Source organism: Chiloscyllium punctatum, chromosome 26 (assembly GCF_047496795.1).
Source record: "Chiloscyllium punctatum isolate Juve2018m chromosome 26, sChiPun1.3, whole genome shotgun sequence".
Classification (NCBI taxonomy): domain Eukaryota; kingdom Metazoa; phylum Chordata; class Chondrichthyes; order Orectolobiformes; family Hemiscylliidae; genus Chiloscyllium; species Chiloscyllium punctatum.
The window spans coordinates 42991070-43279427 of NC_092764.1; the positions used below are offsets into that span (position 1 = coordinate 42991070).

Here is a 288358-nt window from a genome sequence, read left to right on the forward strand (position 1 = left end):
GATGAGGAGAATTCTCTGGGAAGTAGCCCGTTAATCTGAAAGAGGCTTGGAAAGTTTCTGATCAAGAGCTACTGTGAATTCATTTTTATAATTATCTCTCCCAAGTAGGTAATGACTCCTTCTTTGTACTGGTACTTCTCAGTTCTCATCCATCTTACTTCACATAACCCAAGATTATTGACTAATAACCTACACTTCTCTTGAAACACATTTTTGGCTTTCCCTATTTGATTGATGTTCTAACATTCTAAGCCACAATTATTCTGGGTTCAGTTTTTTTGTCCTCTTTTAGTTTGTTTTCAAAGTATTTCATGGGTTGTGCAGTAAGATGACAACGGTCTTGATTCATCTGTTGTTCATGGATGTCTATACCAGCAAGATGTTGACTCTATTGCTGCAAACACCTATTCATATCTTGATAAGAACTATTCGCTTTGATCATATTTGGTCAGGTAAAAGGGTAAACATGAAATGGTTTCATGTTCCTTCCTCCATATATGCTTGGAGGTTTCACAAACTCTCTTCCCAAATGATCCTCCACCATCCAGCCATTTTCTTCCCAGGTCGCAACTCATCTGCCTTCACTGCTGTAGAATCCACAGATTCAACATTGGCTATCATTCGTAACCCTGAGCTAGGGGCACTCTGCTACCAGCCAGGCTAACTGGAATTGTAGGGTTGACGACACCTTCAGTCTTGTTCAGGAATCAACAAATGCATTTCAACTGAGGTAACGAAAAGCTTGGATCTGAAGAAAATTCATTAACTTGTTAATGAAATTTTGGACAAGATAACAGTTTGAAGTTCCATTAGATGTTTGAAAAGCAAAGGATAGTTCAATTAATGAAAAGGAGCAAAGCCAGAGAAGCGCTTATATTAAAAAAAACCTCACTTGACAAAGGAGCAGTGCTCTGAAAGCTTGTGATTTCAAATAAACCTGTTGGACTATAACCTGGTGTCATGTGACTTCTGACCTTGTGCACCCCAGTCCAACACCAGCACCTCCACATCAAAAAAAACGTTGACGACCAATCAAAAATAAAGAGACATGTCCAGAAACTTTGCAAGAAGGAATGGAATTTATGCTGAAGATGAAGAAGAATTGGTGAGTACTTGAATGCTCTGAAGACTGAAACAACAATCAAGCTAGGAACCAATGAAACCTTGACTCTAATCATCAACAAGATTTAAACATTGGCATTATCCCTGCAGATCTAACCAAGTCTGGTGTTCTCAGTTGCGAAATAAATCTGGCATAATAGAATGTGAGATACATTGACCGATCAGCAGTAAAGATCACCAGAGAATCCTAATGACTAGAGTTAGAGAAAATTAAAGCAGCGATTTCAGTCATTCGCTGGCTTTCTGAAAGGTGAAAAAAACAAGAAATGCAATCCAAATTAAAAACTTTGGCAGGAAGAGCCATTGACATTAAAATTTTGGCTTACCTATGTTCTTATTGATTGCACTAAAGCATTTAATAAAGTCCCATCAAAATAATCTCATAGAAATGCCAGATGCTGTGAGCATCAATGGAAAAATCTTCAAATCATCAGGATTATTTACTGAATTCAGATAGCACCAATCAGATTTGAAAACAAATCTGTGATTTGGGAGCAATTAAAATAAAAGCCTGTGCTTTCTCACTGGACTGTTTCTCTTATTCCAGCAAATGAGGAATTAAAGAGACGCTATAAAGGTAGGAGGGAGAGTAATCAACAACATTGGCTGCACCAACCAAACCAAATTTATCACAACAAATGAAGAAGCTTTCCAAAAGTAATTGATGTAGTTATGAAGGCAAGCAGTAGACATGGGCTAGTATTCAAAGAATAAGATCATTCCAGTGGTAACATCACAGTAAATGGAAGTAAGTCAGAACATGTGAATAATTCAACTATCTAGGGAAGCCCAGTACCATTGATGTCAAAAGCGGTACTGAAATCCAAAACAGGACTGGACGGGCCAGAAGTGTTTTTACAAATCTAAGTAACATTTTAAGACCTGTCAACTGTAGTTTGAAACTATAATCCATGTACTAAATTACTATGTCTGGTCAGTAACCAGTATGTATATGAAGCAGGAGCATTGGAAAAGAGGAAAAAAAGAAAATCAGCAACTTTGAAATACGGTGTTTTCGGTAAACTGCGTCAAGAAAAGAACTCACAAAGAAGTACTGGATGAGGCCAGAAGAACAGGATGATTCTTGAATATATTACAACACGGGGTAAACCCTCCTGCTTAATTTGAACCAGCAACACAGAATAGATTTGTCCCATGCAGTAATCTGTGAAAATTCAAGAGGCCAAGAACTAGTTAAAGTGAAAGTAACAACTTTATTTCTTAAAGTATAACAGAGAATAATTAATGAACAACTATTATAACTCCTTCCTGTAACCAATCTTTTACTTTCCTTTCTATAATACTAGTCCTATTAAATCCCCTGATTAAGATTTACTGAAAAAATCTCAAATTTCAAAGTCAGCCAGATGTGGAATTTTCTTTTTGGATCTTCCTGTGTCATCATCTTCTTAGGGATTTTTGCTTTACAGATTACTGATCAATAAAGGTACCTTTAAGAGAGCTATTCTTAGGGCAGTCTGCAGACATTATTGGCTTCGCAGTTCTCCGCCCAACTGCTCAATTTTCCCTGGTCTTATACCCCAAAGCATCGGATTGTGTCATTGGCTTTTAAGATTGTCAATATACTAAATTCAAACTTGATTGGAATTTTGTATTTTTTAGGGTATAATTTAAACTGATTGGCCTAATTCAAATCTGTTTCGTTGTTTCTAGGCAACCAGCTAATCTAGCTTTTGACCAAGTGTTACACTGTTACCTTGTTCAGAACACTTGGTGCTGTCAGATAGTTCTGCTAGGTTTTAACTCTCTCAAAGGTAAAGTACACCCACATCTTCATAACAAATAGTGTCATAAAGTGGCAAATGGTCCTGTGACCAAATCAACATGGACATCTAATTCAAACCCACCAACTCCCACAGCTACCTGGTCTACACCTCCTCCCACCCCCCACTTCCTGTAAAAATGCTATTCTTGACTCTCAATTCCTCCACCTTCATGGTATCTGGTCCTGGGTAAGCAATTCCACTCTGCGACATCCCAGATGGCTTCACATTTCAAGGACCGCAATTTCCCCTCCCACATGGTCAATAATGTCCTCCAGCGTATCTCCTTCACTTCCCGCACCTCCGCCCTTGAACCCCACCCTTCCAACTGCAATAAGGATAGATCCCCCCCCCCCCCCCATCCCAGACCTCACCTTTCACTCCACTAATCTCCAGATACAGTGCAATATCCTCACCATTTCCACCACCTTCAATCAGACACCACCACCAGAAATATATTTCCCTCCCCACCCCATCAACATTCCGCAGAGACCATTCCCTCTGCGACTCCTTAGTTAGGTTCACGTCCCCAACCAACCCATCTTCCACTCCCAGCATCTTTCCTTGTTGCTGCAAGAGGTGTAAAACCTGTACCCACACCTCCCCCCCTCACCTCTGTCCAAGGTCTCAAAGGATCCTTCCACATCCGGCAAAGATTTTCCTGCATATCCAAGCACCTCATCTGTCTGTTGCTCTTAATGTTGTATCCTTTGCATTGGGGAGACAAGACACCGACTGACTTAACGTTTCAGGGAGCATCTCTGGAACACATGCCCCAACCAATCCCACCGCCCTGTGGCCAACCACTTCAACATTCCCTCCCACTCTGCCAAGGACATTCAAGTCCTGGGCCTCCTTCACTGTCAAATCCAAGTCACCAATGCCTGGAGGAAGCACACCTCATCTTCCACCTTGAGAAATTCCAACAACACAGCATCAATGTCAATTTCACCAGTTTCATCATCTCCCCATCCTCCAATTCCTCCCAGAACCAACCTTCCAGCTCAGCACCACCCTCTTCAACAGTTTTATCTGTTTATTTTCCTTCCTTCCTATCCGCTCAACATTTGCCTCTGACCTATCACCATCACCCCCCTATCACCTTCCCATTTCCCTTCCCCCTCCCCCCCCAGCTCACTCCCACCCTCCTACTCATCTCTAAGCCCCATTCCCCCACCCCACCATTCCTGATGAAGAGCATGCCCAAAGCATCAATTTTCCTGCTCCTCGGATGCTGCCTGATCCGCTGTGCTTTTCCAGTGCCACACTTTTCAACTCTGATCTCTAGCATCTACAGTCCTCACTTTCTCTTGAAAAGTGAACTACTTTGAACATGTTATCTGTGCCGTAAGTTTGGACTACCTAATCACCATTGGAAGAATTAGTGGGAGAAGAGCAAGAAGCTTTGAGTGAAATGAGCAGCTAGACAACAAAAAGGCTCAACCACAGCTCCCAAAAATGAGTTCGTCTATAGTTGCTATATTGGAAAATATAGATTATTGCTACAGTTTCCTATTTTTGAATTGCTTTTCTGAGTGCACTTCATGAAACTTTGTCCATCATAGCTCTTACAGCAACTTTTTTCATGCAATCTTCTACTCTTTATTTATGTATCTGGTCTGTATGGAGCGCTTGATATGGAGTTGCATGATAGGAGAGGTGTAAGTGCTCATCGCTGTCAAAACCTTATGACCTTCACGACGGTGACACTATATTTAGAACATTGATCCTCATGTATGCATCCTCAAATTTCTGTGACCATACGCATGTCCAACAGTCTCTTAAATGTCCCCAATGACCTTCCTTCCACAACTGCTGCTGGCAACGCATTCCATGCTCTCGCAACTCTCTGTGTAAAGAACCCACCTCTGACATCCCCTCTATACTTTCCTCCAACCAGCTTAAAACTATGATCCCTCATGTTAGCTATTTCTGCCCTGGGAAATAGTCTCTGGCTATCAACTCTATCTATGCCTCTCATTATCTTGTATATCTCAATTAGGTCCCCTCTCCTCCTCCTTTTCTCCAATGAAAAAAGTCCGAGCTCAGTCAACCTCTCTTCATAAGATAAGTCCAGGCAGCATCCTGGTAAACCTCCTCTGAACCCTCTCCAAAGCATCCACATCTTTCCTATAATAGGGCGACCAGAACTGGACGCAGTATTCCAAGTGCAGTCTAACCAAAGTTTTATAGAGCTGCAACAAGATCTCACGACTCTTAAACTCAATCCCCCTGTTAATGAAAGCCAAAATACCATATGCTTTCTTAACAACCCTGTCCACTTGGGTGGCCATTTTAAGAGATCTATGTAGCTGCACACCAAGATCCCTCTGTTCCTCCACACTGCCAAGAATCCTATCCTTAATCCTGTACTCAGCTTTCAAATTCGACCTTCCAAAATGCATCATCTCGCATTTATCCAGGTTGAACTCCATCTGCCACCTCTCAGCCCATCTCTGCATCCTGTCAATGTCCCACTGCAGCCTACAACAGCCCTCTATACTGTCAAAGACACCTCCAACCTTTGTGTCGTCTGCAAACTTGCTGACCCATCCTTCAATCCCCTCATCCAAGTCATTAATAAAAATTACAAACAATAGAGGCCCAAGGACAGAGCCCTGTGGAGCACCACTCACCACTGACTTCCAGGCAGAATATTTTCCTTCTACTACCACTCACTGTCTTCTGTTGCCCAGCCAATTCTGTATCCAGACAGCTAAGATCCCCTGTATCCCATTCCTCCTGACCTTCTGAATGAGCCTACCATGGGGAACCTTATCAAATGCCTTGCTGAAGTCCATATACACCACATCCACAGCTCGACCCTCATCAACTTTTCTAGTCACATCCTCAAAAAACTCGATAAGGTTTGTGAGGCATGACCTGCCCCTCACAAATCCGTGTTGACTGCATTTAATCAAGCCATGCTCTTGCAGATGGTCATAAATCCTATCCCTCAGAATCCTTTCTAACATCTTTCAGACGACAGACGTAAGACTTACTGGTCTGTAATTGCTGGGGATTTCTCTATTTCCTTTCTTGAAGAGAGGAATTACATTTGCCTCTCTCCAGTCCTCAGGTACGATTCCAGTGGAGAGTGAGGATGCAAAGATCTTCGCAAGTGGCGAAGCAATTGCATTTCTCGTTTCCCAAAGCAGCCGAGGACAAATCTGGTCCAGGCCTGGTGACTTGTCAATCTTAATGTTTGACAAAATTTTCAGCACATCAGCCTCCTCTATCTCTATCCATTCCAGCATGTACACCTGCTCTTCAAAGGTTTCATTCACTACAAAGTTAGTTAAAGCCCAGCTGCACACCTGCAAGCCAGGAGCTGATCCTCAGGACAAGACCATGAAGGGACTGTAGTAAGTCCAAGCACCTGATTGACTATGGCCACCCCCAAACCTGAATCAGATAAGCCATTTGACTGACTATGGTGGTATCCACTCTCACTAAGGACATGTCCCTTCTTGACTTTCAGACATGGCCATTTGCTTCAAGCACATGCATTGTGTTTGCCACCTAATCTGCTGGTGCATACTGTAGGTGTGACATTGATGTACCCCAGTGCCATACAACATCATGTCCGTTTCTTTAACAATTTGTTTCTGCCCATCCTCACACACTGCCTGTGTCTCTCCTTCTGGACTAAAATGCAATTCAAGCAACAGAGGTTGGCAGCTGAAGTAAGTGCAAATTGAGTAAGTGCTAAGAAACAAAGTTAAAGACTGTAAGATGCATCCTGCATAGATGCATAAGATGCCTGTGCGCCCCTGTGTAAAAACGTCTGGTAGAAGCATACATGCTGTGTCCGAGCTTCAAAGTGACCTCATGAAGAATGGAAATAATGGTGCAAGTGGGAGCAGGCATGATGGTGTGATGGGCTGGTAGATTGCTGCTGCCAACCTCCATGGAGGGCAGATGAGGAAGAAAGTATCCACAAAGGTAAAGTTGGATGAAGACCCATGTAAACAAGTGGTGAGCTACAACTGTGTGATTGCTGTGGCACTCGTGTCAAGAATTGCCATCATTTTTTTCAGGGAAGGAGGAGAATTGGAAGCTGTATATAAATGAGATGGGACAGGCTCATAATGAAATACGAACGCCTGGAAAGAAGACATTTGCCGCTCAATAGCATGAGTCTGAAGTCACCGTTTAAACCTTGAGGGGACAATTGGAAACTGTTTTGTAGATGCCATGATTCTGGTTCTCACTCTTTTCATTTCTTTTCAACTTTTTTGCTGATCCCCACACTGTTCAAGAGAGTGAGGTCTTCGAATGAGAAATTAAACCGTGCTCCATTTGCACTGCACAATTTGAAGAAGAGCACACAAGTGACACTCGGTCCTGACTTCCTCCCTGTATCTACCTTCAACATCCAAGGAAAGATGAACTTGTCTTATTACTGTGTGTGGGACCTTGTACATATCGTACCTGACTTATTTGCCTGTTTAATAGAAATTACTGGACTTCAAATTTGTTGTGCGGTGTACTAAGGAAATTGGATAAAACTAGGTGTTTTGTATATATTTTCTCACTCCTCCTTCACCTGGTTTTATGCCATGGAATTTGATCAAGAATATGATGCTTCTATAGATTAAGAGTACTTTTAAAATGACTGGATATTATGGAATTGCAGTTTCTTTAATTCATTTGTTGACATAGCATTGCTGGCTGAGCCAGTATTTATTGCCCATCCTTAGTTGCCCCAGCAAAGTTAGTGGTGAGCTGCCTTCACTTCAAGAAACACTGCAGTCTCTGTGCTGTAGGTTGACTCACATGCTGTTAGGTAGAGCATTCCAGGATTTTAACCCAGCAACAGTGATATATACAGTGATACATAGGATACATACAGTGTAAGATATATTTTGTAGTCAAGATGGTGAGTGGCTTGAAGGGACGCTTGCAGGTGGTGGTGTTCCCAAATATCACCTACTCTTTTTGGATGGAAATGGACATGGGTTTTGAAAGTGTTGTCTAAGGATCTTTAGTGAATTTGTGCAGTGCAGCTTGTAGATAGTACACACTGCTGCAACTGAGCACTGGTGATAGTGAAGGGTGGTTGTTGTTTGAGAATGTGGTGCCAATTAAACGGACTGTTTTGTCTGGATGGTGTCAAGCTTCTTAAGTGTTATTGGAGCTGCAATCATGCAGGCACTTGGGGAGTATTCCATCAGACTCTGATGTGTTATAAAAGGCTCTGGGAAGTGAGGAGGTAAATTACTCATTGCAGTATTCCTAGCCTCTGTTCTCTCCCCATTTCCTTTTTGAATGGCGCCCACTATTCTGCTGTCGATTTACTTTGAAATAGCTGTTCCCAATCTTGTTAGATCAGATTCTGCTTTATTTTAATAAAACCTGTCTTCCCCCAATCCAAAACCCTCTTTAACAGACCTACTTTTTCCTTTTCCATAACAAACTTTAAACATACAGTGTTGTGGTTACTATCACTAAACTGCTGTCCCAATTAATGTTGGTGAAGTATAATATATTTATGCTATTATTGTTCTGACACACCTCACTGAATTATTGACTTCTCTGCTTCTCTAGTGCCTGTTAACTGTTGAGGAGCCTATAATACACTCCCAGGTGTGTGTGTGTGTTACTTATTCCTAAACTCTATCCACAAATTCTAATTTGAAGACCTTTCCAGGATATTGTCCCTCCTTACTGCAGTTACAGACTCCTTAATTAATAATGCACCACCACCTCTTCTTTTACACCCTCTCCTGACCTGTCTGAAAAGCCTATACACTGGAATGTTGATCTGCCAGTCCTGCCCCTCCTTCAACTACACCTCAACCACGCTACAGCATCGCAATTCTATGTGTCAATCCACATTCTTTATTTGTCCATCTTGCCTATAATAATCCTAACGTTAAAGTAGAGGCCACATGGCCTTAGTACATTTCCTAAAATATGCTGTATCCCTACTGAATGCTGTGTTCCCTCCCACTGCCAAACGAGTTTAAATTCCTCCCAACAGCGTTAGCAAACCCACCTGCAAGGCTATTGGTCTCATTCTGGTTCACGTACAGACCGTCCCACTGGTATAGGTTGACTTTCCCCAGAAATGAGCCCTATGATTGGAGAACCTAAAATCTGAGCCATGCATTTACCTATCCTGTGCATCTATTATTGTACTCTCTAGCACATTGTATTGGGAGTAATTCGGAGGTTACAACCTTTGTGGTCCTGCTCTTTAGTCTGCTGCCTAGCTCCCTAAATTCTTGATGCGAGACCTCACCTCTCATTCCGCCAAAATATTAATACCAATATGTACCAAGACCTCTGTCTTATAACACTCCCCTTTCAGGATGCCCTGCAGCCTCTCAGTGACATCCCTGAACCTGGCACCAGGGTGGCAACACACCATTCTGAAATCCTGTCTACTGCCACAGAAATGCCTGTCTGTTCCCTATATAATGAAGCCCCTTATCACTATCACTCTGGTTTCTTGTTCCTTGCCTCCAGTACATTCAGGCCACCCCACAGCTTACAATCTCCCAAGCTTTGTGAAATCTGCAAACTTTGAAATGGTCCCCTACACAACAAGTGAATATCATGTGCATCAAAGCAAAGGTCCCAAAACTGACCCGTGGGGAATTCCACTACCAACCACTTTCTAACCAGCAAAATGCCCATCAGCCGTGAATCTATCCCTCAGCCATTCTGTCCCTCAGCCAATTTTGTATCCACGTTCCTTCTATGGATCAAGGTCTGGGTAGTGGGATTAGTCTCAATGGCTTTTTGTTTGGAGCTGAGCCCACAAAACTGATGAGCCAAATGACCTCATTTTGTGTTGTAAATTTGTGATGTTTTCTCTGTTCTCTCTACAGATGGATCATCCATGCAATGAAACATGAACTAAAGATTCGAGGTGAGAATCTATCTGATGATTATGTGTACCAGATGTCACCAAGTGATGTCAAAAAGCTTCTTCTGGATACTCTGCAGCCTGACCAACATGACAGGTACTCTGAATCAATTAAGTAACATGGCAACTGTATACTGTTGAAATGTGCTGTCTTTTGTGTGAGCTATTTAACAGAAATACCCTTTCCCTGCACGCATGGATATAAAAATTGCCACGGCACCTTTCACAGAAGATCAAAGGTATTCTCTCTGTGCCCTGGCCATTATTTACGCCTCAATCTACAACTCAAAAACAAATTATCTGGCCACTTCCTGTATCTAGGATCCTGCTATCAAATACCAAGTCTGCCTATATTAGAACAGAATAGAATATTTTTATTGTCATGTGTGCACCAGCACAGGAGTACAGTGAAACATTTTACAATAGCTGCCTTTAATGGCCAAGTCTAGGCCATCATTACCTAAGGACAAATCTTGGATACAAAGGAGGATTAAAAGGAAAAGTAGTAGTATTTCCTACAGTGTCTTAAAAATAAATAAGACCGTCATAACAAAGTTAAAGGATTTATATTACAATCCACTAAAGAGCTTCAAATAGCAGCAGGTCAGAACATGGTCTGCCTGCCCACACCTGGCACAAGTCCAACAACTGTCTCGCTTCTCTCCAGCCTCCAGTCCACTCCTCACTAGCACTCAGCAGCAACAAAGGAAATCGTGCTGTACTAGGATTTGCTTCCCTCGTGCCGCACTGGGACCCAGGAGTCTCTTCATGCCTAGGACTCGAGATTCCCCACGCACTACACTGGGACTCGAGATGCCCCACACGCTGCACCGAATCTCGGGATTCCCCACGCACTGCAGCAAGACTCGAGATTCCCCACGGACTGCAGCAAGACTCGGGATTCCACACGCACTGCAGCAGGACTCAAGATTCCCCACGCACTGCAGCAGTACTCTGGTTTTCCCTCACGCCCCGCTCCAGTACTCGGGTTTCCCCTTACCCAGCTCCTATACTCTGGTTTCCCCTCACTTCGCTCCTGTACTCTGGTTTCCCCTCACCCAGCTCCTGTACTCTGGTATCCCCTCACCCAGCTCCTATACTCTGGTATCCCCTCACCCCGCTCCTGTACTCTGGTTTCCCTTCACCCCGCTCCTGTACTCTGGTTTCCCTTCACCCCACTCCTGTACTCTGGTTTCCCTTCACCCCGCTCCTGTACTCTGGTTTCCCTTCACCCCGCTCCTATACTCTGGTATCCCCTCACCCCACTCCTGTACTCTGGTTTCCCTTCACCCCACTCCTGTACTCTGGTTTCCCTTCACCCCACTCCTGTACTCTGGTATCCCCTCACCCCACTCCTGTACTCTGGTATCCCCTCACCCCACTCCTGTACTCTGGTATCCCCTCACCCCACTCCTGTACTCTGGTATCCCCTCACCCCACTCCTGTACTCTGGTATCCCCTCACCCCACTCCTGTACTCTGGTATCCCCTCACCCCACTCCTGTACTCTGGTATCCCCTCACCCCACTCCTGTACTCTGGTATCCCCTCACCCCACTCCTGTACTCTGGTATCCCCTCCCCGCTCCTGTACTCTGGTTTCCCTTCACCCCGCTCCTGTACTCTGGTTTCCCTTCACCCCGCTCCTGTACTCAGGTATCCCCTCCCTGCTCCTGTACTCTGGTTTCCCTTCACCCCACTCCTGTACTCGCATTTCCCTTCACCCTGCTCCTGTACTCAGGTATCCCCTCCCTGCTCCTGTACTCTGGTTTCCCTTCACCCCGCTCCTGTACTCAGGTATCCCCTCACTCCGCTCCTGTACTCGCATTTCCCTTCACCCTGCTCCTGTACTCTGGTATCCCCTCACCCCGCTCCTGTACTCGGGTTTCCCTTCACCCCGCTCCTGTTCTCGGGTTACCCCTCACGCCTCTGCAGGACTCTCGTTACCCCTCACGCCACTCAGGTATCTGGGTTTCTCCTTGTGCCGCTTGGGACTTCGAGTCATAGAGATGTACACTGCGGAAACAGACCCTTCGGTCCAACCCGTCCATGTATCCCAACCCAACCTGGTCTCACCTGCTAGCACCTGGCCCATATCCCTCCAAAAACTTCCTATTCATATATCCATCCCGATGCCTCTTAAATGTTGCAATTGTACCAGCCTCCACCACTTCCTCTGGCAGCTCATTCCATATTCGTATACCATCCTCTGCATGAAAAGGTTGCCCCTTAGGTTGCTTTTACATCTTTCCCCTCTCACCATCAATCTATGCCCTCTAGTTCTGGACTCCCCACCCCAGGGAAAAGACTTTGTCTATTTATCCTATCCATGCCCCTCATTATTTTATAAACCTCTGTAAGGCCTCCAATGCTCCAAGAAAAACAGCCCCAGCCTATTCAACCTCTCTCTATAGCCCAAATCCTCATACCCTGGCAACATCTTTGTAAATCTTTTCTGAACCCTTTCAAGTTTCACAGTATCCTTCTGATAGGAAGGAGACCAGATCAGAAACATCAGGTTTCTCCTCATGCTGCTCCAGGATTCCTAATAAGAGAGGAAAATATAGAAACTCAGTAAAAAGAACAGGCAGAGCAGAGGCACTCCACTTTATGTAGTTGACCTTAAAGTGTATAGGGATGTCCAGAGGTCATGAAAATTACAATATAAATAGAAATTCTCTTCTACGATTTTGTAAAGTTTAGATTTAATTTGAGGATATAAAATCGTGATCATTGGGGTTTGATTATTGGAGACAATTTAGATTTTAAAAAGTGCTCAAAATAAATTTTGAAGCTACCTCAATCTAAATATATTTTTTCAACATTTAGTCTAATGATTCAATGGCATGGCATATAACTGATCTCTTTGTAAGTGTACAAAACTTGTGTTGAGAATTTAAATGAATATTTCAACTATTTTCATAAATAATGAAACAGTCTACAGAGGCGATGTTAGTATCACCATTGAGTTACAAATCCTTAATTCAGGTAAAGGCAAAATGCATTAAATTTGTGTCTGAATATTATGGAAATGAGTGCAGAAGCTATTAAACTAAAACCAGCATTTGTAGAAAATTAGAATATAAATCTTCAGCTTCTACATTTTACAGCTTAAAACATTTTAATAGCCTGTACATCTCTGTAAAGTGAAATCAAAATAACTGTTAAATGGTGCAGATGGCCAAATTGAATGTAGAAAATGAGACAAATTAATTTGCCTTCTGCAACCTATATTCTCATTGTGGCTTGAAGAGGAAGATGGCAAGATTTTTTTTAACAAAAAATTTAAGCTACTAAATGCTCTTCTGAGGTTATAAATCCCCATGGTGTAGACCTGGTGAGTTTTCTAGCAGCTGATCCATTACATAAAATAACGATGTACACAAGACCCTGAGGCACATCATTTGCTTTCTATGTAAATGGTATTGCTAATAAACTACTTCACAATAATCAGCCAGATTCATATTCTTTCTACTATCTGGTTTAATCTTTCACTCATTCGAGGATTCTTCAAGCATTTAAGGAAGTTGTTGGAGGTGATTCTGAAAGATAGGATTTACACGCATTTGAAGGGGCAAGGAATGATTAGGGATCGCCTGGTTTTGTGCAAGTGCAATATTTGTCTGGTATTAGTATCCCACTGAAGGTGGGGGAAATGGTGGCTAACAATCCTTTGGATCTGGATGCTGGTGGGGAGATAAGTAAGGACCAGGAGGATCCTATTGGTGTTGTAGGAGAAAAGAGAAAATGTGAGGGCTAAATTGCCGGAAATAGGTCAGACATGGCTGAGGGCCCTGTCAATGACGGTGCTAGGGAATTCTTGTTTGAAATTGGAAATTTCAGAGGCCCTCTTATAAAAGCAGTCATCATTGGAACAGATGAGACTAAGAATCTGGGAGAATGGCATCTATCCAGGAACCAGGGAGTAAGAATGTATAGTCAAGATAACTGTGGGAGTTGGTTGGCTTCTAATGGATATTGGTGGCCAGCCTTTCCCCAGAAATTGAAACAGGGATATGATGGAAGGGAAGAGCGGAGTCAGAGATGGACTAGATAAAGGTGAGAGCAGGGTGGGAATTGGAAAAGAAATCAATAAACGTTTCCAATTCTGGTCAAGGGAGGGAAGCAGTACTGATGATGTCATCAATGGACCAAAGAAAGAGTTGTGAGGAGTGATCTGACTAAGAGTGGAACAAGAATTGTTGCACGAACCCCATGTATAACTGGGGCCAATGTAGGTATCATGGGCGCACCATTAACCTGAAAGAAGTGAGATGAGTTAAAGGAGAATTTGTTCAGAATGAGGATGAGCTTGGCCTGGTAGAGGAGGGTGGTGGAGAATGAATACAGTCCAGGCCTTTTGTCAGGATGAAATGGAGAGCCCTGAGACTATCCTAATGAGGAATGGACATGTAAAAGGATTGCACGTCAATAGTGAAGAGCAGATGACTGGAGCCTGCAAACTGGAAATTCCAAAACTGACAGTGTTGGAGAACCCAGGGATGGAAGTGGGAAGGGACTGCACAAGGGGAGAAAAACATTGTGTCGAAATATGAAGAGATGAGTTATTTGGGGCAGGAGGAGGCAGTAACAAAGAGTCTGCCCAGCACTCGTGTTTGTGGGAAGGAGTTAGGAGGATGGGGGTTAGGGGACTATGAACTTGGAGATAGTGGGGTTTTGAGGGTCAGGGGGGATCACCAAATGAAATGAGATTAGTTGTGAACAGAATAGTACACCTGGAGTTCAATGTTGGGGTCTTGATCCAGAGGGAGACAGCATGTTGCAGAATTTCAATTGGACATTCTTCTTCTTTTTGGAAAGTCATTGATCAAATTCCAACCAGTTCCTTTAGCCAAGTCAAAAGGATCACATTTGCATGTAATAACTCTGTGTATTCCATTCATAGCAAATTTTATTTTCATATCCCTAATTCTTTGAAAATGCAGAATGTGGAGACATCTTTCTTTTTCTTCAGAGCATGGAAAAACAGGCGTCATCTTGATGGTTCCTTGAATCGTACTCCAAAGGGTTTCTATGACAGAGTATGGCAGATTCTGGAGAGGACTCCTGAAGGCATCATAGTGACTGGAAGACATCTGCCCCAAGTATTTAAATCATATGATAGTGGCCTGTAGCATTTTCATTTTATAGTCAAACCTTCAGCAAAGCTCTGCATCCATGTTCGTGCAAACCATTGCCTTATACTTGATCACAAAGTGATTCTGCAATGGTCTATACATACCCATTGTAACCTGCACACTGCAAGTATGTTTTCTCCCAGTGTCAAATGTTGCAATGTACAATGACATGAAACATGTTCTGTAACTTAGTGCTATAATTCCCATCTCATTGGAATAGATGTCTCACATTAAGGTGAATGTATTTCAGTCTTTGCACTTCTGTGGAAAAATCTCAAAGTGGTGCAGGTGTTTAATGAAGCTGGCAGAATAGTTGCCTGTCTGATTGTCTTCCCAGCTGCAACTAGAAATCGACGTTTCGGGCAAAAGCCCTTCATCAGGAATAAAGGCAGATAGCTGTGGGAGTCTCCTTCGAATCCTCCCACTTCCTCCAGACCATGGGCATACGTATGGGCCCCAGCTATGCCTGTCTCTTTGTTGGCAACACAGAGCAGTTAATCTTCCGTAATTACACCGGCACCACTCCCCACCTCTTCCTCCGCTACATTGATGACTGCATTGGCGCCACCTCGTGCTCCCGCGAGGAGGTTGAGCAATTCATCAACTTCACCAACACATTCCACCCTGACCTTAAATTTACCTGGACCATCTCTGACACCTCCCTCCCCTTCCTGGACCTCTCCATCTCCATTAGTGACGACCGACTTGACACTGACATTTTTTACAAACCCACTGACTCCCACAGCTACCTGGATTACACCTCTCCCCACCCTACCTCTTGCAAAAATGCCATCGCATATTCCCAATTCCTCCGCCTCTGCCGTATCTGCTCCCAGGAAGACCAGTTCCACCACAGAACACACCAGATGGCCTCCTCCTTTAGAGACCGCAATTTCCCTTTCCACGTGGTTAAAGATGCCCTCCAACGCATCTCGTCCACATCCCGCACCTCCACCCTCAGACCCCACCCCTCCAACCGTAACAAGGACAGAATGCCCCTGGTGCTCACCTTCCACCTTACCAACCTTCGCATACATCAAATCATCTGCCTGACATTTCTGCCACCTCCAAATGGACCCCACCACCAGGGATATATTTCCCTCCCCACCCCTTTCCGCCTTCCGCAAAGACCATTCCCTCCGTGACTACCTGGTCAGGTCCACGCCCCTCTACAACCCACCCTCCCATCCTGGCACCTTCCCCTGCCACCGCAGGAACTGTAAAACCTGCACCCACACCTCTCCCTCACCTCTATCCAAGGCCCTAAAGGAACCTTCCACATCCATCAAAGTTTTACCTGCACATCCACCAATATCATTTATTGTATCCGTTGCTCCCAATGTGGTCTTCTCTACATTGGGGAGACTGGGCGCCTCCTAGCAGAGCGCTTTAGGGAACATCTCTGGGACACCCGCACCAATCAACCAAACCGCCCCGTGGCCCAACATTTCAACTCCCCCTCCCACTCTGCCGAGGACATGGAGGTCCTGGGCCTCCTTCACCGCCGCTCCCTCACCACCAGACGCCTGGAGGAAGAACGCCTCATCTGCCGCCTCGGAACACTTCAACCTCAGGCCATCAATGTGGACTTCAACAGCTTCCTCATTTCCCCTTCCCACACCTCACCCTAGTTCCAAACTTCCAGCTCAGTAACTGTCCCCATAACTTGTCCAGACTTGTCCTACCTGCCTATCTCCTTTTCCACCTATCCACTCCACCCTCTCCTCCCTGACCTATCACCTTCATCCCCTCCCCCAATCACCCATTGTACTTTCTCCCCACCCCCACCCTCCTCTAGCTTATCTCTCCACGCTTCAGGCTCACTGCCTTTATTCCTGATGAAGGGCTTTTGCCCGAAACGTCGATTTCGCTGCTCCTCGGATGCTGCCTGAACTGCTGTGCTCTTCCAGCACCACTAATCCAGAATCTGGTTTCAAGCATCTGCAGTCATTGTTTTTACCTCCCCAGCTGCAACAAGTACTCTGATGCACTAATGTAATTCAAGAAGATCTAGACTATTTTTTTAAAGTTAACTTGATTCTGGTGACCACTGCAGGTAGTTCTTCTGTAATGCAATGGTTGTTTTCTTGTGTAATCCCATAGTATAGAAAAATTGTACTTTAGAAACAGCGTTTAAAGTGTTGGCGATGTATTCACGTTACAGCGAACGTACATTTTAAAAGCTTGGGCTTCAGAAACAGTGTCCCCAGTTCGTCAATCACGTTACAGCAAATTTACATTAACAAAACATGCATTATAGCCGAATGAACTGAATGTAAAATAAATATTTTTCAGGAATCATTATAACTGTCACTGGTAATTTGACAGCTAATACAAGTAATTAACTGATAAATTGCTTTCTTTCATTACGACATTTTTTTTTGTAAGTTGACCTTTAACTGTTTTCTCTAAATTTATTTAGTCTTCATGAGTTACTCTGATTTTGTGGTTGTTAGTGCACACATTCTGAGAGTACTGCTTTCTTAAAAATTGAAGTAAAATGTTCATGATAGTCATCAGCTTTCCAGAAAGCAACCAAAGTAATTGTATTGGGCTTCTAATGGTGTGATAACATCAGAGTTTTAGTAACAACGAAGGTATCCTTGATAACCTTTTAAGCAGGAAACAAAGATTTATAAGTATATGGAAGATTTAGATTGCTTTCCATCAGCAAGGATTCTGCCTAACATGAGCATATTTGTTTCTGCAGCAACCAACTTTATCAGATATGACCATGTACGAGATGAACTTTTCACTCCTTGTAGAAGACACTTTACAAGATATTGTCCAGCCTGAATATCGACAGATCATTGTTGAGGTGCTGATCAATATCCTATTTCAAACTCATCCCAAATTTTCATAATTTTCAACTTCATGCGTAGTGTTTGCTGAAGCAAGTCCGAATGTGTTATGTAAATGTACAAAGCAAATTTGTGCCAGTCAAACTGAAGAAATAGGTCTGCAATTTAAGAAGACTAATGGGTGAGAAATGCATGGACCCATAAGGTGCGAGTGCAATGTAAACAGAAACTACTGAAGAAACTCAGCACATCTGGGAGCAGGTGTGGAGAGACGAGAAAAGTTCACAGTAGTCAGATTTGACAGTCGTATTTGACTCAAGGCAGTAGCTATGTTTCTCTTTCCACAGATGCTGCTAGACCTGCTGAGTTTCTCCAGCATGTTCTGTTTTAATTTTGGATCCCTAACACCCGTAATAACTTTGTTTTTATTTTACTGCAAGTTCGCCTGCAATCAGCGCATTCACTTCCACCTGAGTAATTCCACTTTCACGAGTAATTGTCACATGTGGGTAGGCCACCAATACATGGCCCAGTTGAGGCCCTTTGAATGGGCTATTTATGCATGAGGCCCTCCTGGAGATGGGCAGGGGTCCAGGTTTGTACTGTTTAAAGAGTCATCACCTGAATAATTAAAATAGGGCAAGCCAGCTAAGTGGGGACCATTTATATTGGGATATGTGGAGTTCTCCTCCATCATAGGATCCATCCCATAATATTGGGGTATTGAGGATGCTGTATGTTGTGGCAAAGCTGCATATAATTATAGAATCATAGGGACAGACATTCCACTGGTCAGTCATTATTCCAACATCGATTGAAGTTGTGTATAGTTACTCAGTAAGCGTTAGACTAATTAATATGTGGTTTAATTCCTGAGTAACTATTCAGTAGATCTCACTTCCGTATCCCTCAGACTCTTTATCCAGACCCTGACCCACCACCTCCAGAAATCCTCCATTTGGGACTGGATATCCCTTCCTGGGATCTGAAAGCACTTGACCCAATTCCCAAGCACCTCCCTGCCACCACCACTGGAACCAATCCACCAACATCGGACCCAACTCAACTCCCCAACAATGTCCAACCCAACCCAGTACTATTGCTGCTGCTGGACCTGACCATCTGGACTCCTCTGCTGGCTGGATTGTACTCAAAATGACACCCCTCTCCCCCCCCGCCACCAGACCTGATGCGACACTCCTACTGTTAGGCCTGAACACGCCCAGAGCTGACACTTATCTTCCATACCCCCACCGGATTTAATTTCTCCAGGAAAAAAAACATCTTTTCCTAAGTACTTAACTGCCACAATGCACCTTGCCCCCACCCCAGATGACACCCTACTCCCGTCCCCAGCTAGTATTCTACTTACTTGGCACCATATCCAGTTATCTTATCTCACACCCAACATCCCTACACATATGACACCCAAATTTCTCAGCACTTTTACAGTTATCTTATGTCCTCACGTTTTAACAGCAGCTGTCTAGATCTCCACATTTCAAATTATGGCAGCTAACTGCAGAGAAAAGGGGCGTGGCTTACCTTCCTCTGACACTTCTAAACTACAAATTAACTGTCAGAAAGGAATTACATCTCCTTATTTCTGAGGAATACCTGAGTAGTATCTCTTCTAAGAACAGCAGAGCTCCCTTCTTGCTTTAAAAATAAAAGGGCGAGAAAATGTAGCCCATTGAATGAAAAAGGACAGAAGGGGTCCACTGTGCCTCTCCCAGCTTTTTGATAGTCGTCCAATTATTGCATTCCCTGAGCTCTTCCCATCATGTTTTAATTCTATGCCATTCAAATCCAATGCTTTTTTGAATGTTAATCTTGAATCTACCCTCATTACATTTCAGACATTCCAGATCACAACAGGGCTTGCTATGTTAAACAGATTGTGTTGGCTCTGGTTCTTTTGCCCTTCACCTGTAATCGTGTCCACTGGTTACTAGCTCTCTACCACTGCAATAATTACAAGCAAACAAATCAGGAGCAGGCATAGACCATTTAGCCCTTTGAACCTGCACTGCCATTCACGAAGATCATGGCTGATCTGAATGTAACCCTGAATTCACAGAGACCATACCTTTTTAGCCCCTTCTTTCACAAAAATCTATCTTATTCTGCATTAAAAATATTCAAGGACTCTGTTTCCAATCAACATTTCAGGAAGAGAGTTCCAAAGACTCAGGAAGCTGTAAGACAATAAATTTTGCCTATTCGCTCTTTTAAACAGGCATTTTTAATCAGTGACTTTTAATTTTAAATTTTCTCATAGATTGAAACATCCTTTCCACATCCACCCTGTCCATACACCTCAGGATTTTATATATTTCAATCATAGTTATCTCCAGTTGATATGGCTTAGCTTGTCCAACCATTCCTCATAAGACTACCCACCCATACATACTATTAGTCTAGTAAACCTTCTCTGAACTGCTTCCAGTGAGTTTTCATCCTTCTTTACATAGGTAGCCAATATTGTGTGCAGTACTCCAGCCACAGTCTCACCAGTGCCCTGAATAACTGATGCATCATATTCCTATTTAAATCCCATCATGATTGATGATAACATTATATTAATTATCCTAATTACTAGGTGTACTTGCATCCTAACCTTTGCAATTCATGCATAAGGGCACCCAAATATGTCTGCATCTGAGGGCTATACAACCTCTTGCCATTTAGATAATATACTTTTATTCTTTCTGCCAAAGTGGACAATTTCGCGTTTTCCCATGTTGTACACCGTTTTTGGGTGTAACACCCTTGTATCCCCTTCACAACTTACTGACAACACAAAGGTATGTAGGAAAGTAAATTTGGTAACATACCTGCTGTCCCTTCATTTAGATAAATTGTAAATCGTTGAGGTCCCATCACCAATCACTGCAGCAGATAATTCTTACATCTTGGTGACCTAAAGAAGATCAGTTTATACCTCCTGTCTGCTTCTTGTTAGCCATCCAATGTTCTATCCATTCCATATTCCTACCCTCCCACTCCGTGAATTTTTATTTTCCACAACAATCTTTGATGTAGCACCTTATCAAATGCCTTCTGGAAATCTAAGTCCAGTATATCTACCAGTTTTCATTTATCTGCAGCACATGCGTCCTTCTCAAATAACTCCCAACAGCTTTGTCAAACATGATTTTCCTTTCACAAACCCACTGTTGACTCTGCCTGATTACTGTGAACTTATCCAAGTGCCCTGCTATTACCTTTTTACAATTGCTTCAGCACTTCCCCATGGCAGATGTAAAACAAACTGGCCAATAATTTCCCTCTTTCTTTCTATTTGTCTTGTTAATCAAAGTTCTTCATAATTTTGAGTCACTTTTATTGAATCCCCTCTGCTCTAATGAAACCAACCTCAGTTTTTTCAATCTGTGCACATAACTAAATTATTTTATTGAGCCACTCTAATGCCTTGACATCCTTCCTGAAGAATGCCCAGAATTGAACAAAATCCTACAGTTCACCAGTGTTTTATAAAAGTATAGCATCATCTCCTTGCTTTTGTATTCCATGCCTGCATAAATAAAGCTAGGGAACCTTGTTAACAGTCTCCTTAATTTGTCATTTTCAAAGATTTGTTTGCAAACACTTCCCAGGAGTTTTTTTTTCCTACATGCCTCTCCCCCATTAAAATTGCACCATTTAATTTCTATTGTGTAACGATTTCCACATCACTGTATTGCTTTATGAAGGTGCTGATGTATGCTTGATGGACAGACTGATCTCTGTGTATGTTGCACCTTTCTGGTATTACATAATCATAGTGATACAAGAATAGATGGAATAATTTAAATCAGAAGAAACACTAGAATCTTTTAAAAAGTACCTTGTATTAAATAAATGGAACTTGGGAATATGGGAAGCAAAAACTGGTGTCAAAATGTTGAACCCATTAGTGCATCAAACAATTAATTTCAAGATTGTTACTTTTGGGCATATTTTCTGCTGTTTATTAATTTTACTAATTTACACACTTATTGTTCAGATGACTTTCAAACCATCTCCATAGCAATATGATAGCTTTTCCTTAAAAAGAAATCAATATTTTTTAATTTCCAAGTTTTATTTTTGGGCTTTGTATTTTTTACAAGAGTAACTTATCCTTTAGTGAAATAAGTGCAAACATCTTGTTTATAGTACCTTGTTTATAATACTTGAATTAAGTTATCCCACTTGCTCTTTATGATCTTATCTTTGCAGATGTTAACATCTTAAGACGTCATGGCCCTGATTTTTTAAAAACAAACTGAGATTGTTTAAATCACATTTATTTCATGTTTGCTTTTACTTGTTCTCAACTAAACAACCCTATTTTCTACAGTTAAAATTACATTCTTAAAGCAAATGTTATATTCTAAAACATTATAGTTGCAACAACATAATAATGTTGCATTGCTGGTATTCCCACATCTGTTTGAATTCAGGCTTTGACCAGAATGTCAGCTCTTACTATTTGATTGGCATTCTGTTTGGTGCTTAAAAGGTGCTTGGTGGGGCCCCTTCCTTTCCCACAATAGCCCAGGTTGCAGTCCACCTAGAACTCTGAAGATGAAGTGGTAAGGAAAGCATTGGGAAATCACCTCAGCTACTCTTCTGTCACAAATCATTTGAGATTCTCACATGAAAGACACGGTGCTTGCCTGTCTTCGAGAAGAACACAGTAGTCAGGTTGTGAAACTTGCTGATGATGTTTATTGCAAACTTATACATTAAAACATGCCTCTTATTTTACTCATCTCCCTGTCATAAAAATCTGTTCATAAATCTCATGGTGGAGTAGATTCTTAGAAAAATAGCTTAGATGCATTGCAAACTACATTTTTCTTTTTCTTTTTGCTGCAGCTGGTTATGATTGTTTCTGTTGTGTTGGAACGCAATCCTGAACTGGAATTTCAAGGTGAAGTAAATTTGGACAAACTGGTGAAAGAGGCTTTTGATGAATTTAAGAGAGACAAAAATAGACTAGAGCAAATTGAGGTTAAGGTAAGTAAAATTAACCTCATATGTATAGAAATTATGGTCTGGAAAGTTTCTATTCATTTGGTCTGTTTCTTTCAGTGCAATTATCCCATAATCAGCTTGACTGATGCAAAACATTGTGAAATTTTAAGTGCAAATTGTATTTGGTACAACATGATTATTTGCTCAAGTTTTAAAAATATTGTATTAAATGCAGGCCCTCATTTCAAAACTGATGATGTGGACAGGACAGTTGTGTTTTAAAAATAGGAAGTTTATCCCCTTGAATTTTATGACTGTTAAGAACAGGCACAAAACAGACCACCTGATGAGTTTAAGTTAAAACAGTGAAAAATTCATTATCTCAGCACCCAAACATCACCCAAGACACACAGACTTTGAAAAAGGTGGTTAAAATACCAAATATTTAGATTCCTTAAAGAGTCCTAAAGTCACACTTCCATACAAACTAACAAACTGGGCACAGAAGTAGGTCTTTTGGCTCTACAGTTTATTAGGAATAAATGGCTGATCTGTTTGTGATCCAAGTTCCACATTTCCATCAACTTAATAACCTTAAATGCTTGTTAGGCAAAGGAATCAAGCTACATTTGCCTTAAAAATATTCAGTGTTCCTACATCCACCACCATTCTGAAGCAATGAGTTCCAAAGTTGCACAACCTTTGTAAAAGGAAAACTGTCCCCTCATCTTTATCCTAAAAGGGTGATCTCTCATTTTAAAACAATGCTCCTAGGTGTAGACTCAATCTTTCCATGTCCACCTTCTCAAGACCATTCAGGATATTATAGGTGGGAGAAAGTGAGGATTGCAAATGCTGGAGACCAAGTTGAAAAATGTGGTGCTGGAAAACACAGCAGGCCAGGCAGCATCCGAGGAGCAGGAGAATCAGCGTTTCGGGCATAAGCCCTTTTTAGGAATTATAGGATATTATAGGTGTCAACATCGTCCCTCACTTTTCTGAACTGTAGTGAAAACAAGCCCAGCGTGTTCAATCTGTCTTCAAAAGATAACCTGCTCATTCCAGATATCAATCTGGTAAACCACCTCTAACACATTTATATCCTTTCTTAACTAAGGAAACAAAATCTGTACATGATGTTCAGATATTGTCTCACCAATGCCTGTATAACTGAAGCATAAGATCTTTATTGTCAATTTCTCTCATTATAAATGCTCGCATCCCATCAATCTTTTTCCTTATTACATGTTGTGCATATTAGTTGTTTGTGACCAATGCATTAGGACACTTGGATCAGAGTCATAAAGGTCTGCAGCATTAAAAAAAGGTCCTTTGGCTCATCAAGTTTGCATTCTTCCGCACTTCAGAAATATGCTGCTCCCGACACTTCTGTTTTTGTTTGCATATGAAGAAGATCATATCCACTATAGATCTGCCAGCATGGAAACTACACTGTGTTTCAGAATACATTCAGTGTACAAGTAGGTAGAATTTTCTAAGCATAACATTAGCAAAAAACTTTCCCTATGACACTAAGAACTGGAAAGAGTGCAGGCGAAATTTACAAGGATGTTGCCTGGACTCAATGGTCTAGTTCTAGGGAGAGGTTGGACAAGCTGGGATGTTTTTCCTTAGTGTAGGAAACTGAGGGGGTCCTTATAGAGGTGTATAAGATCATGATAGGCATGGATAGGGTGAATGCACTCAGTCATTTTTCCAGGGTTGGGAAATCGAGGACTAGAAGGTGTCAGTTTACGGTTAAAGGGGAACGAGTGAAAGGAAATCTGAGGAGCAACTATTTTTACACAGAGGGTGATACACATAAGGAATAAACTACCAGCGAAAGTGGTTGAGGCGGGTACATTAACAACATATACACGACATTTGGACAAATGCATGGACCAGTTTGGGCCAAAGACTCTATGACTCTAAGTGAGATGCCCTTTGTTTTTCTATAATATGATGATTTTTTTTGTCATGCCACACCATGTGTTTTGCTATATTTTTGTAGTACATACTGAGCTACGACCTGTATTGTGAAAATGGGCTTACCTTCCAGCCAAGGAGATCAACAGTCAAGATTTGACCTCTAGCTGTGACCTCTAGTCCTCAAGCAGTTCAGCTGTACTTCAATCCTTTTTGGATGCCATTCTGGTTTCTGAGCTGAGGTGCCTTTGATAAATCTTGATAGGAAGCTGCAAAGAAGCACCAAACGCAAACTGGGGAAATGACTGTTTCATGGGAATACAGCTCACAATACTGTTCAGCCCCAGATGGCTCTTGCAGTTTTCAAATAAAATTAACCCAGGGCCAAAGAGGAGATCTGGGGAGCAGGCCAGTAGCAAATCTTCCTTACACTGGAATGCTTTGGTTTATCGGTCAGTTGTTGGTAGATGCCCATGACACATTAGAATTCCTGGAAACAAGGTCCCAATTCCCCGTAGCTGTGATAAGGCTTGCACCATGAATCAAAACAAACCTTTTGTCCCCCGAATATGAACCTGGAAATTATAGGCTGAAAGAAAATGGATACAAAGGTATATCTCTATTTGCCCACCCTGTGCCTAAGGAGCAAATCATAACCCCAATTTACCATTTGCACTGTAACATTCTGACATTTCCTTGAGGGACATAGGCTATTCACTTATTTCTCCATGTCTCCCCTCCAACCCAAGTGAAATTATACGTACATGGAACCCTGCAGTTAGAAAGACAGTATCATTTTAAAGATGCTGCCTGCTTCTGTAGTAGTTAAATTTGTTGTTAATATGCCACCTTGAGTTGATTTGAATCTCAAGAACTTCATAAACTTCAAGAACTCTTGATTTCAGCTGTGATGCATAAAATATAGCATGACACCAAAGGTGTCAGTATTCCTTGCATCTAACTATATTAAACAATGCTGTTTTGTATTCTAAGCAACAAAGTCCATTCCAACATTGGGAAGCAGATTTAGCGATATGCATTTTGTTGAATATCAGCAAAGCTGAAACCTGCTGATAACCGTGAGGAAATCATTGATGTCATAGATGCACACCCTCAGCAGACTGCCAGTCTCTAGTCATGTGAAGAAGAATTCCTGAAACTAAGGCTGTCATCAGATTTTGTAAATCATAATTTTGACGCAAAGCTCTTCTTCTTCTTGAATCCTCATCCCAAAGGCAGGTTTGACTCTCCGCTTCGTGATCTCCACAATGGCTAGGCAAGCAAGCAGATCTGCACCCCAGCTGGAACAGGGAGCAAATCCATGTTGCTGGCACCAATCTGATCTACACCAGCCATCTAGATAACTAAGATTCCAAGGAGTAAGAGTTGCTGTGGCAACAAACTGCAATTCTTGTAATTTGGATAGTGATAGTCAAGGTTCCAATTTCTTTCTAACACCTTACTAACTAGGAATCTTAATCACTGTTACCACCTGATTTGCACAACATAGGCATACGTTGGAAAGATTTACAAGTTGATACTCACCCTGTTTGGCCAAGTTATATGTACACCTACCCTGGCCACAAAATCTTGGAATAGGATTTGAGCTTGAGGTAGGGTTGCTATCATTGTAACACATAAGGGACTATGAGAGTAAATTCTGAAAGAGAAAATGACTGGGTAGGAGTGAATGACTTAGTGAAGGAAAGGGAAGGAGATATTTAAGTACATTTTTTTAAAAGTTTTCCTTCGCAGTATGAGGGTATCTCTAGCCAAGCCAACATTTACTGCCCATTCCTAACTGCCGTAGAGAGGTGATGGTAAACTGCCTTCTCAAACTACTGCAACTTCAGGGACTGGGGGTATCCACAGTACTGTTAGGAAGAGGTTTCCAGGATTTTGACCAAGTAACAATGAAAGTCCAGCGATGTAGATGATGTTTGGCTTGGAGTTTGTGATGTTGCCGTGTTTCTGCAGCCCTTGTCCTTCTAGGTAGTTTGGGAGGTACTATTAAAGAAGTCTTGCAATACATCTTGCAGATTGTGCGCCTGCTGCTACTGAGCATTGGTGATGAAAGGAATGAATATTGAAGGTGGTGAATGGGAGGCCAAATGGCCCTGAATGAAGTCAAGGCTCTTGAATGTAGTTGGACTTGCACTCATCCAGGTGGAGAGTATGTACTCTCAGTACAGTGCAGGTTATGGTTAAAAGAAAAGCACATCACTGGTCATGTTGGTGGGTTGTGTTTTTGATTTCTAACTTGGGTCAGAGTACAATCCATCACTTTTATTTGAAACTTCTTTTTGTTGATAGTGGTTTGTTTCCTGGTACCTGACAGCTATCATGCATCACTGTTATTATTAAACTTTGACATTTTATCAGTTAAGAATGAATTTTATTTACCACCAGCTTCAAAAAAGCAATGTTTCGGCAATTGCTGCTCAAGCTTCCATGCATACTCATGATGAGCACTCATCAATATTTTCAGACAGCAAGAAAGCACATCAAAACTTCAATGTTAAATATTCATTTTATGTTCATAATCTTGGCTTTAAGCTGAACAGACTTGATTTTTATAAGCCTACTATTATGGCAAGTAATTGGTATCCTTGTTAGCACTAATTCACCCTCAGAAAGATTTCCAAGTATGTGTAAGTAGAAAGAAACAAGATTGGAAATTCTTGTTATTTCATTCATTTTGTATCTATTTACAGGACATGACTGACTTCTACAATACACCTCCAACTGGTAAGAGAGGGACAGCCAGCTATCTGATGAAGGCTGTGATGAATACATTACTTGAGGGTGAAGTTAAATCAGGACCTGATGACCTCTGTGTGATTTGCTAAAGACAATGAGCTTTAAGTGTTTATCTTTGTGAGATTTATGGTGTGTACTAATGCATGTGTTTGTTGCAATCTTATTCACTAAAATTAAAGTTACATATAATAGGTCAGTTTACTGGGTTTTGGCTGCTTTTCTTCAATTGTAATTCTTAATTGATAAGTTCAGTCTTAGATTCATTTAAAAATACATAAAGGAGGTAATTTAATTTGGGTGATGCTGCTTGTGTGATAGAAAGCCTGTTTAACAAATGAAACATTCAGTACCATTGCTCAATGACAGTGTTGCTTTATATATAATTTAACTCGTAATAAATATTTGGAATTTGTGCGTCAGTGTTATGAGTTACGATTTAAATTAAATGGCATGTTTGAAAGTGAATTTAGTAAAGTTATATTTGAAAAAAACCTGCCAAATCTGCATTATTCAATTGTTTAATAGTAGTTCAGCAGGGGCATTTCAAACACATTTAACCTCCAGCAATAGAGATCCTTCATAAATGGTATTTTCACAAAAATGTAAAGCATGCAGAGAGGCAAGTGGAGAATAATGGTTCTTACTTGTGTTCACTTTTAGTTTGATTTTCAGTATGTCTTCTGTGCTCCCCCAGGTCATACTCCAACACAATCTGCAAATGCATAGCCCGGCATGTCCCCCACTCAACCATTACCATCAAGCCAGGGGATAAACCCTGGTTCAGTAGAGAGTGCAAGAGGACATGCCAGGACCAGTACTAAGCATACCTAAAAATGAGGTGTCAGCCTGTTGAAATGTCCAGACAGGACTACTTGTGTGCCAAACAGCATAAGCAGCAAGTGATAGACAGAGCAAAGTGATCCCACAACCAATGGATCAGACCTAAGCTCTGCGTTCCTGTCACACCCAGTCATGAAGGTGGTCAACAATTAAACAATTCACTGGAGGAGGAGGAGGCTCCACAAATATCCACAATCTTGATATAGAAGAGTCCAGCACATCAGTGCAGCACGGTGGCTCAGTGGTTAGCACTGCTGCCTCACAGCACCAGGTACCTGGGTTCAATTCCAGCCTCAGTTGACTGTCTGTGCGGAATTTGCACATCCTCCCTGTGACTGTGTGGGTTTCCTCCAGGTGCTCTGGTTTCCTCTCACAGATATGCAGGTTAGGTGGATTGGCCATACTAAATTCCCATAGTCTTCAGGGATGTGTAAATTAGGCGTATTAGTTAGGGGAGATGTAGAGTAATACGGTAGGGGAATGGGTCTGGGTGGAATATGCTTTGGACGGCGGTATGGACTTGTTGGGCCAAATGGCCTGTTTCTACACTGTAGGGATTCTATGATCAGTGCAAAAGATAAGGCTGAAGTAATCACAACAATCTTCAGCCAGAAGTGCTAAGTGGGTAATCCATTTGTCCTCCTCCAGTGGTCCCCTGCCTCACAGATGCCAGTCTTCAACCGATTCCTTTCTCTTTGTGTTATATCAAGAAACGATTGGAGGCACTGTATACTGCAAATGCTGTGGGACCTGACAATGTTCTGGCAATAGTACTGAAGAGCTAATCTGTTACAATACTGGCATCTACCCGACAATGTGGAAAACTGTGCGGGTATGTCCTGTACACAAAAAGCAGGACAAATCCAATCCAGCCAATCACTATTTCATCATTCTATTCTCGATCATCAGTAAAGTGACAGAAGGTGTCATCAACAGTGCTGTCAAGCAGCACCTGCTCAGCAATAACCTGCTCAGTGATGCCCAGTTTGGGTTCTACCAACACCACTCAGCTCCTGACCACATTACAGCCTTAAGTTCAAACATGGACAAAAGAACTGAATTCCAGAAGTGGTGAAACTGACAGACCTTGCCATCAAGGCTACATTTGTCCAAGTGTTGCATCTTGCTCGAACAAAACTGTAATCAATAGGAATCGGGGAAATCTCTCCATTGGTTGTAGACATATCTGGCACAAAGGAACATGGTTGTGGTTGTTGGAGGTTAGTCATCTCAGCTCCAGGGCAGCTCTACAGGAGTTCCTCAGGGTATTGTCCTTGGCCGAACCATCTTCAATGACCTCCCCTTAATCATAAGGTCGGAAATGTGGATGTTCATAGTGCAATCATCATGTTCAGCACCATTTGTTATTCCTGAGATACTAAAGCAGTCCATGTCTAAATGCAGCCAGTCATGAACAATGTCAAAGCCTGGGCTGACAATGACATGTAACATTTGCGCCACACAAATGCCAAGCAATGACCACTTCCAATAAGAGAGAATTTAACCGCCACCTCTCGCATTTAATGGTGAGACCATCACTGAACTCCCTTCCACTATCACCATCCTGGGGGTTGCAATTGACCAGAAATTCAACTGGATTCACCATACAAATACGGTGGCTACAAGAGCAGCTAAGAGGCTCAGAATACTGCAGCAAGTAGCTCACCTCCTAACTCCCCAAAGCCTGTCCACTAACTAAGTCAGAAGATTGTAATGGAACACTACCCTCCTTGCCTGAATGAGTCCCGTTCAACAACACAGCCCACTTGATTGATAACCCATCTACAAACCTTTACTAGCAACACTCAGTCGGAGCAGTGTGTACAATCTACAAGATGCACTGCAGAAATTCACCAAAGATCCTTAGACAGCACTTTCCAAATCCACGACCACCTCCATTTAGTATGTCAAGAGCAGCAGATGCATGGAAACATTACTACCTGCAAGTTCCCCTCCAAGCAACTCACCATCCTGACTTAGGAAATATACCACCGTTCCTTCACTGTCACTGGAATTCCATTGTGTTTCAAGAAAGCAACTCACCACCTCTTCCTCAAGAATAACCGGGGATGGGCAATAAATGCCTACATCCCATGAATATTGCATATTCTGTCACTAAAGAAGCAGACTTCCATGTTAAAAGGAGTGAATTGATTCCTTTATTTGCCCTAGTCCTTCTGAACTTAAAACAAAAAGTCAGGTTGCCAATTATACTGATATAACACTATATGTATCTGGATTAGTGGTGCTGAAAGAGCACAGCAGTTCAGGCAGCATCCAAGGAGCTGCGAAATCGACGTTTCAGGCAAAAGCCCTTCATCAGGAATAAAGGCAGTGAGCCTGAAGCGTGGAGAGATAAGCTAGAGGAGGGTGGGGGTGGGGAGAAAGTAGCATAGAGTACAATGGGTGAGTGGGGGAGGGGATGAAGGTGATAGGTCAGGGAGGAGAGGGTGGAGTGGATAGGTGGAAAAGGAGATAGGCAGGTAGGACAAGTCTGGACAAGTTATGGGGACAGTTACTGAGCTGGAAGTTTAGAACTAGGGTGAGGTGGGGGATGGGGAAATGAGGAAACTGTTGATGCCCTGGGGTTGAAGTGTTCCGAGGCGGAAGATGAGGCGTTCTTCCTCCAGGCGTCTGGTGGTGAGGGAGCGGCGGTGAAGGAGGCCCAGGACCTCCATGTCCTCGGCAGAGTGGGAGGGGGAGTTGAAATGTTGGGCCGGGGGCGGTGTGGTTGATTAGTGCAGGTGTCCCGGAGATGTTCCCTAAAGCGCTCTGCTAGGAGGCGTCCAGTCCCCCCAATGTAGAGGAGATCGCATCGGGAGCAACAGATACAATAAATGATATTAGTGGATGTGCAAGTAAAACTTTGATGGATGTGGAAGGCTCCTTTAGGGCCTTGGATAGAGGTGAGGGAGGAGGTGTGGGCGCAGGTTTTACAGTTCCTGCGGTGGCAGGGGAAAGTGCCAGGATGGGAGGGTGGGTTGTAGAGGGGCGTAGACCTGACCAGGTAGTCACGGAGGGAACGGTCTTTGCAGAAGGCAGAAAGGGGTGGGGAGGGAAATATATCCCTGGTGGTGGGGTCTTTTTGGAGGTGGCGGAAATGTCAGCGGATGATTTGGTTTATGCAAAGGTTGGTAGGTTGGAAGGTGAGCACCAGGGGCGTTCTGTCCTTGTTACGTTTGGAGGGGTTGGGTTTTTCTCCCCACCCCCACCCTCCTCTTGCTTATCTCTCAACGCTTCAGGCTCACTGCCTTTATTCCTGATGAAGGGGTTTTGCCTGAAACATCGATTTCGAAGCTCCTTGGATGCTGCCTGAACTGCTGTGCTCTTCCAGCACCACTAATCCAGAATCTGGTTTCCAGCATCTGCAGTCATTGTTTTTACCTCTTTGTTTATAACACTATATGTAGCTCAGTATTAGAAATAAGTCAGCCAGGTTCATTCAGGGACCACTAAAGAATGAGTTTATACAATCAAAACTAAGGATATAAATATTATTAACAAAAGGATTAGACTGTGCAAATATACACATTTACCCTTCTTGAAAACTAGCACACAACATCCAAGTCTAGGGAAAAAAAAATAGAAAATTGATGTGCTTGGACCAAGTGACAGTTAAATTCAGGAAAAAGAATTACTCGAGTTGCCATATAAGAGGCATCTGGATGGTTACATTAATAGGAAGAGTTTGGAGGGATATTGGCTAAATGCTAGCAAATAGGACTAGATCAGATTAGGATATTTGGTCAGCATAAATAAATTGGACCAAAGGGTGTGTTTCCGTGCTGTTTAGCTTTATGACTTTATGTTGGTCTGGAGCTGAAGTCACTTTGTTTACAAATTGTTTGCACTGGAATCTCTTCCTGGATCAAGTACACCCAGCTAATTTCTGTTGTACAAAACAGGAACAGACCCTACGGTTCAGCTCGTCCATGCCGACCAGATATCTCAACCTGACCTGATCCCATTTGCAAGCATTTGAACCATATCCCTCTATACCCTTTCTATTCATATACGTATCCAGATGCCTTTTAAGTGTTGAAATGCTACCCACCTCCACCACTTCCTCTGGTAGTTTGTTCCATATATCAACCATCCTCTGTGTGAAAAGTTACCCCTGAGGTCCTTTTTAAATCTTTCCACTCTCACCTTAAACCTATACCCTCTAGTTTTGCACCCTCACCCTAGGAAAAAGATCCTAGCTCTTCATGCTATCTATGCCAGTCATGATTTTATAAATCTCTATAAGGTCGCCTCTCAGCTTCCGCACTTCGGGGAAAACAGTCCCAGTCAATTCAACCTGTCCAACCCTCCAGATCCACCAATATCCTTGTAAATCTTTTCTGCACCCTCTCAAGTTTAATAGCATCCTTCCTACTGCAGAGCGACCAGAATTGTACAAAGTATATTAAAAGTAGGAACACTCCATTTGTGGTCATGGGCAGTCCACTGGTTTACCACTCTCAAACTTTGATGAAAGGATTGTCAGAATGGAGCAAAGCGGGAGAGGACAAAGATTGTTGCTCCAGGCATGATAACTTTCTGACTGCATTATATTTTAAAAGATAGCTTTTTATGTACTCAAACTGGATCATGTGGCCTCTCAAAAATTATTGTAGACTTAAGTAACTCCAGTTAAGCAGCTTGTGATTTTTTCAAATGGAGCATTTTTCCTCCTGAAGCAAGTCTCCTTTGCTTATTAAGGTGTTCTTTCAAAAACAAGATAGATATAGGTCCATTTAATGATATTCTCAATTAGTATTAGGTCCATTTAATAATATTCTTAGTTAGTATTTCAGATAACTCAGCTGTTTGGCAGTAGGTCTTCGTTAACTGTCAAAAGTATTACCATTTTCAAATGATGTGGTTTATGTTCATCGTTTGACAACTGAATATATGAAGAGAATGGCAGAAAAAGACCATTCTGTCTGCACAGCCTATCCTTTAGAAGTTAGAAATCACGTAACACCAGGTTATAATCCAACAGGTTTGTTTGAAATCACAAGCTTTTGGAGCACTGCTCCTTTGTCAGGCGAAGTGAGAGGGAAGTACACAGAACACAGAATTTATGGGCAGAACGATCAAGGCTAGAGAAATCGAAAGATCATGCAAATAGTTTGAGTGGAGTGTCAAATAATAAGTCTCTGCAGGTGACCAAGGGGTCAGACGGTGTGAGTAAAGTTTCAACAGCTGAATAACAAATGAAGGGATGACCCGTAATATAATGAAACAAGGTAGGAAGATAATAAGAGCTTCCGATCTTCAGGTAAGCAACCTCCAAGGCAGCCTTGGAGGTACACAACAATGCAGAATCAAGTTACGTGTGACCCCACCACACTGTTCTGTTACTGTCTTCCTTACTGTCCCGTTTTGACACCATCACCTTGATAAATTGTTACAATTTCTCTACCTTAATTAGTTTGTTCAGTTTTAGATTATTTATTACTTTGGTTAGACCCTCGGCATGCAACTCTTATACCGAGCATGTTATTCCAGTTAAATAAAAACCAAAAGAACAGTGGATGCTGTAAATCGGGGCAAGGGCAGGGGTTGCTGGGGGAGGGCTCAGTGGGTCTGGCGGAACCTGTGAAGAAACATTAGTGTTAAGGTTTCAGGTTTGGTGACCCTTCCTCTGTTTTATCTTCACAAATACTGCCGCACCTGCTGGCCTTTTCTAGCAGCTTCTGTTTGTGTTCCATGTTATTCCAGTCTTTTGGTTTGTCTCCAGCACTAGTTTATTTTTAATTTTTTTGTAATTATCTCTCTGCCTCATTTAATCAGATTATGGGTCATCCCTTTGTTTATTATTCAGCTATTGACATTTTACTCATACCTCAACACTCTTGGTCACCTGTGGAGATTTATTATTCAACACTCCACTCATACCATCTGTATGATCTTTTGATCTCTCTGCCCTTAAATTCTGTGTTTTATGTGCTTCCCTCCCATTACACCTGATGAAGGAGCTACACTCCAAAAGCTTGTGATTTCAAATAATAAAAAAGCACCTTCGTTGCCCTTTGGGACCATTAGTTATGATATCTTGTGAGGCTGACAAGACAACGTAAAATAAAGAATATTCTGCAGCCAATTTCAGAATAAATTTTGAGCCCTTCTTGGTTTCCAAGGAAATTGAATAAACTCAGAAGCCGCCTGTTGGTCATTAGATGTTTTTAACCAAGCAACCTACACACGAAATGACCCAGTCTCTTCAGGAATATGCAACACAAAGGAACATTTATTAGGTCAGTCCTAAATGACTATTAAAAACTTCCAACTGTGCTTTATTTCTCATCTTCTTCAGTTGTCTTCCTACAAAAATCTGTTAATTACCAAATACAATTATTATCTCAATTTGTACTCCATCCCCAAGAAATATGTTATATCTGAACTCCTTACCATCCATTTGGCCATGTGATTGAATCACCTATATTAGCCTTAAAGCCTCTAAGATAATCTCTGAATTGCCCTTTTCCTCTGAAATTTAACTTCATTAACTCTCATATGGCAATCCCATCTGTCAACTCAGTTGCTTTGAATACAGGGATAAACTGAAGATTGTAGATACTGGCGATCAGAGTCGAGAGGGTGATGCTGGAAAAACACAGCAGGTCAGGCAGCATCCGAGGAGCAGGAGAATCGACATTTCGGGTAAGAGCCATTCGTCAAGAAGGGCTGATGATTCCTGATCAAGAGTGGTTGCCTGAAAGGTCAATTCTCCTGGTCCTCAGATGCTGCCTGACCTACTGTGCTTTTCCAGCACCACACTCTCTACTTTGAATACAGCACAGCCAATTTGACCAACTAATCTATGTCTGTGTTTGTGCTCAACACCAGCCTCCTCCTATTCTGTCAGTTCATGCCCAAAACCCTGTCAAGTGATTGTTGCAATGCTCTACCCAAGCAGTCCATCAACAGAGATGCATTTGGAGCAGGCTTATTGTCAGCAAATCACTGTAACTGCTCTGGGACCCAGTTTATGGTGCACATAGGGGTAAAGAGCTGTTGCCTCTGAAGAAATCTCTGACCACTAAAATCTACTCCAGAACTTGGGTTATGGATTGGAAGAACATCAGAAGACTTGATTAGCAGAGATTGCATGCATCGTGCATTCGCAATTGCGAATCTTTTATTCTGAGTAAACACCAAGTACAACACCAGGTGCCTTGATGACCACATGGTACATTTAAAGATGCCTGCACTTAGGAAAGTGCAACAATTGCAGTAAAACCAAATAGTCTTTCAATCTGGGAGGCCCCATTGGCAGGTGATTTAATATCCTCGCCAGCCTTAACAAAGAGAGGTTCTGTAACCACGTAGCTGTGTGTAGCAAACTGTGTGAAATGTCACACAGGTCTAGATTCGGGGCTGAAGAAATTCAAGTCCACAGTTTTCTTAACCGCTACTGCAGGATATGGAGTAAGGTGTGAGCTCCACATTGATGAGTGTACAAATGTCTGTGTCTAGCTCCCTGAGTCACAGTCTCCTTTTGCATTGCTGTTCTGGCATGCTTAGGTAGTTTCACCTGTTTCAGTAGATCCTGCTGTGTTGGTAGACAGACCCACTCCTCCATGGCTGCAGTTGGACAGCAGTGTCTTCTTTATGTGCAATTACCCTTCCTCACTATGTATGCGACCACTGTGATACCTCAATCTGCACATGCGATACAGCAAGTGCAATTTCCAGGTGCACTTTTCCTATTCTGGATTAGTGGTGCTGGAAGAGCACAGCAGTTCAGGCAGCATCCAAGGAGCAGTGAAATTGACGTTTCGGGCAAAAGCCCTTTATCAGGAATAAAGGCAGTGAGCCTGAAGCGTGGAGAGATAAGCTAGAGGAGGGTGGGGGTGGGGATAAGGTAGCATAGAGTACAATGGGTGAGTGGGGGAGGGGATGAAGGTGATAGTCAGGGAGGAGAGGGTGGAGTGGATAGGTGGAAAAGGAGATAGGCAGGTAGGACAAGTCCGGACAAGTCATGGGGACAGTGCTGAGCTGGAAGTTTGGAACTAGGATGAGGTGGGGGAAGGGGAAATGAGGAAACTGTTGAAGTCCACATTGATGCCCTGGGGCTGAAGTGTTCTGAGGCGGAAGATGAGGCGTTCTTCCTCCAGACGTCTGGTGGTGAGGGAGCGGCGGTAAAGGAGGCCCAGGACTTCCATGTCCTCGGCAGAGTGGGAGGGGGAGTTGAAATGTTGGGTCATAGGGCGGTGTGGTTGATTGGTGCGGGTGTCCCGGAGATGTTCCCTAAAGCGCTCTGCTAGGAGGCGTCCAGTCTCCCCAATGTAGAGGAGACCACCGCAGGAACTGTAAAACTTGCGCCCACACCTCCTCCCTCCCCTCTATCCAAGGCCCTAAAGGAGCCTTCCACATCCATCAAAGTTTTACCTGCATATCTACTAATATCATTTATTGTATCCGTTGCTCCCGATACGGGCTTGTGCTAAATGTTTTTGCTGAAGTCTCAGCATATTTAAGTTCATATTCCTTGCAAAACCAATGTACTAACATCTCTAAGTTAGACATATTGCTTCCCACTCTTGGTCTAATACTAGCTTCGGTCATATTTTCTGGAGCCTCCTGTTGGACAACCAAATGTCCACTTGCTTCACGACAACTTCTAATTACCAAAGTCTGGATGTAAAAAGGAGCGCAGCATAATTTCAAAGGATAGCTGGTTGGAACATCACCGTGCCCTTTCCAGCCAGCGGAGCAGAAAAGGTTTGAAACAGGTCAGTTATTTGTGCTGTTTCTCAGTGGTTTCTGCCTGACACTCTAGGAGATTAGAAGAGCTCCCCTGAAAATTGCGAACGTTTTTAAAGATTTTCCCTTTTGCCCTCTATTCGATCAGTCTTTCTTTCCAATCCATTTGCTCAAGTTGTCATTTAATTTCTTTCAAATTAACTTCTTTGAACCTATATACCTGGCTCGTGGTCTTTTTGTTCCTGACCTTTGGATCACATTAAATGCAATCTGTTTGCAACCTTGCAATACTGTTACCCAGTAACTGCACAAGGTATATGAATCTACAAATGCATTAAACTCATCAGCTCTGATTCCATTTAATTTGACAAAACCCAAGTTGTGTTATGTTGATTGAAGTTGCCAATCAACATAACTTTTCTGATATATACAGTATTTCTAAATAGAGTGAAGTAGCTGCTTTTTCATGTAACCTAATGGTCTTTAGCATACCCTAGTGTTAGTTTGGCTTATTTCATGTTAGAACTGTGTATTTTTGCACATCACACTGGAACAACTCCCTTTTCCTGTGAGATCACTGCATGACCTGCTTTTCAATTCACTTTGTTTTTTTTAAATGTATCATTCCTCTAAATATTTAATTCATTGCATATTCTCTGGAGTTCACTAAATGGTTCATATTCCTGTTGGATCATAGATCCCTACTACCACAGCAATCTTCAAATCCATATCAATGTTTTAATACACATTTGTCCCCTTTCCTAGTCTCCAAAGTCCATAATTTTTTGCTTCTGTTCATCTGCTCACCCCCCTACATCTGAATCTTATTTCCTCTGTGATCCATTCTTGTCCTCCCCTCTCATTTAAAATGATTCTTTGTCTCTAGGTTTAAAATTCAAAGATTTCTCTTCTCCCTCAGATCAAATCCTTTATATTTTGAATTTGTTCTCCCGTTTTGTAAAGGAATAATAAAAGGAATGATTCATCTTTCAGTAGATACAAGGGATGCATGAAACGTAATGCTTACATGATTTGGTATTAGCCTCTCAGTATCCAATTTCTGATCAAACCTAGATGTAGGAGGGTAAACATCTGTCCTCAAACCAGCAAAGTGCTGTAACTTAGAATAACTTGTTTCTCATTCTTTCATTGGATGTAAGTGATGCTGACTTGGCCAGCATGTATCGCCCACCCCTAATCTCCCTTCGGATGGTGCTGATGAGCAACCGCCTTAAACTGCTACTTGCAGTGCATGTGGTATAGGTATACCTGCAATGCTGATAGGAAGGGAGATCCAGGACGTCAACCCAGTGACAGCAAAAGAACGGCAACATAATTCCAAATCAGGATGTTCAGTGACTTCGAGGACAACTTGAAGTTCATGATATTGCCATGTGCTTCTCTGTCTCTCCAGGTAACGGTGGTCATGAGTTTGGAACGTGTCAAAGGACCCTTGGTGAGTTACTGCCATACACCTTGTGGGTGATTCACATTGTGTCGCTATGGTGATGAAAGTGAATGTTGAAGTTGCTGAAAGGGCTGCCAGTCACACCAGCTGCTTTGTCTTGGATGGTGTCAAGCTCTTATTGATGTTGCACTCATCCAGGCAATTGAAGAGTATTCCATCACAGGCCTGACTTCTGTGTTGCTGGAGGTGTGTGAAATTTGGTGAGTCGGGTGATGAGTTATTCACTACAGAATTTCCAGCCTCTGAAAACTGCTTTTCTAACCAGAGTATTTATTTGGCTGACCTAGTTCAGTTTCTGATCAATGATAACAGCCAGAATGTTGATAGAATTTTTCTACTTTCCCCATTCACCATAATTGTGATTTTTCTGGAGTGAAGTTGTTTGTGCTACATTCATGTTCTCATCCATTTCAAGAAGATGCCCCCCCCCCCCCGCCACATTTTCAAAGCATCAAAGAAAGGAGGTCTGCATATGATCAGGTTTCAGAGATGACACTGTATTACCCAGTTTTGTCTTTAGGAAGTTGTAACAATATTCGTTTTTATAAAAATGTCTGCAGAAAGGATAATTTCACTCTAAAATGGTCCTTCTTCCATTTCTTCAAAGCAGTTTCCAAATGAGCCATGCACAGAATGCAGCTCGTGTGCACTCCAATTGCAACATCTAAATTTGGTCTAGACCTGCAACAGTTTTTTTTTCTCAGCTAAGCAAATCTCTCAATGTCAGAAAATAACCTGAGGCAGCTGCACAGCCATCGATCTTAAATCGATACCAAGGAAAAAAGTCGAATTGAGCATTCAGTAGATTGTCTCAATTCTAACAATCTGGCAAGTAATAGTCAACCTGCTTCAAGGTAGCAATATGCTGCCTCTGTCTCTGACTATTTTTGCAGGAATTATGTCCCTGTTGACTGTGGAAACTTTAATGTGAGAGGCAGGGTAGAGTAGGGTGGAGGGGCAAGTCCTGATGAATAGGTATTGGTTCCTTTATGATTGCTAATTTCTATTAATTACCTTTGGTCAGAACTTTATTGTAAAATGATCAACAATGGAGATAGAACAAAAACAATACAGCACAGGAACAGGCCCTGTGGCCGTCCAAGCCTGCACCACCACATTTTCCCCTTCTATGCTAAAACTGTCTTCACTAACAGAACCTGTATCCCTCTATTCCCTTCCCATTCATGTATTCATCCAGGTGCTTCTTGAATGCTGCTATTGTGTTTGCTTCTACCACCTCCTCTGGCAACATGTTCGAGGCACTCACCAGTATTTGTGTGAAAAACCTGCCTTGCAGATCTTTATTAAACATCCCCCTTCGCACCTTGAACCTGTGTCCCCTAGTAATTGACCCCTCCACTCTGGGAAAAAGCCTCATCCTTCTCCTTCTATCCATACCATTCACAATCTTTTAAACTTCTATCAGGTTGCCCCTCACCTCGTGCATTCCAGTGAAAACAAACCCAGTCTATCCAACCTCTCTTCATAGCTAAAATCCCCCATACCAGGCAATATCCTGGTAAATGTTTTTTGTACCCTCTCCAAAACATCTACATCCTTGGTGACCAGAACTGTATGCAATATTCCAAGTGTGGCCTAACTAAAGTTCTATAAAGCTGCAGTATAATTTGCCTATCCTTCTACTTAATGCCCCTTTCAATGAAGGCAAGCATGCCATAAGTTTTTTTTACTACTATATCTACCTTATCTATTTACATTTGGAAGAAATGGGCTTATCAGCGATAGGCAGAATAGTTTTGCGCAGAGATGGTCATGTTTTATCTACTTAATATAATTATTTGAGGAAGTGCTGTAGATGTCATATACATGGACTTCAGTAAGGCTCCCCATGGTAGGCTAATGGAGAAAGTGAAGTCGCATGGGGTCCAGGGTGTACTAGAAAACTGGCTGGGCAGCAGGACACAGAGAGTAGTAGTGGAAGGGAATTTCTCAAAATGGAGATCTATGACCAGTGGTGTTCCACAGGGATCCGTGTTGGGAACAGTGTTGTTTGTGACATACATAAATGATCTGAAGGAAGGTATAGGTGGTCTGATTAGCAAGTTTGCAGATGACACTCAGATTGGTGGAGTAGCAGATAGTGAAGGGGACTGTCAGAGAATACAGCAGAATATAGACAGATTGGAGAGTTGGGGAGAAATGGCAGATGGAGTTCAACCTGGGCAAATATAAGGTGATACATTTTGGAAGATCCAATTCAAGAGCTAACTATACAGTAAATGGAAAAGCCCTGGGAAAAATTGATGTACAGAGAGATCTGGGTTGTCAGGCCCATTGTACGCTGAAGGTGGCAATGCAGCTCGATAGAGTGGTCAAGAAGGCTTACATGCTTTCCTTCATTGGACGGGGTATTAAGTACAAGAGTTGGCAGGTCATGTTACAGTTGTGTAGGACTTTGGTTCGGCCACATTTGCAATCCTGCGTACAGATCTGGACACCACATTACCAAAAGATGTGGATGCTTTGGAGAGGGTGCAGAGGAGGTTCACCAGGATATTGCCTGGTATAGAGGGTGCGAGCTATGAAGAGAGGTTGAGTAGATTAGGATTGTTTTCATTAGAAAGATAGAGATTGTTGGGGGACATGATTGAAGTCTACAAACTCATGAGAGGCATAGACAGGGTGGATAGCAAGAAGCTTATTCACAGAGTGGGCGACTCAATTGCTAGGGGTCACAAGTTCAAGGTGCGAGGGGTAAAGTTTAAGGGAGATATGCGTGGAAAGTCCTTTATGCAGAGGGTAGTGGGTGCCTGGAACACGTTGCCAGTGGAGGTGGTAGAGGCGGGCACAATAGCATCATTTAAGATGTATCTAGACAGATACATGAATGGGCAGGGAGCAGAGGGATACAGATCCTGAGAAAATAGGTGACAGATTTAGATAGAGGATCTGGATCAGCATAGGCTTGGAGGGCTGAAGGGCCTGTTCCTGTGCTTTAATTTTCTTTGTTCTTTGTTCTTTGTGCTGCCATTTTCAACATCTGCACACCCTTCTGCATATCAATACTCCTCAGGGTTTGCCATTCATTGTATAATTTCCACTGATACATGACCTTCCAAAATACATCACCTTCCATTTGTCCAGATTAAACTCCATCTACCATTTTTCTGCCCATGCCTCCAACTGATCTATATCCTGACAATCCTCCTCATTATCCGCAACTCCACCAACCTTTGTATCATCCACAAACTTACAATTAGGTTAGCCACGTTTTCCTCTAAGTCATTTACACACGTCATCTACAGCAGAGGTCCCAGCACTGATCCCTGTGGAACATCACTAGTCATGGTCCTCCATTCCGAAAAGCATCCTTCCACTGCTACCCTCTGTCTCCAATGAATAAACCAGACCTATATACATCTTGCCAGCTCACCCCTGATACCAAGTGATTTCACCTTTTGTACCAGTCTGCCATGCAAATTCGAATTCTGAACAGTGAATTCGCATTAACGAAACATGCATTATATCAGAACATATTCTCAAAGGGTTCCAATTTTAAGTTATTTATGTTAACATTAATTTCACCTGAATTTTGGTAATTTTTATGTAAAGTCTTTATTTTTAAGTAGAAAGATGAGCTGTGAGCAAACTACTTCTGTAAAACTGTAGTCACTGTAAGTGAACTGGAGAATTGTGCTTACTTCATTATGTGATGAAATCTACCACTAAAGAACTACACACAATAAGTGAGTATATAGATTCACAGCAAATTAAATTCCATTCAGTCTAAATGCTCCCTTTGAAAAATTAGGACAAAGTAATTAATCACATGCCTTGTCTTTTTTTGTGTCTTGATTTATTTTAGGCATGTCTTTTTCTCTCCCCAAATTCCAAACACAGGACTTGATGCTTGACTTTATTAACTTTCAGCTCCAACTAGGAGTTGCCTCTCATCAATTTTTGTTCAACATCTGACTACCTCCCTAAAAATCATTTCCTTTTTCTTTTCATCCTGACCTCGAGAAGAAGCAGGTCAATATCACTGACAGATTCCCTACAGAGAATTGTAGCAGGGCTATAAGCTAAACTGATTAATACCTCTCACAGGAGTTATGTTCTCTGCAGACATTTCATGCCTTGCATAGAATAACCTTTGTTTCGCTGGCTGTGAATGCTAGTTTTCTACATGCAACAAGATGACAGACAACATTTAATGTCCCTGTCGTCCTTGGATGAGACAATGAGTCTACGTTGCACAGTCTTAAATTTAATATGAATTATAACATCCCTGAAAGTGGCTTCAATATGTCTGCAGCCTGTGAGCTTTTCAATCCCTGCAACTTTACGTTATTGCAAAAAAATAGTTAAATCCTAAAATCGCTTACTGGGGAAGTGAAAACCTTGAAATGTGACAGGCATGTTGAGAAGTTGCATGATCCATCACAGAGGAACAGAAGTCCATAACAATGCACCCAAGTTTTCATCAGATCTTTTCAAACTACATGCCTTCCGCTGTTTTCAAGAGCTGATACTTCCCCAATTCAATCCTTTTAAACTGAAGTGTTCCCCTACCACATTTTCAAATTGTCAACTGATTTATAATTTATCCCTCTTCAACTTAATGAACTGAAAACTGCAAGATTGTAGTTTTTTGATCTGTACTCCCAGAGTGCACCAGCTACACTGAAGTGCACAGGCTAGTGAGCTGGTAGTACGTTAATTAGCCTGTAGGGGGACATTTTTGGCCAGCCAAGTTTGATGGCAGAACTTCCTATTGCCATCGCCCTGGGAAGAGGACCTCCCCTCTTTCCCTTACTCGTCACTAGAGTGTGGAGTAAGCTGTTGCTTGGTGGGTTGTGGAGGTAACCACAGGCTGAGAGGCTTCCAGTGGGTGAAGTTCTGTCCAGCTGGCCTTGAAATATGGTGCCAGAGCTTATAACCCCAGAAGGTCCTGCTAGGGCCAAGAACCTTCCCCTCAGTGTCCCCAAATGATTGGCAGAATCATTCGCTCAACCTCTCGCTTTCATAGATAATGAGGTGAGACCACATAATGCATGAGGTACTTCTCCCTGCACCTTGGCGGAAGTGACACTCACTTTGTACTGATTCATCTTTCTTGCTGTCTGTCACAAAACAAGCAAATAAGCACATAGCAGCTTTATCTCAGGACACTGCAGAGGGACCCTGCATGCCATCCTCCCCTCTGCCAGTGAGCCCATTGCCTCCAGCAGCTCTGGCCAAGGAGGGTGCACCTGCACCAGTGCAAGCGATTCTTGGCAGGTCAGGGTCTACCAGGCCCAGAGGACAGCCTCTTGAGTCTTCCCAGTCCCCAGGGTGTACCAGTTAACAGGCATCTCCACCTAGATGCATTAGGAGAGAGAGCAAATAAACCTTTCAGGTCACCTTAGTTACCTTGGTCCTTTTGGGGGCAATAATGGAATCTGTTGTTGTGTCTACAGGCTCCAGAAGGGAAGTGTGTGCCTGGGTTTCTCATAGCCATGCCAGAGCATCTAAAGATGTGAGGTTGACAATGACCATACCATGTGTCAACTTCTCAAAGCTTTGGAATGGAAGGAACAGTTCAAAACGTCCTCACTCCCATTTGTACAAGCATTGTTGGTGAAGATGCTAAGGCATTATACAGGTCCAGTGAAGGACCATAGCATCCAGCAGCATTAGGGGATAGTGAGATGGCAAGGTATATCAGGATGTGGAACAATTTGGTAGTATTCACAAGGATATGGACTATTTAATGTGATTTGTATGTCTTTTGGCATAAATGTCATTTTAATGCAACTATCAGGATCACATGGTTGTGAAAATGCGATGTGTTACTGTAGTGCTGATCCTGAGCAAGGTTTGCATACACATTTATAGCTTTTACAGAGCTGATGAGATCAGAACCAGAGATAAAATGAAAGGTCACCATTTTATTGCATAGATAAAGCAACTGAAAATCCATCTCAGTGATGCATGTTGGATACAGCTAGCAGCGAACTAACTGCCAACCGCATAAAGATAATGTGTAAAGAAATGTCTTTGAGCAGCTCAGCTAACCTGGAAATAGGACATTACGCCATTGTCTCTGGCCTCTTAGGCTCTGCAGAACATTGCCTTCAAACCTTCACAAACCTTGCAAAGAACATTGCCTTTTCTTCTTCATAGATTCATAGAATCATACAGCACAGAAACAGACCTTCCAGTCCAACTCGTATATGCCGACCAAGTTTCCCAAACTGAACTAGTCCCACTTGCTTGTGTTTGACCCATATCGCACTAAACCCTTTCCTATTCCAATACCTTTCTTTTAAATGTTGTAAATGCATCTACCACTTCCTCTGGCAATTCATTCCACATATGAACCCCCCCTCTGTGTGAAAAGATTACCCCTCAGGTCCTTTATCAATCATTCTCCTCTCACGTTAAAAATCTGCCCTCTAGTTTTGAACTCCTCAGCCCTAGGGGAAAGACCTTTGCTGCTAGTCGCTTATCTATGTCCCTCGTGACTTTATAAATGGTCATACTCCAGTGAAAAAGGTCCCAGTCTATCCAGCTTCTCCTTTTAACTCAAAGCCTCCAGTTCCAGCAGCATCCTTATAAATCTTTTCTGAAACCACTCCAATTTAATAATATCCTTCCTTTGGCAGAGTAACCAGAATTGTACACAGTACTCCAAAGGTGATCTCACCAATGTCATGTACCACCTCAACATGACATTCTAACTGGTTTCCAGCATCTGCAGTCATTGTTTTTACCTCCTATACTCAGTAGTCCAAACAACCCATCTAAAGATCTTCACTAATGACTTCCTCTTTGGAGGTCTTTTTGGTTCCTGTATCTCCCCCTCTGCCATCATATCTCCCACTTTGGTCCCTGAGATTGTAGAGGGTTTAGCACACCATTATGATTTGAGATATTTTTGTCTGGGTGTACTACATTGTATTAACTTTTCAATCAAGTGTTGAAACCTCATTTTCTTGGAGGTCTATGGTCTGTTCCACAATGGCCCTGGTTGAATCAGATAGTGTTGTATCTCTCCTCATTATCAGTCTGAGGATTTTGTAGAGAGATGTAAACAATCAGTTGTAAAAGAATATCCATTGTCATCCAGTAATCATGACATTCCTTTACACATTATCAAAGATTTTTCTTTACACATTATCTTTACGCAGTTGGCAATTAGTTCGCTGCTAGCTGTATCCAACATGCATCACTGAGATGGATTTTCAGTTGCTTTATCTATGCAATAAAATGGTGACCTTTCATTTTATCTCTGGTTCTGATCTCATCAGCTCTGTAAAAGCTATAAATGTGTATGCAAACCTTGCTGAGGATCAGCACTACAGTAACATTGAGCATTTTCACAACCATGTGATCCTGATAGTTGCATTAAAATGACACTTGTACCAAAAGATGTACAAATCACATTAAATAGTCCACATCCTTGTGAATATTATCAAATTGTCCCACATCCTGACACACCTTGCAATCTCACTATCCCCTAATGCTGCTAGCACCTGTGAATAGTCCAGAATATGTTAATCATGATATCTCCCTGGATATCTGGTACAGACCTTCATTATACGGCTGTTGTTATTGAAAATATTTTGGACATTAGGGGAGGACTGGCATTCCTTTCCTTTTGATGAAGACGGCTGGCTCACGATAAGGTGCTCTGTTTATTATGCTGATGTAATTGATTACACTCTGAATCTGTGGAAAACCAGTGATGGCAGTAAAGGCTAAATCCCTAGCTGCCTGAATCCTCATGTCAAGAAGCAAAAGAAGAATTGTTGAACTCTTGCAAAGGCAGTATTAGTGTTCGCCAGGCAGTGGCCGTAGATCTTATAGCAAAGATGAAGACAATAAAAATTTACAACATTTTGTTAAAGGCAGAAAAGGCAAAGTTAATTACCTGAACTGGAAGCCAACTTTCAGACTTCGTGTATGCACTTGCTTTATGTGGTCAAATATCCAAACATGAAGTATGTCAATTGGACAGAAGTTTATTGGAAAGGGGAGGTAATTCCAGCATGTTGTGCAATTAACGAGATGCAAATATATGCAAGATGCATGATGGCAAGAAGGTCAGCTTGTCCTCTGAGGACAAATTGCTTGATTGCTGAAGTATATCTCAAAGGCAAGATTCAATTTTTGGACTCTTGATTAATGAAGTCATCACGGTTGTCATTATTCTATGCCTCCTCAGGGAGGGGAAAATTTGCCGTGAATATCTTCCATAGACGTGGAAATAGTAAAAGATGGGAAAAGGAGGAGCGGAGCTGAATGTGGGCTAAAATGGGGACTTGCACATAGAAACAATAACATCACTGACTCACTAAATGAATATTTTACAAACCCGTTTACTAATGACAAACATGTTGCCCAAGTCACAGTGAAAGAGAAGGTGGCAGACATCAGACAAGTTAAAAATTGATTACAAAGAAGCATTGGATAAACTGGCAGACCTTACTGTTGATAGTCACAAGAGCCAGAGAGAAGTTTCCAAGGATAACAAAGGAAGTAAGGTTGGAAATTGCAGAGGTTTGGCTGCTAATCTTCCAAATCTCCTTTGTACAGACAGGTCCTGGTGCTGTTCCTGGACCCCAGTCTTTGACCTGAGAACAGTGGGTCTAAGCACAGTAGGCCCTTTAGAGACCTGGACCCCAGTTACTAGGCATTGAAGGCCTTCTGTACAGGATTAGTGCTAGAGAAGTGAAGAATTGCAAATGTTACACCACTATTCTAAATATAGTGTAAGGATAAGAAAAACAATTATAGGGCTGTTTGGTTTTATTTTTATGGTGGAGATTTTTTTTAGAAAATGTGGGCAATTACCATGGAGATGAACCCATCTAGTGTCTGGTACAAACACCTCTGTACCCTATTACCATGGAGATGAACACACTAGTATCTGGTATAAACCCCACTGTATCCAATTACCATGGAGATGAACCCATCTAGTGGCTGGTACAAACCCCACTGTATCCAATTACCATGGAGATTAACCCATCTAGTGGCTGGTACAAACCCCACTGTATCCAATTACCATGGAGATGAACCCATCTAGTGGCTGGTACAAACCCCACTGTATCCAATTACCATGGAGATGAACCCATCTAATGGCTGGTATAAACCCCACTGTATCCAATTACCATGTAGATGAACCCATCTAGTGGCTGGTACAAACCCCACTGTATCCAATTACCATGGAGATGAACCCATCTAGTGGCTGGTACAAACCCCACTGTATCCAATTACCATGGAGATGAACCCATCTAGTGGCTGGTACAAACCCCACTGTATCCAATTACCATGTAGATGAACCCATCTAGTGGCTGGTACAAACCCCACTGTATCCAATTTTAGAAACCTCTTGGGATTGTCCCAGTCAGACAGTTTGCTGGCTGTCATCGTGGTTGCTAGCTCCATTGGTACAATTTCCTATTGGATTTCTTCGTGTCCCAGCTTTGAAAGCTGTTAGTTAGTCAGGAGTTGGCAGCTTTCCAGGCTAGCCAATACCACCTGTTGCAGTAGTCATTTGATGGATCGTTGTTTGAACCTTCAGGCAAAGGTGACTTTGCAGGGGTCAGGGCGGGACCAGGAGGTGTTAAGTGTAGAGAGGTAGCTTCCTGAAAGCCAATTGATTTCTGCTACTATATCCCTTCATTGGGTTCAGGATACCAGACGAGGAGGGCTTCTAACCTCCCTCCTCCCAAAGCAGACTATAGAATATTGTGGAAGTTGGCTTTACTGTTTGGGTGCCCACATGGGCCTGGTGACTGTATGAGAGCCTTAAATCACTGATGTAAGTACAGCTATCACCAGCATAGTTTTGCTTCGATTCACCTAATAAGTGTTCCATTGGCCAAATTATTTGAACGAACAAAATATTTGAATTCCTATTTCAATTCTAATCTTTCTAGATTGTGCTCTGACTTCCTAAAGAGGTGAGCTTGCCTGATGCATCCGGGTATTTTGGGGGGAAGCAAGGAAAACTTGCAAACTAACCAACAGCTTCTTGTAGCAGTTTAAAATGAGTTAAGACTTATGCAGGTTGAACCATACAAATTTCCAACAAAAGAGCAAAGTGCCTTTGTGTTTGATTGAATTACAAGTTGGAATTAGAGGACCAACTAAAATTACAAATAAAACAGACTTGATATTCTTCTCAGAACCTTGCATTCAGCATATAAATAAAATGTTGCCATTTATGATTTCCTAGCATTTGTGTTAAGGACCATCATAACTCACTATTACCTGCAGTGCTCATAATATATGGGTCCTTCATCCTTGTTAAAAAATTGCCATAATTCATTGTTCCTGGTGAGATCAGTGGGCCTAAAGCAACAGTGCTTATGGTGATTTTTCATTTGAAAAAGACACTGCAACAATCATTGAAAAATTAAGGCTTATTTCTGTTATTTGTTTTTTTAAAAAAGCAGAAATGTAATAAATTGAACATCAGGAGGCTAAGCAATGATCTTAAGAGTTTACTTGAAACCAAAACATAAATTATCATCAGACTGAACGTTATCCCCTTCAGTTTGCTGAAGTTGCATTTCAAGCAATGCACCATAGCCATCCATCTTTTTTATAGACAGTTCAGAAAATGTTGCAATTACAGCAGTATCAGCTCTCATAAAACACCATGGCATTGCTTTCCAACCTTCCAGACTAACAATGAGTTCAGAAATTTCAGCAGCCAATGTTTCCTTGCTTTGGATATCAGATCCTGGTAATTGTTAGAAGGTGCAGCAAAATTGATCTTCATCCTTTGGCACAATGTTCACATGATAGTCCTCACACTGCTCAGTACATTGTTTGATCTAGTGGACTCAATCACTATGAAATAGATTTGCTGCCATTAATGTCCTTTTAGTTTGGCACCCACAGATCCTGCTTTGTCTAGTGTGGTATAGGAAAACGATCAGGTAGTCTAATGAGAAGAGGTGCAAATTGTTGTGCAACTTAGTGCATGACAGCCATCAGATGCAAGTTACATCAGTAAGATAACCATTGTTAGTTAAAAAGCACACAATACCAGGTTATAGTCCAACGGGTTTATTTGGAAGTACTAGCTTTCAGAGCACTGCTCCTTCATCAGGTAGCTGTGGAACAGGATCATAAGACACAGATCACAGTATCATGCACGCAACTGCTATGAAAGATTCAACAAACCTACATTGCTGTCAGGACTTAACAACAATCTAGGTTTGTTCAATCTTTCATAGCAATTGCGTGCATGATACTATGACGTTTTGCTATAGATTCTGTGTCTTATGATCCTGCTCCACAGCTATCTGATGAAGGAGCAGCACTCCAAAAGCTAGTACTTCCAAATAAACCCGTTGGATTATAACCTGGTGTTGTGTGATTTTAGTTTTTAACACCTCCATATCAATATTAGTAATAACATTGTTATGAGGAGAACTAGATTGTAGCTCTGTCTCCTTCAAGATTCAGTGCGGTTCTGCCTTTTCCCACCTTAGTCATCATAACATTATCAGATTGGGTAGAGCTTAATGCAGTCTTCAGTGTTAACTCTTTCAGCACCATTAGTTATACAAAAGTAATGATTCTAATGATTTAATCCTCTAGACACATACGTTGTTTCTTTAATTTTCCCATTGGCCTCCCAACCCTTTTGCTTTGCATCATTACTTTTTTGTAATTTAAATGTCTCCTGTTGACCACGCTATGACAAGCTTTGCCTTTTGATCTCTCCTCCCTTTTATATTCTCTGCATTTGCTTAAAGCATGTTATATCTATTTTACCATCTGTGAAATGTCATTAAACTGAATTGTTAACTCTGTTTTTTCGCTCCAGAAACTGTCGGACCTACTTTGAGCATTTTCTGTTCTGTCCATCACTAATTCTCTTCAATCTGCCGGTGGTAACCATGTTTTCAGCTGTCTTGGTTCTGTGCACTGGAATCCAATTAATGGAATTTCTGCCTTTCTACCCTTTCTTCTCTTTAAGATGCTAACTACAATTTACTTCCAAGTTTTTCATCAGCTGTCAACAAGTATCAGATTCGTTTCATAATTCCTCCTGTAAATATCTGTGAAACATTCTACCACATTTAATACTTTAGATACATATTTATGACATTTGGTTCTTTGAACCTACTCCACAATTTAATAAGACTGTATTATTTGTTTTGTAGGTACTTTTGCCCATCCTATCACTGCTACACAGTGCTACCAGTGGTTGTAGCTAGTGGGAAGCTCCAGTTTGGGAGACTACAGATGTTTTTGCAGGATGCCCTTGAGCTGTTCTCACCTGAGAAAGTCCATAATTCAGACAGCATCATCTTGGCTGGGCCAGCAGCAGCCTGGGATCACTGACGAACAGTTAAAGATAAGGGTACTGGTGCAGTGGCAATGATGCCATCCATCCCAAAGGAGGACAGCAAAATCATGCTCAAGTTCCATCCTCTCATAGTGTTGCCTCAGTAATCCGAATGATGTGTTCAAGGACAAACTCTGGACTATTTGACACTTGAAGAGCTGTTTTGCAAACTAAAATCTACAGCTAATGTTGCATTATGGTCAGGTTCATGAGCATTCTTCATGAAGATTTTTTGATTTTATTAGATTTAATTCAATTTATTGTTGTCACGTGTTCTGAGATACAGTGGATAGTGTTGTTTCGCATACTCTACAGACAGATTGTACCATACAAAGTGCATCAGGTAGTAGAACAGAATGCAGAACGTGATATTTCAGCCGCAGAGAAGGTGCAGAGAGAGAGAGAGAGATCAGCATTAACATTTGAGAGGTCAGTTCAAAAATGTGATAACAGTGAGGAAGAAACTGTTTGTGTATCTGTTCATATATGTATTCAGACTTTTATACCTTCTGCCTGAGGAAAAAGGATAGAAGAAAGTATAACCAGGATGGAGGAACTTTTGATTATGTTGGTTGCTTTCCTGAGGCAGCTGGGAGTATAGATAGAGTCAATGGATGCAAGGCTGATCTGCGTGATGGACTGGGCTGAGTTCACGAGTCTCTGTATTTTCTTGTGTTCTTGGAAAGACCAGATGCCACTCTGTGATGCATTAAGATAGGATGCTTTCTATGGTGCATCTTTAAAAATTGATGTGGACATGCCAAATTTTCTTCACCTCCTGAAGAAGTAGAGGTGTTATTGTGTTTTCTTGATTGTTGCATCAACATAGGTGGACCAGGCCAGATTGTTGGTGGTCATCACTCCAAGGAAATTGACACTCTCGACCATCTCCACCTTCGCACCTTTGATGCAGATGGGGCTTGCTCTCCACTCCACTTCCTCAAGTCAATGACCAGCTCCTTTGCTTTGCTGACATTGATGGAAAGATTGTTGTCTTTGCACTATGCTACTTCATTTCTTTCCTATACTCTTATCATGTCACTGATTAAGATCTGAACTACAATGTGGTGTCATCAATAAACTTATGAACAGAATTGGAGTGGAATTTGGCCACACAGTCTTGAGTGTAGAAGGAGTACAGTAGGGGCTGAGTATGCAGCCTTGTGGAGCACCAGTGTAGAAGATTATCAAGGAGAGCTGTTGTTGCCTATTCATACTCTTTGCAATATATGAGTCCGGAAGTTGAGCATCCTGTTAGAGAGGGAGCAGTAAAGTCCTAGGTCTTGGAGTTTGGAGATGATTTTAATTATGGTGTCGAAGGTAGATCAGGGGTCAATATGTAGGAGCCTGATGTAGTTGGCCACTTCTTTCACACTAGAAAGGATGGGGTCAAGCCTAGCACAAAGTCCTACGCCCTTGGTGCTAAACTCCCCAATATTCCTTGACGGTGACCACACAGGGTTTCTGAAAATACACCAAGCATTTTAAGGTACATATCCATTAGCCCTATACTGCATGCCACTCAATAAAGTCCCTCATCTAAATCCTCTTCAGCAAAACTAGCATGGAAGGACAGCAAATCTGTCCTTCTGGCACTTTGGAACCTGCACCAACCTTTACCACTGCCCTGTCTCCATCCCACTCATGCCTAGGATCTCATCAAGTGCCAATCTCATCTCTATGTTGTCCTTTAAAAGGACAGACAGTGTCAGCTTCTGAGATAGTGGCTGGGAGTGAGAGTAACAGCACTTCAGAGTCTTTACCATCTACTACCACTGCATTAGCAGGTTACAGTTGTTATGTATCTGAAAAGCAAAATGCATATGGGAAGAGTTGTAGCATGAGAAAGGAGGGAAAAGCAAAAGTTCATTCTCAGACCATCAGAAGCAATTATCAGATGGGGGAGGAAATGGGATGTGAAAAAGAGGAGATGTACAAACAAACCATCACTGTCAATGGTCTTGGCCCTCATGCTGACCATATTTTCAGTCATGTCCAGTCCTCCTTATGTCTCCTCCGTGGAGGTAAGCGGTAACCAGTATCATGTTACTGTTAGCAGTTATGCAGTACTTAATCCAACAAGAAGGTGGGAAATGTGTCAGTGTTTGTGTGATGTGGCCTTCATGGTTGTATTGGTGGCACAGTCTCCAAGCTGTGAAATGCAGGTGTAAGGCTTTCAGGAGTGCTTAGTGTCTGAGGGTGAGGTGAAGATGTAAATGCTAAGTATAAGTCATAATTAATAAAAGATTGTTTGGAAGTGAATGATGGGGATATGCAATGTGCAGCATTGAGAATACTGCTGTAGTTCACAGAACATGGCTTTTGAAGACACATTTTAATTATCTTGACCATTCAGGTGAAGCCATTGAACATCTTGAGCTCTGCATCGAGGCTCTTGAGGCCAGATTCCTGACATTGACTGCCACGTGTATCTGATTTCATTGCTTTCTGAGAGTTTATCTGGGCGGCTTTCTGGCCCCTTGTGGTTAGATGACGCTCATTCTCTTCAACTCCTCTGCCACGTTTTCCAGCATAACAGTGGAACATGTTAGACTGGACCCTCTGCAGTGTCATGTCATAATTCAGTATACTTGTACGTAATCTCTACTGTGATTTGGGGAGGCAATTAGCCCTTGCTTCAGCCAGAATGTGCCTCCCTTTAAGCACTGCAGCTGGCTTTGAGTAGTTCAGACTGAACTAGCCATTTGGATACAGAACTGGCTCGAAGTAGAAGACAGAGAGTGGTGACGGAGGGTTGCCTTCTGGAGGTCTGTGACCAGTGGAATGCCACAATAATCGGTGCTGGGCCCACTACTTTTCGGTCATTTATGTGAATGACTTAGATGTGAACATAGGAGGTATTGTAAGTTTACAGATAACACCAAAATTGGAGATGAAAAAAGTTACTTCAGGGTACAATGGGATCTTAATCGGATGGGCCAATGGGCTGAGGAGTGGCAGATGGAGTTTAATTTAGATAAATGCAAGGTGCTGCATTTTGGGAAAGCAAATCAGAGCAGGACTTATACACGTAATGGTAAGTTCCTGGACAGTATTGCTGAACAAAGAGACCTTGGAGTGCAGGTTCATAGTTTCTTGAAAGTAGAGTCACAGGTGGATAGGATAGTGAAGAAGGTGTTTGGTATGCTTTCCTTTATTGAGCAGAGCATTGAGTATAGGAGTGGGATGTTATGTTGCGGCTGTACAGGACATTGGTTAGGTCACCTTTGGAATATTGCGTGCAATTCTGGTCTTCCTATCGGAAGTATGTTGTGAAACTTGAAAGGGTTCAGAGAAGATTTATAAGGATGTTGCCAGGGTTGGAAGATTTGAGCTGTAGGGAGAGGCTGAACAGGCTGGAGCTGTTTTCCCTGGAGCATTGGAGGCTGAGGGGTAACCTTATAGAGATTTATAAAATCACAAGGGACATGGAAAGGATAAATGGACAAGGTCTTTTCCCTGGGGTGGGAGTGTCCAGAGCTGGAGGGCATAGGTTTAGGGTGAGAGGGGAAAGATTTAAAAGGGACCTGAGGGGAAACTTTGTCACACAGAGGGTGGTGCATGTATCGAATGAGCTGCCAGAAGTGGTGGAGGCTGGTACAATTGCAGCATTTAAAAGGCACCTGTGAATAGGAAGGGTTTAAAGGGATATGGGCCAAGTGCTGGCAAATAGGACTAGATTAGTTCAGGATATCTGATTGGCATGGACAAGTTGGACTGAAGGGTCTGTTTCCGTGCTGTACATCTCTATGATTCTATACAATAAATGGTGCTAGCCTCTCAATGATTTTCTAGCCCTGCATGAAGCCTGCATCCAAAGCAACTGGAATGGCTTAGTCATACAATGTGATCCCCAGGCCTATATTTGGTGTGTCATCACATTTTGCAACCAATCTATTTATTTAAAACAGGTTGATGAACAGAATTTAGTGTAAAGTAATATTGCAGAACTTGCTAGGAAATAAGGTTAAGTTTAATGTGCACGCTATTATTCAAGAGATAGGTCTGTCTGCCTTCTGCTATAATATTGACCAAGCAGCAATGTAAATTCCTTCCTATATGCAGCAGGGAGCTAGCAATAACTGATTTCATTGTGTTAACCAATCTCTGAGCACAACTTTAATAAATAATAAAATAGTGCAGTCAGAATATATTTTTGACACTGAGCTCTAATGTTTTATTTCCTGAAATAAATTACCATTAAACCCAATGGTGTATAGCTTCAGTATCATCATGATCATAAAACTTGGAGCCAATTTATTCTCACCTCGCAATAACTGAAACATGAGATTATGTAAGTAATTGCTCATCCCACTGATATATTCAAAATAATGCATTCAGCTCCATAGGCACATTTATATTTAAGAACATTTGAGTCAATCTTTCTCTAATCTAATCAAAGTATGTTTTTGTAGAAATTCTGAACACGCATGTGAATTTTCTTTGCATATTTATGATTCCATTTTGTTGGTAGCAGCCAGCATAGACGCAAAAATTGAATTCTGATTCTGTATCAGCACAGCTGGCTTGTCGAATTCCACAGCCTGAAAAATAGTAACCGAATATTGTAATTATCTTATCAGCATTCTAACAAATGTGCACTGATGAGAAACACTAGGCTATAGATTCATGCTGGGCATAAAGAATAATGGTGTTGCAACTAGAATTGTGAATTTTAGCATTGTAGTGAAGATGAGCATCATGGATATTGCTTACCTAATGGGGGAGGGGAAGCACAGCTGCCATCAAATTACACCAGTTTTCTATTTGTAATCATATGGTTATGGGTCAGTCTTATCCCAACTATAATTTTATCATTTTCAGATAAGTACCGCCATTAGTATGTACTAATGATGATTCCATTGTGTGTCTGTTGGTGGGCGGCACTGTGGCACAGTGATTAGCACTACTGCCTCACAGGGCCAGAGACCCGGGTTTAATTCCCGCCTCAGGCGACTGACTGTGTGGAGTTTGCATGTTCTCCCCGTGTCTGCGTGGGTTTCCTCCGGGTGCTCCGGTTTCCTCCCACAGTCCAAAGATGTGCAGGTCAGGTGAATTGGCCATGCTAAATTGCCCGTAGTGTTAGGTAAGGGGTAAATATAGGGGTATGGGTGGGTTGCGCTTCGGCAGGGCGGTGTGGACTTGTTGGGCCGAAGGGCCTGTTTCCACACTGTAAGTAATCTAATCTAATCTAAATTACAATGCTTGATTTACGCTCACTGTTGCTATATAGATATAGGACAGAACTATATAAAACTTTACAAATGAGCAATTCTTGCACTTTTTCTTTCCAATTCAACAACAAGTCTTGATAAATGATAATTGTAATGGCCACAGTCTAATCGTCAAGCGATTACTTGAGGGGGGACATTTCAATTATCTAGAGGCAGGTTGTCTATTGGGTACTGTTAGTAGAAGCTAATAGCATTTAAAGGTATCCACAGCATCTGTACAGGACATCCTTACCTTTCCATTTTCCATAACTAGAATTCTGTCACATTCCAGAACTGTATTTATTCGATGTGCAATTGTCAGCATTGTGCAATCTTTAAATGCCTCTCTGATGGTCTGTTGAACCAACAAATCTGTTTCTGAATCAATGGATGCTGTAGCCTCATCTAAAACTATAATCTAATGGAGAAACAAATAGAGGTTTGTTATAAGGTATTCTATAATTGGATTTCCTTTCCTTTTAGCTTTTCTATCTTACCTTAGCACCATTAAAGCCATCCACAATGCACATGTGGTGCTTGAACTTACTCGTTGTTCTAGCAAGCAACAGATCAGTGCAATAATATCCACAAGTGCAGAATTCATACATTCCAACAAATAAGGAAAATTCCAAAAGACAGACCTGCCATTCATGGTTAACTAAAAAAAGTCAAAGATAGTATCAAAGACAAAAGAAAAACATAAAATTGTACAAAGAAAGGATCAGAGGATTAGACAGAATATTTTTAAAATGTAAAGAATTACTAAGAGATTAACAAGCAGGGAAAAAACTTGGAGGATGAGAGAAAGTTAGCCAAAATTATAAGAACAGATAAGAAATGTATTTTCAAATGTTTTTAAAAAGGAACGAACAAAATAAATGTTCCTATCGAAAATGAGTCAGGGGAATTAGTTATGGAGGTTAAAGAGCTAGGAGATTAATTGAAAAGATATTTTGTATCGGTCTTCACGAGAAGATACAAATAACATCCTGCAAATAGCTGTAAGTCAGGATTTGAAAGTGACGGAGGAATTCAAGAAAGTTTCAGTTACCAAGGAAATAGTACTCAGTAAATTAACAAGTTCCCAAGTCTTGATGAATTTTATTCTATGGGTCTCTGAAGAAGTAGCTAATGAGATGGTTGATGTGTTGGTTTTAATTTTCCAAAACTTAATAGATTTGGGGAAGGTTCCTTTAGATTGTAAAATAGCTAATGTAATTCCTTTAGTCAAAAAGGACAGATGCAGAAAGCAAGGAACTATTGGCCAGTTAGTTTAACACTTGTCACAGGGAAAATGTTAGAGGCTATTCTTAAAGACATTGTAACAGGGCACTTGGATAAGCTCAAGGTAATAAGGCAGAGCTAACATGGTTTAGTCAAAGGGAAGTCATGTCTAACTAACTTGTTGGAGTTACAGTGTCACAGAGTCATAGACTCATTCAGCATGGAAACAGACCCTTTGGTCCAACTAGTCCACGCCGGCCACGTTCCCAAACTAAACTAATCCTACCTGCCTATGTTTGGCCCTTATGTCTCCAAATCTTTCTTATTCACGTAGTTATCCAAGTGTCTTTTAATTATTGTAAACGTATCTGCATCCACCACTTCCTCAGGCAGTCCATTCATATACAAACCACACTGTGCAAAATAAATGAACCTTTATGTCCTTTTTAAGATGTTCTTCTCTCACCTTAAAAATAAGCCCCCAATTTTGAACTTTCCCACTGTAGGAAGAGACCCTTGCTATTCACCTTCTCTATGCCTCTCAATATTTTTAAGGCAGAGGTAGATAGATTCTTGACTACTAACAGAATGAAAGTTTGTTAGAGGATGCAGGAATGTAGAGTTGAGGATAAAACCAGATCAGGCTTAAAGGGCTAAGAGGCCTAACCTTGTTCCATGTTTCTGTATAACATCACAACTTCTTGATTAATGTCACTTTTGTTTTCAGCAATTGTCTCCTTTAAGACATTCTTGGTAATGTTTGTTTAGTTCTTTCATACTTTTTATCCTTGAAGCCTAACTTTAATTTCTTTCTCTTACCTTTGAATGCCTCAGAAGAGCTCTTGCCATGCAAAGTAACTGACGTTCTCCAACAGAGAAGTTTTCCCCATTTTCAATCACATCAGAATCCAGTTTCTTTGGGAGTTTTGAAATCTTCAAAAATAAAAGAAGTTTCAAAATGACTATGTAACATTATATTCTTCCTCTGATAATATTGTGTTTTCCTATAAAAGTTCAAAAATAATCTTTAACCAGTCTGTATATAAAAGAATGTAACCAATGGCTTTCTTGCTGCTGATTGTAAGAATTGTCATGATCTAAGCCTTGGAATAAGTATTTTCATCAACAGAGGACTGATTCTTTTTCCTCGGCTTTTCAAGTCGGTCTGGGAAATGGGAAGGCTGACAATATATCTTGGAGGAAAGTGTCGGGAAAGGAGTACAGTGGTTGCCATTGGGCAGAAACATGTCAGCGTGCCTGCCAATTTGGCAACCAATCAAGTTACTTAAGTGGCAATCAAGAGCTATCTCCCTTCCCACATCAGGAGGGCTGGGGCTGCTTGGGGAGACCAACAGGAATGGAGTAACCCACAGTCTGCAGATTTGGTCCCCTGATTATAATATTTGCCCTGCAGCTCCTTCCACTGTGCATAGCAACCCACCACACCTCCCCGATTGTCAAACTTGTCTGCCTGGATTAGTGGTGCTGGAAGAGCACAGCAGTTCAGGCAGCATCCAACGAGCAGCAAAATCGACGTTTCGAGCAAAAGCCCTTCATCAGGAATAAAGGCAGTGAGCCTGAAGCGTGGAGAGATGAGCTAGAGGAGGGTAGGGGTGGGGAGAGAGTAGCATAGAGTACAATGGGTGAGTGGGGGAGGGGATGAAGGTGATAGGTCAAGGAGGAGAGGGTGGAGTGGATAGGTGGAAAAGAAGATAGGCAGGTCGGACAAGTCTGGACAAGTCATGGGGACAGTGCTGAGCTGGAAGTTTAGAACTAGGATGAGGTGGGGGAAGGGGAAATGAGGAAGCTGTTGAAGTCCACATTGATGCCCTGGGGTTGAAGTGTTCCGAGGCGGAAGATGAGGCATTCTTCCTCCAGGCGTCTGGTGGTGAGGGAGCGGCGGTGAAGGAGGCCCAGGACCTCCATGTGCCCAGCTTCCCCAAGATCCTCACCTTCTTCCAGGGTCATCTGGTGATTGATGCTCTTTCAATAGGACAGTGGAGGCCTCTCCTTAGCTCCCCCAGCAAAATACTGTCCTCAGCTCCCACCATTCCTGTACCATTAACCAAACCCACAGGACTTTAAATTTCTTCTTGAATTCAATGCTCAGTCTTTTTTATCTCAAAACTTTTATTTTAAAAATGGGACCCACCTAATATATAGTTATCTAGCTCTGCAGCTAGCATTTTATTAATACTTTGTGTACAAGGTGGGCTGGTGATCTTTCACTGTTCTGATCATTGATTAATACAGCTTCTAGAGTTGTGTTGACCAAAGTTAATTGTTTATTTTCTGGTTGCTGGGAGAACAGATTGTCACTCGCAGTGTTGGAACATCTCATGACCAATCCTCCAGCAATCTAATATGAATGCATTCATTAGAAGGTTGTATTGTTCTTTGAGGGCTCATTTGTTATGAAGGACAAGTCTTTGTTTTGGTAGGTAGAAACAGATGATACAGCAAAATGAGCATTCCATCAAAAAGTGAATTTAAAGCACAATTCTATACAAGCTGCTCTGATTGTCACTAGATTACAAAATAATATCTGACATACTGTTTGAACTGAAGTAAACAGTGGAGGAAATATTGGATAAGACCCAAAATGAGTGCTGAGAAGTGTTGGGAATATAAAATTCATGCTGCCTGCTCATTTACATGATTGCAATATGTAGCTAACAGTAAGTGCACTGTTGATTAACTAGCCTTCTAAGTATCTGATGCACAAAATCCTAAGAGACTGGAATGCATTCAATATAGCATGAACAACTTAAAGCAAGCCAACTCCTTTTAAAGGGGAAATATGTTTTGCTTCGAAAAGTGATGGAATTGATCATACAAGTTTTAACCTGGGACAGTCATAATTAGCCAATACAGCCCTGTGTAATATTGATGCAGGTGGCCAGCAGGAAGAAAAGCTCCTCTACCCACAGAAGTCTAGGTTAGATTACATTACAGTGTGGAAATAGACCCTTCGGCCCAACAAGTCCACACCGACCTGCCGAAGCACAACCCACCCATACCCCTACATTTGCCCCTTACCTAACACTATGGGCAATTTAGCATGGCCAATTCACCTGACCTGCACATCTTTGGTCTAGTTGACCCTCCATCTTCAAATCTCATATTGCAACAACTGTCTCATTAATCTCACCCAAATTCAAAGTAGTTTCCTCATCTCTCACTCACCAGTTTCCTTCAATTCTGGCTTGTAGCTGATATTCATAGTTTCCTCTGGCCCGTGTTCAGTTAGAACTGCTGCAAGCCTCACAGCCATAACTAACAACTATTTTGCCATGACAGCCACCCAAACAGGTTGCACCTCGCTTGCTGACATATTTTTCTGTCTTTTTCAGCACAGGCAAAGGCAGCAGCAAACACTGGAGCAATTACAGCCATAAGTTTTCACCATAACAGAAGGGGGAGCATTGCTGGCCATTATTGCGGTGTCCATGACTGAAGCTGTGGCCAGAGGTTAGATAGAATGGATCCAAGATGACAGTGGGCTCCTCCCTAACCTTCCTTCTCACATCTCATTTGCCCACCAGCACATAATCTCTTTCTGTGCTGAAAATTCTCTAAGTTTGCAACTTCCGTTTCTTCTACTCTTTTGTCTTTTCCCCGCTGGTCAGGCAGTAGTGCAGGAGAGTGAAGGAAGAAGAAACTTGATACTGAAATGCTGTCCCCCAGTGCACACACATACAGCTTTTGGGTTTAGATGGTAAACTGTCTGTGCTTGAGAGGGTAGCTCAGAGGTAAAATGTGTAATGGTGAGGCACCAGACATGAGCGCCCTGTAACCAGACATTCGTGGGTCGGTTCACCAGAGAGTGCTTTGAGACTCAGGTGAGGACTTCAGTCAAATAGAACAGGGAAAAATCTGGTGGATATGCGTACACAATGCTGAATGCATTGGGAGGATTGTCAGAAAATTACTAACAAAAAGTGTGGACACGTTTGGCAAAGTCTTGCCACACAGCTGTGAGTGGGTCTTGAAGTCCATCTTTTCTAAGGTGAAAATGATGAGTGATTCCATGTGAACATTTGTGACCCCACCCCTGATTGTAATATCTGATGGCTGCTGTCTTAGCTTCCATTGCAGCACAAACAAAAGTCAGCAAAAATCTGACAGCTGCAGTGGGAGCTTGGACTCAAATGGTATGCTCAGACTGCTGATGTCATTTTTTAAATTCATTGGATCTTACAGTAATTTAACGATCTTTTCTCCAAGGCTGTCAGCATTGCTGAAGTCTCTCCCTAGGTGGAAGAGAGAGGCCATGACTTTGTGGAACACTCACCTGCCTTCCTGTCTCTCTCGATGACAGCATTCATTCTGTCATCACTGTCATTCTGCAAGTGTGTTGCTTGCTATTACCTATTAGCTAATCAGTCCAAACAGAGGCGGTGCAGTCCAAACCTTGGTCTTCTATGGTAAAGCTGCTGAAGGCCATCTGTAGTCTTGTTCTCTGAATGTCAGAAGCCTTCTACAGCAATTCTGCTGCCATTGTGAGAATGTTGCATTGTTCTGTTTCATCAATGCAAATTCGCTGTAACATGATTGAAGAATTGGGGGCACTGTTTCTACAGTGCAAACGTTTAAAATGTGTGTTGGCTGTAATGCAATTACAGCATCAACACTTTAAGCACAGTTTCTAACAAGCAAATTTTCTATAGTGCAGGGTTCCACAAGAATACAACCATCGTGTTATAGAATAACTGACTGTATTATGTAAAGTCATATAGAAGACAGGCACCAAAGGAAAACACAAAGTTAATTACTTCTGTATTGTTAAAAAAATACATTTGGTTGAAGATTTTCATCTTGCACTCATCAGGAAAAATGTCAAAGTGAAGGGAAAACAACACTTATAGTATATGAGACAAAAGTTCATGTTACTAAAAGAATGCACCCAGTTAGTGAAGAATGACAGTTAAGTGCCAATCTTTGTTTAAATTTTAAACCAGGCAGGAAGCCTTTAGTCGGTTAAGGTATTACACCCAGAGAGTGACTATCACTTATTTTGTAATGTTGAAACAAGTACAATGAGTGCACTTGTTCTTTCTGTCTGCAAATTACTGGGCCTGCATATTAATATGAGCAGCTTTCAAGAATAGTGGGCGGCACAGTGGTTAGCACTGCTGCCTCACAGCACCAGAGACCTGGGTTCAATTCCCGCTTCAGGCGACTGAATGTGTGGAGTTTGCACATTCTCCCCGTGTCTGCGTGGGTTTCCTCCGGGTGCGCTGATTTCCTCCCACGGTTCAAAAATGTGCAGGTTAGGTGAATTGGCCATGCTAAATTGCCCGTAGTGTTAGGTGAAGGGGTAAGTGTAGAGGAATGGGTCTGGGTGGGTTGCACTTCGGCGGGGCGGTGTGGACTTGTTGGGCCGAAGGGCCTGTTTCCACACTGTAAATAATCTAATCTAATACATAAGCGTAGCACACTGTGAGCCCAACTGACAATTTTAAATTGGTTGTTGGTCTAATGTTTAGCATACTCAGGCTTATCTAGCAAATGGTTTCCAATCACAGAATCACAGTGTGATTGCGTTGGGAGTTTTGCAAGCAAGAACTGGTTGGGTATGGTCAGTACCTTACTTGTTGTGAATAGCTATCTGGCAGTCTTTGGGATATCTTTCCAGATACATACCTAGCATCACACCGATACTAAAATTTATGGAACCACATTTCTCATTTCTATGATATGTAAAATACGTTTTTGGATAATGCAACGTCCTGTCAATGCCTATATCAAACTCCACTCATGTTGCAACTACATAGTAGCAGCTTGAAACAATTAGATTAACCTATTCCTCAAATGTTCCATAGTCCAGGGTAATCGAAGGTAAATTGAGCACTCATTAGGACCAAAGGTGATGGCTTTAATCTTGTAAATAACTTTGCTCTCAATGCAGTGGGAAATGATCTAATCAGGTGTATAAGATAATGAGAGACAAAGACAGAGTGATCAGAAAATAGCCTTTTTCCTTAATTGAAGGATTGATTACAAAAGGGGCATAATTTGAAAGTAAACAGCAAAAGATTTAGTGACATTTGAGGAAATGTTCTTTTCACCCAGAGAGTAGTAGGAATCTGAAATGTACTGCTTGCAAGGTAGGAAACCTCAACTTTTAAAAAGTACATGGATGAGCACTTGAAATGTCGTAACATTCTCAATTTTGGGTCAAGTGCTGGAATGTGTGTGTAGAATAGAGAGGTAATTTTATTTTGGTCAATGCAGACTTCATGAGCCAAAGGGCCTCTTCTGTACTATATGACTCAATGGCTATGAATCTAGGGTCGTCATTATCCTGAAGGAAGACTGTGGTGTACCCTATTTCAGCATTAAGCTGACACAATGAACAAAGACCAGAACCAATTTACAAGGTCACTGATAGGTAAATCATATAGACTGTGAAATACTAGATGCTTTGTTTGATACAACTGATTTGGAATGTTTGGAGTGATTATAATTTTAGCATTTTGGTCAAGTGGACTCTTTGGTCAATATCAAAGTTAAGATGCGTGACTGTTAATTCACACAGTCAAATAAGCTGACCGTGGACAGCCCAGTCAGAAAAAGGGTGATTGAATGCCTCTACCCTTCTTCCTTCTCATCTTCTACTCCTCACTGTATACCCAGTGGCAATAACTAAGTAACATTTACATCACTCAAATGCCAGGCAATGTGTATCTCCAACAAAGGAGAATTTAATCATCACCTCTGGGCATTCAGTGACATCACCATCACATCCAGAAGGATGTAGATGCTTTGGAGAGGGTACAGAGAAGGTTTAACAGAATGTTGCCTGGTATGGGGGATTTTAGCTATGAAGAAAGATAGATCAGATTTGTTTTCACTACAATGTAGGAGGTCAAGGGATGACCTAATAAGATTGTGAATGGCATGGATAGAGTGGAAAGTTTGAGGTTTTGTTTCTTGTGTGGAGGGGTCAACATTTAGGGGATACAAGTTCAAAGTGAGAGGAGAGAAGTTTAAAAGATATGTGCGAGGTATGTTTTTCACACAAAGAGTGGTTAGTGCCTGGAACGCACTGCTAGAGGAGTTGGTGTAAGTAGACACAATAGCAGCATTCAAGAAACACCTGGACAAATACATGAATAGGAAGGGAATAGTGAATGAAGACAGTTTTGGCATGGAAGGGCAAAATGTGTCAGTGCAGACTCGGAGGGCTGAAGGGCCCTCCTGTGCTCTATTATTCTTTGCTCTTTGTTTGTTCTTTTGTTCTGTATCCCCACTATCAACATCCTAGGAGTTACCATTGATCAGAAATTGAACTGGGTTAATCACGTAAGTACTGAGACATAAAAGCAGGTCAGAGGCAAAGAATTTTGTAGCAACTAAGTCACCTCAAATCTACCCAAAGCCTGGCCACAAGGCACAAGTCAGATGCGTGATGAAATACTCCCCAATTATCTGGATGATTGCAGCTCCAACAACACCCAAGAAGCTTGACACCATCCAGGACAAAGCAGCCTGCTAGATTTGCACCACATCTTCAAACATTCATTCCCCCACAACTGACATTCAGTAGCAGCAGCATACATCATGTGGAAAATCTACTGCAGAAATTCACCAAAGCTCCTGAGATAGATTTTTTTCAAACCTATGACCACTACCATCAAGTTGGGCAAGGTCAGCAGACACATGGAAATGCCACTACCTTCAATGTCACTGGGTCAAAATCCTGGTACTTCTTCCCTGACAGCATTGTGGGCATACCTACACTAAATGGATTGCAGCGATTTGAGAAGGCAGCTCACTTACCACCTTCTTAAGGCCACAAGGGATGGGCCATAAATGTTGGCCAGTCAGCAATGCCCATATCCTATGAATGAAATTTTTTAAAAATGATGGCAAGATTGAACAAGATGCAGTAAACTATGACAGATGTTGGGAGATACTGCAGAGTTCCTGCAGAAAGGTCAGAAAACATTGCTTACACTTTCTTTATATGCAAACTGTCCATCTCTAGTTGGGTTGCACATCAGAGACAAGAGCCAAGGGGCCAGCAGGTATCTCTGGACATTTTAGTGGCTGTTGTGGAACTATTTCTGAATTTAAACATGTCATAACTTTTTGCATAATGGGGAAACCACTATCCTAGTAAAGTTATATAGAGTCTGCTTTTTTTCTGGAAAGATGGAATATAACATATTCTCCTCTCTTAGCACAGAAAGTATTAGTGGGCTTGTGTCTACACCAGTGAGGCATCATACTAGATATTCCACCCACTCCGGCCTGGAAAGACCCCAATACAAAGACATTAATGACAAGTGTCATCTTCACAGTCACTGACAACATCACACTTGCCCTGCTGTGAAGCTGCTGGTCTGTTTGCTGTATGTGGCAGATCTCAGTTAGTATTTCCTTTGGAAACACATTCTGCATTCAGGTTGAGGTAAAAGAATTGTACCCAGAAAGCCCTGAGAATCCTCCTCCACCACTTATGCTCCCCTCTTTGGATATTTTGTCTTCCATTGTGCTGCCACTGATAACCATCCTCCCACTACAGGGCAAGAGGGGATTGTAGCAACCATGATCTAGAGAAAATGATACAAGCAGGACTTTTGAATCCAGAACCAAAGCTTTCCCCACCTGCCACCTCAGTGCCTGCAGACTTCACTAACAATGTTTAGGAATCAGTCAGCAACAATGTGATTTTAACAGTGCAGGTGATTAGGCCATGAGTTTAAAATAGCATCATTAAGGTCAAATTAGGATCTGCCCCATTTGTACACTTTCAGCACATATTCTCCTCAATTAAATGATGTAGAGTGTGACCTACAGCAGAAGTGTGCACATCCAGTGCGGACGTCTTTTTCTGTCTAAAATAGATACTGTCTGTTATGGATAACAGTAACATAGATAAAGGTATTATCTGGAACCTCTGCTGAAATAATCTATAAATCCACACTTGCTAATGTTTTGAAAAATACTTTTGAGCCACTAAACATTATAAAAACAGCTGAGTGTTGTTGAAACTATAAAAGCAATTAGACACTTCACAGAGGACCATAGGAGTATAATCGCCTGATTTGTTAATATTAATTAGCATCATTTTTTAGTCTTTAAGTTGTGTTAAACTTACCATATCCTTCATATAGGTCCTTTCAAGAGCTTCCCATATTGCATCATCATTGTAATTCCTAAAAGGATCTAAGTTGTACCTTTGGGAAAGTACAGAATTTAGTTAATGAAAAATGAATTCAAGTCAATATTTATACAAATGACTATTGAACCAAAGTAAGGTGCTAATAATGTAAGAGAGACAAAATGATGATCCATAAGACTGTAAGAAATAGGAACAGGAGTAGGCTGTTTGGCCCCTCAAGCCTGCTCCACCTTTTAATAGGATTATTGGTGATCCACCATTCCTCATCTCCACTTTACTGCCTTTTCCCAAAATCCTTGATTAAAAGAACTATCTATCTCAGCCTTAAATATACAAGGAATCTATCCCCATAGCTCTCTGTGGAAAGGAGTTCCAAAGACTCTCAACCCTCAGAGGAAAGAAATTCCTTCTCATTTTAGTCTTAAATTGGCACTCCTTCATTCTGTGACTATGCCCTCTTGTCCTAGGCTTTCCCAAAGGGGGAAGCATCCTCTCAGCATTTACTGTGTCAAGCTCCTTAAGAATCCAATATGCTTCAATGAGATCACTTCTCATTCTTGTAAACTCCAATGAGTTGAGTCACAAACTGTGTAGTCATTCTTCATAAGACTACCCCTCCGTACCAAGGATCATCCTAGTGAACTTTCTCTGAACAGCCTCTAATGAAATAATAATCTTTTCTTAAACAAGTGGACCAGTACTACTCACAGTATTTCAGATGTGACCTCACAACACCTTGTACAGGTGCAGGAAAATTACAAACAATGTATCCACCAGCTCTGTGGCTGTCTCTTTTAAGATCATAGGATACAGGCCATCAGGATCAGGGGCTTGTCAGTCTTTAGCCCTATTAATTTGTCTAATACTACTTCTTTAGTGATGGTGATGCACTTAATTCCTCCCCTGTATTTTTTTTTAGTATTAATGGAAATTTCAAAGTATCTTCCATCATAAAGATTCACTAGGGAATAAATACCACAGAAATTTTAACAGATGGTGCAAGATTTAAAGAAGTGTTGTGGAAAAGCAGACCCACAGAACAGTATGATTAGATATGGTCAATGCTAATAATGACCTGTCCCACTGAATCAACCAATAAGATACAATATCCAGCTTTCTGAAGAGTCATTATCAGATATATAAAATCTACAATATTTCACATTTATCCAATATTCTCCAATTAGGCATTACATTCCAATTTGTGAAGTTGAATATTAACAACGATGGATGAAGATTATGACACTTCTAGATCTGTGACAAAAGAAGAAGAAAATAAATGACATAATGACTTTGACTAAGTGGTTTTGTGTTTCTGTTGAGATTATCTCTGGGCCAGGAGACCTGGGTCCAAGTCCCAGCTGTTCCAGAGGTATGTTGTAATGTGTGAAAGTGTTGGTTAAAACATTAATGTGATGCTCAGAGCTTTGATACTGAAACGTTCCTCGAGGAAAGAAAAGCCGATGGCCTATCACGATGTCAGCGAGTCAGTTTTCATTTCATGTGAATTGTCTACTTAAAAAGTAGCAGTATACTGACTTTATTACAAATAAACATTTTTGTTGACTGCATTAGGATTGTATGGTAACTATTTTCTACTTTCTTGTTCTTAAATTGCATTGTATTTTTATTATTCTTTCACAGGATGGAGGCATCACTGGCTAGGACAGAAATACACTTTCTGTGTATTTCTAATTCTCTTGAGAAGGGTGAACCACTGCAGTCCATTAGATGTGCACCACATTTAACAAGTGTTTAGTCATGTACCATATGGGAAAGTGTCCCAAACATTTCTATGGGACAAAACATAAACAAAAATCCTGCAGTGATCACCTTTACACCATCTGGTTACAGGTGGTATGTATAAAATCTCAGTTTTAAATCTGCACATTCGAGACCAGTGCAGTGTGTAGCAAAGATCCCAAAACAGAAATCACACAGTAAATTAAAAATAAAACAATATTGTACCATGTAATCAACATCTGATAATAATTGGGGGATTTAAGAAGAGTTCCTACCTCACTGTACCAACAAATAGAACTGGGTCCTGTGGAATCACTGAAAGTTTACTTCTCAGGTCTTCCAAAGCAACAGTGCAAATATCAACATCATCAATCAGGATGGTCCCTGTGACTGGTTCAACTAGTCTGAATAATGCAACACTCAGTGAAGACTTCCCTACAACAAGAAATTGTCAATATTTGAGAAGTTTGTATGTTAGTTAAGTGTAAGACTGTAGGTTTCTATTTTTTGTCGACATGCTGCTTCTTCGTGAAATCGTCTGAAAATACATCATTGCTTTCTGTTATGTCTGCACTTTTTTTTTTAACCAGTGCACACTTAGCCTCCCTTCTATGTTTATCCTCTGTAAAGCTGAGGGCATGCAGTAATTTTCTGCCTGTGTCCTAACTCATAACTCACACCGTTCACCCTGTGTAGATGTCCAACACTGGCTCCCAGTAAAGTGAAAGGATTTAATTTTCCTTTCTTTCAAAACCTTTGTTCCTCTCTATCTTTAGAATTTATTTTAACTGACAATCCTCTGAGTTATTTGCACTGACTTCATTCTGGTCTCCTGAGCATCCTCCATTTTAATCATTCTGTAATTGGCAGCACGCCTTTAGCTGCCAAAGCCTTAAGCTCTAGAATTCCTTCCCTAAAACTTTTAGTCTGAAATTCACTTTGTTCCTTTAGTACACATATCAAATTTATCTCATTTAGTCATTAGCCCAAAATCCCTTTTTATGGCCACATTTCAAACTTTATGAGAGAACAAATCTGTGTAATATTTTACACCATGAACTATGCTACATTCATACAAGGTTTTGTTGTTGAAACCAAGATTTCAGTGATATTATAAAGGAAGGAAAAAACTCACATTATAGAATCTTTCACAAGCCCACAAAGTTTTTTTTCCCTAATGAAGCACTTATGCAGGAAATGTCGACCCTCCTGCTCCTCAGATGCTGCCTGACCTGCTGTGCTTTTCCAGCAACACACCTTTTGGCAATGATACCAAAGGCTAATTTCTAATCTGTGCTTCCTCTAAAATTACTTCCAACTGGAAGCATAGGACCAGGAAATTGCCCTTTCAAATCTTTATCAGGGATGTAGTGGATGTCTTAAATATTCAAATTGATGCTAAGGAAGAGGTTACTTCCTTTTGTTATCCCAAAAAAGCCTTGATGCTTGTTTTAGATTATAGTTTTAAACTGAAAACCTTACACCTCCGAACCCCTCTCTTCTGTCACAACCAAGCCCCAACACCACCACTACCCGATACCAGACCCATATTTAACTTAAATGAATGATTTGTTGTTATAAGTTCAAGCATGAGACAGTTCAGTGTTGCTGTCTGCTATTCTTGTTTCTGCAGTTTTAATCCAACCCAAGTTATTGCTGGTGTCATAATAATGTATAGAGCTATGTAGTTTGTTGTGAATATTTGTCAAGGACTTCTACTTACATCTTGGTCACACCGTTGTGATAACCTTTATTATCTACTCTGATAGTGATGTTAATTGTATTGTAAAGATTGAATACTATGATCCAGAATACATTTATAATCTTAAGTTTTTTTCTGTCCTATTAGCTTAGGCCACTCCACCAAATCGACAAGTCATTTTAGTTCTTTATAAATTTGTAACCATTTCCAGTTTGGTTTTCTTCTTTTTAAAAAATATGTTTTGGATTTGTAAGAATCTGAGTTTTGATAAACCAGAGACATGGCTAAAGCTAACGCTGGAAGCGATGCTGGGTAGAAGTGTTACATTCTATTACAATGCTAAAATGTCAGGATGATAGAAGGGATATTGGTAAGTATAAATCTGTTTGTATCAAGCTATAGAATAGGAAGGGAGCTATTATAACACTATAAAGCAAATAAAGATTCAGATATAGAGGTAAATGAGAGCAAAACTGCAAGTGTATTGGGAAAAAAAGATAATTGATATCATTCACATGGTGAAATATGAATGGTGATTCTACGATGTGTCTAAAACTGTCTTCTGCATCAGAATATTTTTAGATGAGCAAGAAGTGAAGCAGTGCTAGAACTAGTCCCAGAACTAAAATGAGTCATCGAAGCAATGAAAGATTAACATGAAGAAGTATGAATGCCAGAAACAAAAACAGAGAATGCAGAAGAAACAAGAGGTCTGGCAGCATCTCTAAAGAAAAAACAGTGTTATAGTATTTTGTGCTTAGTGTATTATAATGGTTTGAGTCAGTTCTAATGAAGGATCATTGGACTCGAACCGTAACTTTGTTTCTCTGTACAGATACTATCAGACCTACTGTGTTTCTCCAACACTTTGTTTTTAAAAGCAAGAGAAAGTATTGGTAAACATGTGGGAAACTATAGCTGCAATATTATGTACACTATTGTTTCATAAATAACATCCTTTTGTTTTAAAATCTGATTAATAAGGTATTTATTTTACTGTCATTTTCAATATATTCTACTGTCATTATCCAGAACAGTTTTCTCTTTATCTCTTACCTGATCCTGTTCTTCCAACGATTCCAATTTTCTCCTGAGCTTCTATATTTAAATGCAACCCTTTTAAAACTATTGGAGTGTTTTCTCTATATTTCATTTGATAGTTCTTAAACATGATTGCACCTTGATTAGGCCATTCCTTGGAAACTGTCACATTTTTAACATGCAATGGGGCTTCTGAAACACAAAGCTGACAGAAATATGTAATTTTAAGAGACAGTGAGACAGATGTACTCTAGTGAATTGGGTTTTTAAATGTTTTTGTCTCTATGTGCTCACCTGTATATATTCCATTATTCGTTCTACTGATATGAATCTGGCTTCTGTTTCAATTCCCATTCTTATGCAGATTTGGAGTAATCCTGTCAGCTACAAGCAATGAATATTTCAAGTTCAGTTCTGTGCATTTTTGAATACGTCTTGTGATAATAATTGCTAGCTAATGCAGAATAATTGAAGAAGTGCATCTCATCGTTTGATTAGGCACCTCCTAACTTTTCAGATCCAATACTGTTCAACAATGTTAGGTCATAATCTCCAACCCAATTTTGTTTCTTTTCAATTCACAGGTTTCATTTTTATTCTTGTTTTTCTTTTGTTTTGCAGTTCATTATTCTGCTATTCCATGTTCTCTAGATACATCTTTTGGTGCTGTACTTGTCGTACTTCCATTCCTAAACCCTGTGCCAATACACTTCTCTCACCACGGGTCTTCCCTTTCGTTCTCTTTCCATTTCTCCCCTTTCCTTATTTAAAGCTTGTTACATTTTGAATTTTCTCAACTTTGAGAAAACAAATCACTGATCTCAATTATTGGCCAATTGATGCTGGGGTAAGAAATAGCTCAGAAAATGATTTGAAAATATCCTTGGATATCTTCATCTCAGAAATACAATTTTCAAATTAATCCAAGGAAGGGGAAATGAGAAACCACTTCACATCTAATTGATGCCCAGTAAGCTTCCCGAGGAGCTTGTCTATCAGCTGTAGAGGCTGGGAAGAACCGAACTCACTGAACCTGAACTTGTGTGGGGAATGTTATTGTCCATCATCATGATGATAACCTAGCAAAAGTTAAAGTATTTTTTCACGTTCAAAATGTTTGAGGAGCCGGGGTTCCTTGTGCTGGATTTTACACTTTATTTTCCATTGGTTGTTTGCTCACTTTTGTGCTTGGAAAGCTGATGATCTCCTGGGTGATGTCTACTCTCTTCTGCAAAGCATTGGCAAACCCACCATTGATGTTGGCTGTGTTTGCACCTCTCATTTCCCACCTCCTGATGTAATCAGTGCCAAATCCCAAAACATTCAAGATTGCTATATTTAACACTTCAAGTAATGATGACGCTTCTTCTGAAGACTGGTTTTGCAGTTTTATAGGGATATTTTGTTATCCTTCCTAATTGTTTTAGTAATTAATTTACACAAATAGGAATCTCTCAAACTTAAATCTTTTGATAGATAAAAGTGTCAGACATGTGTCAATCTAATTGAACAATGTATCATCATTATTGTACAAGACATGGGACAACTATTTAAAATGAGGCATTCTCATTGGTGATGATCCAGTTAACATGTTATAAATAATGTGGTGTTTGAATCAAATAGTATGATTAATTACATTTCGCACGTATGTGATAGAATACTCATCCTGCTCATGTCCACATTTGTAAAGACACTTCTTTTTGTTCAAAATGATCGAGGAAACAGTATGAATTAACTTTAATATTAAGCTCACATTGATTTTACAAAGTTACACACACAGGAGCATATTGTATCTAAGTGAGAAAACTGCAGTAAGGCTCCTACTTTGCTATTTTTCTGTTTTGCTCTTTTTCTGGAAACCTGACAAAGGAAGAATTGTTTTCTTAATGCTAACTTTCACAATCTTGTTATGTAAATTACAAGCAGGAAATTACATCACCCACCTTAAGAAACCAAGACCTATAGAGAGGCGGGACATACCACCAGTGCTTCACCAGAAACCCTCACTAATGATGTTACCTAGCTTGGTGATGAAACATCTGAAAACTAACCTTCCAGCTCAGGGAGCTAACTTGCATACTTAGAATTTTAGATATTGTTTACAATATTTTCTAACTGCAAGATGATGTGAGCAACATGGTGCATAATGTACTTTCAGAAATACATTGTTTGTTCTAATAAAATCAAATGAGTAATATATTAGATAAAGGAAGGACGGGACACCTTGGATCTATATTGTATTTCTCATGAACTCAGGATGGTCCCTATATTACAATGGTGACTATCCATCAGGAACACTTTACAGTTGATAACATACTTCAGAAGCATAGACATTTTTATAATGCAGGGAAAGAAGGCTGGAAAATCTACAGTTTAAACCTCTGTTTTGAAGATCAGCAGTGAGTGCCCTTTTTCTGAATACAATATTTGGTCCATTGTCAAGTTCCAATTATATTCTTGCAAGAAGTTAGAATACAAAATGCAAAAAAGATATCTAATTTTATTGATGAAATGAGATAATTTTGCTCCTTTGAAGAATCCTAGCATCACAAGATTATTTTATCTGAAAAGAAGCTCAACTTTTTTGCTCTTTCTATTTTGTCTTTTTTTTTCTCATTTGGCTGCAACGTGTCAATTATAAATTTAAAAAGTTAACAGAGGGGTGTAAGGATCATGTTTGCTGGGCTCCATGCTGCAACACTGACCCAACAGGACACATCCCAAACACTTTACTGTGAGTGAAAACACAGTAAAGGAGCTAGAAATCTGAAAAAAATCTCCTTACCTTTGTCCTTGCAGCTGGAGAATGCTGAAGAAAGGAGGAAGCTCTCCAAGGGCTGAGGCCACAGCCCTGCCCTCTGAAGCAGCGAACTTGTTTCCTCACCAGACCCTGGTTGAGGAGCTGGCCAAATCTCGTGAGGTCCTGGGAAGGCAGATTGAGGAGAAGCTGGCTCCTGTATCTGCTATGCTGCAAGATCTGGGAAAAGGACCAATGAGCTTGAGTGCCAGGCTGCAAGGGGAGAGGCAGGGACTCTCTCATCCAAGAGCTGGATTGAAGCCCTGGAAACACAGCTCTGGGGTCTGTTGCACCTGGTAGCTGATCTCGAAAACAGGGGCAGAAGAAAGACCCTGCGTGTTGCTGGCATACCGGAGGGGATGGAAGGTGAGTGGCCGGTGGGGTCCTTTGAGAAGTGGTTCCTTGAAGATTGAGAAGGGAAAGGTAACAATTGAAAGAGCCCACAAGGTCGCGCATGAAATCCAGGTGTGGATCAGCACCCATGCCCTGTCCTGGTAAGGCTCCATCATTATAAAGACAAGCAGAGGCTCATGGAAGCCCCTTGAGCCCAGGGGAGGAATTCAAGGGCATTGGCATGTGGCAGCTCCAGGATCATGTTTTTTTCAAGACATCTCAGTGGCAGTGGTCTGCAAAAGGAAGTCCTACGATGGTGTCAAGAGGAGATCGAGAGAGCTTGGGATCCCATATTCTTTAAGATATCCAGCGGTGGCTCAGATTAATCATAATGGATCCATACATTTGTTCGACTCACCAGAGACAGCGAAGAACTTTGTGAACACATTGACTTCAGTCGAACGGCTGAATAGGTGTAGAGGACAAAGCTGTTCGGGTTTGCTCTTCTTTGAAAAGGACTTGGTGGAGTCTCCTTTCTGGTAATAATTGCATTAAATGATGTCCAGGATGGATAGAATATTTAGTCTCTAAGTTATGTTAAGGGATGGGTGACATCTTCATTTTTAGTTTACTTGTTAATTGCACTAACCTTGCTTTTGGGTGTTGTTTTTTCTCTACTGGGTGGTCAGTGTGTGTGGTGTGACCCTAGCTGGTAGGAGTTGAGATGGTGGTTGGGATGGTTAGTAGGGTTGTAGGGTGTGTATGTACCCCCTTTGAATGGGGGGTAAATTCCTCTAATCAGTGCCTTTGGTGTTTTTTTAACTTTTCTGTTTTTTGCGCATTTTTGTAAGTTTTGCAGATTTGTTGGCTGCAGTTATTTTAGTCTGTGTAGTTTTTGGATTTTGTGGATTCTTTTGCATTAAAGCTCAGTGATGTGTAGTTCGGGTTCTTTTGTCTCTGGAGCCTAAATGCTGCTATAGAAGGTTATGGCTCAGGATGTGTTTAAAAGGAGAACCTGGAATATTAAGGGAAGTCATTCATCGGTCAAGAGGAAGAAGGTACTTTCCAGCCTTAAAAGGGAAAGGCTGGATGTTGCCTTATTTCAAGATACGCACTTGAATGATGCAGAGCATTTGAAGCTGCAACAGAATGGGCATGACCAGGTTTATTTTTCATCTTTCAATACGAGGAGTAGAGGGGCAGCCATTTTAGTTAGAAAGAATCTCCCATATAAGTTGTTAGAGTGCATTAAAGACACACATGGGAGATTTGTAATCCTTAAAGCTTTGATACATGGGGAAGAATACGGGATTTTAAATGTTCACTGTCGCCTAGCCCACCCCCTTAAATTCTTGACAGGTGCACTTTCTAGACTGGTTAACCTTGCATCTCAACATATCATCGTAGGAGGGGATTTCAGTTGTCTCATAGACCCTACAGTAGACAGATTGCCCAAAGGCCTGCTGATATCTTCTTTGCGATCTAAACAATTTAAGGGATTTGTGTGCTGAATTGGAGTTGGTAGATGTTTGGAGGTATCTTCACCCTACTGGCAGGGACTTCACGTTCTTTTCAAACCCATATAAATGCTATTCCAGGAATGATCTTTTTCTGCCCCCTACAGCACATCTGGGCTTGGTGGTGTCATGTACAATTGGCAATGTCACTATTTCCGATCACGCCCCAGTGTATTTAATGGTTAAGAATAAGGATACAGTGGTAGGCTCGAGGCACTGGTGACTGGACCCCTTCACCCCTAAATTTATTGAATTCCTTTTTACTGAGTTCAGGGCTATTTTAGATACTAATTCAGGCTCGGTCAGTAGCCCATCCATCCTTTGGGAAACAGCGAAAACTTACGCAAGGGGGTTGGTTATTTCCTATTCAGCCAGTAAGATGCAACGGAGAGTGAGCAGCAACACTTCCTCAAGCTCCTCTGAAATTAGCTGAAAAGGCATATTTTTACAGGCCCTCACTGGTTAAACTGCAGAGGATCACGGCACTTTGGTCTACGCTGAACTTCATGCTCACACAGACAGCCAAGGGGGAGCTTACATTTGCAAGTCAAAGGCTGTTTGAGCATGGGGATAAGCTGGGCAAGTACCTACCATATCTTGCTGGGAAAAAGAATGCTCCCCCAGGCCATTACCTCAATCAGAGAGGACACTGGAAATTTGATCTAAGATTCTGAAAGAATGAATGCAGCATTCTGGAAATTTTACTCTGAATTATACCAACCTGAAATTGGTAATGTGAGAGAGGGTGGGTTACGATGGAGTCTTTGTTTAAGAATTTGGACCTTCTAAGAGTGATCCCTGAACAAGAGTCTCCCCTCAATGCCCCATTGTCAGAGCAAGAGGTGCAGGAGGCTGTGAGGCAGCTCCAGAATGGGAAGGCGCTGGCTCCTGACAAGCTCCCCAGTGAGTTCTATCAAGAATTTATAAGTATATTGTCAAGGCCAATGCTTGGTATGTTTAATGACTCACATAGTCGTGGCCTCTCCCAACCATCTCTAGGAGAGGCGAACATCTCTCCCATTCTTACGAATGGGAAGGCACCAGAAGACTGTGCTTCCAATACACCCATTTCATTCCTGAATGTTGACTTCAAAATCCTATCCAAGACTCTGACATTAAGGCTAGAAACTGTACTGCTCTCCAACATTAAGGAGGATCAGACAGGGTTCATAAAAGGTTGCAGCTCGACGGATAATGTCAGAAGATTACTTAACATGATCCAAGTATGTCAATAGCAATCAGTACAGGGATTGGTGCTCTCCTTAGATGCAGAAAAGGCATTTGACAGGGTTGGGTGGCCATATCTTTTTCATACTCTGAAGCAATTTGGCCAGGGAGGGACCTTCATCAGGTGGGTGGAGGTTTTGTATAGTGATCCTCTTGCCACGGTCCTCACCAATGGTGTATGGTCAAGCAATTTTAATATTTGTTGGGCCAGTTGACAGGGCTGTCCCTTGTCAACATTGCTTTTCACAATGGTGATCGAACCACTGGCGGAGTCAATACGCAGGCGTCCCAATATAGCTGCTCCAGAAATGGGGACAAAATCACATAAGATCGCATTGTATGTGGATGACTTGCGTGTCTTCTTATCAAACCCAACAGTGTCAGTGCCACACCTGATACAATGCATCAATGCATTTGCTTGCTTCTCGGTTATAAGATCAATTTTGCAAAAGCCATGCCCATGGGTGGTCCCTGAGAGTGCCTGACCCTGAGGCCGGATCTCAGTTCCCTTTTAAATGGTCGCAGGAGGGCTTTCTCTACTTAGGCATATTTTTTACTCCTATTTTTGATCAGCTGTTTAAAGCCAATTTTGCCAATTTATTTCACAGACTCAAGCAGGAACTTCAGAGGTGGGAGGCGTTTCCGATCTCTTGGTTAGGTCAGATAGCCCTCATTAAAATGAATATTCTGCCCCGCCTGTTGAATCCTATGCAAAAGCGTCCTCTGCTTTTTACTGAGCAAATATTTAGAAGACTGAGCAGCTGGTTTAGTTCTTTTATCGCAAGTGGCCCCGAACTAAATTGACTAAATTGCAGTTACCTTACAGACTGGGAGCAGTGGGCCTCCCAGATAACAAAAACTAACAATTAAGCTTGTTGCTATCTTACGTTAATGATTGGGCCGGAGGGGACCTCACTCACTTTGGTTAGACACCGAAGCATCTCAGGCAAGATGCCTCCTTATTAGCCTGCTGTTCTTAGACAAATTGAGAACAGTTAAGGAATATTGCCACAGCCCAATAGTCATCAATACCATCAAGGTGTGGAGGGCAATGCGACAGGGTGAGGGCAATATTACTATAACATCATTTTTGACACCCAAAGTTGGTATGCCAGGCTTTCAGCCAGGAATGATGGAATCTGGGTTTAAACTATGGGTGTGTCTTGCCTGGTTGATTTATTCGAGTGGGATATATTGATGTCCTTTGACCAGTTGGCTTGGAAATATGAATTGCTCAGTAGGGATCTCTTTCATTTCTTTCAAATTAGAAACTTCATGCAAAAAGAGACCACACTTCTAACTGATCCTTCTCGATCTGACCTGGAGAAGAGGGTGTTGAATGCTGAGGATACATTATCTGTTAGCAATGTTTTCTCATCGGATAAGACTGAATGGCTCTAAAAGGTATGGGAAGATATCTGGGAAAATGCAACAGGACCCAATGCCTTGCAATTGAAGATTCTCCACTGGATCCATCTGGCTCCAGACCGCCTCGCTAAATTTAAAGTGGGAGCATCTCCAATGTGTCCTAAATGTAAAGTGAGCATGAGCACACTTACTCATTGTCTTGGTCCTGCCACAGACTGTGGGCATACTGGAGCGCTGTGGGAGGCGAAATGGAGAAGGTCTTGGGGACGGATGGGGAGATGGACATGATATCTCTTGTTCTTGGCTTTGTTCATTCCCTTTCATTGGATGCACAAGAAAAAAAAGGTTTTCAGTATCATCACTTCTTGTGGCAGGAAGAACATTCTATTTGGGTGGATGTCGGAAAATCCCCCAGGGCTGGCGGGTTGGTATAAGCTAGTTATGGAGCACATCCCCTTGGACTTTCTTACGAGTATGGAGCACCACAAAACTGAGAATTTCTATAAGTCATGGCGGCCCTGTTTGGACTACCTAGGTACAGATTTGTCCACCATATTAATAAGAGCCTTTATATAGCCATAGCAATTCTATGTAATGAATGTGGTATCCAGAGGGGAGGAGCTACAAACATATGAATATGTATAAACTTATTTATACATACATACTTATTTATGTATAAAACAATTGCTTTGTTTTGCTGAGCTGTGCTAAGGTTATTATCATTATTATTATTTTTAAGACTTTTCTTTTTTAGCTTAGTTATTAGTTGATATTTATGTAATTAACAGGTTTGATTTTTAATATTAGTTTGAATTGTTTGGCTTTGTATTTGTTGTAATATTCTTCCTTTTTTTAAATAAAAATATATTTTAAAAGGCTGCCGTCCTTCCATCCCCTCTTTATGAATAAAGTTCAAATGCGATACATATTACTTCTCCCAAAACATTATTCTTCATAATTTAGACTGGAACTTTTAAATTCTTGCTATGCAGTTGAAATAGTGCCTTTCATTCCAGTCTTTCCTTGGTGACTGAAATATCCTTTTCACTGAACAGGAAAATTTCAAATATATTGAAGTTGATTTTTTTCTGAATTCTATTGAGTGTGTTATTTCAGAAGCAATTTTATGGTACTTCTGAAGATCAATTAGAATAGTCAAAAGGTGAAAACGAGAAGAATACATAAAAGTTTCCTCACCTGAATAGCATATGACAAAGCAAGTCCCTTATTTGATGCAGGAATTGAGTCAGGACTCAGGATAACAAAGAGAGCCACAGTCAAAGTCATGAGAGCTGTGAGTATATCAATTCTCACAGCAAGCCATCGCATCGAACAGTTAAATAGTAAAAAATGGCTAGAATTTTTATCACTTAAGTCTTTAAACCTGTAAAATAATAAAGAACACTATTTTTGACAACAATTTAAGATTGAAAACAGTATAACTGTAGAAAATTGATCATTGTGATAAGCATAATATCAAAGATATAAAGAGCTTCACTTACCGTTCAATAAAATCATCTGTTTTATTGTAGGCATGAATTGTGCTTCTTCCTTGAATACTTGCGGTAATATGAGAGAACCAAGGGGATCTGCTAACGTTTTCTATTCTCTTCAGTTCTCTGATGCCTTGTTGAAAAAGTCTGCATAGAAAAAGCATTTAGGGTTTTTTTTTGGATTCTCTACCTGACTTTAAATAATTTTCCCTTCCTTCATTAATTCCCACAATAAGGGCCAAAAGGATGGATTGATCTGTTCTGAGGCTTCTGTCAATGGAAACAGATGCTAAAAATTGGTAGGAACAATTCTAGTGATGAAAACTTCAGAGTATGGCTTCAAAGATTACAATAAATAGATGTTTAAAAAGGTGAAGAGTTTACCCTGATGGACATTGACTCTCCAGTGAATGAATGCATCTAATATCATACCACATACTCATTTACAAGCAATCAGGATTAAGAATATTCTTCTCTCCTCAGAACCAAGTGTAGTGAATCAGCCAATAACATAACTAAAGATTAAAAACCTTTAATCAATATGCATTGTCATGTATGCAGGTACTGAAGTAATTTTACTGCTTCAATCATTATGATATTATTTTGTTCAATATGCTGCACATAGAACTTAAAACTGTGCAAACCCAAATTAACATAAAGTTGTTCAATTTGTTCATAGTTTGACTGGCATACAATGACACAGACTCTAACACCCATCCTAAATTTCTAAAACTAAATATCATTTATTTGATTCAGCATGTTCATTCTCAGGATTTCTCAGAACTGTGGAGTGAGCTCAAGCCTGGCACAACTTGAACAAGTTGTTTACTACATTCTCCCATCTAACGTTTTGCAATTAGATTTTAAAAACTTCAAAAGTACGAGTGATGATGATAGCTCATGGACAAAGGATGATGAAATGGGTGGAAGAAGGGAAACAAAGCTTAGTGCAGGGAAATACGAAGTGATGCACTTTGGTCGCACTTCAATAAAAAGAGACTATACTGTAAGTGTCACAATTCTAAATGATTGGAAAAGTAGAGAGACTTTGGTACCCATGTATACAAAATTTATATGTTACTAAGCAAGTTGATAAAGTTGCTATAAATGCCATGTGGGTTACTGGAGTTACAAATGTATCAGTGGAATGTAAAAGCAAAGAGACCATGCTGCATCTTTACAAATTTGCAGATAAGGCCTCTGTTGGAGTATTGTGGATTCAGCAAAATCATAAATGCTTTCAAAAAAGGAGCAAAGGAGATTTACTAGGATGTTATTACAGTTCCCCATTAAAGTTTAAAAAGTTGGGTTGGTTGTCATTGGATAGATAATGCTAAAAGATAACATAATAAAGGTTTCAAAATGTTGAGAAGTTTAGATAAAGTTGGTAAAGAAAATATTCCCTCCTGAGTAGATCAATAACTAGAAATCACAGATTAAAATATATTGGTTAAAGATAGAAAGGAGAAATGTTATCATCGAGTAGTTGGTATCTGAAATATTATACCTGAAAAGATAGTGTCAGTGATTCCATAAATCATTTTAATAGTGATTTTGATAGTGAAGTTGAGTCATGTGCAGGATAATGAACAAAAAACAGGGATGTGGTCTTTCAAAGACCCAGCATTCTAAAATAGCTTCTGTGTTGTCAGTTTCTATGATTTCATCTTCAGCTCCCTTTGAAATTAAGTTAAAAATCATATTTTCAGTTTTCATACCTTTCGTGTCTTATGTGTGTACTTTCAAAAAAATGAAAAACACTTTTTACAAAGACCTACAATTTGGGAGATAATTAAAGAATTCCACACTCAACTGTTTGTTGTAAACTATCAGCTATGCATCTGATCATATTATCCAGTGACATGGTTAGTTTCTTTTGTGAACACCTTAAAAACACACTCAAAAATGTGAAGTTCCACCTTACCAATTAGAGTTTAAAAGTTAATACCATTACAAAATAGCCTCATATTGCAGCTTCTTGGATACCAGCACTGCTGAGTTTAGCAAATTGATTTACTTTAAATGCATTAAATGACACAAACAGCATTTGAAGAAATTTGATGTAAATACATTAGTCAGTAGACTATAAATATCCCACAAAGGAATTTCAATGTTTTCATGTCTGTAAGTCCTAGTGTTAAAAGTTAAGGTGAAGGTGTGGATTTTTTAGAATTACAGAAATGGTAAGTTGAGGGGCCAAGTACATAGTGATGAAGTAATGTTCTATTAACAGCTAAATCACTAATAATCCTAACATTGTTGATTCGGCTGTACCTTACCTTTTTCCTTTAATTTAGATAGTAATTAGAGCCTTTATGTCAAAAGGCTTCTCAACCTGAAACTCTTCCTCTTAAATTAAATTGTTCCAATTTTAGATTTAATTAAAAGACTTATCTCTAAAATACAGTAGATACTTCCTTGAAACCCTATAGGGGGTGCAGTGGGGTGAGTGGAGTTAAGTGTTGGCACCGATTAGGTGAGTAGATATTTAATGAATGACTAACACACATTTGGCCTGTTTCATATTATTTGCTGAGAGGTACACTTTGGGCCTTGTTATGTGCAGAATATCATTGCATCATTTTTTGCATTGCTGCCATTTAAATTGTCAAACTTTATTTAAATCCATACAGAATACCCAGTAGTGTCACTAAGATGGAAATATGTCAAGGTTATTGAGAGCTTCTTTTAAATGTGGCTTGGAACTAAGTAGTCTATCATTTTAACAAATAAATATCACTCACCATAGGATGTTATGTGTATCGAGGGGTATTTTCCTAATCTTACTTTTCACATGCTTTTTATATTTAGAGTCATAGAGTCATAGAGATGTACAGCATGGAAATAGACCCTTTGGTCCAACCTGTCCATGCTGACCAGATATCCCAACCCAATCTAGTACCACCTGCCAGCACCTGGCCCATATCCCTCCAAACCCTTCCTATTCATATACCCATCCAAATGCCTCTTAAATGTTGCAATTGTACCAGCCTCCACCACATCCTTTGGCAGCTCCTTCCATACACATACCACCCTCTATGTGAAAAAGTTGCCCCTTAGATCTCTTTTATATCTTTCCCTTTTCACCCTAAACCTATGCCTCTAGTTCTGGACTCCCCGACTTCAGGGAAAAGACTTTGTCAATTTATCCTATCCATGCCCTTCATAATTTTGTAAACCTCTATAAGGTCACCCCTCAGCCTCCGATGCTTCAGGGAAAACAGCCCCAGCCTGTTCAGCCTCTCCCTGTAGCACAGATCCTCCAACCCTGGCAACATTCTCGTAAATCTTTTCTGAACCCTTTCAAGTTTCACAACAACTTTCCGATAGGAAGGAGACCAGAATTGCACGCAATATTCCAACAGTGGCCTAACTAATGTCCTGTACAGCCGCAACATGACCTTCCAACTCCTATACTGAATACTCTGACCAATAAAGGAAAGCATACCAAACACCTTCTTCACTATCCTATCTACCTGTGACTCCACTTCCAAGGAGCTGTGAACCTACACTCCAAGATCTCTGTTCAGCAACACTCCCTAGGACCTTACCATTAAGTGTGTAAGTCCTGCTAAGATTTGCTTTCCCAAAATGCAGCACCTCGCACTTATCTGAATTAAACTCCATCTGCCACTTCTCAGCCCATTGGCCCATCTGGTCAAGATCCTGTTGTAATTTGAGGTAGCCCTCTTCGCTGTCCACTACACCTCCAATTTTGGTGTCACCTGCAAACTTACTAACTGTACCTCTTATGCTCACATCCAAATCATTTATGTAAATGACAAAAAGTAGAGGACCCAGCACCGGTCACAGGCTTCCAGTCTGAAAAACCACCCTCCACCACCACCTTCTGTCTTCTACCTTTGAGCCAGTTCTGTATCCAAATGGTTAGTTCTCCCTGTATTCCATGAGATCTAACCTTGCTAATCAGTCTCCCATGGAGAACCTTGTCAAACGCCTTACTGAAGTCCATATAGATCACATCTACTACTCTGCCCTCATCAATCTTTTTTGTTACTTCTTCAAAAAATTCAAGCAAGTTTGTGAGACATGATTTCCCAAGCACAAAGCCATGTTGACTATCCTGAATCAATCCTTGCCTTTCCAAATACACGTACATCCTGTCCCTCAGGATTGCCTCCAGCAATTTGCCCACCACCGAGGTCAGGCTCACCGGTCTATAGTTCCCTGGCTTGTCTTTACCACCCTTCTGAAACAGTGGCACCACGTTTGCCAACCTCCAGTCTCCCGGACCTCACCTGTGACTATCGATGATATAAATATCTCAGCAAGAGGCCCAGCAATCACCTCTCTAGCTTCCCACAGCGTTTTCGGGTACACCTGATCAGGTCCTGGGGATTTATCCACCTTTAACCATTTCAAGACATCCAGCACTTCCTCCTCTGTAATCTGGACATTTTGCAAGATGTCACCATCTATTTCTCTACAGTCTATATCTTCCTTGTCCTTTTCCACAGTAAATACTGATGCAAAATATTCATTTAGTATCTCCCCCATTTTCTGTGCCTCCACACAAAGGCCACCTTGCTGATCTTTGAGGGGCCCTATTCTCTCCCTAGTTACCCTTTTGTCCTTAATATATTTGTAAACATTTTGTAAAATTTTGCTTTTCCAGCATTACATGACTGAATAAGGAGACAGTGCTTCATTTACTGCCTTGTCTATTGTACTGGATAGCACTTCCGAAAGGCTTGTGTTGATGCAATTTAGTGGGATTGATGTGGTATTGCCTTTAGAAATACTTGTACAACTACTTCCATTCCCTTTCAACTGGATAATCATTCAGCTTGTCAAGGAATTGTGTGAGAGAACTGAGCAGCAATGAGTTCACTGAAGAGTTTCCTTATGGCATCTGTCTATCCAAGCTCCAACATTCAGAATCTAGACAAGTCGAACTGCTATATGTTTCTATTAGCTCAGATCAGATTGATGATATAACGACTGGACAATTTAGTTTTAGTACTGCTGACCAAGACACCATGTGGACTCCAATGTGGTTTGTATGAAACATGTCATGGAATTTTCTGTGTCCTCCTCAATGGGCACAAGATACTTCATTTAAATGCTTCATCTGAAAGAACGCACTGTTGACAATGCAGTACCCCCTGAATATTACATTATAATGCCAACCTTGATCACATACTCAAGCCGTTGGAGTTCTTACGACTCAGTTGTGAACATATTACTATCAAGCCAAGGGTAATACCTTGTTGCATAATCTTCATAATGAACTTATATGAGAAAAAAACATCATATGCCGTCTTCTCTGATAAAAATTAAATTCTGTTTCTCCAGAACTTTGGTGAGACCAAAAAATTAAGAATTAAATGGAGCTACTCAAATATATTCAGCAGACAATGATATAAAAGGTGATACAATAGTGATAAAAAAAAACCAGAAATATGCAACAAGCAAGACTGCTTATTTCTGAAAGGAGAAAAGATGAGTCAATATTTTAAATCTCAGGTACTTAGTAGAGTAGATTTTCCAAGCTAGAATTTAAAATATTCCTCTTTCCTCTCATCTGTGCAATCCCACAATTTGCACCTTTTGTTTTCATCTCTGCTGTATTTAATCATATGTTGCGATACTTACATCTCCCCAAAGAGATCATGAATTTCAAATTTACCCTCTACAATTTTTTGAAAAAGTTGTTCTCAATGGGGTATACTTTATGATTTTGTGATCTTAGTATACAGCTTCCCACGTTGATTGTATATTGGGAGTTCGAACGTGGAACTGAATTCAACGTTAGTAAAAACTCCAAATCTTAAGGAATTGAATTTATGCCAAGGTTGCAAATCAATAGCCCAATGCTTTTAATGCTCCATTATTGAGTACATTAAAACTATTTAACAAACATAGGACTTACTTGAAAATGATAACAAAAACTATAGCCATGATAACAACTGCGATGAGAAGGTATGGAAACACTGCTGCCAAGGTTGCTATCGTGAACAGCACGATCAACACCTGTTGTAGAAAATTCTCAGCTTGAAATGGTAGCCTCACATCAATTTCATCCATGTCCTTGGAAAAACGGTTAATGATCCTTCCAAGTGGGGTGGTGTCAAAGAATTTCATTGGACTATGCAAAATCTTGTTTTTAAAAAAGAAAATAAATGAAATACAATTCCCAAATTAAGTGGTTATTACCAAAGTGAATATAAAGTGAAGCTTATACTACTACTTTTCAATAATTCTTACAAGATTATCGTCTGCGTTGTAAGTCCCACTTCTGTTCAAAAATTTAGCTCTATATCCTCGGGGAAACCAATTGGAAGCACATTTTATAAAGAACAGAATTTTATATCAGGGTGCACAAGCCCCTCACACCCTGGGGGCAGGATACTATAGTCCTCTGTCAGTGGGTTGCAAAGTTTCCATAAAATTCCCCTGATATCCTTCTCATTGTCCTTCCTGACCAGTTTGTAATTTTATGATGAGACAGGTAAGACTTGAGTCAATCCATCCACTCTTCCTCCATTTTGCAATCTTAAATTGGCGACTGATCCTGTGTGCTTCCCCCCCCCCCCCCCCCCCCCCCAACTCTTGCCTCAATTTTAGAGTGGGAAATGTCTGTCGGGCATCTTTATACAGGTCTCATGTTGATGAGTACATCTGTATGGCTGGCAACCTTTCCATATTGGGCAACCTCACCAAGGTCTGCACCACATGATAGCTCCCTTCTCCACTCTTAGTCCCCCTGTGCAATTCAGCCTCACCATTAACTCTCTCATCCCTGTCTCCCCAGCAATCCCATGTCTTATCTCTCCTTGAGACCACATGTACCTAAGATCTTTTAGGGGATTTGTAACTTGACAAAATGGAACAACTGCTAAAGTGGGAGGTAGGAAGCACCCATGTCCCAAGTGTTGCTAATACACTAAAATAAAACTATCCTGTGACAGGGTGAATGATCTCCCTAACTAGCACCGCATTATGACAAGTTACATAATCTGTCAAATATTATGATATCATAACCAAATACACAGATTTTACTAATTACTAGTAGAAACACTTGGGCAAAAATATACAAATAACTGATAAATCACAAAATACAATTTGTGTATTTATTCAAGCAATAATCTCCAAGAGATTGGATATGTGTGTATGTTCATTTACTTATTTTGGGTCCAATGGATAATGCTGAAAACAGACGATTGCATTTAACATCTATCAGTTTTCAAGTTGTGCTAGACATTGCACCAGTAAAATGAAGAAATTGAATTTACTGAAGAATGTATTTCTTTTGGAAATTCTTTCAGAAACAATGTCATGTAGTATTTTCTAACCCTGCCACCTTGTTCAGAACAGATGAACAAAGCAACGTCTTAAAAATGCTGTCACACTGATATATCTCAGGCTAAAAGCACCAGAGCATTGATTTTCTCTTCTTTCTGTCTGTCACTGTGGAGACCTAACATATAGTAGATTTGTTTACGAGAACAGTGGCTTTTAACATCTGAGCACCAGCCTCAGCACATCTATCCAAAAACCCAAGTGACAAGGCATACCTACAAATTTGCGGTGGTGTTTCTGTTGTGCTATAAATAGAGTGTAACTTGAACCTTTCCTGCAGAAGGAAGAGAAATGAAGTTGCCTCTATGAATAAATTTATAGCTTCATTTGTTTTGTTCAGTTGAAGATCAGGAGTGACTGAGCTGGCTCTGAAACAATTTTTAGCAAAGAAATTGCTGACAAGTCACTTTTCCCTATTACATCCTGCCACTGTTAACATTTAGCATACCTTGGATGGCATGTACTTAATATTTTTGGAAGAAGTGAGAATCTCGGCATATGACAGGAAGAAATATTATAATGAAGAGAGCTAACTGTGGAAAAGGAAAGGTGAATAGAAATTTCAGGTTTCTTTGATGGTTTTCAAACAAAAAGCCTAAGTGTTTGAGTGGGCTTCTCTGCAGCAATTGACTCTCCACCCACATGGAGACAGTGAGGTCAGCAGATGCTGGAGATCAGAGTTGAGAGTGTGTTGCTGGAAAAACACAGCAAGTCAGGCAGCATCAGATGAACAGGAAAATCAACATTTCAGGCCGGAGCCCTTCATCAGGAATGAGCCTATTATAGATGATGGGAGGTCATCCAGGACAGCATTACAAACAGATGTGAACAGGAAGAATGGCTCCACTCTTTTGCCACTCTTCATTTGACTGCAACAAGTGTTTTTGTTTAAAAAGGTTATGTTTGCCAAATCATTCAGTATCCAACAATTGGCATGCTGTACCTTCACACAGCTAGGATTTCTTTAGATTTAAAAAGGAAAAAGAATGCTACTTGCTATATTTAGCCCATTCTAAACAAAATATTTTAAATGCCCTGACTTCCATACACATAGGCACTCCAAGTTTACCGTGTATGCACAAATAACTTACAAATAGGAGTTAAAAATCACGCAACACCAGGTTATGGTCCAACAGGTTTATTTGGAAGCACTAGCTTTTGGAGCGCTGTTGCTTCATCAGGTAGCTGTGAAGGAGCAGTTCTCTGAAAGCTAGTGCTTCCAAATAAATCTGTTTTACTATAACCTGATGTTGTGTGATTTCTTAACATTGTCCACCCCAATCCAACACTAGCACCTCCACCGTACATTTGGAAAAGAGACTAAGCAGAATTTTTAGAGTTCATTAAGAGTTGAAAGTGTAGCGATCTTGTAAGTTAATAATGAATGGTTTCAAGCTGGGTTTGTGGTCCCTCTGGATTCAGCATTGAGATAATTCAAGGATGTTAATGGATGATTTATGTCAGTATTATGGCATTAGTAGTTTCTGTGTTGATTCTTAAAGCTCTGCCTGTGGCATGTGGATGGTTGAACAGCAGACAGGTCTCAACCTTTCAAGCTGGATAGACAGAGAGTGAATGAGAATGGCTCATTCTGAGGCCCTGCTCCTTCAGAACCATTTTTTAAAACTCATGTTCTTTGGTCTGGAGGCCAGTAATTTCTTAAACACAGAAGAATGTTAGTTGGTTTGTCTCATAATCACCTCTGTGCAATGATCTAAATGTGTCATCTCTAGTGAATTCTGGGTCAATGCTTTGCATCATTAGATTATGGCTGAATTAATTATTTTCTCAGTCAGAGTTTGTTGTCTGAGATGATTACACCTAATGTTTCTTCCTCATCTAGTTGAGTACCCAGGTGATGTCTGGACGCTTTACGTATCAGAAGATGGCTCTTCAGACTCCTTCAATGTGATTGACTCTGATGGGGCTATCCAGACAGGCTGAGTACAGTTTAATGGCTTTGGAATTTCTGAGGTAAAGTCATGTAAATTTACAACATCTTAAAAGCTGCTACATCAAGTTACGGCAAGATTATTTCAGCCTTTAAAACAAAGAGGTTTTCAGCCCAATAATTAAATAAAATATTTTTTATGTGAAGTATGATTTTATAACAATTGTAATAATCAAGTTAGGAGTAACACCAAATTACAAAGACTGCAAAAATGTTGCCCTATATCAAAACAATAATATCATACAAGTCTTATAGCTGTCCATCATATTGTAATTGTACACTGGAACAAAATTTATGATGTAAAATTTTACATCAATGTGACCATTGATTGAATCCTTTTGTTTGTCTCTGTGTTGCCTTGGTTTGACATGAACTGCACTGAACTACAGTACTTGTAAAAGGCATCCTCCTATAACAATGGTAAGTAGTATCTAGTTATAGAGTCACAAATCAAACCTGACTTCCAAGGTTCCAATGAGGACTTTTTGCATTCAGACCATCAGTCATGCATGTGAGTAAAAAGATCTTGTACACTACAAACAGATTATTGGAATTGTACACTTCCACAATAATCTATCCATTTCAATATCTTTGTTAAGAAACTGCCTGTTACATTCAAGAATCCACGATTGTACAAGGTCTTGATAAATGTATATCTTATAATGTTAATGTAAGTGTTGGCAAACAACTAAGCAGTAACTGACAAGTAATTAATCTGCCAGCCTTAGTAGGCATGGGAGTTTATGCAATCAGGTATCAGAAATTATTCTGTTAAGGAAAAAAGAGCAGTTTTGTTAAGACAGAACATGCCCATAATTAAAATACTGGTATATTAAAGACAATAACACAAGGAATTTGCTCAGGGGTAAAATTTCAGATGCAGCAACTTTGGCAGAAAATCAATGGAAATCCCATATTCAGGTGATCAGTGAGGAGCTCTGAAACAATTCCAAGCCTATTTTGCAACGTTTCCACAGTTGGCTTTACTCTTCAGACAGGAAACTGAAGAACAGAAGTGCAACTTTCAAGTGAAGTGTGGTATTCTGATAGAGGTGACATCTTGAAAAATGTCCATATTACAGAGGAGAAAATGCTGGATATCTTGAAATGCATAAAAGTGGACAAATCTCCAGTACCTGATCAAGTATACCCTACAACTCTGTGGTAAGCCAAGGAAATGATTGCTGGGCCTCTTGCTGAGATATTTGTATCATCGATATTCACAGGTGAGATGCTGGAAGACTGGAGGTTGGCTAATGTGGTGCCAGTATTTAAGAAAGTTGGTAAGAACAAGCCACGGAACTACAGACCGGTGAGCCTGACATCAGTGGTGGGCAAGTTGTTGGAGGGAATCCTGAAGGACATGTATTTGGAAAGGCAAGGACTGATTAGGGATGGTCAACATGGCTTTGTAAATGAGAAATCATGTCTCACAAACTTGATTGAGTTTTTTGAAGAAGTAACAAAGAGGATTGATGAGGGCAGAGTGGTAGACGTGATATACATGGACTTCAGTAAGGTATTCGACAAGGTTTCCCATGGGAGACTGATTAGCAAGGTTAGATCTCATTGAATACAGAGAGAACTAGCCATTTGGATACAGAACTGGCTCAAAGGTGGAGGACAGAGGGTGGTGGTGGAGAGTTGTTTTTCAGACTGGAGGCCTGTGACCAGTGGTATGCCACATGGATCAGTGATGGGTCCACTACTTTTCATCATTTATATAAATGATTTGGATGGGAGCATAAGAGGTACAGTTAGTAAGTTTGCAGATGAAACCAAAATTGGAGGTGTAGTGGACAGCGAAGAAGATTACCTTGGATTACAATGAGATCTTGGTCAGTTGGGCCAATGGGCTGAGGAGTACAGATAGAGCTTAATTAGTTAAATGTGAGGTGCTGCATTTTGGGAAAGTAAGTCTTAGCAGGACTTATACGCTTAATGGTAAGGTCCTAGGGAGTATTGCTGAATAAAGAGACCTTGCAGTGCAGGTTCATAGCTCTTTGAGTCGCAGATAGATAGGATAGTGAAGAAGGCATTTGGTATGCTTTCCTTTATTGGTCAGAGTATTGAGCACAGGAATTGGGAGGATATGTTGCAGCTGTATAGAACATTGGTTAGGCCACTTTTGCATGCAATTCTGGTCTCCTTCCTATTGGAAGGATGTTGTGAAACTTGAAAGGGTTCAGAAAAGATTTACAAGGATGTTGCCATGGTTGAAGGATTTGAGCTGGAGGGAGTGGTTGAATAGGCTAGGGGTGTTTATCCTGGATCCTTGGAGGCTGAAGGGTGACCTCATAGGGGCTTATAAAATCATGAGGGGCTGGATAGGGTAAACAGACAAGGTCTTATCCCTGAGGTGGGGGAGTCCAGAACTAGAGGGTATAGGTTAGAGTGAGAGGGGAAAGATATAAAAGAGACCTAAGGGGCAACTTTTTCAAACAGAGGGTGATACAGGTATGGAATGAGCTGCCAGAGGATGTGGTGGAGGCTGGTACAATTGCAACATTTAAAAGACATCTGGATGGGTATATGAATAGGAAGGGTTTGGTGGGATATGGGCCAGGTGCTGGCAGGTGGTACTAGATTGGGTTGGGATATCTGGTCAGCATGGACGGGTTGGACCAAAGGGTCTGTTTCCATGCTGTACATCTCTATGAGTCTATAACTAATTTGGAACTGGGAATTACTGCATAGAAATAGATGCAGGAAAGTAAATCCATAAGTGAAAAGGATATCTGATACATGTCCTAAAACATAATTTAATCATTACAGTTGTACTTTTAGCATCAAGATTATTACTGTTTTATATTTCCTGAGAGAATAAAGTGAAACAGAATCTTGTGGCGGTGCCAGGAGTGTCAGCTGTTATACCCATCAACTTTTATCGGGAAGGCCCACATTGAATCTTGTGTCATTCAAGCACTTGACATGGCAGTGATGGGTCCAGGATGGATTCAGACCAGTTGAGTGATGGCAGGAAGGGAGTTACAGGGAGGGAGTTGGCAGTGAAGGCAAGGGGTTGGCTTTCAGCTTCTCCTGTCCTGAAACCATCTCCGTTGTTCATGGACTGAATGCCTTTAAATGAGAGTCAACCCCAGCTTCACCCTCCCATTGGGACCCCAAAAGCAAATAAACCAGAAATTGTTGATTTCTGTGTCATTTCTAACTTGCTGAGCACCCCTGCCCATCACTAGCTTAATACCAGCAGCAACAGGATGCCCCTTAAGAGCCTCAATTGCTAGTAGGATAGAAAGACTGTCCATGGGCTGCCCACCGCAGTCATAATTATGATGGAAGCTTGAAGGTAGCAGATTCTTGACCCAGGAACCTACCACTCAATTAAATGCACATTGCAATCAATCCCACCTTGCAGGAACAGTGAAAAGTCCACCCTGCGTATGTCAATATATTAATTTAAAGTCAAAGTTAATTTCACCTTTATAACTGAAATCTATAAATTCCTGTATCAAACATGCATCTTACCTTGTAGAATACATTGTCATGTAATGAAGATGAAGCTTTCAAAGTAAACTTTGTGAAAACAAATCCCTTAATGACACTCAGAACAATGATTACAACAATGGACATCCCATAAATTAGTTGGTAGAATCCTAGCTGGGGATTATTGGTGATGCTGCTACAGTCCCCTGTCGTGGTATTGTTCCTTTGTGCAATACAGTCAGGCTACATAATTAAATACAAAACAAGATTGTCAAAAGCTTAGTTCCTTAGACACAAAACACATAACAGTCTAGGAATTACACATTAATAGCTGAATCGTCAGGCAAACAGTAGGGCAGATTAGTTGGTGAATTTCCCTTCAGAGGTGCTCTATTGCTCATCACATCATATCCAATGTTACTTAGATTAGATTGGATTACCTACAGTGTGGAAACAGGTCCTTCGACCCAACAAGTCCACACCGACCCTTCGAAGAGCAACCCACCCAGACCCATTCCTCTACACTTACCCCTTTATGGGCAATTTAACATGGCCAATTCACCTAACCTGCACATCTTTGGATTGTGGGAGGAAACTGGAGCATCCGGAAAAAATAGTTTTTCTTGGTCGAATTACTGTTCCAATACTGAATTGTATAACTCATGTATGACTCAGTACAATAAAGGAGGTAAAAACAATGACTGCAGATGCTGGAAAGCAAATACTGGATTAGTGGTGCTGAAAGAGCACAGCAGTTCAGGCAGCATCCAACGAGCAGCGCAATGGTATTAAAGGAGCTGGAACTTGTGGGTCTTTGGGGCATGTAGGATTCACCAATCCTTCCTCAAGAGCAAGTTGAAATCAAAAAAGGAGTGGTACAAATTATGGATGGAAGAAGCATCTTGCCAATACAATTTTCTTTCTTAACCAGAGAGGGTTGGGGATGATTTCAATCTCAGATTCTTACTCCTCCAGTCCCAACACAGCAGACTTTGACACTGAAAGATAACATAACTTCTACCTACACTGTTAATGAATTTGGAATCATTAATGTTGTGCCAGGGAAGCATTGTTTATTTTGTTAGTATTTTTGTAAAATTTAGATTAGTTTTCATTTTGTTTCAGAAACACACTGGTTGCTGAAGATGCATCTTCTGCAGACAAGCAGGAGGCTAGAAGAACACAGCAAGCCAGGCAGCATCACGAGGTGGAGAAGTTCAACGTTTCAAGAATAATGCTTATTCAGGACTGGGGTGGGGATAGGGGGAATTGCAGATAAAATGGGGTGGGGGTAGGGTTATGGGTGGGAAGAGGGTTGGAGTGGTGAGGTGGTAAGATGCATTTTATCACTCACTGTCAATCCAACAATCAACACAGAACAGATCAAGAAATCTTTGCACAGAAGTTTTCTACTCCTGTTAGAATTTCTCACAGTTTAATTACCTAGAACTCTGGCTTTTGTATATGGAAATGCACAAATAATTGACAACTACTGAATATGAATTTTGGAAAATATAATTATTGATGTGAAACCTTTGGGCTATCCCTTTGGTATAACTAATCCTGAATGTGAATTCAGTGAGGCGGCAATCATTAGTACCATTGCCTCTGGCTGCATGGCTGCTGTTTACTGCCCAATTTGTATTTATTCTCCAAACTGCATTATTAACAACTATATCTGCTTTAGATGCAATTGCACAAATTACTGCTGAATCACTTGGAAATTCTTTAGTGCTCCCAAAACAATTTAAAATTCTTTTTGTGATTGTAGTATAGTTAGTAAAGTATATTTTAAATTTATATTTCTTTCTATTTATTGCAAATAAAAGTTAAAAGACACAGGGCAAGTGAAGACCATTTGGTCCATTGTCCCTGTGTCAGTTCATGGAAAGAACTATTGAATTAGCTCAACACTATTTGATCTTTCCTCAGAGCAATTCTTATCCAATTTCCTTTTTATAATTAACATTGAATTTACTTCCTTCATCCTTTCAGGCAATGCAAGAACTTGTTATGAAAATTTTGTTTGCTTCATGCACTTTTCATAGCTCATAGAATCTCTACCATATAGAAGCATGCTATTCAGCCCATTAAGTCCACACCGACCATCCTAAAAGCATTGAACAGACCCACCCTCCACCCTTACCCTGTAACTCAGCATTTCCCGTGGCTAATCCACCTAGCCTGCATATCCCTGGATACTATGGGCAATTTAGCATGGCCAATCCATCTAACCTGCACATCTTTGGACTGTGGGAGGAAATCAGAACAGCCAGAGGAAACCTATGCATATATATGGGAGGAATGTGCAGTCTCCACACAGACAGTTGCTCAAGGGTGGAATTCAACCAAAGTTTCTGGCACTATGAGGCATCGTGCTAACCACTGAGTCACCTTGCTGCCCTTCATTATCTCATTGAATCTGTTTTCTCTGGTTACTGATTCTTCTGTCATTGGAAACAACTTCTTATTTATCCTATAAAAATTATTCATGATTTTAAACATGTCTGTCAAATCTCCTCTTAATGCCTCTGTTCTAAAAATAGCAAATACATCTTTCCCAGTCTCTCCATTAAACTGATATCATTCTGGTAACTCACTTCTGCATCCTCTCTAAGGCATTGACATGGTCCCTAAAGTATGTTGCCAAGAACTGATTACAACTTCCAGTTGAGACCGAACCAATGTTTTATAAAGGTTTTGCAAAATCCCTTGCTAGGGTGGAATCTATTTCTATTTTTTTTTTAAAACTGCCTTTTTAACAGCCTTCTCCTATGTTTTATGTTCCACATAATCTTCCCGAACAGCAGAAATAGTTTCTTGCTATCTAATCTAACTGTTCCCCTTAATATCTCAAAAACTTGGGGAAAAAATCACCAATATTCTAAATTATGTGGAAAATAATTTTAGATTTTTAAAAAAAAATCTCTCCTTGTCATTTAACATTTGAAGTTCTGGTATTGTGCTGACACAATCATCTTACTTTTAGTACCCAAAGTAAAATCCTATCTCATCCTGTTGAAAAACAAAGTGGAAGCCCTTTACCCATTTATAGTGTGTACACCTTATTTCAGAGAAAACACTTGCATTTGTTGTATAAAGTGAAGCTTACCCCAGCCCCCTCTTCTATCCAATAACTTAACCACCATCCGCTAAAAGTTGTCGAGGCAATTATGAGGATGAATGTAAAGAGAACAAATAGAAATAATATATATCCTAGAAAATAAATCAAAACAATCAATTCAATTAACTATTTACTGAAGTTCACATCAAAAAGAATACAGAGATCAAAATAATATGAAACTATATGTCATAAACTATACGTCAACATTGAAAGATAAATATGTTGCCAATGAATCATATATGAACATGTCATTGCTGCAACCCAGATTGACAAGATAGAATGCTCAGAGTGGAAAAATAAGGGTGTAAAGTAAACATTACCACCCAAGTTTATATTAATTTCAAGAACGTGAAGCACAAAGCTACAGAGAATTTGTGTAATTTATAAGGAACATTAGTCTAAATTCATTGTCTACACAAAAACAAACTGCAAGACATTTATATCATAAAAATGTAATGTTGCAGATGCTGGAATTCTGAAACAAAAATAGAAAATATTACTTTCACAAAGGTCAGAAAGCATTTTGCAAAGTGCAGGCAAAATAACTTTGGATGCAGGATCCTGCATCAGAATATCAATTATTATATGATTGATATGATCTGACATTGTTATGTGTTGCTGGGACAGTATACTGATAGGTGTATCCAAAATTCTCTGAGAAGAGCAGATTGCAGTCAGATATTAGCTCTGGGCAAACTACTGGCAATTTTAAATACAAATTATCAAACACCTAATGGTGAATCCTTCTCTGGTTATATTTTAGGAAACAAACATCATTTAACAATTCGGCTCACCGGTGGGCTGGATGTTTTAAGCTAATGTGTTAATATGAGACATCTGCTTCAGCATCATTCAGCAAGGATTCAAATCACCATGACAAATCATCATGGGACTTTTAAATTGTGTGAGTAATAATAACTAGGGCAGGGTAAACTCTGTTAGGCTCTATATTATTTATGGCATATGCGTGGTCAAATTGAATAGATTGATATATTAGACAATTAGTTTCAAAACTGTGACAACATCTAAGATGGTTGGCAAGCTCATATTTGTCAGGTGTGTGGTCTGAGTAGAGAATAGCAACAGCTGTGTGCTGTAAACTATTACTGTGGTGAAATCCTTGGGGATGATAGTAGCCTTTAAAATAAAATCTGTCATTCTTGTTACAGCTCAGCTAGAGTAGAAAACAGCCTCATGGATAGGTATAATCAAAAGGGATGGGAATCTTCTTACCTCCCCCTGCCATAATATAATGGTGGTATGTTTTTCCTGGTACTGAACCTGATTGGTTCTCCTCTTCTTTTGTAAGTTGCTCTTTTTGTGCTGTACAAGTAAATTCACGATTCAATTATTATTCCACTAATCAATGCTATGCAATGTATATGACTTTGAAGTTCGGTGTAGCTGTTATATGATAATATAGAGCGGTTTACTTTTAATGGTACCCAAAATAACTTCCAAGTTATATTCAAATATTAATTCTGATATAGTAATCTGAAATGAGTAATGTCAAATACTTTCAAAAGTGTCCAGAAAATTGTCATTTTAATAGACTGGATAAAGTACAAAATTTCTCCAATGTATTTTGGGTTTGATTCTAACTCAGATGGGCGGAATTAACCCTCTCACAGCTATAAACATTAAACTTGAAATAAGATAGAGCAATCTCAACCAATTTATTTGTAAAACTTGTTCATGGGATGTTGTTGTAGTAACTAGGCCAATATTAATTGCCCAGAAGGCAGTTAGGAGTGAACTGCATTGCAGTGGATCTGGAGTCAAACGTAGGCAAGTTAGGACATTGCTTTCCCTTCCCTTAGTGAGCCAGATGGATTTAGACAACAATTGGCAATGGTTGAATGGTCACCATTAGGCTAACTTTTAATTCCAAATTTCACTCTGCCGTGATAGGATTTACACCCTTAGCATGTTCCCAGAACATTTGCCCAAGGCTCTGAAATACTAGCCCTGTGACATTACCATTATGCCACTACCTTTCCTAGTAATTGCTAGTGGACATTTTACAATCAGCATAATATCACCTAGAAACTGATACTAAACCATCAAGACAACATCAAGATGCCAGAAAGGACAGGGGTCTGATATAATAAGTGGGGAAATCATACTGTCATTGTCAGAAGGTCTCTTCAGAGGTTGGGTTTACAGAACTATGGTTATCTTACTTAGATTATCTAAGATAGATCAAAATGTTGGAATGTGGGGAGTTGGGGCCACAATCAGATCAGCCATGACTTTATTAAATTAAAAATCACACAACACCAGATTATAGTCCAACCGCTCATTTGGAAATACTAGCTTTCAGTGCACTACTCCTTCATCAGGTAACTAGTGGGGCAGGATCATAAGACACAGAATTTATAGCAAAAGATCACCGTGTCATGCAATTAAAATGATATAATGAATAAATCTAGATTGCTGTTAAATCTTACATCTTTTAGAATGGGTTGCAGGTTTCAGTTCATTAATATGTCATTCCCTGAACTTCTTTTAAGTCACATTCTTGAGAAAACTTAAGGTTAGCTGAAGCAATGTATTAAAGATGTGAAGTTAGAGTCTGTCTCTATTCCAATCTTGAGTCAGACTGGTTCTATTTCCATTACACGCAGGGACACCTCCCACCATGTACACGGCAGGTTCTCATGTGACTCAGCTAATGTTGTCAATCTCATATGCTGCAGGCAATGATGCCCTGAGGCTTTGGACATTCGCAAGACCAAGTAGATGTTATGACAACGGATGAATGGACACTGCACAACAATCACCAGGCAGGGATGTTCCCTCCCAGTTAGGGAATACTTCAGCAGTCAGAGACATTCGGCCTCGGATCATGACTTTGGGATATACAACAATGCAGAGTGGCCAAGAAGAAGCTGATAGCCAAGTTTGATATCCATGAGGATGGTCTCAACTGGGACCTTGGGTTCATGTCACATTACAGGTCACACACACACACACACACACACACACACACACACACACACTCTCTCTCTCTCTGCCATATGCACACACATACACCCCCAAACTCACACCCATGCGCGCACCCTCTCACACCTTCTACCAGGCTTATAGTCTGGCACACTCATGCACACACTTTACCAAACGCGCACACACTCACATTCACTCTTTCCATCACAAACACACAAGCACACAGACTTGCACACATATGTGAATTTGCATTTGCAGAACTGTATTTGAGGATACATTGTATTTTTCCCCAAAAAGCACACTACCTGCTGACTGTCAATGCGTGTAGTCAATCCATATAACATTTTATAAATTCCTACTTTGGAAATAGAACCGGTCTGACTCAAGATTGGGATACAGACAGACTCTAATCTCACACCTTTAATACATTGTCTGAGCTGTGATGTCACTTTGTTTTAATAAAACCTTAAGTTATCTTGAGAATGTGACTTAAAAGAACTTCTGGGATTTAGACATTAATGTACCGAAACCTGCAATCCATTCTAAAAGATGTAAGATTTAACAGCAATCTAGATTTGTTCATTATATCGCTTTAATTGCATGACACTTGATCTTTTGCCATAAATTCTGTGTCTTATGATCCTGCCCCACTAGTTACCTGATGAAAGAGCAGTGCTCTGAAAGCTAGTGCTACCAAATAAACCCATTGGACTATAATCTGATTTGTGTGATTTTAAACTTTGTCCACCCCAGTTCAACACTGGCACATCCACATAATGAATTTATTAAACAGTGTTGCAGGCTTGAGGGGCTGAATGGCCTGCATTTAATCCTAATTTTTATATTTGTATATGCCAACACAAATTTCATGTACTTCCCTCATTGACGATGATGACTCCAGCAATGGCTTTACATTCAGGAGTCTACCCATACCACCCACTACCTCCTTATAGGATGGGAGTAGCCTGGTGCATGGCAATGGGTTATAAATCTACCCTCCAATGCAATGAATTTTATATCAGATCTTACACAAATTCACTCATTTGGACTATACAGCCACATACGAAAAGCTGCTTTATCTTAAGACAGCATGTAAACATTGAGAGTAACAGCTTTAATCAAAACATTCATTTCACTTGACTTGAATGTCCTTGCATTAATGGGCCGATTCAACATTTCTTGGTCAGCCGTGTGTTTCTATCAGGTTCAGAAATTAAAGATTGCAATTCCACTTGGTGGGTTAACTTGACTGACAGAGCTTCAATGTATTTTTTTCTACTCTCTCTTGCTTATAATGGGTTGGAAGTAGCTGTGCTGCCTCTTCAGCTTCATCATGTTCAATAGTGCACCATTAGACCTGTCAGTCAAGTTTTCACCTACCTCCTGGAGATAAACTTCTCACCTGACACTCCATGCAGTATTTGGATAACTAAATAATTTTAACAACAATACTTTTGAATGTTTTAGAAACAAGTATAAAATGTAACAGTAACTAAATCAAACTGAGCAAAACAGTAAAGCAATTTGTTTCAGAATACCATTCAAATAATTTGGGAGCAAAATATAATACCTCACTGCCTCGTGGTATGCCAGTTAAATGGTAGTGTCGGCTTTCCTAAAGGAAATGTTTACTCAGCAAATTTCAGTATTGTCGCACAATCTGTGTAAGAACTTTAAATCAATAGTTTAGTGTTAATACCTTTCATATAATTTCGATCCTGTTTCATTGTCTTCGCATTCTCGACATTTTCATCTGCTGAATCATTCGTCTCATCAGTCATATCAAATGCTAAAAGTTACAAAATGATTTTATATCAAAATTGTACTTGAATTTGCATTTACTGAATATTTCATAAATGATGAGAGGCTAAGAGCTGATGAGCAGTGAAATTATTTAGGTGGCCACGTACAGAAATCATTCAAATGTGGTGAACAACGAGTTCCCATTCCCGGCATACCTAATGGGGTATCAGTGGGCTTTCCTACTTTTGACCTTATGCTGGAGGGAAGCTGAAGATGGCTAGGATAAGACACTGTCCTGAGGAACACCTGCAGCAATGTAATGGGACTGAGATGATTAGCCACCAAACCACTTCCATCTACCTATCTGTTAGGTATAATTCCAATCAGTGATGATTTTTCCCTCAATTCCCATTGACTTCAGTTTTGCTCATGATCCTTGATGCCATGTTTGATCAAATGATGCCTTGATATCAAAGACAGTCACTCTCACCTCACTTCTTTTCAGTTCTTCTATCTATGTTTGGACTAAGGACACAATGAGATCAGAGGGTAAGTGGGTCTGGTGGAATCCAAATTGAGCATCAGCCAACAGCATCTTGCTCTGAAAGTACCTGCTTGACTAAACTGTCAATGACACCTGCCATCACTTTGCTGTTTGTCAAGGATGATGTAGGGATATTGTCTGTAAGGTATAACTCTATGAGAATGGCTGTCAGGCTGTTGTTTAACTAAGTCTGTGAGACATGCTGACAAGTATTTGTACAAATTCCCAATGGATTTCACTGGATTGACAGAGCTGCTATCTTCTTTTTCAGTGCCTAGGTTGACACTGAGGTTCGTCTGGTTTTATTCTTTTTAGATTTTTCTGAAGCAGTTTGGCACAACTTAGTGGCTTGCTGTGACATTTCAGAGGACATATTAAAGACAACCATTTTTCTATAGATCTAACGTCTATCACATGTAGGCCAGACCAGGTAAACACTGCAGATTTCCTTCCCTAAAGGACAGTAATGACATTGGGCCTTAAACCTTTAGATTACAAGACCAGAATGCATAAAGGTGATATATATTTTCCTGAGTTTAGAAGATTGATACATAACTTATTTAAAGTTTTGAGAATAAATAGAAGAATGTCATGTTGTTTGGCTAGTTAGCTAGTGTTGAAGGATATGTTCAGGGGTTAGATTCAATCCCTGTACCACATATGGTACTTCAATGGGGTGGGTAGAGAGAAGTTATATTCTCTGCTGAACAAATGCAAGAAAAGGGTAAAATCTTAAAATGACAGAAAACCCATTTAGGAATGAAATTTAAAAGTAGCTTTTAGACACAATGGTAATGGAAAAATCTCCTCCAAAAGTCTGTGGATGCTGGGTCAATTGAAATTTCCAAGATAGAAATTAATTTTTTTAATCTAAGAGTGTGGTGTTGGAAAAGCACAGCAAATCAGGCAGCATCTGAGGAGTAGGAGAATCGACATTTCGGGCGTAAGCCCTTCATCGTCATGAATTTTTCTTAAGGCAAGGATTCAAATGATATGGATCAGAGCTGGTTAGCACTGCTGCCTCACAGCACCAGAGACCTGGGTTCAATTCCCGACTCAGGCGACTGACTGTGTGGAGTTTGCACATTCTCCCGTGTCTGCATGGGTTTCCTCCGGGTGCTCTGGTTTCCTCCCACAGTCCAAAGATGTGCAGGTTAGGTGAATTGGTCATGCTAAATTGCCCGTAGTGTTAGGTAAAGGGGTAAATGTAGGGGTATGGGTGGGTTGCGCTTCGGCGGGTCAGTGTGGACTTGTTGGGCTGAAGGGCCTGTTTCCACACTGTAAGTAATCTAATCTAGATATACAGATAAACTGTGATCTAATTGAATGGAAGAACAAATTGAAAAGTTTCAACGGTCTACTTCTGATCCCAAGTAATACAGTTTTAGGCAAAATACCTTTCTTAATGGAGGCATACTTACCTGCATTGTCCAAGCCTTTGAACTCAATGTCTGAAGCAGTTCCATTTAGGTTTTCTATTTCAGAACTAGGTGGCACCACGTTGTTCTCTTCTGAATTCTAAATGCAACGTGAAAGAAATGTTGAACTGTAAACCGACATAGCATATATAGTTCACTCTACCAGGGTTCTTTGCAGAGGTTGGTGTGATATGATGTACATGTACCTCTAAGAAGGCATCTTTTAGACTCTTGTCAATCATTACCACCTCAACACAGGATGTGCTATAGGGGTTCCATGACTCTAAATCAAATATACAGCAGCAGAAGTCATTGTCTCCCAATGAACATTGTATGTACATAGTTTTACCTTTAAATTAAGAGCCCCATTATTCTACTAATTCCTTTCCTATGATTGGTATATTTAAAATAAATAGAAGAATGTCATATTGTTTGGCTAGTTAGCTAGTGTTGAAGGATATGTTCAGGTGTTGGGTTCAATCCCTGTACCACATGTGGTAGTTCATGGAAGATCTTGACCCATGCTTAATGCTGATCAGTATCCCTCATGCACTTGTTTCCCTCTAACAGAGTTGCTAATGGTCTATTGTGAATGGCTAACTACCTGTGGCGATCTCTGCAATATTTAATCATGATGAATCCATCTTGACTTAAATGGCAGGAATTGACCAGTTCTGCTTGCAGGTAGATTTATGGATCCATATCAGTCTGGTGACCTAAATTAAGCTATGTTCTGTTAATATATGAATGATATTTGTGTACTATAGCCACTTAAGATTTGTGTCCGTTTTCTCTAATCATTGTCTTTGTTTCACTTAGTTGATCTCTTTGCTAATCTGCTGTACATAAATAGAAAGGATTGCAAGAAAGGCACAGTTTTTTGGACAGACTTATGATATATCACTTTAGAAGCTTTGGTTAGTTTTTATTGCTTTTGTATTGAATAGAAGGGCTTCCTGAAGAAGGGCTCATGCCCGAAATGTCGATTCTCCTGCTCCTTGGATGCTGCCTGACCTGCTGTGCTTTTCCAGCAACACATTTTCAGCTTTTGAATAGAAACCTTGTGTGACTAAGATCTTTATCACATTATACTGAAATGAGGGAGAAAGATTAACTTTCAACCTTTGGTTGAAAGCTTACTTTCACGATCTATATTTAAGATTAAATAAAATGTAATATAATAATAACACATTTTGGAGGGTGGGATTGAGAAAAAGCTATCAAAGTATTCAGTTTCCAAATTATATTGAGGAAAAGATGTAACTAAATAATTCCTTTTCAGTGCATATTAAATGAGTGGATACAAATTGATACTATGTTAAAACAAAAAGGTGAAGAATTCATACATTTACAGTTTATAGTAGTTACAATGGGTAGAATTTTCCTGGTCTACCCAAAGCTTTTAGAAGGGAGGGATTATTTAATTGGGCAGAAAGCAAAAATACAGTTTCCCAATGGCGAGTTAAACTGTTGGTATTAAGTAATTGATGGGTCAGCATTCCTTACCACAGAACCTCTTCTGATACTATAAATATTCATTACCATCCCAGCCATCTGATATTATCAGTCACAGAGAGTTATGGCACAGTGAGGCCATTTGGTCCATTGTGTCTACAAAAGCTCTCCAAAAGAGCATCATTGCTCAGTACCATTTTCCTGCCTTCTTCCCATCCCTTGAATGTTGTTTCTATTTGAATAATCACCAAATGCCCACTTGAATGTCTCACTTGAACCTGCATTCACCATAATTCCAGATAATGCATTCCAGACATGAATCATTTATTGTGGGAAAAAGTTTCTTTCTCAAATCACATTGGTTTCTTTTGCAAGTCACTTTAAGTCTGCGTCCTCTTGTTTTTAAAGCTTCGATGACTGTCATAGTTTTTCCCTATCAAGTCTATCAAGCCCCATCATTATCTTGAAAACTACTATCAATTCTCCTCTTAGCCATCTTCTCTTCAAGAAGTGTCCTATCCTCTTCAATCTATTCTCATTCCTGGAATAGTGGACAACTTTATTCTTCCTGAAGTGTAAAGCAGTGTCTAACTTGCCTGCACTCCACTGTTGGAAAAGTTAAATAATCATTAGCTCATTATTTTCAATGAATTTTCATTTGTAAGCAAAAACATACGCAAGCACATACTTTCATTTCGCAATTAAGGTCAGTATTTAATTGGAAATAATAATCATGGGTTAAGATTGAGTTAAGATTTTTACATCTAGTGAAATTTTAGGCCTATGCTTTATGAACACAGTAATACTATCACATAGAAGAAATCACAAGTGTAATTTAATTTAGTAAGTGATTACGTTCTGTAGTATAATGAAAATATTATTTACATTGCAGAGCATGATGATAGAATGTACAATAGCAAACAGTGAGCTACATCAGTGAAGAAGCAAATAATTAATATTGAAGGCTTCCTATTAGATGAATGCTGTGAAATTTGAAAGAGTTCAGAAAAGATTTACAAAGATATTGCCAGGGTTGGAGCGTTTGTTCTAAAGGGAGAAGCTGAACAGGCTGGGACTGTTTTCCATGTAGCATCACGTGCTGAGGAGTGACCCTATAGAGTTTTATGAAATCATGAGGGGCATGGATTGGGTAAATAGACAGGGTCTTTATCCTGGGGTGGGGGACTCCAGAAAGAGGGCATAGGTTAAGGGTGAGAGGGGAAAGATTTAAAAGGATCCTAAGGGGCAACTTTTTCATGCAGAGGATTGTGCGTGCATGGAATGAGCTGATAGAGGAAGTGTTGTAGATTGGTACAATTGCAACATAAAAAGGCATCTGGATGTTTATATGAATAGGAAGTATTTAGAGGGATCTGGGTCAAGTGCTGGCAAATGGGACGAGATTAGTTTGGGATATCTGGTCAACTTTTGTTGGACCAAAGGGTCTGTTTCTGTTCTATACATCTCTCTGACTCTATGATTTGAACACTCTCAGCGCACATTAATGTTCTTGCTAGTTCTGAGTAGGACACCGAGAGATGGAGCCCCTGTTTATTAATTTAAGTGGACAGAAATTAAGGGCCTTGGGCCTCTGATTTTCTGACTAGAGCACTTTACCAGCACCACTTCACAATTGGTGAATCAGCCCTATAGGATGAAGAGTTGGAGCTTAAAAAATATGTATTGATCAGAAAAATGAAATTGATATCGGTGAAGTGGTTAAACAAAAAGAAAGTAAGTGTGCACATGTGGTTATAAAAGGAGTTAATGCTTCAGGTCATTGACCTTTCAGTTTTATGAAAATGCTGGCTATCAAATGTTGCCCTACCTACTTAGTATTTCTGACATTTGATTTTATTATAAATACCAATATCTTTTGAAATAAAGTATGCTATTGGAAAGGACAACTTAGTCCAGTTAGCATATTTTTTCCACTGATCACTAACTGCCTTTTAATGGATTCTGCCACATCTATTCAATCAATGGAGGAAACATGCACTAAAAGCCCTCCCTCAATCTTGAAAATTCTGCAGCATCTACATTGCTTATATTTTCTCGATTCAAAACCTGTCAGATACATTTTATACATGATGTTATCATGATCACAGCACCGAGGAGCTAACTGTGATACATAGAGTATTTGATCATCTTTGTCTATGGTTATTTATATAATGTTCAATCATTCTTAACCAGATCTTCAGCTAGCTTTTAGATATTCACATTTCCAAACTGCCAGGTTAATGTTGGAATAATAACCTTGTTCGCTGAATTAAGGTTTGCGTGTCTTATCAAGATAATGTTCTACTTAAAATGAGGTTGTCAAATTAATATGAGTTGGATTAATGAGTCGTGACTGCAACATAACTCTTAAAAAGCAAAGGACCAATTATCCCACTTGAAGCTAGCTGAATAATTAAAGCCCTGTGAGTGCAAGAATTTCTTCAGTGACCTAAATATTAATACAACAGAATAACATTCAGAGAGAAGCTGATGTTTCCTCTCCCTGACTTTTAAATTGCTGATTTTGCTTGTTTCTTGTTTTGTTTTCAGTTAATCTCAATAAAGATTCTCTCTTAATTAATATTTCTAATTTACAAACATAACTTTCATTTCAATGGAAATCTGTATTACCTTGTGAGTGATAAGTAACATAAAAGATTTTAAAAACTTGCATTTATATAGCGCTTTTCATAGCCACCTGACATTTCAAATACTTTACAGCTAGCAAAGTACTCAGTTGAAATTTTCATTGTTGTGATGTCATGCAACCAATTTGTGCACAGAAAACCCTCACAGAAAACAATGTCATAATTACCAAATAATCTGTTTCTGTAATCTTGATTGAGGGATGAATATTGTCCAGGACGCTAATGATAACTTCCTTACTGTTCTTTGAAATAATGTTATGGGACATTTACATCCACCCACACAGGCAAATGGGTCCCCAATATAACATCTTTACCAAAGGACACTACATGCAGCATTGTCAGTCTTGATTTATCCATTGAAACTTTGAAATTACACTTTAATCCAGAACTATGTAACTTAGAAGTAAAAAGATTGCTAGCTGAGCTTGTTGTAACAAAGTGGGTATTAACTTTGAAACCAAGTTCAACTTTTACAAGGTATATGACAAGTCATAAAAGCATTAGAAGTAAACATTCTGTGATTTTCTTACATTTGGTTGGTTCATTTGATAATTGTTGATCAGACTGGCATAGTGCCCATTCTCATTCATCAATAATTCATGTTTTCCTTTTTCTTTAATTTTGCCATCCTCTAATAGAAGGATTTCATCACAATGTTCTAAATACTGAAGATAACAAAAAAAGTTAGATTTACGTATTAGTACAGTCCTTATAATACCGATGCTTATGCATTTTGTAAGCCTGTACACCTTCTATAAATGCCAGATAATATTGCAGGGTGATAAGATGAAAAGAAGCTGCTTCATATATTCTGAAATGTAGCATGAACAATTCAAACTGTGCGACAAAACAGAATTCGTTGCTGGTGCTGGAAGTGTTGGAGTCTGCCCATATTTAAAAGGATCCTGTTTGTGTGACCTCATTTTATTGAATTTTACATTTCTAGAAAAGTATCCCTGCCAAGAGAAAGTTGGCAATTTTCAATGCAGGCATATTTAACCAGCATTCAGTGGTTAAATAATTTTAAGTTATGATCATTATTTGATCATTGTACTCTTTCATCATACCAGCTGGAGTCACTGTTATTTACTTTTGAGTTGTCAATTATGCCTACATAGATGGAATCTCTTTGATGATGGTACCACTTAGGTGCTGGATCATTCAGATATTGTGGGAGACCCAACCTGGTTTCCTGCATTAGGCAGTTTGTACATGGCATTACTGACTTTTGTCACCAAGAGGAATCCACCACTGCCAAGGCACAAAACATAAATGCTGCAGCACCCAGATGCTCAACACACGAACTGACCTGACAGATATTATCTGAGTGAAATCGATGTTCATAGCAGTTGTAATTTTCAAAGTAAAATGCAGAGCAGGCTATGTGGTACACGAAGATTATGAATGAAATTGAGGGGATGGCAAACTTCAAGGACTAACTCTCAGGTGAAGAAAAAATAGCAAAGATTGTTTATTTGGACTTATCCAAAGTATGTTTGTTGGTCCTTTTGCCTACCAGTGTGTTTCTGAGGAAATCAAACTCATCCATAAGCTTGCTGAGATAAGGAGAATCCACAAAGGAACATGGGCTATTTGAGTAGTGTCAGATTCCTTTTAGAATCATAGAGAAGTACAGCACAGAAACAGACCCTTCGGTCCAACTTGTTTACGCCAACCAGATATACCAACCCAATCTAGGCCCATATCCCTCCAAACCCTTCCTATTCATATACCCATCCAAATGTCTCTTAAATGTTGCAATTGTACCAGCCTCTACCTCTGGCAGCTCCTTCCATACATGTACCACCCTCTGTGTGAAAAAGTTGCCCCTTAGGTCTCTTTTATATCTTACCCCTCTCACCCTAAACCTATGCCTTCTAGTTCTGGACTCCCCTACCCCAGGGAAGAGACTTTGTCTATTTTTCTTACTCATGCCCCTCATGATTTTATAAACCTCTATAAGGTCACCCCTCAGCCTCTGATGCTCCAGGGAAAACAGCCCTAGCCTATTCAACCTCTCCCTACAGCTCAAATCCTCCAACCCTGGCAACATCCTTGTAAATCTTTTCTGAACCCTTTCATGTTTCACAACATGCACGCAATATTCCAACGGTGGCCAAACCAATGTCCTATACGGCTGTAACATGACTTCCAATTAATAAAGGAAAACATACTAAACACTTTCTTCACTATCCTATCTACCTGTGACTCCACTTTCAAGGAGCTAGGAACCTGCACTCCAAGGTCTCTTTGTTCAGCAACACTTCCCTAGGACCTTATCATTAAGTATATAAGTCCTGATAAAATTTGCTTTCCTAAAATGCAGCACCTCACTTTTGGTGATAGGCAGTGATTGAAAAAAGTACAAAAGCATGCACAGTAGTTCCAAAAACATGAACCACTTTAAATGCAACAGAGGATTGCATGAAGGCTAAAAATGTTCACATTTGCTGTCAAATTAATTGATTTAATTTCCATCGGAACACAGTACCCAGGAGGTATTCTGTATTGTTGGTGTTGACCTTTCTTTAAAACAAGTTGTTAGGCCACTAGAAGCTGAATTTTTCTGGTTCCCTTCTTACCTATCTTCATCCTTCAGCTCAGTTAGACTCGAAACGTCAGCTCTTTTCTCTCCTTACAGATGCTGCCAGACCTGCTGAGATTTTCCAGCATTTTCTCTTTTGGTTGGAGCTACTCACCCTGTCTGTCTCACATACAAATTTTTTTTGGTTTATCATAGAGTCATGGAGTCATAGAGATGTACAGCATGGAAACGAACCCTTCGGTCCAACTCGTCCATGCCAACCTGATATCCCAACCCAATCTAGTCCCACCTGCCAGCACCCGGCCCATATCCCTCCAAACCCTTCTTATTCATATATCCATCCAGATGCCTTTTAAATGTTGCAATTGTACCAGCCTCCACCACTTCCTCTGCCAGCTCATTCCACCCTCTGTGTGAAAAGATTGCTGCTTAGGTCTCTTTTATATCTTTCCCTTCTCACCCTAAACCCATGCCCTCTAGTTCTGGACTCCACCGCCCCAGTGAACAAACTTTTTCTATTTATCCTATCCATGCCGCTCATGATGTTGTAAACCTCTATAATGTCATTCCTCAGCCTCTGATGTTCCAGGGAAAACAGCCCTAGCCTATTCAATTCAAATCCTTCAATCCTGGCACCTTTTCTGAAACCTTTCAAGTTTCACAACATCTTTCACAATATTCCAACAGTGGCCTAACCAATGTCCTGTACAGCTGCAACATGACCTCCCAACTCCTGTATTCAATACTCTGACCAGCAACATTTCCCTAGGACCTCATCTTTAAGTATATAAGTCTTGTTAAAGTTTGCTTTCCTAAAATGCAGCACCTTACTTTTGATGATAGGCAGTGATTGAAACCTTTCAAGTTTCACAATATCTTTCGCAATATTCCAACAGTGGCCTAACCAATGTCCTGTACAGCTGCAACATGACCTCCCAACTCCTGTACTCAATACTCTGACCAATAAAGGAAAGCATACCAAACACCTTCTTCACTATCCTACCTACTTGCGACTCCACTTCCAAAGAGCTATGAACCTGCACTCCAAGGTCTCTTTGTTCAGCAACACTCCCTAGGACCTTACCATTAAGTGTATAAGTCCTGCTAAGATTTGCTTTCCCAAAATGCAACACCTCACATTTATCTGAATTAAACTCCATCTGCCACTTCTTAGTCCATTGGCCCATCTGATCAAGATCCTGTTGTAATCTGAGATAATCTTCTTCGCTGTCCACTACACCTCCAATTTTGGTGTCATCTGCAAACTTCCTAACTATACCTATTATGCTCACATTCAAATTATTTATATAAATGATGAAAATTAGTGGACCCTTTTACCATGGTGGTTTCTATTATCTCATTTTTAAATGGTTCCTTTCTTTTTAAACTTCACTGGTTCACATGTACTTTCAGATTATTCTAATTACCTGTGTGTGTTTTTGTCTTTTTCCTTTGCCTTTAGTCTTTATTTTATTTGCTCTTATATGGTTCATGTCTAATATTTCCCATAAACAACATGTGTCCTTATTTGAAACACAGTTCACTGAACGGACCTGTAGAGTGTTTCCTGTGCTTTCTGTCTTTGTATTTGCTTTCTCATCACCAATAACGTCATATTTCTGGTGTAGTCTGAGAGAATGTGAGCCAAATTTTCACAGCTTGTATAAATTTGATGGTAAACCTGCAATTCAAAATGTCATTCCCTTCTATCATGACAAATGTAAACATTTCATTACAATACCTGCAGCTGATGAGTGACAAGAATCACTGTTTTCTTCTGGAGTGCTTTTTTGATACATTGCTCAAAGATGTGCTTCCCAACATGGGCATCCACAGCTGATAAGGGATCATCCAACAGATAAATATCTTGATCTGAATACACAGCACGAGCAATGCTAATTCGTTGTTTCTGCCCACCAGACAGGTTGATCCCTCTTTCTCCTATCTTTGGTTTAAGTAAAATATCCATTAACATGTTCATATACAATATTTGATCAGATGTCCAATTTGTCTTTTGATTGCTCACTTAAAAATAGTTTCTTACTTCAGTTAAATCACCAAAAGGGAGTATGTCCAAGTCCTGTTCTAGACTGCAGACTTCAATCACATTTTTATACCTGTAGATTAATGAAGAAGTTAAATGCAATGTTCCAAAATTGACTGATTGTTAATTTTTCAATATAAGCATGTACTAAGCTAGCGCAATCACAAAGTGCAATGCATTCCTCAGTCACACATAGCAATCACAAGATGCAACATATCCCCAAGATAAAGGCAACAAAATGCTACCATTTGGTACAGCACATCTAAAAGCTACAGGAATCAAAGGCTAGGTGTTATAACATAGCCAGAATACCTAGATGTCCTCCAAAGCAGAGAAGTCTCAGGATGTATTTGATCAAATCAAAAGCCAATAGTTCCACCAGAAAATAAATGCTTCATTGAAAACAAAGGCAGAGGAGGTCATCACCAACTTAAGTAAATAATTGGTGTAGTGATTGGAACCACTACCAGGTCGATCGGTGAGTCTGACCTGGGTGGTGGACAAGTTGTTGGAAGGAAACCTGAGGGACAGAATGTACATGTATTTGGAAAGGCAAGGACTGATTAGGGATAGTCAACATGGCTTTGTGTATGGCAAATCATGGCTCACAAACTTGATTGAGTTTTTTGAAGAAGTAACAAAGAGGATTGATGAGGGCGGAGCAGCAGATGAGATCTATATGGACTGCAGTAAGGCGTTTGACAAGGTTCCCCATGGGAGACTGATTAGCAAGGTTAGATATCATGGAATACAGGGAGAACTAGTCATTTGGATACAGAACTGGCTCAAAGGTAGAAGACCAAAGGTGGTGGTAGAGGGTTGTTTTGCAGACTGGAAGCCTGTGACCAGTGGAATGCCACAAGGATCGGTGCTGGGCCCTCTACTTTTTGTCATTTACATAAATGATTTGAATACAAGCATAAGAGGTACAGTTTGTAAGTTTGCAGATGACACCAAAATTGGAGGTGTTGTGGACAGCGAAGAGGGTTACTTCAGATTACAGCAGGATCTTGACCAGATGGGCCAATGGGTTGTGAAGTGGCAGATGGAGTTTAATTCAGATAAATGCGAGGTGCTGCATTTTGGGTAGGCACATCTTAGCAGGACTTATACACTTAATGGTAAGGTCCTAGGGAGTGTTGCTGAACAAAGAGACCTTGGAGTGCAGGTTCATAGCTCCTTGGAAGTGGAGTCACAGGTAGATAGGATAGTGAAGAAAGTGTTTGGTATGTTTTCCTTTATTGGTCAGAGTATTGAGTACAGGAGTTGGGAGGTCATGTTGCGGCTGTACAGGACATTGGTTAGGCCACTGTTGGAATATTGTGTGCAATTCTGATCTCCTTCCTATTGGAAAGATGTTGTGAAACTTGAAAGGGTTCAGAAAAGATTTACAAGGATGTTGCCAGGGTTGGAGGATTGGGCTATTGGGAGAGGCTGAACAGGCTGGGGCTGTTTTCTCTGGAGCATCGGAGGCTGAGGGGTGACCTTATAGAGGTTTACAAAATTATGAGGGGCATGGATAGGGTAAACAGACAAAGTCTTTTCCCTGGGGTCAGGGAGTCCAGAACTAGAGGGCATAGACTTAGGGTGAGAGGGGAAAGATATAAAAGAGACCTAAGGGCAACTTTTTCACACAGAGGGTGGTACGTGTATGGAACGAGCTGCTAGAGGAAGTGGGAGAGGCTGGTATAATTGCAACATTTAAGAGGCATTTGGATGGGTATATGAATAGAAAGAGTTTGGAGGGATATGGGCCGGGTGCTGGCAGGTGGGACAAGATTGGGTTGGGATATCTGGTCGGCATGGACAGGTTGGACCAAAGGGTCTCTTTCCATGTGGTACATCTCTATGACTCTATGACGATGAGATCCTTTTTTGGGGTTGTTAAAATGGGTTAACCAAGAAGTCCTGGCTGACAGATATAAACAGGAGATTCAGAAAGTCTCCTCAGTCCAGGGACTAGCTTTGAGCTGACTGGTCAGAGCCCATGGACTGAGCACAGGGAAATAAAGAATGACTTGTTGGCAGGACTCAGGCCTTTGTGCAGTTATTTCAGCTAGAGAGATGGGTTATGATCCTGTCTGCTCTCAACTTGCAGTATAGACAATGATAGGCTTTTTACTTTTAGCAGAGTCTTTTTACCTGATGAAGCATCAGTTAGGTTAGTTCCCACAACATAAGAATGAGACAAGAATAACATCATACTGAAAGGTTCAATAGATAATTATTACAACTCCTAGTATTGACATATAGTATAATAATAGACATTGTTAGTCTGAGCTAAAATTGATTAATTTTATTAAAACTGTAGCATGCTTCTCTCAGCACATCATATCTCAAGTGGCCCCAGTAAGGTGGAGGCCAAGATCTTAATACCATCAGCTCACACGCCATGCTGCAGTAATGATATCATAAGCGTGTCTCTTAGTGGTATATTGCATACCAGCTGTGTGATATAATTCAACAGGTTGAACAGTGTTTTGCCTTATACCCAACGGAGAGCATAGTCACCATAGAAATACAGAAAGGAGAAGCAGCAGACTGTCATTGGCCCATCGAGTTTGCACTGCCATTCAACATTATCATGGCTCATTCTCTATCTCAATGCCCCATACCTCTCATCTTTCCCCATACCACTTGACATCATTTGTCTCTAGAAATCAATCTATTTCTTTCTTAAATATATTCAGCCACTTGGGTTCCAAAACCTTCTGTTTCTGAAAATTCTACAGATTCTTCTACAGATGCAAGAAATCCCTCTCATTTCAGTCCTAAATGGCTTGTACTGAGACCTTGATGCATGGATCTGACACCATCCCTGCATACAGTCTGTCCAGCCCTGTCAAAATTTTATATGTTTCAATGTGATCATTCTCATTCTTCGAAACTGCAGTGAGTACAGAAATTAAAATGAGAAAGTGGTGGAGAAGCTCAGCAGGTCTTGCAGCATCCATAGAGACAGAAACAAAATCAATGTTTTGAGTTCAATATGACCCTTTTTTTGATTTCAGATCTCCAGCATCCACAGTACTTTGCTTTTATTTGCAGTGAATAAAGGCACAATCAACCCTGTCTCTACTCATCTACCTGCCAAACTATTTGTTGCACCGACATGCTTATTCCAATGACCAGTGTACCAGACAAAAACAGAAATTACTGGGAAAGCTCACCAGGTCTGGCAGCATTTGCTGGCAGGGAAAACAAAGTTAACGTTACTCGTCCAGTGACCCTTCTTTAGAACCCCACTTGTCACTGCCTCCAAATCTGAAAACTACCCACAGACAGGTATCCTGTCTGCTATCTAATCCATGCTCATATCTCACCACCAATGCAATGGTTTTGGACGCTACCCTTTCAGTTGGGGCTTTGTCAAAAGCTTTCTGAAAATCCAATTATATTACATCAATATGTTCTTCGTTATCTATTCAACAGGCTTTATCCACAAAAACTACAAAAGATTTATCAACATTTTTTCCCTTTAATAAATTCATGTCAACGTTGTATAATTCTGTTGGCATTTTTTAAATGTCCTGTTGTCACATCCTTTGTAATAGACTCCAGCATTTTCCCTACGACTGATGTTCGGCTAATTGGTTTGTAATTCCTCGTTTTCCCCCTTTGTCCTTTCTTAAACAATGGGTTTCAATTGTGACCCTTCAACCTACTGGGATTCTTCCAGAATCTACTGAATTTTGGAACTTGCCAACCAATGCATGAATTATTTCCACAGTCACCTTTAGTACACTGACATGTAGGTTATAAGACCCCAGGGATTTATCAGTTTTCATTTCCACGAGTTTCTGTTGTACTTTTTTTAACAAATACTAATCTCCTGCAATTCCTCATTCCCAATAGATCCTTGTTTCCCTAGCATTCCTATGGATTTATTTGTGTCTTCATATCTGAAAACAGAATTAAACTAGCTGATTAACCTCTCTGCCATTTCTATGTTCATTTCAGGATATAAGTAAGGGCCAACAATTCTGTTCACGCCAGAAGCTCAACGTACCAAATGTCATAATGAAAGAGATCAATTCTGAACCCACAGTAAAGGAGCTTGGCAAAGGTATTGATTTGCTTGCCTATGCCACCTAAACTCAAATACAAAAAACCAGCATTGGCACTTACTCCTCTGTCTCTGCTGGAGGCAGGGGCAATGCTCCAGGATATTCATAATACAAACTTGTGATGCAGTATAAGAACAAGTGTGACCTCAGTGATTTCAACAATTATTGAGGCATGTCCCTACTGAGCATTGTGAGGAAAGCGTTTTCTCCTGTAGTTCCTATCAGTTTGTAGATCTTGGCTAAATGCATCCACCTCAAATCCTCAGGTAGTTGCAGAACCGACAGATTCCACAATTGACATTGAGAAATGCTGTGAACACGAAAGCAATTAACCATCTGAGCTGAGGTGGCCTAATTAAGCTACAGGAGAAAATTGGCTGATCTGCAAAAAGCTCATTGTAATTTCCTCTTTCAGTGATAACGTTATAGGTAAGATCAGCTAAGGCAACATTGAAATGCTGTTAGACCCAAACAAGGTTACAGTCTGGCATCACATCTATTCCGCATATTCTTCTGCCTGTTAATGTTACATGCTTTCAGTTCATTTTCAGAGGTTGTTTACTTATATACCAGAACTGAATGCTCTTCAGCTTTGCATGCCTGAGGTGCAAGACAAAGGTGTGCCAAGATCACCTCAAAGAGTTGCTTTACACTGACGATGCTGCAGTAACATTCTGCTGACAAACATCTTCAGCAGCAAGTAACTAGATTCTCTCACATCTGTAAAAAGTTTGATTTGATCGTCAAGCTTGGGAAGACAACTATCATGGTCCAGGATGTTGTCAAGCTGCCATTTGTCAGCATTGTCAATGTCAGTTCATTGTCATGGTTGGTGATAGCTTCACACATCTAAGCTCCACAACCACCAGCAATCTGTCATGTGCTGCCACATGCACATTACAATTGCTGTCATGTTCACGCTGAGTGACATAGTGTGGAACACAGGAGCAATTTGATGCAGAACAATAACTTGTGGGTCTATTAAAGGTGCACCTTAAAACTGCACCTCCCTCAGCAGAAGTGAGACAACGCATGCAAGGCAGGAGAAAAGCTTGAACAGTTTCTGTCTTCACTATCTTAGATGTATCATTGATTTCTCTTGGTCAGATAAAGTCACCAACTCAGATGTCCTCAAACATGCTAATTGTTTCTGGTTAAACCACATTATTAGATGGATGGCAGTCTAAAATCAAAGACTCTCTGATGAATTGACTACTGGATTGTGATCCTCTGATTTCCATGCCTCCACTGCCAAGGACACCTGCAAATGACGTACGAAGACAATGCACGTTAACACTGTTAAATGGAAGATAGTTGCTGCTGTATGTAATCTCGAGAGAATGACTGATTACGGGGGTATTGGTAAAGATCAACAGAAACGGACAGCTCAACCGACCAAGGAGTGAGCCCAAAGAAAACAGGGTTCAATAATTCATACAGCTACTCAGTCCACTGTATTCTTCTGCAGCAAATATGACAGAGGCTTCTAAAGGAGATCCTGGAGCCTTCTACAAATACCCAGGAGCTGTTTCAGAGAGTTCGGCTGATGTCAAACAGCGTCTGGAGGAGCAGTGGAGGAGGAACAAGAAGAAGAGAGTAAGATGAACTGGACAACAGTAAAATCCTGCATTATATTCAATACTTCATGACAACACTGGAGTGTGGTGACACTTTATGTACAACAGGATGTACCTACTAGAGAAGGTGCAAAACTTGACCTACTCTTGGGAAATAAGGCAGGGCAGGTGACTTAGTGTCAGTTGGGGAACACTTTGGGGCCAGCGACCAAATTCTATTAGTTTTAATATTTTGATGGAAAAGGATAGACCAGATCTAAAAGTTGAAGTTCTAAATTGGAGGAAGGACAATTTTGACAGTATTAGGAAAGAACTTTCAAAAGCTGAATGGACGCAGATGTTCGCAAGTAAAGGGACGGCTGGAAAATGGGAAGCCTTCAGAAATGAGATAACGAGAGTCCAGAGAAAGTATATTCCTGTAAAGTATATTCCTGTTAGGGTGAAAGGAAAGGCTGGTAGGTATAGGGAATGCTGGATGTCTAAAGAAATTGAGAGTTTGGTTAAGAAAAGGAAGGAAGCGTATGTCAGGTATAGACAGGATAGATCGAGTGAATCCTTAGAAGAGTATAAAGGCAGTAGAAGTATGCTTGAGAGAAATCAAGAGGACAAAAAGGGGGCATGAGATAGCTTTGGCAAATAGAGTTAAGGAGAATCCAAAGGGTTTTTACAAATACATTAAGACCAAAATGGTAACTAGGTAACCAAATAGTAACCAAAATAGGGCCCCTCAAAGGTCAGCAGGGTGGCCTTTGTGTGGAGCTGCAGGAGATGGGGCAGATATTAAACAAATATTTTGCATTAATATTTACTATGGAAAAGGACATGGAAGATATAGAATGTAGGGATATCTTGAAAAATGTCCATATTACAGAGGAGGAAGTGCTGGATGTTCTGAAATGCATAAAAGTGGATAAATCCCCAGGACCTGATCAGGTGTACCCGAGAATTCTGTAGGAAGCTAGGGAAGTGATTGCTGAGACTCTTGCTGAGATATTTGTATCATCGATAGTCACAGTGAGGTGCCGGAAATCTGGAAGTTGGCTAACATGGTGCCACTGTTTAAGAAAGGAGGTAATGACAAGCCAGGGAACTATAGACCAGTGAAACTGACGTCGGTGGTGGGAAAGTTGTTGGAGGTAATCCTGAGGGATAGGATGTACATGTATTTGGAAAGGCAAGGACTGATTAGGGATAGTCAATATGGCTTTATGCATGGGAAATCATGTCTCACAAACTTGATTGAGTTTTTTGAAGAATTAACAAAGAGAATTGCTGAGGGCAGAGTGGTAGATGTGATCTGTATGGATTTCAGTGAGGCGTTTGACAAGGTTCCCCATGGGAGACTGATGAGCAAGGTAGGTTTCATGGAATACTGGGAGAGCTCACCATTTGGATTCAGGACTGGCTCGAAGGTAGAAGACTTAGGGTAGTGGTGGAGGGTTGTTTTTCAGCCTGGAGGTCTGTGACCAGTGGAGTGCCACGAGGTTCAGTATTGGGTCCACTACTTTTCATAATTTATAAAAATGATTTGGATGCGAGCGTAATAGGTATAGTTGGTAAGTTTACTGATGACACTAAAACTGGAGGTGTAGTGGACAGCGAAGAAGGTTATCACAGATTACAATGGGATCTTGATCAGATGGGCTGAGAAGTGGCAGATGGAGTTTAATTTTGATAAATATGAGGTGCTGCATTTTGGGAAAGCAAATCTTAGCAGGACTTACACACTTAATGGTAAGGTCCTAGGGAGTGTTGCTGAACAAAGACACCTTGGAGTGCAGGTTCATAGCTCCTTGAAAATTGACTCGCAGGTAGATAGGATAGTGAAGAAGGCGTTTGGTATGCTTTCTTTTATTGGTCAGAGTATTGAGTACAGGAGTTGGGAGGTCATGTTGCGGTACATACAGGAATTGGTTAGGCCACTGTTGGAATATTGTGTGCAATTCTGGTCTCCTTCCTGTCGGAAAGATGTTGTGAAACTTGAAAGGGTTCAGAAAAGATTTACAAGGACGTTGCCAGGGTTAGAGGATTTGAGCTGTAGGAAGAGGTTGAATAGCTGGGGCTGTTTTCCCTGGAGCGTCGGACGCTGAGGTAGACCTTATAGAGGTTTATAAAATCATGAGGGGCATAGATAGGATAAATAGACAAAGTCTTTTCGCTGAAGTGTGAGAGTCCAGAACTAGAGAGCATAGGTTTAGGGTGAGAGGGGGAAGATATAAAAGTGACCTAAGTGGCAACCTTTTTACTCAGAGGGTTGTACGTGTATAGAATGAGCTGCCAGAGGAAGTGGTGGAGGCTGGTACAATTGCAACATTCAAAAGGCATCTGGATGGGTATATGAATAGGAAGGGTTTGGAGGGATATGGGCCAGGTGCTGGCAGGTGGGACTACATTGGGTTGGGATATCCAGTCAGCATGGACGAGTTGGACCGAAGGGTCTGTTTCCATGCTGTACATCTCTATGACTTTATGTGAAAAAATACTTTGCAGTATATTTTTATATCCATATGACAATAAATCTTTCTGTTAATGTAAATCTAAATGAGTCAATCCAGGCAATGTTTTGCACTGGGTTGACCATTGTAGGAGAATCATCATTTGGCAAGACAGAATGTTGATCGGAAACAGCCTCAGTCCTTAGTCACAAAGCATTGGATTTTCCCAAGTTATATAGTATAACTTCCCTGCTGTCTCATGGTGCAGTAACTTTCCCAGTCACACAGTCAGCACTCCCCACCTCACAACATGTAGCACCTTTCCATGTCTCACAGTGCCATATTTTGCTCAATTTCACAGTATAATTTTCTTTTAAATATAAAGCATTTCTGAGGCTATAAGATAATAAGACAGAGATGTAGGATTATGGCATTCAGCCCATCAAGTCTGCTCTGCCATTAAATGAGATCATCACTGATCTAATAATTCTCACATCCACTTTCCTGCCTTTTTCCCATAATTCTTGATCTCCTTGTTGATTAGAGTCTTTCTATCCTAGCCTTGAGTATATTTAATAATCTAGCCTCAATAGCCCTCCATGATAAAGAACTCCACATATTTACAACCCCATGAGAGAAGAAATTCCTCTTTATCACTGTCTTAAATATGCAACCTTTTAATCTGAGATTAAACCCTCTGGTCCGAGATTCTCCCACAAGGGGAAATAACGTTTCCGCATCTACTCTGTTAAATCCTCTAAGAATCTTTTATGTTTCAATAAGGTTGCCTCTCATTCTTCTACATTCCAATGAGTGCAGACCTAATCCACCAAACCTCCCCTCATAAGACAATCCCTCCATAGCTGGTATCAGCCTAATGGATCTTCCCTGGACTGCCTCCAGTGTCAGTATATCTTTTCTTAGAAAAGGGACCCAACACTATTTACTGTATTCCAGTGATGGTCTGATTAATATTGTTTTAGTGAAACCTTCATACTTTTATACTCTATTCCCTTTGAAATAAAGGCCAACTTTCCATTTTCTTTCCTTATTATATATTGAACCCGTATGCTACCTTTTTGTGATTCATGTATGAAGACTCCTAAATTCCTCTGTTGTGAACTTTATGCAGTCTTTCTCTATTTAAATAACATTCAACTCCTCTATTCTTCCTACCAAAGTACATAACCTTCCACCTTCCAACGGCCACATTTTTTGCCCACTCACTTAACCTGTCTATTATCTCTCTTTGGGCTCTTCATATCATCCTCACCATTTGCCTTACCACCTAGTTTTGTGCCTATCTATAATACATTTATTTTCCTCATCCAAGAAATTAATATATATCATAAATAATTCTGGCCCCACACTAATTCCTATGGCACTCCTCAGTTACAAGTTGCCATCCTGAAAATGTCCAACCCCCCCATCCCAACTCTCTGTCTCCAATAGTTCACCAAACTCCTATACATGCTAATTGTATTACCTTCAACACCATGGCGGCTCATCTTATTAAGTAGCCCTATGGCAGTATCATATCAAAAGCATTCTGAAAGTCCAAATACATCACATCCACTCTTTCCCCATTATCTGTTTTTATTTTGTTATCTCCTCAAAGAATTTTAGTAAATTTGTTAGGCTTGATTTTCACTTCATTAAGCTATGCTGACTACATTTGATCATATTATGTATTTCTAAACGTTCTGTCAATGCATCCTTTATAATATTATCTAACATTTTTTCCAATAACATGTTTAGCTAACTGACCTAAAGTTGCTACACATTGAAATGCATTTGATGCGTATATATGTTTAAATTACAAGCTTCATCAAAGATAAGTTTATAACTGTAATTAATTCATGAAACCACAGATATAAAAGCTCTATTTATACAGGAGATGACTCAATACAGAGCCTCATAGAATTCTTTAGCATCCTTATGGGCCTTTTATAGTTTTGGTTATTTCCTTCAATGAGGAAGGTACAATGCTGCAAGCCATTGACAGCTGACGGGAATTGAATATTTCCCCTATTTAATAGTCCTTTAGCTGCATACAACTTTGCACATTTTTTTTGACTCTGTCACCTTCATGAAGCTTTATATATTGCAAGGTGATGATTTTCAATATTCAGATCATGTACAATTCATGTTTGAAAAAATATAATTGAGACAGTCCCAGTAGGTTCTCCATCAATTTAATCAGTGACATTTCACTTCAATTTAGTATTAATTATATTCTCCTTCATCTGATTATTAAATGTTTTGAATGATTTGTGACCCTGTTTATCTTTCTTCATTCCATATCGCCTATAGTGTCTCAGTTCTGTGTAAAATCTTATGCTCCTACATTGGAAAACAGTCCATGAGTTCCTGGATAATTGACTATTTCTGGAAAAAAAAAGAAAGCCTGCATTCTCTCCCTTTGCAGTGTGGAAAGGCATCTGACTTGTGGCAAGAAGATGAGAGTTACAGATTGTCTAGGCCAATATTTACTTATCTATGCTATTTAACTATGTGATCTGCCTATATTGCTCGCAAGACAAAGCTTTTCACTGTGCTTCGGTACACGTGACAATAAATTTAATTCAAATCATTGAGTAAAATGCAAGTGTTGCATGTCAACACTTTAGAGATCAGATTAATCCTTATTCCTACTGCATTCAACCTTGTATCTGATAATTGAATTTTTTATGATTATAAAATGCAAATACATGACTGTGAAACTGAATGGTAGTAAATTTGGATGTGGTGAAATTATATTCTTTGGTTTCAACTAATTTATAATGTAGCTGAATTGAGGAACATTTCTGCAGTAAAGGAATCAAATTCATGAAATCTGTAATAATGGAAATATGGAGTCTTAGGATCTCTAGTACACTGGGCAAATAAAACATATGTCTCACAGATCAGTAGCAATCATCAAACATTTATTCTCAGAACATTGAATAAGGTACAATTATATATTCTATTCCAACTATGACATAAAATGCAGGTTCAAGTGATTCTATACAGTCACTGGATACCCTAGGGCATTGAATCTAGGATGTTCTCTGGCTTAGAGACTTTTTGAATTACTCAAACAACATTGAGAGGAGATTTCAGTTTTAACAGAACTGACAGTTGCTATAAATGAACTTGATTTTGTTTCTTTCTATGCGTAATTAAACTACTAGTCAGTAAAACATATAACCAGAATCCAAGCACACGGACAACATAACTACCATTTGAATAGATATTCTAATCATTTGGACTAACTGTATTGGGAAAGTTGGTTATATTTAATTCTTTCTGCCTACAACTTTTCATCTAGCTACATTTTGGATGCTAAAGTATCTATGCACAATTGGTGCATTTTCTTCAGCCTTGCACTTAAATGTATCTAAATGTGTCTATGTTATAATTTTCCTTATTGTCTGGTATGACTTTGGGAGAAGACCCATGAAAATAGTGTGTGTGAATAGACAATATATTTTGCTAGTTGTGAAGCTTTGCTTTAGTGTTTCTGTAGATTTTCCATTGTCACACAGCAGTGACTGGGAATATCTTCACTGGGATTCAAGTACCGAAAGCTTTTCCTAGTTATCATGGACTGATTCAATAGCATTGCACATAAGAGCAGACCAAGTTGTACACAATGTTTGTAGCACTAAAAAGGCTACATTTTCCCACACAAGAATCAGGAGCATTGGTGAAGACTGAGTCAACTGTGGCTTTCAAAAGGCAATTGGATAATTATGTGAAGGGAAAAGAATTGTAGAGCTTTGGGGAAGATACAGGAGAGTAGGACCAGATGAGTTGCTCTTGGAGAGATCTTCCATGATATGATGGATTGAGTGGCCTCTTTGTGTATCCATTCTATGAAGCAGTTCTAATATTTTAAAATTTCCCAACTATAGAGGGTAGTTTATTGTATTTTCTGTCACCATCCACCCATCTGTAAGTTCCCTGTGACATTTTCAAGCTTGTGGGAAGCATACATGACTAATGATAATGAGCTAACCTCAGAATATAAAATGAAATTACAACATTTAGGAAGGGTTTAGAGGGATATGGGCTGGGTGCTGGCAAGTGGGACTAGATTGGGTTGGGATATCTGGTTGGCATGGATGGGTTGGACCGAAGGGTCTGTTTCCATGCTGTACATCTCTATGACTCGATGAAATTGTGCTCTGTTCCACTTAGTACACAGTTTATTCACAATGATTGAGCCCCATTACCTTCAGCACCAGGATTGTAAAATCTGTGTCAGAAACCCACCCAGTCTATTTCTATGAAGTTAAAAATCACATGACACCAGGTTATGGTGCAACAGGTTTATTTGGAAGTACACGCTGTTGGAGTGCTGCTCCTTCATCAGGTAGCTAATGGAGTTGGACACAGAATTCATAGTAAAAGATCACTGATGCAATGTATTGAACAAACCTAGATTGCTGTTAAGTCTTTCATCTTTTAGAATGGGTTGCAGGTTTCGATTCATTAATATGTAAATCCCAGAACTTCTTTCAAGTCAGATTCCTAGAGATAACTTAAGGTTTTATTAAAAAAAGGTGATATCTCAGCTCAGACAATGCATTGAAGGTGTGAGGTTAGAGTCTGTAGGGATTCCAATCTTGAGTCAGACTGGTTCTATTTCCAAAGTAGGGATTTATAAAATGTCACATGGATTATAAAAATATTGACTGCCTACTGATTGTGTGCTTTTTGAACAAAGTAGAATGTATCTGCAAATACAATTTTGCAAATTCACCCCCACAGACTTAATGTGTGTGTGCGTGCATGTATGTGAGAGAGAGAGAGAGAGAGAGAGAGTGTGTGTGTGTGTGTGTGTGCTTGATAGAGTGTGGACCTGAGTGTGATGGAGTTATGTGTGATGGATTACATACAGACTCTAACCTCACACCTTTAATGCATTGTCTGAGCTGAGATGTCACCTTTCTTTATAAAACCTTATCTTGGGAATGTGACTTGAAAGAAGTTCTGAGATTTATATATTCATGAATCAAAACCTGCAATCCATTCTAAAAGGTGGAAGACTTAACAGCAATCTAGGTTTGCTCAATATATTGCATCAGTGTATGACACTATGATCTTTTGCTATAAATTCTGTGTCTGAGGATCCTATTCCATTAGTTACCTGATGAAGGAGTAGTGCTCCAAAATGTTGTACTTCCAAATAAATCTCTGGGAGTATAACCTGGTGTTGTGTGATTTTTAACTTTCTCCACCCCAGTCAAACACCAGCACCTCCATATTATTTCTACAATAACTGGTGTAGATTATTTTATTTGTTGAGTAAAGCTTTTGTTTTCATTGGTCATCCTATGTAATGTTTTTATTCTGTATCAGCAAAAGTTAGCATTCCCATAGTTACAAAGACTAAAACATAGTCATTAGTAATGTCTCTGAATCGGTCCATGTTGATCGTCATTGCTATCAGATATCAGTCAGAATGCATTGACTGAAAGGGTGGTTAAAGCAAGATTAATCCTAACGCTCAAAAGGTAATTCAACACATTTTCAAAGAGGACAGAAATGTCAATCCAATCATGTTTAAGCCTTCCCACCATTCCCACCAACCTTTTTATTTAACTCTTCATCTCCCCACTTCACCCCCAGGGCAAATGTCTCCCACCCAGAATGATGACAACCACCTCCTGGAGTGCCCCATGCCCTCTTATGCTCCACCATCTCTCACTATTGTATGTTGGGTTGCCCCTCTCCACAATTATTGTCTCCCTGTGTCCCAGCATGTTGCATCTAATCTCCACACTTAACTTCTCTGAACTCCTAACCACAGCAGCAGCAGCAGCGATAACACTCCTCAACACTCAGGGATCGGACCCCAGGACTAACCATGGCTCACTCCATGACTGAATTGGAACAGCAGGCCTGGCGGATGACTAACCAGACCCCTGACTGATATCTGTGCAACTCATCAACTGACTTACTGCTAATCCCTAGGTGCAGGTTGCATTTGACCTGCAGGACTGACCATGATCCACTCTCTGGACTACAGTGATATCGAAACTCTGACCTACTCCCCTTGAGTGTGTCCCCTGGACTGACTACAATCTTCTTGACTTGACTGATGACTACCTTCCCCTTGGACTGCCAGACATTTGCTTCAGGCACATTCACTGTGTAGACTGCTGGCACATTATGCAGGTGTGACATTGATGCTGCATGGTGCATATTCAAACTTTGACTGATCATTGCTGGCAAGCATAACAATCTGCCTGGCTTTTTTGTCTAAGCTAGAAGGCAAAGCATGACATAACTACTGTGAACCTGCAAGTTCTGAATGATGTCGAAATGTGCAAAGAGGCAAAGCAAGGGAAGGAGAAGTCCTGGGAGTATCCAAATAGTTACAAAATCAATCAGTGCTAAGACGGCAAGCCCTGAGAAGCAACCTAGGAATGCTACACAGTCCTTTGAGCAAAATAGCCTGGCAACAGCATTGCAATGTAAGCTCCAATTTGGAGCTCCACATGCTCCAGTATTAAATTGGTGAATCATATTATCAATGAGTTGAGATATATCATGCTGATGTGGTGAGGCTGATATTTTGTCAACGCCAACCTCCATGGATGAAGATTGCAGGAGCATGCCTGTGGAGATGTTGGAGAATGCTGATCAAGACAGATGCACAGAGGAAAGGCCACTAAGCTGCAGTCGCCAGGTAACTGCTCTGACTTTCATGGTATGATTTGGGGCTACCTAGTTTGTCTTCATTGCTTATGAAAATAGCAACCTGCATTTAAATCAGGTGAGAATAGATGATAATGAAATGATAATGTATGCAAATAGGTCTCTTGCTGCTCACTAGTGTGATTCTCACCTAGTTGTTAACATTTTATGTGGGGAATGCAAATTTTTCTTTTTAACACTGAGAATCTCATTAATCTGATCCTGCCATAACTTTCTAACTGAATCACCAATGCATACATCTTCAGGTGCTTAGGATACTCAAACCAACATAACAAACATGTGATAGATAAGGAGAAGGGATATAAAATAATATACTAATGAAGCTGAAGAGATAACAATGTGATATTATAAAGTGTGATGCAAAGAGAAAAAAAAACTTGCTGCATTTCTGAAAAGAGTAACATAGCTTTGTTGTGAGCTCATGCCTTAGTGGGTAATTTACAAGCATGCTCTAGGAAAGTCACTCATCCAAATATAGTTTAGCCAATCATGAGCAAACAAAGCCTACAATTGGCATGACGATTTGCATGAATTATTTGATTTGTTTTGAATCGATTTATTATTGTCACATGTACCAAGACGCAATGACAGGTATTGTTTTACAAGCTAACCAGAAGAATCTTGAATACCTTACATTAGTGTATCAGGATAATAGAACAGAATATAGTTTCATAGCTACAGAGAAGGTGCAGGGAAAGAAATGAATGAGAGTTCCGTTCATAAGTCTGAAACCAGCGGGAAAGAAACTACGCTTGAATTTGTTGTTACGTGTTTTCAAACTTTTGCATCTTTTGCCTGATGGAGGAAGGTGGAAGAGAGTGTAATCAGGGTTGATGGGGTCTTTGATTATTTTGGCTGCTTTCCCAAGGTAGCAGGAGGTGTAGACAGATTCAGTGCAAACAGGGCTGGTTTTCATGATAGACCGGGCTGAGTCCAGAACACTCTGTAATTTCTTGCGGTCTTGGGGGAGGGCAGTTGCCACACCAAGCTGTGATGCATCTGGATAAAATACTTTCTATTGTGCATCTATAAAAATGGGTAAGAGTCAATGTGGGCATGCCAAATTTCCTTAACCCTCTGAGGAAATAGAGGCTTTGGTGTGCTTCTTGACCGTAGTGTTGACATGAATGGACCAGTACCGATTGTTGGTGATATTTACTCAATCACCTCCACCTCAGCATCATTGATACAGACAGGAGAATGCCCTCCACTCTACTTCCTGAAGTTGGTAGCCACCTCCTTCATTTTGTTGACATTGAGGGATAGATTGTTTTATTTACACCATGCCACTAAGCTCGCCATCTCCTCCCTGTCTCATCATTGTTTCAGACCCAATCAATTACAATGGTATCATCAGCAAGTTTGTAATTGGAGTTAGAACTGAATTTGGCCACACAATTGTGAATATATAAGTACTATAGTAAGGGGCTGAGTATTCCTGATGAAGGGCTTTTGCCCGAAACCTCGATTTTACTGCTCCTCAGATGCTGCCTGAACCGCTGTGCTCTTCCAGCACCATTAATCCAGAAGCTGAGTACACAGCCTTGTGGGGCACTGCTGTTGAGGATTATGTGGAAGACATATTGTCACCTCTCCTTACTGATTGTGATCTGCGGGTCAGGAAGTAGAGGATCTAGTTGCAGAGAGGGGAACAGAGTCCTAAGACCTCGGAGTTTGGAGATGAGTTTGGTTGAAATTATGGTGCTGAAGATGGAGCTAAAGTCAATAAATAAGAATCTGATATAGATATCACTGTTATCCAGATATTCCAGGATTGGGTGTAGGGTCAGGAAGATGGCACCTTTCATAAACCTGTTGTGAGATAGGCCAAATGAAGTGGATCAAGGCAATCTGTGAGATTGGTGTTAATGTGTGCCATGACTAACTTCTCGAAGCACTTTACAAGAATGGATATCAGAGCAACTGAGCGGTAATCATTAAGGCACGTTGCCTGATTTTTCTTTGGCACTGGGATAACAGTTGTCTTCTTGAAGCAGATGGAAACCTTACATCAGAGTAGGGAGAGTTTAAAGGTGTCTACGAATACTCCATCTAGCTGGTTCACTCAGAATCTGAGTCTGTGACTAGGGACTCCATCCAAGCCAGTTGCTTTCCGTTTGTTCACTCTTAAGTAGGTTGATCTGACATCTGCAGTGGTGACTGTGGGTATAGGTGCACCCAAGGCTGAGGGGGCAGATGATTTCTCTGTTCTTCTATTCCAAATGAGCATAGAATGCATTGCACTCATCGGGAAGGAATGTATTGTTACCAGCGATTCTACTCAACTTTGTTTCGTAGCCTGTTATATTGTGTAAACCTTGCCATTGTTGCTGCGTGTTCATGCGGTTAGTCTGGGACTCTAGATTAGTCTGGCATTGTCTCCTGGCATCTCTGATGGCTTTGTAAAGTTTGTGCCTAGATTTCCTGTACAGGTCAGGCTCACCCAATTTGAACACCTCAGACATGGACTTTAGTAGGATGTGGCTGTCCCGGTTCTTCCATGTTTTCTGTTTGGGGAACACTCGGATTAACTTCTTTGTCATGTAGTCCTCTACACACTTAGTGAAGAAGTCTGTAATGGTAGTGGTATGCTCACTTAGACTGGCCACTGACTTCTTGAATGTGAACCAGTCCACCAACTCCAAACAGTCACATAGGAGCTCACCCATTACCTCAGACAAGCATTGTACGACTGTAGACCCTCATATTTCAGTTTCTGCTTTTAAGCTGGAAGAAGGAGCAGAGCCTTCTGGTCTGACTTTCAAAATGAGGGTGGGGGAACAGAGCAGTAGGCATCTTTGATAGTTGTATAGCAATGGTCAGGGGAGCTTGGGCCTTGGGTCAGACAGGGGATTATTAATATCTTGGTAGACATGCCTGAAGTTGGCCTGGCTGACGTCACCGGCTATGATGAACAAGGCTTTGGGGTATTCTGTCTCAAGGCTATTTGTCACAGTGTATATTTCACCAAGTGGTCGTCACTTCTACATGGGATGGAATGTAAGTTGCTGTCAAGATAACAAAAGTGAACTCCCGCAGCAGGTAGAAGGGGCAGTACTTTACTGTTAGATATTCTAGGTCCAGAGAGCAGTAATTTGCCAGGGTCATCAGGTCTGAGCACCAAGAGGTATTGATTAGAAGGTAACCCCTCTGCCCTTTGCCTTGCCTGAGGATGCCATGCAGTCTACCCGGTGAATTGAGAAGCCCTCAGGTTGTAAGACACAGTCAAGTGAAGCATGAATCACAGTCAGGTGAAATGAGCCATGTGTCTGTAAAATAGGGCACACAGCAATCTCACAAATCCCGTTGGTAGGTGAGTCTAGCTTTAAGTTCGACAAGCTTGTTTTCAGTAGCTTGGATATTTGCCAGGAGCATGCTGGGGATTTGAAACAGCGTTGTTTCGGTCTCAGCTGCAGGCCAGTGTATCTCCCACATTTCCTGGGTGATTTTCCAAAGGGGAATCACCCCAAAATAAGGAGCCTCTGTATGTGCAGAATTTTATTCAGTTGATTTTCCACAGCATCTGCTTGGTGCAATATCCTGAAATCAGATTGATCTTTCACAGAAATTGTACAGAAGGAAATATCAGGCCTTACACCCAGATCTTTCACTGTGTGTTTCCAACAGACAAGGTTTTCCTGCTTGTGGTATGTAGAGAGTTCACCACAGATATATGACACTCATCTCACTTGATGGGTAAACATTAGTTATGGGCTGATGTTGAGTACAATCTTCCTTTATATTCAATACTGATAGCAACAATAAAATTCATGTTGGATGTGTATTTTGTTTTTATATATTTATAGCCAGTTGGGAACAAATGCAATTTTATAATAATATAGCTTTGCTGGTGGCTACAATTCTGAGAAGTGAGTCCTGATTGACATGATGACCATAAGAATTAGGAACAGAGCAGGTGATTTAGCGCCTCAAATCCGCTCCAACAAGTACAGTCAGTTCTTCTACAATATGATGGTTACATTCTTGTGCAGCCCCATGTTATAGAAAAATCATGCTTTAGAAACAGCGCTTACAGGTATTGCTGGTATAACGTGTGTTTCATAACACAAATTGGCCGTAACACAATTGACAAATAGTGAATGCTGTTTGGATAGCACAAACTTTCTACTGCACAGGTCTGGTGATTCTCTGTAGCGCAAGGTTGCACAGGAACACATCCATCACATTATACTAGAAATGCTTGTAAAGTGTTGGCGCTGTAATCATGTTACAGCCAACACATGTTTTAAATGTTCGCGCTGTGGAAACTGCATCCCCAATTTGTCAATCGTGTTACAGCGAATTCACATTGATGAAACACGTTATAACAGAGTGACCTGTAATTGGATTATGATTGATCCGACATTTCTCATGTCCCTTTTCCCATAACCCTTGATTCTCCTAATGATCAAGAAACTATCTATCTCAGTCTTAAATATACACTTGCTTAAGTGTCTTCTTCCAAGTTATTTATATATACACTATATGCCAGTTTTAATCCCAGCACTGGTTCCTGTAGAACATCCCTGGTCACGGGTTATGAACCCAAAAAAACCCCTTATCCCTACACACTGTTTCCTGCCCATTAGCCAATTCTCTATTCATGCTATTATTATACTTCCTACGTATCTTATGATTTAGTCTTGTGAGGTACCTTGTTGAATGCCTTCTGGAAGTCAAAATGCAACACATTTACTAATTCTGCAGTTACTTCCATAATAAATTATAGCAATAGTTTTCCAGCAATAGAGTTTAGGCTAATCGGCCTACAGTCATCCACTTTTTGCCTCCCTCCCTTTTTGAATAGAAGTGTCAGATTAGCAGTTTTACAATCTCCCATTACTTTGCCAGAATGTAATGATTTTTAGAAAAGACAATCAATGCATCCATTATCTAATTGCTTGTTTGATTTTGGAACCAATGTCAAATTAAAGAAATTTCTTTAATAACTCTTAAACTGAAGCAGCAAATTAGGGAAACTTGGAGATTTTGAGGCTTATAACCATGAAATATTGAAATATTAATTCAGGTAATAGCTAAAATAGGTCAACAACAAGTCATGGACTCTCCTAACTCCTGAATAATGTGGGCAATGCCAAAAATTTGGGACAATTTTGTGAGATGGCCAGCAAGGAGCAATAATCCCATTTTCCAACCAAGTGTTGAATAGCAGGAGATGATTCTTGCTAGAGAGTAGTGACAGGCCTATTTCGACAGTCATGGCAATGGTCTGAATTTTCCATCAGGACTAATTCCCCACCCTAGCCCCCTTTGTGAAAAATCAATCTGGAGATTGCTAACTCAGAACCTGGTTGCCTCACAGTGATGGTCTGCTGGGAAAAGCCCTATTGAATCAAAGTGGGATTCCTACCAAGAGAGCTATTGGCCACTCTAATGGCCAGCCACACTGCCATTCCAGAATGTGTCTGCATTCAGTAGTGGCCTTATTCAGCTTACAGAGAAGTGTCATGGAGCCTTGACGTCAGGAAAGATTGGGATTTTGGACTAGGATCCTTGAAAGACCCAGGAACAGAGGAAAGGAAGAGGTAAAAGACCAGGTTTTACAGACTGGGACAGATAGTGGATGGTGAAAACAATTTGGGAGGCTGTTGTCATTGCCTCCGATGGCCACAGGGTGCACCCCCCAAGGAGGTGCACCCACTTTGTGCTCAACAGAAGACCATGCAGTGAACACTACAGTCCCCTGCTCCATGTAAATCAACAATGGAAGTTGAATGAGGACTTTAAATAGCCATAACTTATGGGTTTCAAAAGGCAGAAGCCTGACAGTTTTGCCATCCAATGTATTGTGCAAGTCAGGTTTAAGATTGGCAAGAAGATGTTGGGGAAAACACCCGTTTATTTTATAAGACCATGCCCCCATCTTCAAATCTGTCAGTTCCATGTGTACGTTTCTACATTTTATCTGCATCTCTGTTTTGACGGCACTTTCTTTTAATGTTTTATCTGTGTATTCTTAAAAAACGAAATCTTTTGCCCATGATGTGACTGAAATGTTCTGTTGTTCTATTCCACTCACAATTCCTTCTGATTGGTTGTTGAATTTCAACCAATACCTGCTCCTTTTTCTGACCATTAGTAGTTTTAGTGAAATTGAGTTTTCAGATTTGAAAAGAGTCTGGGATCAAAAAAATTAATTGCAGTCCCTCAAGATATGCTGACTGGCTTGCTGAATGAATCTAGTATTTTCTGCTTGAGTTACAAAATCAAAATTGCATTTAATAAAAATTTATACAGAACATTCTATGTGCCAATAAAAAAATCTGCAATAGTATTAAATGCGCGTGTATGTCTATTCCTTGAAATCGTTTTAATACCTTCATACTGATCTTTCCAACTTCCTTGCTAATATATTTATAACTCAGATGTAATTCAGAATTCCAGACTGAATTACAATGCACAGAACTAGAGAGTCTTTCTACTTATATGATTATAATAAAAGTTTAGTTATAGTTTTGCTTTGAATGCAGAAATATATTGTGCATCTCAAAGTACTAAAATTAAAAGTTTAATCAATTACCATGAGAATTTCACTTTCACTTTCAAATCAATTAACCTACTCAGAAATAACTCATTGGCTTATCTTGAATGTACTAAACTGAAATAGCTCAACAGAGAAGCAGCATGCTAACAAGGAAGTTTGTTTGAAATATTGCTGGTGATTTTCTGGACAGGAAACTTTGCGACTACATTTTGCTTTCTCAATATCTCACAATAACAAAACACTCCAACAGATTATATTAATTAAGAAAAAAATACCTTTCTTCATCATATGTCTTTCCAAATAATATATTTTCTCTGACATTCCCATGAAATATCCATGCTTGCTGCGACACGAAAGCAAGTGATCCATTGATAGCTACCACCCCATTGTGTAAAACCATCTGCATTAGGAGAAAAATTTCAAATTATAATTGATCATTCAGATCTCTGGTGAGACTTTTTAACCTTCCAAACTCGTTGATCAAATAAAATTTATCATTTTCCTCAAAATTATTGGGTCAGAGTTTTTGGAGTAAGGCACCTTGTGGTGAAATGTCACTGTTGGATGGTACCCCCTTGCCCTTAAACTCCAACAAGAATGGTCTGCAGATTGCAGGGAATGTGAATTGCTAATTGCAGCACAGTCTCTGAAACATTGGTGAAAGACTAATTAACAATTTGCTGAATCATTCCTGATCAACGGTTTATGCCCGAAATGTTGACTCTGCTGCTCCTCGGACGCTGCCTGACCTGCTGTGTTTTTCCAGCACAACACTTTTCAACTCTGATCTCCAGCATCCACAGTCCTCACTTTCTCCCAATTTGCTGAATCAGTTAAGTGTCACGAAAGTGAACAAAAGAGAAAAGGAAATAAGGTGAAATAAGGTTAATTAGATACAGAAAGAGAAATAAAGTAAGAGAAGAAAGAATTGATTAAACAAGAAAATGTAGGCGCAAATGATTAGTAAGAAAAGCAATTTAAAAAATTGAAAATGCCAGAACAAAGCATTAAGAGAAAATAGTGAACTCAAAGAATATGATTTTAAACAGAAGGTAGCAATTCTAGCTATACTGCTGAACATGATCTGAAACTTCCCCTGCTGCCTTCATCTAGCCAGGAATGATCCTTTAGGAGACAGCAAATCCTTGTGGCTGAGTTCTTGGTCAGTGCATATCTTTCCTAAAGGCTGCTTTCCTTTATCCTGGGGGATTGATTGTCCTCCATTTTTACTTCCTGATGAAGCTCAATTACAGCCAAGATTGACACTTGAGGAGACTTCTTCTGACCCATATGAGATAGGATTACGGCAGGAGGGGAGTACAATTGGGGAGGAGGGAACTGTGTTGGATTGGATCCCCAAACATGTCCTGCCATTGGGGGAATTTTAGCAACAGCAGGACTTTCTTCTGGCAGGTTTCCTACCACAAGTAGTTAAAAAGCAGATTTAAATATTTAAATGCCCTCCAAAGAATCATTTTATCAGGCTGTCAATAGTGTGCCAATGGCAGACTAATCTTCCCACTGGACGGACAGACTGAAATAACTCTGTAGATGCAAGCATTCCAATACCAATCTACCTTTATTTATAACTGCATAGCCTTTGACATTAACACTGTCTTTCACTAGGTCATGCATTCAGGGGGACAAATATCCCGACATTCAGCCTTTTATGTCAGTCGGGTCTCCCTGATTGGACCAGATTGCATTACAAATCCTGTAGTGTCACGTGCATCCAACATAAAACAGAGTGAGAAGTGTGTACTCCTGCTCATTCATAATTCACCGCCATTCACTGAATTAAAAATATATCTTAAAGTGAGGCTAATGTTTCCTTCTCCACTGCTACAGCACACCAGAGACCCGCTCTGGGCTTCCTAGCCACACACCATGCCACAGAGAGTGTCCCACTCCAGGTTTCCCAGCTCACGCCATTACTGCTGTCAGAGGCCTACTCCATACAGAAGAGAAAGTCTCGCTCCAGGCTTCAAAGGCCAATCAAATGTGTCTGCAGCCAGGCGGCCTCTGAAAACACCACCACTGCTCCGTATCCCATCAAAGCTGAAGAGCTACCTTTTTCAGGTAACTTTGAGGGAATGAAAAAGGGTAGAAGAAAAAAGAAAAGTGCAGACAAGGAGGACACTCCTAGGCACAAGAGCCTAAATGCTGCCTACTCTGCTGATGTCATCTTGATCCAATCAGGGGACTCGTATTCTATTATGCCCATCTGGCTGACCTCATTACAGGGTAAAAACAATGACTGCAGATGCTGAAAACCAAATACTGGATTAGTGGTGCTGGAAGAGCACAGCAGTTCAGGCAGCATCCAAATTACAGTCATTTCAGAGGGCACCAGCTGCATGTAGACAGTCTTCCTATGGCATCCTGGAAGAGATTTTTTTCAAGTGGTGGGCTTTGACCAGAGAAATTATTTCAGAGATGTTGCCTCTCCATCAATGTAATTTTTATTTTTACTTAAATTTTCTTTGGCCTACCTGGACAGCAAATCACAGCAGCAGGTTGTTCTTGAATGTCCACCCATGAAATCAAAAGGCAAGTCACATTGGCCAGCCATGCACGCGGTCGACACAGATTTCCAATCATTGTCAGGGCTCCAACCTTTATGGGAAAATTCTTCCCTACATTCTATAGGTTTTTAAAAGTTCTAACATGGGCTAAAGTGTACCTGTTTCACTATAGCTTCACTAATTTTGATAATCGACTAGTTTGTATCTTTAATCACAGACAGACTAAAACATATAGATCTGATCACATTTATTAAACAATCTGATTGTGTGAATGAATTTCAAAAAAGATGTACAGCATAATGTTTCTTTATAATTTAGAACAAAGCCCCTACAGTGTGGAAATAGGCTATTCAGCCCAACATGTCCATACTGACCCTCCAAAGAGTATCCCACCCAGACCATTACCCTACCCTATTACTCAACATTTACCCCTGAGAAGTACACCTAACCTACACATCTCTGAATGTTATGGGCAATTTAGCATGACCAATTCACCTAACCTGCACATTTTTGAGTTGTGGAAGGAAACCGGAGCACCCGGAGGAAACCCATGCAGACACGGTGAGAATGTGCAAACTCCACACAGACAGTCGCCCAAGGCTGGAATCAAACCTGGGTCGCTGGCACTGTGAGGTAACAGTGATAACCATTGAGCCACCATGCTGCCCAATTTCTTCCTATATACTTAAGAAAACTGGTTTGATCTAAATATGGTATTAGCAGTTTTCACTTGGTTACTAAATCCAAAATGTGATTACCTGTCCCAGTAGAGCAGATATTAAAGAACTTTTTCCACTTCCTACATTTCCACAAACTCCTAAGAGTGACCCCTGAGAGAAAAAAAATCCATATTAAGATTTAATTTATTAGACCTCAGACATGTCCTCAAATGCAAGATGCACCAGTTTAACAGGTGTAATATCTGTGACCATGTACCTTTTCCAAACTGAAGCTAATACTGTGGAGAGTCGTTAATACAATGCTGTCTTTTTCTGCTGATGTTTTAGATGTAAGTTCTGGCAGTTGACCAGAACTATTGGGGTCATTTGCTCCATTTGCTTTAGAAACATTTTTTCCTTTTGGCACCTTGTCAGCAGTATTTAATGTTCCATTACCATTTGTATTGTCCCATGAAAGTGAAGCATTTTCCATCAGCACGGCATATTGAGAGTCTTTCATACTTTTCACGTATACAACAGGATCTTTCATGACGAGAATTTTCTAATAATAAAGTAAATTTTTGAAAGGAACATAAATGTATAATTCTGAATTAGGACTTTAATAATTGTTTAATTATGCATCTATAAACAACATGCTTATATTTAAAACAATAAATGTAAAATTATTATCAAAGTTACTAATTTACCTTTAATCTCCGTAAAGAAATTTTAGCCTCAGCAAATGCTTTAACTGAATATGGCAGACTGGCCAATGAAAATTTCATTGAATTGAAAACTGCAATCACAGTAAATGCCTTGAGTGATGAGAAAAAATATATAAAGGAACAAATTTACAGATAGTCAGGATAACACTAAGTGTGTTATTAAATGTTCTTTACTTCTAATCTTACCGTGGATGCTGTCAACTCATATCCCAGGAGTGTGTGTACAACAAATGTGAGGACTGTGGCCAATGTTGGTACAATAGGAGTAACTGAAGTATTCACACTTTGAACATATCCTGCTTTTTCTAATATCTTTCGTTCAGTTTTACGAACATCTGTTTCAGAAAATTAACAGCACAAATTGTCTGCATCAGCCAACATTTAATGTCCCTTAAGATCCATAAAACTTATGTAATTTAAAATATGCATTATTCCTTGTTTCTGGGTACTGATATTTCATGTTTTGAATTATAAAGATAACATAAAGCTACTGTTATGTTTACATTCTATATATATATATATATATATATATGTACAGAGGAATCTCGATTATCCGAACGACATGAGCGGGAGTATTGTGTTTGGATAATCAAATCAAATGTTTGGATAACACAGTTTAGCCAAGCATCAGGAGCTTGCTATCTTTTTCAGATAATTCAAAATTTAGACAATTGATGTTCAGATAATCGAGGTTCCTCTGTACACACACACACACATATGTATATATACACACACAAAGACAATTCAGGTTTAAAAAAAAGCATGGCTTTAATGAATGAACAACTTTTACTCCAGTTCACTGAAAAATGTGTTTTCTTACCATGAATAGTACGTGCAAATGATTTCTCCCATGCATACATTTTTATCAGTTTTATATATGTCAAAACTTCATTCATTAATCGCACCCGAGTATCTGTCTGAACAATGGCTTTGCGTCGAAATCCTGTAGTAAGTTGTGCCATTAACAGCTGGAACCAATAAATATCACAAATAATCTCGTGATGTATTCTAAACTTCCTGTATGCCAATTTCACAAAAAAGCTTCTGAACGTCAAGGCATTTGATTGAGAAAAGAACACAAGAAAATAGCAGCTGAGAAATAAAGAACACCTTTCAGAATATCCTTCCAAAAATAAATGTATACTGTTGATAGGGAAATGTAGAAGAGGCAAAGATGGTGCTAAAGTAAATTAATAATGGAAAAAGATATTAAATAGGTAAGAAAGACATGCTTTGTGCGATCTTTCAAGAAATCAATGAAGGGAAATACAAATATAGGAACATAAAAAAAAGATAGTCAAAGTTTAATAGTAAGCTCAGCAATTTTAGTTGTCAAAAGTGTTCATGACAGTAAGAAATTCTTCCAAATTTATAATGATAATTATTTCAAGATAAATAGAAATTGAAAAATAATTGTTCCATTAGAATAGAAATTATCATTAGAGAAGTTAGCAGTAACATGTCATCCATCATTAATGGCTCTCTACTTATATTTATCATAACTTAAAAACAATGTGCCTTCATGAATGGATCCTACATACCTGACAATGTTAACTGAGACAGCAACAAGCAAACATTGCATTTATTTAACACCTTGTACATATGCAAAATGATAACAAAGCTCATTTTGTGTGGACCTGGCATCAGTACATGATCTGTCCTGAATTCCCTCTCCAGCAAAATTTATGGAAAAGAACATTGGGTGGCACATAAAACAGTTTGATAATTGATCATTACAAATTTTGTTGCCATGTAAAATTTCAGTCCTAGTATCCCTATAGTGTGGAAGCTGGCCCTTTGGCCCAACAAGTCCACACTGACCCTTCAAAGAGTAACCCACCCAGACCATTCCCTGAAACTACTACTTTACATTTACCCCTAGCTAATGCACCTAATCTACACATCGCTGAACACTTTGGGCAATTTAGCATGGCCGATTCACCTGACCCACACATCTTTGGACTGTGGGAGGAAACTAGAGCAACCGGAGGAAACCCACATAAGCACAGGGAGAATGTGCAAACTCCACGCAGGCACTTGCATGAGGACGGAATCAAACACAGGCCCCTGGTGCTGTGAGGCAGCAGTGCTAATCATTGCTTCACTGTGCTGCCCCTGAAAGGCCTGCTATATATAATATTTAATGATGCTGTTAACAATCTCAAAAATCACAGAATTAGGAATGTAAGAAAAATCTCATAAATTGGAAATAAACTAATAAAACAATAAGACCACAAGATGAATGAACAGAAGCAGCCTATTCAGCATAAAGTTCACTGTGCCATTTAATTAAGTCCTTGCTGATGTAATGGATATGTTTATATAATTGATAAATTTTGAAGAAAATTGACAAAGCTAACTGAGGTAAACTTGGATTTAGTCCTGCACTAGCAATCCACAAAATAATTACTCATCAAGGTTGCAGACCACTTGTTTCAAAACTAGCAAGCAGCAATTAATTTGAGTTCAGAACATGATGATCTTGCTCAACCGTTAATGTCAACGTTTTGAGAAAATGAAATTCTAAATGAACATTAGAAAGCTTTACATTACATCCTCGATGCACTCCTCTACTGTGTTGTGACTTGCTGATTGTGCCTATTAGATGCATAAATCCCTTGGAAGCTGACAAAGAAGTGTCAAACATGTCAAGAACTGTCAAGACAGGTCAAGCTTAAAAGGAAATGTTGAAAAATGTCAAAACTATCTATAAATATTAAAAAAGTATCAAACATATCTAATAGCAAACCTGTTAACAGTCAAAATTTATTTTAATTGAATGAAGCTTCTTTTCTCAAATACAATCTAATCTGCATGATGGAACTTTACATATAAACAAATTAAGAACAAGAATAGGGTCATGCAGTTCCTGGAGCTTACTTTGCCATTCAGAGCTGATCTGATTATTCCACATTCCTGCCCACTCTATTATCTGTTCGTCCTCTTGCTTGTCAAGAACATAATCTAAGACTCTGCTTCTATTCCTTTTGAGAAAAAGAGTTCCAAAAACCTACAACTATCTTTCAAAAAATAATTCTCCTTTCTTGAAGCCCTTTATTTGAAACAGTGATTTCTAGTTCTGGATTTTCCTTGACACGTGCATTCTGTCTAGACTCCTCAGCACCTTATGTGTTTGCGAGTTTGAAAAGATTTGTGGTTCAGATTGAGGTTCTGGATTTGGGTTTGCTTGCTAAACTGGAAGGTTCGTTTTCAGATGTTTCATCACCATACTAGATAACATCATCAGGTAGCCTCCAGATGAAGCACTAGTGGCATGGCCCACTTTGTGTATATGTGTTTAAGTTTCCTTGGGTTGGTGATGTAATTTCATGTAGTGATGTCATTTCCTGTTCATTTTCTCCGGGGATGGTAAATGGGCTCCAAGTCAATGTGTTTGTTGATAGAGTTCAGGTTGGAATGCCATTCTTCTAGGAATTCTTGTGCGTGTCTCTGTTTGGCTTGTCCTAGGATGGATGTGTTGTCCCAGGTGAAGTGGTGTCCTTCCTCATCTGTTTGTAAGGAAACTAGTGAGAGTGGGTCATGTCTTTTTGTGGTCAGTTGATGTTCATGTATCCTGGTGGCTAGTTTTCTGTTTGTTTGTCCAATGTACTGTTTGTTACTATTAGATTAGATTACTTACAAGTCCACACTGACCCGCCGAAGCGTAACCCACCCGTTCCCGTACATTTACCCCTTTACCTAACACTACAGGCAATTTAGCATGGCCAATTCACCTGACCTGCACATCTTTGGACTGTGGGATGAAACCGGAGCACCCGGAGGAAACCCACGCAGACACGGGGAGAATGTGCAAACTCCACACAGTCAGTCGCCTGAGTCGGGAATTGAACCCGGGTCTCTGGTGCTGTGAGGCAGCAGTGCTAACCACTGTGCCACCGTGCCGCCCTAAAACGAATAGGGCACCTGTACCAGTTCTGCGATACGCAATGACCTGCAGTCGTACTGCCGCGCCCTTGCAAGTTTTTTTTGTAAATTACGTTAGTTTTGCTTGTTGTCTGTGTAAGGTCTTTCAAGTTCATTAGCTGCTGTTTTAGTGTGTTGGTGAGTTTGTGGAGTAACATGACACCAAGAGGACGGAGTAGTCTGTCAATCATTTCCACGATGTCTTTGATGTAGGGGAGAGTGGTTAGGGTTTCTGGTTGTGTTTTGTCTGCTCATTCGGGTTTGTTGATGAGAAATCAGTAGACTGTGTTCATTAGATACCCTTTCTCTTTGAATACACTGTGTAGATGATTTTTCTCTGCTCTGCATAGTTCCTTTGTGCTGCTGTGTAGTGGCTCATTGAAATAATGTTCTAGTGCAGCTTTGCTTGTTGGTGTTGGGGCGATTGCTTCTGTAGTTCAGTATTTGGCCAGAATGTGTTGTTTTCCTGTAGATACTGGTTTGAAGTTCCCCATTGGCTGTACGCTCTACTGCGACATCTAGGAATGGCAGTTTATTGTTGTTTTCCTCCTTTTTAGTGAAATTTTTTCCAGTAAGAGTATTATTAATAGTCTTGAAAGTTTCCTCTAATTGTTTCATTCAGTGATGACAAAGGTGTCATTCACATAACAGACCCAAAGTTTAGGTTGGATGGTTGGCAGAGCTGTTTGTTTGAGTCTCTGCATTACTGTCGCTGCTAAGGACCTGATATCGGAGATCCCATGGGTGTTCCTTTGGTTTGTCTGTCGGTTTTGTTGTTGAAGGTGAAGTGGGTGGTAAGGCATAGGTCCACTAGCTTGACTATATTGTCCTTGCTGATGACATTGGTGGTGTTTGGTGTACGTGTCTTTGGTTCTTCTAATAATGCAGTCAGTGTTTCCTTGGCGAAGTTGATGTTGATGGATGTGAACAGGGCTGTTACATCATAGGAGACCATATTTCATCCTCTTCTATCTTGGTGTCTTTTGTAATCTTCAGGAATTCTTGAGTGGAGTGGATGGAGTGGTGCGAGTCTTTCACTAAGTGTTTTAGTCTTTGGTGTAGCTCCTTGGCCAGTCTGTAAGTTGGTGTTACACTATGGGTCTGAGGGGGGCTTCTAGTTTGTGAATTTTGGTAATCTGTAGAAGCATGGTATGTTGGATCCATCTGGTTTCATTTTTTTGGAAATTGGTCTTATTTATTTCTTCAGATTTTTGAAGTATTTTGAGTAGAGCTGTGATTCAATGAGCTGAAAGCATGATTCGGTTCTCTAGTTGTGGGTTTGGGTATAGCGCCACCTGTTGGTAAGTATTCATATCTGCAAATAGTGCATTCACTTTCTCAATGTAGTCTCTTTGATTTAAACGACTCTCAAGTGTCCTTCGTCTGCAGGTAGGATAATAATTTTTTTTTTACCTTTTTTAGTCTTTCTAGCGTTTTCCTTTCTTGTGTATTGAGTGTGCCCAATACATGCCAAACAGAGACATGCATGAGAATTCCTAGAAGCATGGCATTCTAACTGGAACTCTATCAACAATCACATTGATGTCAAAATTTGATGTCATCTTTTCAACGAATCTTGAGATTGTGAGTGATATGCAGAAGAAGTACATTTTTTTCCATGCGAAGCTCATCTCCACTTCTTGGAATGTTCGTGATATTAAATTTGAGCCTTTATCTGATTGTATTTATTTGGGTAATTCATATTTTCTAAAAGAATGGGACTAACTTTTACAATTCCATTCTTGCAATGCTTTTCCGAAAGTGACCACTTCTGAAAATCTTGTGTAAGTATCCAGAATCATTAAAAGACGCTGATTCCAATTCATGGTTTCAGGTAACGATTCTACAGAAGATTTTAAGGTTCTATGAAATGATTCATCTGTAGCTGGTATCACAACTAAATACACAAATTGAATGGATTGAATGGATTTTGCTAACTATCTGATAATGACCACATCTTTGTGTAATCCTAGCCAATCAAATTTTTTTAAGCCTGTGATTTCTAAATGCCTAATTAGCCTGCCATTGGAATTTTCTGAAGTTTTCATAAAATTTCATTATGATACTCAGATGAATCTACCATGTGATGGGTGAATGCAGATTTCTCATTGGCTGATATTTTCAGTGCTCTTAACATCCTTGAGGCTTTGCCAGGTGTTCCTACAGATCATGGACGCTGTACAGACCAGTGTGGTCTGGTAACTTCAGACCAGACTGGTAGAGTCTGGTACTAAATTATCCTCCGACAGTTTTGAGGAAAGAGAATGGCCCATATTCACCCAGCCCACCTCCTGTCAGCAAATTGCAGTGCCAACATACAACTATCAACTACCTCTCAGGCAATGCATCCTAAACTGGAAGTTAAAAGTGAATTCTGACTTTCAATATTTGAACTGGTGCACCGCTGGGCTTTAAATATGGCACCAATGATGTGAAACCTGGATTGTCATGCAGTGATGTGCACATCTGCCACTGCAAGTGCAGGAAAACACAAAAGTGGCCTCGGGGAGGCATTGTACTATTTGAAGAGGTGACCAGTGTATAATTTTGCAAGAAAATTCGCTGGAGTTCCAGGAGAGAAAGCCTCCATAACACTCATTGAAATGGACACAGCCAAATTATGAGAAAATTCAACCCATGATATTCCCTTGGCTCTTCCTGACTACCATGAATTTTTCTATGCGCCCTGTGTTCATGCAACAATTGTAGAAATAATGAGGGACAAAGAATTTTGAGCTGTATAATCAAATGGGAAATGTTTAAATCTGAGACATTTACTTTGACAGCACAAATAGTAATTTCCATTTCAAACTCAAGTGTCTATCAAACCACAGAGAGGAAATAGGTCAGACTTTTTTTTTAATCCCTTCAGACGCACACTTTCCTACTGCCAGTGCAACTAAATTACAGCACAGAAACATGACATCAGAAGACATTTTACATTGGAAAAGTACTGTATTACTGTTACATGTGCCAACAATTACATAATGGAGATGTCAACTTACCCATACAGGACAGTTCTGTCTGCTGAACTGCTGCATTAGATGCATACCTACATTACAATGCAGCATCTAGGCGTGACATTTGAAAATGTCAAAATGGTTTGCCACTCAGATTTTCAGAATGACCTCAGCATTATTTTCTTCATAAACTCTCAAACTTGTTATGCCTTTCATGGGTTTCCAAAACTGTACTACTTGATCATAATAAGTGGGAACAAAACCAAATTTAATTTAAAATTGGAAAGCCAACCTCAGCAGGTTGCACACTGGGCATTCCTGAGCTGCAATGAGGTCAGAGGGTCTGGAACACGAAAGAAAATGACATTTCTTCCCCTCAAAATATATAAGTAAAACCATTCATTCTCCAATTCTGTCTCTGAACCCAGATGAAAGTTCAGTCTCTCGTCTCCAAACATAAGGAGCATGTTCAAGCCCTTTAAATGGTGCAGAGAAGGCAAATTATGAGGAAATATTAGAAAGATGTTTCAGAGGTATTCAAGTTCAGGAAATACTTCTGCATTCTAGTAATTTTAATGCGATGGTAGTTGTGAAGACAAAAACATTGGAGCTAGCTGCTTTGATGGAACAAATTTAGGTTTCTATAGAAGAATGATATGGATGTTCTGTATTACTTCCCTTCTCTATTTAACTTTGTGAACTAAGTAATTATAAAAAGTGGACTCTTATGAGTTAATAAGCTTTATATGCAAATTTTGCTCTGGATAATTACAGAGAAAGGAAAGTTAATATAATAAGTATGTAAGTTAGCACGCTGAGTTGTAAGATTTGTTTTCATTCTTACAAGATACTATACAGGAACTGTAAAAAACACTACATCAGACAAACAAGTAGGAAACTTGCCACCAGGATACATGAACACCAACTAGCCACCAAAGGACACGACCTACTATCACTACTCTCCATTCATACAGACAAAGAAGGATAACAATTTGACTGGGTCAACACGCACATCCTAGGAAAGGCGAAACAAAAACACGCACAGGAATTCTTAGAGGCATGGCATTCTAAGCTGAACTCCATCAATAAACACATTGATTTTGATCCAATCTACCTTCCCTTGAAAGAAAGAACTGGAAATGTCATCACCCACCTTCAGAAACCAAGACTTATAAATAGAGAGGCGGGACATACCACCAGCGCATCACCAGAGACTCTCACTGATGATGTTGCCTAGTATGGTGATGAAACATCTGAAAACAAATCTTCTAGCTCAATGAGCTAATTTGCATACTTATAATCAACCTGAGCTACAAATTGTATCAAAAATCGCCAGTTAGTATAATCTGTTTGATCATATCTTTCAGAAACATCTCATAGTACTTGTACTGAATTATTTTTAAAATGTTGTTAGAAGGTAAATATGGCAGCATTCATGCACAGTAAGATACTATAAAAAAGTTAGAAAGAGTCTGTTTTTTATGATCCTAATTGAATGAGAAGTGGTGAACAGGACATAAGCAGAAAGCCTTCAGTTTCCCTAAACAGTTGTAATATTTTGATATCCAGCTAAAACAACAGGCTCTCAGTCTCGCAACTCCTCTAAAGGAAAGTATTACCACAAATGCAGTATATTGTTAGTAAAGCACTACATCATTAATATACTATTAGCACAGCTCAGTCAGTGGCTGAGTAATACTTCTGTGCAGCATCAAGAATATCCTGCATTGTCAGAGATGGCCCATTATGTGAACCCAAGATCTGATGCGCCTGTTCAGGTGGATATAAAATATAAAATGCTGCTACTTAAAGGGCACAGAGTTCTTTAGGATAGCTGAATTCCCACTGCCAGGGCAAATCATCTTCACCCAGTGCACTCGAACAAAAGGATGAAGAAGGACATGTTTCAAAAGTCCTTGAAGGTTTCCCTCAAGAAATGCAACATAGATGTCAATGTGTGGGACACTTGTTCAGAAGAAACCAATTTGGAGGAAGTTCCTGTATAAAGGGACACAATTCTTTGAGAACAATTATTGGCAGGTGAAAGTACAGAAAAGGAATCAGAGGAAGGAATGCCAGAACTCAAGACCAAGAACCAATTCAACCCCCTGCCTGCTAAATGTGTGGTCAGAGATGTGCTCTAGAATTGGGCTTATCAGTCACATACGGACCCACAGAACCTTTGATGATTAACACGGTATTTCTTAAAATGGATAATCATACTCATTAGAGGATGACTACTGATGTCAGCAGAGTTCTTTACTGAGTTGATTGAGAGCTTACTATATGAAAATTGGCTGTCAAACTTGCCTAAAATGTAACAATGATTACATTTCTAAAGTAATCCATTGGTTATATTATTTCAATTAATTTAAGAGCTGTGGTCTTTGCCAACTAAGCTAATAGCTAATGCCCATAATTAACTGTAACATAAGATATCCAAAGTATGAAGAGGTGTTAAATAAATGCAATGTAAGTTTTGGTCATGACTTCAATATTAAACACCTCATTTGAACTGAAACAATCATTCATCTAACTCAAAATTTACAGTGCTCACAAGTTAGCTCAGCTGATGTGTACTAAAATTTGGGACAATAGGTGTGTTAGGCATTTCATTATAATGTCATACCTGAACAGGTATAAATAAAACATAAGCAACAATCCCCAACAATGATGTTGGGCCAAGGATAATGTAGCAATATATTGTGCAACTGATTAGCAATATCGGAGTACCAAATATAAAAGGACAAAACAAAGCAGCTTCAAATAGTCGATGACCATCATTTGACAATAGGTTCAATACCTGTATAAAGAAAGTAAAATGAAACAAGTTAACTCAAAGCCATGTTTTTCAATCTTTGAACTTGATTTGAAATCAATCTATATTTAACACAAAAACCTTGATTCCTCTCTTTTGCTTTCATGTTTTGAACACTACTTTTTCAGTGGCAGATGTTGCCAAATAATTCTACACTTCTGCAAGACAAAAGTTGAATCTGAACTGTCAGATCCATTTGCGAAAAAAGAATTCACATCATTGTTAGGAGAGATTTTCATTATTTCAGTTCCAAAAAAAGCTGATATCACTTTCATCATTAAAGTGTTGTGGAGAGGTGATGATTTTTTAAATACCCTTGTCATGTAAATTAGTAGGTTCCTGATATACCTTATACATTTAGAAACAAACCTTCAAAACAAACTCTTTAAAATATGTATGATATGTTATATATTTGGCACAGATGTTGACAGCTGTTTAATCTCTTAATTGATCTAGTTACTCATTTAAATTTTAAAGTATTCAGAAGGGTGTAATATGTCTCTCCTAGTTCACTTCAATTCAGATGCTGGATCTGTCCTATATTCTCTTTTTTCAGAGAGGTTCACTTTACACCCCTTGTATTTATTTGATTACTATGGGTTAACAAACTCAGTCTATGCTCTTCCACTCATTTTCTGAATGGTGGATTGTAGGAAAACAATAGTGAATAAATGTTAAAATCAGAATATTAAAGTAAGTCTATAATGACTTACAAAACCTTTTCAAGAGTCCCCTCATTTAAACTGATGAAGATTTGTAAATTTTGTGAATAATTCTTATATGTAATAATTTCAGTTTATTTTATTTATATTAGGAGCAAAGTAATTGAATAATTTCTTCCTCAGTCAACTGGAAATACAAAATATCCCATGCTGCCTAAACAAATTTTGTGTTCTAGTTTCATTTCCTATTTTTATAAATATTAAATATCAAATTAAAATTTATATTACCTCATTTACGTATATAGTATATAATGAATATAACAAATAAAAAATAAGGAATTATGATAATATAATGATTATGAAACTGGACAAAACTGAAACTGAAACTTCTACCAAACTGACCTCTACTCAACAAGTAGAAAATTGTCCATATATTGTTTGTTCACAAAGAGCAGGACAAGTCCAATCTGGTAAATTACTAATCCATCAGCCCAATATCAGTAAAGTCACAGAACATGTAATTGACATTTGTGTAGAGAAACAGTTACCACAAACTAAATGGGTGGTCATCTTTGTTATCACGTATTTCTTTGCCCACATATTTCAGTCTAATCAGTATTTTAACCAATAATTAAACTTTGATCATCATAATTCAAAACAGATTATTTGTTCATGAACATATCATTGTTATGGGAGCTTGCTGTGCACAAATTGTCATACATCGTCTACATTTCAACAATAGCTACACTTTAAACAGAGTTCTATTAGTTATAAAGCACTTTAGAATGTCCTGAGGTCATGAAAAGTCATGAAAAGTACTTACAAGTCTCATTTGATTAACAAACTGATATCCATATGTTGAACTAGGCAGCAAAAGACTTTCAGAGATTTACAAGGGATTTGATATGGATCTGTAGTTTAGCACATAAGCCAGTTGACACCATTCCCTTCTCGACCCATTCCCTGTCCAGACATTAATTTCCCATTGCAGAAGAACCCATCTATTTTTTTAATCTCAACCTGTTCAGACATGTTATGACACACCAGTAGGTGGGACTTGAATCCAAGTCTTCTGGCCATAGGTAGGGACACTACTACTGCATCACAACAATCCTGAGAGCACAGCTTTTTAAAAAATATTTAGTAACCCAACACCAAATTCAACTGATCCCAACACTTTATTTTGTAGATTAACCTGCATTCCTACCAGCAATATAATTTTTATACATCACTTTCTTAAAATAGTGGAACACAAAAAGATAATGTGAGGTTGCAGCAAATGGAGACATGTGAAAATTAATAATAGTGAGTAATTCGTTGGGGAAAGTGCAAAGCTTTGAACACATTTAAATTAGTTTTGTGAGTTAGTATTACTCAGCGATGGAAAATGTTGTTTGAGTTACTGTAGAATGCCTTGAGATCTGAAACACTATGTGCTAAATCCAAGGATATGGGTGGCATTGCTCACCAAATCCTGCATTGGGACTAAAATGGAGCGAGTATCAAAGGATGTCATAATAAGTAGAAGAATGAAAGGTTTTTCAAAGTGGCAGCATGCAAGTGAGTTGCTGATATTTGACATACTGTTGACAGGTCCTGGGATATATCTCACCAGAGGGCCAGCACCATGTTTTACTCGCGGAATTACTAAGTAAATGATAGTAAAACATCTGGCAGCAATGAGAGTTGGATATTGGTTTTGAAGTATAATATTGGAGACGTCTAGATGTTGGGGAACATTGAGAAATCGTACTGAAATCTCTTATTACAGGAAGGGGAGGATATTGATTTGTGACAACACTGGGCTGTCAGATGATGGGATAAGAACATAGAGAAAAGTGTACAAAGTTAAAAATCACACTACACCAGGTTATAGTCCAACAGGTTTATTTGGAAGCACTAGCTTTAGGAGCGCTGCTCCTTCATCAGGTAGTTGTGGTTAGTGCTTCCAAGGAAACCTATTGGACTATAACCTGGTGTTGTGTGATTTTTAACTTTGTCCACCCCAGTCCAACACTGGCTCCTCCACATCAAGAAAAGTGTATGTTCTGGCAGTGCTGCAGGTGGAGCAGATCAGGTCTGTCAGTACTTGGGGAGTTCATGAGAGGGTACCTTAAGATGAAGAAAAATCAGGAAGTAGGTTTAGGAAGCACAAGCTGGGTTTTGCAGTCTAAATGTATTGGGAAGAAGTCTGGGCACCTAAGTGTATTTGTCTGACCTCTCACCTTTCTGGAAGTTCTGAGAGGAGTCCAGGAAACCCCAAACGATTAAATTAGGGATGTGGGCCAAGCAGAGTTTCCTCCAATCTTTCTCCTGCCAATTATTAAGACAGCAAAGTTTTGCATTTAAGTAACACACTTAATGACCTCAGGGTGTCTTGAAGTGCTTCAGGAAATGTAATAGCTACTGAAATACTGTTGTAAAATATGAAATGGTCATCTAAATCCTCCCAGATTCAAAGTTGTATTGTATTTTATGACTTTAATCGCAGCCACAAGCCTAACAGAATAAATTTGAGCCAAGGCAGATCAAGGTCAGTTAAGAACGTGTTGTGTCAAATCAGGAGCGGTTGGAATAAACTTGGATTGGTGCAGCAATAGATATGTAAACCATTTAGACATTTGGTCTGACCAATATTTCAACTGACTATTATCTGTGAAACTATTTTAAAAAGCTGGATCTACCATAGGGAGAAAAACAGAAAAAAAAAGTCAGAGAGGCATTGCCACTAGATTACTGTCACACAATCTTCTCAACCATATGGAAATCAATGAAGGACAACTGAGTAATCTTATATTATAGATTAGTGCTTACCTCACCAATGGAAATGTTGTTTAAACTTTTAAGATGGATCAGCTTAATGAATGCCAAAGTAGAAATAGCACCTTTTAGTCGAATGGCAGTCTGATAATTGATAGCCCATGAGGCTGAGAAGAAAGTTGTTTTACAGAGCTCTGTAGTAAATAAGGCAAAGCACAGACCTACTCCATAAACAAGACTGTCTGACTTTTTTTCAATATGCTGGAGTATAGCATGAACCAGCACTGCCTGTAAAGTAAGGAAGGGCAGCAGCAGTTAAACAGTAATAATACTGTGACATTTTTGTGTTCGACAAAATATCAATGGGATACATCCACTTTATATATCGACAACAACAATAATAACCAAAGCCTGCATTCATGTGGTGCCTTTAATGAGAAAACATATCCAAAGTCAAGTGATAGTGAATGTACAGAAAATGGACACTAGACAAAGACAGCAAGGAGTAAGGTGTGAGCAAAGCTTTATTTTTAAATGGTTTCCATGGTTTAAAAATGTGAGCGGAGCAATAAGGTATGGGGTGGGACGTTCAGAACAAAAACATGAATAACTGAAATGTTATCAGTTCTGGTAAGAAGAGGGATCACTAAATGATTATTTGGAAAAGCATAATTTGTTTAGAGATAGTCAGCATGGCCTTGAGAGGGGCAGGTCAAAATGAACAGCCTTATTAAATTCTTTGAGGATATGACAAAACACATTGATGAAGGTAGAGCAGTGGATGTGATGTATATGGATTTTAGCAAGGCCATTTGATAAAGTTCCCTATGGTAGGCTCATTCATAAAGTAAGGAGGCATGGGATACAGGGAAATTTGGCTGTTTGGATACAGAATTGACTGGCCCATAGAAGACAGAGGGTGATAGTGATGGAAAGTATTCGGCCCCGAGTTCGGTGACCAGTGGTGTTCTGCAAAGGTCTGCTCTTGGGCCTCTGTTCTTTGTGATTTTGTAAATGACGTGGATGAGGAAATGTAAGAGTGGGTTAGTAAGTTTGCCAATGACATGAAGGTTGATGGAGTTGTGGATAGTGTGGAAGGCTGTTATAGGTTGCAACAGGGCATTGATAGGATGCAGAGCTGGGCTGAAAAGTGACAGATGGAGTTCAACCTGGAAAACTTTGAAGTGATTCATTTTGGAAGTCAAATTTAAATGAGGTTACAGGGTTAAAGACAGGATTCTTGGCAGTGTGGAAAAACAGAGGGATCTTAGGATTCATTACCATAGATCCCTCCAAGTTGCCACCCAAGTTGATAGAGTTGTTCAGAAGGTGTATGGTGTGCTGGCTCTAATTAGCAAAGGGACTGAGTTTAAGAGCCATGAGGTTATACTGCAGTTTTATAAAACCCTGGTTAGACCACACTTGGAATATTGTGTTCAGTTCTGGTCACCTCATTATAGGAAGGACGTGGAAGCTTTCGAGAGGGTCAGAGGAGATTTACCAAGATGTTGCCTGCACTGAAGGGCATGTATTATGAAGAAAGGTTAAGGGAGCTAGGGCTTTTCTCATTGGAGGGAAGAAGGATGAGAGGTGACTTGGTATAGATGTACAAGATGATGCGAGGTATAGATAAAGTGGATAGCCAGAGACTTTATCCAGGGCGGAAATGGTTATTACAAGGGAGCATAATTTTAAGGTGGTTGGAGAAAGGTTTAAGGGAGATGTCAGAAGTAGATTCTTTACACAGAGAGTGGTGTGTGCATGGAAAGCACTACCAGTGGTAGTAGTAGAATCAGATAAATTATGGACATTTAGGCAACACTTGGATAGGCACATGGATGACAGTGAAATGAAGAATATGTAGGTTAATTTGATCTTAGAGTAGGATAAAAGGTTGGCACAATATCGAGGGCCAAAGGTCCTGTACTGTGTTTTACAGTTCTATGTTCTATATTCTATGTTCTAAATATTGGAATGGAGCAGATAGGCTGGGATGAGGTCATGAATTCATGGAGTCATAGGGATGTACAGCATGGAAACAGACCCTTTGGTCCAACCCGTCCATGCCGACCAGATATCCCAACCCAATCTAGTCCCACCTGCCTGCACCCAGCCCATAGCCATCCAAACCCTTCCTATTCACATACCCATCCAAATGCCTTTTAAATTTTGCATTTGTACCAGCCTCCACCATTTCCTCTGGCAGCTCATTCCATACATATACCATCCACTGCATGTTGCACCTTAAGTCTCTTTTATACCTTTCCCCTCTCACTCTAAACCTATGCCCTCTATTTCTGGACTCCCCCACCCCAGGGATAAGACCTTGTCTATTTTCCCTATCCATGCCCCTCATGATTTTATAAACCTCTATGAGGTCACTCCCTCAGCCTCTGACACGTTAGGGAAAATAGCTTCAGCCTATTCAACCTCTCCCTATAACTCAAATCCTCCAACATGGCAACATTCTTGTAAATCTTTTCTAAATCTTTTCAAGTTTCACAACATCCTTCTGATAGGAAGGAGACCAGAATTGCATGCAATATTCCAAAAGTGGCCTAACCAATATCCTGTATAGCCATAATATGACTTCCTAACTCCTGTACTCAATACTCTGACCAATAAAGGAAAGCATAGCAAACATCATGACTAGGAGATGCCAGTGTTGGACTGAGGTGTACAAAGTTAAAAATCACACAACCAGGTTATAGTACAATAGGTTTATTTGGAAGCACTAGCTTTCGGAGCGCTGCTCCTTCATCAGGTGGTTGTGGATAACAAGATTGTAAGACATAGAATTTAGCAAGAGTTTACAGTGTGATGTAACTGAAATTATGTATTGAAAAAGGACTGGATTGTTTGTTAAGTATCTCATCTTCTAGAATGACCATGTTGGTTTCAGTTCTTTCATTTGTAAATTGCAAAACATTTTCAATTAGTGTCATGTCGGCCCAGATAATGTATTGAAGGTGTTAGCTTTCCTGTGTGAGGCAATGGTCAGACTGATTCTAATCTAAAAAATGGATTTACAGAATCTTACATGGATTCATGCAGTTTTAGAGCAAAGTAAAATGTAATTCTGCAAGTTCAAATTCACCCCCCAAACTTATATTTGTATGTTTGCACGCGGGTGCGTCTGTGTGGGGATGGGGATGGGGGTGGGGGATGTGGCGGGGGGGAGTTTATGAGTGTCTGTGAGAGTGTGTGTGTGTCAGTGAGAGTGAGTGGAAAGGGGTATAAGTCTGCAAGAGGGTGTATATGGTAGTGTATGTGTAAGCATATCAGAGAGAGGGTGTGTGTGTGTATAGTGCAACGGGGTCACCTGTACTGTGACCCTATTGCACTATACACACAAACAGACAGATGGACACACACTCACGCAGACCCTCTCTGATATGCTTACACATACACTACCACACACACCCTCTTGCAGACCTCTTTACACTCACAGTCACACGCATACACACATTCTCTCACAGACACTCATAACACCCCCCCCACACACACACACACACACTCACACACCTGCATGCACACATTTGTACTTGTACTTGTACTTTGTACTTGTAGAATTATATTTTACTTCCCCTAAAATTGCATGAATCTATGTAAGATCCTGTAAATCTGTTTTTTAGATTAGAAACAGTCAGACCATTGCCTCACACAGGGAAGCTAACACCTACAATACATTATCTGGGCCGACATGACACCAATTGTTAAAGTTCACTCGAGAATATAACTTCTCAAGAAGTTTTGCAAATTATATATGAAAGAACTGAAACCAACATGGTCATTCTAAAAGATGAGAGACTTAATAAATAATTCAGGTATTTTTCAATATATAATTTCAGTTACATCACACTGTAAACTTTTGCTATAAATTCTGTGTTTTACAGTCTTGTTCTCCACAACCACCTGATGAAGAAGCAGCACTCTGGAATCTAGTGCTTCCAAATAAACCTGTTGGACTATAACCTGGTTTTGTGTGATTTTTGGGAGCTATTAATCTACACTCCAAGGTCTTTTTGTTCAGCAACATTCCCTAGGATCTTACCATTAAGTGTATAACGCCTGCTAAGAGTTGCTTTCCCAAAATGCAGCACCTCGCATTTAGCTAACTTTAACTCCATCTGCCACTCCTCTGACCATTGGCCCATCTGGTCAAGATCCTGTTGTAATCTGAGATAACCTTTTTCGCTGTCCATGACATCTCCAATTTTGGTGTCATTTGCAAATTTCCTAACTATACCTCTTATGCTCACATCCAAATCGTTTATATAAATGATGAAAAGTAGTGGACCCAGCACTGATCCTTGTGGCACTCCACTGGTCACAGGCATCCAGTCTGAAGTTACTTGAAGATGCTAAGGATTTTGGGAGTAAAGTTTATGGCATAGGGTATATCAGTGAAGGTGGCCTTGATGAATGAACAGGACTTATTGTGGGGCAGGTTACTTTGATAGAATGTGGAGGAAAGGGTTCCATAAAGACAACAAAACATATTAGGATATGTAGCATACTGAGCAAGAAACAAGGTAATGGAGACTTGCCTTCCCGAAAGCGTGCAGTAGGGACTGCTTGCCCTTAGTGTCATAGAGTCATAGAGATGTACAGCATGGAAACAGACCCTTCGGTCCAACCCATCCATGCCGACCAGATATCCCAACCCAATCTAGTCCCACCTGCAGCACCCGGCCCATATCCCTCAAACCCTTCCTATTCATATACCCATCCAAATGCCTTTTAAATGTTGCAATTGTACCATCCTGTGGCAGCTCATTCCATACACATACTACCCTCTGTATGAAAACGTTGCCCCTAAGGTCTCTTTTATATCTTTCCCCTCTCGCCCTAAACCTATGCCCTCTAGTTCTGGAGTCCCCGACCCCAGGGAAAAGACTTTGTCTACTTATCCTATTCATGCCCCTCATGATTTTGTAAATCTCTATAAGGTCACCCCTCAACCTCCAACGCTCCAGGGAAAACAGCCCCAGCCTGTTCAGCTTCTCCCTACAACTCAAGTCCTCCAACCTTGGCAACATCCTTGTAAATCTTTTCTGAACCCTTTCAAGTTTCACAACATCTTTCCGATAGGAAGGAGACCAGAATTGCACAACAGTGGCCTAACCAATGTCCTGTACAGCCGCAATATGTCCACCCAACTCCTGTATTCAATACTCTGACCAGTAAAGGAAAGCATACCAAACGCCTTCTTCACTATCCTATCTACCTGTGACTCCACTTCAAGGAGTTATGAACCTGCACTCCAAGGTCTCTTTATTCAGCAACACTCCCTAGGACCTTAATTCAAGGTTTATTGACATCTTTACCCTGGTGAATCCTAAGGTAGCAGAATTGGGAAAACAGGATGATCCACCAAGCATCATACCTTCAACATAACTTACATACTCCCCCAGCAGTGAATGTCAGGGAGGTAGGGTGGGACCATTATTGTTGGAACACTACAGATGGCCTCACCACCTCATTTTCTAACTGTTTCTGCCATTATTCCACCTAATCTGGAAGAAAATCATGATTTGCAAACCAGACAGTATTAGTTCACTCACTGAGGTGTACAATAGTTGTTTGGAGCAAATCTCTCTGTACTCGACCTAAACAATAGTTTTAACTCAGATTTGAAGATTAATATCAGTTCTACTTGTGCGGGATTTTTTCTTTTTATACTGATTATATTTTTGTGTGAGATTGTGAAATAAATGGCAGTTTTGCCCTTTAGGTATGCAACCTCCTGAAATTGTGCTGACATTCATTTTATGCTTTACCTTACAGTAAAGGTCATATTGCAGAGAAAAGGTTTCAAATGGTTTCATTAAATTGGAGAGACATAAATAACATATATTTACGATCAAGATCATGTTCTTTCATGCTTTAAGATATGATGGTTTATTAGCCATATTTCAGTGCTTATCTAAAATCTACACCATTTCAAATTTATTGTAATAAAAGAAAATAAATTAATTATTATAATAGCATGTAATTAGTTCTTAAACAAGAAAATGTACGTGACTACTTACTGGTCCCAAAAAGCTAGAAATCATACAAATGACTGTGCAAGTTATATTCATAATAAGCCTTGTTCGTTGAAACTGCATTGTCACTTTCTCCAGAGAAGCTTTCTCAATGCCCATTCGTTCCACCTCATTCTTCCAAAGGCGTAAGAATCTGTAAATATTTTTCAGCAAAATGTCAAAAGGGTTTTTTTTATACCTGTTTTTATAAGATGTGATCACTCAAAATGTACTTTCAAATTGACAGACCTTCTGGCGTTCACATCTGAGCAATTAAAATGGGACAGGGGAGGTACAGTGTCCTGATTCAGTTTCTTCTTGAACCCTTTGATCATCAATGGTGTCAGCCATGAGAAAAAGATGTATGAAAATAAGCCAGCATCTTCTATTGGAGATGGAGATGGATTCCTGTGAAAATGTTTTTCATTGTATATAATAAAGATTGCTTAATTCTGAAAATCAGACAGGTTTTGTGTCATAGAACAGATTTTTTTTTCACTTACTTTGGCTTTGGACGTATAGGAATCATTGTTTTCGAACTTTGATAGTACTTGTGATGCTTACTTTGTACTTCATGTACACCTTCATCATTGAAACCTGGAAATTCCATGTCACCAACTTCTGGGACTGCACGCCAATATCAGGAAGGTGGCTCTTAAAATTAGAGTCACAAATTAAATAGTGAAGTAACTAGAAGGAAAAAACAGCTTCTATAGAAAAATTGAGCATCACAGCAGAGTTCTTGCTTTGATTTAAACAAATGTGATAATGGTTTATATTTAATTGTTAGAATATTTGACATTGCATTATCAATGTTAATGTGGAATTGCTTGGACACCAAGCCTCCTAATTACTGGGTGAGGCATGTAGTTCAGAAGTGCTATGACAGCAGGTACACCAGTATTTCTTTCCCTTAGTAAAAGATAATCATTTGGAAATAAATTCAATCCCCAAATGAAAGATCTGCATAAAGAACTAACAGGTTTCACAGTTCAGAGTAAAAATTATGTAATAATTATGATGATGAAATTATTCTCCAAGTTTCTTAATCAAAATTTTGTAACAATTTTCATCCTCACAGCAATTTTACATGTATATCCTTTTTGTACTCAAAATATGCTTCCTGCTCATCTACCTGCTCATAGTTCTGGATGTCGGTTTGATCGCTGAGCTGGAAGGTTTGTTTTCAGACGTTTTGTCACCATACTCGGTAACATCATCAGTGAGTCTCCATGTGAAGCACTGGTGGCATAGCCTGCTTTCTACTTTTGTGTTTATGTTTCCTTGGATTGGAGATGTCATTTCTTGTGGTGATGTTATTTCCTGTTCTTTTTCTGAGGGGGTGGTAAATGGGATCCAAGTCAATGTGTTTGTTGATAGAGTTCCAGTTGGAATGCCATGCTTCTAGGAATTCTCGTGCGTGTCTCTGTTTGGTTTGCCCTAGGATAGATGTGTTGTCCCAGTCAAAGTGGTGTCTTCCTTATCTGTTTGTAAAGATACTAGTGAGAGCGGTCATGTCTTTTTGTGGCTAGTTGATGTTCATGTATCCTGGTAGATAACTTTCGGGCTGCTTGTCCAATGTTCTGTTTGTTACTGTTCTTGCAAGGCATTTTGTAAATGACATTAGTTTTGCTTGCTGTCTATATAGGGCATTCAAGTTCATTAGCTGCTGTTTTACTGTGTTGGTGAGTTTGTGGGCTACCATGATGTCAAGAGGTCTGAGTAGTCTGGCAGTCATTTCTGAGATGTCTTTGATGTAAGGAGAGTGGCTAGAGTTTCTGGACGTGTTTTGTCTGCTTGTTGAGGTTTATTGCTGAGAACTCGGCAGACTGCGTTCATTGAGTGACTGTTCTGTTTGAATACCCTGTATTGGTGATTTTCCTCTGCTCTGCATAGTTCCTCTGTGCTGCAGTGTATAGTGGCTCATTGAAATAATGTTTTAATGCAGCTTTGTTTGTGGGTGTTGGGATGATTGCTTCTGTAGTTCAGTATTTGGTCAGTATGTGTTGGTTTGAAGTTCTCCATTGGCTGTTCGCTGTACTGTGCCATCCAGCAATAGCAGTTTGTTGTTGTTTTCCTCCTCTTTAGTGAGTTTTATGCCAGTAAGGGTATTATTGCTGGTCCTTTTTTTCCAGATGTTTCATCACCATACTAGATAATATTATCAGTGAGCCTCCGGATGAAGCACTGGTGGCATGGCCCACTTTGTATTTATGTGTTTAGGTTTCTTTGGGCCGGTGATGTCATTTCCTGTGGTGATGTTATTTCCTGTTCATTTTCTCAGGGGGTGGTAAATGGGTAAATGGTAAATGAAAACGAACCTTCCAACTTAGCGGGCAAACCTACATCCAGAACCTCAACCTTCTCAAAACACGCTAACTCCTGCTTGTAGTTTCAGTTTCAGTTCAAGATACATCACACAATCATTCTACTCTCAAAAGCTGTTTTATTTTCTCAGGAAGAAATGCCAAATATGTGGTGGTGAAAGTGACCATGGAAACAGGATTCTGCCTGGTTACTAATTTCTGGAAACTGTATCCAGCCTAAGAGACTTTTGTTAGTCCTGTTTACTTGGGAACACTGTGGTAATTTAAAATATAGCTTAAATAAATAGCAATCCTTTAAACTGCATATCATGGAATTAATCAAAATTATTCATTTGTGTTTGTTGTCCTATCCTAATTATTTTGTACTTCATTATTTTACACTGATAAAGACAGGAACAGGAACTTTAAGGAGCAGTTCTTCCATCTCAATCTCATTGATGATGAGTGCTTTAAATACCTGTGCCTCATTAAGAAAGTACCCACTGAAATCTGTTTTTTTATTTGATATTCATTAATGGAGTGAGAGCATTGTTTTCCATTCATAATTGTATTAGAAATGATAGTGTTGCACCACCTTACAGTCCCTGGTGGATATAGTTTCCTGTTTAAAGGACTTCTCTCCCTCTTTCTTCCTCTTCAGCTAGGCAAAAACAATGACTGCAGATGCTGGAAACCAGAATCTAGATTAGAGTGGTGCTGGAAAAGCACAGCAGTTCAGGCAGCATCCGAGGAGCAGGAAAATCAATGTTTCGGGCAAAAGCCCTTCCTCTTCAGCTGTTTGTCTTTCTCTGTGTTCCCTCTGTTCATTCTCTTCTCATGTTCCAAGCCGAGAGGAATGATTATGACAACATTCAAGTCTGAGAAGTGATAGTCAGAGCAGAATTCTTGCAATGATGACATGCCCATCACTCCCTATAGCTGTCACCAACTTTAACTAAGGGTTATAACCAATAAATACTTAAAGAACTTTGCAAAAGCCAATGGAAACCAATCAGGAACTAACATGAGAGCTGTTCATGATGCCCTTAAACATCAAGGGATCTTTCCTGCTGCTTTACATATGTTCAAATATACAAGTGTTTACAAAGGACGTTTTCCTAAAACATTGAAGTTGTAAATGGCATTGTAAGAGTCAAATAAGCATTACATACCAACAATGCCACAATCTGCCTCCTCTGGAAAATACTACTAAGACTCATATGATGTGCAAATGGAGACTAATGCAGTCCAAGCCAGAAGTGTACACATGAACTACAGACACATTTGGGAGCCAAAGTGACAACTGTAAGTGCTGGAAATATGCATTAAAGCTACTTTTACAGCTATGGAGCTATATACATGGCTTAATGCCCATGTGAGCTCTTTGCAACAATGATCCAATCACTTCCATTCCCCTGTTACTTCCCATAGGCCTGAATTTTTTTTTCACTTCAATTTCTTCCACAAATAAAAGTATGGCCTCCACTGCTGCTGTGAGTGTTAACAGAATAACTATTGAGATACATTGGAGTAGGAAATCATATTTATATCCCATTGATATTTCATTTTCTTTCCCATTGAGGTGACATAGCTGACCAAAACATCACACTATCTTTTATAATAAAAGATGTTCAGGATAGCTCCAGAAATTATGCTGAATCACAGAGAAGATTTACCCGAATGGACTGAGGAAAACAAACTCAGTTAAGAGGAAATACTAAAAAAGATGGGTTGTACTTCTTACAGTAGAGACTGTTCAGCTGGGATTTAATAGAACTGTTCAAAAATATAAATTTTCTTGTCAGGTTCATTGCAGCAGAGAGTAGATGCAGAGAAATTATTTTCACTGGCAGGATAATAAGAACTCATATTTATGATAATTGGTGCAAGAGTCAAGGGAACATTTTATGTGTACATAAAGGCCTGGATTGTAAAGTGGTCAGGTAGTAATTTCTGCAGCATAGACAGTTATTATGCATTAGATTCCTGCACAATTCCCAAAATAGCAGACTCCTACCAAATTACCTGGGAAATTGATATTCTGATGGGAAATTCCCCAATGTCTGGACTTCTCCAAAAGTATCCATTCTAGTCAGAGAGTAAAGTGCAGTTAACAGTTACTTAGGAATAGTTAGACGATTAAAATCCTGGGGTGGAATATTACAGAGAACTGAGTGATGTGGGCCACAATGAAATTTGGAGCACTATCACATGAGAAGTCCCACGCAGCTGAACTCAACCACTTCCAGAGGAGGATCTGAAAACCCAAGCCTTCCGACCCAAAAGTAGGGCCATAACTACTGCACCAAAAGGGCCTTTTTTAAAGATGAGTTAATGGACATAATGGATATTTTCCTGGAAGTGGAGATATTATTACTGTGCTACCAGCCTTTGAACATTAGCCTGGATGTCTGGATTACCAATCCAGCAACATTACCACTATGCCATCATCAGCCTCTGTTCCATCTTTTATGTAAAAACAATGAGGTAAAAACAATGACTGCAGATGCTGGAAACCAGATTCTGGAGTAGAGGATTCCTGATGAAGGGCTTTTGTCCGAAACGTTGATTTTACTGCTCGTCGGATGCTGCCTGAACTGCTGTGCTTTTCCAGCACCACTCTACTCCAGAATCCATCTTTTATGGTTTTGACAAACAAGGTGGCAGTTTTCTCATTTGACAGCAGTGTGTTGCTAATTAAGAATAATTATTGCTTGTTAAATGCCTTGTTAGTTGCTCAATTTGTTTAATTGATATTCGGTTTCCTATTTTATCAAATACACCAAGTAAGCTAGATGTTAAGAACATTCAATGGGAAATTCAAAGTAAGTACCTGGCAATATCACCTCATTACTTGTGTCAAGGGACCTCAATAAAGAACACTGGGCAACAACATCTCAGGGCAAGCTCCATTTGTACTGGCCACACGCACCCCACTTTAACATTCAACATGTGCCAGCTCATCATCAATTCACTTACAATATGCTTTTGCACTTCAATGCTACACCAACAACTATCACTGTGACACTGTAGCAAAGACATTGTGAATTCAAGGACACGCACACATACAGCCCATGGACTAGACGAGGCAGGATTCATGGGCTCTTTGCTCACTGTTAAAGCACTCACTCACTCTAAGCCTACTTGGATGCTCACAGTACCTGCCTTGTGTTGCTTTCCTGTGCCTTTGCACACCTTGACCCTCAGCCAGAAATACCAGATTTATATAACGTTTGTCTTGCCTAGCCCTTTAGTGCAGATACAAAGCCAGCAAGTTTTTCATGGTTGTTAGCAGGCCTCAGTTAAGACAAAGGGAAGAGCCTTTGAGCTTGGAGTCCCAACACAGCAAGTCAAGGATAGCCTCTGATACCAATCCAGGAGCTTTGTCAAAGTCAGGATCCTCTCCAGATAAGGGGAATGTTAGGCAGTGCACCACCTGTGTTGAGTCTTTTTGCCCAAATGTGGGTTCTTTACATTCTGGAATGAGAGTGAGGCTGGTATTAAAGGTAGTAAAAGTTGGTGGCCATACGTTACTTTTGTGCAGGTGGGGAAGTGTCCTGAGTCAGTGAGTAGGCAGCACAGAGAGAATGTATCGTCAGTGCAGTTGGAGCTGGAGTGGGTAAGAGTGAGTGTGGAAAGGTTTTTCAGACAATAATGATAATGGTAGAGCATGAACATAGATGGCAGATGGGTACAGTATCAGAGACAGAGTAAGTGTGAGGTACCGAGAGTAGTTGATGGCACTTATGTTGACAGAGTGGAGTGAAAAATTGCTGTGCATTCCTTCTGGTGGCTGCAACTGCATTAATGCAGGCAGCAATCCTGGACTGGTTTGCATGGTTTGACCTTGTGGCGTCTACTGCTGATTGTAGGGAAAGAAGTAGTTGCACCTCTTCACTCCATCTAGCAGGACATCCAAATCCCTGATTGCAAAGCAGAGCACCGAGTTCCCCTTATAGTCATGTCCACAGCAAATGTCAAAAACTGTACATGGCACCTCCAGAATGACAGTATTTGTCCAAGTCAACTTTGGGCTTTTAAAGATGGCACAGGTGCAAGGGATGCCAGTGACTTCTGGGATATCTACCGAGTGTTGTTCTGGGAATGTCACATGATAAGACAGTACCAAAATTGGACATGCCAGGTGTCATTGTCAATGAGGAGGATGAAATGAGAACTGCAAATGCTGGAGATCAGATCTGAAAAGTGTGGTACTGGAAAAGCATAGCAGTCAGGCAAGATCTGAGGAACAGGAGAGTCAACGTTTTGGCCATAAGCCCTTCACCAGGAGGGAAGACATAGTGAGAAATCTTGCTAGGCCTCATGGTGGAAATTGCTCCAAATTCCTCATTGCAACTTGGACTTAATCAAAACAAGTACATTTCAGTTCCTATCTTACCTCCGAGGTAACTTTTACAGTGACCCCTCCAAACTTAACTACGCTTATCATTAATCTAGGATCTGGAATGCACAACCTGCAATGTGGTGGAGGCAGATTTAACAGCAAAAGAGAATTGAGTTTCTATTTTATTTAAAATAGGAATTGAATTATCGAATCATAGAACAGTGCAGAAAAAGTTATACAGCTATCAGGTCTACTCTTTCAAAGAACAATTCAGTGACACCACCCTCCCTCCATACCATTTCCTCAATCCCTCAAGTATTTATCCAATTTCCTTTTTAATGCTACAATTAAATCTGAATCCAAATCCCTATTTCAAATCTTACTCACTTGTTAAATTAAAAATACTTTCTCTTGTGGTTTGTCTGCTTCTTTTGCCAATTAGATGAAATGCGTGCCCTGTGGTTATTGACCCTTCAGTCATGAGGAATGGTTTCTTTTTGTTTACTTTACCTAAGGCCTTCATAAGTTTTAATGACTTCTAACAAATCCCTTCTTAGATCTTTCTGTTCCATGGGGAATAACCTCAGATTCTCTAGTTTATCCATTTAACTCTAATCTTTCATCACTGGAATCTTTCTAATAAATGTCTTTTGTACCCATTCCAAAACTTTCACAGTAGACACAATTCTCCAACCAGAGCACTCCAAACTGGTGATTTATTTAGTTTTGGCATAACTTCCTGCAGTTTGGACTTCACTGCAGTATTTTGCCCAGGAATTTGGAGGCTATTCACATAGCTTTATTAACTTCTCCAGCCAGTTTCAAAGAATTCTGTCTGTAGTCCCTAAGGTTTCTCATTTCCTGTACTCCCATTACAATGATACCAGTGAAATTATATTGCCATTTTTCATTGTTCATTCTGAAATGCATCACTTAACACTTCTATAATAAACACAAGCAATTTAGCCGTTTCTACTTTCAATGCACACAAATACATGGTTATGAACCTATGTTAGAAAACATGTCAACTTATAATGTGATTGGATGGATATATATTAATCTTTAATGTCATTGATAGAATATAAATATCTCAAACTTTTTGAAAGGAACACTTATCAGAGTTATGGACCCTGGCCTACACCAGTAATAATATTGCAGTTATAATGAACTCCACCAGTTGTATGGAGATACTCAGAGTTTATGGAGTGCTCAGTGACAATCACATGACCCAAGTTGTGAAAATGATATTGGATTTGAACTAACAGTCAGGGTCTGTCACAGAATAGAAGGGGCAACAGCCATACCCTTCTCTCCTTTTTTTTGAAACTGCTGTCAACAAAGCAGAGCTGTTTGTAGATTTGAAGACTACCAGAAGACATAAGACAAAAGAAATAAGACAGACAAGCAGAAGTTGATCATTCAGCCTGTTGAGTCTGCCCTGTCACTCAATGAGATCACAACTGATCTGAAAAATCTTCAGTTCCACTTTCCTGCCTATTCCCCTCAACCCTGATTTTCCTACTGATTAAAACTTAGTCTTTCTGAGCCTTGAATATACCTAATGGCCCAACCTCAAGCAGTTCTCTGAGTTAAAGACTTCCACAGATTCACTACCCTCTGAAAGAAGAACTTTATCATCCCTCTTAACTGGATGACTCGTTACCCTAAGATTATGCCCTCTGGTCTTAGACTCTCGCAAAAGAGGAAATATTTTTCCGCATTTACCCTGTCAAGTTCACTAAGAATCATATACGTTTCAATAGGTCACCTTTCATACTTCTAAATTTCAATGAGTACAGGCCCAACCTAACCAGCCTGAAGGAGTTGCATTACTAGTAAAGGAGTATGTCACTGCTGCACTGAGGGAGGATACATCAGAGGACTTGTGCCTCACGGCAGTATAGACAGAACTCAGGAATAGGGAAGGTGAAATCACAATACTAGGGCTATAATAAAGGCCTCGCAAACAGTCAGCAGGAGATAAAGGAGAAAATATGTAGACAGATTTTTGAAAGATGTAAAAACTGCAGGGTTGTTGTGATGGGTGATTTTAACTTTGCCTGTATTGACTGGGACCTATTTTTCGTGGGTTTAAATGAAGCAGAATGTATACTTCAGAGGGTTCAGGACAGAAAGTAATCAGTCCAACTAGGGAAGAGTTAAACTGGACTTAGTTTTGGGAACTGAGCCCAGCTAGGTGAGTGAAGTTTCAGGGAGGGAGCATTTCGGGAATAGTGACATAATACTGTGAGTTTTAAGTTACTCATAGATAAGGACAACAGCAGTCCTTGGGTGAGGGTGTTAAACTGGGGGAAGGTGAACTACAATAATATTAGGCAAGAACTGAAGAGTGTTGATTGGAGGCAGCTGTTTGAGGGTAAATCCACATTGGACAAGTGGGAGTATTTCAAACTGCAGTTAATATGAGTTCAGGAGCAGCATGTTCCTGCAAGAATGAAGGATAGGTATGACAAGTTACATGAACCTTGGATGACCAGGGATTTATGAACTTGGTCACAAAGAAGAAGGAAGCATATGTAAGGTTGAGGAAGATGGGAACTGACACAGCCCTTGAAGTATATAAGAAAAGTAGGAAAGAACTTAAGCAATGAATTAGAAGGGAAAAAAGCGGTCATGAAAAGTCATTAGCAACCAGGAGAATCCCAAGGCTTTTTATACAGATATAAGAAGCAAGAGGGTAGCCTTGGAAAGGGTTGGCCCACTCAAGGACAAACGAGGGAATGTATGTGTGTAGGCAGAAGAGATAGGTTAGGTCTTAAACAAATACTTTATATTGGTATTTACCAAAGAGTAGGAATTAGTGGAAGATGATCTCAGGCAAGGAAGTGTCGAACTTCTAATTCAAGTTGCTATTAAAAACGAAGAGGTGTTGTGCGTCTTAAAAAAATTAAGATAGATAAGTCCCCAGATCCTGATGGGATCTATCCCAGAATACTGAGGGAGGCAAGAAAACAAATTGCTGTAGTATTGAGAGATAAATTTGTATCCTCTTTGACCACAGGTGAGGTCCCAGAGGACTGGAGAACAGTTAATGTTGTCCCATTGTTAAAAAGGGTAACGAATAATTCAGGAAATTACAGGCCTGTGAGTCTCACATCCCTCTTTACAAGAAGATTATTGGAAAAGATTCTCAGGGACAAGATCTATAAGCATTTAGAAGCAAATGGATGGATTAGTGATAAACAGCATGGTTTTGTGCAAGGGAGGTCATGCCTCACTAACTTGATCTAGGTTTTTGAAGAGATGATGAAGATGATTGAAAAGGGAAAGATGGTTGATGTTGTCTACATGGACTTCAGTAAAGCCTTTGACAAGGTCCCCCATGGCAGACTGGTACTAAAGGTGAAGTCGCATAGTCCTAAGGGTGAACTGCAAGGTGAATACAGAACTGGCTTAGTCATAGGAGACAGAGGGTAGCGATGGAAGGATGCTTTTCGGAATGGAGGGCTGTGATTAGTGGTATTGCACAGGAATCAATGCTGGGACCTCTGCTGTTCATGATGTACATAAATGATTTGGAGGAAAATGTAGCTAGTTTGCTTAGTAAGTTTGTGGACGATACAAAAATTGGTAGAATAGCGGATGGTGAGGAGGGTTTTTAGAAGATACAGCAGGAGGCATGGCCAGAAAAATGGCAGATGGAGATTAATCCAAACAAATGTGAGATGATATATTTTGGAAGGTCAAATACAGGCGGAAGTTATACAGTGAATGGCAGGGCCCTAAGGAGTATTGATATGCAGAAGGATCTGGGTGTGCAGGTCCACAGATCACTGAAGTGGCAGTAGATAAGGTAGTAAAAAAGGCCTATGGAATGCTTGACTTAATTGGAAAGGGCACTGAGTATAAGAATAAACAAGTTATGCTGCAGCTTTATAGATCTTAATTAGGCCACACTTGGAATATTACATACAGTTCTGGTCACCATGCTATCTGGAGGATGTGCATGCTTTGGAGACGGTACAGAAAAGGTTTACCAGGATATTGCCAGGTATGGGGGATCTTAGCTATGAAGTAAGGTTGTATAGACTGGGTTTGTTTTCACTGGAATGCAGGAGGTTGAGGGACAACCTGATAGATGTTTATAAGATTTTGAATGGCATGAATAGAAGGGAAAGTATGAAGCTTTTTTCCAGGGTGGAGGGGTCAATTACTAGGAGACACAGTTTCAAGGTGCGAGGGGGGGAGTTTAAAAGAGATGTGCAAGCACATGTTTCACACAAAGGATGGTGAGTGCCTAGAAAGCATTGCCAGAGGAGATTGTGGAAGCAGACATAATAGCAGCATTCAAGAAAAACCTGGACGAAAACATGTATAGGAAGGGATAGAGTGATACAGATTCTGTTAGTGAAGACAGTTTTAATATTGAAGGGCAAAACGTGTCAGTGCAGGCCTGGAGGGGCATAGGTTCTGTTCCTGTGTGGTATTGTTCTTTGTTCTTGTTCTTTGTTCTTTGTTTACTCCTCATAAGACAATCCTTCCATACTAGGGATTAACCTAGTGAACCCTTTCTGGACTTGCTCCAATGCCAATATATCTTTCCTTGGACAAGGAGACCAAAACTCTTCAGAATATTTCAGCTGTGGTCTAACTAGAGCATTGGACAGTTTTAGCAAAATGTCTCTATCCTTTGAAATGCTGAACTTATATGTCAGCTTTGTGTGAGATAAACATGAGGACTCCTATATCTCTCAGAGCTGTGGCTTTCTGCACTGTTTCTTTATGGTAAATAATATTACCATAATATCATTTATTCTTCCTGCTGAAGTGTGTATCCTCACATTTTCCCACATTATTTTCCATCTGCCAAGTTTCTGTCCATTTACTTAACCTGTCTATTATCCCGCTGCAGTCACATTCACTTTCCTCATCCAAGTCACTAATGTATATTGTAAATAATTGTGGTCGCAGCACTGATCCCTGTGGTATTCCACTAGTTACAGCTTGCCATCCTGAAATTGCATTCCTTACCTCAACTTTATATCTTCTATTAGTCAGATGAAATATCCTGGATATAGCCAGGATGCATTCATAATGAAGGCACAGTTTTCTTCCACTTTCCAAGTCCTTTGGGCCATACAGAGATGGCTGCCAGGAAACAAGGGCAATGCCCTCCATACATGGCAAACGACATCTTTACAAAAATATTAGAGTGATGCAGAATGAAAATACAATGCTGCCCACTCTCCTAGCAGAGCCATAGTGGAATAGGTTAAAAATCACACAACACCAGGTTCAACAGATTTATTTGAAAGTACAAGCTTTTGGAACGCTGCTCCTTCATTAGGTAGTGTTCTGAAAGCTTGTACTTTCAAATAAACCTGTTGAACTATAACCTGGTATTGTGTGATTTCATTTGAACTTTGTCCACCCCAGTCCAACACCGACACCTCCACAACATAGTGGAATAGAGCAGAGAGGTCTTTAATAGGACCTTGCAGTGTCACCTTGAAAAGGTGTGTTTCATCTGTACCCTTCACAACTGGAACCAAAAAATAGGACATGAACTGGATGCAGAGGAAATGGGATAATCGAGAGCAATCCAATGGGGTTTAAATCTGATCAGTGGTGTGAATGTCACATGGTCATGCAAGCAGCAAGCATTTCCACCCTTTCTACCGCACAATTGCATAATTAATAAGCTGAAGAGGAGGCAACTACGTGAGAAAAGTTAACATGTGCGAAGGTGGACCATTACTCCATGCACCCATCTTGAATCTCACTGGAAAAAGGCTTTGCTGAAAAATCAAAAAATAAATCAGCTTCAACAATAAAGAACCTAGCTGGCTTATAGTTTTTCCATCAAACTTACACAGTGCAGTTAATGTTTATTGAACTGATAATTTTGCCTCCCTTTTAAATTCAAATTGTGTGGGAACCAACCCAGGAGTGGGACAAGAAAAGGAGTTAGTTCACTCTCCTATCTTGGTCAGAACGATATCAATAAAATCAATAGAAGTGATGAATAGAATAAGGAAAATTTTCCACCAACTATAACAGTATTATGTTATCATTACTATAAAACAATGTTTTCACATTCATTGTACTTGGTTTTATGGTTTCAGAAATAATAGTCTGTTGTGTCATGAATCAATTCCTCTCAGAAGTAGTGTTCAGTCACACCAGAAGAAATAAGGAAACTATGATGGGGATTTTGTGCTTGATTATCTGGAATTTTAAATTCAATCTTCCAACTTTATAAGCTGTAAATTGTTGCTCTGCTCAAAAATAATCATGTGCAATTACTCTTGCAAATGCTTTGATTGGTTACTTAAGACACTAAGTTGATTAACCAACAGGAATTAAGATTTAAAAAGAATGGTGAATTCTGAAAAATATTTTTGCTTTTTTCTGCTCAGAATCTATAATACTTAATTTCAGTTTGTCTAGATTTGAGAACAGCTTAAGAGATGAAAAATATCCCTGTGGCAAACTACTTCACTATAGAGAGCAGTGCCACCACACCCCTGAACCTCACCATCACCACCATCAATTGGAAGATTTTGTTTGTGTCAACAAATTATTTGTTGAATTATTTACTCAACATTGTCTTTATGGCAAAAAGATTATTGTGAAATGGATCATGCTAATACAATTCTTTTGCTCATAAAATCTATTTTTTAATTGAAAAGTGTTGTCCAATTATGGAACAAGCCAAGTCCTTCATGCAAAGACCTGCATCAAGCAAAGTAATGGTTATATCACTGAACTTGAGTGTTGGCTCGCATGCTACAAGCTGTCTTGTCCATATATTTCCAGTACACTAAAAGCAGATGTCTGGCAGATACTGGTGAGTGAGATGTGGGAGTTAGGATGACTATTCTTGGCAGACGTTACCTGAGAGTCAGACACTACCTGAACATATGGTCATGCATCGAGTGGTCACAGAAGTAAGTAACCATTGCTGAAGCTTAGCGTACCAGCTGGCATTCTATGGGGGTGGATAGCCATACTGTGCCAGGGGAACGATGGGCAATGTATTCACAGTTTACTGATTGATCGTGCTGCACATGAGGACCTCCTCCTATCAACTTACATTGGCAGGAGGCTCAATTAATTTTTGTGATCAAACATCATTTAAACATGAATCGCAACATTTCTGTGCTAATCAAGCTACTCAGGCAACCCATTGTAAGGGTACATCCAGTGCACTTGTTGCTTCTTAAAGCCAGTCTTGAAATGAAGTTTGGGTGAGATTATTGGTGTGTGGAATCGCAGGCACAATGCCATTGATCAGGGAATCTTAGTTTTCTGATACCCTAGTGGAAGTGCTGTTGTAGAAATAGGGTCAGGAAGGAGGTTTTGTTTCCTGGTAGGTGACATAACAAATAAGTTGATACAAGGTTTGTGAAGGTTTGTAGCTCAGGTTGAGGTTTAGGGTGTAGGTTTGCTTGCTGAGCTGAAGGTTTGATATCCAGACATTTCATTACCTGGCTAGATAACATCATCAGTGGCGACCTCCAAGTGAAGCGAAGCTATTGTCACCCGCTTTCTATTTATATCTTTCTCCTGGATGGGGTTCCTGGGGTTTTCTGGTGATGTCATTTCCTGTTCATTTTCTGAGGGGTTGATAGATGGCATCTAGATCTATGTGTTTGTTTATGGCGTTGTGGTTGGAGTGCCAGGCCTCTAGGAATTCTCTGGCATGTCTTTGCTTAGCCTGTCCCAGGATAGATGTGTTGTCCCAGTCGAAATGGTGTTTTTTTTCATCCGTGAATAGGGCTACGAGGGAGAGAGGGTCGTGTCTTTTTGTGGCTAGCTGGTGTTTGTGTATCCTGGTGGCTAACTTTCTTCCTGTTTGTCCTACGTAGTGCTTGTGGCAGTCCTTGCATGGAATTTTGTAGATGACGCTGGTTTTTTCCATGGGTTGTACTAGGTCTTTTAAGTTTGTTAGTTTTTGTTTGAGAGTGTTGGTGGGTTTGTGTGCTACTAGGATTCCGAGGGGTCTTAGTAGTCTGGCTGTCATTTCTGAAACTTCTTTGATGTATGGTAAAATGGTTACAGTTTGTGGCTGTGTTTGGTCTGCTTGTCGTGGTTTGTTCTTGAGGAATCTGCAAACTGTATTTTTTGAGTATCCGTTCTTCTTGAATACGTTGTATAGGTGGTTCTCTTCTGTTTTCCGAAGTTCGTCTGTGCTGCAGTGTGTGGTGGCTCGTTGTTCTGATACAGCTTTGTTTGTGTGTGTTAGGATGGTTGCTGGTGTAGTTAAGCATTTGGTCAGTGTTTGTTGGTTTTCTGTATATGCAGGTTTGTAGTTCTCCGTTGTCCTTTCTTTCGGAATCCTAGTAGCACACAAACCCACGAACATTCTCAAGCAAAAACTAACAAACTTAAAAGACCCAGTACAACCCATGGACAAAACCAATGTCATCTACAAAATTCCATGCAAGGACTGCCACAAACACTACGTAGGACAAACAGGAAGAAATTTAGCCAACAGGATACATGAACACCAGCTAGCCACAAAAAGACACGATCCTCTCTCCCTCGTAGCCCTACACACGGATGAAAAATACCACCATTTCGACTGGGACAACACATCTATCCTGGGACAGGCTAAGCAAAGACATGCCAGAGAATTCCTAGAGGCCTGCCACTCCAACCATAACGCCATAAACAAACACATAGATCTAGATGCCATCTATCAACCCCTCAGAAAACGAACAGGAAATGACATCACCACAAAACCCCAGGAACCCCATCCAGGAGAAAGATATAAATAGAAAACAGGAGACAGCAGCTTCGCTGCACTTGGAGGTCGCCACTGATGATGTTACCTCACCAGGTAATGAAACGTCTGGATATCAAACCTACAGCTCAGCGAGCAAACCTACACCCTAAATTAGTTGATATGTATGGAGAGAGATGACAAGTAGATTAGTGCCAGCATCATGTGCACAATCTGGTTGCTGAACCAGAAAACATTTAATGATTTCACCAGGATTGCAAATTTACAACTCCACTTCATAGCTCTCTTACAATGAATACAGTGCGGCAATATTACATTTTACCCTGGAACTGGACACATTAGCAATTCACAAAGGCAGCAGCCTCAGTTCCAGGGGCCACTACAAGCAAAAGGCTGTCATCTCTGCACCATAACCTGACTAATCTGTCTGTAAAATTTTAGTGATTTAAATTAGAGCAGGAGAATATACTTTTAAATGCTACTGAAACTGGTTATTTTCCTGTGTTTACAAACAATGGGTGTTTTCTGGAGTGATGGCAGCACAGGCACAAGTGAAAATGCTGTAATTGCATCATTGGACTCTAATTCAAACATATCTGTTTTACTCCAGCCCTTCTCTGGTGGCTGCACTAACTCGTGAACAGCTTGAGAAATGAAAATCAGGATTCTCCCAGTGATCTGGTATTTTACTTTTCAGTTTTTATCCCACTCCCATCTTATTTGCGCCACAAAGTAAGGTAGCATTCAAATGTATTGCATTGTAAGATTCAGAAAGTTGAATACTAATCCCAAAAGTTTAAACAATGATTCAAGGTATTTGTTTGTTAGATAATTAACTTAAAAGAATATTAACATTGTCACTGAGGAATTATCAGTAGGCACATTCCACAAAAGTGTTTTATCTGTTTGCTATTTCTTAAGAAATCTATTCCTTTCCCTGAAATGTTTTATTAAAGGTTCATGTTTAGATACAAGTGCACTATTGAAAGGCATAGGAACTAGCACATTTGTGCAATTGTTGTAGTATGTTTGCTGAGCTGGGAATTTGTATTGTAGATGTTTCATCCCCTTTCTAGGTGGCATCCTTAGTGCTGTGGAGCCTCCTGTGAGACACTGCTGCAATTGGTCAGTTGGAATTTATGTGGTTTTGTTCCTGTTGCTTTGGTTACCGGTTCCAGTTGTTCATTGCAGTATGTGGGGTCTAGGTCAGTGTATTTATTCATGGAGTCTGTGGATGAGTGCCCACATACTCACAACTGCTGCAACTGGTAACCGAGCTACAAGAACAGGACAAGACAAACAGAGGACAGCCAGAGAATTCCTAGAAGCATGGCACTCATCCATAGGTTCCACGAACAAACACATTGACCAAGACCAATATACCGACCACTGCAATGATCAACCGAAACCGGCAACCAGAAGCAGCAGGAACGAAACCACATAAATTCCAGCAGACACAGTGCAGCAGCACTTCACAGGAGGCTCCACAGCATTGATAATATCACCTAGAATGGGGATGAAACGTCTGCAATCCAAGTTTCCCAGCTCAGCAAATATACCCACAACAACTGCAACCCGAGCTACAAATCTTTACACAAACCTTGAACCTTTGTGCAAGTTTTTATATTCAAGTTTTTCTTTATTTTTCATACTTAATTTCTTTCAGTATTGTTTCTTCAAGGTACTATAAATACTGAATATACGCATTCTGTTCATGAACAGTAAAATCACTATCTCATGCAGAACAGCCAGACTTACCAATTCAAGTCTTTACGTAGGTCTGTATTGTCTTCTAAGCCTGATTTGGTGCTTAAATCTTCAGACTTCTTCTTGCTGGAACAATTTCTGTTTAACTAAGAATGTGTTGAATCACACTTTCATTTCAAGCCTCATTTCCACACTGTTCATTTCAAAGTTCACTTTGGGCAACAGTTACTCTGTACAAAGGTAAAAGATGTACGGAAACAACAGTTGACTTTTCTCAAATCTTAGAAGTCTTCATTAAAACTGTGCTTTATAAAACTGTGTCATGCCGCTCAAAGTAAGTACTGTTTTCACGGAACCATTAGCCTTTACTCTGCTTTTCTGGCATTACCACTTTCCAAATGCTGATTGTGACATTTTTTGGTATTATTTCTTTGTGGTACTCAAAACAACTAATTAAGCCATAAATCATAGTCACATTATTAGGGCACAAAAGGAGGTCATTCAACCCAGTCAGTCTCGGTCAACTCATTTAGGAAAATCTAAATTGTCCCATTTCTCTCTTTCAGCCCCCAAAAGCTGAAAGTTTATCATGTTTGCACCCATCCCATTTTATTTTATTTCATTCATCATCTCCCTTCCACCACACTTACATGAAATGAGTTTCATGTCACGATCAACTGTTTCACAAAAAAGGAATTCCGCAGAACCCACTGTATATCTTTTGCCAAAAGTCTAAATCTGTATCACCTGATCCATGTAGATCCAACTCTTGGGTCTGCTTTCCTTTCTCTACATTATCTAAACTTACCATTATATTGTATATCTCTGTTAAATATCCTTTGAGGCGAAGATTGCAACTCAAGCTTCTGTAACCTAAATTTGTAGCTATTATCTGATGTTATGGCAGGGCATTTAGAGAAGTTCAAGGCAATCAGGCCGCGACAACATGGTTTTTGGTGAAAGGGAAATTCTGTTTGTGAGAAACAAAACTCACATATTAATAAATTTCAGTCCAAGTCAAATTCTGAAGCAGCGAATTTTATTGATACGAACTTGCAAGAACGGGTGCCTAACGAGTAAGCACCCCAATCTGAGGGTTACATTCTGATTTATGCTGTTCAGCTGCATCTCTCGCTCCTCCTTATTTACCCCATTGGTTACTTTTGCGGTAGCGCGTAGCCTATCACAAGCTCTAGCTTCACTCCACTTTTGTCTAATTTCTCTCCTCCTCTGTTTACTTCTCCCATTACTCTAAGCCCATTGCCCCTTACTCTTATTTATCTCATTTCTTATATGTGACTATCCTAGCATAGTTCGCTGTCTTCGTGCGATCATCCTGCCAAACTAAATTCCATCCGTTGGCCACATCCTTCCTGCGACTGGCACACTATTTTCCTGTTACTGGTACATCCTGCTACACGGTCGCTCTGCCCTATTAGTCATAGATAATTCTACCTGTTTTCGCTTCTCACTGTTTAGTATTGGCATGGGCAGCCTAATTTTATCATGTAAACTTTTGCAGATGCAATACCTGTTCCCTTATTCTGCACAATTTTAACCCTATGCCTTACATGTTTAACCAACTTTTTGAGTAAATTGAGGAAATAACATGTGCTGTGGGTAAAAGTGAACCAGTGGATGTGTTGTGTTTAGCTTTCCAGAAGCCATTTGATAAGATGGCAGTGACAGAAAATAAATCATGGTGTAGGGTGTAACATAATGACATGGAAAGAAGATAGATAACAGGAAAGAGGCAAAAGTGGGTCATCTTCTGACTGGCAAGTTATAACATAATGAAATGGTTTGTAATGGAGTTAGGTTCAATCAAGGCATTCTAGAAAGTGTTCGATGATTTGAATAGAAAATACATGGAGAGTTATGGAGAAAAGGCAAAAGAATAGCACGAAGTCATAACGTTCACTTGGAGCACCAACGTAGGCACGATGGGTCAAATGACCTTCATAATAATTCTGTGATTCTGTAATTAGTGGTGTACTACTAGAAAAAGTGCCGAAGCTTCAGACTTTTACAATTGATTTATTAATTTAAATTACTTGGCTGAAGCGACCAATGAAACAAAAATAGGTAGGAAATTAAGTTGTGAAGAGGACATTAGGAGAGCACAAATGGAAACTTTAATTGAGGTCAAAAGTCACGCAATACCAAGTTATAGTCCAATAGGTTTATTTGAAAGTCACCTGAGGGAAGCGTTCCAAAAACTTGTGATTTCAACTAAACTTATTGGACTATAACCTGGTGATGTGAGACATTTGACCTTGTCCACCCTAGTCCCATATTTGCACCTCAGAGTTTAATTGAATGAACAAAAATCACGCAAGCAAGCGGAGTATAATATGGTAAAGTGTGAAATTGTGCATTTTGGCAGGCAGGATTAAAAAATATTATTGAAACAGTGACAGAAGAATCTTGTGTTCATATGTTAGATAGTGGAAAGTGGCAAGTTATATGTCAAGAGCAGTTAGCAAAGCATGTGGGATCTTGAACTTCATGAATCAAGATATTGCATACAGGAACAGGGAAGTTATGCTGAACTTTTTAAAATTTCTGGCTAGGCCATGACCAGAATATTGCCTCCAGTCCTGGATGCTCAGTATTGAACAGCTGACCCTTAGTACTGCACATGAATGTCAGCCTAGATTTTTGTGCTCATGTCTTTGAGTAGGACTTGAACCTATGGCTTTCTAGCTCAATGAGTATTACCAATATAACCACAGCTTAGAGAAGGGTGACATTGATAAAGCAATCTGCGATCTGCTACAAGAATATTTGGAGTTGATCCTCCTAGTTCCTTAAGTATCTTTATCATAATGTGGAGGTGCCAGAGTTGGACTGGGGTGGACAAATTTAAAAATCACTCAATACCACGTTATAGTCCAACAGGTTGATTTGAAAGCATAAGCCTTCAGAGCGCTGCCCCCTCATCAGATCACGATCCTGCTCCTCTAGATACCTGACAAAGGAGCAGCACTCTGAAAGCTTGTATTTTCAAATAAACCTGTTGGACTATAACCTGGTATTGTGTGATTTTTAACTTTATAATTACCATGATCACATAATTCGAGATAAAACTCTAGATTTTCTTTATGAATGCAGTTTACTTCTGAATGTCTAAAGGCAATTGCAACCCTCCATGGAGTGTACTGTTTGCAGGCAGGTTTCAAGACTTAGGCTGAGCTCACTATTAGAACTATTCCTAACACCAACATATGGAAACATGATGTCTTGTCTTAGAATAGTGGTGTTGGGATGCCCTCTTCTTCCATTCTCAGCTGATATCTGCCCAGGCAACAGAAAGGAGCTTCACCTAAAAAAAAAGAACTACAGATGCTACAAATCAAAAATGAAATCAGATATTGCTGGAAAATCTCACCATGTTTGGTAGCATCTCTGGAGAGAAAGTAAACTTCTTGCATCATAGAGTCATAGAGTCACAGAGATATACAGCATGAAAACAGGCTTTTTAGTCCAACTCGTCCATGCTAAATTAAACTAATTCCATTTGCCAGCATTTGGCACATATTCCTCTAAACCCTTCCCATTCATATACCCATCCAGGTACCTTTTAAATGTTGTATCAGACTCCAAGATTTCCTCTGGTGCATCCACCTCTGCGTGAAAAAGTTGCTCCTTAGGTCCCTTTTACTTCTTCCCCCTCTCACCTTAAACCAATGCCCTCTAGTTTTGGAATACTCCACCCTGGGGAAAGGTCCTTGACTATTTATCCTATGCATGCCACTCATGATTTTATAAATCTCTATAAGTTCACCTCTGAGCCTCCAACAGTCCGCCTCAATCTGTTCAGCCTCTTCAAACACTCCGACCCTGGCAGCATCTTTGTAAGTCTTTTCTGAACCTTTTCAAGTTTCACAAAATCCTTCTTATAGCAGGGAGCCTAGAATTGCACACAGTATTCCAACAGTGGCCTAACCAATGTCCTGTATAGCCGCAACATGACCTCCCAACTCCAATGGCTCTTCTTCAAAATTTCGGCCAAGCTGCCCATTATGTAACAGGCAACTTATCCATTTTCCAGCTTGTCTGTTGAACTGAAAATTGGGTGATAAAAAGGCAAACTCCAAATTAAAGTCAATAGAAATGACCCTGTTCATGAAATAATATGAAGCAATTTTTTAACTGAAGAAACAAAATAGATTTTTTTTATTTAATTCTGCAAAAATTGGGAACTCACACTGACGTATTATCAAAGTAGTTCTCTGTCAGCAAAGACATTGTCATATTGAAAAATTATGGAATGCTTGCCCATACACGTAGCTCTTCTATAGCACAATCAGTGCATTCCTGTGCGATCGCGCATTATAGAAAAATTGTGCTTTAGAAACGGCACTTAAAGTGTTAGCGATGTAATCACGTTACAACCAACACATGTTTTAAAAGTTTGCTCTTTAGAAAATGTGTCCCCAATTCGTTAATCACAGTAAAGCGAACTTGCGTTAATAAAACACGTTACAGCAGAACAAGTTGTATCCTGTCCAAAACAATTATGTGCTCAAAGCCAATGATTTTCTGATATATGTTGGTGACAGGTGAAGTTCCCTTTTGCTAGCTCCTGCTGGAAAATCACCTCAATCAAAATCAAGCAAATGATTTACTTTGAAATATGTACAAAGTTGAATGAAGCCCTTGCACAACTTCAAAAACAAACACATCAAGATTGATGTTTATAGGACATCCAAATCATTCTGCTGAAAGGATAAGGTACCCATTACCCAGTAAATAACTCAATGAGTTGATCAGTTACAGAATTTATTTCCAATTAGGCCAAGGGTTCTGACTGTGCTATGGAAGTATTGTTTGTGGAGATGAATCATAAAATTTTCTTTGTAAAGTACAAAGTATAAGATATCAGTCAAAGTTAAAACTGCTTTGCCATTCCCTGTTTTACTCATAAGTGAAGGTGTGACAAATCAATTTACACGTTTTGCATATTGTAACCAAATCTTGCAATTGGATATTTAATTTGAAATCTGGATATTGCAGAGTGGAATACAGAGCCATGAACCCCAGTTTATTGTGACTCTCCTCTCATGAAGCCTTGCTTGCATGAGCCCATAGGCTATCAGGACTAGTTCCATGCCAATATCTAAATTATACAAACAAAGTTTCATGCTGAACTTCAGATTCTTATAGAAAGCTCTGCCATATAAACCGATCAGTATTTAGTTTTTCTTATAGAAGTTGGTCTCTAAAAATCAGAGAACTCTTTTAGGATTCCTCATGGTGTGTTGGCTTCCATGTATTTTGACCCCATTTGCCAATGGTAATGTAATTTCTACCAGGTTTGGCTGAATCAGTATTGAGCATTGCAAATGAAATCTGGGTTTTCGAGGTTCCCTGGCCTAGTGCTCCATGGTGTGGCAGAATGATTCACCTCCTGCTTCAAAAAATGTTCCTTACTTTCTCCATTCTCTCAATCACTCTGGTTGCCCTCTTTGGTCAACTTTCACTCATTGCAACATTCATTTTGCACAGCGGTGATAAAAATGATACTATCTGAAGGAATATCAAAGTCATTGTGAGTAATCAGCATTCACTTATTACAATGATGCAAGGGATCTGAAATGTTCGTGAAAAGATCTATGATTATTAAGATTATTTCCAGGGAATCAGAGATGGCTAGGAAGATATGTGAATTGAGAGTTTTCACAAATTATGAAATATTTTATCAGAGCAATCAGGAAAAATCTATTTTTTTCCAATTCTGGGAATGGTAACCAGGGTTTGTTAATTTAAATGATCACCAGAATGCAAGGAGACAGATTAGAGAAAGTATCTTTAGCCAAAAACACTGTACAGCTTGTAATGTTAGTTGAGGCTGAAACCATTGAACTTTCTAGAGATGGATGTTTTAAGCAAAAGATGTTATTGGATTATGGACAGAGCATGGACAGGTAGAATTAGCTTTGTATTTGTTCAGCAATAGCTGATATATGTATGCTAGGATGAACAGCATACATTTTAGATTGCAAACATCAATTGTGATTATTATTACAAACATCAATCAGTTTTCATTAAATAGATATGCATTATCAGTTAAAGCTGCAAGTCAGTTTAAACAGAAAGCATTGTCAGGATTTGATATCAAATGTTTTATTTTTTTACTTTAAATAGCAGAATAAGGATAGAAAGTCTGTACTGAATGTGAATAAACTTAGGGCAAAGAGACATGGAGATGCTTGGCTCTGCCTTGATTAAATCTTGAAGACTGGCGCTGCAGAATATTCCAGTTCACTAGTTCTTGGAGCAGAACAGTGAAGCATGTCTGAAATAAAACCAGAAAATACTCAACAGGGCAGGCAGCATTTTCTCTTTTTAATTCAGATTTCCAGCATTCACTGTGTTGATATGTATTAGCAAAACAAGTCTGCCCCTTGTGGTTCGAAATGTTCATTCTCAAATGGAGCAAATTACACAATCTGGGATATGGTTATGCATTATCATATGGTGTAAAGGTGACTAGCATAAGTATATTTAAGGAGATACGGGATAAACACAGGACAAAGCTAAATACAAGGATATTGAAATAACTCCTCAGAGGCCAGTATCTCATCATCAAGTCACACTTTATTTACGTGTGGACAGTAAATGGACTCTGACCAGCGAGCTCACAGAGGTAGAGTTGTGTGTATCTCCGCAAAGACCGTTCCCTCCGTGACTACCTGGTCAGGTCCACGCCCCCCTACAACCCACCCTCCCATCCTGGCACCTTCCCCTGCCACAGCAGGAACTGCAAAACCTGCGCCCACACCTCCTCCCTCACCTCCATCCAAGGCCCTAAAGGAGCCTTCCACATCCATCAAAGCTTTACCTGCACATCCACTAATATCATTTATTGTATCCATTGCTCCCAATGCGGTCTCCTCTACATTGGGGAGACTGGGCAGCTCCTAGCAGAGCGCTTTAGGGAACATCTCCGGGACACCCGCACCAATCAACCACACCAGCCCGTGGCCCAACATTTCAACTCCCCCTCCCACTCTGCCGAGGACATGGAGGTCCTGGGCCTCCTTCACCGCCGCTCCCTCACCACCAAACGCCTGGAGGAAGAATGCCTCGTCTTCCGTCTCAGAACACTTCACCCCCAGGGCATCAATGTGGACTTCAACAGTTTCCTCATTTCCCCTTCCCCCACCTCACCCTAGTTCCAAATTTCCAGCTCAGCACTGTCTCCATGACTTGTCCTACCTGCCTATCTTCTTTTCCACCTATCCACTCCACCCTCCTCCCTGACCTATCACCTTCATCCCCTCCCCCACTCACCTATTGTACTCCATGCTACTTTCTCCCCACCCCCACCCTCCTCTAGCTTATCTCTCCACGCTTCAGGCTCTCTGCCTTTATTCCTGATGAAGGGCTTTTGCCCGAAACGTCGATTTTGCTGCTCCTCGGATGTTGCCTGAACTGCTGTGCTCTTCCAGCACCACTAATCCAGAATCTGGTTTCCAGCATCTGCAGTCATTGTTTTTACCTAGTGTATCTCTGAGACTCCAGTTTATATCTGTCAGTCATAGCTCCCCGATTGGCCCAGGATAACAATCCTAATCAGGGATCTCATATTCAATGAGATCCACCTGGCCCTCATCCCAATAACTACAGATATACCTGACATCCAGCAGCACTTCATGGCCACAAGTACCCCTGTGGACTGAGGTCGAGATATGGCCCCAAATCCAAACATAGCCCACGTCAGTCAGACTTAGACAGATTCTGCACTGAAAGAATTAATGCTCAGCATGACCTGAAGTTTCAGAATGTAAAATATATATCAATTCTAAAAATCTTAGCATAATATTTTTATACTTGCTAATTAAAATGTTTACATCACATTTATTAGGTCTAATCAATGAATATTATACAATCAGAAATATTCCTGATTATAATCGAGGCTTGGAGAAAGTGAGGACTGCAGATGCTGGAGATCAGAGTCGAGAATGTGGTGCTGGAAAAGCACAGCAGGTCAGGCAGTATCCGAGGAGCAGGGAATATCATTCCAGATGAAGGGCATATGCCCGAAACGTGGAGTCTCCTGCTCTTCGAATGCTGCCTGACCTGCTGTGCTTTTCCAGCACCACACTCTTGACTATAATAAAGGTTTGCCTAGTTCTTCTAAGAAACATGTGAAAGACTAGATGAAAACAATTCAACAATCCCTCTAAAATTACTCTGTTTTAGTAATAATGTGAAATTCTGCATTTTCGAATACCTAAAAAATTTGTAATCCAACAACCTTTAAATATATATTGTACAATGTATGACAATAGCCACCCTTGATGCTTTTTCGCATTCGATTATGAAGAAGCTGCAGATGTTAAATATCTAATAATTCTACCAATGAGCTCTCAATACAAGGCATTGGTACAGCAAAATATCCAAAATAGAACTAGATTACTTTCACAATCCTTAAGTACAGTAGAGTTAAAGTACAGAGCAAGTAAATGTAATTCTAACACAGATACCTTTGAATAAGATCATTTTTATTCCACTATTTTGAAAGAAACAAAGAAAAGGAAAAACAGACTCCAGTCCGATCAAGGATAGGGCAACTGAAAGCACCTGCAGAATTGAGAAAAAGACAAGGGTGATTGATTCATAATAGCTTCAATAATCAAAGGTTTTGAAGTAAACTACTTGTCATATGCCAGTGTATGCATTTCTGAGGCAACCTGTATTAATAAGTTTCTCTCACTTTGTGGCTCAGTGGTTAGCACTGCTGCCTCACAGCGCCAGGGACCTGGGTTCAATTCCCGCCTCAGGAAACTGTCTGTGTGGAGTTTCACATTCTTCCCGTATCTGCGTGGGTTTTGTCCGGGCGCTCTGGTTTCCTCCCATAGTCCAAAGATGTGCAGGTTAGGTGAATTGGCCATGCTAAATTGCCCGTAGTGTTAGGTGCATTAGTCAGGGGCAAATGTTGGGGAATGGGTCTGGGTGGGTTGCTCTTCGGAGGATTGGTGTGGACTTGTTGGGCTCAAGGGCCTGTTTCCATACAATAGAGAATCTAATCTAAAAAAAAAGAACTAAGACTCATTGAGACTTAGCAAGTAAAAATCTGATTCAAAGCGATGTTGAAAGGAATATGTTAATATTTATCATTTAGAAATCCAGAAGACCAGAGAAATGCATTTTTGTCCTATCGTTTTCATTGTTAACTCACTTGTTAACTCAGAATCTTTGTCTAAGTATATTAAGAGTTCATATTCAGTGCACTTGTTAAGGCAGAATTGCATGGTAGCATGTGATACATTCCAATAGCTATTGTAAAATTAATTTATGCATCATGATCCCTGGAACTTGCTAGGTTGGAGGATCTGAATTATGTACTTATGCTCCTAGTTCTTATATTCTTAAGCTTGCTTAAAAATTGATTGGAATGTCTTGATTGTGGGGCCTCAAGATATACATAATTGATAGTGAGCTTGAGAAGATTGTTTTATGTTTGTCACAAGGCTTGTTGCCCGACCTTCTATTCTTCTTTTCTTTTCCTTGCTGGTTCTTTGTGGCCTGTAATAGCTTATGAGTGGCTGTTGTCTTTTCTAGTAGATTCTGCAAACTGTTTTATTTCCATATTGTCCTGTTACTGTTCTCTATAAATATATCACTCACCAGTACAGGAAATTTGATCCTTTGTTCACAGTCTCTTGCACATCACAGCTGGTGTCACTATTACTTCGTCAAAGAGATAGATTTTGAGGAGGTAAGAAAGATCAAGGATGAAGGGATGGAACATTGACATTCAGAGTTGGGGATTTTGGCAGCCAAATGCATAGTTATCAATGGTGAAACAATGAAACTGGGTCTTTCAAAAGAGCCTAGAATTGAGGGAGTGTCTTATAAGGTCATAGGAGAATGGAGAGGTCTGATAGAGGGATTTGAAAAGCAGGATGGATGGAATTTTCCCGTGCTTTGATCTATTAATGGAATGGCAGGAAATTTGTGTATTTGAACATAGAAAAGTAGAGTACAGGCCTTTCGGCCCTTGATATTGTGCCAATGTTTTGTCCGACTCTAAGATCAAACTAACCTACACACCCCTCATTTTACTATCATCCACATGTCTATCCAAGAATCCCTAATGTCCTTAATGTATCAGAGTCTACTACCACCGGTGGCAGTGCATTCCATACACCCACCATTTTCTGTGTAAAGAACCGACCTCTGACATCTCCCCTAAACCTTTTTCCAATCACCTTAAAATTATGCCCCCTTGTGATAGCCATTTCTGCGCTGGGAAAAAGTCTCTGGTTATCCACTTCATCTATCCCTCTCATCATCTTATACACCTTTGTCATTGTTGTGGTTCTGTTTGCCGAGCTGGGAATTTGTATTGCAGACGTTTCGTCCCCTGTCTAGGTGACTTCCTCAGTGCTTGGGATCCTTCTATGAAGCGCTTCTGTGATGTTTCCTCTGGCATTTATAGTGGTATAAATGCCACTAGAGGAAACATCACAGAAGCGCTTCACAGGAGGCTCCCAAGCACTGAGGATGTCACCTAGACAGGGGACGAAACGTCTGCAACACAAATTCCCAGCTCGGCGAACAGAACCACAACAACGAGCACCCGAGCTACAAATCTTCTCACAAACTTTGAACACCTTTGTCAAGCTGCCTCTCATTCTTCTTCGCTCCAATGAGAAAAGCCTTAATTCCTTCAAACTTTCTTCATAAGACATGCCCTCCAGGCAGTATCCTAGTAAATCTCCACTGCACAATCTCTAAAACTTTCACATCCTTTCTATGATGAGGCAATCAGAACTGAACACAATATTCCAAGTGTGGTCTAATCAAGTCTCTATAGTGCTGCAGCATAACCTCACAGCTCTTAAACTGAATTCCCCTGTTAATGAAAGCCAACACACTGTATGCTTAGATTAGATTACTTACAGTGTGGAAACAGGCCCTTTGGCCCAACAAGTCCACACTGACCCGCCGAAGCGCAACCCACTCAGACCATTCCCCTACATTTATCCCTGCACCTAACACTGTGGGCAATTTAGCATGGCTAATTCACCTAACCTGCACATCTTTGGACTGTGGGAGGAAACCGGAGCACCCGGAGGAAACCCACGCAGACACGGGGAGAATGTGCAAACTCCACACAGTCAGTCACCTGAGGCGAGAATTGAACCCGGGTCTCTGGCGCTGTGAGGCAGCAGTCCTAACGACTGTGCCACCGTGCCGCCCACCACCCTATCAACTTGGGTGGCAATGTTGAGGGATCTATGGACATAGACCCCACGATCCCTCTGTTCCTCCACACTGACAAGAATCCTGCCTTTAGCCATGTAATCTGCATTCAACTTCAACCTTCCAAAATGAATCACTTCAAAGTCTTCCAGGTTGAACTCCATCTGCCACTTATAAGCCCAGTCCTGTCAATGTCTTGTTTCAACCATATATATGTACATTAAGGTAATAGAACAGAATTGGAATATAGTGTTACAGAACCAGAGAAGATACAAAGAAGGATCAACTCTAATATATTAGGAGTCCATTCAAAACTCTGATAAAGGCAGGGAAGAAGCTGTTCTTAAATCTGTTGGTATGTATTTTCAAACTTTTGCATCAGCTGTCCAATAGAAGAGGGTGGAAAAGAGTGTAGCCAGGTGGGAGAGGTCTTTGATTATGTTGGCTGCTTTTCTGAGGCAAAAATAAGTATAGATGGAGTCAGTGGAAGGAAGGCTGGTTTTTGCCCTGGACTGGGCTGCATTCATAACTCTCCATAGTTTCTTACTGTCTTGGGCAGAGCAGTAGCCATATCAAATTGTTTTGCATCTCATTATTATCTAATCTCATCTCATTTCTATGCGGCTCCCTATTTTCCCCTACTTTCTCACGAAACTAGATAGTACCAATTCATGGCATGGAAGTCAGAATGGTTACAGCTTTCCACTCATTTCCCAAACCTTCATACAGCTCCTCCATCACTACCAGTTCCCAGCAGCTCCAGGGACACCATCCTATTCCACCTTTCCTCATTAAAGTGTGGAATATCAAACCACAAGCCCCACCACATCATCCTGGCTGCTTTCATTCCAATTTAAACACTATTTCAGCCCTTCAGGTTTTTACTTTGTAGTTCACAAACACTTAGGCTTTGCATACTTCTGACCCTTACACACATGCACTAACACATTTCATACATCTATATAGGATTCATCTTATGGCTTTTACTTGAATTTCTTTGTGCTGACTTACGTTGCACTAATTTCAAGGCTCCCAGCCTTTTTAGTGAATTATACTCTTCAGCTATAACTTAAAAACTGCTAGTGTCTCTGTCTTGTTATTCCTCTTTGACATAGAGGGAGAACCAGGCAGCTCGAAAAATTCAGAGCATAAATGGTCAAGCAGGTGGATTATTAATTTAAGGCATTCAGCCATATCAATGGCTCTCCCAGGGCATGTGCCACCAACTTGATAGATGTGGATTAGCTCTGCACTGTTTGTTTTTAAAGGTCACAAATTCAGTTTGGAACTGTGGCCAAATACATCAGTGCTAGGAAAGCCGTGACTGCAGTAGACTGTTATGGAAAATCCTTGCAGTGTCAATGGATACGATGTTTGTACTTTTGAGTTTATGACAGGCAAATACATGAAGATGTGCAGTCTAGTTTTGCCTTCAGAAGAGATTAAAGCTTTTAGTTCAGAAATATCCCAAGAGCAATGCAGAAGTTGAAGCTTTTTGTCCTTGCAGGAGAACCAAGCTTTTGTTTTCAGTTTAGTTGAGGGGTACTAGTCACCTCAGCAGAAGTAGTTTTTAGCTTTTTCGTGTGGAGAGTTTGTATAAAAAGCTTCAAGTTGTTAGATCTGAGAAACTTTAGGATATCACAATTATGAAAGGTTCATGTTATCAGACTCAAAAAGGAATCATAAAACATAGTCTCAGCAGTACAAGAGAAAAAAAACTGGAAAATGTCAGTTCAGTAGAGTTTTAAAAGCTGAGATAGGAGTGATATTTTTCTGTGGGATTTGCTGTAACAGATAGATTTGGAAAACAGATTGAAACTTTGTTGTTTATGTAAAGATCATTGTAAATGTTTGGTTTGTTCTTTATTGTGTAATAAATCTATGTTTGCTATAAAGGAACATCTGCAGCCTCATGTGAACATATTTCAGTAACTAAACACAATGTTAACCAAATGAAAATGTTAAATGTACTTTCTATGAAGCCAGGTTTAATTCTGGGATCTGACCTCTCCAATATTACCAGTAACTGGGATCAAATCATGGGAGGGGGCACAGACCGAAACCTATAGAAAATGCCAGCCTTTACACCCGGGTACAGAAAATGGCAGATTGGTTTTCTAGGCGCACTGATTCAGACACACGGAGAAGGAGTCAGAAACTGATGCTGCTGTGAAAAACAGAGGTGTGTTGTTACATTGCTATAAACTGTTATTTGTTCGCTACCAAGCAGAATGCTGATGAGAGCTAGCTTTCTGTACAAAGAGATGGAACTTGTGAAAACCAAGGAGCTGTTGGAGTGTGCCTTGCCTCTGCAAGCTGGTTCAGAAATACGCAGAAAACTGAGTGAAACCATGTTCAAATGACTTTGGAAGACTATCTACTCTGGCAGGGAGAAGAAGGTCTGCTGCAAAGCCAAGAAAAGTGTGGGACTACTTTAGGCTACATGTTTGCCAGGAAGGTGACATTACACATAAATGGATTGTAAAGTATTTCAGTTATGTTAGTTAATGAAGAAGTGCTTTTTCTTTATTTGGTGCATTAGTTGCTTGCTAAGTAATATGTAGTTGATGTTGATTTCGACTTGTTTGAAGCAGTAAAAGTCTTAAAAATTAAATATCATCTTGCAATACTTCACATCGGTTTCTGAGAAATTCACTTCTCTTCTTCAATGTTATTCGAATCTACAAGCACTTTTACAAACCCCTTTACTCTTCTACTCTAATGTAATTGCAGTAGACACAAGCATACAATTTGTTTTCCTAATTGTTTGTCAGGCCTTTTGCTTACTCCACAATATGAATGTCCAGTTTGATGGTTGAAAGTTCCTCACCCAATGTCCAGTCTGAAACCGCCCGCCAGGTCTGAAACCAAATTCTCCACACTGCCCTTCCCCCCCAACCAAGTGCCTGGTCTGAAACTCCCTACTCGATGACCAGTCTCCCTCTCACCAGGTCACAGACTGGCAGTGTTAGAGTGACTCCCTCCTTGAGAGCTGCCTCGGGTGGGAGAAGGAGGAGGGAAAGGGGAGCGGGGCCTACCTATGTAAGTGAGGCAGCTCCTCAGACTTGCTGTTGCAGTCCCTGGTGCTGATAATGACCCTGATAATGGTGCATTTCACCGAAGTGTCCCTCAAGAGGCAGCTCTTCACCAAGTGAATGTTTCAAGAAGTTTTGACACTGATGTGTGTCGAAGTGCCGGGTAGTAAAACCCCATCGTCAGTCAGAAGTAGAGGGAGCCATAACAAGAATCTGTTTAAGTTCGGCCAATGCTTTACTTTTTGAGCTATCTTTAAGGTTCTCTGTCCATAATTAATATCTGTAGAAAATGTGTTGCATTGTACATTTTTTTATTTCTTTGTTCAGAAGTAGATTTACTGAACATCTTGGAACCTTTATTCAACAAAGCAAATTTTTACAATTTCAAAATAACACATTATCTGGTTCAAAAGCTAATTTTACACATGGAATGCTGCAATGGAACCGAATAATCCAATTCCTGCTAAGGATGACAACATAAAGACTAAATTCTTGTGTATTGTCTTTGAAACTAAGATATCATTTAGACTTGACCTCATGATTCTTATGGGTGACTAAATCAACAAGATGTTTCTGAATGTCGCTAACTTTATCAACTGCAGGTGCGTCAAGGCAATGTTTTGCCACAGGAAGAACGAGAATGCAGAAGAGTAAATAGGTTTTCCTTTGTAGAGTAACAAGATCAGAGTGGTATAGGTATTTCATATTGGCATTTTGAATACAACCAAGGGTGTTGGAGACCTAATTGCAGAGGGAACAATCCCTTTAAGATGCTCAAATGTGAGTGTGGCTAAGATATTTTTAGTGAGGGCATCTCACTGTGAGAGATGGAAATGATCAAGATTGAATATTTTGATAATAGAAACTGGTGGGATGCAATGAGAGACAGGAAGCCCTATTGTGATATGTAAAACAGGGCATTGGTAAGAAGAGAATTATGGTATAGGTATTTAATATTGGTATTTTGAATATAACCGATGTCAATTGGTCTTCCTTTTCTACCTGAATTTAATAAATAATTCAGAGACTAAACCGGAAATGCATAGATCTATTTACTCCCACGGTGGCCACTTGGCACAGTGGTTCAGTGGTTAGCACTGCTGCCTCACAGCACCAGGGTCCCAGGTTTGATTCTAGCCTCGTGTCTGCGTGGGGATGCTCTGGTTTCCTCCCACAGTCCAAAGATGTGCGAGTCAGGTGAATTGGCCTTCTAAATTGACCATAGTGTTAGGTGCATCGTTCAGAGGGATATGGGTGTGGGTGGGTGACTCTTCAGAAGGTCGGTGTGGACTTGTTGGGCTGAAGGGCCTGTTTCCACACTGTAGGGAATCTACTCTAATCAAAAAGGACAAAATTAGTTTGTTCTCAGCCCTTGAGCAGAAGGAAAGAATATTTAAGGCTTTTAGACTCTGAAAAGGTGGGACACAAAAGAGTGGATTTTGCATCTCCTGTGATAGTACAGAAAGGTGTTTGGATATTAGAGGAATGCACCTAGGGTGCTACAGAGGGAACAATCCCTTTAAGATGCTGAAAGATGAGTGAGACTAAGATATTTTTCGTGAACGCATCTCGCTGCAAGTGATTGAAATGATCAAGAATGGATATTTTAATTATAGAAACTGGTGGGATAGATAGTGAGAAAGGAAGCCCTATTGTGGTTTTAGGAGATAAAACAATTATAAGAAGAGAACTATAGTAAAATGGAACAGGCACAGTGACTGTTTGTCAAATGCAATGGGAAGTTGTCCTAATTCAGAGATCAAGTGCTTAACCTAGACTGAAATTTCAGTATGGTGCTTAGTGTGTAATCGAGTATTGGAAGTTCTGTTTTTGGATGAGACTTTAAGTTAAGGCTTTGCCTTCTCATGTGTTTGCTGTCCAGGCAAATATTTGTTGTTTATATGGACATACAAATTAGGAACAGGATTAAGCAAGAAAAAGGCAGAAAATAGATTATCTAGTTGTGTGGTCTTAGTGCCACGCCTGAGAGTTTGAATTCAAGACAGACTGGTTGAGGAGAAGGCAAAATCAAGGACTGTCTTCTAGCTTAGATTCCTGTAAAACTTTATTTATTGCATGCTAACACTGTATACAATTATACAGGCAGTTCTCCTATAATGCCGTAGTTGTGTTCCAGTAAAACTTTGCTGAATAGAAAATTGCTTAGTAGAAATAATGGGGCCTATCAAAAAGTGGGGTTTGGGGCACTCCAGCAAAAAATATCACTCATGGATGTCACCCAGAAGTCTAACACAAAGTACAGCACAGCCTGAATGAATGTTGAAATCATATTTATTAACAAAAGTAAATTTAACACAGTACATTTAAAAAATGTAAGAAAGCTGCTCTCTGCACAGTAGGTCTCACAGAAAGCTGCTCCGTTGGCAGTTGACAGCGGTGAAAGTGCACTTTAGCACGAAGACTGGCGCTGACATTGCACTTGTGCAGAACAGTGCAGAAACTTCCGTGCAGACATTGGCGCATACGCAGAACAGCACTGATGTTGCACATGCACAGAATGACGAGAACACTGGCGCATGTGCAGAACAGCAAAACGACTGGCACCGATGTTGCGAATGCATGGAATGGTGAGAACTGGCTCATGCACAGAACGAAGTGCATGAACCCCCACCACCCCAGAATTGCGCTACTGCAAACGGAGGTAAGCGTTCTCAAAAATACCGTTTCCTAATTCTTCAGGGACATTATTGCCAAATTGCACTACCAAAATGTGTATTACCCAGAACTACCTGTATACAGTCTGGGAAATACTAGATTCTCATTGCATTGTTGGGAGACTGATTCCCTGATTGACAGTATGATGCTGGAAAGGCACAGCAGGTCAGGCAGCATCCGTGGTGCAGGAGAGTCGACGTTTCGGGCAAAAGTCCTTCATTGGGAATGTTTGCTCTAATTTGACTCAGCTCCACACTGTTGCTGGTGTCCAGTGGGTGTCAGCTCTGCAACATCATTGTAAGGTTACTGGAGGTTCCTAGAGCTCTTAAACATCACTAGTTGTACATAACTAGTTGGGGTGGCTTAGTACAATCATGAATGCGGTAAAACCAATGACTGCAGATACTGGAAACCAGATTCTGGATTAGTGGTGCTGGAAGAGCACAGCAGTTCAGGCAGCATCCAAGTAGCTTCGAAATTGACGTTTAGGGCTTCCTGATGAATGGCTTTTGCCCGAAACGTCGATTTCGAAGCTACTTGGATGCTGCCTGAACTGCTGTGCTCTTCCAGCACCACTAATCCACAATCATGAATGCACTTACGTGCATCATTGACTGCAAGTGCTCTGCGTTATTCAGAAATGGTGCTATTTTGACACAAATTGGCAGGAATGTAAAATGCCATTTGTCAACCCAATATTGCACTTGAAGTCCATGAGACCCTTGTGAGTTGACTCTGTCAAACTGAACAGCCTGTCATGAGTTGGGCCATGGAGATGCTGACCAGTGGGGCGCATGCGCAGAGTGCCGTTGCCCTGGCCTTGTGACAGCTGCGGGGAGCCGTAGTTTCAGATTTTGACGGTGAATTTTGCTGAATTTGTCCGGAGACGGAGGGGGAATAATATTCACCCGGAGCAGACATGGGCTCCACTACCATGCAGATCCCTAACCGGCTCCCTCTACTTCTGACTAACGAAGGGGTTTTACTGCCCGGCGCCTCGATGCGCATCAGTGTCGAAACTTCTCGAAACATTCAGTTGGTGAAGAGCCGCGTCCTGAGGGGGACCTCGGTGAAAAGCACCATCATCGGGGTGATCCCCAACACCAGGGACCCCGACAGCGACACTGAGGAGCTGCCTCACTTACACAGGTACACCCCGGACCCGGACCCATCCCCACCCCGGGGCAGCCCAGAGTCACCCAGAGACCATCATCAGACCGTGAGCCCGGGGAGCGGCAGGCCCGGCCCGGGGTAAAGGGAGGGGGTCAGACTGGGCACTGGGTAAGGGGGAGGTGGGGTCAGATTGGGCACTGGGTAGAGGGGGGGGTCAGACTGGGTGCTGGGTAAGGGGAGGGGGGTCTGAGTGGGCACTGGGTAAGGGGATGGTCAGACTAAGCACTGGGTAAGGGGAGTGGGTTCCGAATGGGCACAAGGTAAGGGGGGGGGGGGGGGGTGTTCAGACTGGGCACTAGGTAAGAGGAGAGGGAGTCAGACTGAGCGCTGGGTAAGGGTTGAGGGGGGGGGGAAATCGGACTGGGTATTAGGTAAGGGGAGTGGGGTCAGACTGGGCACTGGGTAAGGGGAAGGGGGATCAGAGCAGCACAGGGTAAGGGGAGGGGTGTCAAACTGGGCACTGGGTAAGGGGGGGGCTCAGACTGGGCACTGGGTAAGGGGAAGGGGAGTCAGTCTGGGCACTTGGTAAGGGGGAGTCAGCAGGCATTAGGTAAGGGGAGGGGGGTCAGACTGGGTAATGGGGGGGTCAGATTGAGCACTGGGTAAGGGGGGGGGGTCCGACTGGGCACAGGGTAAGGGGGGTCAGATTAGGTACTGGGAAAGGGGAAGGAGGGTCAGATTGGGCACTGGGAAAAGGGAAGGGGGGGGGTTCAGATTGGGCACTGGGAAAAGGGACGGGGAGGGTTCAGACTGGGCACTGGGTAACGGGAAGGGGGGTCCGACTGGGCACTGGATAAGGGGAAAGGGGTGTTCCGAGCAGATACTAGGTAAGGGGAGGTGGTGTCTGAGCGGGCACTGGGTAAGGGGAAGGGTGGGGGTGGGGTGTCTGAGCGGCCACTGGGTAAGTGGGGGGGGGTCAGACCATGCACTGGGTAAGGGGAGGGGGGTCTGAGTGGGCACTGCGTAAGGGGAGGGGGTGTCAGGGAAAGGGCAGGGGTATCAGAGCGGGCACTGTGTATAGGGAGGGGGATCAGAGCGGGCACAGAGTACGTGGAGGGGAATCAGACAGTGCACTGGGTAAGGGGACGGGGGTCAGTCTGGGCACTGGGTAAGGGGGAGTCAGCGGGCATTGGGTAAAGGGAGTTGGGTCAGACTGGGTAATGGGGGGGTCAGATTGAGCACTGGGTAAGGGGAGGGGGCTCGTACTGGGTAAGGGGGGGGGGTCCGACCGGGTACTGGGTAAGGGGAGGGGTGGGTCCGACTGGGCACTGGGTAAGGGGAGGGTGGCCAGACTGGGCACTGGGTATGGGGAAGGGGGCCAGACTGGGCACTGGGTAAGGGGAGGGGGGTCAGACTGGGTAAGGGGGGGGGGGGTCAGACTGCGCACTGGGTAAGGGGAGGGGGCTCGGACCGGGTACTGGGTAAGGGAAGGGGAGGTCCAACCGGGCACAGGGTAAGGGGAGGGGGCGGTCAGACCGGATACTGGGTAAGGGGTGGAGGGGTCAGACCTGGGTAAGGGGAGGGGATCAGACTCGGCACTGGGTAAGGGGATAGGGGGGTCAGACTGGGCGCTGGGTAAGGATGGGGGGGGATCAGACTGGTCACTAGGTAAGGGGAGGGGGGTCAGACTGGGCATGGGTAAGGAGAGGGGGTTCAGAGCGGGACTGGCTAGCGGGAGGGGGTTCAGAGCGGGCACTGGGTAAGGGGAGGGGGTTCAGACTGGGCATTGGGTAAGGGGAGGGTGATCGGAGTGGGCACTGGGTAAAGGGAGGAGGGATCAGAGCGGGCACTGGGTAAGGGGAGGAGGGATCAGAGTGGGCACTGGGTAAGAGGAGGAGGGATCAGACTGGGCACTGGGTAAGGGGAGGGGGTCAGACTGGGCACAGGGTAAGGGGGGGGCCGACTGGGCACTGGGTAAGGGGAGAGGGTCAGACTGGGCACTGGGTAAGGGAGGGTCAGACCGGGCACTGGGTAAGGGGAGGGGGTTCAGGATGGGCACTGGGTAAGGGGAGGGTGGGGTCAGACTAGGCACTGGGAAAGGGGAGGGGGGATTCAGCGGGCACTGGGTAAGGGGAGGGGAGGTCAGAGTGGGCACTGGGTAAGTGGAGGGGGATCAGACAGAGCACTGGGTAGGGGGTGGTCAGACTGGGCACTGGGTAAGGGGGGGGGTCAGACTGGGCACTGGGTAAGGGGGGGTCAGACTGGGCGGGGGGGGGGGTCAGACTGAGCACTCGGTAAGGGGAGGGGGCTCGGACCGGGTACTGGGTAAGGGATTGTGGGGGGGGGGCGTCCAACCAGGCACAAGGTAAGGGGAGGGGGGGTGTCAGACCGGGCACTGGGTAAGGGGAGGGGGTCAGATTGGGTAAGGGGAGGGGATCAGACTGGGCACTGGGTAAGGGGAGGGGAGGTTAGACTGGACGCTGGGTAAGGGTTGAGGGGGAATCAGACTGGGCACTAGGTAAGGGGAGGGGAGGTCAGACTGGGCATGGGTAAGGGGAGGGGGATCAGAGTGGCACTGGGTAAGGAGAGGGGGTTCAGACTGGGCACTGGGTAAGGGGAGGGGGCTCGGACCGGGTACTGGGTAAGGGATTGGGGGGGGGGGGGGGTCCAACTGGGCATAAGGTAAGGGGAGGGTGGTCGGATTGGGTAAGGGGAGTGGGATCAGACTGGGCATGGGTAAGGGGTGGGGGATCAGAGGAGGCGCTGGGTAAGTGGATGGGGGTCAGATTGGTTGCTGGATTTGGGGTGGGGGGGTCAGACTGGGCGCTGGGTAAGGGGAGTGGGATCAGACTGGGCATGGGTAAGGGGAAGGGGGTCAGATTGGGTAAGGGGAGGGGGTTCAGACTGGGCACTGGGTAAGGAGAGGGGGGTTAGACTGGACGCTGGGTAAGGGTTGAGGGGGAATCAGACTGGGCACTAGGTAAGGGGAGGGGGTTCAGAGCGGGCACTGGGTAAGGGGAGGGGGTTCAGAGCGGGCACTGGGTAAGGGGAGGGGGATCAGAGCGGCACTGGGGAAGGAGAGGGGGTTCAGAGCGGGACTGGCTAGGGGGAGGGGGTACAGAGCGGGCACTGGGTAAGGGGAGGGGGTTCAGACTGGGCACTGGGTAAGGGGAGGGGAGGTCAGAGTGGGCACTGGGTAAGTGGAGGGGGGGTCAGACTGGGCTGTAGGTGGGGGCGGTCAGACTGGGCACTTGGTAAGGGGAGGGGGCTCAGACCGGGTAATGGGTAAGGGATTGCGGGGGGGGGTCCAACTGGGCACAAGTAAGGGGAGGGTGGTCAGATTGGGTAAGGGGAGTGGGATCAGACTGGGTACTGGGTAAGGGGAGGGGGTTCAGAGCGGGACTGGCTAGGGGGAGGGGGTTCAGAGCGGGCACTGGGTAAGGGGAGGGGGTTCAGACTGGGCACTGGGTAAGGGGTGGGGGATCAGAGGAGGCGCTGGGTAAGTGGATGGGGGTCAGATTGGTTGCTGGATTTGGGGTGGGGGGTCAGACTGGGCGCTGGGTAAGGGGAGGGGGGTCAGACTGGGCATGGGTAAGGGGTGGGGGGTCAGATTGGGTAAGGGGAGGGGGTTCAGACTGGGCACTGGGTAAGGGGAGGGGGGTTAGACTGGATGCTGGGTAAGGGTTGAGGGGGAATCAGACTGGGCACTAGGTAAAGGGAGGGGGTTCAGAGCGGGCACTGGGTAAGGGGAGGGGGATCAGAGCGGGACTGGCTAGGGGGAGGGGGTTCAGAGCGGGCACTGGGTAAGGGGAGGGGGTTCAGACTGGGCACTGGGTAAGGGGAGGGGAGGTCGGAGTGGGCACTGGGTAAGTGGAGGGGGGGTCAGACTGGGCTCTGGGTGGGGGGGTCAGACTGGGCACTTGGTAAGGGGAGGGGGCTCAGACCTGGTACTGGGTAAGGGATGGGGGGGGGGGTCCAACTGGGCACAAGGTAAGGGGAGGGTGGTCAGATTGGGTAAGGGGAGTGGGATCAGACTGGGCACTGGGTAAGGGGAGGGGGTTCAGAGCGGGACTGGCTAGGGGGAGGGGGTTCAGAGTGGGCACTGGGTAAGGGGAGGGGGTTCAGACTGGGCACTGGGTAAGGGGTGGGGGATCAGAGGAGGCGCTGGGTAAGTGGATGGGGGTCAGATTGGTTGCTGGATTTGGGGTGGGGGGGTCAGACTGGGCGCTGGGTAAGGGGAGGGGGGTCAGACTGGGCACTGGGTAAGGGGAGGGGGAATCAGAGTGGGCACTGGGTGGGGGGGTGGTCAGACTGGGCACTAGGTAGGGGGGGTGGTCAGAGTGGGCACTAGGTAGGGGGGTGGTCAGAGTGGGCACTGGGTAGGGGGAGGAGGATCAGAGCGGGCACTGGGTAAGGGAGGGGGGGTCAGACTGGGCACTGGGTAAGGGAAGGGGGTTCAGAGTGGGTACTGGGTAAGGGGAGGGGGATCAGCGGGCATTGGGTAAGAGGAGGGGGGATCAGAGCGGGCACTGGGTAAGGGGAGGAGCTGTGACCGTCAGGCTGGTCGCTGTGTGAGGAGCTGTGACCATCAGGCTGGTCGCTGTGTGAGGAGCTGTGACCGTCAGGCTGGTCGCTGTGTGAGGAGCTGTGACCGTCAGGCTGGTCGCTGTGTGAGGAGCTGTGACCATCAGGCTGGTCGCTGTGTGAGGAGCTGTGACCATCAGGCTGGTCGCTGTGTGAGGAGCTGTGACCATCAGGCTGGTCGCTGTGTGAGGAGCTGTGACCATCAGGCTGGTCGCTGTGTGAGGAGCTGTGACCATCAGGCTGGTCGCTGTGTGAGGAGCTGTGACCATCAGGCTGGTCGCTGTGTGAGGAGCTGTGACCATCAAGCTGGACGTTGTGATAGGGAGCTACGACCGTCAGGCTGGTCGCTGTGTGAGGAGCTGTGACCGTCAGGCTGGTCGCTGTGTGAGGAGCTGTGACCGTCAGGCTGGTCGCTGTGTGAGGAGCTGTGACCATCCGGCTGGATGTCACGTGAGGGTTGTCATACTGGACACAAAATGGGGGAGTTGTGACCATCCAAGTGCACACTGAATGATGGATTGTTGCTGTGACATTGTGTGAAGGACTTTTGATCAGAAAAGATTAAATAATTTTAAGATTTTAGAGCTTGATGCTAAGAGGCTAGTATTTAGAATACTGTGTACAGTTTTGGTTGCCACATTACCAAAATGATGTGGACGCTTTAGAGGCAGTGCAGAGAACGATGTTGCCTGGTATAGAAGGTGCTAGCAATGAGGATAGGTTGAGTAGGTTAGGATTGTTTTCATTAGAAAAAAGGAGATTGAGGGGGGACCTGATTGAGGACAACAAAATAATGAAGGATATAGACAGGGTAGATAGAGCTAAGCTTTTTCCCAGGGTGAGGGATTCAATAACAAGAGGTCATGCATTCAAGGTGAGAGGTGAAAAGTTTAAGGGGGATATATGTGGCAAGTACTTTACACAGAGGGTTGTTTTTGCCTGGAACGCATTACCAACAGAGGCAGTAGAGGCAGGCACGGTAGATTCACTTGAGGTGTGTCTGGACAGATGCATGAGTAGGTGGGGAGCAGAGAGATACCGATGCTTAGGAATTGGGTGATAGGCTTAGACAGTGGATTTGCATCGGCTCAGACTTGGAGGGCTGAAGGGCCTGTTCCTGGGCTGTAAATGTTCTTTGTTTTTCTTAGGAGTGGCAGATTGAGTTTAATTTAGATAAAATGTGAGGTGTTGAATTTTGGTAAGGCCATGCAGGGCAGGACTTATACAGTAAATGGTATGGTCTGGGGAGTGTTGCTGAACAAAGAGACCTAGGGGCGCAGATGTATAATTCTTTGAAAGTGAAGTTGAGGTGGAAAGGATGGTGAAGAAAGCATTTGGCGCGCTTGCTTTGATTGATGATTGCATTGAGTATAAGAGTTGGGGCATCATGGTGCGGCTGCATGGGACATTGCTTGGGCCACTTTTGGAACACTGCATTCAGTTCAGATCTCCATGCTACAGGAAAGATGTTATTAAACTTGAGACAATGCAGAAAAGATTTACACATATGTTGCTGGGGTTCGAGGTTTTGAGCAATAACGAAAGGCTGAATAGGCCGGGGCTGTTTTCCCTAGAGCCTCAGAGGTTAAGGGTGACCTAATAGAGGTTTATAAAATCATGAGAGGCATGACTAGGGTGAATAGCCAGTGCCTTTTTCCCAGATTAGAGGAGTACAAAACTAGAGGGCATAGGTTTATGGTGAGAGGGGATAGATATAAAATTGACCTAAGGGGCAACTGTTTCACCCGGAGGGAGGTGTGTATATGGAATAAACTCACAGAGGAAATGGTGGAGCTGGTACAATTGCAACATTTAAAAGTTATCTTGATTGATACATGAATAGGAAGGTTTAGAGGAATATGGGCCAAACACTGGCAAATTGGAGTAGATTAATTCAGGATATATGGCCGTCCATGCTGATTCTGTAATTATCTACTTTTGAACTTCGGTTTCAAAGATTTCAATGATGGGATTTGAATACACAATATTTGGGGTAATTGTAGTGCAGTACTATGCTACCATATCTGTAATCAAACCTGCTATTATCTGTAAAATTTCTAATTAATATACCTGATATTTTGAACAGTCTGAGGATTACAAAGCCAAATATATCTCTCATAAATTTGGTCTGTCATAGATAACTTATTTGTCATCAGTTCATCTTATAGTTGGACCTCATGTTTTATATTTGTGTTAAGGTATGTTGTCCAATATCTACTTACAGTCGGATATAGTTTGGAGGAAGAAAGCCGTTGGAAAGGATTTAACTTTTTTCTTTAGATGTTGTTTAAGCAATAATTTGAAACTGGGAAGTCAGACCCAGGAGGAGGGTTTTAGAATGAAAGATACAAAAATATTTAAAAGTAAGGGTTGGGAAATCACAAATATAAATAAAATAACTTATAACTGTCAAAGTGAAATCTATTGCCTCGTGTTCATAGCCATTCTCTCTCTCCTCCTCTAAGAGGCTACTTCTTCCCCCAAACCTCCATTCCCCCACTGCAGTAAGGTGAGGAGGGGCATGGCTGTTCTTTTGTCTTAATACCCTGTTGGTCAGTTGCAACAAGTGTTTTTTTTTAAACAGATAGCTATCGTACTTCAACTAAATTAGTTAACAAGATCAAAAATGGAAGAGAACCATTTCCAAGATTTTCTTGAGTAAAGAGGGTGGAGTTTTATTACCAGTGCCACCCCCCAAAAGAAGGTTACAAGAAATGTGCACAAGACACACAATGAACTTCCCCTTCCTCGGTCCTGATGAAGGCTCCTGCCCGAAACATCGACTCTGATGCTGCTTGACTTGCTGTACTTTCTCAAGCTCCACATTTTACAAAGAGGCTGGGGGTATATGTCTACAGACATGAAGATGAAGGCACTTGTAGTTTACAGTTTACTAGTGTATCCGAGTTGCAAGAGTGAAACCCAAGTCCCAGTTGCTTGGCTTTTGTCACGTTACCTCAGAAGTGAAGAAGTTTGCAGTGCCCATAATCAGCCAATATTAGTTTTTTATTCCAAATTGTTTTTTTCATTGCTACTGATTTTTATTAAGATCAAGAGTGAAGAGTTTCCAGTATCCTTGCTCCCCACTATTTAATAGTGAAAGAAGTGAGTGTTGACAGTGAAAAGGAATTGAACAGGAATTGTTTTGTGACATTGCATGAGAGACACATGTCTTGCAGAACATTGAGGGAATGCAAGCATTAGGAATTATTTTCCTTCTACTTGAGCATACATATAAGGCCTTTGTTTAATATCTGTTCAGAAAAGTAGCATCTGTAACAGTGAAGCTGTCAAAATGGCACTGATGCCTGTATTTGGGTTTGGACTCATTAACTTCTGATACACAGAAGAGTGTTTCAAACTGAGTCAAACCTACATGTAAAGTCCTTGAAATAAGGAAGCAATAAGGAATGCCAAAGCAAAAGCTGAACAGTGTATAATGAGACTGTATATAACAAATAACAGTATAATGAGACATGACAGCCTACAAGAGAGAAACAATTTTGATTTGATTTATTATTGTCACATGAATCGAGATAGTGTTGGCGGCATGGTGGCTCAGTGGTTAGCACTGCTGTCTCACAGCATCAGGGACCCGGGTTCAATTCCAGACTCGGGTGACTGTGTGGAGTTTGCACGTTCTCCCCATGTCTGTGTGGGTTTTCTCTGGGTGCTCCGGTTTCCGCCCACAATCCAAAGATGTGTAGTTCAGGTGAATTGGCCATGCTAAATTGCCCAGTGTTAGGTGCATTAGTCAGAGGGGAATGGGTCTGGGTGGATTAATCTTTGGAAAGTCGGTGTGGACTTGTTGGGCCAAAGTGCCTGTTTCCACACTGTAGGGAATCTAATCTAATCTATTGTTTTGCATGCTATCCAGGCAAATCATACTTTACATAAGTACATCAGGGTAATAGGACAGAATGCAGAATTTAGTGTTATAGCTTTGGAGAAGGTGCAGAAAAAGATCAGGTTTAATATATGAAAGGTCCTTTGGTACCAACAGACCAAAATCTGTTGGTTCATGTTTTCAAACCTTTGTATCTTCTGCCTGATGGAAGAAGGTAGAGGAGAGTATAACCGGGGTGGGAGGTATCTTTGAATATGTAAGCTGCTTTCCCAAGGCAATGGGAAATGTAGAGTCAATGGATGGAAGGCAGATTTGCTTGATGGAGCTGGAGCTGCATAAAGAGCTTTCTGTAATTTCTTGTGGACTTGGGCAGAGCAGTTGCCATACCAAGCTGCGATGCATCCAGATAAGGTGCTTTCTATTGTGCATCTATAAACAGCGGAAAGAGTCATTGTGGACATGTTGAATTTCTTTAGCCTTCTGAGGCAGTAAAAGCGCTGGTGTGCTTTCTTGACCATAGTGTTGACGTACATGGACCAGGATGCATTGTTGATGATATTTACTCTTAGAAACTTGAAGCCCTCGATCATCTTCCCCTCAGCAACACTGATACAGACACAGGTGTGTCCTCCACATCACTTTCTGAAGTCAATGACCAGTTCCTCTGTTTTGCTGACATCAAGGGAGAGATTGTTGACTTTCCACCAGGCCACTCAGCACTCTATCTTGTTCCTATACTCTCTTTCATTGTTGGTTCAGATCTAACCCACTTTGGGGGTTCATCAACAAACTGTTAAACGGAGTTAGAGCTGAATTTTGCCACATGGTGTTATATGTATATAAGGAGTTTAGTAAGGCACTGAGTATGCAGCCTTGCAGGAGATCGATGTTGAGGATTATCATGGAGGACATGTTCCTATCCTTACTGAATGTGGTCCATGGGTCAGGAAGTCAAGGATCCAGTTGCAGAGGGGTGAGCACATTCCTAGCTCTGAGTTTGGAGATGGGTTCGGTTGGAATTAGTGTTGAAGTTGGAGCTAAAATCAACCAATAGGAGTATGATGTATGTGTCCTGTTATCTAGCTGTTCCAGTGGTGAGTGTAGGGGCAGGGAGATGGTGTCTGCCATTGACCTGTTGTGACTCTAGGAAAATTGTAGTGGATCAAAGCAGTCTGGGATGCTGGAGCTGATGTTTGTCCTGACTAACTTCTTGAAGTACTTCATGTCAGAGCCACTGGGTGCAAGTCGTTAAGGCACATTGTGTGATTTTTCTTTGGCAATGGATGATAGAAGTCTTATTGAGGCAGGTGGGACCCTCAGCTCAGAGTAAGAACAAGTTAAAGGTTTCTGTGAATACTCTCACCAGCTGGTCCACGTAGGCTCTGAGTGCATGGCTGGGAACTCCACCCGGGCCAGTTGCTTTCCATGCATTCACTCTTAAGCAGGCTGATCCGACATCTGTGGCAATGACTATGGGTACAGGTGCACCTGAGACCATTAGTGAAGGTGGCATCATTTCACTGACCTTCTGTTCAAAATGGACATGGAATGCATTGAGCTCATTACGGAGGGATTGCGTTGTTGCCAGCGATTCTATTTGACTTGGCTTTGTAACCCTTGCAACAATCAAAGTGTGTTCATGTGGTTGGTCTGGGATTCTAGTTTAGTTGAGTTTTGTCTCTTGGCGTGCCTGATTTCCTGTACAGGTCAGGGTCATCTGATGTAAACGCCTTGAATCCGGACTTCAGTATGTGGTGGATCTCCTGATTTTTCTGTAGTTTCCGGTTGGAGAACACTCAGATTAACTTTTTTGGCGTGCAGACCTCTACACACGTACTGATAGAGTCTGGTGCAGTAGTGGCATACTCATTTAAATTGGCCATCGAGTTCATGGATATGTACGAGTCCACCAATTCCAAACAGTTATGTAGAAGTATATCCATCACCTCAGACCAGCACTGTTCAACTTTCTGTATCAGATTCTCACATTTCAGTTTCTGCTTGTAAGCCGGGAGAAGGAGCACAGCCTGTGATCTGATTTTCCAAAATGAGGGTGGGGTACAGAGTGGTAGCATTTTTGATGGTCGTGTAGTAATGGTCCAGGGTGTTTGGTGGGACATGAGACAGGTCGATGGTATATTGGTAGCACATTCTTGAGGTTGGCCTGGTTGAAGTCACCAGCTACAATAAACAAGGCCTCGGGCATATTCTGTCTCAAGGCTATTTGTGGCTGTGTATATTCCATCAACTGTACTCTCCTTTTCTGCTTGGGTTGGGATGTAAGCTGCTGTCAGGATAGCAGAAGTGAACTCACCACAGCGGGCAGTAGGACTGGCACTTCACTGTTAGATATTCTAGGTCCGGGGAGCAGTAACTGCCACTTGCAGTTAGGTCTGAACACCAAGAGGTATTGATTAGGAGGCAGACCCTTCTGCCCTTTGCCTTGCCTGAAGACGCCATGCTGTCCATCCGTTGAATTGAGAAGGCCTCAGGTGGTAGGGAGTAAGCCTTGTGTCTGTAAAATAGAACATACAGCAGCCTGCCAGTTTCCTTGATTTGATTAGATTAGATTCCATACAGTGTGGAAACAGGCCCCTCGGCCCAACAAGTCCACACCGACCCTCCAAAGAGCAACCCACCCAGAACCATTCCTCTATATTCATCCTTGACTAATGCACCTAACACTACAGGCAATTTAGCACGGCTAATTCACCTAACCTGCACATCTTTGGACTGTGGGAGAAAACTGGAGCACGCGGAGGAAACCCATGCAGACACGGGGAGAATGTGCAAACTCCACACAGACAGTTGCCCTAGGCAGGAGTTGAACCCAGGTCCCTGGCGCTGTGAGGCAGCAGTGCTAACCACTGAGCCACCGTGCCGCCCCTTGGTAGGTGAGTCTAGCTTTAAGCTCATCCGGCTTGTTTTCAACAGCTTGGACGTTTGTCAGGAATATGGTGGGGAGTGGTACTTGAAACCATGTTATTTCAGTGTCGCCTGCAGGCCAGCATGTCTTCCATGCTTGCTGGGCTGCATTTGGTCTGGCCTGGGAGTCAGTGTGTGTCGTCTGCCATTCCAGAAGGTGTGAGGCTGCATCCGGTGGGGTCCTGGACGCATGTTGTGGCCTTGAGTGCTCTGGAGGGTCTTGTTCTTGGTATGTTTGGGCCACTAAGTTGGGCCTCCACCAGGTTAGCTAGGGCTACAGAATTGGGTCTCTGGTGTTCAGGTCACGCTTTTGAAACACTAGTAAGTAGTTGGTCTCTCTATCGAGGTCGCAGCTCCAGCGTCAGCAATAGGGGCCCATCATTTCATGCAGCTGCACACTTCAGGAGGTCCAGCTCTCTGTTAAATCAGTTCCAGTCGGGTCAGGGGGTTTGGTTGTTCCTGAAGTTGAAAGGATCACCAGACCTAAAAGTAGATTTAAGAGAGCATTATTAGTAATTCTGACAGATTTAAAATTGAGATTTAAAAGAGTAGAATGTTTCCTTACCTCTATTATAATCAATCTGCTGGGAACAGCTCTCAAAGAGTCACCAGGCTTTCTCTGCCACTTTGCCCCTCACAATTTTACAAAGTTCTATAAGGTGAACTCCTCAGCCTCCGACGCTTCAGGGAAAAAAAGCCCTGCTCTATTCATCCATTATAACTCAAACCCTTCAGTCCATTCTTTTCGAAAATGTGACGCCTACTGATGTTTGGAGAGTAAACTACCTGAATTTCTGCTTTTGAACTACTATGTATCCTCACTTCCTGATTATTGTTTTGATTTTATTTGGTTCCCTTACAATGATCAACTTAGAAACAGGGACCTGAATCTCATATTGTCACATTTAACAATTTTGTATTGTTTCTTATAATTAAAAAGAATTAATTTGTACTCTAATTTGCTGACTTTTTTTCTCCTGTTGTAGGATTGGCACAGCTGGTATTGCTGTACAAGTCGTGGGTAGTAATTGGCCGAAGCCACACTATACTCTGTTGATCACAGGTCTCTGTCGGTTTCATATAGTTGAGCTGCTGAAGGAGAAGCCTTTTGCAGTAGCGGAAGTGGAGCAACTTGATCGGCTGGAGCAATACACAGAGGGTATTGGAGAGCTGAGTGACCTTTCACAGCAGTTCTACAAATATGCAATACAGGTTTGAACTTTTTCATAAATACAATCTCCATATCATTTTAGTGACTCAGTCACAGTTTGAATAAAGACGTTTGCCTACTTAGCAGAATATAGAATTACTCATCCCAATTACTCAGTCTTGATTACTGTGATAGAGATTTGTTACATCCAAAGTTCATCCAATGATACTGTGCACAGGAGTTTCTCGTCTATGTTTCAGAATTTAATCTAATTATCATAAGAGGACAAATCACAGGTGTCTGTTCCCTTAATTTTAAATATTAAGATGTTCTCTTCTCTCTTATCTAAACTATTCAAGAAAGAGGACATTTTAAGTAGAGCTACTGTTTTTTTGTGTAAAACACAATAATGGATCTGTTGATAACTGAGACCTGTAGTATTGAGCCATATGTTTTGTAATAGATTTCTTTCCAACTCTTTAATCTTCTTGAGTGTAGAACTTATCTCCCCATAGCTTGCTTCATGTATGAGATAGAGGAAATTCAGGACAGTGGGAGTGAGCTAGAGCACCAAACTTTTATACTACATGAAATAATGACAGGAGGAGTTTTAATCACTTCACCTTCCAAAGGATAGGTGGGTTTGATGTGTTTGGGCAGTAAAAAGATTTTACATTTTCTAACTATATTCAATCCCGGAATAGTGTAGGCAGCTAACCTACTCTTAGGATATAGTGTGGGTCTGAAGTCAGCCAAGTCTTTTAAGGAGGCTGTGTGCCGGCAATTTTAATACAATTTGTATTTTTAATATATTAAATCCTAGAGATAAAACATGAGATGAACTGCGTCCATGACCTATACACGTCCACCATGCCTGTGCTAACCATGATGCCTTTCTAAACTGCACATCTGCCTGCACATGATCCATATCCCTGTATTCTCCTCCTGTTCATGTGTCTGTTTAAACACCTTTTTGAACCTGGCTGTATCTGCTTCTACCATCTCTCCTGGCAGTGTGTTCTAGTGACCTACCATCCTTTGTGTAAAAAACACTTTGCTCACATATCTCATTTTCCTTCTCATCTTAAAACTATGCCCCTAAGTATTTGATATTTCTATCCTGGGAAGAAGACTCTGACCATTCACTCTATCTATGTGTTTCATAATTTTATATACTTCTGTCAAGTTGACCCTCAGTTTCTGACACCCAAGTGAAAACAATCTACGTTGGTCCAAACTCTGCTTATAGTTAATACTGGACAAGTGCAGCTTCAAAAACACTCAAAGTTTGACACAAGGACAAAGGAACCCACTTGATTCTTACCAGATCCACAAACACCACCGACGGTAAGCAGCAGTAGCGTATACTATCTACAAATGTACTGCAGAAATTCACTAAAGATCTTGAGGCTGTACCTTCCAAATCCACGGTCACAAAGGACAAGGGCAACAGATATGAGGACACCACCTGCAAGTTCCCCTCGAAGCCACTCACCATCTTGACTTGGAAATATATCAGAAGATACATTCCAGAAAATATATTTCCAGGGCTGCAATTTCCCCCCATGTGGTCAACAAAGCCCTCAAGTGCTGTTCCTCCACTTCTCACACCTCCGCTCTTGAATCCCACCCTTCCAATAAGGATAGAACCCACCTGGTTCTCACATTCCCACCAATCTTGAATACAGTGCGTCATCCTCTGCCATTTCCACCACTTACAGTCAGACATCACCACCAGAGGAGTATTTCCCTCTCACCCCCATCAGCATTCCGCAGAGACAATTCCCTCTGTGACACCCTCATTAGGGCTACACTCCTCACCAACCCACCCTCCACTCCTGGCATCTTCCCGTCCTGCCATAAAATGTGTAAAACCTGTGTCCATACCTTCCCCTCACCTCTATCCACGGCCCCAAAGGATGTTTCCACATCCGGCAGAGATTTTCCTGCACATCTAAACACCTCATCTACTCTGACTATTGCTCTCGATGTGGTATCCTGTACATTGGGGAGACAGGATACCAACTCGCGGAACATTTCAGAGAATATCTCTGGAACGGACACATCAAGCAACCCCACTGCCTTGCATCGGCCCCATGAACTGCCCCAACCATTCTGCCAAGGACATGCAAGTCCAAGGCCTCCTCCACTGCAAGATCCTAGCCACCCAACGCCTGGAGGAAGAATACCTCATATTCTGACTTGCGACGGTCCAACCACACAGCATCAATGTCGATTTCACCAGTTTCCTCATCTCCGCTCCCCCCACCTCATCTCAGATCCAACCCTCCTTCTTGAACTCTCCTACTTATTCATCTTCCTTCCCACCTTTCTGCTCCATCCTCCACTCCGATCTATTACTATCACCCCCCATTTGCATCTACCTGCCTTTCCCACCCCCTCCTCCTATTTATCTCTTAGTCCCTGCCATCCCACATTCTTGGTGAAGGGCTTAAGCCTGAAACGTCAATTCTCCTGCTTCTCGGCTGCTGCCTGACATGCTGTCTGGCACCACATGTTTTGACTCTGATCGCCAGCGTCTGCAGTCCTCACTTTCTCCTTGGAATTATAACACCATTTCTTCACTGTTGTTGGGTCAGAATCCTGAATTTTTCTCACTAAGCACATTGTGGGTCAACCTACATCATGTGGACTGCAGCAGTTCAAGAAAGTAGCACACTATCACCTTCTCAAGGGAAACCTAGGTTTCGCAATAAATGCTGGTGAGCCAGAGATACCCATTTCCCACAAGTAATTTTTTTAAAAAGTCTTACACATTTGTAATATGACTTGTCAGCCAATGAAGACAAGCATGCTATACCTTTACCACCTTATCCATTTGTGTTGAAACTTTCAGGGACCCCAAAATCCCTTTGTGTATTAATGTTCCTGCTATTTACTGTATACTTTCCTCCGGCCATACAGTATACTTAAAATAATGCATCACTCAGTATTGCACAGATTAAACTCCATCTGTCATTTCTCTGCCCAACCTCCCAACTGATCTACATCCTACTGTATGCTTTGATAACCTTCCACATTATCCACAACTGTCAATTTTCATGTCACCTCCAACTTACTAATGAGACCACCTACAGTTTCATTCACATCATTTATATATATTACAAACAAAGAGGTCCCTGTTCTGATCTTTGTGGAACACCACTCGTCACAGACCTCCAGTCAGAAAAACACCTCTCTGCAACTGAAACATACAGTCACCTCAACCCCACCAGTAATTGGCCGGCCAGCATTCTCTCTCTGCCCCCAGCATTTTAGCAAAATCCAAATTCCTCTGTAAATTCAAATTCCTCTGTAATGCCAGACTTGTTTACTTCCTCCCATTCCAGGCAACCCCCCCAACCAATCCTGTATTGCATTCCAGCCCGATATTGATAAGCCCATCAATCTGACTGGCAGCCAGGGAATAAGCCTGAAATATCTACAAGATGTCAAGTCAGTAAATTATGACATAAGCGCAGGAAACCTGTAGTTCTGGTTTACTGCTTCATGAAAATCATCCATCCTTTCTCTCTTTGAGTTTACAATTTTCATTAGTGCTAATATATTTGAAAAATTTTGAAAACTCAAATGTTGTTTTCAAAAAAGACGGCAGAAAAATGATTGTGATTTACTGAATAAATCTTTGATCTTGAGAAAGCTTGTCAGAATTAAAAAGTATGTGATCCATATCTCTCATTGCAAATTTATGTAGTAACAGATAATTCCTTAACTGTTTGCAGTTGGTGGAGATGTTGGACATGTCAGTACCAGTAGTTGCCAAACTAAGAAATTTGTTGGATAGCCTTCCTAAAGAAACGTTGCCTGATATCTTGGCGTCAATTATCCGCACAAGTACAAATGAGAAGTTGCAGGTATGACTGCTTATACAATTCCTAAATTTTAACTGTGCTTCTGCATTGTGGAACAATTATAATTTTAAACGCTAACACAATTTTTCCTCTCCAAACTCTGCTCTTTATGTTATTAATCATAGAATCTCTAGAGTGCAAAAAGAAACCATTTGGTCTATTGAGTCCGCATTGGCCCTCCAAAGAGCATCTCTCCCAGACCAAGCCTCCACCACCCTTGCCCTGATGCTCTGCATTTATTAAGGCTAACCCAACTAGCCTACACATCCCTGGACACTATGGGCAACTTAGCATGGCCAATCCACTTAACCTGCACATCTTTGGACTGTGGAAGGAAACCAACACCTGGAGAACATGCACACACCACCCAGACAGTTAACTGAGGCTGGAATTAAACTCTGGTGTCTGCTTTTGTAAGGCAGCAGTGCTAACCACTGAGCCACTTAGTTTAAATGAAAATCACAAATGATCTTAATGCAGTATACAGGGGTTTCTTTGGGTTCTTGTGTGTTGGTAGTGTCCTTGTCTCTGAGCCAGAGACCTAGATTCAAGTCCTACCTCCTCTAGAGGTGTATAATAACATCTTTGAACAAGTTGATGGAAAATATATTTCAAGGGGTTTGCCAGGATAACAATTAAGAGATTTGTTTCACCTGTCTGGAGGATCTAAAACACAAGTACAGCTGTAGGATAAGGGATTGATCATTTTGTACAGTCTCGAGGAGAATTGTCTTCACGGAGATGAATGTAAGTTTTTAGAATTGTTTGCCACAGAGGTCTCTGCCATTGAGTATATTCATCTTGGTTTTTTTTGGTCTCTTAGGGAACCACAATAAAGTGGATTGAGACAAAAGATCAGCCATGATGGTATTGATGGCTCGACAGGTGTGAGGCACTTTGTGCTCTACTGATACTCCTATCAATTATGTCCTTGTGTTCAAAATCTGTTTTTTGTCACAATGGCCACAATTGACAGAAAGACTAGCTTTGCCAATTGTAAATTAAATTTAAATATTAATAACTTCAAAGTTTCTTTAATAGTAAGTTTAGTATTTTTGTTAACTCAACATGAAATACATTGTAATTTGAATTTTTATTAGAGCATTGCTCCTGGAAATTGTGGTTTTAGATCTGTGGATGTAACTTACTAAAATTCTTCAATAATATCTAATTTTCTTTCTGTTCTCATCCTGTCTCTGATACACAGATACTTGATGCTGTTAGTTTAGAAGAAAGGTTTAAAAAAACCATACCATTGCTTGTTCGGCAAATTGAAGGACTAAAATTACTTCAAAAAACTCGGAAGTCCAAGCCAAATGATGAGAAAAGGGTAGGAATGGCTTACTGTATAACATTATATTCAGATATGTAATCCACTTCTATCGTCAGGTGTGCATAATAAAATCAATTGCTGTTGGAGACTATATACCATCACAAGTTATACTTCTGCTTAAACAAAAGTGCTACATAATATACTGATTGATAATATAAATGCTGTATTCATGTTGGTTTTGGCTTGATCAAGAATCTTGTTGCTGTGGACTCTTAACAGCATTCAGTGCTCCTCTCTATTCCTTGAACAACAGTATCCCTCCCCATTAAAACAAAAGTGGAGAGGTAATCCTACAGAATGCTTAAGCATTACATTAAAATAAAGCATGTCATACTATAATACACTGAAAATAAACTGCTCCAGTGTTTGTATACAGTATTCTACACAGAGTATCTATTGCCAGTAGGTGACCATTGACCACCTGTGCACATGCAGGTGGCATTGGTGAAGTCACACTACTGAAACAGAGCCTTCTGGCTACTCCCCCCATAATAGGGTGTTTATAATGCTTACCATTTCACTCTATAAATGGCGCAACAAGTGAGGTACTGAGGGCTCTTTCTGAGTGTATCTTTAGCTCACTAGTTTTCAACCTCATTTCAGAGGGTCTGCTTAAAGGATGCATTAACATTTTGGTGCTGCAAGTTTAATAAAAGCATTTGTTTTATTAATCTACAGTCTGATTAGTCAATTCTGTCATACTGTAATATCCTTTGATTTCATTGAGCACATGCTTAGGAGTTTGACTGCAATGCTGTGTTTACAAAATACACAATCACTGTGCCACCTATAGTGGTGGCATTGGCAATAAACACAGCCATTCTGTGTCATGCTGAGTTTTATTGTGGGCTGCCTGTTTAGTTTGGGCTACTTGTTATGACCTATGTAGGTCGATTGATTTTGTTATTCCTATATCTGTTTCTGAGAGTATCTTAATACGCCCAGGAATCCATTTCAGAGTTATCCTGGTTTCTTCCCTGTTTAATTTTATACACATGGATAAAAATAGGAAAAGCAGTTAAGATTATCAAAAATAGGAAGGATTTACAATGTTTGAAAAGGAGACCCTCAATCCAGTTTGAGTGAATATGGAGCCAGACTTTAAATTCCCCCTCACATTTTTCTAATATTAAAGACAGAATGTCTTCCATTATCTTGTGTACTATGCTGACCATAATTTCTACAGAGACTGTGTTCTGTATTATGGTGTCTGTATTCTAGTACCTGGCCTGTTCTGCTATTTTCCATCAGCTGTTCCTCCTAGGATCCTTCTCTTGTATACTATTTGACCTAACTTTTAGCCATCGATCTAAAGATTTCCTTCTATGGTCCTGTGTCAGTTTTATCTTGATTAAGTTTTTTTGTAAAGTGCATTTAGTAAGTCTCTTATAAAAGTAAGCTGTTTGCTTTTTGAAAATGACTTTTGTATTTTTTATATTGACATTTCAAAAGCACATTTTCAGTAGTATTTGGGAATATTTTGGTGAAAACAGGAATTCTTCCGTCTTTATTAAGAGGTACTGCATTCTTTATCCCAGTAACAATTATGTATCAAACTGTAGTAATGATCTCTGTTTGTGCCTTACCAAGAACTGTAACTAATTTGATTGAAGGCGTTTACCTGTATATATTCCAAATATGTATATTTTGGAGTAAACATTTGAAAATCAATTTGCCTCTGTTACATTGCCAAAAGTTGCCTCCGGCCACTACATTACAAGTTCAAATTGCACAAAGTAACAAATATTTTTAAGTTTTAAATATAACTTACACAATTGTGATGTTCCTTGAGCTGGTTATCCCACATTAAAGACACTGTTTCCTTCTAAGTTGTTAAACCAAATGTTAGAAATTATGTTACACTTATTAGAAGTATTATACAATTACTAGGTTGTGGCCATCCGACCTATTCGGAGAAACAATCAAGTTCCTGGAAGACCATTACATTTGGATGCAGTTGAAGAGGAGGATGATGATGAAGATAGTGATGATATTGTCATGTTGGAGAAGAAGATTAAAAATTCAAACATACCGGAGCAGGCAATGAAAGTTTGTATGAAGGAGGTCAAAAGGTGCGTGGTGATGGTTAACAAATAGCAGAAACCTTTTTGTTCTTCCAAGTGTAGCTACTAATACATAGCACTGGCTTGGTGCAGTTTCTTTTAAAAGTTAACTTTCTGATAGGAACTTATTACATTTGATTTTTTTTTATATTCTAGGAAAGGTACACAATAATTTAGATTATTCTATTGAATGTTTTTGCTGATCCAGTACAGTTCCAAAATGTGTGACAGAGTAGCATATACTGTCAAGGTTAAATGTCTTGAGCATCTTGGTGGTGATGTTCTGTTTGTAAAACTAAATAATGATACACATGTTTCAAAACAATATTCCGATTTGGAGGACTTTGGCAGATATCATCATTACCAGTGGTACAAATTAATTAATGGTCTGTTTTCAGATTCCATTGTGGTGCTCTCACATGTCTTTCTATGTTTTGTTTTAAATTAATGATTTTGTTTTTGTGATCATTGTCCATTGCTGTTCTAAATTGCTCCCCAGGAATATTAAATGTTTTGTTATTTGGAAATGTTTTCTGGCTGTTTTTTGTTGGCGTGAATCATTTCTGCAGTCAGAAAAGTGACTCTAAAACTCCACATCCTTGTTCTTTTCATTTTTTTAAAAATGAGGTTTGCCATTTGCAGGTTAAAGAAGATGCCTCAGTCAATGCCAGAGTTTGCTTTGACCAGGAATTATCTGGAACTAATGGTGGAACTGCCTTGGAATAAAAGCACAACAGGTCAGAAATAATTCTGTGATCCAGAAGAAAAGAAAAGTGGATTAATAAATGGTCATGGAGTTCAAATGATCTCCTTTGTAAGGAGGGGACAGTATACAGAGGAACCTCAATTATCTGAATAACACTAGCGCAGAGTATTTTGTTCGGATAATTGAATGTTCAGATAATCGAATGCCGGATAACACAGTTTAGCCAAGCATTGAGACCTTGTGATCTTGCCGGATAATCCGAAATTTGGATAATCAAGGTTCCTCTGTATATTGTAATGAATATTGCAGTGTCTGCTGAAGTCAGCAATTGTAGGCAACTGTGTATGCATGCAAATCCAGAAACACATGCACACAATTCCAGATCCACTAGGCCATCATGAAAAATTATGATGTCATACACATGTATGTGCTGACATCAGCAGATACAGCCTAGAAATTATTATATATGTTTATGCAATGCTAAATATTGTTTTAAGTCCCAGTACTTGCATCTCAAAGCATTTTTTCTTTTATGAAAAAGCAGGTCTGTAATTTTTTTGTGTTGGAGGGCTTTATATTTGAGATGCCGCCTGTTGTACGTATGGAATACAAGTTCTGTTTTGAAGAAAGTCATTGCCAGGTGACTGCACTCTTCACAGAGCAAGGTTCTGGTCCCCATTTGATCCTGACCGTGGAGTCCCAATTAACTAATAGTTTGGCCCTAAAAATAGCAAATGAATAAATGATGTGTTGTTTTTGTTCTTGTTAATGTTGTTTGAGTCAAAAATAATGTTGATCTGGAAACCAGATGGACTTTATAGTTTTATTTAGATTTCTAAAACGTAAACTTGCACTGGAAAACAGGATCAAAGCTCTCATCCAAAAGATGGCACTTCCCTCTGTACAACAGTCCTCACAACTGCACTGAAATTGTCCATTTAGATTGTGTTCCAATTTATGGTTGACTGGACTTCAAATCAAGCTGGCAATTTATTTATAACTGCATGTAAAGTCAGACTTATTCATTAATTTATAGTTTATCTGAGGAAGTTTTAAGAAAAGTACTTTGTGTACTCCCAGAGGTGATAAGAGGCTTGGCATATGATGGGATGGAGATCCCTTAATATTTTATTTTCACTTTAACATCTGTCCATTTCTTGCAATCATTCCATCTGGCTGAGATAATTTATTTTCCATTTTCAATCACTTTGGCTCAGAACTCTGCAGTGTAATTGGCTGGACCACAAGGATTTGGGAATTGTTATTCAGAGAGTCATGTACAAGGTAGAAACAGACCCTTCGGTCCAATTTGTCCATGCCGACCAGATATTCTAAATTAATCTAGTCCCATTTGCCAGCATTTGGCCCATTTTCCTTTAAACCCTTACTTTTCATATAGCCATCCAGATACCCATTAAATGTTGTAATTACACCAGCCTCCACCACTTCCTCTGGCACACATGCTCTACCCTCTCCGCAAAAAGGTTGCCCTTTTAAATTTTTAAAATCCCTTTTAAATTTTTCCCCTCTCACCTTAAACCTATGCCCTCTAGTTTAGGACTCCCCATCCCAGGGAAAGGACATTGGCTATTCACCCTATCCATGCCCCTCATGATTTTATAAACCTCTATAAGGTCAACCCTCAGCCTCTGACATTCCAGGGAAAATAGTCTCAGTCTATTCAGCCTCTCCCTATAGCTCAAGCCCTCCAAGCCTGGCAGAAATCTTGTAAATCTTTTCTGAACCTTTTCAAGTTTCACAATATACTTCCTATAGCAGGAGGACAAGAATTGTACGCGGTATTCGAAAAGTAGCCGAACCAATGTCCTCCCAACTCCTATACTCAATGCACTGACCAATAAAGGCAAGCATACCACATTCCACCTTCAATATCCTGTCTACCTGGGACTCCACTTTCAAGGAACAATGAACCAGCACTCCAAGGTCTCTTTGTTCAGCAACTCTCCCCAGGACCTTACTATTAAGTGTATACCTGCCCTGATTTAACTTTCTAAAATGCAGCATCTCACATTTATCTAAATTAAACTCCATCTACATGCTAGAAGAGGTCTTTGAAGAGGAACGAACCTAAGGGTTGTGCATTCCTTGGTGGTGGTCATCTGTTTGAAGCCCTGCAAAAATTCCTTTAAAAGTATAAGCCACTGGAACTGTGATGGGGGTGTGGACAAAGTTTTTTCTTTTGGTCAAAAAACTCCCCCTCACACCCAGGACATGCAAGTCCTGGGCCTCATCCACCATCAAACCAAACCCAACCGCCAACTGGACAAAGAACACCTCATCTTTCGCCTCAGGAGCCTCCAACCACAAAACATCAACATCGAATTCACCAGTTTTCAAATCCCCCCCCACCTCATCCCTGGTTCAAACCTCCAAATCGGTACCGCACTCTTGACCTGTTTTACCTGTCCATCTTCCTTCCGAACTATCATCTCTACCTTCCTGACCAACCTATCACAATTACATCCCGCCTTTCGCCTTCTCACCCTCATATGGGCGGCACGGTGGCACAGCAGTTAGCACTGCTGTCTCACAGCGCCAGAGACCTGGGTTCGATTCCCGCCTCAGGCGACTGACTGTGTGGAGTTTGCACATTCTCCCCGTGTCCGTGTGGGTCTCCTCCGGTTTCCTCCCACAGTCCAAAAATGTGCAGGTTAGGTGAATTGGCCATGCTAAATTGCCTGTAGCATTAGGTGCAGGGGTAAATGTAGGGGAATGGGTCTGGGTGGGTGCGCTTCGGCACGTTGGTGTGGACTTGTTGGGCTGAAGGGCCTGTTTCCACACTGTATGTAATCTAATCCCCTATTTACACTCAGCCCCCTCCCCCCTCCACATGTCTGATGAAGGACTTATGCCTAAAACATCAACTCTCCTGCTCCTCGGATGCTACCTGACCTGTACTTTTCCAGCATCATACTTTTTGACTCTGTCTTACTTTATGCAAAACAAAGTTTAGTGTGTGAAAATGTGGGGTTGTGTACAACTGAGGCAGATTGCCACGGCATTCACAAAAATGATCAAATTTATTTCAAAGAGAAATATCAATGATCTGGGCTTCTAAGCTGCTGCGGATGTTTAAATTCTACAGCAGCTGCTACTTCCCATTCCTAAATGTCAAACTTCAACTCAGATGTGTTGTTAGTGCCAGGAGTTCATGGCAATATTAAAACTGGGCTCATTGCTGGACAGCTGGTGGGCCTGAATCCTACCACACTACATCTGTGGTATTATCCTTAGAGGAAAATCCAAAATAGTATTCTCTGTAGGAAGAAAGGAAGACATTATCATCATTTTCAAGAAAGAACAGGATTTTATTTCATTCATTTCTAACCATTTTTCTGATTATCTCCACCTTAATTACTAATTAAGATTGCTATCTTCTGCACTTCAGATCAATAATATTTATATTTAATTTCCAAAACCTCATTTTAGAAGGCTGGAAAGTAACTCCTTGAGGTCATGTTTCATCTGATAGATTGAAAATTAGTTCAGGCTTGTTATTTCTCCTTCATTTTTGCTTCAATTTTATTATATTTCATTACTTGTTCTTAATTATAAGTTTCACGTGTTACCCGGAAGTGATTATGCTTTTCTTGAGTAGTTGTGATGTGAAGATTGTGAATTAGTATGGCCCCAATTCCCTGAAAGATCCCTTGTGCCACCTCTCAATCCACTCTCCCTACTTGTAATCATGTGAAATGGTGCTTAAGATACATCATCAGAGCACAGATGAAAGTGTGTTAGTATTTTCTACATTATGTTTTCAACATTGCATGTTTTATTTGACATTTTATGTTTTCAGCCAACCTTCCATATTTTGTCTCTTCTCATTTTAATTTTTTACCCATGCTTTTTGACATCTTGGCTGCACCTTCTTTTATATCCTTTGCCTTTTGCACGACTGATTAAACTTTTATGATAACAAATGTTTGCTTCTCAAGTAAACATTTCAAGTTATTCTGAATTGATAAGGATAAACTTACATTAAGCCTGTCATAAAAATTAGTATGATTCAAGCATCTTGGGGATTTGCTATAAATACATAGAGTCTCATGGTTGGAGTATTCTGGAAAAAGTTTTGACATATTCATATAGATTATGTAGTTTGTAATCGGTTGATGCAGTTGCATTCATATTTGCTGGAATGTAATTATTTAAGTGGCTACAGTTGTTTAATTGTTCATGGGTAATCTGGAAGATGGCATTAAATTATTTGTGGTGGAAATCTATATTTGTGTAATGGACTGTAACGCCTCTGTTAATTGTTGCTTTGTGTTACAGTGTTTATGGGTGATGATTTCTCAATTCTCATTGCTTCATTGCTTCATATATCTGCGTTTTATTGGCTTTAGAATACAATAGTTCATAATGTATTTGCCAGATTACACAAAATATTCAAAATAATATAGATGTATTCTTGTGAAATATAGTAATGTTTCAGGTGTTTCAGTGTAGTCTGTTTCTTTGGGCCCTGTGATCTGGATCTGTCCTTTTTCAACATTGCTCCCTTGCACACAGTTTTTGCTGTAGTTATGTCTGTTTACCAAATTTAATGTTGGTTTGGACTCCTTCACTAAATTTTCTTTAGAATGATTAATGTTGCAGCGGATACTGCAGCAGGACCACCTTGAGAACCAAGTGACTTTAATTATAGATATGTATATGAAAAATAATAAGTGGTAAATATTAAAAGCAGCACGTACCTACGCCACAAACTTAAGAATATACAGAACTGTTTATTTGCACTACATCAATAATATTTGGGTTTTTTCAGATTTTAGCATTATCACACATTTAGTTTTAGTGTCAACTGGCTTCAAAGTCACTTTACGTCACAAATAGGCTAGAATAATTAACTGATGACATCAGGTGAAGAAGCCATTTTAGCTTTGCCAGGTACTGGAGAAAAGGAGAAGGGATAATATTATTACTGTTACATTGAACATCACTGCTGCCAAAATGCACCTGAAACTATGGACTGAATTTTACTAGAAATTTGGCTAAATGTCAGTTTTTCATGGAGTTTCATGGTGGGTTCTGTTTGAGCTAGATCATGAAGTTCTCTGTTGGTTGCCTCATTATGTATAATGGTGCCTGTATGATGCACTGTGGTGAACTCATCATTGGTGTAAGTACTTGAAAACCCTATATCCTGTGATAGTTTTTTTTCCAGGGGCATAGTTCTTGTAATGAAAATAAATAGGAATATAATTTACTATGGTAAATTGCATTGTAACATGTCTATAGACAATAAATGATTTGGTTGGTTTTGATCGATTTACAGATCGCTTGGATCTTCGTGCTGCAAGACATTTACTTGACAGTGACCATTATGCGATGCAAAAGCTCAAACAAAGGGTGTTGGAGTACCTTGCAGTTAGACAACTTAAAAACAACCTGAAAGGACCCATCCTCTGTTTTGTGGGACCTCCAGGTGTAGGCAAGACCAGTGTGGGCAGATCAATCGCAAAGACCCTCGGCAGAGAGTTTTACAGGATAGCACTGGGTGGAGTCTGTGATCAGTCTGACATTCGTGGTCACAGGTATTTATACTATAGATATTTGAATATCTTTCTTGTTTAAAATAATATTTAGAACTTTGGACTTGTACATTTTAAACCCCTTTGGTGAAATTCTGAACAATGGAATAATGGGTGGCATGGGGCTCAGTAGTTTGCACTGTTGCCTCACAGCACCAAGGGTCCCAGGTTCAATTCCAGCCTCAGGCAACTGCCTGTGTGGAGTTTGCACATTCGCCCCGTCTCTGCGTGCGTTTTCTCCGGGTGCTCCAGTTTCCTCCTACAGTCCAGAGATGTGCAGATTAGGTGAATTGGCTATGCTAAATTGCCCAAAGTGCTAGGCGCATTAGTCGGAGGGAAATGGGTCTGGGTAGGTGTCTGTTTGGAGGACACCTCTTCCTACTGCCCTCTCGACCATGACCCCACCCCCCCCCATCACCAAACCATCATCTCCCAGACCATATAGAACCTCATCACCTCAGGGGATCTCCCACCACACCTTCCAGCCTCATAGTCTGGGAACCCCGCACTGGCCGGTTCTACCTCCTTCCCAAGATCCACAAGCCTGACCACCCTGGCCGACCCATTGTCTCAGCATGCTCCTGCCCCACTGAACTCAACTCTACCTACCTCGACACTGTCCTATCCCCCCTAGTCCAGGAACTCCCCACATACGTTCGAGACACCACCCACACCCTCCACCTCCTCCAAGACTTCTGTTTCCCTGGCCCCCAATGCCTCATCTTCACCATGGATATCCAACCCCTCTACACCTCCATCAGCCATGACCAGGGCCTCCAAGCCCTCAGTTCTTTCCTCTCCAGACATCCCAAACAGTACCCTTCCACCGACACTCTCATTCATTTGGCCGAACTGGTCCTCACCCTTAACAATTTCTCCTTTGAATCCTCCCACTTCCTCCAGACAAAAGGCGTAGCCATGGGCACACGTATGGGCCCCAGCTATGCCTGTCTCTTTGTTGGCTACGTAGAGCAGTTGATCTTCCGTAATTACACCGGCACCACTCCTCACCACTTCCTCCGCTACATTGATGACTGCATTGGCGCCACCTCGTGCTCCCGCGAGGAGGTTGAGCAATTCATCAACTTCACCAACACATTCCACCCTGACCTTAAATTTACCTGGACCATCTCTCACACCTCCCTTCCCTTCCTGGACCTCTCCATCTCCATTAATGACGACCGACTTGACATTGACATTTTTTACAAACCCACCGACTCCCACAGCTACCTGGATTACACCTCTTCCCACCCTACCTCTTGCAAAAATGCCATTCCATATTCCCAATTCCTCCGCCTCCTCCCGGATCTGTTCCCAGGAGGACCAGTTCCACCACAGAACACACCAGATCGCCTCCTCCTTGAGAGACCGCAATTTCCCTTCCCACATGGTTAAAGATGCCCTCCAACGCATCTCATCTACATCCCGCACCTCCGCCCTCAGACCCAACCCCTCCAACCGTAACAAGAACAGGATGCCCCTGGTGCTCACCTTCCACCCTACCAACCTTCGCATAAACCAAATCATCTGCCGACATTTCCGCCACCTCCAAACAGACCCCACCACCAGGGATATATTTCCCTCCCCACCCCTTTCCGCCTTCCGCAAAGACCATTCCCTCTGTGACTACCTGGTCAGGTCCACGCCCTCCTACAACCCACCCTCCCATCCTGGCACTTTCCCCTGCCACCGCAGGAACTGTAAAACTTGTGGCCACACCTCCTCCCTCACCTCTATCCAAGGCCCTAAAGGAGTCTTCCACATCCATCAAAGTTTTACTTGCACATCCACTAATATCATTTATTGTATCCGTCGCTCCTGATGCGGTCTCCTCTACATTGGGGAGACTGGGCACCCGCACCAATCAACCACACTGGCCCGTGGCCCAACATTTCAACTCCCCCTCCCACTCTGCCGAGGACATGGAGGTCCTGGGCCTTCTTCACCGCCGCTCCCTCACCATCAGACGCGTGGAGGAAGAACGCCTCATCTTCCGCCTTGGAACACTTCAACCTCAGGGCATCAATGTGGACTTCAACAGTTTCCTCATTTCCCCTTCCCCCACCTCACCCTAGTTCTAAACTTCCAGCTCAGCACTGTCCCCATGACTTGTCCGGACTTGTCCTACCTGCCTATCTCCTTTCCCACCTATCCACTCCACCCTCTCTCCTCCCTGACCTATCACCTTCATCTCCTCCCCCACTCACCCATTGTACTCTATGCTACTTTCTCCCCACCCCCACCCTCCTCTAGCTTATCTCTCCACGCTTCAGGCTCACTGCCTTCATTCCTGATAAAGGGCTTTTGCCCGAAACGTCGATTTCGAAGCTCCTTGGATGCTGCTTGAACTGCAGTGCTCTTCCAGCACCACTAATCCAGATACTGTTCGGAGGGTCAGTGTGGACTTGTTAAGATGAAGGGCCTGTTTCCACACTCTCGGGAATCTAATCTAACCTAATTAGTTATTCATATTCTATGACATTAGGTCACTTATGCATTGCTATTTCTTTTTATATATTTCTCAATTGTTATATTTGGATCCCTTTTAGTATTTAAAATATTTTCATTTTACAACAAAACATAAGACCTTTGTTTAGACGAGATACTTTCAAAATTCAACTAATTTGCTTTGGAACAAACAATCTCTTGCTAGCCGTGTTTCTGAGCTGGAAAGAGAATATCATTTAACAAGACTTTTCATGAAAATTGGTAAAACTGATTCCAGAACTCTTCTACATCTTAAAGAAGTAAACATTGTTTGCTACTAACATGTACAGAATCCTAGTTATATATAATCAAAACAAAGTAACCAGATTAGGGCATTCAACCCATGAGCCTGTTCCACCATTTAGTTGGTTAGCTCTTGATACCATTCTCAAACAAATATCTATCAATTCTGGTTTTCAAAATTTCAGTCAACCTTCTATCCAGAATATTTCTGAAGAGTTTCAAATATATTTTATGTTTTGTGTGCCAGTCCTTTAGTTTCTCAATGGCTTTGTGTAATTTTAAGATAATGCCCCTTTAGTCTGTATTCTTCCACTGGAACAAATCCTTACCCATTGAATACTGATAATATTTTAAAGATGGCAATTAGATCACCCCTCGGGCATCTGAATCCAAAGAAAGTACAAATCAAAGCTATGCAACTGTCCTCAATAAGTTTTACTTAGAGACTTGGCATTCTTGTGAATCAAGCTGTTCATGTTTAAGGCCTCTATTACATTTCAGAAATGAATGCAGTGTGAAATAACTCCTCAGAAGCTGGTATGTCATCATCAAGTCACTCTCTGTTTATATGTGGAGAGTCCTTGAAACTGATTCAGCTTCCTCAGAGCCAGGTCTCAGAGTGAACAGAACCTCACAGAGTCATAGAGCTGTACAGCATGGAAACAGACCCTTCATTCCAGTTGTTCATTCGACCAGATATCCTCAATAAATCTCGTCCTGTTTGCCAGCATTTTGCCCCTATTCCTCTACACCCTTCCTATTCTTTTCCCCATCCAGGTGCCTTTAAATGTTGTAATTGTACCAGCCTCCACCACTTCCTCTGCAGCTCATTCCAAAAACGTACCACCGTCTATGTGAAAAAGATGCCCCTTAGGTCCTTTTTTAAATTTTTCCCCTCTCGCCTTAAACCTGTGCCCTGTAGTTTTGGACTCTCCCACCCGGGTCACCTCTGACACTCCTGTTTATATCTGTCAGCCAGAGCTCCTTGATTCGACCAGAATAACAGCCCAATCAGGGAGCTCATTTTCTGTGAGGTCTATCTGGCTGACCTCATCGTTACAGTGTTCGAAATGGGATCTGATAAAATCTCTGTGCAACTGAGGTATCACATCCTCACCATTTCTATTGAGCTTCTTTAAGATAAAGATCAATTTTCCTTTTTCTTTATTCTTTATTTTTCATTCTTGTAAACTTGTGTTTAGTGAATGGTTTTTTGCATACTTTCATAAACCGTTTTGCTTCTCTAGATCTCCTACCTTTTAAGAATTATGGCATGATTTTCCTTTTTTGGATCTGCAGTGGATGAGCTCACACTACTCCAACAATGAACTGTAATTTTTGCCTGCCTTTTACGTTTGTCAATGCCTTAACATAATTTCCTGCTCTTGTGTACATATGCTGATCCTGCAGCAGCTCAGTGAATTTAACTAATTGATAGCTGTTAAGTTAAATATCACCATCAAGCCCATGCTTTTGGCTTTTTCCATTTTGGTATTGATGTAAGTAGTTGGGGGGGATATTATTTTGTACTGTGAGATGTATAACTTCTGAACCGGACTGTTGAATCAAGAAGTATTATGAAGTTCTAATGGTATTCTTGAATTTAAGTATATAATTATCTAAATCAGTGTTTTATGAGCAACCTACATTTTTACAACCACAGTGGCTCAGTGGTTAGCACTGCAGCCTCACAGCACCAGGGTCCCAGGTTTGATTCCAGCCTCGGGTGACTGTCTGTGTGGAGTTTGCACATTCTCCCCGTGTCTGCGTGGCTTTCCTCTGGGTGCTCCGGTTTCCTCCCACAGTCCAAAGATGTGCAGGTCAGGTGAATTGGCCATGCTAAATTGCCCATAGTGTTAGGTGCATTAGTCAAGGAGAAATGGGTCTGGATGGGTCACTCTTTGGAGGGTCGGTGTGGACTTGTTGGGCCGAAGGGCCTGTTTCCACACTGTAAGGAATCTAATCTAATCTAATCATAAAATAGTAAAATATATCAGAACACGTCACAAAATGGTTATAGAGCAAATTTGATAGTGGGCCACATTACGGACCTTAGGACAGATGGCTGAGAGCTTTGACAAAGTGTTTTAAGGTGTACCTCAAGGAAGTGGAAAGATTCATAGAGGGAGGGAAGCAAATTCCATAGCTAAAGGCCTCAGCATATGAAAGCACATCTGCCAATGGTAATATGATAATTTTTGGGGCTGCGTAAGATTGGAGGAACGCAGTGATCTTAAATCTGTATGGCAGTGGAGGTACAAAGCCCGAAGGAATCTGAAATTGAAGATGAAAATTTTAAAATTGAGGTGTTGCCCAACTGACACCAATGTAGTGGGTACATGGTTCAGATGGTTAGAATATAAGACGGAGATGAAGACAAATTTATTCTGAGGGTTCAGAGTCTTAGAGCTATGGGCAGAGTGCTTGTGTATATTTAAGACTGAGATGGATCGATTCTTGATCAGATAGGGAGTTATGGGAAAATTTAGGAAAGTGGATGTGGAGAGTGTCGCATCAGCCATGGTGGTGTTGAATGGCTGAGCAGTTTTGAGGGGCAGGACAGCCTTCTCCTGTTCCGATTGCTCACGTTATTATGGTCTCACAAGATCATGATGACTGGGAGAGTCCTCTTGGCATGCTGGTAGTGTCCTTGTTTCTGAACTAGGTGGCCTGAGTTCAAATCCCACCTATTCTATAGGTACACTGAAGTCTCTGAACAGTTTGATTAGAAAATATCTCAAGATCATTGGGAGACGGGTTTGTGGGAACCTTTGCTAGGATAAAAACCTGAATACAGTTCTTAAAACTCTAGATGAAACTATCATTATGAACTATAGTCATAGAGATGTACAGCACAGAAACAAATCCTTCGGTCCAACCTGTCAATGCTACCTAGATATCGCAACCTAATCTAGTCCCGTTTGCCAGCACCTGCCCATATCCCTCTAAACCTTCCTATTCTTCATATACCCATCCAGATCCCTTTTAAATGCTGTAATTATACCAGCCTCCACCACTTCCTCTGGCAGCTCATTCCACACACGAACCACCCTCTGTGTGAAAATGTTGCCCCTCGGGTCTCTTTTATATCTTTCCACTCTCTCCTTAAATCTATGGTCGCTAGTTCTGGACTTGTCCCCCCAGGGCAAAGACCTTGTCCATTTATCCTCACCACACCCCTCATGATTTTATAAACCTCTATAAGGTCACCCCTCAGCCTCCGACGCTCCAGGGAAAACAGCCCGAGCCTATTCAACCTCTACCTAGAGCTCATACCCTCCAACCCTGGCAAATTTCTTGTGATTCTTTTCTGAACGCTTTCAAGTTTCACAACATCCTTCTGATAGGAAGGAGCAGAATTGCACGCAGTTTTCCAAAGTGACCTAACCAATGTCCTGTACAGCTGCAACATCACTTCCCAACTCCTGTACTCAATACTCTGACCAATAAAAGAAAGCATACCAAATGCCTTCTTCACTATCCTATCTATGTGCGACTCCAGTTTCAAGGAGCTATGAACCTGCACTCCAAGGTCTCTTTGTTCAGCAATACTGTCCAGGAACTTACCATTACGTGTATAAGTCCTGCTCTGATTTGCTTTTCCAAAATGCAGCACCTTGCATTTTTCTAAATTAAACTCCATCTGCCACTCCTCAGCCCATTGGCCCATCTGATCAAGATCCCATTGTACTCTGAAGTAACCTCCTTTGTTGTTCACTACACCTCCAATTTTGGTGTCATCTGCAAACTTACTAACTATACCTCCAATGTTCACATCAATCACGTCAAATCATTTGTATAAATGACGAAAAGTAGTGGACACAGGACTGACCTTTGTTGCACACCATTGGTCACAGGCCTCCAGTCTGAAAAGCAGCCTTCCACCAACACCCTCTGTCTTTACCTTTGAGCCAGTTCTGATTCTCCCTGTATTCCGTGAGACCTAACCTCGTTAACCAGTCTCCCATGAACAACCTTGTCAAACGCCTTACTGAAGTCCATATAAATCAAGTCTACCACTCTGCCCTCATCAATCGTCTTTGTTACTTCTTCAAAAAGCTCAATCAAGTTCATAAGACATGATTTCCCACGCATAAAGCCATGCTGATTTTCCCTAATTGGTCCTTGCCTTTCCAAATACATGTAAATCCTGTCACTCCCGATTCCCTTCAACAACTTGCCCACCACCAATATCAGGCTCACTGGTCTATAGTTCCCTGGCTTTTCCTTACCACCTTTCTTAAATAGTGGCACCACGTTAGCCAACCTCCAGTCTACCGGCACTTCACCTGTGACTATCGATGATACAAATATCTCAGCAAAGAGCCCAGCAATCACTTCCCTAGCTTCCACAGAGGACTAGGGTACATCTGATCAGGTCTTGGGGATTTATCCACTTTTACGTGTTTCAAGACATCTTGCACCACCATCAATGTAAAATGGAAATTTTTCAAGATGTCACCATCTATTTCCCCACATTCTATATCTTGCATGTCCTTCTCCACAGTAAACACTGGTGCAAAATACTCGTTTAGCATCTTTCCACATCTCCTGCGGCCCCCAAGGCTCCATGCTGATCTCTGAGGGGCCCTATTCTTTCTCTAATTATTCTTTTGTCTTTAATATACTAATAAAATCCTTTTGGATTATTGTTAACCCTATTTACCCAAGCTATCTGATGTTCTCTTTTGCCATCCTGATTTCCCTCCAGAGTATACTTCTACTGCCTTTATACTCTTCTAAGGATTCACTTGATCTCTGCTACATACTTGACACATGCTTTCCTTCCTTTTCTGAACCAAAGCCTCGATTTCTCTAGTCATCCAGCATCCCCTACACCTACCTGCCTTTCCTTTCACCCTATACTGTCTCTGGACTCATTTTTGAAGGCTTCCTATTTTCCAGCCGTCCCTTTACTTGCGAACATCTGCCCCCGGTCAGCTTTTGAAAGTTCTTGCCTAATACCGTCAAAATTAGCCTTCCTCCGATTTAGAATTTCAACTTTTAGATCTGGTCTATCCTTTTCCGTCATATTTTAAATCTAATAGAATTATGGTCACTGGCCCCACTGACTCCTCAGTCACCTGCCCTGCCTTATTTCCCAGGAGTAGGCCAGGTTTTGCACCTTCTCTAGTCGGTACATCCACATACTGAATCAGAAAATTTTCTTGTATACACAACAAATTCCTCTCCATACAAGCCCTTTACACTGTGGCAGTCCTAGTATATGTTTGGAAAGTTAAAATCCCCTACCATATCCACCTGTTTATGCTTACAGATAACTGAAATCGCCTTACAAATTTGTTTCTCAATTTCCTGCTGACTATTAGGGGGTCTAGAATTGTTCTTTTTGAGTATCTTACTGCATCTTTATACTATTTATTATTGATAAAGCCGTATATAAATTTGTTTAGATATTCTTGGTATATTTGAATTGTTCTGGGAAGATATTATTTTCTACCTTCAAAAATAATCTGAAGGATCCCATGCATTTTTTAATAAGTAGTATACCACAGTTGGGTTATATTAACTTGCATAGTCACGAATTGGATGAATGGAAGTATTAGCACATAAACTGTAAAATGTATCATCTATCTTCTCTTTTCAGTTTGGTTAGTGATTTTGGTTAGTGCTTTTTCAATAATGTGCTTCGGACAGCATAATTTAAAAAAGATCTGGCTTTTTGCACTATTTTCTAAAGATTTGAATATGGTGTCTTTCAGACGAACATATGTGGGCAGTATGCCTGGCAGAATCATCAATGGTTTAAGGACTGTTGGCGTGAATAATCCAGTGTTCCTGCTGGATGAAGTAGATAAATTAGGAAAAAGTCTACAAGGGGATCCTGCAGCAGCCCTCTTGGAGGTATAAATATTCCAAAAGTTAAATTGCTCAGTGACTGAATTGGGCAAGCTTGACCTAATAATCTGCATTGAAAAATCCTAATGATAATAAGCAACAGCTCTTTGGCAAAGAAACATGAATTAATTTTACTTTTTTCTAATCATGGGTGCAAATGCTAAATCCTGTTTGAGTTTCAAAATAAAAGAGCTTGTGTTTTAACCTTTTTATTGTTTTCTACCAGCAATTTGCTGTTTATAAGTCATAGAGATGTACAGCATGGAAACAGACCCTTCGGTCCAACTTGTCCATGCCAACCAGATATCCCAACCCAACCTAGTCTCACCTGCCAGCACCCGATCCATATCCCTCCAAACCCTTCCTATTCATATACCCATCCAGATGCCTTTTAAATGTTGCAGTTGTACCAGCCTCGACCATTTCCTCTGGCAGCTCATTCCATACACGTACCACCCTCTGTGAAAAAGTTGCCCCTTAGATCTCTTATATCTTTCCCCTCTCACCCTAAACCTATGCCCTCAGTTTCTGGGCTCCCCACCTCAAGGAAGAGACTTTGTCTATTTATCCTATTCATGCCCCTCATGATTTTATAAACCTCTATTAGGTCACCCCTCAGCCTTTGACTCTGCAGGGAAAACAACCCCAGCCTATTTAGCCTCTCCCTATAGCTCAAATCGTGCAACCCTAGCAACATTCTTCTGCATCTTTTCCGAACCCTTTCAAGTTTCACAACATCTTTCCGATAGGAAGGAGACCAGAATTGTTCACAGTATTCCAAAAGTGGCCTAACCAATGTCCTGTACAGCCGCAACAACACCTCCCAACTCCTGTACTCAATACTCTGACCAATAAAGGAAAGCGTACCAAACACCTTCTTCACTATCCTATCTACCTGCAACTCCACTTTCAAGGAGCTATGAAACAGCACTACAAAATCTCTTTGTTCAGCAACACTTCCTAGGACCTTACCATTAACGGTATAAGTCTGCTAAAATGCAGCACCTCACATTTATCAGAATTAAACTCCATCTGCCATTCCTCAGCCCATTGGCCCATCTGAACAAGATCCCATTGTAATCTAAGGTAACCTTCTTCAGTGTCCATTGCACCTCTAATTTTGGTGTCATCTGCAAACTTGTTAACTATACCTCTTATGCTCACATCCAAATCATTTATATAAATAGAGACATAGAGATGTACAGCATGGAAAAAGACGCTTCGGTCCAACCCGTCCATGCCAACCAGATATCCCAATGCAATCTAGTCCCACCTGCCAGCACCCAGCCCATATCCCTCTAAACCCTTCCTATTCATATACCCATCCAAGTGCCTCTCAAATGTTGCAATTGTACCAGCCTCCACCACATCCTCTGGCAGCTCATTCCATACATGTACCACCCTCTGCGTGAAACAGTTGCCCCTTAGGTCTCTTTTATATCTTTCCCCTCTCACCGTAAACCTTTGCCCTCTAGTTCTGGACTCCCGGACCTCAGGGAAAAGACTTTGCCTATTTATCCTATCCATGCCCTTCATAATTTTGTAAACCTCTATAAGGACACCCTCTGATGCTCCAGGGAAAACAGCTCCAGCCTGTTCATCCTCTCAATGTAGCTCAGATCCTCCAACTCTGGCAACATCCTCGTAAATCTTTTCTGAACCCTTTCAAGTTTCGCAACATCTTTCCGATAGGAAGGAGACCAGAATTGCACGCAGTTTTCCAACAGTGGCCTAACCAATGTCCTGTACAGCCGCAACAAGACCTCCCAACTCCTGTACTCAATACTCTGACCAATAAAGGAAAGCATACCAAACGCCGCCTTCACTATTCTATCTACCTGTGACTCCACTTTCAAGGAGCTATGAAACTGCACTCCAAGGTCTCTTTGTTCAGCAACACTCCCTAGGACCTTACCATTAAGTGTATAAGTCCTGCTAAGATTTGCTTTCCCAAAATGCAGCACCTCGCATTTATCTGAATTAAACTCCATCTGCCACGTCTCAGCCCATTGGCCCATCTGGTCTAGATCCTGTTGTAATCTGAGGTAACCCTCTTCGCTGTCCACCACACCTCCAATTTTGGTGTCATCTGCAAACTTACTAACTGTACCTCTTATGCTCGCATCCAAATCATTTATATAAATGACAAAAAGTAGAGGGCCCAGGACCGATCCTTGTGGCACTCCACTAGTCACAGGCCTCCAGTCTGAAAAACAACCCTCCACACCACCTTCTGTCTTCTACCTTTGAGCCAGTTCTCCCTGTATTCCATGAGATCTAACCTTGCTAATCAGTCTCCCATGGGGAACTTTGTCGAACGCCTTACTGAAGTTCATATAGATCACATCTACTGCTCTTTTCCTTTCACCCTAATAGGAATATACTGTCTCTGGACTCTCATTATCTCATTTCTGAAGGCTTCCCATTTTCTAGCTGCTCTTTTACCTGTGAACATCTGCCCCCAATCAGATTTTGAAAGTTCTTGCCTGATACTATTAAAATTTGCCTTTCCCCAATTTAGAACTTCAACTTTTAGATCTGGTCTATCTCTTTCCATCACTATTTTAAACTGATAGAAATATTGTTGCTGGCCCCAAAGTGCTTCCCCACTGACACCTCAGTCACCTACCCTGCCTTATTTCCCAAGATTAGGACAAGTTTTGCACCTTTTGTGGTAGGTACATCCACATACTGAATCAGAAGATCTGCTTGTACACGCTTAACAAATTCCTCTCCATCTAAACCCTTAACACTATGGCAGTCTCAATCTATGTTTAGAAAGTTAAAATCCTCTACCATACCCACCTAATTATGCTTACAGATAACTGAGATCTCCTTACAAATTTGTTTCTCAATTTCCCTCTGACTACTGGGGGCCTGTAATACAAGTCATAGAGCACAGAAACAGACCCTTAAGTTCAACCAGTCCATTCTGAACAAACTCCGAAACTAAACTAACCCTACCTGCCCTCTCCTGGCCTATATGTCTTCAAATCTTTCCTATTCATGTACATATTCAAATGTATTTTAAATGTTGTAATTGTACCCACATCCACCCCTTCTCAGAAAGTTCATTTTACATGCGACCCACCCTCTGTGTAAGAAAGAAAATTGCCTCTCATGTCTTTTTTTAAATCTCTCCCCTCTCACCTTGCCTTGAAATATCTCATCCTATGGAAATGACAGCCACCATTAACTATATCTATACCCATCGTTACCTTATCAACTTTCATAAGGTCACCTCTCAACTTCCCATACTCTGGTGAAAAAGGCTCCAGCCTATTCAGCCTTTCTTTATAACTCAAACCTTCCGGACCTGACAACATCCTGGTAAATTTCTTCAGAACCCTCACCAGCCTAATTATATCCTTCCTATAACTGGGTGACCAGAACTGGAGATAGTATTCCAGAAGAGGCCTCACCAACGTCCTGTACAACCTCAACATGACTTCCCAATTCTATAGTCAAAGGACTGAACAATGAAGTCAAACATGCCAAACACCTTTTTAACCACCCTGTCTATAGGTGAAGGAAACTTCACAGAATTATGTCCCAGAACCTGTAGTTTATGTTATATAACACTATCCAAGGCCCTATCATTAATTGTACAAGTCCTACCTTTGTTTATTGTACCAAGATGCAGTACCTTACATTTATCCAGATTGAACCCAATCTGCCATTTTTCAGCCCATTGACCCATTTGATCAAGAACCCTTTGTAATCTTGGAAAACCTTATCTGTAATGCTTCTTATAAAAAATGTAGGAATATAATCTATAGACAACCAAAAGGTATAGGTCAAGCTTTTAATTTGAAAGGATTGAAATTCTTATCATTCTTTTTCCCCATGGCAAACATTTTCTTTTGACTTGTGTTGAATATCTATAACATTAATGAGCCTTATTTGAGTAGGCTGTGGTGGGAGTTCGGGTTTTATAATTAGTGAGAAGTATTCGACCAGAATGTTTTTGAATTTTGCGTTGTACTTCATATCTCAATTATTATGACATTTCTATTTTGCTGACCATAGTACTTACTAAAAAAGGAGTTTGGTAATGTGTTCAAATATCTATACCCCGGTAGCCCTATAACACCCAACAAACTACTTTGGTTGTAATTTAAAGGTAATCTTCTAATATTTCTGTTTAGGGCCTTCGTTTTCATGTTGTTCTGACTACTTCTAGTTGGAAACTGACCCAATACTCTGGGTGTGCATTTCCTTCATGAGAAAGTGTTAATAGTAGATGTCTACCACCTTTTTTTGGCTTCAAGTGCAAACAATTTACTGATTTTACAGATTAGTTATAGGGGGTCTGTGGAAAAGCTTTTCCCCTGCTAGTGGCTTTCAAATGAAGTCTAGTAATTGTTAACTATTTGGGAAACTAATGTTGTTGTTAGAATTGTTTTTACATGTAATGTTTCATTTAAAACAATATATTCTTTCAATGCAACATAAAATGTTAGTTACAGTTTTCCAGAACTTATTTGGCTAATTTATCTTCAGGTGTTGGATCCTGAACAGAATCATAGTTTCACTGACCACTACTTAAATGTCTCCTTTGACCTGTCCCAAGTGCTTTTCATAGCTACAGCCAACACTACTGCTACCATTCCTCCAGCGTTACTGGATAGGATGGAACTCATCCAAGTACCAGGTAAACATATCCTAAAGTATTTCAAGTTTGAAGCCAGATTTGAAAACTTTTGTAAGAAATTATCATTTTCATATACCAAGAACCTTAACATTTAAGTAAATTATATTATGGGGGACTTGTTATAGAATGACAATTTCTATAAAGCTGGTGCACAGCAAAATTTCAAAGATTTTCTGTGGTTCTTAGATGGTTGGAACTTCTGTAACTTAATTTTAAGAGAGGAATCTTACTAGGAATTTGGCTGTGCTATTAATTGTCTCTTATTATAGGTCTGTATCTACGCTGTCAGCATGGGATAGTGCAAAGATTTAAAAGTTGAACCCAATTAATTAAAATAAATGGATGGAAACTGATAGACTGTTCTTATTATTTCTCTTCATAATGCATAAAACTGGCCCAGTAGGTTTAACTGACTTCCAGAAACTAATAGGTGTGGGGATTTACTTTCCTACTGTCCATATCTTTTTTAACTTTATTTTCTAAGGCCTGAGGAAGATGCAGGAGTGGTTAAATGCCTGTCTACCTAATCTTTCACCATATCTGCATCTTCTAGTCTTGACTATAAGCTAACATCTTCCTAAATCTCCTTCGCACCCTTCTAGTGTAGTTACATCCTTTTTATATCGAGGTGACTTGAACTGCACACTGTGGTCGAGTTGTGGTCTTAATGATTTAGACAATTCCAAAATAACCTCTCTGCTCTTTTACTTCATCAGCTGAAGTGTGGAGTGTAGGATTCCAGATACCTCTTCAACAACATTATTGTCCTGTCCTAATGCCTTCAGAGGTCTATGGACATTCACTCTGAAATTTCTCATTTCCTTTTATACCTCTCTGTATTTTACCATTAATCAGCTATTCCTTTGACTTGTTTAACTTCCCCAAATGCACTACCTCATGGGTTTGCCACTTTACTGCCATCTGATCAGTCCCCTTCTCAGTTATCTTCCTAGCCATCAATTATGCAGCTAATTTTTGTGTCATCTGAAGATTTCATTATGATCCCTATATTTACAAAGAATGTAATGTTATTTTTTATTTTTATTTTTTAACTAGTCTGCCATTTGGAACTTTATCAAAAATCTTACTAAATCCCACATAGATTACATCAACTGCACTATCTTCATCAATTCTTGTTGTTAGTCCTCCGACGATTCAGTCATAAAGTCAGAGAGTTGTACAGCATGGAAACAGACTCTTCAAACCAACTCGCCCACACCAACCAGACATCTAAACTGATCTAGTCCCATTTACCAGCATTTTGCCCATATCCCCCTCAATCCTTCCTTTTCCTGTACCCATCAAGATGCCTTTTAAATATTGTAATTGTACCTGCCTCCACCATTTCCTCTGGCAGCTTGTTCCATACACGTACCACCCCCTGTGAAACAGTTGCCTCTCAGGTCCCTTTTAAAACTTAGCCCTTTCACCTTAAACCCATGTCCTCTACTTTTGGACTCCCCTGCCCTGGGAAAAAGACCTTGGCTATACTCCTCATGATTTTATAAACCTCTTGAAAGTCACCCCCTTAGCCTTTGATGCTCCAGGGAAAAAAGTCCCAGACTATTCAGTCTCTCCCTTTAGCTCAAACACTCCTTTCGAACTTAACAGTGTATTTCCTATTGCAAAGCGACCAGAATTGAATGTGGTATTCTAAAAGAGGCCTAACAATATCCATAGCTGCAACGTGACATTCCATCTTCTATACTCAATGCAGTTACCAATGAAGGCAAGCATGTCAAACATCATCTTCACTACCCTATTCATCTGCAACTCCACTTTCAAGGAACAATGCACCTGCACATTGAGGTCCCTTTGTTTAGCAACCTTCTCCAGGTCCCTCCCATTAATTTGATAAGTCCTGCCCTGATTTGTCTTACCAAATGCAACACTTCACATTTGTCTAAATTATACTCCATCTCCCATTCCTTGGCAGTTTGGTCTCTCTGATCAAGATCCCACTGGACTTTGCGATAACTTCCTTCACAGTCCACTTGCTACCCATTTTGGTGTCATCTGCAAATTTACTAACCATGCCTCCTATATTCACATCCAGATCATTTATATAAATGATGAAAAGCAGTGGACCCTTGCAGCACACCACTGGTCACAGGCTTCCAATCCAAAAAAAAAACCCTCCATCACCACTCTGTCTCCTACCTTCAAGACAATTTTTTATCCTGTTGGCTACCACCCCGAGATTCCATGTGATCTAACCTTGCTAATCAGTCTACCGTGTGGAACCTTGTTGGATGCCTTGCTGAAGTCCATGTAGGCAACGTCTACTGTTCTGCCTTCTTTATTCTTCTTTGTCACTTGTTGAAATAACTCAATGAAGTTAGTGAGGCACAATTTCGCACGCATAAAGCCATGTTGGCTCTCCCTAATCAGACCTTGCCTTTCCAAATGCAAGTAAGTCCTGTCCCTCAGAAGCTCCCCTAACAACTTACCCCTCGGTCAGGCTCACCTGGAAATAGTTCCCTGACATTTCCTTGCACCTTCCTTAAATAATGACATTAGCCCACCTCCAGCCTTCCGGCACATCACCCCTGGCTATCGATGATACAAATATCTCCGTAAGGATCCCAACAAACTCGTCCCTAGTTTCCCACAAAGTTATGGGATACACATGATTGGGTCAGGAATTTATCCACCTTTATGCATCTTAGCACCACCTCTACTGTAATATGGACACTTTTCAAGATAGTACTATTTATTTCTCCGAGTTCTCTGTCTTTCCATACCCTTCTCCACAATAAATACTGATGCTAAATACTCATTTAGTACCTCACCCATCTCCTGCAATTGTACACATAAGTGGCTTTGTTGATCTTTAACGGGCCATATTCTCTCCTGAGTTACCCTTTGCCCTTAATATATTTTTAGAATCTCTTTGAATTCTTCTTAACCCTATTTGCCAAAGCTGTCTCATGTCTCCTTTTTGCCCTCCTGATTTTCCCCTTAAGAATGCTTGTACTGCCTTTATACTCTTCTAGGAATTCATGCGGTCCCATCAGACATTTTTTCTTGACCAGACTTTCAATTTCTCTAATCATCCACAATTCCCTACACCTGCCAACTTTGCCCTTTGCACGAACAGGAATATACTGGCTTTCAACTCTTGTTCTCTGTTTTTTAAAAAAAAAGGTCTTTCACTTTCCAATCATCCTTTTACCTGCAAATAATCTCTTCCAATCAATAATTGAAAGTTCTTGCCTAATACTGTCAGAATTGGCCTTACTCCAATTTAGAACATTAACTTTTAGATCATGTCTATTCTTTTCCATAGCGATTTAAAAATTAACAGAATTATGATCACTGGCCCCTAAGTACCCCCTTATTGACGCCTTAGTTACTTGTCAAAAAGTGTGGTGCTAGAAAAGCACAGCAGGTCAGGCAGCATCTGAGGAGCAGGAGAGATGTTTCGGGTATAAGCCCTTCATCAGGATGTTGACTGTCCTGCTGTGCTTTTTCAGCGCCACACGTTTTGACTCTGATCTCCAGCATCTGCAGTCCTCACTTTCACCTTAGTTAATTGCCCTGTCTTATTTCCCAACAGAAGGTCAAATTTTGCTCCTTCTCTAGTAGGTACATCCCCATACTGAATCAGAAAATTTTCTTGGACACACTTAAGCTCCTCTCCATACAAGCCCTTAACAGTGTGACAGTCCCAGTCTATAGTTGGAAGTTAAAATCCCATACCATTACAACCCTATTATTTTACAGATAACTAAAATTGCCTTACACATTTGCTTCTCAATTTCCTGTTGACTACTGGGGGGCCTATAGTACAATCTCCATAAGGTGATCATCCCTTTTGTATTTCTGCAATCCACCCATATAACTTCACTGGACATTCTCCCAGGAATATCCTCCCTAAGTTCAACCGTAATGTTGTCCTTAATCAAAAACGCCTCTTCCCCCTCCTCCCTTGCTCCCTTTTCTACCCTTTCTATAGCATTTGTATCCTAGAACATAAGCTGCAAATCCTGCTCTTCCCTGAGCCACATTTCTGTAATAACTATGATATTCCAGTCACATGTTCCCAATCATTTCCTGAGTTCATCTGTCTTACCTGTCAGGCCTCATGCAATGAAATAAATGCAGTTTAATTTATCAGTCTTACCTCATTCTCTACCTTGCTATTGCCTGCCTTGACTATTTAACTTGCTCAAAGTCTCTAATGTATCAGCCGCGGACATCTCTTTTCTCTCTACCTCTATGGGGACCCCCCAATTAGTTTACAACCTCCAAGTATCTAGGAAATTGGTTCCCTTCCACTTCAGGTGTAACCTGTTCCTCTTATACAGGTCACCTCTACCCCAGAAGAGATCCTAATGATCCAAGAAATATGAATCTCGGCCCCCTTTTCCAACTCCTCAGTCACACATTCATCTGCCCTATTCTCCTATTCTCGCTAGTACCTGACACCAGGAGTAATCCAGATATTACTACCCTTGAGGATCTGTTTTTTAACCTCCTGCCTAATTTCCTATATTCTCTCTGCAGAAATTCCTCCCTTTCTCTTCCAGTGTTGTCGGTACTAACGTGTACAATGACCTTCTGTTGGTCACTCTCTCCTTTGAGAGTATTCTGTTTCCTGTCCAAGGCATCCTCGATCCTGGCACCAGGGAGGCAACATACCATTCTGATGCCTTGCTGTTGGGTGCAGAAATGTCTGTATGCACTCCTGACTAGAGGGTCCCCCATCATAATCGATCACTTGGAACATGACGTACCCCTCATTAAAATAGAGCAGTTTCAATACCAGAAACCTGGCTGTCAGTGCTATGTTCCCCTGAGAGGCCATCACCTGACATTATTCAAAACAGCATACATGTTGAGATGGGGTTAGCCACAGGAGATTCCTGAACTACCTGCCTACCCTCCTCCCTACCTTTCTTAGTTGTAACCCATCTCCCTGACTGTGATTTTTCTATTTTCCTGAAACTGCCAACCATACACACCCGACTCCTATAAATTCCTCATTGTCTCTAATTGCCACTCCAACCGATCTCTGCGCCTTAAACAATCTACCCACCCAGAATGTGCACAAAAACTAATCACAACACACTTTCTCAAAGCTCACCGTTAGTACAGTCTAGCTACTCAAAAACACTGCTCCAGGATAACTTAATCAAAGAGTGTGGTGCTGGAAAAGCACAGCCAGTCAAGCAGCATCTGAGGAGCAGGGGAATCAACATTTCAAGCATAGGCTCTTCATCAGGAATGCAGCTTATGCTCGAAACGTTGATTCTCCTGCTCCTCGGATGCTGCCTGACCAGCTGTGCTTTTCCAGTACCACACTCTTCAACTCTGATCTCCAGCATCTGCAGTCCTCACTTTCTCCCAGGATAACCTAATACCTATTTTTTACCCTAAAAATTTAATTAAGAGACAAATCTCAGTAACATAATAAAAAACTGTCACCCTACTACATAGAAAGCAGACAAAGATTTATACGTTTTCTAAGTCTTAAAATCAAACACTTAGCTGATCAGGCTCTGAAATCACTGATCACTCCAAGCTGTTGTATGTAGTTCTGATAATGAGGTATCCCAAGGTCAGGGGTTATACTGCACTGCACTGTTTGTTTTCCTTTGACCATCTCCAGAGGTGAGTATAATTTCAGTCAGTCAACTGTTGACATTGCGGTAAAAACAATGACTGCAGATGCTGGAAACCAGATTCTGGATTAGTGGTGCTGGAAGAGCACAGCAGTTCAGGCAGCATCCAAGGAGCAGCGAAATTGCCGTTTCGGGCAAAAGCCCTTCATCAGGAATAAAGGCAGTGAGCCTGAAGCTAGAGGAGGGTGGGGGTGGGGAGAAAGTAGCGTAGAGTACAATGGGTGAGTGGGGGAGGGGATGAAGGTTTTAGGTCAGGGAGGAGAGGGTGGAGTGGATAGGTAGAAAAGGAGGTAGGCAGGTAGGACAAGTCCGGACAAGTCATGGGGACAGTGCTGAGCTGGAAGTTTGGAACTAGGCTGAGGTGGGGGATGGGGAAATGAGGAAACTGTTGAAGTCCACATTGATGCCCTGGGGTTGAAGTGTTCCAAGGCGGAAGATGAGGCGTTCTTCCTCCAGGCATCTGGTGGTGAGGGAGCGGCAGTGAAGGAGGCCCAGGACCTCCATATCCTCGGCAGAGTGGGAGGGGGAGTTGAAATGTTGGGCCACGGGGTGGTGTGGTTGATTGGTGCGGGTGTCCCGGAGATGTTCCCTAAAGCACTCTGCTAGGAGGTGCCCAGTCTCCCCAATGTAGAGGAGACCGCATCAGGAGCAACGGATACAATAAATGATATCAGTGGATGTGCAAGTAAAACATTGATGGATGTGGAAGACTCCTTTATGGCCTTGGATAGAGGTGAGGGAGGAGGTATGGGTGCAGGTTTTACAGTTCCTGCGGTGGCAGGGGAAGGTGCCAGGATGGGAGGGTGGGTTGTAGGGGGGCGTGGACTTGACCAGGCAATCACGGAGGGAACGGTCTTTGCGGAAGGCAGAAAGGAGTGGGGAGGAAAATATATCCCTGGTGGTGGGGTCCGTTTGGAGGTGGCAGAAATGTTGGCGGATGATTTGGTTTATGCGAAAGTTGGTAGGGTGGAAGGTGAGCACCAGGGGCGTTCTGTCCTTGTTACAGTTGGAGGGGTGGGGTCTGAGGGCAGAGGTGCAGGATGTGGACGAAATGCGTTGGAGACTTTCACTACTTGATTCTTTTGATGTGTTCTTGTTGACCTCTAGTGCCATTCTCTGACCTCTCCATGTGGCCACTCTCCTGAAACTTGGTTTCCTGTTCTCTCTCTTCACTCCTGTTTAGAGTACTGTTATTTTTGATTTTTTGAATGTTCCATAAACAATGCAAAACGTATAAAAACAATAATTACTGCTCCAAGAAAGTGAGAAATTAGCTTCGACACTGAAACACCTCAAATTGCAAAGATCTAACTAATGGAGTGCCATGACGATCAGACTTGACATCTCAATTATTTACTATCTATGGAAGTGGGAAGGCACATTGTTGTGAGGACATAAGGAATCTACAGTGATCTATAGATAGGCTAAGTGAGTGGGCAAAACAGATAGTATCCTTTGCAAGCCGGATCGGGAGTCTTGCATGGTGTGTTGCCTGTCCGTTGCCAGGGTGCGGGACATCTCCGACCAGCTTGACAGGATATTGGAGCGGAAGGGGGAGGATCCAGTTGTTGTGGTCCACGTTGGTACTAACAACATAGGCAAGACTAGAGTGGAGGACCTGTTTGGGGATCATGAAGCACTAGGCAGGAAATTGAAGCACAGGTCCTCAAGGGTCATAATCTCCTGATTACTGCCCGAGCCACATGCCAATTGGCATAGGGACAAGAAAATTAGGCAAGTAAACACGTGGCTAAGGGATTGGTGTGGGAAAGAGGGATTCCACTTCATGGGGCATTGGCATCAGTTTTGGAACAGGGGGGATCTGTACCGTTGGGACGGTCTCCACCTGAACCGATCAGGTACCAATGTTCTAGCAAAAGTTTGGCTGTTAAGAGTTTAATGCTGGAAAGTGTAAGGTCATGCAGTTTGATAGAAGAAATGGAGAGTGACTCATACAAAAATATACAGTTAAGAGGGCTCTGGGTGGTCTTGGACATGAAACGTTAGCAAGCTGGTGCAGTGAGTAAGTAGGAGGCAAATAGAATTTTGACCGTTATTGTTAGAGGTTTGCAGTTTTAAAATAGGGAAGTCTTATTAGGGTATTGGTGAGGCTATACGTGTGGTACTATGTACAGTTTTGGATTCCGTATTTAAGAGGCACTTCAAAAGAAATTGATCAAGCTGGTTCTTGGACTGAAGGACATAACTTATCAAGAACAGCTAAACAGCTTAAGCCCTTATTCATTTGAGTGTAGAAGAATGAGGGGTGATCTGATTGGAAAATACAAACTCTGGACTTGACAAGATAGATGTTGAGAAGATATTTCCACTAGGGGGAGCCATTCAAACTATGGGACATAGTTACTGCAAAATAAAAGGAACTCACTTAAAACCTGAGATGTGAAGGAATTTATTTTCCCAGAGGTTGGAGGTGTCTGGAATTCTCAACGCTAGAGAGTTGTAGAGTTAGATTACTGGCAGTATTTTTTTGAAACTTTAAGGAATTGAGTGCTATGAGGAACAGGAACGAAAATGTAATTGAGGCCTGGGGCAAATCAGAAATGATATTAAACGATTGAGCAGGCTTGAGGGGCCAAATGGCCTACTGCTGCTCCCATTTCTTATGTTCTTTATAAAGAAGCAAATATTAAAGGTGTGATCAAAAGTTTGCTCAAAAAGATGACTTTGAATGAGGACTATAAAGTAGGAGAGGAGAAAGACCAAGGTGCATGGCCTTCAGTGAGATGATGGACAAGAGGGATTCGGGATCAAAATGTTCGTGGGAAGAAAAGGCATGACTGAGGCTCTAGATGGGTCAGTGGGTCAATATTTACCAAAGAAGGGGACTTTGCCAAAGCTATGGTAAATGGGGAGGCTGGGATACTGGATAAGGTAAAAATAAATATACATATAAAAATGCTGGCAGTACTTAAAGCTGACAAGTCATTCTATCCACATTAGATGCATTCCAAATTGTTGAGTGGTGCAAGGGTAGAAATTGCACAGGCTCTGACTATTGGTTCTCCTTCGATATTTGGGTGGTACCAGAGGACTGGAGGATTACCAGTGTTACATGCTAATTTAAAATAAGTTGAGCACAGATAAATCTAGAAATTATAGGCCAGTTTATTGAGCATCCGTGGTGGGAAAGTTTTTGGAAAAATAGTTTTGGAGAAAATCAACAGCCACATGGAGAAGCATGTAATAATAAAGGAACACCTGTATGGATGTGTTAAGAGCAAGTCATGTTTGATTAACTTGATTTTTGTGATTGGGTTAGGAAGAGAAATTACTGATTAGATTAGATTAGATTCGATTCCCTACAGTGTGGTAATAGGCCCTTTGGCCCAACGAGTCCACACCGACTCTCCGAAGAGTAACCCATCCAGACCCATTTCCCTCTGACTAATGCATCTAACACTATGGTAAAAACAATGACTGCAGATGCTGGAAACCAGATTCTGGATTAGTGGTGCTGGATGGGCAATTTAACATGACCAATTCACCTGACCTGCAATCTTAGGACTATAGGAGGAAACCAGAGCAGCCAGAGGAAACCCACACAGACACTGGAGATTGTGCAACTCCACACAGACAGTCACCGAGGCTGGAATCAAACCTCGGAGGCTGCAGGTGGAAAAGCACTTTTATTCAATGAACATTTACGGATTGGAAAGCACTGTCTAATGTGCTGAGGAGTACCAATTCTATAGCACCCTTCATTGGATTTGGATAAATTATTGAATGAGGAATTGAGGAAAGAGAGAAAGTATGCATAACTAGATTGCTGTTTGAAAGAGCTGTCGTGGGATAGCTTCCTATTGTGTTCTAGGATTCTAGAAGCTCAGATCAGTGGAATGAATAATTGGTATAGGGTGAGGATTGGTGGAGGGAGAGTGAAGGCAAAGAGTACCTGTGGAGTGATTTAAATGCACATTAGTGAATTTTAAAATTGAGGTTTTGTGGGGAATGTGTGCCATCATAGATTAGTGAGGGGTAATGTATGGGCATGACTTTGCATGAGATGGGATATAGACTGTAGATTTTTCAATGTGCTGAAATTTGGAGTCGAGAATAAATGGATGGCCAGTAGAAAAATTGAACATTTTAGCTACACAGTGTCCTTTTGAAACTTTTGAAAGCGGTTGAAAATCTTATTGTTTACACATAGGGTGGCATGGTGGCTCAGTGGTTAGCACTGCTGCCTCACAGCACCAGGGACCTGGGTTCAATTCCCGCCTCGGGTGACTCTGTAGAGTTTGCACATTCTCCCTGTGTCTGCATGGGTTTCCTCCCACAATTCAAAGATGTGCAGGTTAGGTGAATTGGCCATGCTAAATTGCCCATAGTGTTAGGCGTATTAGTCAGGGGTAAATATAGGGAAGGGGAATGGGTCTGGGTGGGTTATCTTTGGAGGGTCGGTGTGGGCTTGTTGGACGAAATGTCCTGTTTCCATACTGTAGGGAATCTAATTCCATCCAGACCCACATTTTGTGTGGTAAATTGTTAGGAAGGCACACAGAATTGTTATGGTGCAGGCACAATCAATAAATCATGTCTCATAAGATGTGTTTTGGCAAATGGCTTGGAAAGGATGATATTCTTTAACAGAATTTGAACTCATGAAGAAATATGATTTCCGTACTTTGTTTATTGTCATACTAAAACCTTGATTTTTGCCACTGTTTTTATAGTTTTGATTAATAAGCCGTCCAATGTGATTCATGGTGTAAAAACTCTACCCCGCACTAAAAATGATCAGTTATTCATACTAACCTCAATGTTTGGTATGTTATTCTGAACTTCAGTGGGCTGTGATTACTAATGTTTCTGTTATGGTTCGTGATTAGAATATAATGCTGTTGTGTCATTTTATGAGATTGTGTAAGATTGAGCATTTATTGTAATTTGAGTGTATCAGCATCCATACTCCTAGATGTTAAACTGGGAGAAGGGACTGTAGGGATATACTAATGAACAACTTTAAAATTCAAGTATTCAATTATCCTCCTTGTGTGAACCAAATATGTAGTTGATCAAAAGATACCTGATCAGTTCGTTTCCCACATGATGCTCACCTCTGATCATTTAAACTATCACCATGAACCATAGCCTTGTGCTCACTGCCTTTATTCCTGATGAAGGGCTTTTGCCCGAAACGTCGATTTCGCTGCTCGTTGGATGCTGCCTGAACTGCTGTGCTCTTCCAGCACCACTAATCCAGTATTTGGTTTTCAGCATCTGCAGTCATTGTTTTTACCTTGTGTAAACCATGGTCTGCCCCTGGGAAAGTTAGATATGACTCAAGGGCAGGACTTAGGATTTTGGGTGTATTCAGTCATAGAGATGTCCCATTTGCCATCATGATGAAAGTCTGGGTCCAGGTGTTGCATTTCCATCATTAAGGATGGGAAAATGATATGGAAGGGTAATGTGTGTTCAGGGGGTTGTGGGGTGAACAGAGTGTCAAGGAGAGAACTAGCCCTCAGAATGCACTATACTAGGTTTTTGTGATTGTTTTGAATGCAATTGCCATTTATAATGTGTGTTGATTGCCAAGCATCTGTTAGGCTGTATTCTACTAACAGTTTAAGTGCTGTTTAAGGACATTAAGTGCATTATTTTAATTGGTGGATTCTTCAAATATCAGGTTATATTCAAGAGGAGAAGATTGAAATTGCTCACAGGCACTTGATCCCTAAACAGTTAGAACTACACGGGCTAACACCCCGACAGATCCAAATTCCAAAAGAGGCAACCGAAGATATCATCAGCAGGTCAGTGTGTTTTATGTCAAAAATCATCTGTCCAAAGCTTTTTGTTAGTTATGGTATGGTTTAACTTATTCAATTTCAGGACTGGATTGCTTCATAGCTTAAGATTAGAGCAAGGGAAGGAGCTGCATGTTATTTTTTGACATTAAATTTATTTCTCAAGTTAGAGTAAAGAAGCTGAAAGAGTGGTTAGAGATGTTACTTAAGTAGATATCGTGGTGATTGATAAATATAAGAATAAAATTGATTTTTGTTTTAAGTAAGTAAACAATATGAATGGAATTGTGAAAAGCACATGGAAAATATTTTGAAGATATTGTGTAGAAACAAACAGTGATGTTAGTAGTCAGGCAACTCAGTTTGCTGAATTTATTTTACTTACAATACGCCAGAAATAATAAAGCGAATGTAATTGAAACATATCAAATGCTTCAAATATTGGTAAAGTGAAATGAAAAAGAAATGCAATATAGCAAACTTGGCTCAAACCAGCAAAAAACTATAACCTAAAAACTATAAATACTGCGATCTACTGCAATGTCCCAGTATTTATGTTGTAAATAAAATATAACAGTAATGTAAAAATTCTGGGCATTACATTCCTATTACAGTCATGTCTGATATAACGTTTTAGTTCTGTTCTCGTGCGATCTCACGTTATAAGGAAATCTCACAATACCCAGGCCATGTAAAGTAAAGGGGCCAGAATAGCATTATAACCAATACAGGTAAGGAATGTTCGCATTCTTCAAATAGCAGTCTAAACTCTTCAATCGCATTAAAGCCAATTCGCATTGAAGAAACGTGTATTGCAGAACCGACTGTACTTTTTGAGTGGTTTTACATTGATTTTAGAAGGTGTGGTTTTACATAGGTTTTTTTTGAGGGATGTTGATGTCTTGAAACTTTAATTGGTCAGGGTTCACTGTGGTTACACGTACCTCTTGATGAATGGGAATATTGGATCAATTAGTACATTCCTGGTTCCAAAGATTCCAGTTAATAAAAAGTTTGCTGTAACCTGGAGTCATCGAGATGTATAGCATGGAAACAGACTCTTCATTCCAACTCGTCCATGCCAACCAGATATCCTAAATAAATCTAGTCCCACTTCCAGTATTTGGCCTATATTCCTCTGATGTCTTTTAAATGTTGTAATTGTACTAGTGTCCACCACCTTTGGCAGCTCAAGGAAGTCTAGCATTTTGGATTTGTTGGATCATGGAATGTTTCACGGTAGAAATAAACCATTTGACTTATCAGATCTATACTGGTTCACAAAATAAGATTCTATATTGTAAACACAATACCTCCAGTGTAAAGAGGTATTTCTTCTGATCACTGCTTTCAATAATTTTGATTATCTGAAATTTGTCTCCTATGATCATTTCACTGTTACTGACATCATAACGGAATTCTTACTCTCCAATAACATCCTCGTGAATTGTTATTGCAACTTTTCTTGTTTTTATATCCTTCATGTGAAGAAGTTCACAAAAACTGACAAATTTATACTAATTCAACAGAATCTGATATTCCTTTTAAATGTAAAACCAAATGTGTTTTCCATTCTCTAGAGCCTTCCACTGTTTAGTAACCTGAGTATCAGTACATCAAAATCCTGTACTCATAATTTTCATTGCTCTGACAGTCATGAAAGGAAAGAACAAAAATAGTGGATAAAATATTGGAATACATAACCATAATCCTGAAAAACAATTCCACAAAAACTATGATAAGGCACTAGTCAAACCATATTTGGCATGATCATGTTTCAAAATGGACATATTACCTATATACAGAAATGTGACCTACATTGCAAGATAATGAGGTAAAAGCAGAAAATGCTGGAAATGCTAAGCAGGTCAGCTAATATCTCTAGAGAGAAAAACAGGACTAATATTTCAGGTCTTTGCCATTTTATCAGAACTGGGAAAAGATAGAAATTTAATATGTTATGAGTAATCGAAAGAAGAGTGGTTGGGAAGAACAACCAAAGGAAAAACCTATGAAGTGGTTGGGGAAGGCAGGAAAGATTAAATAACAAAGGTTTTATGGTGTAAATCAAACAGTAAAATGGATAGCCATAGAAACAGAAAAAGCACTTCTAGATAAAATACGTGAAAATGGCAGGATCCTAAATAGCTGCCAGCAGGCAAGAAGGAAAGGATTTTTTTTCAAATTCCGATTTGTTCATGGCATGTAAGTTCACTGACTAGTTAGCGATTATTGCCCATTTCTAAATGGAGGTACCTATGGATTAGTGGAAAAAAATTTGAGAAGAGCTATACAGCCAGGCCCCTCCTACTCTGAGGTCTGCAGCCTACAGCATGTTGGCAGCTCCATTTAGGTGATGCCTTTTTGAGTGGTGGCAGTAGTCTCTAGTAGCTGGTGAAATACCAACAAACGTTGTACGTATCTTCGAGCTGGGGCTGTAAATGTCTTGGAAACCATTTTGAGTCCACACCAGGACAATTTTCCTGATTCTTTCCCACACTGAGGATGTTTCTTGCTGTGGATAATTGATCTGCAATCCTGCCTACATGAGGAAATCTTCCCCTGGCATGTGTCAGGGAACCATTTCAATCCAGCTATACATTGTTTTCTTGACTTTCCACCCTTCATTAATGCCAAACTGGGATTAGTAAAATTCTGCCCATGTGAGTCACGAGCACAAAAAGGTGCCTTATGGCTCAATGAGACTATTCTGGCTCTTGGTAGAGCAATTAATCAGTTCCATTGTTATGCTAATCTTATAACCTTGCAAATTTATTTTGCTCAAGTGCCCATCCAATATCCCTTCAAAATAATTGATCATTTCTGCTTTGACCACCCTCATAGTGAGTCATTTTTGGATTGTTACCATTTGCAATGTAAACAAAAATGGTATTTTACATTAACCCCATTGTGTCTTTTGCCCAAAATCTTAAAACACTGTCCCCCAGTCCTTGTATAATCGGCAACTGGAAACAGCTTTTCTTTGTCTACTTTGTCTAAACCTGCCATCATCTAATCCATCTCTATCAGATCTCCTATGCTTAGATGAAAACAACCCTAGCTTCTCCTACTTCACCTGTAGTTAAGTTTCTTCAGCTCTGAGGTCATTTTGATAACTTTCCTCTGCCCCTTCATAAAGGTATTTACAACTCCTCTAAATTATGGTCACTAGAATTAGACACAATATCCCTGATGAAGGGCTTTTGCCCGAAACGTCAATTTCGTTGCTCCTTGGATGCTGCCTGAACTGCTGTGCTCTTCGAGCACCACTAATCCAGAATCTGGTTTCCAGCATCTGCAGTCATTGTTTTTACCACAATATTGTAGTTGTTGCCTATCTAGAGTTTTTGAAAGATTCTGTGTAACTTCCCTGCTTTTGTTCTCAAAGTCTCTTTATCAAGCTCAAAATTCCATATGCTTTTCCAGCTGCTCTGGCCTTGCCACTTTCAATAGATCTGTGCACTTGAAACCCCGAGATCCAGCTGTTTCTGCTCACTTTCAAGAAGTGTGCCAGTACATCTATATATTGTCAATCTCTATTCCTCCTTCCAAAATGCATCTCACACTCACTTCTCTGCATTAAATTCTTCATTACTAGTTTGCCTATTTCCTATGTATGTCTTGTTGTAGTCAGTTGACAACACCTTATTTTTTGCCACACCTTCAAATTGGTATTACTGACAAATTTTGAAAGTTTACACTGCATCCTAATATACATCAAAAAAGAAGAATGAAAATGGATGGATTCTTTGGCATTAACCCAGGCAACCTGAATCAACAACATCAAACACAACCCTGTCAAACCTGCAATATTCTCCTCATGAGTATCTGGAACCTTATGGGAGAGCTTTACTGAAGAAGAGTCAAGTCACATCCTGACAGTTGATGGACTCAAATCTTTCAGACGATGCTGTAGACACTGCTATCACCAACTAAAGAGATGTCTTGTCCCATTGGTTAGACAAACCCATCAGAGGTGATGGAACAGTGGTATACTGTGGGGAGGGAGGATCCTTTGGATTCATCAAGAAGTGACTCTCCATGTTTCCCTCGTGCCCCCAGAAAAACTGATTATCAATACTCCTTCATGTGGAACACCTGAGAATGGCAAAGGCTCAGAATATACTCTATGTCGGGGACTTCATTGACCATCACCAAGAATGACCAGTAGCATCACAACTGAACAAGTTGGCTGAGTCCTAAAGGACATAGTGGCTAGACTACATCGTAGCAGGCGATGAGGGAAAATCTACTTGACCTTGCAATCACCATTTTACCTCTCATTGTTACACCTGGCTGTAATGTGTCTAAACCTTGTGGCGATGATGCCATGTTCTCATTAATGAAACCCACCATTCAGCTTTGTTGGGGCAGCAGCAGAATGGCACTGACTTTTATCAGACCTAGGAACTGAAATCTGGTCATTGATGAGGTGCAGAACCACAAGCAGCAGAATTATATTTGATCACAAGCTGTAACTTCATGGGTCTGCATGTACCCCATTCCAGCCTAGATATCAACCTTGGTACAATGAAAAGTGCAAGAGGGCATGCCAAGTGCATCATATGAAATACCTAAAAAAAAGATGTCAGCCTGCTGAAGCTACAACAGAGCACTACTTATAAGCCAAACAGCAGGCAATAGATATCACTAAGCAATTCCATAAGCAACAGATTAGAACTAAACCTTTTAAACAATCAGTTTGTGAATAGTGCTGTTAGGAGAAGGAGATCCAGTATTTGGATTCAGTGGCACTGATGGAATGGCACTGTAGTTCCATGTTAGGATGCTGTGTGGCTTGGAGGATACCTGCAGGTGCTTACGCTTCCACGTATCTGCTGCCCTTGTCCTTCAAGCCACTCTAGAAATTTCTTATGTTCATTGTAAGAGTCCACTCTTAATTTTACATAGCTGTCAATGGGGCAATTTAAATAAGGCTTTCTCATCCTGATCTCTGCTTTTGGTGCTGATAAATTTCTTCTGCAAGTTTGAGACAGGCTAATCATCAGTTAGTTCGATCAGGAGTAAAGACCCAATTACAATTATGTAATATTTGGGATAGTTCCACCTATGTTAATGAGCCACGTAATATCTTCTGTCTTTTGTTTGTAATTTATACTGGATGGTTTTGAGTATGCTGTTTCAAAAAAAAAATTTATGCTTTCCAGATATACCAGGGAGGCAGGTGTTCGCTCTCTTGAGAGAAAGATTGGAGCTGTTTGTCGTGCTGTGGCTGTAAAAGTGGCTGAGAGTCAACATAAGGCTACAAATTCCACTCGTACACATGTGACTGAGAAGGAAGGTGAGCTGACTTCTAATTATACGAAATGTTGGATAAAAACGCTTTTATCAAATAAAAATGATATGTGACACTTTAGCTGTAAGGAGAACAAAAAAAAGGTGCAGCTCCATTTAACCAACTAACTGACAAAGTGCATGCCTGCGGAATAGATGATGTAGGTGAATGGCAAAGAGTAAATGTATGCTCATGTGAAAGAGTGTCAGAGTGGAAACTCATGGCCGGTTTTAGGTCACTATCAACTGTAAATTACAACTTTTTGAAAAGTATTTAGAAGCAAGTGCAAGATGGCAAATTATACCAAACTAGTTGATGCTAAACAATATGCAACTATCCCAAAGAATATGAACAAGCTTAAACAAAGAGATGGGAGTGGTGAAGTGCAGTTTATTGTATATGTAGATATGAGTTTAGTACAAGAAATAAATGAGGTCTGAGCATTTCGGTGGATAAATTTCAAATTCATTCACTCAGGTAGTGACAAAACCAAATAAAAATTGAGGACATCTAACAGGAAATGTGACTTATTGGTCCAGAGATGTGACATAAATAATTTATGTTGTGTTGGTGAGGGAGAGGTATATTGCTGTGTCAATGTTGGCTGCATTACTAAGGCTAGGATTTACCCATGTTGGAGAGGTTCAGAGAAAGACTTTGTGACGAACTGCTAAACTGAAAAAATATTGAGTGGAAGCGCATAGGGATTTGAGTAATTTTGGCCTTTGGCAAGATGTCAATGATCTTACTCCATCTTTTATGCTGTTCACAAGTTCTGTGGTGAGCTTCTTGCTAGGCAGTGCAAGATACCAATTGATGATCTTTATTGGTTGTCAACTGCCTTGTTAACACCAAAACATGCCTCGTTACTATTCAAACTCCCATCTTGCCAAAGTCGCAAGACATTTAGAAAACTTGACAAAGAAACCAGAGTGTGGACCTGGCAGATTCAGCTTGCCATTTGGTCTGAATGAACTTTATGTTGTACATCAGCCAACAACATCTCAGAAGTATAGTAAGGCAACAACAAACGCACTCCTCCTCCATCTGCCAACCCATCCCAAACAAAATTGGCAATTTTAATGTACACTTGCATCACACTGTGGAAGCATAGACTTGCATTGCAGGGTATACCAGCAACTTGCATTGAAAAGCTGCAGTGGGGACACTTTGCCAGCTAGATCACGCTGAATCTCAGAGCTGTTCACTTGCTTTCTTAGCATTGTCTGCTTGCTTTGCCTTGTCTTGCTTTGCTAATTAGTGCAGTCACAAAAACAGGTTTCTTGCCTTGCTGCAAAACAATCCTTAGTCTAGGGGGCACTCTTCTTGCTGTATAACAGTGTGCTACATCAATCTCTCACCAGTTCCATGTGGCAGAGCTTATATGGCAAACATACAGTGCATATACAGCATGTGGGCACTCATAACTTCAATTCTAAGGGGAGTAATCCTCAATGGACATACTCATTAGTCACCAAGTCTTAGTAGAGTAAGTCAGAGAGCCTCCCATACTAATCAAAGGTGTGGACCACAGTCATACATTCAGTTACAGGTGAGTTTCAGTCAGGGGATTTGTGCCTTTATAGTCCAGGGAGGGAGCCATTGTCATTTTGTGGGGGACAGGGCTAATGCAGTTGGGGAGAAGACTGGGCACCACTCAGGGGTCATGACATTTCTTTCCTGGTAGTTCTGTCTGTCAAAAGAAAGGACCACAGTCTGTCATGTCCACCCACAGAAACTAATTTGTATGGAGGTTTGGGGATGTAGTCATGGGGAGGGGAGTGTGGCTGTAGCAGTGGCATTGAACCTTGGTGGTTTTGTCTTTGGGAATGGGGGCAGATGGTTCTGGACAAGTATACAGTACAAATGTACAAAGAAAGAACAAAGTACAATACAGCAGAGGAAACAGGCCTTTTAGTCTTCCAAGTGTAGACTGACATATTTTACCCATCCATACTAAAACTGTCTTCACTTACAGAATCTGTACCCCTGTATTCACTTTGTATTCATGTGTTTTTCTAGGTGCTTCTTGAATGCTGCTATTGTGTCTTCTTTCACCACTGCCTCTGGAAGCTGGTTCCAGGCACTCACCCTTTTGTGTGATAAACTTGCCTCACACATCCCTTTTTTTAAAACCCCCTACCCCCTGTCCAGCACTGCACCTTGAACCTGTGTCCCCTAATAATTGATCCTTCCATCCTGTGAAAAAACCTGATACTTTCCACACTATCCATGCCATTCACAATCTTTTAAACTTCTATCAGGTCACTATTCAACCTCCTGTGTTCCATTGAAAACAAACCCAGTCTATCTAACCTTTTGTCATAGCTAATTGTGATGGGGCAGCAGGATTTCAAAGACAGTGAAACTGGTAGGCATGGCTGGAAAGAGTATAATGCCAGGAGGATTTATTGTCCATAGTCAAAAGCATTCTTACTTCAAGTGGGGGGAGAGAGCTGTGAATGACCATTCCAGACATATGAATTTTTTTTTTAAACTGGGTGGGAAGGGTAGGCAGTTGTAGATGAATGTAAATGGGCAGAGGGGGGACATCAGAAAGTCTGAATCCATGGAGTTGTGGAATGGGCTTTTAAAGTAGAGCAACATAAGTTACAGGGCCATGAGGCTGCTCCATAGCCATCCAACAGCAATTCTACTCTCTGTATGTAGGACAGCCACTGCTGGACAAATCTTTGACAGTAATGTCTTTACATATAGAAGAAGCTAGGCATTAGACATGTTGAACCAGGAGGGCGAGGGATGTCAAGAGCACCTCATGCCATGTGCTTGCATTGTTCTCCCTGCTTGTAGATGTCTACACAGACCTCCATTCATTAAATGCTCACGAGTGCTCTGTGGAAATACATTGAGTGCATACCCAAAGAGAGACAAAAGCAGGTGCATGCAAGTTAAAGGCATCAACATTTACGAATACAGTTCTGTCTTAAAGACAAGCCTTTTTTACCCGTGCCACCCAAGTACCCTCAATATGTTTTCTTTCTCTCCCTCCCACTACCATCTCAAAGCAGGCTGCCTGGTTCTGCTGCTGCGGTAGAGGGAATCTGTTCTGGTGTGGAACGTGTTGAATCTGAAGGTTTGGAAGGGCAAACCTAGGGACGCTTGTGTGTAGATAAGCCAGATATGCCAAGGCTACTCTTGCCAGAGGCAAGTTGAACTTTCATGGGTCAAAAAGGGGGAAAGAAGCATGGGGTGGACAGCCCAGCCATCGCAACAGTGTTCTGAATGTTTGGTTCCACCTTTTTTAAAAAAACACTGGGTGCCTCCTGGCATTACCCTATCTTCTGTGAGGACAAGGAACCTGCACTGCGCGTCAAGTTTCCCTGTTCTCCTGTTGCCATGCCTTTGGTCCTGGGAGCCATTGGTTGAGATGATAGAGTGTAAGTGATCATCCAGTACCTCCTGAGGGTCCTGGACCTGGCCCTCCATGGCAGTCACTAACTTGTCTGTGGAGGCAGACAAATATCACAATATTCTCTGCACCGGTGTAGCTTCTGGGCTCTGAGGGCCATTATGCCCCATGTACCTGCTGCCGCTATTACTACTACTTGTATATTTGGATGAAGTCCCTGTTTGCCGTGGGCACACAAGGTAATCTCCTCTTAATAGGTGCCTGGTCTCTGGCAGTTCTGAGTGCCACCTGCTTGGGCCATGTTTTCCTCAGTCAGTTGTGAAACATTTGATGTGAGGGGCTCATCAGATTGTGATTTGCCTATGGTTCTAACCAAAATTACTTTAAGAAAACCGTAAAAGTGTGTATTCTGCCAACTCAGAATGCAATTAAAATAAAAAGAGAAGGTTCAGTGGTATACTGTTTAATGCAAATTAACATAATATAGTATGCTAAGAAAGAGCTTTTGTTAAATGCTAAATTGTGGATGTCCATAATCTTCTTTAGTAATGACAACAATAGGTTAATGGTGACATTTATTAGTTGCCGTGAGGATTTGTTAAAGAGAATATATATGATGAGCTGCATGAACGGAATAAGGTGTAAGAAAAAGAAAATAGGTATATAAAACAGGTATAAACTGAAGATTTGAATGGAAGACTTAGATTGAAAGCAAAATATTATTTTCTGCAATATTTTCCAAAATAATTCTCTGAAGAGATTTTGTGTATATTTCATCCTTTTCTTTAAATAAAATGTTGTAAGTACCTTTTTACAACATACTCTACTGGTCCATGCTTGTGCTTGTGATCCAGGCAAGCTTCACTTTGGGCATTTATTTTCACTTCACCTTTCTGATCTTCAAATAGCCCCTTTCGGGTTCTAACCAAACATGTTTGGTCTGGAACTTTCAAACTCCTTACACTGAAGTAACCTGTCTCCTTACATATTCGCCCTGTTTCATTTTTCTTTATTCTTTCGTGTAATATGGGTATCACTGGCAAAGTCAGCATTTGTTGCCTATCCATAACTGAGTGGCAAATTAGGCCATTTCAGAGGACAGTTCAGAGTTAACCATATTACTATAGATCTGAAGTCGCATGCAGGCTGATGAATCTAAACGAACTGATTGCCCCAGAAGGCTATGGAAGCCAAGTCACTGAGTATCTTTAAACAGAAATGGATAGGTTCTTAATTATTAAGAGGATCAAGGATTATAGGGAGAAGGCAAGAGAAACTCATCAGTCATTATCAAATGACAGAACAGACTCGATGGGTTGATTGGCCTGATTCTGCACCTATATCTTATGATCTTCAGTGACGATGACAGATTTCCCTTCTGAAAGACCATGAGTGGATCAGATGGGTTTTTCCGTCAATCCATGGTACCATTACTGATATTAGATTTATATTCAAGATTTATTAGTTGAATTTAAATAGCACCAGTTTACCATGTTGGAATTCAAACCTAGGTCTCCTGAGGATTAGCGTAGGTCTCCGGATTTCTAGACCAATAATGTTACCACTTTGCCATTATCTCCCCTAAAATTGCACTTTCAAACTGATACCTGACATCTGCAGTCCTTTTTTTAATTCATTTTACTGTCTCTTATCCTGTGAGCTCAGGCTTTGGGTTGTCCTTGCATTCCCCCTCATGGGAATGAATGTTACCTGAAACATTTCTTGCTGATCTTTTCTACTTTTCCTGTGACAGATATGTTTTCACTTCTTTGAAATTAGAAAGTAGGATCAAGGAAGAAGAGTAGGTCATTCAGTTCTTCAAACCTGCTCCGCCTTTCAGTGGCTGATCTGGTGCTCTTCAAATTTGGTCTTTTTACTGTAGATTGCTGTTGTTCTTCTTTATAGTTTTGTTGGTAGATGCTGAGACAACATAATGATTTAAAGTTTCTTTCATTCTGCTGTCATTAATTGTGAACTTATCATGTATATTCTTTTCTTGCATAATTCCAAACCTAAATTTCATTTGCTCGCAGAATACCGTACTGTTCTTTTTGATATTTGAGTTAGTTCCTGTTTAGTTCCACTTTGCCTTCCTAATTGTTTAATTGACTTATTTCAAAATCTTTTCATATTCCCTATTGTCAATCACACTTTAGGGCCCCGTATATTTGGTGTATGCCCTTTCTTTTAGTTTCAGTGTATTTAATTTACTTACTCATTTATAGTATGTCATTATTGACAAATTGTTCATGCTTTTTAATGGAATATATTTCTCCCATATCCCATTGATCTTTTTAAATATTCCCATTGCTATTCTATTTCCTTGTTAGTCAGTAACCTTTGCTAATTTAGTCTTAGTAGATCCATTTTCATTCCCTTAAAATCAGCTTCCTCCACCCTTTACAATTTACTGCTTTGGGCTTTGTCTTACTATTTAGATTAGATTAGATTAGATTAGATTACTTACAGTGTGGAAACAGGCCCATCGGCCCAACAAGTCCACACCGCCCCGCCGAAGCGTAACCCACCCATACCCCTACATCTACATCTAGATCTACCCCTAAGAATAGTTTTAATTCCTAATGACTGGTTTCAAACTACTAGTATTAAGTAAGAATTATGTAGGATAGGTCTTTATTGTACTGAAAAGTGTCTCATGATAAATTAAGTTGCTAGTTTACCCAAGTATGGAAGAGTCTCATTAATGATGAAAGTTATTGTGGTATTAATATTCCATGATTGTGGGTATTAATATCTAAGGGATTGATTCGGTATGAGACAAAGCTGAAAATTAAAACTAATCATGTTATGCAAAAATTTGGGTAAAACATACTTTTTGAACACATTATGTAATTAAGAGAAAATGATGTGATGTAGCTCCTTTTTTGTTCTGTTATTAGGATTCTCTTGACCATCACCATTATTGATGGTGGTGGCATCCATTAGTGTCATGAGACCATTGATCTGCGCCTGGGAAGTCTTGCTTCAATCTTTGTTGGTAGAGCAGCATCTGTTGTGGCTGTAGAATCCATTTAGGAGTGGCTGTCTCGGCTACAGCGACTGCACCTGAAGGCGGTGTCCTCCGGTGTGATCTTGGTGCTGTTTTTTGGTGGTTGCGCTTTTCTTCAGCATTAAGCCTTAATTTCTCTTCTTTTTTTTTAGACTTCTGCGTAATTCCAGCCTCCAACGAGAGCAATCGGTTGCAATGTCCTCCCTCCTCTCGACGTTCATGTTCATTGACTTCATGTCTCTCTTGCAGACACTTTTGAAACGAAGATGGGGCCGCCCTTGTGCTCTTTTGTTGGAGGCCAGTTCCCCGTACAGCAGGTCTTTCGGGATGCTCCTGTCTGATATGCGGTGTATATGGCCTAGGAAGCGAAAACGGAAACGGCATTGTTGGAGCAGGGTGAAGAAGCTGGGTATCTGGGCGTGGGCCAAGACCACATTTTTGGTAACTCAGTCAGTCCACTTGATGGCCAGGATGCATCTCAGGCTGTGAAGGTGGAAGCCGTTGAGACGCGGCTCTTGTCTGGGGCAGAGTTCTGAGGATGCAGGCCATGTAGACTGCAACCTCGGTGTGCATTGTTAGCTTTCTGTTCTCCCAGGCTCTCTTTGTCAGCCTAACGAATGTTGAGGCTGCTTGTCTGATCCACCTGTTGATATCTGAGTCTAGGGACAGACTGTGCAGGATGGTGGAGCCAAGGTATCTAAACTGGTGGACTGCGTCCCGCTCATAGTTGTTGATGGTAATGGCAGGGGGGTGCTCAACACCTTGACACAGTACGTTGGTCATCTTCAGGCTGATGGTCAAGCTGGCAGGCTCCTGAGACGCTGTTCATAAGGCATTGCGGTTGTTCTTCCGAGTGTGTTGCCAGTGCCGCATCATCTGCAAACAACATGTCAAAGCATGTTATGCTACTAGACCACAAACACCACCCACCCAGGCAACACTGCAAGCACTAAGGACAGCAAGAGGCAAGGCCTAAAAAACAGCCAGGCGCTGCACAAATAATTACCGGCTACAGCTATGTGAAAACATCCAGTCATCGTTTGACAGAAGCAACATCTCCGTGGAGTGTATGAGGGGATCAAGAAAACCATCAGTCCAACCCAGGGCAAGACAGCATCACTGAAAACCATAACAGGCAAGACCATCAAAGACAAAGGCAAGCAGATGGAGAGATGGGTGGAGCACTACTCTGAACTCTACTCCAGAGAAAACAGCATCTTGGACAGCACGCTGGACGCCATGGAATGCCTGCCTGTCATGGAGGAACTAGATGCATTGCTGCCTGCCAAAGAACTGAGTAAAGCAGTTGACAGCCCTCTGACTGGGAAGGCACCAGAATTGGATGGCATTCCACCAGAGGCAATTAAGTATGCAAAAGGCGTCCTGCTAAACTACCTGCATGAACTACTGCTCCAGTGCTGGAAAGAGGGAGCAGTGCTGCAAGACATGAGAGACTGCAACATTGTAACCCTATGTAAGAACAAAGGGGATCGAAGCAACCGTATCAACTACAGGGGAATCTCTTTGCTGAGCATCGTTGGGAAGTCTTTGCCCATGTAGTCCTGAACAGGCTGCAAAAAATTGCTGAAAGGGTATATCCCAAGATTCAGTGCAGTTTCAAATCAGAACACTCTACAATCGACATGATTTTCTCCCTTCGACAGCAGGGAGAAATGCAAAGAGCAAAGACTACCACTCCACATCGCCTTCATTGACCTTACGAAGGTCTTCGACCTTGTGAGCAGAGACTGACTGTTCAAAATCTTCACCAGGATTGGTTATCTCCTGAGGCTCCTCGGGATAGTTGGTTCATTCCACACAGACGTGAATGATGTCGTTCATTTTGAAGGCTCTTCGGAGGCCTTCAACATTCGCAGCGGTGTGATGCAGGTCTGTATGCTAGCCCCTATCCTGTTTGGCATCTTCCTCGCAGTCATGGTGAAGCACGCCTTTGGAACATCAACTGATGGTGTCTACCTCCAAACCAGATCAGATGGGAGGCTGTTCAGTCTGTCCCAGCTGAGGGCGCAAACCATCATTGATCCACAACAGAAAATTCATCAGCTGAAATGCTGTTTGAACAATGGACAGTTCTGCTCAGTCGATAACACTCTCTCCTCTATTTTCAAGTACTGTGAATCAAATTAGGCTGATCTTTCCATGCAGCATCTAGGGAGTGCTGTACTATTGGAAATGCAATTTTACAATTAAATTTTAAGCTGAGGCCTCATTTGCTTGCTGCAGTGGTGTCAATGAATATGAAACCCCATACTCTAACTGTTTACTGACTAAAATGTAGAAAACCCAGTTGTGTGAACCAGGTAAGGAGAAAGACCTGGATATGATTCCCGGTGAATTGTGGAAACATCAAGTCTTTGTAGGTTACCTTCGGTACTTAGGAAACTGGTCTGAATTTTACCAAAAATCAGCCTAGCTGTCAATTTCAAGGAGTTTCATTCAGAGTTTCTCTCCGTGAACTCTAACAATTCTCTGTTCACCTCATATGTATGCACACACCTCTATGATGCCACTCATAATATCTTCTGTTTAGCAGCAGCGGGAATACTTGCTGCTGGGACGTACTGGAATTCATACCACCAGCACCACATTTAAATCTTGTACACCAGGTCAATCTCTGTAAGCTAGGAACTGCCATAAGTTGTAGTGTGGAAAAAACTGTCCTGGAAATGTGGCCAACAGAAGTTGACACACCACTTTGCTAACAGGGACCTAAAGGTCCTGGTGGGCGGGGGGGTGATGGAGAGTAGGGCAGTCCTTATCCCTCGGAACTATGAGATGAGACCACTATACCAGATCTTGCAACCTGTTCTGAAATTGCCACCAAGGTTAGTGCGGTGTCCACAGTTCAAAGGAATGCCAGCAGTATAAGAGGAAGGTTAATGACCTTCTGTCCTCTGCCAGAGTAAGTGACACCGTCTTCTCTCTGCAACTTCACATGCACAGCAACTCTGCTATTGCACCCACCAAGGCTCATGGTCTACCACTCACAAATGTATGCAGAATCTTACTTTACTTGTTTACCCATCCATCCCCACCCTGAACCTTAACCCCTGGACAATCACTAACAGCTGTGGCAGTCGCTTTCATCTTACTCAATCCTTCTGTTTGTCTCATTACAAGAGGAGCAGCTCACAATAGGGTACAGAGAGCCAAGGTGAATGGTGGGATGTTCAATACTTATCACCTCACTCCCTGTGAGGAGAGAATCCTTGCCTTCGTGGGAGAGATGATGCTAAGACCTACATATCCCAACAACCAAGGAAATTTATATAGTGTTGTGCTGCCGTCTCATAACCAGCACTGTGAACATGTTTTCAACATGCTCAAATGACAACCATTATTTTGCAACTCATTCTTTCTCTTGCAAATGGGTTGGGTAGGTTGGCTCGGTTAGATTTGGGCATGCATTCTCGTGAGGACGTCACTGCCATGATGTCAAAATCATTCAAACTTGGTCAACTCCCAGTCAAATGCATAGAATCCAGAAAGCTCAGAAGGAAAGTTGGTATTAAGATGTTCAGAAGCCCATTGGAGTTGGTGCTTATTTACTCAAAAACTGGAAAGAGATCCAAGGTGACCCTGATGAGATTATTGAGAAAAATGTTAGAGGTCATTGGAAAGCCAGAGATGAAAATTTAGTGGTGGTGATGTTGGTCCTGCTCACCTGTTGAAGAAACAGCTGAAGCCCTGCATCACCTTTCAATGGGAGCGGCAACGCTATTCTGACATAATCTAATATGTACTTGGATTGAATCTCCTTTCTCTCATCTCTTTCTTCTGTCATGCTATAATTCCTTCTATTTTAGAAGTTGAAGATGGTGGAAGCACATACTTCTTTATCCATCACCAGAACCAAGTATTTCTTTCTTTATAGATATTCTTCCAGTTAGTGGAGAAAAAGGTAGAAACGGAGAAAATGAAGAGAAACCGAGAATCAATTTTGCACTTGCAGATAGCAGTTCAGAGATTAATACTGTATATGTGTAGAAGTCAATATAGAGGAGGGATCTGTGTTCTGAGATGCCATGCAAAGTGTATAGGAGTTAGATTAGTGGGAAAGGATGGAAAACATGCCAGTTCACAACACCTTGAAGTTTGTTCTGCTGCAGTGGAGTCAAATTAGGGATTTAGAGTCATAGAGATGTACAGCATGGAAACAGACCCTTCGGTCCAACTCATCCATGCAGACCAGATATCCCAACCCAATCTAATTCCATCTGCCAGTACCCAGCCCATATCCCTCCAAACCCTTCTTATACATATACCCATCTAAATGCCTCTTAAATGTTGCAATTGTACCAGCCTCCACCACTTCCGCTGGCAGCTCATTCCATACCTGTGCAACCCTCTGTGTGAAAACATTGCCCCTTAGGTCTCTTTTCTATCTTTCCTTTCTCACCCTAAGTCTATGCCCTCTAGTTCTGGACTCCCCAATCCCAGGGAAAAGACTTTGCCTATTTACCCTATCCATGCCTCTCATAATTTTGTAAGCCTCTATAAGGTCACCCCTCAGCCTCCGTCGCTTCATGGAAAAAAACCTTAGCCTGTTCATCCTCTCCCTGTAGCTCAAATCCTCAACCCCAGCAACATCCTTGTAAATCTTTTCTGAACCCTTTCAAGTTTCACAACATCTTTCCGATAGGAAGGTGACCAGAATTGCACACAATATTCCAACAGTGGCTGAACCAATGTCCTGTAAAGCCACAAAATGACCTCCCAACACCTGTACTGAATACTCTGACCAATAAAAGAAAGCATACTAAACGCCGCCTTCACTATCCTATCTACCTGCGACTCTACTTTCAAGGAGCTGTGAACCTGCACTCCAAGGTCTCTTTGTTCAGCAACACTCCCTAGGACCTTACCATTAAGTGTATAAGTCCTGCTAAAATTTGCTTTCCCAAAATGTAGCACCTCTCATTTATCTGAATTAAACTCCATCTGCCACTTCTCAGCCCATTGGCCCATCTGGTCCAGATCCTGTTGTAATCTGAGGTAACCCTCTTCGCTGTCCACTACACCTCCAATTTTGGTGTCACCTGCAAACTTACTAACTGTACCTCTTATGCTCGCATCCAAATCATTTATGTAAATGACAAAAAGTAGAGGACGCAGCACCGATCCTTGTGGCACTCCACTGGTCACAGGCCTCCAGTCTGAAAAACAACCCACCACCACCACCCACTGTCTTCTACCTTTTGAGCCAGTTCTATATCCAAATGACTAGTTCTCCTTGTATTCCATGAGACCTAACCTTGCTAATTAGTCTCCTATGGGGAACCTTGTCGAACGCCTTACTGAAGTTCATATAGTTCACATCTACTGCTCTGCCCTCATCAATCCTCTTTGTTAATTCTTCAAAATACTCAATCAAGTTTGTGAGACATGATTTCCCACGCACAAAACCATGTTGACTATCCCTAATAAGTCCTTGCCTTTTCAAGTACATGTGAGCAAATGCGAGGTCTTGCACTTTGGAAAAAAGAATACAAGCATGGACTACTTTCTAAAATTCGTAAAGCCAAAGTACAGAGGGATCTGGGAGTGCTCGTTGAGGATTCTCTAAAGGTAAACATGCAGGTTGAGTCCGTGATTAAGAAAGCGAATGCAATGTTGTCAATTATCTCAAGGGTTGGAATATAAAAGCACAGTTGTGCTACTGAGACTTTATAAAGTTCTGGTTAGGCCCCATTTGGAATACTGTGTCCAGTTTTGGTCCCCACACCTCAGGAAGGACATACTGGCACTGGAGCGTGTCCAGTGGAGATTCACATGGATGATCACTGGAATGGTAAATCTAACATATGAGGAACAGCTGAGGATCCTGGGATTCTATTCGTTGGAGTTCAGAAGATTAAGGGGAGATCTAATAGAAACTTACAAGATAATATATGGCTTGGAGAGGGTGAACGCTAGGAAATTGTTTCCGTTAGGCGAGGAGACTAGGACCCGTGGACACAGCCTTAGAATTAGAGGGGGTCAATTCAGAACAGAAATGCGGAGACATTTCTTCAGCCAGAGAGTGGTGGGCCTGTGGAATTCATTACCACAGAGTGCAGTGGAGGCTGGGACGCTAAATGTCTTCAAGGCAGAAACTGATAAATTCTTGATGTCACAAGGAATTAAGGGCTACGGGGAGAATGCGAGTAAGTAGAGTTGAAATGCCCATCAGCCATGATTGAATGGCGGAGTGGACTCAATGGGATGAATGGCCTTACTTCCGCTCCTGTGTCTTATGGTCTTATGTACATCCTGTCCCTCAGGATTCCCTCCAGCAACTTGCCCACCACCGACGTCAGGCTCACTGGTCTATAGTTTTTTGGTTTGTCCTTACCACTTTTCTTAAATATTGGCACCACGTTAGCTAACCTCCAGTCTTTCAGCACCTCACTTGTAACTATTGATGATACAAATATCTCAGCAAGAGGCCCAGGAATCACTTCCCTAGCTTCCCACAAAGTTCTAAGGTACACCTGATCAGGTCCTGGGGATTTATCCACTTTTATGCGTTTCAAGACATCCAGCACTTCCTCCTCTGCAATATGGTCATTTTTCAAGATGTCACCATCAATTTCCCTACATTCTATATCTTCCCTTCTGTCTTCTACCTTTGAGCCAATCCTGTATCCAAATGACTAGTTCTCCGTGTATTCCATGAGATCTAACCTTGCTAACCAGTCTCCCATGGGGAACCTTGTCGAACACCTTACTGAAGTCCATATAGTTCACACCTACCACTCTGCCCTCCTCAATCCTCTTTGTTATTTCTTCAAAAAACTCAATCAAGTTTGTGAGACATGATTTCCCACGCACAAAGCCATGTTGACTATCCCTAATCAGTCCTTGCCTTTCCAAATACATGTACATCCTGTCCCTCAGGATTCCCTCCAACAATTTGCCCACCAGTGACGTCAGGCTCACTGGTCTATAGTTCCTTGGCTTGTCCTTGCCACCTTTCTTAAACAGTGGCACCATGTTAGCCAACCTCCAGTCTTGTGGCACCTCACCTGTGACTATCGATGATACAAGTATCTCAGCAAGAGGCCCAGCGATCACTTCTCTAGCCTCCCACAGAGTTCTAGGGTACTCCTGTTCAGGTCCTGGGGATTTATCCACTTTTATGCGTTTCAAGATATCCAGCACTTCCTCCTCTGTAATATGGACATTTTGCAAAGTGTCACCATCTATTCTCGATCTTCCATATCCTTTTCCACAGTAAGTACTGATGCAAAATACTAGTTGAGTATCTCCCCCATTTTCTGCAGCTCCACACAAAGGCCACCTTGCTGATCTTTGAGGGGCCCTGTTGTGTCTCTAGTTACCCTTGTGCCCTTAATATATTTGTAAAAGACCTTTGGATTCTCCTTAATTCTATTTGCCAAAGCTATCTCATGTCCCCTTTTTGCCTTCCTGATTTCCCTCTTAAATATTCTTCTACTGCCTTTATACTCTTCTAAGGATTCACTTGATCTATCCTGTCTATACCTTACATATACTTCCTTCTTTTTCTTAACCAAACCCTCAATTTCTTTACTCATCCAGCATTCCCTATACCTACCAGCCTTCCCTTTCACCCTAACAGGAATACACTTTCTCTGCATTCTCATTATCTCATTTCTGAAGGCTTCCCATTTTCCAGCTGTCCCTTTACCTGCGAACATCTGCCCCCAATCAGCTTTTGAAAATTCTTGCCTAATACCGTCAAAAATGCCTTTCTCCAATTTAGAACTTCAACTTTTAGATCTGGTCTATCCTTTTCCATCACTATTTTAAATCTAATAGAATTATGCTTGCTGGGATCAAAGTGCTCCCCCACTGACACCTTAGTCACCTGCCCTGCCTTATTTCCCAAGAGTACGTCAAGTTTTGCACCTTCTTTGGTAGGTACATCCACATACTGAATCAGAAAATTGTCTTGTACACACTTAACAAATTCCTCTCCATCTAAACCCTTAACACTATGGCAATGGGCTGAATGGCCTTACTTCCGCTCCAATGACTTATGGTCTTATGTACATCCTGTCCCTCAGGATTCCCTCCAGCAACTTGCCCAGTCTATGTTTGGAAAGTTAAAATCCTCTACCATAACCACCCTATTATTCTTACAGATAACAGATTTCCTTACAAGTTTGTTTCTCAATTTCCCACTGACTGTTAGGGGGTCTATTATGCAATCCCAGTAAGGTGATCATCCCTTTCTTATTTCTCAGTTCCACCCAAATAACTTCCCTGGATGTACTTCCAGGAATATCCTCCCACAGCATAGCTGTAATGTTATACCTTATCAAAAACGCCACTCCCCCTCTTCTCTTGCCTACCTTTCTATCATTCCTGAAGCATTTTATCCTGGAACATTAAGTTGCCAGTCCTGCCCATCCCTGAGCCTTGTTTCTGTGATTGTTAGTCCCAGTCCCATGTTCCTAACCATGCCCTGAGTTCATCTGCCTTCCCTGCTAGGCCCCTTGCATTGAAGTAAATGCAGTTTAATTTATTAGTCCTATTTTGTCCCAGCCTGCCATGACTGTTTGACTCGCTTCTGTTCTTAACTGTACCAGTCTTAGATTGATCTCTTTCCTCACTATCTCCCTGGGTCCCATTCCCCCATCTTACTAGTTTAAATCTTCCCGAGTAGCTCTGGCAAATCTCCCTGCCAGTTTATTAGTCCCCTTCCAATTTAGGTGCAATCCATCCTTCTTGTACAGGTCACTTCTACCCCAAACAAGAATCCAATGATCCAAAAATGTGAATCCTCCCATCCACCAGCTCCTCAGCCATGCATTCATCTGCTCTATCCACCCATTCCTGCCCTCACTAGCTCGTAACACTGGGAGTAATCCAGATATATTACTACTCTCGAGGACCTCCTTTTTAAATTCCTGCCTAACTCTCTGTGATCTCCAATCAGAATCTCAACCTTTTCCCTTCCTGTGTTGCACACCTGACCTCTTGCTGGCTCCTCTCCCCCAATAGAACATTCTGCACCCTCTCTGAGACATCCTTGATCCTGGCACCAGGGAAGCAACACACCATTCTGATTTTTCGCTGCTGGCCACAGAAATGTCTGTCTGTACCTAGGACTAGAGAATCCCCGAACACAGTTGATCTCTTAGAACCCGACATACCCCTCGATTTTGGTTAGTTAATTTTCAGACAAAGTTGATGAATGTACAGAATACTGTGCTTAGTGCACCGGAATACCTGCTGGAAAGCCTGCACTCAGTAACCAAGAGCTTGGAGAAATCCAGCAGCAACTTGACACTTACGTGTCTAGTCACTGGTATCCTGCACCTTGAGGAAACCTGACGTTCTTGCAAGCATTTCTGGTTACCCAGTTATTGGAAGGATATTATCAAGCTGGAGAAGATTTGGAAGGGATTTACCAGGATGTTACCAAGTATGGGAGGCTTGAGTTATAAAGAAAGGCTGGATAGGTTGGAACTTTTTTAACTGGAACGTGGGAGATTGAGAGGTGATCTGACAGACGTTTATAAAGTAATGAGAGACATAGATGGAGATAATGGAAGATTTCAAAGGCATATTTTTAAGGTGAGAAGAGAGAGATTTAAAAAAGATAGGCAAATTTTTTACATAGAGGGTGGGTCATGTGTGGAGTGAACCTTCTGAGAAAGTAGTGGATGTGGGTATAAAGTTAACAAGACATTTGGATACAAACATAAATAGGAAAGGTTTGGAGGGATATGAGCCAGAAGCAGGCAGGTGAGGCTAGTTTAGTTTGGGATTTTATTTGGTATGGACTGTTTGGACTGAAGGGTCTGTTTGCATGCAGTATGACTCTGTGACTCTCATGTTTGCTCTACCTGCTTACTGTGGCAAGAAGTGATGAAATGAAGCAGTCTCTTGTGTACAGTAGGTCTCAGTGATCACCCTTATAAAGCCCAGAATTGGAAAATGCAATTAATTTGGATATCCTCAGCAGCAGCCATGGAGGAGTTAAATGTATAAAAATTAAGAGTTCTTATCATCTTGACAGTCATAAACCACATGCTATAACATAAATCAGTTCAGTGGTAAATTATTTTATTGTGAATGACCAGAATAAAATTCAAAATTGAATTAATACATGAGTAGCTTCTGTAAGTTCTTTTCATGATTGTACTTGAAGCTGTGCAGAGAAGCCTAGAAATATTTTCTAGCAAATGTCTCGGGCTGTCATCTGCTGATCCATTGATGCAATTTAGAAAGTTCACAGACCATGCCATGCTCAGGATGTGATGGTGAAGGTAGGAAGAAAGAAGTTCCTCTCTCTGGTGCATTTAGATAGGAAGAACAAGGAAACCACCTAAACCTTAGAAAATAAGAGATTACATAGAAGAGAAGATCAAACTCTTCAAAGTACTAATCTAGATTAACAAAAGCATAAAAATGCATATAACGCACTGAGTTCATTTGTAAAATAAGTCAGTTCAAAAGCAGGCAAATTATGTTAAATACATATGGAATTTTAGTTTGACCACAGATTACAAGAAGCATTTATAGGCAGAATCATTTATTTGGAGAGGCAATGGCCTAGTGGCATTATTGCTGGACTGTTAACTCAGAGACTAAGGTAATGATATGGGGACATGGGTTCAAATCCTGTCATAGCAGATGGTGGAATTTGAATTCAACAAAAGAAATCTGGAATTGAAAGTCTAATGATGACCGTGGATCCATTGTCAATTGTCAGGAAAAACCCATCTGGTTCACTAATGCCCTTTAGAGAAGGCAACTGCCATCCTTATCTGGTCTGGCCTATACGTGACTCTCGATCCACAGTAATGTGGTTGACTCTTAACTGCCCTCTGGGCAATTTGGGATGGGCAGTAATTGCTGCCTGGCCATCAATGCCTCATCCTGTGAATGAATAAAAAAAAGGCACTGGGAAATTGTAGAATGGTTTCAACACTGTGAGTAGTAAGGACTGCAGATGCTGCAGGCGAGAGATGAAAGATGGGAAGCTGGAAAAGCGGGTCAGACAGCATCAGAGGAGTGGGAAAGTCAATGTTCCGGGCTGAAATGCTTTGTCAGGATAACCATTTAATACACTGCAGGAGCAACTAGTCCCATTTTCTGGTTCTTTCTCTGTAGTTCAGAAATTATTTTTACTTTTAGATGTTTATCCATTCCTTTCTGAAAGGATTACTTGAATTTGCCTCCTCTATCCTTTCAGATATCCATTCTAGAACATAACTAATCATTACAGAAAATGTTGCCTCATATTACAGTGCTATTAGGAAGAATTGGGAACAGATATTCTCAGGGAAATGCACGACAGAAATGTGGAGTTTGCTTAGGGAGCACTTGCTGCAAGTGCTGAATAGTTTTGTTCCACAGAGGCGAGGAAAGGATGGTAGGGTGAAGGAACCTTGGATGACAAGAGATGTGGAACATCTAGTCAAGAGGAAGAAGGAAGTTTGCTTAAGGTTGAAGAAACAAGGATCAGACAGGGCTCTAGAGGGATACAAGGTCGCCAGGAAGGAACTAAAGAATTGACTTAGAGCTAGAAGGGGCAATAAAAAAACCTTGGTGGATAGGATTAAGAAAAACTCCAGGTGTTCTACACTTGTGAGGAACAAGAGGATGGCCAGAGTGAGGTTAGGGCTGATTAAGGATCATGCAGTCACAGGAGGTAGGAGAGATCCTTAATGAGTACTTTGCTTCAGTATTCACGAGCGAGAGGAACATTGTCATTTGTGAAGACAGCATGAAACAGGTTGATGTTAAGGAGGATGTGGTGGAAAGTTTGAAAAATATGAGAATAGGTAAGTCACCTGGGTCAGATGGGATATACTCAAGGTTAATACAGGAAGCGAGGGAAGAGATTGCTGCCCCCTTTGGTGATGAAGTTTGCATCCTCACTGTCCATTGGAATAGTACCAGATGATTGGAGGGTGGCAAATGTTATTTCATTGTTCAAGAAAAGGAAGGAGAACCCTGGGAATTACAGAGCACTCAGTCTTACATCGGTGGTATGCCAAGTATTGGAAACAAATTCTGCCTCTCAGAATTATTACTATTTGGAAAAGCAAAGCTTGATTAGAGATAGTCAGCAAGGCTTTGTGAGAGGGAGGTCATACCTCACAGCCTGAATTCTATGAGGATGTGACAAAATACATTGATGAAGGTAGAGCAGTGGATGTGAGGTACATGAATTTTACCAAGGCATTTGATAAGGTCCCCCATGGTAGGCTCATTCAGAAATTAAGGAGGGATACAGAGATTTGGCTGTCTGGATACAGAATTGGCTGGCCAATAGAAGACAGAGGGTGGCAGTTGATGGAAGGTATTCAGCCTGGAGCTTGGTGACCAGTGGTATTCCATCGGGATCTGAGCTGGTACCTCTGCTCTTTATGATTTTTATAAATGACTCGGATGCGGAAATGGAAAGGTGGGTTAGTAAGTTTGCCGATGACACAAAGGTTGGTGGAGTTGTGGATAGTTATGACTATTATAGGTTGCACCGGGACATTGACAGAATGCAGAACTGGGCTGAGAATTAGAATTCAACCAGAAAAGTATGAAGTGATTCACTTTGGAAGGTTAAATTTGAATGCAGAATACAGGGTTAAAGGCAGGATTCTTAGCAGTGTGGAGGAACAGAGGGTTCTTGGGGTCCACATGCATAGATCCCTTAAAGTTGCCACCCAAGTTGATAGGGTTGTTAAGAAGGCGGACAGTGTGTTGGCTTTCATTAGCAAGGGGATTGAGTTTAAAAGCCACGAGGTTATGCTGCAGTTCTATAAAGCCCTGGTTAGACCACACTTGGAATATTGTGTTCAGTTTTGGTCGCCTCATTATAGAAAGGATGTGGAAGCTTTAGAGAGGGAGAAAAGGAGATTTCCCAGGGTGCTGCCTGGGCATGTCTTATGAAGAAAGATTGAGGGGGCTTTTCTCATTAGAGCAAGAAGCATGAAAGGTGACTTGATAGAGGTGGACAAGATGATGAGAGGCATAGAGTGGATAGCCAGAGACTTTCCCAGGGTGGAAATGGCTATCATGAGTGGGCATAATTTTAAGGTGATTGGAAGAAGGTTTAGGGGAGATGTCAGAGGTAGGTTCTTTACACAGAGAATGGTAGGTACGTGGAATGCACTGCCAGCAATGGTAGTGGAGGCAGATACATTAGGGACATTTAAGTGACTTTTGGATAGGCACATGGATGATAGTAAAATGAAGGGTATATAGGTTGGTTTGATCTTAGAGTAGGATAAAAGGTTGGTACAACATTGAGGGCTGAAGGGCCTGTTCTGTGCTGTACTGTTCTATGTTGTTTTATATTGCCTTTGATCTTAGCGAGTTTTGAGAAGATTTGTAGCTCAGGTTAAGGTTTTGGATGTAGGTGTGCTCGCTGAGCTGGAAGGTTTATTTCCAGACGTTTTGTTACCCTACTAGGTAACATCTTCAGTAGGCCTCAGGCGAGTGGGTAATGAAACATCTGGAAATGAACCTTTCACCTCAGCGAGCAAACCTACATCCAATGCCTTCTATTCTTCATGTAAAAGTTGATTGGCAAAATGTTACCAAAGCTGAAAGAGTATTAATATCAGGAAATTCATATCATCCTGAAGTTGTTTACACTGAATCTTTTTTAAAAAATTATGGTGGGGTTTGCTAGGATCGAAAAAGGAGTGCCTAAAGAACTTTTTTGGGGAGCCGGTTCAGCATTCTACTCACTTTCTGACTTAAAAAAAGTTTCTCCTGTTTTTCTTCTTTGATTTATTAATGATTTATGTCCCATAGTTCTAATATCCCTGACAAATGCAAACATTTTCTCTTTGCCTATCATACCACACTTTCGCAATCTCGAAGTCTTTTCTAGAGAAAAGGGCCTCAGCTTTTCTGTTTTTCATGATATATAAAACCTGTCACTATAATTACTAATTCTCAATGAGCTGCACTGCTGTTTCTTGAAAACAAATATTCAGAAAGTGAATATAATAATACCACATTACACCACAGCAATGGCTAAAGGTTTTAACTGTTGATACATTTTGAGAGCTATAAATCAAAAAGTCAGCAAAATATGATTTGTTACTTATGATAAAATTTTCTTCATTTGGTCTGTTTTTATACTTTTTGGTATTTGGTGAAGAAGTAAAGACTGGAAGACTGTTTGCATACACTTTTGGGGTTACATGTTGAATTTTGAAATCAATTTGCCATTTAAAGACATCAAAATGCTTTTAAAAGGACTATTTTGAAATGGATATTTTAACAATTTAAGTGCATCCTCAAAGAATGTGTTATTTCAAATCTTTAGTTGCAAGAGAAATATTCATGTTCAAATACATTTTGCGTGGTAGTGAAAAATGGGCAATATAATGTTATCATCACATTGGATGGCCTAACTGATATTTAATTCTTATTATTTGAACTAAAGTCGGGATGGATATGAGGTGGCCAGTGTGATAGCATCCCATTTAAAACTTATTAAACTTTTAAATGTTGATAAACATTGTGTCTTGGACATACATAAGAACACAAGGAATAGGTGCAGGAGTGGACCATAAGGTTCCTTATGCTTGCGTCACCGTTTAATACAATCACAGCTGACCTTTGGCCTCAACTCCACTTTCCCATCTGTTCTCCATATCACTTAACTCTCTGAGAGACCAAACATCTGTCTGTCTTAATATTATGTATGTTAAATGATTAAGCACCCACCTCTGTCAGAGAGAAATGTTGAAGATTCAAAGCCCTTTGAATGAAGACATTTACCCACATGTTAGTTCTAAATGATCGGCTCCTTATCCTGAGACTTGTACTCATATGTTGCCAGTAAAGAACTGAGATTACACTTTTTTTTAACTCTAAGGTATGAGAGTCCTTTGGGTTCTCAGCCCCTGAAGGCTGCGGTTTCTCCATGATAAAATATATTTGAGACATATTTGATCACCGAGAATCACAGGAAATGGGTGGGCAAGTAGAGCTAAGAAGTAGAAGCTCACCTACAATTGTTTTGAATGCTGGAGCAGGCTCAAGAGGCTGAAAGCCCAGTTCTTGCTCCTTTTTTTATGTTTATGTCGAACTGTAAAGTAGACAGAATACGTGATTATGATGTATAGGTAAAATTTCTTGTGAAGTATGGTGCGAAGTGTTTTAACTTAGAGTTTTTATTTAATCATAGCTGTATTTTCTGACATTGAATGCATGTTATTTTAAATTGCATGTGCACAGATTTCAGGGGACATGGGGATAAGGGAGTGCCTGGGAGGCTGACGGCTGGGGATAGGGTAGGGGAAGTGGGGAAGGATCAGGATCCAGGAAAGGGTTCTGGCCCCTACTGCAATATCCCCTACCATGTCCTGGGCTCTTTTTGTCACCCCCAATAGCCCCCAGTTTCTGGGCCCATTCCTCGTCTCACTCTGTGGATGCCCTCTCATCCCACATCCGGTGTCCCTCTCCCCACCACTGAAGTTCAGTTCAGAAAAGTATGCACTTCTCTGCGAACGTACAGTGATGCATTTACACTTGACGTCAGTGATTGTCAGTGTCGGCAAACACTGCTGAAATGATAGCGTTTTGATCTTTATTTAATATGTGTTTAATACTGATGTAATCTTGGCTTTATTTTTCTAAGTATCTTTGTTGCTAAAAATATATTTGACTATCCTAGCACAACCCTTGCATATGTAGAAAATAATTAAGAAATCTAATGGAATGCTGGCCTTTATATCCAGAGAACTGGAGTATAAGAATGCAGAAGTTATCATGCAGTTATACAAAATTCTTGTTAGACCACACGAGGAGTACTGTGAGCAGGTCTGTGCACTGCACCTTAGGAAGGATATATTGGCCTTGGAGGGAGAACAATGTAGTTTCACAAGAATGATACCTGGACTTCAGGGGTAGGTTATGAAAAGAGAATATGCCTGACTTCATCTGCGGGAAGTGCATGCAACTCCAGCTCCTTGGAAACTGCGTTAGGGAAGTGGAACTGAAGCTGGATGAACTTCAGATCATTCAGGAGGCTGAGAGAGTAATTGGAAGGAGTTACAGGGAGGTAGTCAGGAAAAAGGTACATAGGTTACAATCAGGGGACAGAAAGGGAACAGGCAGACAGTGCAGGGGTCCCCTGTGGCCGTTCCCCTCAAAAACCAGTCTACCATTTTGGATACTGTTGAGGGAGACACTTTACCAGGGTAAGCCATGGAGTACAGGTCTCTGGCACAGAGTATATCCCTGTTGCTCGGAGGGAACGGAGGGTGGGTAGAGTAGAGCATTAGTCAGTGGGGACTCCATAGTTAGGGGGACAGATAGGAGATTCTGTGGGAATGAGAAAGACTCACTGCTGGTGTGTTGCCTCCCAGCTGCCAGGGTCCCTGATGTCTCTGATCGTATTTTCGGGATCCTTAAGGGGAAGGGGCAGCAGCCCCACATAGGCACCAATGACATAGGTAGGAAAAGGGATGGGGATGTAAGGCAGAAATTCAAGGAATTCTGATGGAAGCTTAGAGCTAGAACAAACAGAATTGTTTTCTTTGGTTTGTTACCTGTCCCACGTGCTAGCGAGGTGAGGAATAGGGAGAGAGAGCAGTTGAACATGTGGCTACAGAGATGGTGCAGGAGGGAGGGATTCAGATATCTGGATAATTGAGGCTCATTCTGGGGGAGGTGGGACCTCTACAAACGGGATGGTCTTCACTTGAACCAGAGGGGTATCAATATCCTGGAGGGAAAGTTTGCAAATGTTCTTCGGGAGGGTTTAAACTAACTCAGCAGGGGATTGGAACCTGAATTAAAGCTCCAGTGTACAAGAGGTTAAGAGTAGTGAGGTCATAAATAGGTTTCAAGGTCGCAAAAGTGTACCAGCAGGCAGGAAGATGGTTTGAAGTTTGTCTACCTCAATGCCACAAGCTTTCAGAAGAAGGTAGGTGAACTCGCAGCATGGGTTGGTACCCAGGACTTCGATGTTGTGGCCATTTCTGGGAGGTGGAAAGAGCAGAGACAGGAATGGTTGTTGCAGGTTCTGGGGTTTAGATGTTTCAGTAAAACAGGGAAAGTGACAGAAAGGACGTTTGATGAGGACTCATCTACTGAGGTAATATGGACTGAGGTTAGAAACAGGAAAGGAGAGGTCACCTTGTTGGGATTTTTATCTAGGCCTCTGAAAAGTTCCAGAGATGTAGAGAAAAGGATTGCAAAGATGATTCTGAATAGGAGCGAAAGTAACAGGGTAGTTGTTATGGGGCACTTTAACTTTCCAAATATTGACTGGAAGTGCTATAGTTTCCTGACACAGTGTGTAGACAGGCCAACAAGAGGCGAGGCCACATTGGATTTGGTACTGGGTAATGAACCTGGCCAGGTGTTCAATTTGGAGGGAGGTGAGTACTTTGGTGATAGTGACCACAATTCAGTTATGTTTACTTTAGTGATGGAAAAGGGATAGTTATATACTGCAGGGCAAGAGTTATTGCTGGGGGAAAGGAAATTACGATGCAATTAAGCAAGATATAGGATGGGGAAGGAAACTGCAGGGAATGGGCACAATTGAAATGTGGAGCTTGTTCAAGGAACAGCTACTACTTGATAAGTATATACATGTCGGGGTCGGTGGGGGGGGGGGGGGGGGGGGGTAGTGGTTTACTAAAGAAGTTGAATCTCTTGTCAAGAGGAAGAAAGAGGCTTATGTGAAGATGAGACATGAAGGCTCAGGGTGCTTAAGAGTTAGCCAGGAAGGACATAAAGAGAGAGCTAAGAAGAGCCAGGAGGGGACACGAGAAGTCTTTGGCTGGTCAGATCAGGGAAAACCCGAAAGCTTTCTATAGATATGTCAAGAATAAAAGAATGATTAGAGTAGAGTAAGATTAGGGCCAGTCAAGGACAGTATTGGGAAGTTGTGCATGGAGTCCAAGGAGATAGGAGGCACTAACTGAATATTTTTCGTCAGTATTCCCACAGGAAAAAGACAGTGTTTTCGAGGAGAACACTGAGATACAAGCTATTAGATTAGATGGGATTGAGGTTCATAAGGATGAGGTGTTAGCAATTCTGGAAAGTGTCAAAATAGATAGGTCTCCTGGGCTGGGTGGGATTTATCCCAGGATTCTCTGGGAAGCTAGGGAGGAGGTTATTGAGCCTTTGGCTTTGATCTTTCTGTCATCATTATCTACAGGAATATTGTCAGAAGACTGGAGGATAGCAAATGTTGTCCCCTTGTTCAAGAAGGGGAGTAGAGGCAACCCTGGTAATTATAGACCACTGAGCCTTACTTCAGTTGTGGGTAAAATTTTGGAAAGGATTATACAAATAGGATTTATAATAATTTAGAAAGGAATAATTTGATTAGCAATAGTCAACACGGTTTGTGATGGATAGGTCATACCTCACAAACCTTATTGAGTTCTTTGAGAAGGTAACCAAACAGGTGGATGAGGTTAGAGTGGTTGATGTGGCATATATGGATTTCAGTAAAGTGTTTGTTAAGGTTCCCCACAGTAGGCTATTGTAGGGGACAAAACTTTAAATTGAGGGGTGATCAATATAGGACAGATGTAGATTCTTTACTCAGAGTAGTAAGGGTGTGGAATGCCCTGCCTGCGACAGTAGTATACTTGCTAACTTTAAGGGCATTTAAATGGTCAGTGGATAAACATATGAATGATAATGGAATAGTGTAGGTTGGATGGGCTTCAGATTGGCTAGGATGGCCAAAGGGCCTGTACTGTGCTGTAATGTTCTGTGTTTCTCTAGAATTGAAATGATCTAGAGGTGTCTGATCCAAGTCTTCAAGATATTAACAGAAAAAGACAGTGTAGATAAATTATTTCCTCTGTTTGGGGATACGAGAACTAGGGAGCATTGTCTAAAAATTCTGGCCAGACATTCAGGAGAGATGATGGTTGTTGTGGCCACTGGTCTTTTAGGATTTTCCCCTGTCAAGAGTTTCTGTGACCAAGGGCAAGTCAACCAGTATAGTATTAGGAATTGGTTTAGACATGTAGAGGCAGGTGCACACAGCTTAAGCACTTTTAGATGTTGTGTTGATTATCTGTAATTCAATATTTGGCTTCATTCAAAAGACAGCTGTTTCATTTTTCATGTATTTAACTTTTGAAAGTTGACCATTAATTGATGTGAAAATAGTAATAAAAATTATTTTCAGGTAATACTATGTACTAGTGAGAAAAGAATGTTGGGCATTTCTTAATTTTCAGGAAATGAAATTAAAATATAAATATGTAATAAAGATACATTTTTATTAGGACATTAAACAGGGCTGAAAATTTTTCAGCCTCCAAGGCCTACTATGTAGGCATTGAAATTGAATTGATGTAAGTGATTGAGTTTTGGTTTATTATTACTTCAAGTTCTTTCTTGTCTTCTGTGCATAGTTTAGTATGTTTATTTGTAAATGAATTAATTAGCCTCCTCTGGGTATACAGATATGATCAATTATGTCAAATGTATGTTGGAGCCTTTTTGGATATACTCTTATTTAGGAAACATAACTGTTATTACTGTTGTATTTCTACAATGCGGTCTTTAAAGTCTTAAATACAATGAAGTTGTTGATATGTCACTGTTGAATATAATTATTGACCTTCATGAAAATAATGCTATTGAGTACTATTGATAGAAGTGAAATTCAGAAAGAGATCAATTGAGAAGTCTAAAACAGAAGGCATCCTTTCTGGATGGATTAGCCATGATTGAAATTGATTTAACATCAGAGCTTTAGAAGGTTGGAAAATAATAGCTATCTGGAGGAAATATTTAATACAATTTCCTTTGAAACTCAAATTTATTTTCATCGATGATTTGCTATCCATTTGAATTGTGTGCAAGTGAAATGATTACGTTCCAATACAGATAGTACTTCAGATATATTGGGTGGAATCTTCCCAGACCTTGAGCAATCTGGACTAAGGCATGAAATTTGGAAGAATTGTGAGAGAAATTGAGTGAGGCCTTTCTCAATATCGAGACCAGCAAGTTGTGTTTTCCAACTAAGTTCTGGACTTCAAGGCAAAATTCTCATTGGGTGATGAGAGTCTATTATCATTCATTGTCACCCTTATTACTTAATCTTATATCATTAATATTCATTTTCCTATTCTACATTGCACTGGATAGAAACAAGACATCGGGTGGCACGGTGGCTCAGTGGTTAGTACTGCTGCCTCACAGCACTAGGGTCCCAGGTTTGATTGCAGCCTCAGGCGATTGTCTATGTGGAGTTTCCTCTGGGTGCTCCGGTTTCCTCCCACAGTCACAAAGATGTGCAGGTCAAGTGAATTGGCCATGCTAAATTGTCCATTGTGTTAGGTGCATTAGTCAGAGGGAAATGGGTCTGCATGGGTTACTCTTCGGAGGGTCAGTGTGGACTGGTTGGGCCGAAGGGGCCTGTTTCCACACTGTAGGAAATCTAATCTAATCTAATCTAATCAAAATTCTCAGTGTGAAAGTTGGAGGAGTTAATTTGCAACTCCAGCACACTACTTGCTCCTCTGGATAATCATTAGATACCTGGCATTAATGTTTCTGAATAGCCACCAGAAGTACTTCATGCCCACAGATGCCAGCAGCTGTTAACTTCTCCAGATTGCGGCACATGTCCAATACACTAATGAACTTCAGTGTTGCATAGTAGGGCATACCAGCACTCACCATTGGAATGCTTCTGCACAGGCATTTTGTGCACATGACAGGAACCCAGCTCATAGACTAGACCATCTCAGGACCTCTCAAATAAAAGCAAAATGCTCCAGATACTGGATGTCTGAAATAAAATGGGATTAGGTTAGAATGGCATCATGGTCAGCACAGACATGGAGGGCCTGCTGTTCTGCTATACTGTTCTATGTTCAAAAAACAGATTATGCTGTAGAAACTCAGCCGGTTTGGCAGCATGTGTGGAGAGAAAAACACAGTTAATATTCTGAGTCCAAATTCTCAGCTTCAGAACTGAAAGAGGGTGGAGAGTGATGGTTTTATGCTGTTGACAATAGGAGAGGAAAAGTGAATGGAAAAGATATTAAAGGTTCCCAGAGCAAAGAACAAAGCCACTATAAATCAGTTACCACTGCAATGCAGTCAGCACTAGTATTCATTGTAATTTGAGTCCAGTAGGTCCATGAGCATGGACGCTCTGGAACCCATTCAGACAAACTGCGACTTCCCAGATTCAAGGAAAGTGGTTACTAGAAGTTGTGATGCAGTTGCAGCTGTCAATAGCGGCAAATAGTTCTGTTTTCAATACCATCAGGACTGCAAGATCTAGACCATCAGATGATGGTGTTGTCCTTGTGATTCTGATTGATACATTTCAGAGCTGGCGAGAACCTCAGCAATCTGTGGAGAAGACCTGTTAGTCTTAGAACTTGAGATTTTATCTAATTACACCCTCCCAGTAAAACCTTAGATACTTGATATAATGTATTGGGAAAAGCTTTTTTTTAATCCCATTCATCATTTTTGTTTTCATAAATTCTTTACAGCTATCACTTACCCAAAAGTATCCTGAGAGTGGCTGAAGGAGAGCTATTATGTAAATAAACCTGACCACCTTTCAGCCTTCTAAAAGTGGTCTTGAAGAATTCTGTGTTTTCAATGACAACAATTTGCAATATACAAACTTTTATTTAATCACATCCTGCTATGCATTGTGTACCAAGTGAATACTCATTAGTAATTCAATTTAGAGAGAATATTTATGTAAGTGCAGAATAAGTCAACATGGCTTTGTGCGTGGCAAATCACGTCTCACAAACTTGATCAAGTTTTTTGAAGAAGTAACACAGAAGATTGATGAGGGCAGAGCAGTAGATGTGATCTATATGGACTTCAGTAAGGTGTTCGACAAGGTTTCCCATGGGAGACTGATTAGCAAGGTTAGATCTCATGGAATACAGGGAGAACTATCCATTTGGATACGGAACTGGCTCAAAGGTAGAAGACAGAGGGTGGTGGTGAGGGTTGTTTTTCAGACTGGAGGCCTGTGACCAGTGGAGTGCCACAAGGATCGGTGCTGGGCCCTCTACTTTTCGTCATTTATATAAATGATTTGGATGCAAGCATAAGAGGTACAGTTAGACAGTTTGCAGATGACACCAAAATTGGAGGTGTAGTGGTCAGTGAAGAGGGTTACCTCCGCTTACAACAGGATCTGGACCAGATGGGCAATGGGCTGAGACGTGGCAGATGGAGTTTAATTCAGATAAAAGCGAGGTGCTGCATTTTGGGAAAGTACATCTTAGCAGGACTTATACACTTAATGGTAAGGTCCTAGGGAGTGCTGCTGAATAAAGAGACCTTAGAGTGCAGGTTCATAGCTCCTTGAAAGTGGAGTCGCAGGTAGATAGGATAGTGAAGAAGGCGTTTGGTATGCTTTCCTTTATTGGTCAGAGTATTGAGTACAGGAGTTGGGAGGTCATGTTGCAGCTGTACAGGACATTGGTTAGGCCACTATTGGAATATTGCATGCAATTCTGGTCTCCTTCCTAAAGGAAAGATGTTGTGAAACTTGAAAAGGTTCAGAAAAGATTTACAATGATGTTGCCAGAGTTGGAGGATCTGAGCTACAGGGAGAGGCTGAACAGGCTGGGGCTGTTTTCCCTGGAGCATTGGAGGCTGAGGGGTGACCTTATAGAGGTTTACAAAATTATGAGGGGCATGGATAGGATAAATAGACAAAGTCTTTTCCCTGGGGTCTGTTTCCATGCTGTACATCTCTATGACTCTAAGTGTCTATCTGTGAAACTATTTACTTAAGAGGAGGAGTTTAGAAAATGCTTCTCTCCTGCAGCAATATTTTACAGGTAAGCACTGAAGCATGTTCTTTTAGAAATTACATTGTGAAAACAAACACTTGACAAGAAGGATTCACTTGTGACTTAGTGGTTATAATGTTGCAAAGCATTGTAGTATTTCTGAGGATTTGGAATTTTTTTAGAAACCAACAAAAGGCAACCAAAGAAGAAAAAGGTAAATGAGTCAACTACCGTACATTCTCTAGTTATAGTCAAATTTTTTTGACTACTTGTTAAGATTAAATTTATGAGGTCAATTATTCCATGGATATTACTTTCAAGGGGCTGAAATTCATGCCCGTCAAAATCCATACCCTATCATTAGAAGACCAATTAATCTCTAAACGAATAAAAAAAACCAAAATATGGCAATTCTGAAAACACAACAGCCAGTGGACGAGAAGACTGGGAGCGAAGCGGAACAATCGGCAGACTGGAAAGCTGGAGCGGGACGTGACAGCCGGCACACTGACTCATAAACTTTGTCTGTTAACTGTGAAGAACTAGGGTCGACTTCTACACGAGATATATAGAAACTTCCAGGTTATTTGGCCCAAAATAGGGGGTCAGGTTTTACATGAGATCGATTATTAATCGAGTATATATGGTAATTAGGAATATAAAGCTTGATTATTAGTGCTGTTTACAAGTATGTAATAATAGTAGCTAAAGTAAACATTCATCCCATGGAGGTATGGACAGAAGAAGGGGAAATGAGAAAATGCCAGAGATGTTGCACAGATGTCTTGTTCATTTTCACAGTTGATGTATACAAAGTGCATGTCATTATTAGAGTACAACCAAAGAGTACAACTAAGAAGATTGAGGAACTTGAGTTAATTAATATCAGTGAAAAGGATTTGGAGAAACTTAAGGTACTAAAAGCCAATGCAAGTTTAAGACCTAAAGGTCTGAATTCTGGTATTCTAAAGTACATTGTTGGAGATAATAGATGCAATATTGATTTTCCAAAGCTGCCTAGATTTCAGAATGGTTCCAGCTGATTAGAAGTTAACAAATGTAAAACTAGTATTCAAGAGAGGGAGGGAGAGAGAAAATAGGGAATTGCAGACAAGTTAGCTCATGATGCAGATTGTGATTTACACAAGACCATAAGGTTAGATGCAGAATTAGGCCATTGAGTCTGCACTGACATTCAATCATGACTAATATATTTCTCAATCTTATTCTCCTGACTTCTCCCCATAATCTTTGATCCCTCAAGAACCTACCTATTTTTGTCTTAAAGACATTCAGTGACTTGGCCTCCACAGCCTTCTGTGGTAATGGGTTTTACAGATTCATTATCCTCTGACTGAAGAAATTCTTTCACTCAGTTCTAGAGGATCATCCCTTCACTCTGAGGCTGTCCATTCGGGTTCTCGTCCTACTAGTGGAAACATCTTCACTATGTCCACTCTATCCAGGCCTTTCAGTATTCTGCAAGTTTCAGTTAGATCCCCCTTCATCCTTCTAAACTCTAATGAGTACAAACCCAGAGTCCTTCACTTGTCCTTTGACAAACCCTTCATCCCCAGGACTATTCTTGTAAACTTCCACTGGACCCCCTCCGAGATCAATACTGCTCACAATATTCCAAATGCAGTCTGAATTGACCAGAGCCTCATACAGCTTCAGCAGTACATCCCTGCTCTTGTATTCTAGCCCTCAATGAATGCTAACATTGGATTTGCCTCCTAACTGCTACCTGCACCTGCTTGTTAATTTTAAGATAATTCTCAACTAGGAACTGCCAAGTCCCTTTGTGCTTCAGATTTCTAAAGCCTTTCCCCATTTAGAAAATAGTCTATGCGTATATTCTTCCTACCAAATGCATAATCTCACACTTTCCCACATTGTAATCCATTTGCCATTTCTTTGCCCACTGGCTGAATCTGTCCAAATCCATCTGCAGCCTCCCCACCTCCTTAACAGTACCTTGCTCTCCACCTGCACACTTGGCAACAATGTCTTCATCCAGAATGTTAATGTGTAGTGAATAGTTGTGGTTTTGACACTGACCCGTGTTGAACTCCACTAGCCACTGACTGCCATCCTGAAAAAGCCTGCCTCATTACAGCTCACTGAATCCAGAATTGCCTATTCCGTGGTGGGCTCTATCACTTGCTGTTCCAAGAAACCATATCGTCCACAAATTTCTTTTCTTGGGATTCACTATCAAACAGATCTTCCCAGACAACCACATATTAAAGTCCCCTATGATTATAGAGCCTTCCTACAGGCTTTTTCTATCTTATTTCTTTCCCCTCTTCCTGCTTACTGCAAGGAGGTCTGTACTGAACTCCTATCACAAGGTTTTTCGCTATCCGGTTTCTTAACTTTTCCCACATAGGTTTGATGTCTTCTAAGCCCATATCATTTCTTGATATTCATTTCATTTCATTTTTTTTTACTAACAAGGTAACCCCACCTTCTCTTTCAATAGGATGTGTATCCATTTATTTCCCAGCTCTGATCTCCTTGCAGTCACATCCATGATGCCCACGACTTGGTATCTGCTTTCAGGTGATTAAATGGTAAATGTCCCTCAGTCAGCTGAGTCAGCTACTTTAATAATCTTTTAACTAGACTGCTGGAATTTAAAATGTAGAAAGACAAGGAAGATTGACTTCTTCTATTCCCAATGTCCCTGAACTATATACTCGCTTGGACTATGTCTCACTCTGGATGTGAACTCTCCTTTCTGAGTGTGCATAACTTACTGGTGTATATTTCTCGTTACAAGTTTTGGATCTTGGATTCTGGGTCAATGAAAGACATGGATTTTTCTATGTCTGAAGTTAATAATTAACCTTTAAGTATGTCTGTGAACATGATGGCTTCTTTTAACTCTGATGCACCTTTGGAATTAATGGATTTTTGAGTGTTTTGGTAGAAATTTATGACCAAACAAACCTATCATCTAGTTTGGAAGGTTAGGAGAGGGTTGTTAAACTAAAGGTCATAGCTGAGAAAGAGAAATGTTTTCTTTTTAGTTTTACTTTGAGTAGTCCTGTGAATTCATGGATGAAGATAGTTGCATAGACCACCACTCCTGAGAAAGGATCGATATTGTGAAACTAGATTACCTTGGAGAAAAGAGTTAATGTTAGTCTGGGGCCAGACGTATTAGGGTAAAAACCCTGCAGGAGTTACATAAAGCTGAATGTGTTAATGTCTAGTGTTTCATTTTAGCTCCAGGAAGACACTATCTGCGACTCCAGTCCATAAGTTAAAGTCACGTGATTGAAACTTAGTGAGATGTTAGAGATAGTAATTGATGTGAGTACTGTATAAGGGGTACTTTAGGGTACTATAGAAAGGATGTGTTTTGGGCCCTTTGCAAAAGCTGATTTTCTTTTTAATTTATGAAGGAATGATTTCAGATTAATTGAATAATACTTTCGTTGTGCATTTAAAACTCCTTGTTAAAGATAATATGTTTTATTCTATTTTGTTGTGGTTCTGTTCGCCGAGCTGGGAATTTGTCTTGCAAATGTTTCGTCCCCTGTCTAGGTGACATCATCAGTGCTTGGGAGCCTCCTGTGAAGCGCTTCTGTGCTGTTTCCTCCGGCATTTATAGTGGCCTGTCTCTGCCGCTTCCGGTTGTCAGTTCAAGCTGTCCACTGTAGTGGCCGGTATATTGGGTCCAGGTCGATGTGTTTGTTGATAGAGTCTGTGGATGAATGCCATGCCTCTAGGAATTCCCTGGCTGTTCTCTGTTTGGCTTGCCCTATAATAGTAGTGTTGTCCCAGTCGAATTCATGTTGCTTGTCATCTGTGTGTGTGGCTACTAAGGATAGCTGGTCGTGTCGTTTCGTGGCTAGTTGGTGTTCGTGTCTACGGATCGTTAACTGTCTTCCTGTTTGTCCGATGTAGTGTTTTGTGCAGTCCTTGCATGGGATTTTGTACACTACATTAGTTTTGCTCATGTTGGGTATCGGGTCCTTCGTTCTGGTGAGTTGTTGTCTGAGCGTGGCTGTTGGTTTGTGTGCTGTTATGAGTCCTAGTGGTCGCAGTATTCTGGCTGTCAGTTCAGAAATGCTCCTGATGTATGGTAGTGTGGCTAGTCCTTTGGGTTGCGGCATGTCCTCGTTCCATTGTCTCTCCCTTAGGCATCTGTTGATGAAATTGCGAGGGTATCCGTTTTTGGCGAATACTTTGTATAGGTGTTCCTCTTCCTCTTTTTGTAGTTCTGGTGTGCTGCAGTGTGTTGTGGCCCTTTTGAATAGTGTCCTGATGCAACTTCGTTTGTGTATGTTGGGGTGGTTGCTTTCATGGTTTAGGACTTGGTCTGTGTGTGTGGCTTTCCTGTAAACCTTTGTGGTGAATTCTCCGTTCGGTGTTCTCTGTACCATCACGTCTAGGAATGGGAGTTGGTTGTCCTTTTCTTCCTCTCTAGTGAATCGGATTCCTGTGAGTGTGGTGTTGATGATCTGGTGTGTGTTCTCTATTTCTGTGTTTTTAATTATTACAAAAGGTGTTATCCACGTATCTGACCCAGAGTTTGGGTTGAAGTTGTGGTAAGACTGTTTGTTCTAACCTTTGCATTACTGCTTCTGCTATGAGTCCAGAGATCAGTGAGCCCATGGGTGTTCCGTTGATTTGTTCATATATTTGGTTATTGAATGTGAAGTGTGTTGTGAGGCACAAGTCCAGTAGTTTAAGTATGCCGTCTTTGTTGATAGGTTCAACGTCCTGTTGTCTGTTATGTCTGTCCAGCAGGTTGGCTATTGTTTCTTTGGCTAGTGTTTTGTCGATGGAGGTGAATAGTGCCGTTACATCGAATGAGACCATAGTTTCTTCCTTGTCTACACATAGTACTAACAGCTCTCCTGAATGGCCTGGCCCTAATTCTTAGACTATGCCCCATGGTTCTCAATCTTCAACCTGCGGAAATAGTTTTTTACCCTGTCTTTTCCTGTTAATATCCTGAAGACCTCGATTAGATCACAGTTTAACCTTCTAAATTCTAGAGAATTTAGGATTTAGTCCATTCGAACAAATATATTGACATCAAGTAAGAGAACTATTTAAATTAATTAAATAAAAGTTAATTAACCAAAGCAAAGTGTTCAATTTATGTCCTAAATTTCCAAGAGAAACTAACCAATGTATGTGAGTTGGCTCAGAAATAATTGAAGGACGCTCAATAAACAATGAAAACTAGAGCAGACAGAGGCTAAATTTAGAATTTTTGTGGAAGGGGGCAAAGTGTTAATGTTGTGGCCTGTCTCTGGGAACCATTAAAAGCAAGGTTTACTGGACCTTATGAAATCAAGAAGAAATTCAGTGATGTAAATTTATGTAGTGAGTTCCGAGACAGGAGAAGAAATCAGCAAGTGCACCATATTAACCTATTGAAATGATGTGTGTGATACAAAAACAGAAATTGATGGAGAAAGTCAACAGGTTTGGCAGCATCTGTAGAGAGAAAGCAACGATAATGTTTTGAGTCCAGTGGCCCTTCTGCTTTTCTATTTTTACTAAGTAAATAACTAAGGGCCAGAGACTGATCCTTCTGGCATTTCACTGGTTGCAGTTTACTAATATGAAAATACTTCACTTATTCCTACTCTCTGCTGCCTGTTTCTTAACCAATCCTCCATTTATGTTGATAAATTAACCCCAACTCTGTGAAGCTTTTACACTGCATATCAGCATTTTTAATGGTTTGAATGGTTTATGGCAATCCAAGTATATTATAGCTCCTTTACCTACCTGTTAGATCGTCAAAAAACACTAACTCTTCTATTTCATTCTTCAGTTATTTACAATCCAGATTAATGACTTTGTTAAAGGAACTGAGAGTAACATTTGCTGGTGGTACAAAGCTAGGTAAGAATGTAAGCTATTTGGAGGACGTGGAGATGCTGAAAAGAGATGCAAATATCTTAAAGACAAGATAACAATGTCAGATAGTAAGAGGTTATTCACTTGGGAAGTAAAAATAGAAAAGCAGAATTTGTAAAGAGGTGTGAAACTGTAGAGCCTTTTGCGTACTCACAGAAGAGATGTAAAGTCAGTAGATAGGTACATCAAGCAAACAAAGGCAGATAGCAAGGTGCAATTTATTGTAAGCAAATTGGAGTACAACAATAAGGAAGTCATACTATGTTGTATTTAGGACTTTGGTGAGGCCATATCTAAAGTACTGTGTGCAGTTTAGGTTTCCATATTTAATTAATAGACATGCATTGAAGGCAACAAAGATTCACTACTTTGGTTACTAGAATGAAAGGACTGTGAAAGATCAATTTGCTGTCTGAAGTTTAGACGAAAGCTGGTGTTATTGAAAAGTACAACATTGTGATAAGGTTCAACAGAGTAGACAGTAAGAAGCTGTTTCCTGTGCCTTAGAATTTAAAATAAGAATAAGAAGCCACTATTTTAGGATGGTGGTGAAAAATGTTTTCAGTCTAAATGTGAATCTATGGTATTGTCTATCCCAGACAGTGTGGATGTTCTGCCATGGAGTGAGAGAGTTTATTTGGTTTCTCGGGGAGTTAAGGGATACGGGGGCATTGTGTTGAAGTTGAAAGATCATTCATGATTGTACTGGATGGTGGAGGAGGCCCCAGAGGCTGGATGGACCATGGCTGCTCTCCTATTTCTTATGTTTCTTTGTAGCTCTGTCAATGCACCAAGGAAATAATTGTGCATATCCATGGAGCTTTATCTGTTGACTGTCCCATCAGTGCCCTGATTTATGTTCTCTGCAGCAGAGTACCTTTGCAACCTTGTTGTCCAGAAAACTTGGCAACTACATTACCATTTACCCTTTCTCTAGCTGCAGGTCACATAATGCCCCGTGACTCAACACATGCAGATCCCACCTCTACACTACTCACTCTAAAGTATGCACAGTGGCAGTACACTATCTGAGGTGGTGGCTATGAATGTCAGATTGAGTTACAGTGTTTTATCATTGTCTGTCTTGTTCTAATGGCACTTTATTATATTGTACCACCGCATGAACAAGGTAGCAGTTCTTGGATAGCTGAAAGGAGAAGGGCACAAGAATATGGTTGTAGTAAGGCAAAGTGGGTATGGGAAGCCCACCTCCCAACCTCAGTCATAGCAATGCCAAATTGGGAAGCCATTGTCTCTTTCATCAAAATGAAGCCAAACAACCATGCTACCATTATGTGTTACTTGTCCTGCAAGGAAAAACATCAGTCAATGGGTATGGTGTAATGTGTTTGAACAATGCACCTGTCTTTGTAGTTGTGTGTGTAAGCTGTGAATGTGGGTGTGAGGCTTCCAACAATACTAACTGTTTGAGGGTGAAGTGAAGCTATGAATGTGAGATATGAACATTGATGAAAATTGTTGGTTCATGAAAGATAGTGTGATGTGCTGAACAGTGTTTGAAGTTATTGTTGCAGTTGGTGGATTGTGACATTTAAAATATGCGTTCACTAGCCTTGCCCATTCATGTAAAGTACTTGAATTTGACAATGCTATGTCAAAGGGCTATACTCCTGCACTGACCTTCTTGTCTATCTGCTGTATCTCCTACTCAGTTTGTTTGAATGGCTTCCTGGTCTGCTACAGATAGAGATACCTCTTCTGCAATCCAACTCTTGCATCAAGACCTCCAAGTTACAAGGAAAAGAACCTTGAAATCAACTCTGCTATTTTGTGTCATTCCTCTGTTTTCTCAGGAACAAGTGACTTTTGCAACCATTTGCAGCCCTTGTTCTAGGCATGTGTCTACTTCTCTGAGAGGATATTTATAGCAAGATAGTAAAGGTATACTTTTATAGAAGTACTAATTTTCCACTTTTATTACAGGAAAAGAGGTTGTCCATGAGGTGACCAAGTCAGAATCCATCACTGATACAACTGACCTTGCATTGCCTCCTGAAATGCCAATTGTGATTGATCGGCATGCGTTAAAAGATATTCTAGGAGCCCCCATCTATGAAATGGAGGTAAAATTGAATTTAAAGTTTTATTACTTCAGCAAGTGGGAAATGGGCCTAAAGCAAATAACTAGCAAGATGTGTATTGTAGAAAATCAGCAACCAACATTCATGCATATTGTTTACACTTTAGATTAGATTAGGTTAGATTAGATTAGATTACTTACAGTGTGGAAACAGGCCCTTCAGCCCAACAAGTCCACACCGCCCCACTGAAGCACAACCCACCCATACCCCTACATTTACACCTTACCTAACACTACGGGCAATTTAGCATGGCCAGTTCACCTGACCTGCACATCTTTGGACTGTGGGAGGAAACCGGAGCACCCGGAGGAAACCCACGCAGACACGGGGAGAACGTGCAAACTCCACACAGTCGCCCAAGGCGGGAATTGAACCCGGGTCTTTGGTGCTGTGAGGCAGCTGTGCTAACCACTGTGCCACCGTGCCACCCTCTGCCACCGTGCCACCCTTGTTTATACTTTTCAAAAATATATTCTTTAACAAACTCTGTCACATTTATCGCACATCACTAATTGTTTTTAAACGAGTGGCTTGATAGGCCATCTAAAAGGGTGGTTAAGCGTCCTCCACATTGCTGTGGGTTACAAGTCACAAGAGGAGTAAACCAGGTAAATATGGGTGATTGCCATTGAACCAGATGTATTTTTATTATGATTGATGACAGTAATAGTGACCATGAAACTGAGACTTCACTTTCAATTCGAGATTTTGTTTATTATATGAATTTAAATTCCACCTTCAGCCTTGGTGATATTTGAATTTCATGTCTTCAGAGTATTAACTTAGGCCACAAGATTACGGGCCCAGTAACATTAAGGAGACATTAGCACCATTTATTTCGATGCTGACTAAATGAAATTGATACTGCACTTGTATGCTGTTGGTAAAGCTTTTTTTCTTGGCTCTGATAATCCTCATCTCCAACAGTATTGCATTCAGACTTGGTGCTGCAGCTCATGAGCCCTATGATATAGTGTGCATAACTGTCCTGCACACACAGATGTTAAATACTTCAGAATCGAATATTTCAGATGCATTTTAACAGAAACATCAGAGAACAGTCCTGTTAAATTGATTCAGGTTATATTTTTGACGTTGAGAAATTTGGAATTTAGTTAACTCTGTAGACTCTTTCCCAGAAGGACTAAAATCAAAACAGTTCAAAATCCATCTGCTGTTTTCATTACATTATTATTCAACTTAATTTCCACTCTTGTGTCTTAATGCCCCGTAATCATTTGCCCTTGAGAAGATAGTTATGAGCTGCTTTCTTGAACTTCTGTAGTCAATTGGGTAAACGTCAGGGGAATACAGAGGAATCTCAATTATCCAAATACCAATTATCCGAAAATCGGATTATCCAAAGGAGATCTCCAGGTCCTAATGGTAACATTACATCAAAAACATGTTTCCAACAGTGATCGCGTCTTTTGTTTACAGTGATTAAACAGTCACCATCGCCAAATGACTGACTGCCCGCCCTATCCCCACACTTTCCCTGGAGTTCTATACAGGGTGTACCCTGAACCGCTCTTCCCCACATAATCTCTTCAACATTGTCCTGTACAGGGCAAAGGTGGAACCTGTCAAAAGGTTGCAGTAAAAGGTTGTGTATGTGGCTGTGGCTGCGCGTGTGTGTGCGCGCGCGTGCGCTATTTGGAGACTTACCCCACAAAGGCAGCAGCAGTCGTCCTGTTGGTGTCTAGTCCAGCTGGCCTGGAGAGGAGGCAGTGTTAGGGGCGGGGGGTGGTGGTGTTGCATGAGGTTAGGGGGCGGGGGCGCGGTGTGCATGGAGTTGGGGAGCGGGGGAGGGTGATGTTACACAGAGTTGGAGACGGGAGGGACGGTGTTACACAGAGTTGGGAACGGGAGGCGGAACTGCATGGAGTTGGGGGGGTGGAGGGGGTTTTTGCATTTGGTCAGGGCCTCGCACGCTGTGTCCTGCTGCAGTCTCTTGAACGAGGAGCAGACTTTAAAAACTCTGAGCACCTGAGGAAAGGCATTTAATCGATTAACCAAATAATCGATTATCGAACTAAATAGTGCCCGCCCATCACATTCGGATAATCGAGGTTCCCCTGAAGTTTGAATTGTGTCTTGTTGAAGGTGGTCGTTGTGATGTAAATGTTACTTGCCACTTGTCAGCCCAAGTCTGGATATTGTCCAGGTCTTGCAACATTTGGACACTGGCTGTTGCAGTATCTGCAGAGTAGTGAATAATGCTGAACATTGTACTATCCTCAATGAATCTCTATACACCTGACCTTACAATGGAGAGAAGTTAATTTATGAAGATTAGTGTAGGTCATTGGTGATGATGTACCTAGGACACTACCCAAAGGAACTCCTGCAATGAAGTCCTGGCACTAAGTTGGTTGACCTCCAGCAACCAAAGCTGTCTTCCTTTGTGCCAGGTATGACTTCAAACTGCAGAGAGTTTTCTCCATAATTCCCATTGATTCCTATTCTGCTAGTGTCCTTCAATACCACGCTCGGTGAAAATACATTTAGAATATATTCTGATTTGCTACCATTATTGGTGCTTCCTCCAGTTGGCGTTCAACATGCAGGAGAATGAGCCGGAGAGCAGGGTGTGTGCAGTAGCTTGTCCATGTTTAACCTGATGCCGTGAGGCTTCATGAGGTTTGGAGTCAATGTTAAGGAATCTGAGGGCAACTGTGTGACTGTATACCACTGTGCTGTTGCCTCTGGTAAATCTATCCTGCTTTTGGGATCAGAATATCTAAGGAGGATGATGGTGGTATCTAGGACATGGTGCATAACTCTAGATTGATAAAAGGGCTGTTCTTAAGGATGTAACTCAAGGAAGACTTGTTACATATGAATAATAATTCAAGTTTATTTGAGAAGAGGTGATGGTTTTTGTTGTTAAACTAGTTCAGGATGATGGCCAAGTTCTATTTCACATAATTAAAAAACTTACAGTAAACTTTTTGCCATGTTCCAAATTGTCATATGTCTTCCTTTCTGACATGAATAATGAAGTGCAGAGCTAATAGCATCAAAGGCTGAATTTTTCCCTTTCTAAGAGTGACAGAGAAATTTGTGAGAAGGTCCTATAATTGGGCAGGGTAGTTCAAAGTGATACCTGCCCCCTTCGAGCCACCTCAGCAATTAAGTTCTAATTGGGAAACTCCATGGTCAAAACCTCCCACCCTGCCACCAATTAAAGCCTTTAAGTGGTCAATTAACAACCTCTTAAAAGCCTTAACCCACAACCGTTTGATTTATTGTTGTCACATGTACCTAAGTACAGTGAAAAGTTTGTTTTGCGAACAGAACAGGCAGATCATAGCATACAGATCATAGGGTGCTTAAGGAGAGTGAAGCATACAAGGTTATGCCTGCAGAGGATATAGTAGAAAAGCAAGGTCAACATTAGATTTGGAATTGGGGAGGTCCGTTCAGCAGTCCAGTAATGGAAAAATGTTCTATAACCTGTTGGTGTTTGTGTTCAAGCTTCTGCATCCTCTGCCTGATGGAAGAGGTTGGAACAGAGTTTTACCAGGGTGAGAGGAATCTGATGATGTTGGCAACTCCACAGCAAGGAAAAGTGTAGATAGAGTCCATGAATGGTCAGATGAGAAACCTTCATAACTGGGAAACTGGATTGACTTGCCTGCCAGATTGTGAGGGTAGCCTTTTGTTTTCCCCAATTAGAGAACATTTGGGAACAGAAATTAAAGTGTGGGGACAGTTTGTTATGTCTCATTATTTCTGGATTCATCAAAACAGTTAAAGATTTTAAAATGCACACAAAATTCCCCAATTTACCTGTCCTTGAGACCCAGGGTGATAAAAAGCATAGACCAGGTTTCTGAACTTAGCAAGAATTTCAAATGATTAAAAAATAGAGTCTAGCTACAGATAATTGAATGTTGACATGTTACTTATATAGAAATTATAAAGAAATATAAATCTGGGACCCGAAAACACAGGTAAAGAAGAATGGATTTTATGAATGGAGAGAAAGACTGAGAAGGCAGCTCAGTGGTCCCTGTGAACAGGGAGCAGTTTGCTGAGATGTTCCTTTTAGCTTATCAAGGTGTGCTCACATCTGGTGTCTGTCTTCTGCAAGTCCAAAAATGGTAAGGGTCTAAAAGCCAAAGGTCTTTTCAAAAGTGAATCCAAATGGACTCGTAGGTATGCAGAGTTGGTCGAGTGGACCTAAAAGCAAATCTTTGTTATTGACCTGAACTCCAAGTCCATGGATCTGTTTGAGTCTGTTTTAGTGGCTTTTAGGTCTGTTTGGGTGAAACAAAGTATTTCCAAAGTGCCTGAACAGACCCAAACCAATCTAAATGCACCTATGGGTAAATATATATGAAAACCAAACCCCCCCCCCCCACCTTGGCAGTTACAAATCAGTCCTATTGCTGATTACATATGTGTCAAATTATGTATACAATGTGCCCATTGTATACATTTTACAAAACTCTTCCTGTATTATCCTAATCTAATTACTTGGATGTAGTCCTTCTTTGAAGGTAGATAATTATTCTAGGTTATAGTTTAACTTCAGAAGCAGACTTCATAAGGTTCTGTTTCAGCTAATAATCTTCCTCAGCCATTTTATTTCAACTGAAAACCACTTTCAGCCATTTATAGTGCTTCAGCCATGGGTAGTCCTAAGAATACTTATAAAATTTTTGGCATACTGGTTAAGAACCACAGTTTATCGTAACTGCTGAGTGAAAATACGATGGCTTTCTTTAGGCTAAAACTGGTATTTATTGGAGAGAAAAGAAGCAACTCCAGCCTGTGCGGCAATCATATGGCTTCTTTCAAATGTTCACAGACCCAAAGCTGTTCAACTACCTGAAACAAAAACAGTCGTGTAATCGTTTGCAGGCAGGAGCCCATTGTCGTCAATAACTGGTCATTAGCCCATACCTGTTGCTAGTCAAATCTTTACTTGTACACAGCCACTAGGTTCCAATCCATCTGTAATCAGACTTCACTACTGTTTGAACAAGCAGTTTTGTAAACAGCACCTACAGTTAGCGAGTTTTGAGATTTGTAGCTCAGGTTGAGGTTCTAGATGTAAGTTTGCCCGCTGGGTTGGAAGGTTCATTTTCAGACATTTCGTTGTCATACTTGGTAACATCATCAGTGAGCCTCT

General features: G+C 41.0%; 3 protein-coding genes across 7 annotated transcripts in view; 2 read left to right on the top strand and 1 right to left on the bottom strand.

Moving 5' to 3' along the window:
• phkb (phosphorylase kinase, beta) overlaps nucleotides 1-27784 on the top strand; it is a 288598-nt gene extending 260814 nt beyond the window's left edge. For all 3 annotated transcript variants that reach the window (XM_072596241.1, XM_072596240.1, XM_072596242.1), the window contains 5 exons: nucleotides 9746-9880; nucleotides 14756-14885; nucleotides 17629-17736; nucleotides 22586-22726; nucleotides 27325-27784. In XM_072596241.1, the coding sequence (XP_072452342.1) occupies nucleotides 9746-9880; nucleotides 14756-14885; nucleotides 17629-17736; nucleotides 22586-22726; nucleotides 27325-27459 (649 nt within the window). In that variant the 3' untranslated portion in view covers nucleotides 27460-27784. The remainder of the gene's footprint in view (nucleotides 1-9745; nucleotides 9881-14755; nucleotides 14886-17628; nucleotides 17737-22585; nucleotides 22727-27324) is intronic.
• Nucleotides 27785-54842: 27058 nt separating this feature from the next.
• abcc12 (ATP-binding cassette, sub-family C (CFTR/MRP), member 12) lies at nucleotides 54843-172332 on the bottom strand. 3 transcript variants are annotated; one of them, XM_072596243.1, is made up of 30 exons: nucleotides 172138-172317; nucleotides 155522-155672; nucleotides 155268-155426; nucleotides 155025-155172; nucleotides 149044-149277; nucleotides 145379-145552; nucleotides 136686-136833; nucleotides 136052-136200; nucleotides 135848-135955; nucleotides 135418-135702; nucleotides 135240-135311; nucleotides 132232-132356; nucleotides 110665-110737; nucleotides 110362-110565; nucleotides 106606-106740; nucleotides 101976-102072; nucleotides 99967-100056; nucleotides 96555-96644; nucleotides 95310-95413; nucleotides 92240-92440; nucleotides 85373-85599; nucleotides 79489-79626; nucleotides 79184-79370; nucleotides 71039-71128; nucleotides 70760-70949; nucleotides 68277-68436; nucleotides 66238-66316; nucleotides 57948-58061; nucleotides 56158-56322; nucleotides 54843-55235 (listed from the first exon to the last, which is right to left on the bottom strand). In XM_072596243.1, the coding sequence occupies exons 2-30, from the start codon at nucleotides 155626-155628 to the stop codon at nucleotides 55143-55145; spliced, it is 4146 nt and encodes a 1381-aa protein (XP_072452344.1). In that variant the 5' UTR covers nucleotides 155629-155672; nucleotides 172138-172317; the 3' UTR covers nucleotides 54843-55142. The 3 variants fall into 3 exon arrangements, with proteins under 3 accessions (XP_072452344.1, XP_072452346.1, XP_072452347.1); XM_072596245.1 differs by lacking the exon at nucleotides 135848-135955; XM_072596246.1 differs by lacking the exons at nucleotides 54843-55235; nucleotides 56158-56322; nucleotides 57948-58061; ... (13 more) ...; nucleotides 110362-110565; nucleotides 110665-110737 and adding an exon at nucleotides 116213-116291 and having other exon boundaries at nucleotides 172138-172332.
• Nucleotides 172333-189835: 17503 nt separating this feature from the next.
• The window catches only part of lonp2 (lon peptidase 2, peroxisomal), a 110710-nt gene continuing 12187 nt past the window's right edge, over nucleotides 189836-288358 (top strand). Inside the window, exons 1-12 of the mRNA XM_072596247.1 lie at nucleotides 189836-190166; nucleotides 202473-202698; nucleotides 206380-206511; nucleotides 207716-207838; nucleotides 209732-209913; nucleotides 210547-210641; nucleotides 215913-216171; nucleotides 224622-224763; nucleotides 229261-229411; nucleotides 240689-240815; nucleotides 245978-246111; nucleotides 283058-283197. Coding sequence (XP_072452348.1) covers nucleotides 189937-190166; nucleotides 202473-202698; nucleotides 206380-206511; nucleotides 207716-207838; nucleotides 209732-209913; nucleotides 210547-210641; nucleotides 215913-216171; nucleotides 224622-224763; nucleotides 229261-229411; nucleotides 240689-240815; nucleotides 245978-246111; nucleotides 283058-283197 — 1941 coding nt within the window. The 5' untranslated portion in view covers nucleotides 189836-189936. The remainder of the gene's footprint in view (nucleotides 190167-202472; nucleotides 202699-206379; nucleotides 206512-207715; nucleotides 207839-209731; nucleotides 209914-210546; nucleotides 210642-215912; nucleotides 216172-224621; nucleotides 224764-229260; nucleotides 229412-240688; nucleotides 240816-245977; nucleotides 246112-283057; nucleotides 283198-288358) is intronic.

Excerpts from the sequence above, each read along its gene's own strand:
- abcc12 (XM_072596243.1), bottom strand. The coding sequence starts at position 155,628 with ATGGAATTTCCAGGTTTCAATGATGAAGGTGTACATGAAGTACAAAGT. Across the intron at positions 135,956-136,051 it reads ATGAGTTGACAGCATCCACG|GCATTTACTGTGATTGCAGT; the intron begins GTAAGATTAGAA and ends TCATCACTCAAG. Across the intron at positions 85,600-92,239 it reads ATGACAATGTATTCTACAAG|ATTTTGCATAGTCCAATGAA; the intron begins GTAAGATGCATG and ends TTTAAAAACAAG.